This window comes from Nycticebus coucang, chromosome 15 (assembly GCF_027406575.1).
Source record: "Nycticebus coucang isolate mNycCou1 chromosome 15, mNycCou1.pri, whole genome shotgun sequence".
Lineage (NCBI taxonomy): Eukaryota > Metazoa > Chordata > Mammalia > Primates > Lorisidae > Nycticebus > Nycticebus coucang.
Window position 1 is genome coordinate 67872652 of NC_069794.1, and position 288358 is coordinate 68161009.

At 42.1% G+C, this 288358-nt stretch overlaps 1 protein-coding gene and 1 pseudogene across 1 annotated transcript; both read left to right on the top strand.

Annotated features, from left to right (window-relative positions):
* The first annotated feature begins 2250 nt into the window (after nucleotides 1–2250).
* Nucleotides 2251–126877, top strand: CRYL1 (crystallin lambda 1). Its single transcript, XM_053563630.1, has 8 exons — nucleotides 2251–2393; nucleotides 14974–15081; nucleotides 45803–45929; nucleotides 101211–101372; nucleotides 106358–106552; nucleotides 120580–120685; nucleotides 125907–126013; nucleotides 126352–126877. Exons 1-8 carry the CDS (start codon nucleotides 2353–2355, stop codon nucleotides 126463–126465), a joined length of 960 nt encoding a protein of 319 aa, XP_053419605.1. The 5' UTR covers nucleotides 2251–2352; the 3' UTR covers nucleotides 126466–126877.
* Nucleotides 126878–165560: 38683 nt separating this feature from the next.
* On the top strand, nucleotides 165561–166689 carry LOC128566907 (KRR1 small subunit processome component homolog; annotated as a pseudogene).
* The last annotated feature ends 121669 nt before the right edge of the window (nucleotides 166690–288358 follow it).

The window sequence follows — 288358 nt, forward strand, 5'->3', positions numbered from 1 at the left end:
CTTATTTCCTTCCAGTGCTGAGGCAATGCAGTTCTAAGGCTTCTACCTGATGTCCTATGTATAGCCCTGTGTATAATGAGGTCTTTCTAGTCTGGTGGGGTTAGGGGTAGGAAATCTTCCCTGTCCTGTATAAGCACTGGGAATGTTTGACTTACTCCACCCTCAGATATGTTCCTCTCTCCTATGCACATTTCAGTGCTCAGCCAAACACCCGTGGAGCTCTTCTACAGAGCCCGAGAGCATGCACGCTCTCTCTTGCACATCCTCCTTCTCTTTGGTACCCTGCAAATTCTCATTTGGATTTTCTGAACTTCAACCTTTTCCCTCAACTCAGTGAGGAAGCAGGCTCCATTTGAGCTCTCTCATTTGGGATTCCAGTCTGTGACTAATTTGCTTCCCTTTTCTCAGGGACCAAAGTCCTAGGCTGCCTCTTGTCCAATGTCTGAGACCATTGTGTCCTCTAAATCGGTGGGTGGGGGGTCTCTAACTATGTAGAAAAGAGTTTAAATTTCATCATGATTCCAACATGGTCAGAAGCAGTTCACTAAAACTTCCATCATTTTAAAAACCATTTCTCATTAAGATGTATTCATCACATGTTCAGTATCTTTCTATTGTGGAAATACATAACTTCATCTATCTTCATGTCCACTTTTATTTCTGTACAACAGATCTCTAGAATTGGAATTGCTAAGCCAAAGAGTATACTTTCAAAATTTTGGTGTGTGGCAAGAACTGTGAAGGGGTCTAACATTTTCACCTAAGTTAGCTTGCCATAGTTTCATAGGTGAATGACAGAAGACATGAAACTCCTGAATTAGAGGAGTTTCATGTAATAAAATAAAGACCTTATTACTCACTGTAGAAGTAACAGCCAGAGTCTGAGCATATTTATACCAGTTCGTGGAGCCCTAATTCCCATAGGGTTCCATACAAGGTCAGATGGTCCCTGCATTTGCAGTGGATTAGTACCAGAACTTTTTTTTTTTTTTTTAAACCAAAGAACAGACTTCATAGTGAGCTGAAAACAGGCCAGTTACTGAGTGCCCACAGCCCAGTAATGAGTGGTCACAGGGTACTCACCCTAGGGGTGCTGGGCTAGTTAGATGCCTGTGTGTGTAGCAAAGGAAACTGTTGAGCATCAGGAGTGGGAAGACTTGGGATCTGGTGCACTCAGCCAGAATTCACAGGGATGCTCAGGTTCCATGGCTGAGTTTTCTCCCCCCAAAATAATGTAACATTTACTCCAAAAAGGATAGGCCAACTTGAGCTTGCCTTCAGACTGTGTGAAAGAGTTGCATGTCTGAAAGACTGTGTTGCAGGTATGAGAATACTATCAATCTACATAATTTAGCCAATTTATAAGTGAAAGATGAAATCTTTATTGTGTGTTTTCATTCCAAGTGAGGTTGGATACTATTTCAAATGTTTATTGATAGGTTTAAAAGAACATTTTCACAAACTAACTCCTCCCTCAGAGACTTTTCTTTCCATGTTCCTGACTTGGGGAAAACAAAGGAAGACAGAGCTCTGCCTACCATCCGAGTTGGTCAGTGTTGGCGGGGTTTCCCGTGTGAGCGCTCTCTAATCGGCTACAACTGGACGGCTGTGCTATTTCCACCTCATCATGTGCTGTGTGGTCACAAACTCTTGTCATGCAACGTGTGACGCCCTTTCCTCTCCGCCTGTTTGTTCCCAGCTCCAAAAATAGCCAGGAGTCAGGACAGTAGGGCCTTTCCTTTTTCTTATACATGCACCAGGTCCACCTGTCTAAGGAGGAAGTGCAGTTAGCACAGGAATCCACGGATTCGTGCATCTGGAGGTTTCTTTTTCTGCTGTCACCGAGTGCAGGGCCTTGGGTCTCAGCTGTGCAGCAAAGCGGCAGGTTTCTCTCTAGAAACCCACTGCCGGGCAGACGGAACCAGAACCATACTTGAAGGCCCGAGCGATCTGTGCTGAAGAGAAGCTTATGCCAGTAAAGGGAGCTCTCCTGAAGGTCTCTCTGCGAGGCTTCCGCGGTCGAGCCTTGTGCTAGCCTGGCGTTGTCCCTTTCTGTGTACACTGATCTTACCGAGCACGATTAGAAGCTGTAAAATGTGACAGTGACTTAGTGGCGTCCTAAGAGTTTTATCCCCCTGAGCCGCCGGTGCCCATCGAGTTAGCGCCGGGCGTCGGGGGCTGGAGCTCTGCCCGCGGCACCGCCCACCGGGGCCGAACAGCAGCCTCGCCCCGCCCCCCGGCCGGCGCTGGGCCAACCCGCTCGGAGCCCGCCCCCCAGCGGGGAGCCCCAGAGCCTGCAGCGCCGGGTATCCGCGCTGGCGCTGCGCGCCTCGGGCCCACTCGGATCCCGCCATGGCGTCCGCGGATCCCGGCGGGGTGGCGATCGTTGGCAGGTACAGGACTCCGAGCCCCACATTGTTGCCACTGGAGTCCAGGGAGACGCGGTACCCCGCGCGTGAGGCCCTCGGGATGGGTGCCCGGGTCGCCGGCCCTGCGAGCGGGTGGGAGCGGCGCAGCCCGTGCCAGCCTTCCGCTTCCCCAATGCCCGGTGGCCCTTGCCGCGCTCCGCACGGAGCTGGCTGGGCTGGGAGGAGCGCTCGGGGCAGCGGCGGTGGCTTGGCAAGTCCCATCACACTGTCGAGTGCTGTTTTGTTTCCCGTGGTGCTGGCTCTCCGGGAGGCTGGAAAAGCTTACAGCGCAACCCGGGTTGCAAAGCTGTTGTTGCGTCTGTTGAGTAGTGCCGGGTGAGCCAGCAAGTCCACGGAGGCGCTCTGGGCACTGTGTACTAACGAAAGGAATCCAGGCGCAATCCTGCGAGAACTGTCTTCTTATTTCCATTTTACGAATAAGAAAACTGAGACTGAGGCCGAGCGCGGTGGCTCACGCCTGTAATCCCAGCACTTTTGAGAGGCCGAGGCGGGCGGATCGTCTGAGCGTAAGAGTTCGAGCCCAGACTGAGCAAGAGTGAGACCCCCACCCCCCGCCTCTAAAAATAACCAGGTGTTGTGGCGGGCGCCTGTAGTCCCAGCTGGTTGGGAGGCTGAGGCAAGAGAATCACTTGAGCCCAAGAGTCTGAGGTTGCTGTGAGCAATGATGGCCTGGGTAGGGGGGTGGGGGGAGGGAGGGCGACAAAGTGAAACTGTCTAAAAAAAAAAAAAACCCAAAACAAAACAAAAGGAAAAAACTGAGATTAAGCAGTTTACCCTAGATCTTAGTCGTTTAGAATCGTCTAACACAGCGGGTGGGGGCCAGATGCGCGCTCGGTTAAGTCTCCCTGCAGGGCGCGTTGCTGCCCGGAGGCTGGTACCCTCGCCAGAGATAGAACAGGTGCTGGAGAACAAACAGGGCTTTCCTAAATGGCGTTTGCCGGGGTTGGGGTGGGAGCTTGGGGAGGCGATGGAGCCAGTTTTCCCGGTGTATCACTTTTAATATAAAGCCTAAATTCCATCCAAATTGACTTCTGCTTTGTGCTCCCAACTCCCCACCTTAACTTGCTATTTTCATTTAAAAAAGGACACTCAGGTGTACCTTTACAGTGTTAGCAATCTGTCAGTGTCTTAATACTTGCTATACTTGCTATTGACAGTTAAAAGCACCTTTTTGGTCGCTGTTTGTGTCCCTTTATGCCATGGAAGTGTGGGCCTGCCGGCTCCCTCTCTTTGGAGCCCCACTACTTTACGGCCCTGTCTGGAGATTAGTCCCAGTGTTAAGCGTTTTTCCTCTAGAGCCCTTGAAGGAAGGTCTCAGGATGCTTGTTGTCAGTTTTCTTTTGCTCACAGAGCAGTGGAATTAACTGTGCCTTTGTACTTTCTGGGACCATGGGTGCCCTGTGGCTGAATAGGGAGGGAATATAAAAAGTACACTTTGCACCCATTGCAGTAATTATGTTTATCTTACATAGTTATCGAAGGTCAAGGGCTGGAGTTTTGTAAATCTTGAGTGAGCCCAGGAGTGGTGTTCCAAGTGCAGCCAATAAATGTAAGCCCTTTGATTGTGTAGTTATCCAGCTGTGGGTGGGTTAGTCTCCTCGGAGGGAGCTGCTGTTGGCAATCAGTTTACTTCTGATTCTTTGAGGGAGGTTGACCCAGAACCACAGGAATAATCTGAGCCTTCAGCTTGTCTCTGTATTTTCTGGTTATGAAAGTCCTGTCGTTCCCCTTCCCCAGCCACGGACAGACGCCCAGCTCTGCTTCCAGGCAGGGGAAGGCAGTTAAATAGGGCTTGGGGAATGTAAATCAATTTGCTAAAACCTGGTTGACTTTCCTTCTTGGGTTTTAGCACACCAAAAGTTACATATTTCAATTTCAGGAACCTACTTTTCCTCTTTCCTTGTCAGTTTCCAGATTTCCTAATTTTAGAAGCACTTGCTAGAAATCGTCTCATTTTTTTTTTCCTCTTTCTGTTGACCTGTCCCCTAAGGCCACTCCTCCTCAGGGCCACTTAGCTTTCTGTGAGCAGCCACGGAGTGTCCCTTCAGAAAGGTGGGTTTGAAAGAGGAAGAGTGGGTTTTGGAGAGTTAAGGGAGGAGGGAAAACCCTCTTGGGTTCAGGGCTACAGGAACACAGAGGGAAAATCTGGTAATGACAACTTTTAAAACTAGGAATAGAGATAAGTGTCTTGAAGTTAGTAAGTTTGCTCAGGCTTTCCTTGTTCAGGCTTACCTTTTGTGTAACACTGTTTCTGAACATCCACCACAGTTTAAAATAGGGACCTGTTTGGAGGAGACCATCCTGTGCTGGTGCCTTGTACACCCTTCTCCTACCCACTTTCCTTTTCAAAAAGCACATTCCATCAGAACTGAGGTCAGGAACAATCTCCTCCAGGAAAATCTCTGCTTCTGGGGCCTTCCCTTTAGGGCAGAAACTGTCTTGTCACCAGTTGTGTGACCACCATGCCTAGTCCTAGCAGACAGATGTTTGGGTGCGTGTAACAGTGATTATGTATTTTTTCCAAATGTTTGGTGTGAAGGGCTTGATAGGATATTGCTTTGCATCAAACAGGCACCCCCTAAACTAGGGGAGGGTAGGAAATGGACACCTGGCCTGAGTCTCCATTTTTTTTTTTTTAAATACCAAAAATTTTCTTTGGGATGATATGTGTATTTTTTGTAAGAAAGTCTGAAGTATAAAATTTCTTTGAAGTGCCGAGGGATTTTCCTGCTAATTTATGGACATAATACAGACACAGCACCTAGCAAGCCTTAGGATGCTCCTGTTGCCTATTGAGTTGGCTTAAACATTAAATGTGCCCTTCCTAAGAACTATTTAGTAGTTTGTTCTTCTTTTTTTTTTTTTAATTGTTGGGGATTCATTGAGGGCACAAGAAACCAGGTTACACTGATTGCATTTGTTAGGTAAAGTCCCTCTTAAAATCGTGTCTTGCCCCCCAAAGGTGTGGCACACACCAAGGCCCCACCCCCTTCCTCCTTCCCTCTCTCTGCTCTTCCTTTCCCCACCCCTCCCTCCTTCTTTCTCTCTCTGCTCTCTCCTTCCCCCACCCCCACCATGTCATTAATTGTCCTCATATCAAAATTGAGTACATAGGATTCATGCTTCTTTATTCTTGTGATGCTTTACTAAGAATAATATCTTCTACTTCCATCCAGGTTAATACAAAGGATGTAAAGTCTCTATTTTTTTTTAATGTGAATAGTATTCCATGGTATACATATACCACAAAGGTTTACCTATTTTATTTATTATTTCAAAACATCAACTCCTTGTTTCATTAATTTTCTGAATGATTGTTTTGTTTTTAATTTCATTGATCTCTGATTTAATTTTGGAGATTTCTTTTCTGGGTTTAGGCTTAGATTGTTCTTCTTTTTCTAATTCCATAAGATGGCTTGTGAGTTTGTTGATGCGCTCTCTTTCTGTTTTTTGAATGTAGGCATCTAAAGCGATAAATTTTCCTCTCAAAACTGCCTTTGGAATATCCCACAGGTTTTGGTAGCTCATGTCATCATTGTTGTTATGCTCTAGGAAGTTAATGATTACCTGTTTTATTTCTTCCTGCACCCATCTGACATTCAACAGAAGGTTGTTTAATTTCCCTGCCTTTGTGTGGGGTCAAGCGTTTTTGTTAGAGTTGAGTTCCACCTTTAGTGTCTTGTGATCTGAGAAGATACAAGGTAAAATTTCAATTCTTTTGATTCTGTTGAGGTTTGTTTTATGTCCTAGGATGTGATCAATTTCTGAGAATGTTTCATGGGGTGATGAGAAGAATGTATATTCTTTATCTTTGGGATGGAGTGTCCTATACACAACTATCCAGCACAGTTGTTCTATGGTCTCATTTAAATCTCTTATATCTTTGTTTAATTTCTGTTTAGAGGATCTGTCCAGCTGTGTAAGAGGAGTGTTAAAGTCCCCCGTTATAATGGTATTATAGGCTATCATATTGCTCAGACTGAGTAACGTCTGTTTCAGATATCTGGGAGCATTTAAATTGGGTGCATAAATATTTAGAATTGAAACACCTTCTTGTTGTATTTTTCCCTTGACCTATATAAAGTGACCATGTTTGTCTTTTTTGACTTTAGTTGCTTTAAATCCACATGTATCTGAAAATAAGATTGCAACTCCTCTTTTCTTCTGAATTCCATTTACCTGAAAAATTGTCTTTCAACCCTTAACTTGTAGTTTTAATTTGTCTTTTGAAGCCAGGTGTGTTTCCTGCAGACAGCAAATGGATGGCTTGTGTTTTTTAATCTAGTCAGCAAATTGATGTCTCTTCAATGGGGAATTCAAGCCATTAACATTTATTGAGATAATTGATAAGTGTGGTAGTGTTCTATTCATCTTATTTTGTGAGAGTCCATTGCTTAGTTTTATCTTTTGCATCAGTGTCGAAGCTAGGTTTTGTCCTTTAATTGCTGAGTTCTTACTTTGCTGTAGATCCATTGTCATGGTCAGTGTATAGAACAGGTTGAAGTATTTCCTTTAGAGCTGGTCTTCTTGTGGCGAATTTCCTCAGTGTTTGTATATCAGTAAATGATTTGAATTCTCTGTCAATTTTAAAGCTTAGCTTAGCAGGATATAGAATTCTGGGCTGTAAATTGTTCTGTTTAAGTAGATTAAAGGTAGATGATCATTGTCTTCTTGCTTGGAAAGTTTCATTAGAGAAGTCTGCAGTCATCCTAATGGATTTGCCCCTGTAGGTCAACTCGCTACAAGCTTCAAGCTACTCCTGGCAGCTTGAAGAATCTTTTCTTTTGTTTTGACTTTGGACAGGTTCATTGCAATGTGTCTTGGAGAAGCTCGGTTGGTGTTGAGGCGATCTGGGGTCCAATATCCCTGTGAAAGAAATGTGTCAGAACCTTTGGTGATATTTGGGAAATTTTCATTTATAATATTTTCTAGTATGGCTTCCATTCCCCTGGGGCCTTCTTCTTCCCCTTCTGGTATACCTATCACTTGTGTATTTGAACACTTCATAAAGTCCCATAATTCTGTCAGTGAATGTTCTGCTTTCTCTCTCTTCTTTTCTTCCTCTTTAACTATCTGAGTTATCTCCAGAACTTTGTCCTCTACCTCTGAGATTCTTTCTTTTGCATGGTCTAATCTGTTGTTGATACTTTCTATTACATCTTTTTTTGTGTGTGTGTAGAGACAGAGTCTCACTGTACCGCCCTCAGGTAGAGTGCCGTGGCGTCACACGGCTCACAGCAACCTCTTAACTCTTGGGCTTACGCTATTCTCTTGCCTCAGCCTCCCGAGCAGCTGGGACTACAGGCGCCCGCCACAACGCCCGGCTATTTCTATTGCATCTTTAAGTTCCCTAATTGCTTCAATTCCTTCAGGTCTGCTATATACTTTCTATATTCTTCATATCATTCATCTCTTATTTGATTCTGTTTTTTCAATTTCCTTGTGGTTATTTTCCACTTAATCAGCAGTTTCCTTCATTGTTTCCATCATTTCCTTCATTGTTTTCATCATGTGTATTCTAAATTCCCTTTCTGTCATTTCTAACATTTCTTTCTTTTTTTTTTTTAGGTCAGATTTTTTTTTTTTTTTTTTGTAGAGACAGAGTCTCACTTTATGGCCCTCGGTAGAGTGCTGTGGCCTCACACAGCTCACAGCAACCTCCAACTCCTGGGCTTAAGCGATTCTCTTGCCTCAGCCTCCCGAGTAGCTGGGACTACAGGCACCCTCTAACATTTCTTTATAGGTGGAATCCTGTGCAGTAGCTACCTCATAGTCCCTTGGGTGGCGGGGGGGTTGCTCTGGACTGTTTTTTCAAGTTGCCAGGATTTTTCTGCTGATTCTTTCTCATGAGTGATTTCTTTTATCTGTTTCTTTGCCCAAATTTTCCTTTCACTTCCTCTTGGTCTTTAAGTTGCCATGCCTCTGGACCAGGGTTTTGATGAGTCCTTAAAAACCCCTCAACCTCTGGGGGTGCCGAGTTGGGTGGTTCCCTTGAGGTTAGCAGCTCTTTGCTAGCCTGTTCAGACACAGTACCCCACCTCCACCAAGTAGAGAGGAAAGACAAAAATGCTATAAATCAAACCAAAACAAGCAAATAGAAAACTTTATGGGATAAAATTTGGGGAAAAACCATATAATAGGGGTAGAAACACTAGCAAAAATTAAGTTCTAATCATTGAAAAAGGCAACAATGGGAAAATATGTTTAAACTAGAAAAATGAAGAAAAGAAAAAAAGGAAAAATCTATAGGGAAAACGTTGAAATTAAAAAACAAAACAACAAGAACAACAATAACAACCAAAAAAAAAAAAAAAAAAACCAAACAGAGCAGTATATATCTCTTGCTGAATGTTGTCTGGGTAACAGGTAACAGGTGATCTTCTGGGGTATGAGATGTTAATCACAATGCTGATACGCCTGTATGAGATGGAGACTGGAGGCCTCTGCTGATTTCTCAAACCCCACAGGGTGGAGAGCCTAAAGTGGAGACCCTAAATCTCTCCTCAGCCATTGTAAAAGGCACTTTAAACTGCTAACTTGGCTAAGCGGAAGCTTTCCCAGGAAAGTGCTTGTTGCTGGGATCACTCCTGAAGCGGCTATCCACTTAACCAGTGTGCCAAAACCGATCTCACTTATGCCTCTGAGGGCTAAGGCTGCAAGGTGTCTCAGTCCCCACCTTTAGGGTGCTCAGTCACTAGATTCCCATTCCTTGCTCTGCAATCCTGAAGGTGGAATTTGCCGGGGCACTTCTCCCACAGTGGCTCTGCGTGACCCACAGCTGAACACTATTATCTCTGTCTGCCTCAGCAGCTCAGTCTGGGGCCCTAGACAACACTTAAATTCCTCCGCACCCTTGCCCAAGTTCTCCCAAGGTAGTTCAACTGAGTGCCAAGTCCAAAAAAACCAAAGCAGCTCACAGTTAAGGCCTTTACAGTTTGCAATCTCACTGGTGCTGTACTTAAGCTGCTGACTGGGTTAGACTAAACTAACACACGCAATCACTTGCCAGTTTTCCACTGCTTTTGTCCTTCTCCTGGAGTCCCGAAGTCTCTCGCTGACTCTCTGTGTTCTCAAAGGGATGTTTAAGGGCAGATCCCACCAGCCAGAGTCTTATCTCCCCAGACTCACCGTGCCCAGTTGCAAGGAAGCTGTTACTTGGCTGCCATCTTGCTCCTCTCTCTATTTTGTAGTTCTTATTGGCAAAATATCATAATAGACTTGGATCACAAGTGTAGGAAGTTTTGCTCAACGTTTATGCAATAAATAACCTTATATATTACTTACTTAGATATATCTAGAGATTTATTCAAAGTGGCATTCATGACAGTATTGATTCAGTTTATTTTCTCCCCTGCTACTTTGCATACTGTGTTTGTACGCATTAGCCTTCTGCGGTACCAGTTGAGATTTAGGAGTCTAGAAACCTTAAAGCATATAAGAATGGGAAAGAGTGGGACTGCACTAGAGCAGTTTTCAAACTTTCCAAAGACATTTTTTTCAACATCCAAGTCACCATGGTCCTTACGTTTGCATATTGCTTGCCAAATAAATTGACCCTAGTAACTGTTTATAGTGAAAAATTGCTATTAATACGAATGTTCACACTTAAAGGAATGTTCCATTATAAATGAAATGTTCCATATCTTTAAATGTTTCATTAGAAAGGAAATAATAAGTCTCGGTGCAGTCTCAGTTTGTGCCACACCTTTTGGGTGGGAAAAAAAGTACCTCTATTATGGGCTCCCCTTATGCGGTCCCCTGATATCCTGCCATTCAGAAGTTAATAAGAGGTCACAGGTGCTCAGGACAGGAAGCCAATTGTTTTGGGGCCTGTTGGGGCAAGAAAGCCCACTCTGATCTCTGTGCCTCTCCTAGATGGGGCTCCTCTGTAGATGCCCACTTCTTGTCTTGCTGGCTTTCTTCCCTCCCCTGTGAGTTTTTCCTGCACACTGTTCCAGCCTTAACTTTGTGCACTTTCAGGCACAGTGCTGGTTACTGATTCATAGTTTCTATAGTTTAGGTCTAGTTTTCAGGAGAGGAAATTTGATTGGCTCAGCTCTGCGTGAGTACAGAGAGCACAGGTGCTAGTGAGCCAGCTGATTGGCTGCCTCTGGCCAGGCGTGCATGTCCTGCCCGCTCATCAGTGACTGCATAGACATGAGCTGTGAGGTCACGGAGGGATACCAGCTGTGTCCCAGGACTCAGCTTTCTGCTGCAGGTCCTCAAGGAAGATGGGCAATATAGGTGCTGTAACCTGCTATGATAGGGATAAACCTGCTTTGCCTTTAACACATGTTATATGAAATATAAGTGATTTCCTCAACTTTGTATGATAAACATTGAAAGTATAGAAAAAATTTGTCGCATACCCACTTCTATATTTAGTTGTTAAAAATTTGCTATATTTGGGGGGGCGGTGCCTGTGGCTCAAAGGAGTAGGGCGCCGGCCCTATATGCCACAGGTAGCAGGTTCAGACCCAGCCCCGGCCATAAACTGCAAAAAAAAAAAAAAAGCTGTATTTGCTTTGTAAGTAATTTAATTTACCAGTTCTGAATATTTGATGGTTAGTTTTTAACATTTTAGCTAATATAAATTCTGTGAATGGTATCTTTCTGCATTACCCTTGTAACCTAAGATTCTAAAAGTAAAATTCCTAGGTCTAATGTTATAAACAAAATTTTGATATAGGCTGTTAGGTTGCCTTCCAGATAGTTTATGCCAAATCACATTCCTCCACCACAGGATAAGTGTGCCTGTTTCTCTGTAATTTCAACTAATGCTGAGAGTGGTCAGTCTTCAATCTCTGCAATTCTGAGATATATTTTATTTGCCATTGTTAGGTTGATACATATATTTATTTGCTATTTATTAGACTAAGGTAGTTGAATATGTTTTCAGGTTTTTTGTTGCTTCTTCAGACTTTATCCAAGCCCCTAACCCACTTGGTGTGTTCATCTTTTTCTTCTGGACTTGTAGGAATTTTTGTATATTTAGATATTATTTCCTTTTGAACTTTTGTATTATAGTGATTTTTCACTATAAACAGTTATTAGGGTCAATTTATTTGGCAAGCAGCATGCAAACATGAGGACCATGGTGACTTGCATGTTGAAAAAATGTCTTCGGAAAGTTTGAAAACTGCTCTAGTGCAAATCTCTCCTTCCTACCTCCCATCCCACTGCCTTTGTGGATGAACAACTGCTGCCCACTTGGGCATATGACTGACTTCTGATTTCTGTGAGAGCATAATGGTAGCATGGGTAAGGATGGAACTCAGCATCCTGACACCAAACAGACCCCTGAGATAAATGATTTACAACACTATATATAAGTCATGTTACCCATTAGAAAAGTAAAGTGAGGGCAGCGCCTGTGGCTCAGTGAGTAGGGCGCTGGCCCCGTATGCTGAGGGTGGCGGGTTGGGACCCAGCCCCGGCCAAACTGCAACAGAAAAATAGCTGGGCGTTGTGGCGGGCACCTGTAGTCCCAGCTGCTCGGGAGGCTGAGGCAAGAGAATCGGGTAAGCCCGAGAGTTAGAGGTTGCTGTGAGCCGTGTGACGCCACGGCACTCTACCCGAGGGCGGTACAGTGAGACCCTATCTCTACAAAAAAAAAAAAAAAAAGAAAAGTAAAGTGAGCCACAAATGCAAGCTATGTATGTAATTACCTTTTCTAGTAGTTAAATTAAAAAAGTTAAAAGCCAGTTGCAGTGGCTCTCACCTATAATCTCAGTGTTTTGGGGAGGCCAAGGCAAGAGGATCACTTGCGGACAGGAGTTCAAGACCAACCTGGGCAACATAGACCCCATCTCTACAGGAAATAAAAAACAAAAAAAGAAAAAGGTAAAAGAAAACAGGTGAAATCAATTTTGATATTTTAACAATATTTATGTGTTATTTCAATAAGTAATGCAAAAAGACTTAATATTTTATATTGTCTTCAAAACCCAGTGTGTATCTTATATTTGTTTACCTATTTATATTTGTACACAATATATATTATCATAGTGTTATTACACTTACTACCCTGTTTCCCCGAAAATAAGACATCCTCCAAAAATAAGACCTACTTACAGGAAAGATAAGACGTCCCCTGAAAATAGACCTAGCATATCTTTGGGAGCACACCTTAAAATAAGATACTGTCTTATTTTCAGGGAAACAGGGTAGCACACCTCAGCTCAGGCAGCTACTTTGCAGTGTTAGCAATCCCTGTGGCTAGTGGCTCCCTCCCTGGGCAGTGAAGGTTTAAGCAGTGATGTGACCTTTGCTAATCAAGAATGATCTTTAGAAAGCTTCCTTCTTCCTGAATGTGCACAATGTTAGGGCATACAACACACTCCCTGGGTGAAGGGCTCAACTACAACTTGAACTATACCTAGAAACTCAGTGTAACCTAATCATTTCTACCCTCATATTAATCTGAAATTTGGAAAAACAAAAAAAGAGTTTCCTCCCCCTCTTTGGTGGCTCTCCGTGCAGTGCACACTGGTCACTGTGATGCAAATCAAGGTGGGGTGGGGGGGAGTTCTGTTTGATGAGATGAACCTGTTTTACCCTGTGGAACATCTTTGACCTCTAGACCAATGGAGCACCCCCATTTCTATACAGCCTCCTTTCTCCCAGGTGCTGGCCTCTCCCCCACTGTGTGGCAGACATGAATGTAAGGGCACCTAGTAGGTAGAGGGATCTGAGATTACTCTCAAGGCCTGAGGGCTAGTCAGTCAACTTGATCTGGTCCCCAGTCACATCAGTATGTGGTGAAGCTTTTCCATGCATTGAAGGGATGGGTTATTTTGAAGAGTTGCATATTAAACTACAAAATAGGTAAGGAATTCTCTCTCTCTCTTTTTTTTTTTTTTAGAGACAGTCTCACTATGTTGCCCTTGGTTAGAGTACTGTGGCATCACAGCTCACATCAACCTCTAGCTCTTGGGACTTAGGTGATTCTCTTGCCTCAGTCTCCAGAGTAGTTGGGACGACAGGCACCCGCCACAATGCCCAGCTATTTTTTTGTCACAGTTTGGCCGGGGCTGGGTTTGAACCCAACACCCTCCGTATATGGGGCTGGCGCCCTACTCATTGAGCCACAGGCGCCACCCCAAAGGAATTCTTTTCTTAAAAACATTTTAATGAATTATGTCACACAGCAAAGTGCAGAAGTAAGTGCAGTTGTCTTCTGGTCTCCATGGAGGATGGGATCCAGGACTGCCTGTGGATACTAAAATCCGTGGGTGCTCAAGTCCTGGACCTAAAATGATGTAGTGCTGGCATGGAACCCAGGCACATCCTCACATTTGGTTACATCATCTCCAGGTTACTTACAGTACCTGAGAAAATGTCAGTGCTATGTACATGTACTACAATGTAGTCATTATACTACATTGTTCAGGGAACGTGGCAAGGAAAAAGCCTACATATTTAGTATGGGCAAAATATGTCCCAGATTCCATCCAGGACACCACATTACATCACCTTATCACTTCTGTTTCGACTGCTCTAGACTGTGACAATTTCTCAGACTTTCTTTGTTTTTGAGGACCTTGTGGGGCACTGGCCTCAACAGGGGTCTGTCTGATGTTTTCTTCTTGAGTACACCGGAGCTGTGGGTTTGGGGAAAGATGGCCACCAAGGCAAAGTGCCCTTCTTGTCACGTGTCAAGGGCACACACTCAGACATCACTGTTGATGCTGACCTTGAACACCTGGCTGAGGATGAGGCATTTGTCAGGTTTCTCTACTCCTGAGTTGCCCCAGTACCCACCTGCCTGCACTGTGCTCCCTAGAAGGTAGTGTCCTGTGTAGCCCACACTACTGGATGGGGAGTGACTCGCCTCTTAGGGTGGAGAAGCTATATAAATTGCCAGCATTCTTCTGCAAGAGATTGGCTTCTTATGCATTTACTTATTTAGACATTTATATCTGTATGGATTCATAGATATTTACTGTGTGCCTTGTTTCATAATCCAATGTTACTTTATTTTGTTGCTCAAGGTGTTCTAGCTTTAGCCATTGGGAGCTCTTATAGTGGGAGCTTTTGTCCTTGTGACGTGCTGGTCAACATAGGGTCTTTAATTTTTTGAAGCCCTTTATTTCTGGCACTGCAAAATGCTCCAGGCTCATCCTGTGTACTTCCTGGTTCAGCCCTAAAATTACCCATTTCTCCAAGAATTTCTGCCCCTTTTTATTGGAGAATGAGATTAAAAATCAAAGTTTGGACTCTAGATATGTTCCATACTTTGGTTTTTAAGCCTTTGAATGGGCCTGTGTGAACTCTGCATGGCTTTTTCATTCTCCAGTAGGTCTGAGACAGCAAGTGCAGTGTAGTTATTGAGAGTAAGGACCCGAGTCAGGCTGCTTGGTTTCATCTCATGGCTCTAGCAGCTATAACCTGTGTGGACTTAATCCCTCGGTGCCTCAGTTTCCCCTGTGTAAATATTTTAAGTATAGTATACTATATAACTAAAAAAACTCATCTGGCTTAGAAATGAAAAGGTATTCAATTACGTTAACTTGCATCCTTTCTTAATTTTATTTCCCTTTAGTGGAATCATTGGGCGAAACTGGGCTATGTTGTTTGCCAGTGGAGGCTTCAAGGTGAAACTCTATGATGTTGAGCAACAGCAGATAACAGATGCCCTGGACAACATCAGGTGGGTCAGCTGATGCCTTCCGGGAGGAACTGAAATGAATTTCTCTCAGTCGGTCTTGCTTATCATATCCTTGATCCTGTAAATATCTGTGACTTCACTTTCTTGTTTGGTGGTGATCATGGTACCTCTGAGTTGATAAAGGCTGGAACATGAATTACAACCAGAGACAGGGCTCTTGTAGGATAGGATTCTTTGGGTTGAGAAGATACCGGTTGGGTGTTGGGAGGCTGCACGTGAATCTCAGGCTTTGTACCGAAGTGGGCTTGGAGATTTGTCTCTCTGTGTCTACAAGGCTGGAGAGCAGGGTACCTGGGCTCCATCTGGGCAGAATGACCCGCTTCTGCCTATGACAGCCAGAGGTGCAGAGGCATTACGTCTTAGGACAGAAGTCCCTCAGGGTTTTTTGATCTGTATTAATCCAGTGATGGCAGGACCCAAATTAAAACGCTCCTGGATCTCAGAGGTTTATCGGTACTCTTATGAGGAGAAAGAGTTGGAATTACTGTGCGGTTGTTAATGACTGACAACTGCACTAGTTTAATGTGTGAGAGTGAGTGAACTTCTCAAATGCTAAGAATGGCCAGGGCTGAGTTTTAGAAATGGTAGTCACAAGGCATAGAAGAATAGGAACCAAAGAAAAAGGCAGAAAGTGACAGAGGTCAAAGATAGAGGAACCAAACCAAGGCAGCGTGCCAGAAGGCAAACAGCCTGACTGATGGCCGCCTGAGCTGGCCATCACTGAACATGACTCTGACAATCTCAGACCTGGGATTTATGACTAGAGGGGTCCTCAAACTGCAGCCCGCGGGCCACATGAGGCAGTGTGATTGTATTTGTTCCTGTTTTGTTTTTTTACTTCAAAATAAGATATGTGCAGTGTGCATAGGAATTTGTTCATAGTTTTTTTTTTTTTTTTTTTTTTTTTACCAGTTCTCCAACAGTCTGAGGGACAGGAACTGGCCTCTGTTTAAAAAGTTTGAGGACGCCTGGTAGAATTTGCATTTTTGTAGAAAAGTATAGTTAATTCATCATTTCATGTGATCTTGGACTAGAAGCATTAAATTCTGACTGGGTACAAGTGGCTCATGACTGTAATTTCAGTGCTTTGGGAGGCCAAGTTAGGAAGATCACTTAAGGCCAGGAGTTTGAAACTAGCTTGGACAAACATAGACCCCAACTCTACAAAAAATTTAGAAATTAGCTGGATGTGGTGGCGTATACCTATAGTTCCAGCTGCTTGGAAGGCTGAAATGGGAAAATTGTTTGAGCCCCGGTGTTTGGGGCCACAGTGAGCTATGATGATACCACTGCACTCCAGCCTATATGACAGAGCAAGACCCTGTCTCTTAAAAAACAAAAACCAATTGATTAAGCCCAGGAGTTTGAGATTGCTGTGAGCTATGATGCCACAGCACTCTACTAAGGGTGATAAAATAAGATTGTGTTTCAAAAACAAAAAACAGTTGTGTACCCCAGTACAACATTTTTTTTTATCCTAGTATAATATAGTTTTACAGATTAAGAACTTTAACCCAGAGAAGTTAGTTCTTCCATATAGTTACATACAGCCAATACCAAGATAAAATGTCAACCTTTAAGACAAAAACCAAAAATTTAAACAACCACCACAAAACTCATGTAGACTTTACTATTTTGGAAGGAGGAGGACTTGGCCCCACCATGCATGTTCTGTTCACTAGTGTTGTGTAGGTGGATAATAAGTTCATCCTGCCATGGAGCTTATGCCTAGAAATCTTACTTAAATCCCAAACCCTTTGAGGTAGATATTATTGCCAGTGGTTTTTTTGGTTTTGTTTTCCATTGCACCTGGCTTATTGACATTATTTTGTGAGAAAATTTAGGTCTATCCAAGAGAAGAAACCTACTCAAAGACACAGTAAGACATAAGATTCCAGCCCTGGTCTGTCTGACTTCAAAGAACCCTTAAGCATCTTCATATTCATTTATACAATTTGCTGTAGAGACTCTACAAACATCACTTTAAATATAACATTTGATATGTACAAAAGAATAGATCATTTATGTAAGCTCAAGAATAACACTAAAATGAACATCTGTGACTCTACCCCCCAGCCTAAGATGTAGAACGTTATCAGTGTGCACCTTTTGGATTTCATCCCCTCTGCCTTCCCACCAGAGGTTATTAATCTTGTGTATTTTGTATTTACCATTTCCTTGCCTTAAAAATACTTCTATTTAATATTTATCTTAAATAACATATTGTTTGGTTTTGCTTATTTTTTTTGTGTTCTATAAGACTGTTTCTTTAAGGTATTCAGGTTATTGCCCAGAGTCATAGAACATCTATTTTTATTGCTATGTCATATTCTATTATGTGAGTTTGCTATGAATTATTGTCCTCTTGATGAAAATTATAGCTCTTTCCAATATGGAGCTGTTGTAGATAATGCTATTTTTAATATTCTCACATATGTTTCCAAGTGTACAAGTGCAAGAGTCTCTGCAGGGTACATACCTATGAGTGAGACTGCTGAGTCTCTTCCCTACAAGGATTTTGAGTGCATGAATATTTGAAGTATCTCATTTTGTCATCTTGTCTTTTAATTTCTTATTTTCTGTGTCCCTGTGTTTTTTTTTAAGAGACAGAGTCTCACTTTATTGCCCTCATTAGAGTACTGTGGTGTCACAGTTCACAGCAAACTCTAGCTCTTGGGCTTAGGTGATTCTCTTGCCTCAGCTTCCAGAGTAGTTGGGACTACAGGCACCTGCCCAGAATGCCCAGCTATTTTTTTGTTGCAGTTTGGCTGGAGCCGGGTTCAAACCTGCCACCCTTGGTATATGGGCCAGCGCTGAACTCACTGAGCCACAGGCACCGCCCTGTCCCTGTGTTTTTAAGAATACATTTCTTCCAGTTCACTAATTCTTTTTTTTAGCAGTGTCTAATCTGTTTAAACTGTGTACTGAGTTTATTTTAGTAACTTAGTTTTTTATAAGTTCAATTTGCCTTTTTCCCTAGATACATTGTTCATTTTCATAGTCTCTCATTGTCTGTTCATTCTTTGTGGTTCCATATTTCATATCTTTGAGTAGTCATAATTCTTTTGGATTAATGCCTGATAATTCCAATGTTGAATCTGTCTTAGATTTATTCTTCAGAATCAGATTCTGAGATGAGGATTCCTGGGCAGGAGATTTGTTAAGGAAGTGCTCCCAGGAGAGAGCAATAATGGAATAGGGGAAGGATAGGATAAATAAGAAGAAACCAACTAAGGGTATGATTTCTGGAGAAATCTAAGGCTCAAAGATTCCATGGGAGTTCCGAAGCTTAGGGTACACCACAAAGTTTGTCACTCATTAAGGCTAGGAAGCTGAGCTTTCATATCTCTTTCTGGATATAAACTCTCAGACATGTCCAGTTCTGGGTCTGGGTCCAGGATAGTACTCTAAGGAAGGCTACAGGTGGGAGCCTTTAGCAACAGAGAGTTCAAGGGCTGGGGAATGGACACCCAGTGCTGGTGTAGGGGATTCTGAGATCTGGGTGGAATACCAACAACATTCATTATAGTGGCTCACCACAATACTGAGGATCTTAAATAAAATATTATGAGTCATATTCAGGAGTACTGGTTGAGAACCTACTGTGTGCCAGGCACATGTTACTACTGGGAATTAAGTAGTAACCACAATAGATTAAGATCTCTGAGTTCGAGGAACTCCTACTCTGGAGGGGACAGGAGAGCTACAGACGTATATAATACAAAATTAGTTACTAAAATACGTGGTATGTTAGAGCAGGCATTGGCAAACCATGTTCTGTGGTCTGTTGTGTATAGATTTTTTTTTGCAGTTTTTGGCCAGGGCTGGGTTTGAACCTGCCACCTCCGGCATATGGGGCTGGTGCTCTACCCCTTTGAGCCACAGGCCCCACCCTGTTGTGTATAGATTTTTTAATTGCTAGGTTTTTCCTTTTTTATATTATTATTATTTATTGTTGGAGATTCATTGAGGGTACAATAAACCAGGTTACACTGATTGCATTTGTTAGGTAAAGTCCCTCTTGCAATCGTGTCTTATCCCCAGAAGGTGTGGCACACACCAAGGGTCCACCCTCTCCCTCCTTCTGTCTCCCTGCTCTTCCTTTCCCCACCCCTTCCTCTTTCTCTCTCTCTCTCTGCTCTCCCCTTCCTTCACCCCCATTGTGACCTTAATTGTCATTAATTGTCCTCATATCAAAATTGAGTACATAGGATTCATGCTTCTCCATTCTTGTGATGCTTTACTAAAAATAATATCTTCCACTTCCATCCAGGTTAATACAAAGGATGTAAAGTCTCTATTTTTTTTTTTTTAATGTGAATAGTATTCCATGGTATACATATACCACAGCTTGTTAATCCATTCCTGAGTTGGTGGGCATTTAGGCGGTTTCCACATTTTGGCGATTGTAAATTGAGCTGCAATAAACAGTCTAGTACAAGTGTCCTTATGATAAAAGGATTATTTTCCTTCTGGGTAGATGCCTAGTAATGGGATTGCAGGATCAAATGGGAGGTCTAGCTTGAGTGCTTTGAGGTTTCTCCATACTTCCTTCCAGAAAGGTTGCACTAGTTTGCAGTCCCACCAGCAGTGTAAAAGTGTTCCCTTCTCTCCACATCCACGCCAGCATCTGCAGTTTTGAGATTTTGTGATGTGGGCCATTCTCACTGGGGTTCGATGGTATCTCAGGGTGGTATTAATTTGCATTTCTCTAATAGATAGAGATGATGAACATTTTTTCATGTGTTTGTTAGCCATTCCTCTGTCTTCTTTAGAGAAGGTTCTATTCATGTCTCTTGCCCATTGATATATGGGATTGTTGGCTTTGTTCATGTGGATTAATTTGAGTTCTCTATAGATCCTAGTTATCAAGCTTTTGTCTGATTCAAAATATGCAAATATCCTTTCCCATTGTGTAGGTTGTGTATTTGCTTATGTGGGTGTCTCCTTAGCTGTACAGAAGCTTTTCAGTTTGATGAAGTCCCATTTGTTTATTTTGTTGTTGTTGCAATTGCCATGGCAGTCTTCTTCATGAAGTCTTTCCCCAGACCAATATCTTCCAGTGTTTTTTGTATACTTTCTTTGAGGATTTTTATTGTTTCATGCCTTAAATTTAAGTGCTTTATCCATCTTGAATCAATTTTTGTGAGTGGAGAAAGATGTGGGTCCAGTTTCAGTCTTTTACATGTAGACATCCAGTTCTCTCAACACCATTTATTGAATAGGGAGTCTCCTCCAAGATATTTTCTTGTTTGGTTTATCAAAGATTAGGTGGTTACAAGATTTTAGTTTAATTTCCTGGTTTTCTGTTCAATTCCAAGTGTCTATGTCTCTATTTTTGTGCCAGTAGCATGCTGTCTTGACCACTATGGCTTTGTAGTACAGCCTAAAATCTGGTATGGTGATGCCCTCAGCTTTATTTTTATTACTGAGAACTGCCTTAGCTATACGTTTTTTTTTCTGGTTCCATACAAAACACTGAATCATTTTTTCCAAATCTTGAAAGTACGATGTTGGTATTTGAATAGGAATGGCATTGAATAGGTAGATTGCTTTGGGAAGTATAGACATTTTAACAATGTTGATTCTTCCCAGCCATGAGCATGGTATGTTCTCCATTTGTTATTATGCTGTGCTATTTCCTTTCTGAGGATTTCATAATTTTCTGTATAGAGGTCCTTCACCACCTTTGTTAGGTATATTCCTAGATATTTCATTTTCATTGAAACTATGGTGAAGGGAGTTGTGTCCTTAATTAGCTTCTCATCTTGACTGTTATTGGCATATACAAAGGCTACTGACTTGTGTACATTGATTTTACATCCAGAGACATTACTGTATTTTTTGATGACTTCCAGGAGTCTTGTGGTTGAGTCTTTGGGATTCTCTAAGTAGAAGATCATGTCATCAGCAAAGAGGGAGAGTTTGACCTCCTCTGCTCCCATTTGGATTCCCTTTATTTTCTTGTCTTGCCTAATTGTATTGGCTAGAACTTCAAGTACTCTTTTGAATAGTAAAGGTGATAGAGGACAACCTTGTCTGGTTCCAGTTCTAAGAGGAAAAGCTTTCAGTTTTACTCTGTTCAGTAAAATATTAGCTCTGGGTTTGTCATAGATAGCTTCAGGCAGTCTCAGAAATGTGCCACCTATGCCTATACTCTTCAGTGTTCTAATTAGAAAACGATGCTGGATTTTATCGAATGCTTTTTCTTCATCTATTGAGAGGATCATATGGTCTTTATTTTTGCCTCTGTTAATATGGTGGGTAACGTTTATGGACTTGGGTATGTTAAACCAGCCTTGCATCTCTGGGATGAAACCTACTTGATCATGATGTATAACTTTTTTGATGATAAGCTGTAATTTATTGGCTAGGATTTTGTTGAGAATTTTTGCATCATAGATTCATGAGTGACATTGGTCTGAAATTCTCCTTTTTAGTTGGGTCTTTTCCTGGTTTTGGTATCAGGGTGATGTTTGCTTTGTAGAACATGTTGGGGAAGATTCCTTCCTCCTAAATTTTTTGGAATAATTTCTGTAGTACATGAATAAGCTCTTCCTTGAAGGTTTGATAGAATTCTGGTATGAAGCCATCTAGACCAGGGCATTTTTTGGTTGGAAGCTTTTTTATTGTTTCTTTAATCTCAGTAATGAAATTGATCTGTTCAGAAGCTCTGTTTCTTCCTGGCTAAGTCTAGGGAGAGGGTGTGATTCCAAATATTGATCATTTCCTTCACATTGTCAAATTCTGGGCATAGAGTTTCTGGTAGTATTCAGAGATGATCTTTTGTATCTCTGTGGGATCAGTTGTTATTTCCCCTTTATCATTTCTGATTGAGGTTACTAGAGATTTTACTTTTCTATTTCTAGTTATTCTGGCTAAAGGCTTACATATTTTATTTATTTATTTATTTATTATTATTTTTTTTTTTTGGCCGGGGCTGGGTTTGAACCCACCATCTCCGGCATATGGGACTGGCACCCTACTCCTTGAGCCACAGGCGCCGCCCTTATTTATTTTTTTAAAACACCAACTCCTTGTTTCATTAATTTTCTGAATGATTGTTTTGTTTTTAATTTCATTGATCTCTGATTTAATTTTGGAGATTTTTTTTTTCTTCTACTGGGTTTAGGCTTATATTGTTCTTCTTTTTCCAGTTCCATAAGATGGATTGTGAGTTTGTTGATGCGCTCTCTTTCTGTTTTTGAATGTAGGCATCTAAAGCGATAAATTTTCCTCTCAAAACTGCCTTTGGAATATCCCACAGGTTTTGGTAGCTCATGTCATCATTGTTGTTATGCTCTAGGAAGTTAATGATTACCTGTTTTATTTCTTCCTGCACCCATCTGACATTCAACAGAAGGTTGTTTAATTTCCCTGCCTTTGTGTGGGGTCGAGTGTTTTTGTTAGAGTTGAGTTCCACCTTTAGTGTCTTGTGGTCTGAGAAGATACAAGGTAAAATTTCAATTCTTTTGATTCTGTTGAGGTTTGTTTTATGTCCTAGGATGTGATCAATTTCTGAGAGTGTTCCATGGGACGATGAGAAGAATGTATATTCTTTATCTTTGAGATGGAGTGTCCTATACACAATTATCCAGCACAGTTGTTCTATGGTCTCATTTAAATCTCTTATATCTTTGTTAATTTCTGTTTAGAGGATCTGTCCAGCTCTGTAAGAGGAGTGTTAAAGTCCCCTGTTATAATGGTATTATAGGCTATCATATTGCTCAGACTGAGTAACGTCTGTTTCAAGAATCTGGGAGCATTTAAATTGGGTGCATAAATATTTAGAATTGAAACATCTTCTTGTTGTATTTTCCCTTGACCAATATAAAGTGACCATGTTTGTCTTTTTTGACTTTAATTGCTTTAAATCCACATGTATCTGAAAATAAGAGCGCAACTTCTCTTTTCTTCTGAATTCCATTTGCCTGAAAAATTATCTTCCAACCCTTGACTCGTAGTTTTAATTTGTCTTTTGAAGCCAGGTGTGTTTCCTGCAGACAGCAAATGGATGGCTTGTGTTTTTTAATCGATGTCTCTTCAGTGGGGAATTCAAGCCATTAACATTTATTGAGATAATTGATAAGTGTGGTAGTATTCTAATCATCTTATTTTCTGAGAGTCCTTTGCTTAGTTTTATCTTTTGCATCAGTGTGGAAGCTAGGTTCTGTCCTTTAATTGCTGAGTTCTTACTTTGCTGTTGATCCATTGTGATGGTCAGTGTGTAGAACAGGTTGAAGTATTTCCTTTAGAGCTGGTCTTCTTGTGGCAAATTTCCTCAGTGTTTGTATATCAGTAAGTGATTTGAATTCTCTGTCAATTTTAAAGCTTAGCTTAGCAGGATATAGAATTCTGGGCTGTAAATTGTTCTGTTTAAGTAGATTAAAGGTAGATGACCATTGTCTTCTTGCTTGGAAAGTTTCATTAGAGAAGTCTGTAGTCACCCTGATAGATTTGCCCCTGTAGGTAACTGGCACTTATTCCTGGCAGCTTGATGAATCTGTTCTTTTGTCTTGACTTTGGACAGGTTCATCACAATATGTCTCGGAGAGGCTTGGTTAGAGTTGAGCCGACCTGGAGTCTGATATCCCTCTGAAAGGAGTGTGTCAGAGTCTTTGGTGATATTTGGGAGATTTCATTTATAATATTTTCTAGTATGGCTTCCATTCCTCTGGGGCATTCTTCTTCCCCTTCTGGGATTCCTATAACTTGTATGTTTGAACACTTCATAAAGTCCCATAATTCTGTCAGTGAACGTTCTGCTTTCTCTCTCTTCTTTTCTGCCTCTTTAACTATCTGAATTATCTCAAGAACTTTGTCCTCTACCTCTGAAATTCTTTCTTCTGCATGGTCTAACCTGTTGTTGATACTTTCTATTGCATCTTTAAGTTCCCTAATTGACTGCTTCAGTTCCTTCAGCTCTGCTATACCTTTCTATATTCTTCATATTGTTCATCTCTTACTTGATTCTGTTTTTGGATTTCCTTTTGGTTATTTTCTACTTTATTAGCAGTTTCCTTCATTATTTCCATCATGTGTATTCTAAATTCCCTTTCTGTCATTCCTAACATTTCTTTATAGGTGGAATCCTCTGCAATAGCTATCTCATGGTCTCTTGAAAAGGTTCCTCTGGACTGGTTTTTCAAGTTGCCTGGAGTTTTCTGCTGATTCTTCCTCATGTGTGATTTCTTTTATCTGTTTCCTTCCCTAATTTTTTTTCATTTCCTCTTGCTCTTTAAGTTTCCACGCAGCTGCCGGCGGGATTAGATCCAACACACGCAACTACTTGCCAGTTTTCCACGGCTTTTGTCCTCCTCTTGGGGTCCAGAAGTCTCTTCCTGACGCCTTCAGGTCAAATATCTGATAGTGGTAAGAGAACTATTAGAACCAGGCTCCAGAACACACGATCTTAACTATTACTCTAGTTTCCATGTGTGGTGTGAGGAGAAATTTCCTCTTTGGCTTGGAAGTTTTGCTGAAAGATCAGCTCACAATAAGGCAGATTAGTAAAAATCGGTTTTTGCTTTTTATAAGTTTTATTTTTTAGAGCAGTATAGGCTCACAGCAAAGAAGTACAGAGATTTCTTTTCCACATGCCTCTTCCCTCTACATGTTCACAGCCCCTACTCAACTTCCCCCACTCAGATTGGTACATTTGTTACAATTCATGAACCTAAATTGACATCATCACCCAAAGTGCATGGTTGACATTAGGATTCACTGTTGGTGTTGTATGTTTTATGGGTGTGACAAATGCATGTGACATGTATCCACCATTGTATTATCATTCAGAGGGTTTCACTACTCTCAACCTCCTGTATTCCACCTGTCCATCCTTCCCTCCCCCTAACTTGTGGCAACTACAGACCCTTTAGGGGATGGTAGGAAGCAACTTATTGATAATCAAAGCCATTAAGGGGAATAAAATTGTCAAGAACTTTAAGGAATTTATGGTATTCCTAAATCAGTAAAATTGAATCTACTTTGTTAAATTCTTTCTTTATTCCCACATTCAGTAGTTCTGTGAAAGTGAGAGCATAGCAAACCCCACTTGGAAAATGGTGGTTGTTAAGTGTGCTGTTTTCTATCCTTGAGTGTCAATCCCAACTTATCAGCAGGCCTGGACTTCTAATTAGCTTTCCAGTGATAGTGTCCTGACGGGTGGGTCTGCAGCTGAGAGATAATAGCTTAGACACCGGCCCAGTATCTGAGGAGAGCTCTGCCTAGGGGAGAAGAGACCCCACAGGCTCCAGATGTGGGGTTGGTGAACCTTTTCTGTGCAGGCCAGATTGTGAACACTTTAGCTTTTCGAATCTTGTGTCTGTCCCAGCTTAATTGTGGGCTGGGAACAGCTATGAACACAGGGGCATGGCTGTGTCCCAATATAGCTTTATTTTATAGGTTAACTCTGAATTATGTTCATGGGATTTTCTTGTGCCATTAAATACGGCTAAACACATTTTTCTAATGTTTTAAAAATGTGAAAACTGCCCTCACAGGGGGACTAGAGTTAGCCTGAGGGCTGTGTTGGCCACCCTACTCTAGATTTCACTTCTATTTTGTGAAGTTGATTCCAACTTAGTGGTATCTAAGAGAGAACCCCAGAGTTCCTAATTGAGAAGTTCCTTGTTCTGTTCCTTGGGGCACTTGTATTTTAGGCCTTACATTTTAGGTATGTCATTGAAGGTTTTGGTCACTTTTAAAGTCCTTTCAGGCAGCAGGGAGTAAATGGGAGGTTTGGGTAAGGTTTTTGGCTATTTTTTTTATTTTTATTTTTTAAATTGGATTAAAGTGTTTGCTATTATCCTACAATACTTAAGAGCTATGTATTTTTTTAAGATCAGACCTTACTCTATTGTTCTAGGCTAGAATGTAGTGGCATCATCATAGCTCCCAGCAACCTCAAACTCTTGAGCTCAAGTGATTCTCCTGCCTTAGCCTTCCAGGCAGCCAGAACTATAGGCGTACACCACCATGCCTGGCTAATTTCATTTTTACTTTTTTTTACAAACAGATCTTGATATGTTACCGAGGCGGCTTTGAATTCCTGGGCTTAAGTGATCTTCCTGCCTCAGCTTCCTGAGTAGCTGGGATCACAGACATGCACCTCATGCGTGGCTCCTTGTTTTTACAACTCAGATATATTTAAGCTGAGTTAACATCAATATGCAGAACTGGTTGTACAGCTTTGGCAGGAAACAGGAATCTTAGGGTATCTTGTGACTGACTGCCTTTTCCTTCTCAAATTACTGTTAGCAAATAGCTTCAGGTTGAATCCTGTCATATTGCCCCCTCCACTCCATACTGAATTCTTGGTCTTGAGTGATTTTTGAGTAAAGCTGTCTGTTTCCCTTTATTCAGTCACAAGATTTTAAAATGTACCATTTCTGTACAGAGCCTCCAAGGTAAGAGGATTGAGACCAAACCTTGTTTTTGTAAATATTTTGGTCAGTGTGATTTCTGAGACCTGTAGAATGATAATGACTGTGAGCTTTTGTCAACATCATTGTGCATCGCCTGTCATCCTTAGATGCTCAGGAACTCAAGGTTAAAATGTCTCTACCCCACTGTTCACATCAATAATTAGGAATTATCTAACCAAAAAAATTGGAGCTCATTTAGAGGCACTAATCAGAACGTTTGAATCCCTGAAAATAAAATACAGACACACAAATAGGTATAGTATTTAATCGAAATATATTTGTCTAATATCTACAAAGTGTGAACAATTGGTCTTAAGAAAGCAGACAAAAGGCACAAAATTAGTATTACTACAGAGAAGCATTCGTGCTATTGAATTTTATAAATGTCGTTGGAGTGGCGCTGTAAAAAATAAAGCATTTAGCAAAAATCAAAAAAAAAAAAAAAAAGTTTCTACCCCATATTAGACAAAAGGAATGTGAGGAGAACTGACTTTATCCTCTTATCAGGAAATATAAATGACCTATCTTCTTGGCTGGGTTGGATTAACTGTAGTGTCAGAATGGGCATCAGAACCGTGCCTCACAGGCATCTTTCATGACACTGTTTTGTGGTCTTCATAGGTCATGGACTACATGAGGACCGAGACTGTGTATTATGCTCCCACTGTCCCTCACTATTCAGGGTCCCCTGGTCCCTGTACTAGTCCTCGTGGATGCAGAGAGATTCAACATGCATGTTTTGTGTCTCCAGAGACAGCGTGCTTGGTATTAACTCAATAAATGTTTCAGTTGAACCTCAGGACCCTTTCTAGAGTGTCAAACGTCTGGCCGTATTTCTCGTGGATGTTTTCCCCACCATCTGCTTTACCTTGGGGTTTGGTTCACTTCCCATAATCTGATTCTTCTTAACATTTTATAATTGAAAATATGTGGTTGAAACTTTACTGCTTATTGTGTGGAAATTTTGTGTCTGTTAGACCTGTTTGATGTCAATCTTGTTAAACAGAAATGGTCCATCTGGATTCTGAATTAGTAAAAATGAACTTTAATTGAGTGAAATTGATTTTTTTTTTAATAGCAAGACATTAGAAGATTTAAAGAAATTACCACAACTTATGCCAAGGGATCTTAGTGAATTATAAACAAAGAATGTTGTCACCAAGACTAATCTTTTTATAATGGGGTGGCACAAAGAAAAACTAAATGCTTTGCATGTTGACACATCATCATAGAAAAGTAGCTTGACCCTGGGAATCCTTATTAGCAGATATTTCACTGCTTTGTCTCTGTTCTTCATAATGTGCCCAGTGCTTGGCACATATTTGGTCTCAAGGAAGAATTCAGAGGGTGAATGCTGTGTTTTGAGAAAAATCAAGTAACAAAGTTGTAATATGAACCCATAGCTCTTATAAATTTGGAACTAGTGTTATTTCCATGTAGCAGGTGACTGTGAGCTTTTGTCAACATCATTGTGCATCACCTGTCATCCTTAGATGCTCAGGAACTCAAGGTTAAAATGTCTCTACCCCATATCAGGCAGAAGGAATGTGAGGAGAACTGACTTTATCCTCTTGTCAGGAAATGTAAATGACATATCTTCCTGACTGGGTTGGAAAGGGACAAGGACACTCTGAAGGGACCAGGACACACTGTAACAGGCCATGTTGACATCTTGGTGATCACCCTGACTCTGGGGCATAATAGGCTGCCTTGTGTGGCCTAAGTCCCAGTCAGAAATCAGCATCTGTGGTTCCCATAGCTTTCCATCTCAGTTTCTCTGCTGCTGTCTCTGTGGTGGTCTGTAGTTGGTCACTCTGGTACTCAGATCCCTCTGCAGATGAACCAGTTTTCTGAACAGATGAGGAATTAGTGAACCACCAGAAGTGATCTCTGAAACTAGGTAGCTGTCTGTACTCTTGCCTCCCTGGGCCCAGGCATTTCCAGGAAGTCACTGGGTCTCCGCTGTTGCCTGGACATTGTGAACTCTGTTTTGATCTGGGTTTCTCTGGATTGGTCTGTTTTCCTGATTTGAAACTTTTAGTTTTTTCATATACCTTTGACTAGAAGCACTAAGTATGGTGGTCAAAAATTGCTCGCATCTGTCTGCACTCCCCTGTGCAGTGTGACTTTGCTGCTGTCACCCCCTGAGTCTGGGCTTGGCCACAGGCTTGCACTAGCCAGCAGGCCATTAGCAAACAGAGGCCTGAACGCGCACGTGTGTATACTGGGATGCCTTCATATGCTTTCTCCTTCCATCTAGTTGATTAACGAGAGACATGTAATGGGCCAGTACCAGCCAATACAGTGCCAGCTGCCTGACAGGTGAAGGAAGCTTCTATACCAGCAGTCCCCAGGCAACCCGCCACTTAGGGCAGCCACATGTGAGCCCAGCCCAAATCACTACCCCCAGGACTGGCAGTGGATAGTTGATAACTGAAAAACACACAGAGCGTTGGTCTGGTTATGGGGTTGGGAATGCTGTTGATACTACAGTCTGGGGTTTCTGGTTTTGTCTTTTCGCAGCTCTTCTGCCCCCAGGGGAATTCCGCTTCTGTATGAAGCCATGCAGAACTGTCAGTTCCTTTCTCTGTCTTAGGGAATGTATTATAAAGCTTTATTTTATGAATAAAATGCCCATTTGTTCATGGGCCAGCTATGACTGCTTTCAGTTTATAAGTAGTGACAGACTGTGACCCACAAACCTAAACAGTTTGCTACTCCCACCCCCAGTTAGGAAAATAGATGAGGGACATATGAGTAATTATGACCATACCATGAGATTTCAGAAGCTGGGAAGTTTAATTCAAAACGATAGTGAGTGTGTCATGGAAAAGAGAATATTCCAAGGATGGAGAAAACACATGACATGCTAAAGAAAAAAAATCAATTGTGTATCTTTACATTGGTAACACATGGTTAGACAACACATAACAAAATTGCAACTATTACCAACATAACAATCGGGGTATAAATATTTTTAAAAATACATTAATGGAGAAAATTTTTAGTTTTATCGTAGGATAGCAAAGAAGATCTAAATGGAGACATGAGTACCCTATTTCTGGGCAAGAAACTGTAGTGAGTAGGGGAGTTACCTGGAAGCAGGTGTGGGGAGGCAGATTGTCAAAAGTTCAGGAAAGGTCTGGGTCATGTTGCTGAAAGGTCACAGCAGTGGGTGTACAGGGTCAGCAGGGGTCATTCAACCTGATTTATCTGTGTATTCACAGATCCTGATGTACTTGGCCGTCATTAGGACAGAGCAAACAATTGCTTCATTTTCCCATTATTTATTCTTCCCAAACAGAAATAGCTTTGCTTTATCTGATTTGTAAAAGCCACATATGCTACCTGTATATATGAAATGGGAGAGAAGTCAGAATACTTTGACTCTCTGGATGGTAGGAGTAGAGTGACTCTTCCTGTCCTGAGTGTGCACATGTCTGTCCTGACCTGTTAAAGTCAGTTGAAGGAAACTCGGTTTATCTGCTGTGGTTTGAATTATGGTGTGCCCTTCAAAGTTCATGCTGGAATTTAATCCCCAATGAAGTGGAGTGAGGAGATGGGCCCTTGGAAGGTGATTAAGTCATGAGGGCAGATAATCCTTATAAAAGGGCTTGAGACTAAAGGGAGTATTCTCCTGCCCTTTTGTCCCTCCTCCCATGTCTGTACAGGACACATGGTTTGTCCCCTCTGAGGCCCTTTCCTGGTCCTGCAATGAGTGTGGCTTTCTAGATCCCAGCAATATGTCAAAGCCTTTGAAAGCCCACTGTAGACCTCTCATTTCCCACTTTTTCGTTAAGTATTTTGGTTTCCCTCCCCTGAGCCCCAGCTGGTATTGACACCTCGGGCAGCTGCAGTGCTAAATAATGGCTGCTGATTTGGGAGCGATGCAGGGAGTGGGGCCTCCCCACAGAGTGAGCCCTGAGTCAGGTCAAGTAAAGCAAGTCCTGAGAGCATCAGCTTTTCCAGGGGTTTGCCAGACAGGTCAATTCATGACAGTTTTCTGGGCATGAGGGTTTTTGGGGATTTCTAATCCTGTTCTACACCCTATGGTGGCTGCTGGGCTACTGGCTTTCAAGGCTGCTAGGGAGCACGAGGGAGAGAATGAGAACAGTTGGCAAGTGTGGCGAGTTGAAACACCACACCACTGTTCTGAGCTCCAGGCATTTTTCTTGGATAAACATTCATTGAGTTACTTTAGGCTTTGGTTAATTTATAGACTTCTGAAAGTTGATCTTGACCATTTTTGCTCATGTCATTATTCCTTTTAAGGAGGAATGGATTTTTAGAGGTCCTTATTTGGCCGTCTGGGAGTGCTTTTTCTCCCAGATTATTTTGAAGCAAATCCTAGATGATCACTGTTTAGTTACCTGATACCTCGCAACAGATTTAGACAGGCTTCCCCAGATGGCCTTCCCTAGGGGAGATGGAGAAGGACAGAGCTTCCTCTGCCAAACTCACCAATCAGATAAATTTCTCCTCCTGAGGCATGAGGGGATGGAGTTAGGAGGCAGATGTGGTCTACTAGCAGAAGTCTTTGGGAAAAGAAACAGTAACCAAAGGGATAGGGGTTTCCATGCAGAAGTCAGCAACACCATGTGAGGGAATAAAGAGCAAAGGAGAGACTTCTAGGTGGAAAGAAGTAGAAATGAAGCTTGGTTTCCCATGTTGAGGAATTAAAAAAAAAAAAAGGCAAATTGGTTAATTTAGACAGTGGGCAATGAAGAAGGAAAACCATGATGCTGAAAAGGTTTGAAGATTCGATTGTGTGCTTTTTGGAAGAGAAAATAAGGATCATTCAAGGAAAAGCAATGAAAAATGTTCAGTGAAGAAATAGCTCTGAGAACAGGAATTTTAAGCAGGGAATAGGAGTCAGAGCCAAACCAAAGGGCCAGCTTTAAAACAGAAGGAAGCTGCTTTAATCTTTCTAACATCCCTATTGTGAGTCACATTTTCAGATTGGTTGATGGTATCTTAAGACAGGTTTCTGAGTTTTGGTTTGTGTTCAATTTAAATTCTCAATCCTCTAGCTGGGATTCTTAAGGAGCTATGTTAATTTAAGGTGATAGGCTGGAGCTGGTTCATGGTAACTACATCAGTTGTTACCGTTGTCTCCTGGAGATAGGGAAGAAAAGAGGCCACGTGACATCATAGATAGTATTAGTGCTACTCTGAAATAACTAGGTTTTGTATTTATAAGCCCTAAATTGTCATATTTAATTTTTAAAGAAATATACTCATAAAGATGATTATTGTAAAATTTATAGCTTACCTGCAGTCCTCTCCCCTGTGTCTCCTTATACACAGGCACGAATCCAATCTGGAAACACATGCTTTGTTTCTCGATTTTTTTTTTTTCTTTGAGTAAGTTCCTCCCTTTTCCTTTCTTTCTAGAACTGCTGTTAGATGTTGGACAACTTGGTAAAGTTCTTTACTTTTATTATTTAAAAAATAAACTTTTATTGTTAATTATACATGTTTGTGGGGTACATGTGATATTTTGGTACTTGGATTCTATGCATAATGATCAAATGTGGCTATTTAGATATATCACTGTGAACATTTATCATTTCTTTGTGCTGGGAACATTTCCTATCTTCTAGCTGTTTTGAAACATACAATATATGCAATATTAACTATGGTCACCCCACTGTGCTATTGAAAACTAAAGCTTATGCCTTCTAACCGTATGTTTGTTCCCATTGACTAACCCCTCTTCATTCTCATCACCCCTCTTCTCATCTACTATTAACTATCATTCTACCCTCTACCTCCACGAGATCGAATTTTTTAGCTTTTGTGTATGGGCGAGAGTGTGTGATAGTTACCTTTCTATGCCTGGCTAATTTCACTTAACACCATTACCTCTAGTTCCATCCATGTTGCTGCAAATGGTAGCATTTCCTTTTTATGGCTGAGTAGCATTCTAGTGAGTATATATCATGATTTCTTTATCCATTCATGCATTGATAGATACGTAGGTTGATTTCGTATCTTGGCTATCATAAATGTTAGGTCCATTTTGTCCAAAGTATAGTTTAAATCCAGTGTTCCTGTGTTTTTTTGTCTACATGATCTGTCTAATGATAACAGTGATGTGTTGAAGTCCCAAGTTACTGTATTGGAATCTATTGCTCCCTTTGGATCTAATATTTGTTTCATATATCTGAGTGCTCTGGTATTGGGTGAATTATATATTTAGAATTGTTAAACCCTCTTGCTGAATTGCTCCCTTTGTTCATTATATAATGACTTCATCTCTTTTCTATTTTTGACTTAGTCTGTTTTATGTGCCATGAATACAGCTACTCCTGCTTGCTTTAGATTTCCTTTTGTTTGGAGTATCTTTTTCCATCTCTTTCAGTCTATGTGTTTTTTCAAGTGAAGTGAGTTTCTGGTAGGCAGCATATAATTGGGTATTTTTAAAAAATCCGTTTAGCCAGTTTGTATTTTTAAGTACTTAATCCATTTACATTCAAAGTTATTAATAGATGAGAACATATTCCTATAATTTCTTAAGTTTTTTTGCTTGTGGTTATCTTTTATTCCTTTATTTCTCTTTCATTGTTGTGGTTTGGTGGTTTTCTGTAGTGATAACATTTGGGTCCTTTCTCTTGCTCCTTTGTGTGTTTGCCCTGTTAGTTTTATGTTTTCATGTGTTTCCATGACAGATGCTGTCCTTTGACTTCCAAAGGGTAGGACTCCATCAGCTACTTATTTTATAGCCAGTCTAGGGTGATGAATTCTCTGATTTTTGCTTGTCTTAGAAAGACTTTATGATTCTTATTTTTGAGGGATAGCTTTTCTGGTTATGGTATTCTTGACTGTTAGTTTTTTAGAGTTTTTTTTTGCTTTTTCTTTCAGCAGTCTGACCACTCTGTCTCCTGGTTTGTAAGGTTTCTGCTGAGAAATCCACCATTAGCCTGATGGCAGTCCTCATATATGTCTTGACACTTTTCACTTGGTGTTTTTAGAACTCTTTAACTTTAATTTGACCAGAATGTGTTTTGGAAAAGATCTTTTTAGGTTGAATCTATTTGAGATATTTGAGATTCCTCTGTCTGGATGTCTGTAACTCCTTGGAAAAGTGGGAATATTTTAGCTGCATTTTGTTAAATAGGCTTTCTATGCCTTTTCCCTCTTCTGAAACACCCCAAATTCTAATATTATTTGCATTATGGTTTCCCATAAGTCACACAGGCTTTCTTCATTAAAAATTTTTTTTTTCTCTCTTTTGTCTTACTCAGTAATTTTTTTTATAAGATCTGTCTTGGGGTTTGGAGAGTCTTTCTTTTGCTTGATCTACTCTATAATTGTAGCTATCAATTTTATTATTTCATTCATTAAATTCCTCAGTTCCAGGATTTGTTTGGTTCTTTTTTATTATTTCTCTTTGTTGAATTTCCCATTCAAATCATGACTTTGTTTTCTGATTTCTTTCTGTTCTTTTTATCTGTGTTCTCTTGTATCTGAGCTTCTGTAACATTTTGAATTCTTTTTCAGACATTTCTTTTTCATTGCAATCTGTTGCTGGAGAATTGTATTCCTTTGGAGGTATTATGTTTCCTTTTTCATGTTTCTGTGTCATTATATTGATATTTGCACATCTTTGGTTTAACTGTTTCAATTTCTTTTAATTGATTTTCAGAGGGAAAGACTTTTTCCTATTGATATATCTATAATATTGATAGACTGGGAGCTTCAGCTTTAATTCTGGGTGTGTTCGGTAGTGTAGACATGTATGATTTTATTTGGCTGTAATCAGTGTTGGTGTTTGAATTCCTCAGTGGCTTAGGCTGTGGTGGTTATTGGAGGTTTTTCTGAAGCTCTGCTGGGTATGGGAATGCCAGGTGGGGTAGGTCCTTAGTTCCCATTAGTGGTGTGGGCTGAGCATGTCCATCCTTGTGTCCCTAGGTGGCATATGCATGCATTAGTGTTAGTGGGTCCAGGTAGGCCAGTTCTTGGGTTTCTAGGTGGCTGGCTCCGGGAAACCCAAAAACTGGCCCACCTGGACCAGAGCAGCATGGATTAGGTGGGTAGGTAGGTCTTTATACCCTTGGGCAGTGTAAGTGATGTTGGTGATGACAATAATGGTGACAGGCCAGCTCTTGGGTTCCTGAGTAGCATGTGCTATCACCAGTGATGTCATGGGACAACATGAGCTAGAGAGCTGCTGGTCTGATTGGTATCTCATTGCTGCAGCCCTTGGGGTGGATGCAAGGGGATGTCAGCAGGGTTCCAGGGATGTAAAGATGGAAGAGCTGTTGGGTCCCAGGGCTGGATGCAATGTGGTAGAGGTTTGGTGCTCAGAATGGCACCCTGCTATATCTGCTTGGGTCTCAGTGGTGTTTGAGACCCAGCACAAACTCCCTCTCTGGAGCAAAGCTGTCATGTGGTTTATAGACAACTGCCTGTGGTAGTCTCAGGGTCCCTGTGGGTCAATAAGTTCCTCACTGTGGCTAGGATTACAGAAGATTGTGGTGTGAATGTGGAAAGAGTGTTCTCACTTACCTTTTCCCTACACTGGGGAGCCTCTCCTGGCTTCCAGAAAATCTCTGCTGGGCTGTCTACCCCACTACTTCTCCTGTGCCTTGATGTTCTCTCTTCTTGGGGGAATTTTCCTGTTCCCTCTGAGTTGCTCAATCTGACGTGTGATTATCTTCTTGCTATTTTAGTCCTTCTTTGTGGAGGAAACAAGTGCTGGGTGCTTCTAGTCAGCCATCGTACAATCCCCTTTTAAAATAAGTTTGATTTCATTTTTAATTGACAAATTATAATCCTATATGTTTATGGGGCACAATGTGAAATCAAATCAGGATAATTTGCATATGCATAGTATTTATAATATTTATAATCTTTTTGTGGTGAGAACATTTAAAATCCTTTTATTTAGCTATTTTGAAATATAAAGTATTAATTCATTTTTAACCACAATCTTCTTGCTGTGTAATAGATAACCAGAATTTCTTCTTCCTATGGTAACTTGTACTCATTGACCAAGGTTTCCCTTTCCCCCATCTACCCCACCTCTCAGCCTGTTGTAACCACCATTCTATGCTTCTTCCATGAGATCAACTTTTTTCAATTGTACATATAAGTGAAATCATACAGTAGTTGTCTGTCTGTATCTAGCTTATTTTACTTAAAACGATGTTCCCTAGGTTCATTTATGTTACTGCATATGACAGAATTTCCTATTTTTTGTAAGGCTGAATAGTAAATCAATGTGTATATATGCCACATTTTAAAAATCCATTCATCCATTGATGGGGACGTAAGTTATTTCCATGTGTTGGCTATTACAAATAGTGTGCTGCAGTGAACATGGGCTTACAGAAATCTCTTCAGTATACGGATTTTGATTCCTTTGAATACATACTCAGTAGTGGCATTACTATGGATCACATGGTAATTCTCCAGTTTTTTGAGGAACATCCATACTGTTTTCTGTAATGCTGTACTAATTTACTTTCCACCCACACCATATTATGGGTTCCCTTTTCTCCACATCTTCACCAACACTTGTTATCTTTCATCTTTTTGACGAGGGTCAATCTAGTGGGCATGAGGTGATATATCATTGTGGTTTTAGTTGGCATTTCTCTGATTAGAGATGTTGAGCATTTTTTCATGTATATTTTGGCTATTTCTATGTCTACTTTGGAGAAATGTCTATTCAAGTGCTTTGCCCATTTAATATAGTTGTTTTCTTGTGAGTTGTCTTCTTGCTGAGCAGAAGCTTTGTAATTTGATGCTATCCCATTTGTTTTCTCATTTGTTGCCTGTGCTTTTGGGGTTATACCCAAGAAATCTTTGCCCAGGCCAATGTCATGTTTTCTGCCCTATTTTCTTCCAGTAATTTTATAGTTTCAGGTCTTATGTTTAAGCCTTCAATTGATTTTTTAAAATTAATTTATTTTTTGAGACAGAGTTTCACTTTGTCACCCTTGGTACAGTGCCGTGGCATCATAACTCACAGCAACCTAAAACTCTTGGGCTCAAGAGATTCTCTTGCCTCAGCCTCCCAAGAAACTGGGAGGTGCCTGCCACAATGCCTGGCTATTTTTAGAGACAAGGTCTTGCTCTGGCTCAGGCTGGTCTTGAACCTGTGAGCTTAGGCAATCCACCCGCATTGGCCTCCCAGAGTGCTAGGATTACAGGTGTGAGCTACTGCACCTGGCCTGATTTCTTATTTAAAGGGTGAAAGAAAGATCCATTTTCATTTTTCTGAATGTGGATATGCATGGTTTTACCACTACCACTTACTGAAGAGCCTGCCCTTTCCCCAATGTGTATTCACAGCACCTTTTGTCAAATCAATTAACTATAGTTATGTGGGTTTGCTTCTGGGCTCACTGTCCATACTTCTGTTGGTTAAGTGTCTCTTTTTTTGCCAGTACTATGCTATTTTGATTACTATAGCTTGGTAGTATACTTTTAAATTCAGTAGGGTGATGCCTCTAGCTATGTTCTTTTGGTCAAGATTGCTTTAGTTATTTGCTGTCTTTTGTCCATTGAGTCTATACAAATTTTAGGATTTTTTTTCTATTTCTGTGAAGAATGACATTGCAATTTTGATAGGGATTGCATTGAATCTGTAGATTGCTTTGGGGAGTATGGACACTTTAACAATATTCTTCCAACCCATTAACATGGGTTATCTTTTCATTTATTTGTGCCATCTTCAATTTCTTTCATCAATGTTTCATAGTTTTCATATACAGATCTTTCACCTTGATCAAATTTACTCAAAGGTATTTTTTGATGCTATCATAATTGGGGTTTTCTTAAATTTTGTTCAGTTCGTCAGTGTTTATAGTCATTAATAAAACATTACTGAGACATTACCAAGCTTTGTAAGTTGATTTTTATATACTGTAACTTTATAGAATTTATCAGTTCTAACAGTTTTGAATCTTTAGGATTTTCTATACATACAATCGTGTCACTAGCTCATAAAGAAATTTCACTTCATTCTTTCCACATTGGATGCCTTTTATTTCCTTTGTCTAATTACTTTGGCTAGGACTTCCAGTATTATGTTGAACAGAAGTGGTAAAAGTGGGCATTTTTTTCTTGTTCCTGATCTTATAAGAACATTTCAAACTCTTTACCATTGAGTAATAATGTTAGCTGTGGGTTTGATGTATATGTCCTTTAATGTGTCGAGGGACATTTTCCCTGTACCTAATTTGATAAGAGTTTTGTTGTGAATGTTGAATTTTAGCAAATGCTTTTTCTGCATATATCGAGATGATTATATGGCTTTGGTTTGCTATTAATACACTGAATCACATATGTTGATCTGCATATGTTGAACCATCCTTGGCATCTTTGGGGTAAATCCCACTGGATATTGGTGAATGATCCTTTTAATGTGCCATTAAAAGGTACACTTAGTACATATGTAGTTAGTATTTTTTTGCTAGTATAGTCAGATGTTGGACCAGTTGGGAAAGTCCTTTAATTTTCTTTCTTTCTTTCCTTCTTTTTTTTTTTTAAAGAAACAGCTATTTACTTTTTTAATAGGTAACAAATAAGAAAGTTTTAAAATGCTTATATTTTGTTAATATACACAGAAAAAAATGAAAACCACAGTAAAAGAATTTGATCAGTCTATATCTTTGATCTGTTATCCTTCCATCCATCCGTATAATCTAATTCTCTAATTTAAAATCAATAGTGATTGTTTGGGATTTGAGGACTATCATTTTTTCTTTTTGGACACTGCCTAAATTGTATTTTTATTTTATAGTATACTTTTATAGTATATATTTAAAAAAGCACACAGTGACATAAGAAACAATATATTTTGTCTAAGAAACTCTTTTTGGGAATAAACATGTGAGAAGAATGGACTTGAGTTTTAAGTTGAATTGGCAATAGTTTCTTTAACTGTCAGCAGCTGATAAGGAGATACTAGATTAAGGGAGGGAAGGAGAAAAAAGAGAGGGGAGAAGAGAAGAAGGTCAACTTTTCTTTCTAGAAAAAAGAGTAATAAGGTAATAGGCAGTATAGAAGTCAATGAGTTGACAGACAAGTGGCTCTGAACATGTGTCCTGATCCATTACAGCTTTAAATTAAGTCCTCTCCTGGGTAAAGACAAAAAGCAGGCCTGCCCACCCTTCCCACTCATGGCAGCCAATGACTTTAATTTTCTTATGTCTTCTCTTGTTTGCTATCTCCTTGCCATTGTTTTTCCTCAGATTCCCATAAATCTATCACCCAGCCCTTTCGTTAAAATTAAACACACATACATAATTTTCTATTTCTGTCTAAAGGTGATTTTTCCTTATGATATCTTATTAATTAAGTCATGGATGAATTTTTTCCCTAATCTTTCTGAAATTATTACAGTTTTTATGTTTTCTTTCCTTCCTTGAATTGCTGTCTTACCATAGTTACGTACAAAAATTTTTTTGTTTTGAACTGTCTTTAACTTTAGAGGCTGCCAACAATATATTGTATATTCATATTTAAGAAAGAGGCCCCCTATGAAAACTACATGGAATTTGTTTGCCGATCACTCTATGCCCAGGAGATAGCAGAGGGATCTACCTTTTTTTTTTTTCTTTTTTAAAACTAGATCTTCAAATATAAGTATCTATGTGTCTCTTTTCCATGACTTCTGTTTTTCCATTTGAATTTGCCAATCCCTATCCAGGAGTTTTGGTTTGCAATCAAAGGAAAGGGCCTAGAGAAGTGTGTGTGGTGTGCCTGGCAGTGTGGCATGGGTGTGGTATATGTGTATCTGGTGTGTTTGTGGTATATATATGGTTGTACATTTGTGAAGTGCTGTGGTGCTTCCCTTTCAGTGTGTACTTTGCCTGAAGTCCTGGTTTCTATAGTGCCCCATCCCTGTCTTCTGCTGTGACTGGCCAGTTCTAGGTGGATGTCTTTCAGAGTGGGAGGGCTAAGGGACTGATAAGCTTTTGGGCTGCACCACTTTCTGTGAGCACTCTTCAGTTCCTCCTCCTCCTCACTCCTGCTGTGTCTATCATGTTTGGTACCTGCAAATTTTAGTCCTTTCCAGGTCTCTCAGGAGGCACTGTGACTTGCTTCTCATTGGCATTTTCTTTTCCCCATGTTTAAATTTCAGCTTTCATTCAGTGGTTTACCACTTTTGCATTATTTTCCATCTTCCAAAAACCTAGTATCTTTTGTCCATTTTTGTCTCCTGTTAATGCTTTTTTTTTTTTTTTTAAGTTTCACTCTGTTGTCCATGCTAGGCTGCAGTGGTGTCATCATAGCTCACTGCAACCTCAAACTCCTGAGCTCAAACAATCCTCCTGCCTTGGTGTGTTTGTGGTATATATATGGTTGTACATTTGTGAAGTGCTGTGGTGCTTCCCTTTCAGTGTGTACTTTGCCTGAAGTCCTGGTTTCTATAGTGCCCCATCCCTGTCTTCTGGCCTCCCAAAGTGCTAGGATTACAAGTATCAACTACTGTACCTGATCTCCTGATATACTTTTTTTTTTTTTTTCTCCTCCTGATATACTTTTAAAAAATAACTTGCAGGCCAATACTTTGTTCAAAAAATTCTTTTAGTCTGCTTTCATTGAAGTTTCTGGAGGGACCAGAGATAAATATATGTGCTTTATTTCACCGTATTTAATTCAAAGTCTAAAGGCCTAGATCGTTACCTGACTCAATTGGAGTGTACTAGCCAAAATTATTTTCTAGCTAATTCTATACAATCCACAAGCTGGATATTCTCTGAATCAGTTTCTGAATTCAAGTTCATGTTGAGTTTGAGCATCTTTACCATTTGTAAGCATGCAGTTTGGTATTAATAGATTAACATAATTGTGCAACCAAACTCCGTAACTTTTCATCTTGTAAGTCTGAGATTGTGGGCCAATTAAACAATGACTCCCCACCCTCCCCATCCTCAGCCCATGGAAACCACCACTCTCTTTTCTGTCTCTATGATTTTGACCACTCTGGATACCTCATGTAATGGAATCATACTGTATTTGTCCTTTTGTATCTGGCTTATCACACTTAGCATAACAAGTGAAAGTTGCATCCATGTTGTGGCATGACAGGATTTCCTTTCCCTGTACGGCTGAATTTCATTTAATTTTATTGCTTGTGTGGGCCACATTTTGTTTATCCATTGGTCTGTCAGCGGACATTCGTGATGCTTCCATCTTTGCTCTGTCGTGAATGCTGCTGTGAACATGGGTGTACAGCCATCTGTTTGGGATCCCGCTTTCAGTTCCTTTGGATATATACCCAGAAGTGGGGTCACTGGATCATATAGTAGTTCTATTTTTAGTATTTTAAGTCGTCACTGTACTGTTCTCCACAGCAGCTGCACCATTTCACATCCCTGCTGCTGGTGCACAAGGGCCCCAATATCTCCACTAATTTTTATCTTTTTAAATAAATAAATGGGCCTTTTCAATAAAACCGCAAGAGTAAAAATAAAAAAAGATGAAAATCGTCCACATCCTACCCTCCAGCTGGAATTGTCACCACTTTCCACCAGTTTTACACAGAAACTCGGGTTGGCGGCACATGGCCAACGAGCCCCAGTCCTGGAGCCCGCCTGCCCCCTGGCGGCAGGGCCGGGCCGCGCAGCTGTCCTCGCTGGGGCAGGCGGGTGACTGTGGAGCTGCCGCGATGTCCCGCTGCGGGCGCAGCTTCAGGGCCTCTGGGATGGGCGCGTCTGCTCTGGGGTTGGGTACGTCTTCTACAAAGCCCAGGCAGAGTTTCTTCCAAAACATTAAAAAAAAAAAAAATGGGCCGAATCTATCGGGCGTTACCAAGGTGTGACTCTGACCTGTGGCACGTGTGTCTCTTGACCTTGAAGAGAGCGAGGGTTCGTCTGCGACGTCAGAGGCTTCACGGGACTCCCGCTGGGTTTCCCGCAGGACAGCGCGGCGGGGCCTGGACTCCTCAGTCACCCAGGGTGTCACGGTGGCCGCATCTCTCCCCAGAGCCCAGTTTGTCTCTCTGTCCCACCTTGAGGGTCCTGCCAGGAGGAGGGGCCTGGGGCTGAGTCACTCCTGGGGAGGTTGTGGCTGTCGTGCTGCTGCTGTCCCCGTGGGCCCTTCTGTGGCTGAGAGGCGGCCCGGATTGCTGAGTAACAGGAGACCTGTCCTGCCGCCTGTCTGCCCAGTGGAGGCAGCGCTCTGGGGAAGGGCTGGATGTTTGCTGTGGACTGACAGCAGCTGTGAGGACAGTGGCCTGTGGCACCTGGAGCAGGTGCTCTGGGCACAGCAGGCGGGGATGCGGCTCCCAAGGGCAGAGCGGTGGCTCCGCACCAGGCAGGATGCTTGGACCCCGCGTGAGTCAGGGGAAGGCCAGGGATCAGGCCAAGAGTCTTTATCTTTAGGGTTTTGTTTGCTTAAAAAAAAAAAAAAAGTTCCAGGTGGTAGGAATAAGGGGATGTTCATTATTCTATTATTTTTGAAATGTCTTAAATTAAAAGAAATAGCTGTAGGAAAGCAGTGGGCACCGTATCGACTCCCCCTACTCCTCTGTGATGCCAAGTCTTTTAGCAAAGCTGAAGTGGTCTGTGTGTGGCAGCTGCAGGAGCGCTGAGGAGAGGAGCGCTTCCTTCGTGTATTCCGGGGCGGCGTGGAATTCTCAGAGTTTAGTGAACAAATCCCCAAATGTATGAGAAACATGTTCTGAGCTTAGTGAACTGGAGTCAGAGCAGACGATGTTTCTTAGAATGTAATTCACAGAGATGAAGAGATGGAAAATGTTTAAAAGTGGTTATGGAATATGGAGGATAGAATGTCTAACCCCTGTCATTAGATTTCTGAAAAATTGAAAATGAGGTAAGCAACTTATGAAGAGTTAATAATTGAGAGTTCATGTCAGTTAAAGACACAAAGCCTCAGATTCTAGAAGAGCAAAGTGTCCCCAGAAGGATACACAGAAAGTATATCTATACCCAGGTATGACACAGTGAAACTATCAAACACCAGGCAACAAGGAAAAGTCTTTTAAAACAGCTAGAGAGAAAAGACAGATCCCCTGTGAAGGAATGACACGTTGACAATAAGTTTCTCAACAGCTGGTGGAAGTCAGGATGTAGTGGGATATCAGTGGCTTTACTCATAATTTGGAACCAGGCTCAGGGCCTCATGCCTATAATCCTAGCACTCTGGAAGGCTGAGGCAGGTAGATTGCTTGAGCTTAGGAGTTCTAGACTAGCCTGAGCAACAGTGAGTGAGAGAGACTCTGTCTCTAAAAATAGACAGGTGTTGTGGCGGGCACCTGTAGTCTCAGCTACTCAGGAGGCTTGAGGCAAGAGGATCTCTTGAGCCCAGGAGTTTGAGGTTGCTGTGAGCTATGATGCCACAGCACTCTACCTAAAGGGACAAAGTGAGACACTGTCTCCCCCCGCCAAAGCACAATTTGGATGCTAATTTTATAGGATATTCTTGTACACTTTATATATTCTGTTTTTTAAAATGGGTGTGGCAGGCAGAATAATGACTGCCCTGAAGATGTCCATGTCCTAATTCCTGGAACCAGTGACTATTTCCTTACATGGCAAAAGGGATTTTCTGGACACAATTCAATTACAGATGGCAAGGAGATTATCTGGATTGCCTGATACACTCACGAGGGTTGTTATAAGGGAAAAAGTGAGATAGGAGAGTCGAAAAAGGAGCCATGATGACAGAAACACAGATTGGAGTGGCCATTGCTGGCTATGAAGAGTGCAAAGGGCTGTGGGGCAGGGGCACAGGTGCCTCGAGAAGCTGGAAGAGATGAGGGCCGGACTCTGTCCTAGAGCTTGAAGAAGGACCGCAGCCCTGCTGCCACTTTTGGTGTTAGCATCAATGAGGCTTCTGACCAGAGCTGTATAAATTTGTGTTCTCTAAGCCACTGAATTTGTGGTACTTTGCTATGGCAGTAATAGGAAATTTATTCATTGGCTTTATTGAGTGATATCTTACATATCATATAATGGGCTCACGTAAAGTGAACAATTCCAGGATTTTAGCATATTTAGAGTTATATAACTAAACATTTTTGAAAGATGGATCTGGCATATACCATAAAATGGGAAATAAATGACCTTTGTATCACATGGTCTCTTCCCTGGTGATGGAGGTAACGGCAGAGGGTTTGCCTGCAGGGAGGTTTGCTGGGCGTCGCTGATACTGACCATGGGACTCTCAGACCTGTGAACTTTGGCATTTCCCTTCTGTCTTTGTAGGGGAACCTTTTCCTGTGACCCTTTTTACTGCATTTCCCTCACTGGTGTTTTGGGTATCTAATTACTGGCACTTACCTTGAGCCAGCTCTTCCTTGATTTTAGCGATCCAACTGTTGAATCTTAAGTGTCTAATTGGCTAGGACGCAATGCTCTATGCAGTTAATATACACTTTCTGGTGAACTGGCTCAGATGCATACTTTATTTTGTGTATCTCTCACTACTTTATAAGCTATTACTTTAAGGCAGTGAGGGTTGGGGGTCACCACAACATGAGAAACTGTATTAAAGGGTCACGGCAGTAGGAAGATTGAGAACCACTGCTTTAAGAAATTAGTTTTATATAAAACTTACAAAACACCTGCTCATTGGGATGGTGGTTGGGGACATTGAGTACTCAACACTGAGCTGTCCTATGGGTGGCTGAGTAGAGGCATCTTTGTGGTCGATGTGCTTGTCTTCCAAAAGAAGAGCTTTTTCTGGCCCTATTTTAAGCTAGATTTTTTTTTTTAGTTGATATATTGTATATCTTCTAAATTACTTATTTGAGAAAAATCCCATATACTCTCCCTCCTCCTTTAAAATAAAATGTAAGGCCAGGTCTTGTGTACAATGATGCCTCTAGTTGCTTTTTTAGCCTTTCTGCCTGAGGGAGGGCGCATTATCTATTCCTTAAAACTACTTTTTATTAAAGATACTTTAAAAATCATTTTGTATTTCAGTATGTTTGTATTTTTTTGCCTTCACCTGTTGGACACAAGCAGCCTCAGGGAGGATCACTCTAAGAACAGGACAGAATTAGGCAAAGCAAGGCTGGTTCAGAAATTTGCAACCCGCTGCTCTCTTGGCTGAAATGAGTGACTGCTGCTTCATTGCCCACAACAGCTTTGTTTGGTCTGGTGCCCCCCACCCCTGGTATGGATAAGATGTATTGACTTCTCCAACCTTTGATTCCTCATATAATGTGATAAAGTGGACTCCATTTCCCCAGTGCTCCTCTAAATCTCCTGGCACCTGCTCCAGAGATGCACCACGGCACCCCCGGTGTTCCGTGTGGGTCTCCCTTGCTTCTGCTGACCTGATTGGTTCTGCTGCAGGTGGTAGCTTTTGGCTAAAGGGCATCAGTAACTCACAGATAAAAACTGTGATATGAAATGATGTTAAAAGCCCGTCCTGATGATCAGAAACCTCCTTTCAGCCCTTCCACCCCTAGGGACTGACCCAAGGATGAGAGTGAAGAACCATTGCTTTCCATTCCCCACACTCAGGGTTATTTCATTCTTTTAAGTATTTTTAATGGAAATTAAAAATAATTGTGGTAAAATGTATATAACAAAACTCACTGTCTTGACCATTTTTAAATACAGTTAGGTGCATTTACACTGTCAAATGATGGTGGTGGCAGTGCATCTCCAGGGCTGCTCCATTTTCCCAAACTGAAGCTCTGTACCCATTAAAAACACGAATTCCCCATTGGCTCAATGCCCCCAGCCCCTGGTAACTACAACCTTGTTTGTTTCTGTGTCTGATTTTGACCACTGTATGTATCTCTTACAGGTAGAATCGTATAGTATTTGATCTTTTGTGTCTCGTTTATTCCACATAGCATACATGAAAGATTCATCTGTGTTGTATGTGTCAGAATTTCCTTCCTCTTTAAGGCTGAGTAATATTCCGTTGTGAATATATTTATGATATTTTGTTTTTCTATTCATCTGACATTAGATGCTTAGGTTGCTTCTCCCTGTTGGCTATTGTGAATAAATAACACTACTATGAACTTGAACATGCAAAAATCTCTTTGAGACTCTGCTTTAAGTTATTTTAGGTAAATACTCAGAAGTGGGATTGCCAGATCATATTATAATTCTGTTTTTAGTTTTTTGAGGAGCTTCCACACTGTTTTATATAGTGGTTACACCATTTTAGTCTCACCAGTTCTCCTTCCTACCAACTGCTTGATGAGTGTGAGGTGTGACTTCTCATTGTGGCTTTGATTTGCATTTTGCTGGTGATTAGTGTTGTTGAGATTTGTTTGCTTTTAAATTTGTTTTTGAATACTCACAGTGATCATTCCCACTTCTTTCTAGAAAGGAATTGACCTTGCTGGGACAGACAGGCTCTCTGAAAGGCTCCTTGAGTGTGGAAGAGCAGCTGGCGCTGATCAGTGGATGTTCCAATATCCAGGAAGCAGTAGAGGGCGCCCTGCACATTCAGGTGAGTTATGAACATGCCAGGGTAGGTGTGGGTAGTTTGTGCCGTCAAGGTCAGAATTTTGTTTTCTGTGGTAGGAAATGTCCTCTTACCTCCAACCCCCTTTACAGGTTCTCTTCAAACTGCGGCGACAATGATACATTTTAGTGGTGTTAAGCTCTTGAGCAAAAATAGATTACCTGACTGCTCACACTATCTTATCTTATTAAATGAAAGATTTTATTTTTGTTCTCTTGTATAATTGATTAAAAGCTTAAATCACCTAAAATAAAGCCTTTCATTTGCATTTAGACTTTCTAACATCTTCATTTTTGAAAAGAAGACCCTGTGGACGTTGTTTCCACAGTGGAAGGAGCCTAGAAAGAGGATATGGCATGTCCAGGCGAGACTGGGAGGCAGCCCCGGGCTGTGACCTTAGCGTGGTGCCCTCTGGGATCTCCTGTACCCAAACACAGGCCCTGCCCCTGCCCCTGCCCCGTTTAAAAGTCCTGAAGTATAATCTCGTCTTTTGAATGGTTACATTTACTGCCATTAGGATTAAGTAAATTTACCGAAAACTAAGAGCCATTATTTCCCAGATATTCCTCCTCATTATATTGTGTTCTGAGATTTGTACAACTCATATTACTGTGAAGATATGAGGTCAGGTGAGTAAGTTCGTGAACTCATCCTGGAAAAGTGCTATATACCTCATTGCTGAGTATCACTTTGGTCACCTTCAAAGTACTCTGCTTGGCCATCTGGTGACCATAGTGAGCACTTTTTCTAGGATAAGTTTGTGAACTTAATTGTCAAATCTCATATGATGACAGTTTTGACAACTGTTTCAGAAAAAAAGTTTTAAAATTGTTTTGAAAGGTAGACTGGGCACTGGCATCAGTACATATTTTCCCAGGAGGAGTACCTCAAAGGTGACCACAGCGATACTCAGGGATGAGGTGTGCAGCACTTTTTCTAGGCTGAGTTCTCAAACTTAATTGTCTGACCCTGTGCTCCACCTGAGAATTTGGGAGCTGAGAACACAGGAGATCCAGGTTCTAGGTCTTTGCGGCTCTAACATTTCTCTAGGTTGTTTAACAAATGGGTGGAACCTGTGGCTCAGTGAGTAGGGCGCCGGCCCTATATACCAAGGTGGCGGGTTCAAACCCAGCCCCGGCTGAACTGCAACCAAAAAATAGCCAGGTATTGTGGCGGGTGCCTGTAGGTCCCAGCTGCTCTAGAGGCTGAGGCAAGAGAATCGTGGAAGCCCAATAGCTGGAGGTTGCTGTGAGTCCTATGACATCATGGCACTCTACTAAAGGCAGTAAAGTGAGACTCTGTCTCTACAAAAAAAAAAAAAAAACACGCAGGGAACAGAAGGAGAAGATGATTTTCAGTTCCTCATCTCTTTCTAGTAAATTCACCTCTAGCCCTTGATATGGTGAAGTTTGTATGAAATCGAAGGGTATCTTAAAGGAACCAGAAGGGTTCTTTTAACAACGTCTGACTGATGCTCGCTCCAACCCTTGCTGAAGCTGTAGGAGCTCTGAGAGGACCCGCCTCTGATAAGCACTGGAGATTTCCAGCCTGGTCTCAGTGGAGAAGCCTCTTCGTGTGGGTTAGTTGGTCAGGTTATACAATATGATCTGAAGTGTGAATATGTGATGTCACAAATGCTTGTATGGAAGCTCTGGGCTGGTCTCTCCAGCTCCCATCTGTGTCTTCATTAGAGTCACTTTTTGTCTCTAAGTGGGGTTCCCCAGAGCACATGATCTGTGCTTCCTTGGGGATATTTGCTGTGTAGAGCTCTATGAATCCAACTGTGATATTGCAATGCACAGGAAATTTTGTCCTATCCCCAATTACTAATTCTTAAACATTTAGGTGTTTTCCTCCCTGTAATAATATACTATGGTTCTATCACGTTGACAATTTGCTTTATTGCTTTTTTTTTTTTTAAGTGAGCTTACTAAAGCTTATTTACAAATTTTCTAGCAATAGAAATTATAAAGTTATGCCCTAGGAACAATGAATGTATCTATGTTAGATTTCTTTTATCTCCTTGTCTTATATTTAAACAGTTTATCAGATGATTTTCATAAACATCTAACACTAGCATGAGAGAATTAGTTCAGACTAATGTGTCTTCCTCAAACAGAATATTGTTTTTCAAAAACTGGAGAACTCTCCATACTGCGACCATTGTTATGAGTGTAAGGTGAGTCCTTTTTTAAGGGACAATTTTTGTAGGGTATATGCTAACTTACAAGGCATTTTAAAGTGCTTAGCACAATACTTTGCACACAGAAAATGCTCAGTAAATGGTAATTAAAAGATGGCCACTTATAATAATTTTGGTAATAAATAATATGGAGCAGTATATGTTCTCTGCATAGTAGGTGCCACTGAAAACTGCTTTTTAAGGTCCGCCTTCATCTTGCAGATTAAATGACAGTATTTACATGGCGTGACATGGTGAGCAGCTTCTATTATGCAAAACGGCAATGAACCAGGCAGTGTGGGAAAAGGATAGAGAAGGATGATGTAAGGACTCAGTTTAATTCCTCTGAGATTATGTTCTTCAGAAATTGTTTGTACCTCCAGTAGCACAGAGAAATGGGTGAAGGGAACAGTTCTGACCAGGAGGGCTGGGGAAGGTTTAACAAAGGCAGGATTTGGCCAGGATTGGCCTTTGACAAGTGGATTTGGGTGAAGTGGATGGTGGTAGAAGTAGGGATGGTATCTCAGAAAGAGATGAGCAGAGGATGAGAGGTCCCTGTGAGAAGGGTGGAGACAGCCGGATAGGTGGGTGAGGCCCGTCCGAGAGGTGGGAAAAGGCTGGTGCATGATGCTAGGAATGCCAGCCTGAAGAGTTGCTTAGATGAAAGGAAATGTATAAGGTGCTTAGAGGGGTCCAGGATGCATGAAACACTAAGTGTTTCTTTAAAGAAATGGAGTTTGGATTTCAATCTGTTTCCTGATTAGAATCCTCTAAGGGAGGTGTTTAGTAGGAGAGTGAAACGAATCAGAAGGAAAGCTGGGTAAGGAAAAAAATATCAAGATTTCATTTTTGTCAGTTGTCTGATTTTCTTGGGCATGTTTTTACACATTTATATGATGAGCAAATTTTATTCTCCAAATTTTATAGCTAATGCATTCTAGTGTCTCATCGTACAGCAAACTAGTAAATAAAGCCACCAAACATGGTACCTCATGCTGTACTGTGACTGTTAATGATATTAGTGAATGTAAAAAATATATCTTAAAGAATTAAACATTTCTATATTGTAAAAAAGTTTAGGAGAATCCTGCCTTGAGCTAGTCTAAAACCTTAATATTTCTGTATATTTGTATTTCTTTCCATGTATCTTTTTTTCCTCTTTCTAATACGCTTCAGATTATATTGTAAATAGAATTTTGCAACATGGTTTTTATTTCAAAGTCATAATATTTCTTGCTGTATGATTTGTTCAGGACTATATCACAACAAATTTAATTTTGTGACTTAAACAGTAGTGATAGTCATCATTTGATGTTGTGACACCTGAAAGAACCTTCTAAGAGTGCCCTTAAAGCTGAAGTCCCCAGAGCGTCTGTCAGGCAACTGATGCTGACCTGGCCCAACCCACACCTTCCAGAGCCTGTGGCTTCTTACTGGCTGCGACATTGCTGCTCTTCTCAGCTTATATGGCTCCTTTTTCTCATGTACACAGGGAAAATTCTTTTTTTTTTTTTTTTTTTTTATTCTTGGGGATTCATTGAGGGTACAATAAGCCAGGTCACACTGATTGCATTTGTTAGGTAAAGTCCCTCTTGCAATCATGTCTTGCCCCCAGAAGGTGTGGCACACACCAAGGCCCCACCCCTCTCCCTCCTTCCCTCTCTCTGCTTTTCCTCCCCCCCCCCGACCTTAATTGTCATTAATTGTCCTCATATCAAAATTGAGTACATAGGATTCATGCTTCTCCATTCTTGTGATGCTTTACTAAGAATAATGTCTTCCACTTCCATCCAGGTTAATATGAAGGATGTAAAGTCTCCATTTTTTTTTAGTAGCTGAATAGTAAGTCATACATCATGATCAAGTAGGCTTCATCCCAGGGATGCAAGGCTGGTTTAACATACGCAAGTCCATAAACGTTATCCACCATATTAACAGAGACAGAAATAAAGATCTTATGATCCTCTCAGTAGATGCAGAAAAAGCATTTGATAAAATCCAGCATCCTTTTCTAATTAGAACACTGAAGAGTATAGGCATAGGTGGCACATTTCTAAAACTGATTGAAGCTATCTATGACAAACCCACAGCCAATATTTTACTGAATGGAGTAAAACTGAAATCTTTTCCTCTTAAAACTGGAACCAGACAAGGTTGTCCTCTGTCACCTTTACTATTCAACATAGTGCTGAAAGTTCTAGCCAATACAATTAGGCAAGACAAGGAAATAAAGGGAATCCAAATGGGAGCAGAGGAGGTCAAACTGTCCCTCTTTGCTGATGACATGATCTTATACTTAGAGAATCCCAAAGACTCAACCACAAGACTCCTAGAAGTCATCAAAAAAAATGTTTTTGATGTTTCAGGATATAAAATCAATGTCCACAAGTCAGTAGCCTTTGTATACGCCAATAACAGTGAAGATGAGAAGCTAATTAAAGACACAACTCCCTTCACCATAGTTTCAATGAAAATGAAATACCTAGGAATATACCTAACGAAGGAGGTGAAGGACCTCTATAAAGAAAATTATGAAATCCTCAGAAAGGAAATAGCAGAGGATTTTAACAAATGGAAGAACATACCATGCTCATGGATGGGAAGAATCAACCTTGTTAAAATGTCTATACTTCCCAAAGCAATCTACCTATTCAATGCCATTCCTATCAAAATACCAACATCGTACTTTTAAGATTTGGAAAAAATGATTCTGCGTTTTGTATGGAACCAGAAAACCCATATAGCTAAGGCAGTTCTTAGTAATAAAAATAAAGCTGGGGGCATCAGCATACCAGATTTTAGTCTGTACTACAAAGCCATAGTGGTCAAGACAGCATGGTGCTGGCACACAGGGAAAATTCTTATTATCTAAAAACTAATCTAGGCTACTTGGAGGCGATTTTCTTTTTATTGACCAGGCACAGTGACTCACACCTGTAATCCTAGCACTCTGGGAGGCTGATGTGGGTAGATTGAGCTCAGGAGTATGAGAGCAGCCTAAGCAACAGTGACACCCTGTCTTTACTACAAGTGGAAAAATTAGCTGAGTATTTTGGTGAGCGCCTGTGGTCCCAGCTACTTGGGAGGTCGATAAGCCTAAGAGTTTGAGGTTGCTGTGAGCTATGTCACCACAGGACTCTACCCAGGGAGACAGAGTGAGACTGTCTGAAAAAAAAAAAAAAATTGATATATCATAATTGTGTATATTTTGGGGATCTGTGTGTGTGTGTGTGTGTTTTTGAGACAAAGTTTTACTCTGTCACCCTTGGTAGAGTACTGTGGTGTCACAGCTCACAGCAACCTCAAACTCTTGGGCCTAAGTGATTCTCCTGCCTCAGCCTCCTGAGTAACTGGGACTACAGGCGCCTGCCAAAACGCCCAGCTATTTTTAGAGATGAGGTCTCTATCCAGCTTAGGCGGGTCTCAAACCTGTGAGGTATAAAAAGAAAATTATTGTTACTTTAGGGAATTGTTCAAAAGCAGGATGCTAAGCTTATGGGTACGTCCCCCTCCCATACCCCACAGGCTGCTGCCACAGTTCAACTACAACAATCCCATAGGATCTTCTGAGCCCCAGATGGCCAGAGCACTAGCAGTGTGAGTATGATTATCTCCCAGGCTTGTCTTCTACCCAAACCCCACAGGGTGGGAACATGGGTCAGAAAGTTTCCTAACACTCTAATGAAATGTGGGAGTGTGCAAGAAGGAAACCTGAATTTCTGGAACTTTGTACAATTTTGAAATCAAATCTTGCTTGGCAAGAAAATCTGCTTTGATGGAAAAATAAGTTTATTCTGAAAAACCTGTCTCAAGCTGTGACTCTGAAAGAGCATTAAGGCCCATTAGCCGCCACATGGAGGCGTCATGCCATCTAATCTCTGGAATTCAAGACTGGAGAGTGCGGGGGCTGGTAGGAAGGAGCCAGGGGACTGGATTATAGAATTATGAAGTTTAATTGGGGTTTCCTTACACAAAATCAGGACAGCAGCTGAAATCTAGAAGTAAAGTTGATATTGTCCATGTAGACCCCCAACCAGTAGCACAAAAATAATTTTATGGTTGGGGGTCACCACAACATGAGGAACTGTATTAAAGGGTTGTGGCACTAGGAAGCTTGAGAACCACTGATGTAGATGATCAGAGTTTGCATCTACGCTTTACCTTTAAAATTTAGCAAGTGCTAGTTACTGTGCTGAGGAGTTTCAGATGCATCAGTGGTTATAGGGAGGAGCAGCACAGGTTTTTGAAACTTACATATATTTCCTTCAAGGGTAGGTGCTTTTGTTGGACTTTAGTCTTGGTTCACTGAGACCCAGAATAATCATTCTTTTGGTAGGAGTGAGGTGGGGGCTGTTAGTTAGCAAGGGCACCTGGGGCGGCCAGCCCTGAGGACTTGCAGGAGTGTGCACAGAAACTGGAATTTTCACTTTTTATGTTACATGTACTTTTTAAAAAACAACATGAAGTCAGGTTTACGGTGGAATAGTTCATGTACAGTAACATTCCTGTTACATGAGAAACCAGCGTCAGGCAGGCTGTAGAGTGTGCCCGTCACCCCCAGAACCCCCTTTGTAGTTAATCTCCTCTCCCTCCCCAGGCCTGATGTGTTTGTCCTGAGGGTTTTGCCTTTTCCAGAACGTTATGTAAAATGGAATCATAAGTTGTGCAGCCTTTAGAATTTGGCATCTTTCACAGGGTAAAGTGAATTTGATGTTTATACATGTTGTGTTTATCAGCAATTTGCTTGTTGTGTTCTGTTCCTAGGTGCATTGGATTCCCCGTCTAGGTGCACGCCCACCTGTGTGCTCACAGGGACATTTGCAAGCTTGTGGCTTTGGTATTTTCACTTGTAAAGTGTGAAAAGCTTTGTCCTTCTGTTCTTGCTTCTTACTATTCAAATAGTGAGTGTGCTTACAGAACTGGGCATGGGGTCTTATTTCTACGTACCTGTAATTTTATATATTTATTTATTTATTTTGTGGTGTGTATAACTTCAAAGATATAATACAAGCAAGGAATGAAAACTGTCATGAGATACACTTAAGAGATAGGCAAGTTTTTCTCATAATCTGTAATTATGTATTTAGCTTCTTCCTATGACCCTGAGATTCATCCAAACATCTGAAGATCCCAGTAAAGCCCCAGAAGGGGACAGCATCTTTACTGCAGTCAGTCAGGCTGCAGGCAAGGGCCGAAAGTGGCTGGCCTTGTGGGGCCCCAGTGTCTGTGAGGGAGTGGCAGGCATTGACGTGGGTTGTACCCACAGGCCCTGTGGTGATGGAGATGAAGACTGGCCTGCCTCCCAAATGTCCTGGGACTTGCAAGAGCATTAGGAGAATAATCAACAGTGATAGGTGCTCTTTGGCTGTACCTTGTGGGGTTGTGTATGAAGTGAAAAGTGCTGGAGCAGAATGTCAGAAAGCAAAAGGACCCAAAGTCAGCATCAGTCTGAATTTCTACTTTAGTTTTCTTTTTTTGCTATTTTTTTAGACTAAAAAATAAAAATAAAAAACCTCTTGCTCTGTTGCCCAGGCTACAGGCTGGAGCATCATCATAGCTCACTGCAAACTCAAACTCCTGGGCTCCAGCAATTCTCCAGCTTCAGCCTCATGGATAGGCAGGACTCCAGGCACATACCACCACACTTCCAATTCTTATAAAGAATGGGGTCTGCCCATGTTGCCCAGGCTGGTTTAAACTTCTGGCCTCCAGCTGTCTTTCTGCCTCAGTCTCCCAAAGTGCTAGGATTATAAGCAGGAGCCATCCTTTCCAGCTTACTTTACCTTTCAATTTGGGTACTGACCTACAGGTCCTGGGTAATTTTTTTAAAGAGTTAGATGTATCTTGTTGGCCAGTGTCACTAAGATTGGGATTTGGCTGTGTTGCAGTTTGAGGGCATCAGGGTGTGGTTGCAGGTGCTTTGTGTGGTGAGAAGCAGATGGTGAGGTCACACACAGCATAGGAAGACATGGTTCTCCATGACAGATGTGGTGACTAGTGATGGGCACTACCAGGACTGGATCCTGGGGCCGTCTCAAATTAACATTCTCAACACTTTGTCCCCAAGATGGGGCCAGCCCAGTGTTCCTTCCATAGTGCTTTAGGACAAAATCATCCCTCAAATATTAATAATATATATTAAGAGTTTGGGTGCTGGGAAGGGGAAGCCATACCTAATTCAGTTACTCCATACTATATATATACAAAGTCTCACTTTCTTGCCCCCGGTAGAGTGCCGTAGCGTTATAGCTCACAGCAACCTCAAACTCTTAGGCTTAAGCAATTCTCTTGCCTCTGCCTCCCAAGTAGCTGGGACTACATGCACCCACCACAGCACCCGGCTACTTTTCGGTGCAGTTACCATTGTTGTTTAGCTGGCCCTGGCTGGGTTCAAATTCGCCAGCTTGGGTGTATGTGGCTGGTGCCCTACCTGCTGAACTACTGGTGCTGCCCTATTTGTTACATTTTTATATATTTGCTTCCAATCTTTCTTCACATATTTTTATAGTTATAGTTGTAGTGTGTCTTTATAGATACAGTATCATTCTGCTTCTTTTAGTCATCTAACATCTTTCTGTTAGTCTACAGTTCTTCAGTGGCTGCACAAGGGTATGCTGGTGGGGGGCGGGGTCTCCGCTAGGTCCAGTAATCATATAGTGATCTTCATGCCACTTCTAGTCTCTCCCCTTACAAGTTAAACTGGTTGATCATCCCTGTATATCATTCTTTCATTTTTTCAAGGGCAAGTTTATTAAAAATGGAGTGACTCAATGTAAGCTCCTTTCCAGTTCTTGAAAAGAGCCCTGTGAATTGTCCTTAGCCTTCAGGAGCAACCCGTTAGTGCGGTTTGATCTTAAGCCTGCCAGTGTTGGGTCTGTTGCTCTTTAGTTAACTGTTGACCCAATACTTTAATAATCAACACTGTTCGAAACATTGTCCCAATTCATAACAACCAACCTGTCATTGACATTCTTATTTTGGTTTCTAAAATAGCTGTAAGACTGAGTGAGTAACCCTAAATTTCCTCTGAACTTAAAAAGTGAAAGCTGGGCGGCGCCTGTGGCTCAGTGAGTAGGGCGCCGGCCCCATATGCTGAGGGTGGCGGGTTCAAACCCAGCCCCGGCCAAACAGCAAGAACAAAAAAAAAAAAAAAAAAAAATAGCCAGGTGTTGTGGCAGGCGCCTGTAGTCCCAGCTGCTTGGGAGGTTGAGGCAAGAGAATCGCGTAAGCTCAAGAGTTAGAGGTTGCTGTGAGTCATGTGAAGCCACGGCACTCTACCAAGGGCGGTACAGTGAGACTCTGTCTCTACAAAAAAAAAAAAATAATAATAATAAATAAATAAAATTAAAAAAAAAAGTGAAAGCTAAAACTCGGTTTAAAAGGACCCTACAGAGCCCTGTTGGAAAGATGAGTGAAATTATATAACACATGTTGACTTTATGTTGATGGTACAGTCAGTCTAAGTAGAAACCGAATTGTGCCTTTTGCTTTGGAAGTTGTTTTGATGTTGGGCATTAACAATTTACGATCTAAAATAAGCATTCTTTACTTTAGAAAATCTGTTAAATGGAATAGATAAAAACAAGCTAAGGAAATAACTTTTTGACCTTACCAAACATGATCAGCCCATTTGAAAGTGGCCACGGCATACATATTTAACACTTGGACAGGAGTAATACTTTAGCAACTATAATATTTACTTCTAGTTATTTTCTGCAAGGTGTTTTTACTTTGTGCTGTTGGAGGCGGGTGGTCATTGTTTACTGGGAACATTAAATGCCGTGGGCTACACGGAACACAACATGGAGTCTGACTTTCAAGAAGGTGCAGCGCAAGGCATGAGAGAAAGTCTGTCTGGAAACGTGAAACTAAAAGAAGTATGGACACCGGGACAGAACTCAGCGTTGGTCCGGGTCCCAGGGACCCAGCACCCGGGAGAGTTGCAGAAGGTGCTGCCTGGGAGGGTTTATTTTCCTCGCCTCTGGCTCTCCCCTGTTGGCCCAGTGGCGGCAGCTCCCTGGGATTCATATCTGCTGACTCTGAACCTCATCCCTCAGTTGTGTTTATTTTCAACTGAAAGTCACTGTTCAAGACTTGCTGCCAAGGGCATCTGTCTGAACAGCTGGAAGCTGGGTGTCCTGCCGGTCCCTGTCACCAGGCAGAGGCCTTTCTGTCATTCATAGCCTGGCTGCTAGCAAGCCCTGGGCTGCGTTGGTGTGAGGGAGCACATCTGTGAGTGGCTCTGGCAGCTGTTTCGGCTGAGGGGGCAGCCTCTATGCTCCTGAGGGCTGTGTGTGTGAGGTGGGGAGGAGGCCAGGATGTGCCCTGTGTGGCACAGGGGACTCTGACCGGGACGAGGCTCGCAGCCTTCTTGGAGAAAGGCAGTTTCCACTGCCTGGGCATATTCACACAAGCCTCTCAGTGATGGGATCTATGCTCTGTTAATGTCACAGGGACTTGTCCTGGGATCTTTTACATCATCTTGCTCTGCTCATCTTCAGTTGGTGGGTGGGAATCTTCTCCCTTCAAGGGTCCTGAGTTTCTCCCATAACTCTCAGCATAGCCAGAGCCAGACACATACCACTGAGTGACTCCTCTGTCCCCAGGGCCCCTGAGGCAGCCCTTCTTGCATTTTGGCAAACAACCTGCTGACGGCCACTACTGTGTGTGTGTCATTCCTTACCATCTGCCATGAACTTTACACAGAACAACCCGCTTCAGTCCTTGGGAGGACACTGTTGGCTACTCTGTACCCCACCTGCTCCCTCCCCAGTCATTGGCACTTCCACACCCCAAAAGTATTTTTGATTTATTTAGTGCTGTGACTCCAGCACCCAACATAGTGCCTGGTGTGTGGCGAGAATGTAGTAAGCATTTGTTGCTGACTGAATGGATGATCACTTACAAATTAGGGGATGAGGACCTCACCATGGGGTGCACAATGTACCAGGCAGAGTCTGTGTTTGGATCAGGTCTTGGAGTCCAGTTGGAGCCTTTGCACAGCCGCCCCTTCCAGGGAAAGGAGAGACAAGGGTGCAGAGGTTCTGGGAATGCAGAGAGGCCCTTTCCCAGAACTCCTGAGGCTGTGATGAACATCACTGCCTCTTCCTCTTCCTTGGCCTAGTCTCTGCTCCTTTCCCACCCCTGGCTGGCTGCCCTGGCCCCGTCTACAAAGCAGAACTTGCCACTCTGGGCAGCTGGTAGAGAGAGAGCTCATGGCTGCATCCTTCATCCATGCATTGGAGAGTTGGAGGCAGTTTGGGAGTCTGGGCACTTGGCTGTCAGAAGCTGGAGGAGGCAGACCGGGGCTCTGAACTGGCTGGTTTGCTGCCTCCTCTTCTCCCCCAGCAGCCTCATTCCTGACCCTTTGGGAGCTGAATATCAGGATCCCAGAGTGGAGGGTGTCAAGGTTGTTGAAGCCAAACTGCCTCCTTCCCTTTACCACAGGTGCAGGAGGGTGAGGGAGACCTAGGCAGGAGAGGGTTTCTCTGGCAAACCTCTCTTGGATGAAAGAGATAAAAGCAGCTCTAGATTTGTTAACAGTTTATTTCCTTCTCTGAGTGTTTGTTTTTGTTTTTGTTTTGAGACAGAGTCTCACATTATCGCCCTCAGTAGAGTGCTGTGGTGTCATAGCTCACAGCAACCTCCAACTCCTGGGCTTAGGCGATTCTCTTGCCTCAGCCTCCCGAGTAGCTGGGATTACAGGCACCCGCCACAACACCTGGCTATTTTTTGCTGCAGTTTGGCTGAGGCTGGATTCGAAGCCACCACCTCGGTGTATGGTGTTGGCTGTGAGTGACTTGGAGGGGGAAGAAAGTTGTATGTCCCCCTGGCACAGCTGAGCAGCCTGGGGCTCCCTACTGCCTCTGGGGGTCCTGGAGTATCTTATTTCTTTCTGGGTTTTACTCTCATGCTTTCCTCAAGCTGATCTTTGAAATTTGATTTGGTTGTGGAACAATATTTATTAATTGCAATCATTTATAGGAATGGGAATTCCATGTGACAGTTAAGCATCTTCTCAGTATAGGCTGAGGTAGCTCTTGGTGAGTGTTTCGATAGTGACACTGAACTTTTCATATGGTATTTGCTTTACCCATTCATTGCTTGTGGGATGTGGCCTTCTCCTTGCTCAGATAGTAGAGGTGGGTCTACAGCCCACCTCCTGTTGCAGCCCAGACAGGGCATGAGAGCCACTGGCTGCCTGGGCCAGTGCTGGGCGTGTGGTGTGCTCCAGGACACCCGTGAGCATGTTAAAGGACACTGTTGTGCCTGACAGTGGAGGAAACTATGAAAAGTATATTGTCACTACTTTAATACCCTGACTCATGTATGCCCTTAAGAATGGAGTGATTTTCAGCAGCTGTGGTTGAGCTCCAGCCGCTGTTCTCTGTGGAATTCAGGATGGTGTGGCCTGCTTTTCTCTCAGCGCCCTGATAATTGTATTCAATGTCTGCTTTCTCCCCAGCTCACAAGTAGGGAACCCTTTCTTTAGAGGTAAAGAAGTGGAAACCAATGCCTTTCCTTAGCATTGTGGGTGACCCACAGCTAAATGGCCCTGTTATTTATACCAAATTTACTTGATGTGTTTTTGGTACTTTCCTGAGGTGTTAGAATAGGGAAGAGTCATTGTTCATTATAAATGATAAAATGAGAAATGAAAAATGAGTTACCTTGAGTCCTGCTACCTTCACAAATGATCTGTTTTTGTTGTTCCTGTTTTTTTTAGTCTTTTTTTTTTAAGAGACAGAGTCTCATCTTGTCGCCCTCAGTAGAGTGCTGTGACGTCACAGCTCACAGCAACCTCCAGCTCTTGGGCTTAGACGATTCTCTTGCCTCAGCCTCCCAAGTGTCTGGGAATACCGGCGCTCGCCGCAATGCCCGAATATTTTTTTGTTAAAATTTGGCTGGGGCCAGGTTTGAACCTGCCACCCTTGGTATATGGGGCCAGCGCCCTACTCACTGAGCCACAGGAGCTGCCCTCTTTTTTTTTTTTTTCTTTTTTGAGACACAGCCCCAAGCTGTCACCCTGGGTAGAGTGCCGTAGCATTACAGCTCACAGCAACCTCCAACTTCTGGGCTCAAGCGATTCTCCTGCCTCAGCCTCCCAAGTAGCTGGGACTACAGGCGCCCGCCACAACACCCAGCTATTTTTTGGTTGCAGTCATCATTGTTGTATGGCAGGCCTGGGCTGGATTCGAACCACGCGAGCTCAGGTGTATGTGGCTGGTGCCTTAGCTGTTTGAGCCACAGGCGCCAAGCCAGGAGCTGCTGTCTTTTAATCTTGATAGAACTTACTGTGAAAATTACTCCTGAATCATCTTCCTCAGCCCAACCTTAACCAAGAATGTCACTCTCCGTCGTGTTTGCACTTCTGTAACAGAGATCTTGTTGTTTCTGGTGGCTGCGCAGGTAGGCTCTGCAGCCCTGGGACAGAGACTTGGCATCACATATGCTTTCCTTGGGATGGGCCTTGACCCTGTCCTGTGTGGCTGCCCCCACCCACTCAGCCTGGGTACCCTGAGATAACAAGGGCTCCTCTGGCTCTTCCAGCTGAAAGCCAATTCTGAACCTCAGGCTGGTACCCGAAACTGAATCTGGCCATGTGCAGTTTTAAAAATAATACTCGTTTGTGTGTTTGAACGACTCACTGATGTTTACAAGTATTGAAGTTTCCCCACGTGTCTCTGTCTAGGGGCTCTTTAAAGATGGAAGCTCTGGCAGCAGAGAGCCGGCCTGTCTGCTTTGCCGGTGTCCCCACCACTCCTGCCATCTCCTCGCTGCCAAGGCCAAGCGTCTCTTGCCACACATCACTGCGTTCACACCGTTTTTCTTCATGTGGAAAAGAAAGTGAAATATTTCTCATATAAAAGTAGGAGAAAACAAGAATTAGATTGAGGACTAATTTTTACACTTAACTTCCCTCAACTCACATGCTGCCTCTCTGAGCAGGTGGGCACTGGGGTTTGCTGCCTCCTCTTCTCCCTCAGCAGGACTGGATCTTGGCTCCCAAGCCCTAAATCTAACATCCCGATGGTGAGAAGAGGCCCAGATGTGAGTTGAAAGAGAGATTCCACCTCCCCAGTGCTGAGAGCACGGCCAGCTGCCACTCCCTGCCCACTTTCCTCTGCCCTCCTGCCAGAGTCCAGAGATTTCCTGGAGTGCCAACTCCCCGTCCCCAGCAACCAAGATTGATGTGTCATCTGTCAGTGTGGGAATCAGGCACAGGGAGCCTTCTGCCTGCTCTGTGAGGGTTTGCCCCAGTGAGCATTACATGCCCTGCTCTGTTCTGAGTGTCAGGATTCCTTCCTAGAGGCAGAGGCAGTGGGCAGGGAGGAAGCTTCGCCTCTAGCACCCCTATCTCCACCTCTAGTCGGGAGGGTGTGACCACTAATTGTATGGGAAGTTTAAATAACAGAAGTTTTTTCATTTATCAAATGAAGATGATAGAAACTATCTCAGGAGGCTGTAGTGAGGAGGAAATGGCTCCTCATGTCAAGTGCTTGGAAGAACGCCACGTATGTATTAAGTGTCACCACAGCTGGTTTTCCGTATCTGTGGGTTCTGTACCCATGGATTCAATCAACCAGAGATTGAAAATATTTGGGAAAAAATTGCAACCGTTCTGAACAAGTATAGACCTATTTTCCTTGTCACCGTTCCCTGCACAATACAGCACAGTAACTATTTACATAGCATTTCCAGTGTGTTAGATATGATAAGTAATCTAAAGATGATTAGCATATAGGGATGTGCATAGGTTATATGCAAATATAATGCCATTTTATATCACAGACTTGAGCATTCGTGGATTTTACCGTGTAAGGGGGCCTAGAATCCTACAACTGGGAGGATAACTATATTAATGGGAGGGAAGAGCGCCTAGAAAGTGGGTTTTCTAATATAACCGTTGCCATCAGTTTTGAATTTCTTGTCTTTTTCATGTACATGTTTTTTTGCTTTGCTACACAGTGAGTCACCATAGTGAACACATTATTTAATGTAAATGTTCCATGTTGCTTTATAATTCTCATGGCCATTTTTGTAATAGCCACATAATATTCTTTCACGGGTATTTATGCTAACTTCTGCAACCATTCCTGTACTGTGGTTCATTTGCTTTTGTGTTATTTCACCCTTATGACACCTTTTCCATGACTGAGACAACTTCTGTATATTGTTAATTTTATTTGGAATATTTTCCCAAAGTAAAACTCTTAGAACAGAGACTATATGTTCTTCTTCTTCTTCTTTCTTCTTTCTTCTTCTTCTTCTTCTTTTTTTTTTTTTTCTTTTTCAGTTTTTGGCCAGGGTTGGGTTTGAACCCGCCACCTCTGGCATATGGGGCCGGCACCCTACTCCTCTGAGCCACAGGCGCCACCTTTTTTTTTAAAGATTCTTTATAGACGTTTACTTTCTTTAAAGTGTGTAATGCTTTTACTATATTTATTTGTCTTGAGATTCTGGGAGTAATGAAGTTTTGGGTTTAAATGTAGCCATCCAAAAAGCTCTTCTCCTTTCTGTTCTTATCTGTTGTTAGTGAGAACAATAAATTGGCCCTTCACCTCAGTCCCTGGGAAAATAGCAAATCTGCAGAAGGCTGGAGGACTTGGCTGCCCTGGTCAGCTGAGTACCTTTGAGGGTTGGCGTGTTCCACTGTGGCTCCCCAACTGTCACCATTTAGGGACCTGGGCTGGGGCTTCCTTCCTCCCATGGGGGCACCTGTGCCCTGTGGAAGGCACATTTCTACCCAGTAGGAACAGGACATTGCTGGGTCCTGGGCTTGAGCTTACTTCCAGGGCCACGCCTGGGTGATGGCAGTGAGGCAGAAGTTTTCTAAGTGCCAGAAGGGAGGTACTGTTGCCTCTCCTGGAGATTTTTCTCCTACCTTTTGGTGCTACTTTGATTTTGGTGACAATGAGCTGCTAAATGCATGTCTGTTCTTGGGATATTTGAGGGAGGAAGAAACCTTGCTCCATAGGGAAGATAGATTTAACTTTATACCCAAACTCCAAGTGATCTCGTGTGTGTTAATAGCCTTCTCAAGGACCATGAGGTGTGAGAGATCCAACTCCTGAACATCTGTGATGTGGATTAAATATTGTGGTTGTCCATTTAGCCACCCCTCCTGGCTTTTGTGACATTCTACTTGGTGTAAAGGAGCAGCCTCAGTCCTAGGAGTGGCCTTGCCTGGTTGATGCCCATCAGAAGCCATGACCTTGACAGATGCTCTCCTGTGAGGCCCAGTGCTGGTACAGGATGAGCAAGTGGTTCAGCCAAGAGCTTGACAGGTTTCCTGGGACTTGCGGCTCCTCCTCTTCCTAAGCAAGCCACAGTGGAAACTAAACATTGCCGGGCTCGTCTGTGAGGATGCGGAATTGGGCAGCAACCTTGCTACCAGCCTGAGAATAAAGAATGACACAGCTGGCTTGGCACCTGTAGCTCAGTGGCTAGGGTGCTAGCCACATACACTGGAGCTGGCGGGTTTGAACCCAGCCTGGGCCTGCCAAACAACAATGACAACTACAACAACAACAACAAAAATAGCTGGGCGTTGTGGCGGGCGCCTGTAGTCCCAGCTACTTCGGAGGCTGAGGCAAGAGAATTGTTTAAACCCCAGAGTTTGAGATTGCTGTGAGCTGTGACGCCACGGCACTCTACCCAGGGTGACATAGAATTCTAGAGGAAAGGCAAGCCCCACCAGCTGTGTAATTGAGGCTACAGTCCCTCCCTGCCTCAGAGCTTCCCCAATGGGAGCTCTTCCATTGCTTTATTGCTTAACCTTTTGACGGTGAACAACACCGTAGGAGTTCAAACAAGATGTTCATTTGGGTGTGAACAAAGGTGTCCAGTACAATATGTTCATTTGGTGCAAAGGATGCCTATAGGTGTTCATTTTGCAAGCAAAAATTTGATGCATTACTGTTTTGTTATCAGACCTGAGTCTGTAAGCATCATGTGCTTCATTCTCAATATTTTTCATTTGTGACTGAAATAATTTGTATAAGTAGTGGAAACTGAAATCAACTTGGGAGAATTATTTTGATTAGTAAGAAATCGAAGAGCATTAAGTAGTGCCATGTATCATAGCACACCTAGATTGGCACGTTTTGTTTCTGAGCATTTCAAAGTAAAAGGGTTATGGCAGATTGAATTAGGTTTCTGATTACTCGTACCTGCAAGCATCTTGACTAGTGAATATGATAAATTACACATTGACCCAGACTTGAACTTCTGAAAGGCTTCTTGGTAGCTTTTAAACTCTTATTGTAGAGGTGGAGGTGGGTAGATTGCTTGAGGTCAGGAGGTCAGACCAGCCTGAGCAACAATAAGACCCGTCTCTACTAAAAATAGAAAAATAGAAAAAAATATAGCTGGGCATTGTGGCAGGAGCCTATAGTCCCACCTACTTGGGAATCTGAGGCAAGAGGATCCCTTGAGCCCAGGAGTTTGGAGTTGCTGTGAGCTGTGGTACCATGGCACTCTACCCCGGTGACAGAGTGAGACTCTGTTTTATTGATTTGTTTATAAACAGTCTATTAAAAAAATCTTATTGTAGGTTCAGAAGTGTAAAACATTGCTTGTTTTGTTTATGGCTTCATAGAAGAAAGTTTAAAGCAAGTTTGTATTTGTGAAGGGCTATCAGGCCTGGATTTGAATTACATGAATAAAGAAATGGAAAAGAAACGTCCTGAATTTGAACTTGCTTTTTCTCCCTGACATCCTCATACGTGGTTCATCTACTTAAGGAAATGGCATATAAGTTTTAAGACTTCCACAACCAACTTTAAGCACAAAGCCTCCCCCTCCTACCCCCCCAAAAAGCTTCAGAAAGTAAGTTGTCCTATTTCTGGGAGACACTTAACACTTCTTGAGAAAGCCGACTGAGGGTGGAATTATAGAGAGGAGCTTCACATCAGCCATCAGCACTCTGCATTTTCCTACCTCACATTAACATTTCTGGAAGCCTAGGTGGGATGCAACTGTGAGAGTCACAGCGCTGGAAACTGAAAAACACGACAAAGGAGACGGTGGTACTTGTGTCTCTGGAAAGAAGCCTTAGAAGCTGGTGTCTTGCTGGCTTGGTTGATGGCCAGTGAGTGGATCCTGCCAGTGGTCCCTGATTTGTGCCAGAAATTGTGATAGCCAAGGCACAACTTTAACGGGAGCTGGTTAGTCAGAAGAGAGCTCCTGGGTTACAAACCTGGAAAATGATAGGTATCTTTAACTCCTAAGAAATTCAAGGAGTTACTTAATTGTATAAAGGTTCTGGATAAAAGAAAAGAATCCTGTTAAGGTATTGGTGTTTATCTTTCCAGGTGTTTTTAATGTGGGCATTTTTAATGAAAAATCTTAGACTTAGAAAAAGATACAGAATAGTACATTGAAGACTAGTTTATATCCACCTAATTTCAGGAGAAAGCAACTTCACAGTACAGCTCCCTGTCATAGTTCTCCCTAGCCCACAAGGGATCACTGTAAGAAATTTGTTGTATATACTTTCTGTGTGTGTTTTAACTTTTACTGTATATTTATGTCACTATAAACAATATAAATTATAGTACTGTTATACTGTGTGACTTCTGCAGTTTGTTTTCTTTCACACAATGTGAAACCTTGTACACAGGTGCATACCTAGTGTTACACAATTTAGGTATCTGTCTCTGTTAATGGATGTAAACATCATCAACAATGTTGAATGGTAAAGAATGCTGAAGTGAATGTTCTCACGCATTTCTTCTTATATTCACATGCATAATTACGGTACATAATTAAGCACAAACCCTCTGTTATAGAGCAGGTGCAGCAACGTCAATCTCACACACACCAGATCTATCTGATGTTGAAGTTTTTTCCAGTCTATAGGTGCTATGATGACTCATTTTAATTCGCATTTCCTTGATTACTTGAAAGGAAGAATATTTGAGCTGCTGCTCTTTTTTTTTTTCCTCTTGAGAAGTACTTATTGTATGCTTTGCTTACTTAAACAAAATCTTTTTAACTTTCCTTTAACTGACTGATAGAAGTTTTTTGAAGATTTTAGGTCCTAAACCTATGTTTCCACTTTTGATCACACTTTGAAGGCTGTTTTATCTTATGTGTCTTTTTGTATATACACAGGGTTTTTAAAATTCCAATGCAGTCAAATTTCCCAGTCTTTTTCTTCCTCTCTTTCTTCCTCTTCCTCAAGGAGCTTTTGAATGCTCATTTAAGTATTCCTCACCCCCTCTGTTAGGGGACAGGGACACGTGCAGGGCTGTGAGACTGTGCCTGTGGGAGGCAAGCTGTATCATTGCTGCCAGTGTTATAGTAAGCACTCTCTGGGTCAACGCTATGTCTTTGCTGAGAAGATGATCTACAAAATAATACAGCAAAGTAGGGAATGGTGTGAACCCACCCTCTTGGAAACTGCCAAGCTGCAGTGTGATGAGTGCCGGCTGCTGTTTTCTCCTGGTCTTGCTCAAGGGATCGCTTGTTGCTGTCCACTCTAAGGTCCAGCAGTGATGCTTTTAAATTGTTTGCTTATGGCTCTTTCCTTTCATAAGGGAGAGATGAAACTTAACCTCTAAATCACTCCTGAGGCCTTCTTAGGAACTTGTTACCCAAGCCCAACCCTGGCAAACCTTTGACATCTTCATGTTTTGGTTCCTTGCTTGAATAACTCCATGTTTGTTTCTCTGGGCCGCAGAGGTCCGGCGACTCGCCCAAGATCACACAGCAGGTCTGCAGGGAGTGGGGAGCAGGGGCAGGTTTCTGGGACTCCCCCGGTTTAGTTTTCTGCTTAGTCCCAAACTATTTCCTGCTGTGAAAGTTTGTTTATCTGTCCTTCAGGTCACTTCTGGGTATGCTTGGTGAATAGCTGGGATATTTAAAAGTCTGATGTCCCTTAGGCTGTGGAAACTACCCAGCTTTAAAATGTTTGTATAGAACAGCTAAAGAAATCACTCTGCTACTCTGTGTAAACTACTTTGGAGTTGTTGGTATATCTTTTCTACAAGTAAGAGCAAATTCGATATGACAAACATTTAAACTCTTCTTGATTGACTGAACGATTCCAGTGGAGGGACTTACGGAAGCATCATCAGAGTTCCTTTGAAAAAGGCAAAAAAGGTTTTCTTTTCTTTCAGGGCTGTGGTGATGGTAGGATGTTTTTGTCCTGAAGGGATGTTTTTATGTTCCTGGCCATTTTAAAGGCTTTCCTGACGTGAAATGGAACCTCAAATGAAAGTGACCAATCTCCCTCAGATCAAAGCACTTCTGTGAGGCAGACACAGTGAACAAGATCAGACAGCAAATGGCAGATTGGAGGAACATTGATCGCAGTGAAAAAATAGCTCCAAAGAGCTAATATGTAAAGAACTGCTACAAGTCAAGAACAATGCAAAGAGACTCAGTGTTAAAATGGCCAAAAGTTAAGATTCACACACGAACATAGATACCAATTCCTCAAAAGATGAAAATCTGTAAATTGTCGCACCTCCCATGAAATTGGAAAAATCAAAGACTGACAAAGCCTTGGTGAGACACTCTGGGGATATGTGTGCTTACTTTGGGGACTTAGGGTTCATTTTCCCTGTGTCAGTTTTTTGCCATGACAAATTATGAAACTGGGTTACTTGCAATAATAGGAATGTATTCTCCTGTAGTTCTGGAGGCTGCAGGTTGTGACTCAGGTGCCAACTGGGACGTGCTCCCGCTGGAGGCTCGGAGGAAGGTCCCCTCCTTGCCCCTCCCTGGCTGCCGGCAGTGGCTGTGGTCCTTGCTGTTTCTTGGCTGGTGGCGGCTTCATTCCAGTGGCTGCCTTTGTCATCTCATGGCCTGCTTCCCTGGGTGCTTGCCTGAGTCTCTGTGCCCAATTCCTCTTCCTCCTTTTACAGAGAGATCAGCCATTGGATTCAGGCTCCACTCTACCCCACAGCCCCATCTTAACTCCAGGACACACGCAAAGGCCCTCTTTCTAGATGAGGTCACATTAGCAGGCACCAGGGTAAGGACTTCTGCATATTTTGGGAGGCAGTACAGTTCCACCCAAAACACCCTGATTTGTTTTCATTGGACACTCACTGTAATCTCATCCCTAGATTCTGTCCTATAGAAATAGGCCCCATTTGCACAAAAGTATTCATTCAAGGATGTCTATTATAGCCTTGTTTTTAATGATAAAAAGAAACCCCAACACAGGCAGCACCTGTATCTCAGTAGGTAGAGCGCCGGTCACATACACCAAAGGTGGCAGGTTTGAACCCAGCCTCGGCCAACTAAAACAACAATGATAATTGCAACAATAACAAATAGCCAGGTGTTGTGGTGGGCACCTGTAGTCCCAGCTACTTGGGAGGCTGAGGCAAGAGAATTGCTTAAGCCCAGGAGTTGGAGGTTGCTGTGAGCTGTGACGCCACAGCACTCTACCCAGGGTGACAGCTTGAGACTCTGTCTCAAAAACAAAACAAAAAAAACCCCCAAACAACCTAAATGTCTCTCAAAAGGAGAGTGAGACACTATGTGATGATCACATAGTAGCATATTTAAAGCTTTTAAGACACTTTTAAGTCATCTATACTCAGAAAACTGTCATCATAAGTGCAGAGAGCAAGTTGGGTCTCTGTATCTGTCCGCTAGTCTTTAAGGCCAGACCTATGGCATGTGTGACGCATTTGTGTTCAAGCACAGAAAAATTATGGAGATCCCTCCACTACCACCACCACTGGCGGTAGTCACCTGCGGATGCAGGAGGGGAGCAAGGGGCAGCACTTCTCCCAGCGCAAATGGCATCTTAGGACCTCCTTAACTGGCTGTGGGTCATTCAGTTTGCTTTGTAGAAGGTGCTGAGAGGTTTTTCTCTCTTTCTGCTCTGAAGTATTGATAGGATGTAGAAGTTCCATGTTCTTTGAAGGCATGTTAGTGCTCACTGATAAACACTTCACGTGCTGAAGAGAATGGAGGATGGGGCAACTTCCACTCACGCACCACCTTGGACTTACAAATGCTAGCATTTGTCCTTTGCTCATGGCCATTCCCTTGTTCCTTTAAAACAAAATGCTGTCAACATGCTGACATTCCAGGTATAGCTCTCCCTAATGTCATTTCTCCTACCCTTCCTCTTCTCTTTAAAGGCAATTGTTACCAAAAATTCTATCGGTATTTTTTTGTCCACACTTTTATACTTTTAGTACATATTTCTGACAACCAGCAAATAACAGTAGTGCTGTTTTGTGTGCTTTGTTTTACTTAAGTGTTACATGTGATTTGACTGCTGCATATATTCATATAAACAGAAATGTATATATTTTTGCTACTTTTTTACTCATATGCCTTTTGAGATCTGCTCTAATTGACCCAATAAGTCCTTTCTATTCATTTTAGTTTTATTCCTTTTAATATCAGTTAATATATGAATGTCCTGGGTGGTGCCTGTGGCTCAGTGAGTAGGACGCTGGCCCCATATACCGAGGGTGGCGGGTTCAAACCCAGCCCCGGCCGAACTGCAACAACAAAATAGCCGGGCGTTGTGGCGGGCGCCTATAGTCCCAGCTGCTCGGGAGGCTGAGGCAGGAGAATCACAGAAGCCCAAGAGCTGGAGGTTGCTGTGAGTCCTGTGACGTCATGGCACTCTACCGAGGGTGGTAAATTGAGACTCTGTCCCTACAAAAAAAAAAAAATAATAAATAAATAAATAAATAAATAAATATATCTATTAATGTCCCACAGTTTGTAGTCTCCCTTGATGGACATGTGAGCCTCTTCTGCGTCCTGCTGTAGCTTACTGTGGCTCCCTACAGCACCCGTAGCCTCCTGTGGGCATGAGAGTGGTTCTCTGCATACATACTCAGAGCTGGTATCTATATAGCTAGTAGGATTTGTGCATTTTCAAAAATACTAGATGTTATGTCATATTATCATAATGTCCAAAATGTGTCATTTTACACATTTTCCAACTTTGTGAAAAAATGTATCCAGCTCTCATCTCTCCACATCCTCTTCAACTGTTGGTATTACCAGATTTAGTTTCTAGCAATCTGTGTGGTGTGAAATGACAGGTCATGGTTTTAATTTGTGTGGGACAGGGACCTTCCTGTCCTTGTTTAAGGAAGGGTAGGAATTGCCTTACAATTTAGCAAGCACATGGGTCACATTTGCCTTTGTGAAGCCTCCACCTCCTTTGGGAGTAAATGGGGTTTCAGGGGGGTTTAACACCGGGCTCAGGAAGGAGCTGGTCAGTGTCTCCAGCCGGTGGGAGGTTGAGGGAGATAGCTCATGATGTGTACATGGCTGAGATTGTCATTCTGGGTGGCTTCTTTCAGTCTTTCAGACCAGAGGAGAAGGCTCATACTTCTACTCTCAGGAAAAGCGAGCACCGTGTGCCTTAACTCAGCTTTGCTTGGAGTAGCTTCATGCTACAGTAACGGGAAAGTAGCAGACTGAGAGAGAACCTGTTAAGGATGGTACTCTGGGTTTGGGAGGGAAAACACTGGGGAAAAACTCAAATGTCACTACCGATTATCTCGTGGAGGTAAGTGTGAGTAAGATTTACCTAATTTTTCAGCAATGAACACTTCCATAACACTACTGTGGAGAAAAAAGCACTTGTTCTTTAAAGGCCTCCCCTGTGGGTTGCCCTGGCAGGAGCCAGTGACAGACAGGTCCTGGCTGAGCTGGCTTAGCAGGTTGCCAGGCCTGGTGAGGGGGGAGATGTGACTTCAGGTCCTGCTCCTGTTCCTTCCTAGTTACGTGAGTGCATTAAACAGATTTATCATTTACAAACAGATGATGTAAGTGCATGGTTACTCTAAGAATTAAATATAAAAGGTATATAAAGTGCTTACCCTGTATCAGGTATGCTTGAAATCCTGGGACGTTAGTAATGATGACCGAATTTTTTTTTTTTTTTTTTTTTTTTTTGAGACAGTCTCACTTTGTCTCCCTGAGTAGAGTGCCAAGGCTTCATAGCTCACAGCAACATCAAACTCTTGGGCTTGCACTGGTCTTGAAATTCTGAAGCTCCAGCAATCTACCTGCCTTGGCCTCCCAGTGTGCTAGGATTACAGGCATGAGCCACTGCCCCTGACCATGATAACTGACCTTTAAACTTTCTTGTGCCAGCAGTTTTACTTACGCTTTGTCTCATTTAAGTGCAATTTAAGCACCTATAGCTGTATTTATGATCATGAAGGCTCTGGGAAGGGACATTTCCTGTAGGAATTAGAAAAACGACGTCATGTGCCTGTTAGGAGGAAATAGACTCAAGCAGCCTCCTCACTGGTTCTTGGCCAGAATGACATGAGCAGCCAGACTTGAGGCTCCACCTGAGCCTTGGATTTGGGCAGTAGCCACAGGTCTCAACAAAGCCAAGTAGATGAAACTTGTGATCTGTTTTTGGAAATACAGCCAACAGTGAGATGACTGCATAGGTATAATTTTAAATGTAAGCTGCTAAATGGCTTATGTTGGTTCCTAATAGCATCCCAGGAAAGGAAGGCTGCCAAGAAAACATTCACATGGGCAAGTCAATTAAAATAGCATTCTTTTCCTAAGGGGCCTCACTGTGTCCAAGAACTTACTTTAGGGCAATGCTCAAACCTGTCATAAGTTTATTTTATTGTTTTGTTTTCAGGCAACAGATTTGGTCATTGTTTTTATTGTGAGTGTTGAAAGGGTGTCCTAAGTATCCACCTACTCAAAAGATAACCATCTGTGTCATGATTCTCTAGAGCTTTCCACAGGCACCACTGTCTGCCAGTTTTCCTGAGCCAGGGGCCACCCTCAACTCCCAGATCCCCACGTCCAACAAGCCATTATGGGAGGATCATGATTCCTGAAATAGGTATATACCTCTTTTTGCCATTTGCTTTATCAATGGTTCTCAACCTTCCTAATGCTGCTACCCTTTAATACAGCTCCTCATGTTGTGGAACCTTCCTGATGTCAGGGCATTAGGAAGGTTAAGAACCACTGCTTTAGATTCTTCCTCAACGGCCACTCTGACCCATCCTCCCCCGCCCCCTTTCATTGCCTCCTGCTGACAGGGTGCAGGGCGGGCTCCTTGGTGTGATGCTCAAGCCTGCTGTGGACTGTCCCCTGACTACCTCTCACCTCATCTCCTCTGCTCTCTCAACCTGCCAAAGCAACCTCCCCAGAGCTCCATGAACAGACTCATGCTGGGGAAAATGGCCACACATTCCATGCGTTCTGGGCGCTGCTTTCCTTTTAGGACAAGTCTTGTTCATCTCATTTAGATAATCGGTTCAGGAGAGCTTTCTCTGCGGCCTTCCTCAGCAGCCTCCTTCTTCACCTCCTTCCTCCTCCCACCAGAATCAATTGGGTTTTATCCCCCAACCATTCTTGTGCTCTTGTGATGGGATGAACGCACTTGGGTGTGGTAGTTTATCTGGATGTTTCTCTACTTGGTTCTGAGTTGCTTGAGGACAAGCACCTGTGTGTTTGGTGTTTGTACCTCCAGCCTTTGCCCTATGCTCAAGACAGTTGTCTAAGGAAAGATCAGTACCTGAAGCTGTCAGGTCTTTTAAAAAAAAGATTACTAAATTTTACCATAAATAAGTAAACGTAAAAAAAACACAGCCTGGATTAAATAAACATTTAAAAATCCCCAAATGTTCTAGAAGAGAGCATAGGTCCTATTACATTGAATAGGAAGACCTTGTGAAGTGAGGTGTAAAATCCACAGACCTAGAAGACCAAATACTAGATTTCTAAGAACAGAATTTCTGTAGAAAAGGAAATACTGCAAAGTCAAATGGTAAGCAGCAGACCAGGAAAAAATATTGGCAGTGTCTGAGTAATTATTTAAAAAAAACCTTGATAAGAAAAAGACAACCAAATAGAAAGATGGGCTAAAGGCAGGACCAGGCAATTCGCAAAGAAGAAAGCCAGATAGTCCATATGCCTAAAAAGATGATAAACCTTATTGGTATTCAGGGAAATGAAAAATAACACAACAGCTGATGTGGAGGTGAAAACGGTGGCCACCTGGGATGTGTGGAGCTGCACCCTGTGTCCACTCTGTGCATGTCACTCTATATTGAGTTAGTGAATGACTGAACCCTTAGGACAGAACAGCTGCCTGTTACTTTTGCCTCTGAGATTGGCAAGGGAAGAGCTGACAACTGGTGTTGATGAGGCCTGGTGAAGTGGGTGTTCTTTCCTCTGTGTTGTCTTAAAAATTTATGCCACTTTTGGGGGGTATAATTTGTCAATTAGCAATTAAAAAATAATTATATGCTCTAGTAATGTCTGCTTGCACAAAACGTGCCCCCCATGTGCCACAATGTGGTGCAAAGATTTAATCACAGCATCATTGGTAATAACAAGAAATAGGAAACAACCTCAGTGTCTATAGCTAGAGAATTGGTCAAATATTGGCACAGCCATCCGTGGGAACCCACGCTCCTATTAAGGGTGTTTTTGAAATGTCTTGTGAAATGGAAATTATAACTGAAGCCGTAACCATGCAACTCTCAAGGGTGCATAGTGGAGGATGTTACGTGGCTCACGTGTGCCAATGCTTGGAGCAAGGCCTGGCACAGCATGGCCAGCAGGGTGGGCCCCGCTTTCCTTTGAGGTGAGTATGTTGTTCCTATTTCACAGGCTAGGGACCTGAATTGACCAAAGCTACATGTTTAATCAGTGGTAAATCAGGATTTATCTTAGGATCTCGACCCCTGTACTATTAACATATTGTTTTTTGAGATAAAAGTAAACTTAAGACTTGTAGTTAAGTAAGCATAGCAGGAATAGTGATGTATTCTGTATCATTTTCCCTGGAATTGAATGGATGTTGTGTTTCATATGAACTCCTTTTTGCCTCAGTTATTCTCCGAGATTCAGACAGAACCTTGCGGATGATCTTGAAGTCTGTTCGGTTTTATGAGTGATGACGATACAGCCAGGATTATTATCCAGTGGGCTTCTAGTCCCTCTATTGGGCAGTGTCCCGTTAGGAAATGGAAACCACAGCAGTAATTCTAGCAGCAGATTTACTGTGAATAATTACTAACTAGGGACTAGGGGATTAACCTCTAAGAATCAAAGAGAGCACAGAGGGAGAGCACCATGGAAGGACCAGACTTGGAAGGGATCCCAGGACTATAGCCCAGTCGAGGAGGCCATGTTCCTGTTCTCTCAGCTGCCCTAGGGCAGAGCTGGTCTCTGGCTGTTGGGCTCAGGTGGGAGAGGATCTCACACTGTGATCTGAGCTGGGCTGCTAGCTGGAAGCCAGCAGCCCTGGGTGTTACCTGCATACCCCAGAGGTCCTGTGTGGGAGGGAGGGAGGGAGAGAAGCCCCTTCTCCTTGCAGTGTCCTCTGTTGCAGAGTGGGTGCACCTGCAGCTGAGGGGCAGTGCGCTGATGTCAGAGCCAGCCTTTTGCATCTGACTTCCTTCTGCGGCTGTGGTTTCTTCCCCTTATCCATTCTGAGTCCTTCACCACAGTCCTCTGTGAGGGTGATGTCCCCATGCTGGGGCACATGGGTGTAGAAAGGCCATGGAGAGCACGTGGGTGGGGCGAATGTGACAGGAGGGTGACTGGCTGGGGAGGAAGGGCATCCTGGATAATAGCCTTGTGTCCCAGGGGTGGATTGCAGGGAAAGAGTGAGCCACATGGAGCCAGGGAGGATGGTGAGGGGTAGGGGGAAGGGATCTACAGAACTTCTGGAACGAGGTGGTTAGAGGTGAGTTTTAGGATTGTGAATGGCAGGTACAGAGACAGGGGGAAGAAAGGAGGGGAATGGGTGAAGGGGCACAGAGCCTTTCCTATTGTTAAAGGAGTACAAGTGTGATGAAAATCTTGAGTTCTCATGAGACCTCTGAAGGATATTTCTAATCTTATATGCGATTGACCTGTCTCCTTTCTGGAGTTGGCAGCAAGCAGATTCCATACACATTGGCTCCGTTTCCCTCGGGCAAGATTGAAAACTCAAATCCTTCAGGTGACAGAGCGACTTGGTTAGGTTGGGCCGTGTGACCTGGTGTCCCCTGCAGAAGAGACCAGTGCCACTCGGCCCCAGGAAGGGCCACGGGTGTTGGCTTGACCTTCTGACTTTTCCACCTTAGCTATGTAGGTGAGAAATCTGACTTTTAAATATTGGTTCATGTTTTCCTAATCACAGTTGTGGTTATGTTAGTGACCTCTGGTCACACTGGTCTAGGTACTCAATTCTGATTTGGAACTTACAGTTACTTTTGAGGATTCTTAGGAGTATTGTCTCTTTGCCTACAGTTTTTGTTTTTCTCAAAGCCTATTCCCCTAGGGCTGATAAATATAGATTGTTATTTTGTGTTGAGAGTTTTATAGCCAATCTTCATTACAAAAACAAATTTTAGGTAATGGGAAGTTATAAGAAATGATGATCAGCACTACCCAGAGAAAATTGTAATCCAGGGCCTTGTGTAGTCTTTGAATCATTTTTCCAAGTCTCTATTGAGAGAGGATACCCAAGAAGGGTGAGGTCTAGAAGAACAGGTCTTCTCAAGGAGACCACAAGGATATACCTGTGGGGTCCTCTCCATGGTGACTCAGCTCTTGGGAATTTGTAAACTTAACTTCCTGGAACTTGGAAATTTCCAAGTTCCATGAAATCCTGGAGTTCTGTAGGGGCTGGAATAGCATCTCTCGCTTGATTCTAACTGGCCAATGAGAAGGGTACCTGTGGGGTGGAACTTTTTGACTATCAATAAAAAGGGAAAGATGAAGCCAGTTGGGGAGCATGGCCATTTGGAATTCTTCTATGCTGTAAGCTCCCGGCTAGGCTGGTGAATAAAGCCCCTTATAAACATGGTGTTTGGGCCTCGTCTTCCTGCAACACTGTAATAATTACCAAAACTGAACAACATTTTATATACACACACACAGTAAACCTTAGAAAATCTTTTGTTTTCAATGAGAATATGCATTGAAAAAGACCCACACGGTGAAAGTTATCTTTGTGTAGTGGGATTATGGGTGTTTCATTTCCTTATTAGCATATCCTTATTTAAGTCTTCTAACAATGGGCATTTAATATTCTTTTGCAAAAATAATATAAAGAATCTAGTTTACCACTTAAGTTGTGGTTTAAGAAGCAAAAACTTATTTTTCTGAAAAAGAAGAATGGTTTTGTCACTGTTTGTGAAGACCAGCCAGTCTCCTGGAGCCCAAGGGAGCAACCACAACTGGAGAGCAGGACTTGCTCATCCAGGAGGGGTCAGAAGGCTACCACTCTGCAGTGGGGGTGACGTCTGCGTGCTGGCTGTGTCTCCGCTCACTGCTGGGGGAGGACAGAGCCGAGAAGCACAGCATGCTGGCCCAGGTGTACTCACATTCCAGTGTTTGTTTCTGTAATTGTCTACATGTATCTATTACAAACAAAAATGCAAATGAGCTTGGAGCTTTACTCTGGCTTCCATCTAGTCCTGCCTCCTCTTTATTTGTGCCTTGACAGCAAAATATCTGGCTTTCATTTATCTGTAGTGTTATTTATTTGTTCAACTCCAGCATACGTACAAAGTAGTTTCAAAATTGCTAACCCACATTCCTGCAAAAAACAAATGTACCCACTGAAGCCCAGTGTTTGCATATAATTGCTGTCTTTAGCCTCACAGTGTCCAGGAAAATGCTGTTTTCCAGACTTACTTAGACCAGCTCCTTTTGTACCCTCTCATCTCAGGGCCGTTGTGTAACCCATTTGTAATACAATTAGATTCATTTGTCACAGTCTGACATTTATCTTGGGCTTTCCCCATATCCTGGTATATTCTAATTTGCATACAAGAAAATCCACTTCAAAAAAAAAAAAATCCACTTCTTGTGGGACACAGTGCTGTGGGGTTTGGCAGACGCATCCCATCATGTACCTGCCACCTCAGTCCCTCGAAGAACAGCCCCGCAACTCCAAATGATGTCACTGTTTAGTCAAGGCTACCCACCAGACCCTGGCAACAACTGATCTGTTTTCTCTTTTTTTCCAGAAAGTCATGGGAACAAAAGTATGTTCTGTAGCCTTCTGGATCTGGCTTCTCTCCCTTAGCAAAATGCATGTTCTTCCATGTGGTGTGAATCGTCAGCTTGGTCCTTTTACTGCAGAGGGATGACTCATTGCACAGACGTACCACAGGTTTATCCATTTAGCAGCTGGAGGGATTATTGGGTTGTTTCTAGATCTTGGCAATTTTTAATAAACTTCTATGAACACTCACAGATTTTTGTGTAAATGCAACATTTTGTTTCTGTTGGGTGCATACATAGGAAAGAGTGTGTATGTTCAGCCTTATAAAAGACTACAACGTATTTTTCCAAAGTGACTGTACGGTTTTGCTCTCCCAGTAGTAGGAGAGCTGCTGGTTTTCTGCGTCCTTGTTTGCACTTGATATTGTCTTTTAGGTTCTTTGTTCTAAGTGAATGTAGTGGCATGTCATTGTGGTTTTCACTTGCGTTTCCCTAATCACTAATTATGATCTTTTCTCACATTTGTTTGCCACCCATGTATCTTCTTTGGTGAAGTGCCTATTTAGATCTTTTGCCTACTTAAAAAAAGCTGTTGTTGATCTTTTGGAGGTCTTCTTATATATTTGGTCCTCTATGTCTGTGGGTTTTCTGTGGATGCAGCCAACTGCAGATAGAAAAATAGGGGACGGTAAATACAACAATAAAAAATAATACAAATAAAAAATATAGGACAATTGTTTACATTGCATTTACATTGTACTAGGTATTATACTTAATCTGGAGATGATTTAAGTACGGGAGGGTATATGACGGTTACATGAAAACACTATACCATTTTATATAAGGGACTTGAGCATCTGAGCAGTTCATTATCCTCATGGGGTCCTGGAACCAATCCCCTGTGGTTATCAAGGGACAATTGTCAGAAAATTTGGAAAATTTTCTACTGATTTTCTGTGACTTGTCTCTTCATTTTTAATTCTTTAACTGGCAAATGTCTAACATTTTCACATTCACAAAGCAAAAATGTTTAGTTTCAGTAAAGTCAATTTTATCAATTTTTTCTTTTATACTCATTGATACTGGAATCATATTCCAAAAATTCTGTCTAACCAAAGGCCACACAGATTTTCTTCTGTGTTTTATTTTAGAACACTTACAGTTTTTTTGTTTTTGTTTTGAGACAGAGTCTCACTATGTCACCCTTGGCAGAGTGCTGTGGCATCACAGCTCACAGCAACTTCAGACTCTTGGGCTTAAGTGATCCTCTTGGCTCAGCCTCCCAAGTAGCTGGGGCTACAAGCACCTGCCACAACCCCCAGCTAATTTTTGATTGTAGTTGTCATACTTGTTTGGCAGGCCCTGGCTGGGTTTGAACCCGCCAGCCTCAGTGCATGTGTCCAGTGCTGTAACCATTGTGCTATGGGCGCTGAGCCTAGAATATTTACAGTTTTAAATTTTATGACTATGATCCATTTGAACTGATTTCATGTAAGATATAGAGGAAGTTTTAATTTTTTGTATATGAAAATCCAATTGTACCAGTACCATTTGTTGAATGCTATCTCTTCTCCATTGACTTGCCTTTGAATCTTTGTGGGAAAAAAACCCCAAAAAAACATGTGAATGTATCTGTGTGGGTCTGTTTCTGGCCTGTATCATATGTGTCGATGTAACAGTGCTACTACTACTTTCTCTTAATTACTATACCTTCATAGTAATTCTAGAAATTAGATTGTGTGTCATCCATCCAACTCTGTTCTTTTTCAACATGGTTTTGGCTATTCTGATTCCTTTGCCTTCTCATATAACTTTTAGAATTAAGTTAATTCTATAATTAACTTAATATCTATAAAAAAACCTTTTTGTAATTTTGGGGGGGATTTCAGTGAATCAATAGGTCAAATGGAGGGGAATTGACACCTTAACAATGCTGAGTCTTCCGATTTGTGATCGTGGTACAGCTCTCCACTTTTTCTACATCATCTTTGGCTTATTTCATTAGTATTTTGTCATCTTCAGCATATAGATTCTTAAGGCATTTTGTTAGAGTTACGCCTGAGAAAGTTTTTGGCGTGCTATTGTATGTGGTATCTAAAAAAATTTTTTTTATTTCAATCATTTATTGCTGACCTGACTGACCTGTATCCTGTAATCTTGCAGAACTCGCTATTCCTTCAAGTTTTTTGTAGATTCTCTACAAAAGATTTGCTCTGTAGACATTCATGTCTTATGTGAGTAAAGACAGTTTCATTTATTTCTTTTCAATCTAAATGCCTTTTATGTTCTTGCCTTATTGCACCTACTCCAGTATGATGTGGAATAAAATTGGCAAGATAGGAGTCTTGTCTTTCTCCCAACATTAAGGGGAAAGCTTCAGTGTTTCACCACTAAGTGTGATGTGATGATAGGATTTATACTTTATCATGTTAAAGGAATGGATGTAGCATTTTGTGAAATGATTTCTTTTTATGTCTCTTAGAATGATGACATGATCTTTCTTTTTAAATCTGTTTATATTTTAAAAGCCTCGCATTCCTGGGCTGAACTGTAGTTGGCTAGCCTGTACTATCCATTTTTGTTGAGAAATTTTGCATTTGTGTTTATAATGGATATTACTTTCTTGTAATGTCTTTGGTATTTTTGTTTTAGCGTAATTTTGGCTTCATTAAATGTGTTAGGAAATGTTTCTTCTGTGTCTTTTTTCTGAAAGATTGGCAGTATTTTTTGGCAGAATGTTTAGCAGATTTTGGCAATGAAATCATCTGGGCCTGGAGTTTTTTGTTTTTTGTTTTTGTTTTGTTTTTTGCTTTTTTGGCCAGGGCTGGTTTGAACCCACCACCTCTGGTATATGGGGCTGGTGCCCTTACTCCTTGAGCCACAGGTGCCATCCTGGGCCTGGAGTTTTTTATTTTGAACTTGTAGTTTAAAACCTGTTAATTTCTTTACTAGGCATAGACTAATGAGATTTTCTATTTCTTCTTGAGTGAGTTTTGGTAATTTGTGTCTTTCTAATAATTAATCTATTCTAAATTGTAGGATTTCTTGGCATAAAGAATTATACATACTATTTTTTACCCTTTTAATGATTATAGGATTAACAGTGACATCCCCTTTTTTATTCTTGATATTGGCAATTTGTCTTTTCTCTTTTTATTGGTCATCTGCTTTGAGATTTGTTAATGTTGGTTTTTCTCCCTGGAAAACAGCTTTGATTTCACTGATATTCTTTGTTGTTTTTCTGTTTCTAATTTTGATTTCTGGTCTTATTTCCTTCCTTCTGCTTTCTTTGTATTTAATTTGCTCTTTTTCTTCTGGTTTCTTAATATAGAAGCTTGGGTTAAAGACTTGAGACCTTTCTTCTTTATTAATGTAAATATGCGGGCTTTAAATTTCCCTCTCAACATTGCATTTTGTTAAATCCAACAATTTGATATGTTATTTCTCATTTTTATCAAATTCAAAATATTCTAATTTCCCATAAGAATTCTACTTTGGATTATATAGAATTGTCTTATTTAATTTCTAAATATTTGGTGATTTTTTTTCAGATACCCTTTTCTTACAGATTTCTACTTTAGTTCATTTATAGTCAGGGAACATACTTTGTATGATTTCTGTTCTTTTAATGTTGAGGTTTGTTTCAGGGTCAGAATATGATCTATCTTGGTGAATATTCCATGTGTACTTGGAAAAAAATCTGCATTTTGCTGCTGTTGGGTCTAGTGGTCTGCAAACACCAAGTAGATGAAGTTGGTTGAAATGTTATTCAGATCTGCTATGTGTTTGTTTTTCACCTACTTGTTCTGAGAGTTACTGATGTGCCCAGTAATAATTTTGGATTTGTCTATTTCTCCTTTCAATTTTCAGCTTTTATTTCATGTGTTTTAAAAAATATTTAGAAATTAGTGTTTAATATCCAAAATATATTAATTTCAAAATATTAATTTTTAGGAGAGTTTTAATTTCACAGCAAAATTAAGAGGAAGGTACAGAGAAGTCCCCACAAACCCCCTGCTGTCCTCCATTATCAACATCGCCCATCAGAGTGGTGTGTTCTTTACAACTGATGAACCCACATAGACATATCACAATCACCCCAAATCCATAGTTTATATTATGGTTCACTCTTAGTGTTACATATTCTGTGGTTTTAGACGAATATGTATTGACGTGTATCCACTATTATAGTATCTCATAGAGTATTTTCATGGCCCTAAAAATCCTCTTTACTTTGCCTATTTGTCCTCCCATCCCAGCTTCAGCTCTCTTAGGTACATACAAATTCAGGGTTATATTTTCTTGGAAAATTGACTGTGTTGTCATTATGTAATACCCTGCTTTATCTCTGATAGTATTTCTTAAGTCTGCTTTTTTTCAGATATTAATATAGCAACCTCAGCTTCCTTTAGTGTTTGTAGGAGATATGTTTTCCCATTCTTAACATATTTTTTTTGCAGTTTTTGGCCAGGGCTGGGTTTGAATCCTCCACCTCTGGTATATGGGGCCGGTGCCCTACTCCTTTGAGCCATAGGCACCACCCTGTTTTACCATTCTTTTACTTTTAAGCTATCTGAGTATATTTAAACTAGGTATTTTTTCCTAGATAGTTTCTAATGGGTCTTGCTTTCTTTTTAATTGGATCTGACAGTTGCTATCTCATAATAGATGTGTTTCTTTAGATTATCCACATGGAATGTGATTATTAATACAGATGGCTTTAAATACAGGTGTGTCCAAACTTTTTTCTTTTGTGCTACACATACAAAGATCCATGCATACTTTTTTTTTTTTTTTTTTTGCAGTTTTTGTCCAGGGCTGGACTTGAACCCTCCACCTCCAGCATATGGGGCTGGCGTCCTACTCCTTTGAGCCACAGGTGCAGCCCGATGCATACTTTTTGTGATATCTGACACCACGGATAAGCAAAAAAGTCTTACAGAATCAGCATGCAGCCTGCAACTAGTATCTTGTTAGTTGTTTTCTATTTGTTCCATCTGTTCTTTGTTTCTCCTGCTTTTCTATTAATTGAACATTTTTATTCTATTTTATCTCCACTATTGATTTATTTATACTTCTTTTAAAAAGAAGTAGTAGCTGTCATAGGATTATAAAGTATACATCTATAATCCAGGGCTACTTTTTAGTATTATGCTGCTTCACATTCTTCGTGCCATTTTGTCCTACATTTATTTGCTTTTACATGGGCATTTACAATGCCTTGCTGTTATTTTTGCTTTGGATAGCCAGTTATATTTTAGAGCAACTGGGAAAAAAAAATTACATTACCTTCAATTATTCCATTTCCAGTGTTCCTCATTTCTGTTTGATACAATTTTCTGTCTTGTCGCTTTTTCCTCTGCCTGCAGACTATCCTTTAAAATTTCTTATAGATTGATTAAATCTGTAAGTGAACTCCCTAAGTTGCTGTTCTCAGAAAAGTTTTTATTTCTTAATTTTAGAAAAATATTTTTGCTGGGTATAGAATTCTAGGTTGACAGGTTTTTCTTTTTCTTTCAGCACTTAAAGCTGTCATTCCATTGTCTTTTACCTTGAATTATTTCTAACATAAAGGCTATTATAATTCTTTCCTTTGTTCTTGTACATTGTGACTTTTTACTCTGACTGCCTTTGGTATTTCTTATCTTTTGATTTCAGGAATTTGAATATAATAGGTTTAGGGATGTGGGAATCTTTTGGGGAAGGAGGGTATACAACCTGCTTTATTTTCTTTGAGTTTCCTGGATATGCAATTGGAAATTTTCATTCTAAGCTTTGGAGTACTTTTAGCTGTTACTTCTTTTATTTTTTCTTCTACCCCATCCTGTCTCTTCTGTTTCTAAAATTCCACTTCTTGGCCATTTGATGTTTTTAGTAGAGGTCCCAGATGCTCTGTTTGTTCTTCTCAGTCTTTTTGTTTTTCGGTTTTTATTTTAGATTTCCGTTGACTAATCTTCTGGTTTACAGAGTTTTTCCTCAGCTGTGTTGAGTCCACTTATAAGCCAGTCAAAGACATTCTTCATCTGTTACTTTTTAAGTTGTAGTATTCTATTTGATACTTTCTTATAGTTTCCATGTCTCTGCTGAAATTACCCATATGAATTTGTGTGTCATCCACATCATTCATTACAGTAGTTAATGTATTATTATAGTTATTTTAAATTTACTATCAGATTGTTCCACTATCTGCGTCATATCTGAGCCTGGTTTTGATGGTGACTTTCTCTTGGATGGTGGTTGTTGTCTTCTGTCTTTTTTTGTTTGTCTTTTGCATGCCTCAAATTTTTTTTTTTTTTTTGAAAGCCAGATATCTTTAGCAGGAGAGTAGAAACTCAAGTAAACTATTTTTATGTCTGAGAATTGGCCAGCCTTTCCTTCTGCTGTGCTTTAATTGTGGGGATTTGAATTGATGTAGTTAGAAGTTAGGCAAGGTTTAAGGTTTGTGGTTGCTATGGTTACCTTTGGTGCACTAAAGGTTTCAAATTCCTCTAGCAATACCTTGTAGTTAAGATGAAGACTGGTTGGCCCAAATGTTTTGTGGGCTTTTTTCTCCTTCAATATCTGTTCCACCCTCAGCTTTCAGTTTTCCTTTCATACTTTCTTCATAGAGAATCTCTTTCCATGCTCTCATTGTGGTGTCCCTCTCCCAGAAGTATTCTCTTATTTCTTGCTACTTAATACTTGTCAACCTGGGGAGGAGGAGGAGCAGTGGGAGGGCTCTGGTTTAGCCTTAGACTTAAGCAGGCCCTGTGTCCCTGGACCTGGGGGTGGGGCTCCTCAGTGCTCCTGGCTCTCCCTGGGAGGAGGGGTGGCCAGCATCTATTCCTGCCCCTCCCCTCAGGAAAGAGGATTTATTTCAGTTCCCTTTCCCCCAATACTATGGGTTTTCAGCAATGAGAGTTTTGTGTTATTGCCACTTCAGTAAATTAACATGTATTTGTATTGCACGTTAAATGAGACATGTTGGGTTGGCATTTGATGTCACAAAGGACCCCAATTGTTCCTGATTATCTCCCTTAGATTTATTCTGTGGACATTCGAACTTTGAGAAATGTAAGTCTACTGAGAGCTGTCTTAAGTGGATTGGGAAATCAGTGGGCCTCCTCACATACAGGTGGGATCATCTGTCTGCTATCCTGTGCCAGGAGTAATTCTTTCAGTCTGTTCTCCATACCAACAGCTGTTACAGCATGAAACGGAACATTTCAGCTGCTGGTTAAATCTTCCTGGCATAAATACAGATTTAAAAGAAATAATTGCTCAAAAATTTCAAACTAGATTATAAAATGGTTTTGCCACAAACTAAGGGCTCCTTTCATTTTAGTACTTAGTGGTCAGGCTGGTTTATCATGGGAATAGTGAGGAATTTTTTCAATGCTGCTGTTTGAATCAACAACGGGCAGACCTGTGGACATTGTTACCCAGCCGCAGTTGGTCCTGTCTCTGACCTGGCTTCTTAGATATCTGTAGCCAAGAATATTGCTCAAGGTAATGCACAAGAATATTGCTCAAGGTGAGACACACATAACCACGTGCTAACTATAATACACAGAAGCTACATACGGTATACAAGATTAGAATGGCTGCTGCTTATTTTTAAACCAAAACTAGTTTTTAGTAGTATTTTTTTGTAAATTCTCAAGTTGACTAATTTTTTTTTTAATTGACTAATTTCAATGCTATACCCAGATTTCACGTGGGGAAAAAGCCCCTCAACCCCATTTGGTACTTTGTCCTTGCATGTTTTTGAATGAAGAGGGATTATTCTTTGAGGAATTGGGCCTTTCCCACTGGACAGAATGGGGAAAACTAGCCAGACCAGCGCATCAACTGATGACCAATAGAGAAACTAGAAAACACTTCTCTATCTGGCTGCTGGGAGATAGTTTTCTGTTAGATAGATTTCTTTCAGGCATCCTCAAACTTTTTAAACCAGGGGCCAGTTCACTGTCCCTTAGACAGTTGGAGGGCCAGACTATAGTTTAAAAAAAAAAAAAACCTATGAACAAATTCCCATGCACACTGCACATATCTTATTTTGAAGTAAAAAAACAAAACGGGAACAAATACAATCACAGGGCCTCATGTGGCCTGCAGGCCGCAGTTTGAGGACCCCTGTATCTACACACTGCAAGCAGAGGTACTGCCTGTCTTTTTGCTATAAATGATTTTTTTTTTCTTCTCATGTTGCCCTCAGTAGAGTGCTGTGACATCACAGCTCACAGCAACCTCAAACTCTTGGGCTTAAGCAATTTTCTTGCCTCAGCCTCCCAAATAGCTGGGACTATAGGCGCCCGCCACAATGCCCGGCTATTTTTTGTGGCATTGTCATTGTTGTTTAGCTGGCTGGGGCTGGGTTTGAACCTGCCAGCTTCAGTGTACGTGGCTGACGCTGTAACCACTGTGCAACAGGCACTGAGCCTGCTCTAAATGATTTTTTCAAGGATGTTTGTGTAACTAACACCCCTGAAAGAGAGAGATGGTATCTCCCTCTGGGGCAAAGGGTGTCTAGATTTGCTTATAGTCAGCTACGAAAGATTTGTGCTGCCTAAATTCAGCGGTTGCACAAGCCCAGAATCCACCTGAGTCCCTTCACATTACCCCCTTGAAACTTGAGGGTAAGGGAGACTACCATGAATGTAAAACTCAACTCACACTGCTTAATATCCTGTGCAAGGGACTGTCCTTTGTCTCTGAGCCAAGCATCTACACAAGTGCGGTAGACTAATAGGGTAGCTTGCAGCTAGGGTAAAATCTCAGACAATTCATAATTTTTAACACTGTTCTTGAACTTTGCCTTGCCTTAACACATTAACTGCCTTGTGAGTTGTACTTATACTGGTTTTGAGCCCAGTGCCTTGTGAAGCATATATAACTCACATATCTCTTGCGCATTGACTGCCACACTAGAAAAAAATTTTTTTCCCTGGGGCCCCAGTGTTTTAGTAGGTCTAGAGATGTAAGTTATATATGCTTCACGAGGCCCTATGCACAAAACTAGGATGAGTTAAATACAACTCACATGACAGTTAATGTCCTTGACCTAATAAATCACTGTGGCCCCAAGGAAAAAAAATTTTTTAGTATGGCAGTCAATGTGTTAAAGTTAATAAAAATTGAAAAATGGAGGAAAAACCTGTTTGAATCCCATCACTCTAAGATCATTATCATTTATGCATCTTAGCACACTCTGAGATAATGGCATTTTTGTATACTTCTTTCCATTCTTTTGAAATACGTATTTTAGCATAATTCTAATCTGAATGTATTATGAAATCATATCCTGTATTCAAAAATCAGCATTCTTCTGTTTGTGTAAGTAATTCATAGTAATTGTAGAAAATTGGAAAATTCAGAAAAGTATAAAAAAAAATTGGCCCACATAGTGGCTCATGCTTATAACCCTAGCACTTTAGGAAGCTGAGGTGGGAGCAGCATTTGAATTAAGGAGTTCGAGACCAGCCTGGGACAAATAGCATAAACCTTATCTTTATAAAACATAAAATTAGCCAGGCAGGATGGCATGAGCCTGTAGTCCCAGCTACCTGGAAGCCTGAGGTGGAAGGACCACTTTAGCCTAGGAGTTTGAGGCTGCAGTGAGCTATGATTGCACCACTGTACTCCGGCCTGGGTGACAGAGCAAGACTCTGTCTGAAGATTAAAAAAAAAAAAAAGTTATTAGGGCTTATTGCCTGTAGTACAGTGGTTATAATGCCGGCCACATACACCCAGGCTGGCGGGTTCAAACCCAGCCTGGGCCAGCTAAAGAACAATGACAAATGCAATAACAATAACAACAACAACAAAATAGCCAGGTGTTGGGTGGTGCCTGTGGCTCACTGGGTAGGCCGCTGGCCCCATATACCAAGGTTGGCGGGTTCGAACCTGGCCCCTGCCAAACTGCAACAAAAAATAGCCAGACATTGTGCCGGGCACCTGTAGTCAAGCTATTTGGGAGACTGAGGCAAGAGAATCGCCTAAGCCTAGGAGTTGGAGGTGCTGTGAGCTGTGACACTGTGGCACTCTACCCAGGGCAATATAGTGAGACTCTGTCTCAAAAAAAAAAAAAAAAGAAAAAGAAAGAAAAACCATTATTAATTTGCCTATTGCCCAGAGATGGAGCCCCTGTTACTATTTTGTGTATTTCTTTCCAATATTTTATGTCCATTTTGTGAAGTTATAAGGAAGACTATTTTATTCTTTATTTACTTTAATCTTGTTTACTTTCTCATTCCATTAGCTGTTGAGTGTGCTCGCTTGCTGTAATGATAACAGTATCTCATTCTCTGGATGCCCATAATGTCATAAGCATGTTACATTCCTTTAGTCAATTTTGGAATTTTCTTCATTGCTTCTCCATTCTTACGTTCGTTCATTCATTCATTTCCTCTTTCTTTCTCCTCTCCACCCTTATCTGAGATGTCACTTACTTGTATGTTAGAATTTTTCAACATTTCTGTGTTTAAGCTTGTTTCTCTATTTTAATTCATTTATTTCTTCATTTAGTCTGGATCTCTTACCTTGATCCTATTTCTCCAGCTAAGTTTAATCTTTTAAATTCATCCTTTAAATTTTAGTTTTTGTTGAATTTCTATCAGATTATATTTATAATTAATATGCTGAACTGCTCAATACTTTGTAGTTCCTTAAACATATTAATTATGGTTATTTCGAAGTTCATGGTCTGCTAACACCATTATCTGAATGTCCTATGTCTTCTCTGATATTTTGTTTCCTCTTTAAGTGCAAGACATTGTTTAGAAAAAACTGAGGCTCTGGTGATGTTATCTTTCTCCTTTACTGGATAGGCCAGGAGCATATCTCCTTAATTGTGGATTGAGATAAACTGAGGCTAGGTCTAAGTCCTTATGAAGACTGGTCTGTTTCTTGTTACCATTATTCCTATGATATTGCCTTTAAGGATTCCAATTAGAAGCCTGGTGCAATTACTAGGCTTTGAATGCCAAAATTTCCCCTGGCACTCTGAGTATGTTAAAAATCCTGTCTGACATTTTAACTCTTTTGAAACAAGAAGTTGCCTCAGAGGCAAAGTGAAGCCAAATATAAGGTCTCTCTGGATCTCAGCTCTGCAATTCTTTGCTTATTTGGGTGGTTTCTGGTATCTTCAAATGGATTATTTTTAGTTTTTTTTTTTTTTTTTTTTTTTTTAGTTATTTTCAGCAAAAGTGTTTGTCCAAAACAACCTAGTCTGTCAAAAGTAGAACTCTGTCTACAAGTAATTTGTTGTATGTTTACTGGTGTGCATAGTGCTAGGTCCTGAGGTACAAGGATAAACGAGACTTTTTGGAGATGTTTTTGTTTCTGTTGTTAGAAGTACATGCATGTTTTCTTCTCCTAGTAATAACATGTAAGTGTAATTTGTGATACGATGTTGGTCTTGTGACCAGAGCACATCACGTCTGTGTGAGTGTCTGTAGTGTGGCGGTCTGGCTTGGCACCTGTGTTAGCATGTATTGCCTGCTCTATAATGGCTACATGCATCAGTTTCTATCTTCCCCACCAGAACATGTGTGTGTGTGTTTAGAGTTAGGATCTCACTCTGTTGCTCACACTGAAAGTACAGTGACATAATCATAGTTCATTGCAGCCTCGAACTCCCAGGCTCAAGAGATTCTCCTACCTCGGCCTTCTGACTAACCGGGACTACAGGCATACACCAACCAATATGACAGGAAGATATTGAAAATTTTTTTGTAGAGACAGGATCTCACTATGTTGCTGAGGCTGGTCTCAAACTCCTGACCGCAAGTGATCCTCCCACTTTGGCATTTCCAAGTACTGGGAATACCAGTGTGAGCCACAACACCTGGCCAACATGTGTTTCTTTTTTTTTTTTTTTTTGAGACAGAGTCTTACTACATTGCCCTCAGCAGAGTGCCATGGTGTTACAGCTCACAGCAACCTTGGGCTTAAGCGATTCTCTTGCCTCGGCCTCCCAAGTAGCTGGGACTACAGGTGCCCGCCACAACACCTGGCTATTTTTTCTTTTCTTTTTCTTTTTGGTTGCAGTTGTCATTGTTTAGCAGGCCAGGCTGGGCTTGAACCCGTGAGCTTCAGTGTATGTGGCTGGCGCCCTACCCACTGAGCTACAGGTGCCGAGCCAACATGTGTTCCTTGAAAAGCAGAGTGCTTCATCTCATTCTGTTTACCTGGTTAAAGTTTCTTACATAGATTAGTTCCTTAATAGAGGTATATTGGAATTTACGTGTGAATGCCAACCTTGGTGCCCTAGTTCAGACTTCTGTCTTTTCAGGGTCCCCCCAATGGATCTACTTCATGCACTGCCCTTCTTTAAGATTCCGAAACTACTCTTCTAGGGGAGGGGGCAAATGCCTGGACTCCCAACAGAGAGTCAACTTAAGTCTGAAGAAATGCAATGTTTGAAACAGACTTTTAGCTTGTGTCAAAGAATCTTTTTTAAAAGTGTGGGTCCAGGATTGGCTGGGATTGTCCCAAGGGCTGCTTGAAGAAAGGGTATGCCTTATCTTTCTTCCTCCATCCCTACTTAGACACTTCCTCTAAAATAAGGACAAAAAAGAGTAAATGAGTAAATTCATAGAGCCTGGGGCATTGCAGGAAATCAACTACTATAATCAACAGAATTTTTCATTGATCCATTAAGTGATTCAACAAGTGTCAGGCACTGTTCTTGAAGCCAGGAATACAGCAATAAACTATAAATTTATGCCCTCATGGAGCTTGCTTACATCTTTGAATTCTACTTCATAGTGCCAATGTTTGTTTAGAACAAACATTTTGTAAATGTCAGTTCAAAAGATGGGTAGCATTCTGCTAACATTTTTATTTTTTCTTATATGTGACCTGTAACCATTTAAAATATGGAAATAAAAAAATAAATAATAAAATAAAATAAAATATGGAAATATAACACTTCTTGTCCTCTCCTGATCTTGGAGTTTCCACCCACATATATTTGAACCTAGTTTGTCCAGGATGTGGTTATATACTTATTGGGGGGATATCCTTATCATATCCTTAAACATACGGTAATCAATAAAAATGTGTTGCTTATGGCAGTTAATACTGAAATTTTACAAAATTTGCTGAGCCTTAGATTACTAAAAATTAACATTGCTGATTATAAATTTTATCAGATTTAATATAGAAATATTTTATACAACGATACTTCCTAGAGTAGGCCTAGTAATTCTGTAGTCAAGGGACTGGGATTATGGTATTAATATCACTTTCCATTAAGAGTATTGAAAGGTCTGCTTTCTAAAGGTCTGCTAGCTATAGTACATACCAGTAGGCACTAGAAGTGGGGACCCCATTAGGTAAACTTGAGGTCCTTTGAGGCATTCATATAAAGATCATATGAGAAAGAGAAATAAATGTGAGATTCGTGAGTATATAGGTAGCTTAGTAACTTAAGCTGCGGGCTGGATGAGATTTTCTAGGGAGAAAGTATAGGGTGGATGAGGAGAGGACATGGGACTGAGCTTTGAGGATATTCCTTTCTTTTTTTTTCTTTTTTCTGTTGTTGTAGTTTTTGGCCAGGGCAGGCTTTGAACTCACCACCTCCCGTATGTGGGGCTGGCACCGTACTCCATGAGCCACAGGCACCACCCTGAGGATCTTCCTTTCTTGATGGCTGAAAAGAAGATGCTTTCAAGAAGTTCCCCAAACTCATTAGTCTTCTAAAAGAATGAGTCTCCTGGGTGGCCCCTGTGGCTCAAAGGAGTAGGGCACCGGCCCCATATAATGGAGGTGGCATGTTCAAACCCGGCCATGGCCAAAACTGCAGAAAAAAAAAAAAGAGTCTCCTGTAATTGCCTATAGTCTATATTACTTATTTCTGTTCTTATCTCTATCATTCTTTGTATTTTCCCTGGATTTATTCTGTTATATTTCTGACTACTTAAGTTGGTTACTTGGCTTATTAATATTTTAGGCTTTCTTAAAACATTTGAAGCATAAATTTCTATTTAAGAAATGTTTTACTTGAGCTTCCCAAAATTTGATATGCAGTGTTTTCATTATTCAGTTATATTTTAATTTTCCTTAGAGTTTCATTTGACCCATGAGCTTCTTAGAAGTTTGTTTTTAAGTTTCCAACTCAGGGCGGAGGGTAATTTTTTGTTTATTGATTTCTGGTGTAAGCTGCACATGGTTTGTATGGTAAGAATCCCTTGAAATTATTGTAGCTTGCATTGTGATCTAGTATAGGCACTGTTTATAAATATTTCATGTGTGCTTGAAAAGAATATGTTTTTCAGTAGATGGGTGCAAGGCTCTTTAGATGTTGAGTAAATCAAAGTTATTAGTCGGTTTTAGTGTCTATGTATTTATTGGATTTTGGTATGCTGGTAATTGAGAAAGAGGTGTTACAATGTTACACTATACTGATGGGGGTTTTTGGAGACAGGGTCTCACACTGTCACACGGGGTAGAGTACAGTGGCATCATTGTAGCTCTCTGCAACCCCCAGGCTTAAGCAGTTCTCCTGCCTCAGCTTCCTGAGTAGCTGGAACTATAGATGCATGCCTCCGTGCCCAGCTAATTTCTCTACCTTTTTTTTTTGTAGAGATAGGGTCTTGCTCTTGCTCTTGCTTGGGTTAATCTCAAACTCTTGGGCTCAAAGGATCCTTACCCCTCAGCCTTCTAAAACTCTAGGATTATAGGTGTAAGCCACTGTACCCATGGCCATTTTTGCTTGATAGATTTTTGTCTTTCTGTATGGCAGTTGTTCTCAACCTTCCTAATGCCGAGATGTATTTTCCTTGTTAAAAAGGGGTCGCGACCCACAGGTTGACAACTGCTGCTGTGACATTCTGGGGAACTTTTTTACCTCTGTTTTCTAGTTTACTAATTCACTCAAAGCTGTGTTTACTTTATTGCTTCACCTATTAAGTTGTTTGTTTTCTTTGATATCAGTAACTTTAAGTTCTAATTGTAATTAGTGCTTTTTCAAATCTGTGTAGTCTTTCTGGGTTTGAGTCCTTATGCTTTTTTTTGTTCTTTGCTTTTTTAACTCTGTTAGACTCTTTTTTATTGTTGTTGTTGTTGTTGTTGTTGTCAGTTGTGTGCATTTCTTTGTTATTTGATCCTGGTCTTTATTTTGTCTAGAGGGTTTCCTGGATATTGTGATTTTGGGTTGTGAGCTTTCTTCAGTAGGGCTATTACTTTGCGAATCTGGAGAAAGATGCGGCCTAATCCAGCAAGTGTCCTTCCACAGTTTTTTGAATTTGCTTCTACTAGGCTCATGGGTAGCATGGGAGCAATTTCATGTTACTTCATCTGCTTGCGTCCAGACCACAGGTGTGGGATAGTCTTGAATTCCAGATCCTGGATAAAATTCACTTGTTAATTTACCCCTCCTTCCACCCACCGACCTTCCCAATTAGAGGCCAGATCTGGACCAGCTTCTCCTTCTTTGCCCTCAGCAGGTGGCAGGGCTTATTTTGTCTTAACTAATTGACCAGTTCACTGAAAATATAGCCTTTTCAGGATCTCAGTTTTACCCTAGTGGTCTTGATTCCCTCTCCCTGAATCATGAGCCCCAGGGGCTCAGCTCTTGCTGAGGGCATTTGAGCACCTCTTCTGACTGCTGAAATCTACTCTTCACCCAGATGGCCTCAGCATCAGCTCTAGTGCTGGCTCTTTTGGTTTTCAGTTTCCTTGTTTATTCCACCTGGTGATTTTCCTTACTTCCCTGAAAGCACAGCTGTTTTTTTAGAAAGATCATTTTTTATTAGAATTATGTGGTATTTGCAGAAGAAGGACTCTTGGGTTTTCTAATCCGTGATATTGCCAGAACCAGAAGAAATATAGAATACCAACTAGAGAGGATAAACTCCACCCTTCAGGGCAGACACAGACTGGAGGTAGCTTGGGAGCTTAGGAATAGCTTTGATTTTTGGTAAATGTGAGTCCACAGGGTTCTGATCAACCTAGCACTGCTCTGCAAGTTCATATTCTCTTTTTTCCTGTGCCAAAGACGGCATATCCTGGTGTTGGGCTTCTATAGCTGCTGCTGCTTGAAGTGTAAGGATGGTAAGAAGGTTTGGGATTTTCACGTTACCATTATCAGTTCTTGTGGAAGCGATGACACATTTCTGGTGTGCTTTTTGCAGAGGAACTTAAGGACCAAAGCTCCAGTCACAAGTAACAAGCCATGACTCAGATGCTTTGGGAAAACCACTCTCTGCCTCTGCGACCCCCAGTGAGGAAGGTCAGAATGGTGCAGGCATGGCGTTCGCCCAGTTCCCTCATGTGCTTAACTGAAGGGTTTTTGCTGTAATCCAACAGCCTTGGAGGCACATCTTCAGCCCGATGACATCCAAGCATTTTGCAAAGATACACACACACACACACACACACACACACACACACATCCCCGCCGCCCCATACCACCAGCTGACTTTATAACAGTGGCAAGAACCTTCAATCCTGTATTTAGCAGCTGAGGACTTCTTCTGTGCCTTGCCTTTCCAGAATTCATAGTAGATGGGGAATATCTGCCAATTCCCTTGACGAGACTGTGACTGCAGTGGGACTTCCCCTCCTTGGGCGTTTTAGCCTCCAGGCTCCCCTTTTTAACCTTGATGGGCTTCAGGGTTCTTCTCCCTAGTACCCGGCTTCTCAGTTTCTTTACCCCCCCCCTCTTGCAAGATGGGAAAGAGCTTGTCATCCGTGTTATGGGAGAAGTTTTTATTAGTGCACACTCTTTTTTTAATTTTTGAAAAGTTTGGCATGAAGTTTTCAGGGTTGTATGTGTTTTCTTCTTTTAATAGCTGCTCTGGTACCTATGGGGAAAATCCGGCAAGGGGATGGTTTTAGTTGAATTCTGTCGTAGGCCAAAGGTCAGTTTTTAAAAACAAATACAGACAAACCAATAAATATTATGTACATTTATATTAAGTCATCTCTTTATAAATTCATCAATTGTCTTTGCTGATGGGAGGGAAAACTATCAGAGCCATGCCATAGAATCGCGGATGCTTTGCTTTTGTATGGCTTTGCCAGGCAGATCATTGAGGTAGTGACCCTGCCATACCTCCTCTCAATTTTCGTTCTTCCAGGAAACTTCATGGTTTGCGGGGTAGGGAGGACTCACATTTAAGGGCTGTGGGGGCAACAGTATGTGCCTCTTCACACATTATCTGCCTCTTCATAGTATCTGGCATGGAACACATAGCTTAGTGGCTTTCTGAATGATTTATAGAACAGGAAGGACAACCACTGTAGCCCCAATAACTCACGTACAATCCATGAGTGTACACTCAGACTGCCACAGGCCAGAATTATGTTAGAAATTGAGGGTTGGGGTCACTACAAGTATTTGTATCAGCAACTCTTGACCCACAGAAAAAATTCAAGGGAGGACTATTAAAGAAAAAGCAACTTGATTCTGTTAAAAAAAAAATTAAAATGAAACATGTTTATTATAGCTAGAACTGTTACTTTCAGAAAAGTGTGATTTTGCTTCCCTTCAGTGACATGAGGAAGAGATTAAATGGCTAACAAAGGAATCAGGAAAACAGATGAACATAACATCTGACTATCAAAGCTAAAGAAAAAGTATTTAAAAGATAAATTGTTAATATTTTTAAAGTAATGAAAATAGCCAGGATTTCTTCTATAAAAGCTGTAAAATTCCTACCGATAGTTTTGTAAGCTTAGCTAATCTTGAAAATCTCTATTCCTAGTTAAAATATCTTTCTTGGATGGTGCCCTTAGCTCAGTGGGTAGGGTGCCAGCCACATACACCAAAGCTGGTGAGTTCCAACCCACCCCGAGCCGGCTAAAACAACAACGACAACTGTAACAACAACAGCAAAAAATAGCCAGGCATTGTGGTGGGCACCTGTAGTCCCAGCTGCTTGGGAGGCTGAGGCAAGAGAATTGCTTAAGCCCAAGAGTTTGAGGTTGCTGTGAGCTGTGATGCCACGGCACTCTACCCAGGGTGACAGCTTGAGACTCTGTCTCAAAAGTAAATATCTTTCTTTACTGCAAACTTCCTGTCCTAGCAAGTAGACAGTGTTAACCTTAAGATGAGGAAAATTGCCTTTTAGAATATCTAACACAGATAACAAGTATTGGAGAGGACATAGAGAAAAGGGAACCCTTAATAGTAAATTAGTACAGATTTTACAGAGTTTCCCCCCCAAAATTAAAAACAGAACTACCATATGATCCAGCAAGTCTTCTGAATATATACAAATCAAATCAGTGTTTTAAAAAGATCTGCACTCCCACATTCATTACAGCACTATTCACAATAGCCGAGAAATGGAGCCAACCTAAGTGTATCCATCAGTAGATGAATCGATAAGAAAATGTGGCAAATATACACAGTGGACTACTATTCAGCCTTTAAAAAGAAGGAAACCCTGTTTGTGACAAAATAAATGAACCTAGAGGACATTGTGTTAAGTGAAATAAACCAAGCACAGAAAAAATACTGCATGATCTCACTTATATGTAGATCTTAAAAAGCTCAGTGGATAGAAATAGAGTGGAGTGGGGTTACCAGAGGCTTGGGGAGGGTGGTAGGAAGTTACCAAAGGCTAAAATAAAAGATTTTAGTCAGACAGGATTAATAAGCTCGGGAGATTTATTATGCATGATAACTGGAGTTAATAACAATGCATTGTATACCTGATAATTCTTAAGAGTAGATTTTTAAATGTTATCCCCCAAAATTATAAGCATAAGGTAGTGGATTTCTTAATTAGCTTGATTTAGCAATTCCACACTACATGTATCAAAACATGCTGTACACCATAAACATATGCCAGGTTTGTCAATTAAAAATTAATTAGAAAAAAGATCTAAACTTTTCCAAGCTATGTTGCACTTTTGCAACTACAGGCAAAGATGGCCTCTTTCCCTGGTTTCTCCTACGGACAGATGAACTCAAGGTAAAGGTAGCTACTGAACATTTCAGCTGTTCCTGCTAAAAGTACTAATTAAATGACGAGACAGTATGTTTTCAAAGGAAACTAGTTTTATGGTACTATATATATAAAGCTTGAGTTTTCAAAAATGAGAATGTTTTCAGAAAATAGTGGTTGTCATCCTAATGAAATATATCAAATGCAGATTATTTTATTCAAAGCAGTAATAAGGCCTTTTGGCTAAAAACATCTTGTTAAATTACCTCAAGAGGAGTGGATTTTAATTTCCATGTTCCTGCCCCTAATCCTGGCAAGCGGACTCTCCTTGCACTCTTGCTTTGAGACTTGCCACATTGTAAACACAGATCACTAGTGGAAATGCTACATGTGTGTGCAATCTAGAGACAGAATAAAGCTGTGTAAACCATCTGGGTAGTGCTCTCAAAGTCTCAGTTGTCAACTGAAATCTAAAGATACTCCTCACTGATAATAAATGGTCTCCGGGACTGCTGGCTATTGTGAGTTACCCATGTCCCTCACAGCAATTTATTTTCAGGTTTTCTTAAAAATGTATTCTTTACACCTTAAATATTCTTTCTGCAATTTTATATTTCATGTTATTTCTAGCTGTGGCTCAACCGAGTAAGTCGCCAGCCCCATATGCTGGAGGTGGTGGGTTCAAGCCCAGCCCTGGCCAAAAACTACAAAAAAAAAAAAAAAAGTATATTTAAAAGTCTCACTTATTCCTTATGACAAATATTAGAAATGCGGTAAAATTATATATGGTAATTTCAGGCTTAAACATTTCTACTGTATTTTTCATGTCAGACATTTTAAGCCAATTCTAAATAAATGATTGCATAAAAGGCACAAAAAAAATTGTTGCAATGAGGATGGGAATGAACAGACCTTTATCAGCATAGCAACTGTTGCCTGTGCCATGTCAGTCTCTTCTGGGTCTCTGGTCACTCTGAGAAAGGACTGCTCTGTAAAGCAAACAATAAGCCTGTAACCAGAACACCTAAGCCACAGGAAGTCACATTCCTAAATGCAGTCTCTACACTGATTTTCACTTTGGAAAGTATAATCTTTATTGGGCATAATTTGTTCCAAATTACTATAGAGCTCTGTTTAAGATTTGTAATATACTTTTTAAAAAAAAAACCTTTATTTTGACTTTAAGGAAAAAAATGAGCCCCTGTTGGAGGCATAGTAGAGTATATTGCTTGTGCTTTTGACAGCTAAAATGCTTTTTTCTTTTTTCCTTAACACATTAGACCAGTGTTTTTCAACCTTTTTTTATCTCCCAAAGCACTTGAACCTATAGTTATATTCTGTGGCACATTCAAATTATGTTGTTCCAAAAAAAAGAAAAAAAATTAACATGTTTTGAACTTCTTTCAAAAATAATTTAATTAATGATCTCTAAAAATTTTCACAGCACCACCTAAGATCCTCTCATGGCACAGCAGTTGAAAATCACTGCATCAAACTATTTTTTTATATATCAAACTATATATTTGCTAAAGAATAGCAAAGAAATTGCTATTCTTCTAAAGCAAAAAGATGTGAATTTTTTTTATAAGTGTGGTATACACCTCTTGAGAAGCACAGTCATAGCAGCCTATTAATCTGATAGATATTAAAGATTGTGCTCTTGTGAGAAACAGTGAAGAGAAACTGGTTTTTTGTTTTTGTTTTTTGAGCAAGAGAGAATCTCACCCCATCGCCCTGATCACAACTCACAGCAACCACCTGAAACTCTTGGGCTAGAGCAATCCTCTTGCCTCAACCACAGGTACCCACCACAATGCCTGACTGATTTTTTTCTATTTTTAGTAGAGAGGGGGTCTTGCTGTTGCTCAGGCTGGTCTTGAACTCCTGAGTTCAAGCAATCCACTCGCCCCAGCCTCCCAGGAGTGTTAAGATTACAGGGGTAGGCACAGGGCTATTAATGAAATAGATTGAAGCAGGAGATTACCTAGTGCCAACCATATGGTCTCTGCAATAGTGGAGACCACTTCCATCTTCTGCCTTTCTACCCAAGCAAGAGAGAATGTCCGTCTGCTACAATTGCAGTAGGATTCTCACTCCTCTGTCTCTTGTAATACCTTAAATACTGAAGTCTTCTAATTTGGTTTTTCTTTCGGGAAACACATTGAAGATTGCTTCCAGCTCTTTTGCACTAGCAAACACAGATTTTCTAGCAACAGGATGCTTATTTAAATGCCTGTATTGATTTTAGAAAAACCTGAAGAGTGTTCTGTTTTCGCCATGAAAAATAAATGCTCATTTGCACCACGTTTCGTGTTGCAAGAGGATGAGCTCGCAGTGAGCCCTTGTCTAGTACTCTCTGTCCCTGCGATCATCTGACCCACCGGCTTGCCTGGGCTATACTGGTTGTTTTTCGAAGTGGCATCATACATGGGTAACTTGTGCTACTAATAAGACACCGATGTTTATTAGTGATTTACTTAAGTTATATCTCTTTCTCCCTTTAAGAAGGGAAGAGAAAAGAGACAGTGTTTAAACTTAGCCTCTCCTCTCAGCTACTGACTGATACTGCCTGAGCCAGCAAGAGGAAACTCCTTGTGGTATAACAGTCATGATAATTGGGAAGTCTTGCTGTGCTTTAATTTTCCCCAGATTTCTGTCTTGTTTATCAAAATACCCTGGTGGTGGCTGTGCACAAGAATATTATTTATTTTGTATTTCATCTCTCTCCCCCTCAAAACAAACAAAGCCCAAACACAAGTGCTTTGAAAGATGCTGTCAAAGTCTTAACTAAGCAAAGTCAAGCTGATTACCTTCAGTAGTGACAGCACTTTGCAAATGCTTCCCAGTTGGTGGCTGTCTCTAGCAGGAGCCTCAAAAGACAGTTGGGCTGAGCATGCACGGAGTGGGCCCTGCCGGTGGCATCACTGTAAATTGGAGAGTGAGTGCAGCTAAGGCTCAGTTGTCTCACTGTGTGACATTCTCCCTGCCTTTCCTGCCATCCCCACCAGGGCAAAGAGAATGACTGCAGCCTCCTGAGCTTTGTAATCAATCATAAGGGAGGAGGGACCCCCTTTCTCAGACTGAATGAATAGCAAGGAAATGAACTCAGAAGTGACAGGAACAGAGGCCTCATAACCCCTGTGGAGCCCATCCAACACAATTGGGTTACTCATAAAAACAGCAACAAAACTTCAAGCAAACGTGCCATTAAAAACCCTTACATAATTGTAACAGGTTTGGGTTTCCTCTGGTTCAAGTTTTCTTGCCTCTTTGATAATCAAAGGATCTGGAGAAAAGCATAGAATTTCAGGGGAGAAGCTGCATGGCAGGCTTACAAAAAGGCTATTCATGACACTTTTTTTTTGGTTTAAATAGGATCTGCATCATTCTTAGTCTCTGGCTTTGCTACAAGGTTCCATTTAAACTTAACCCAACGCGCAGGCTTAACTGATCGGGAATGACTCAGTACAGCTCACCAGCTACTGCAGCTCTCGTCCCCCTTTTGATAAGGGAACTTAGCACAATGGGCTTTACAGTTCTTAAATGACTCCATTTTTTCCCCCTATCTTTGAGATATGGTGCTTATATGACCTTTTAGTTTTTAATACGTTTTCACAAGATTTGGTTATATTTTTTTAAAGTGTTAAAAAATACAAAATGGTCTCCTTATCCTTAGAATAAAACTCTTAAAATCTTGCATATGATGTAGAAACGAATTTGTGTGTCTTATTTATATAGCTGATTTCAATATATTAGATATTAACTGTTAGATATTACTAAATTAAACTTGAACATTATTTACTTTTGAGGGGTGACTCTGGTGTACTTTCTGGTAGCACTTCACTGAATTTCCATTTGTGCACGTATCTGCTTATCTGTTGGCTTTTATAGTATTTTTAGTAATTTATATGTAAATTTAACATTTCAGTGAAATTGGCCAGTTGGTTAGAGGCCATGGGATGGCTGCAAAGCTAATTTGTTGCTCATTTTCCCCATCAGGGCACACTTGGTTTGTCCCTGAGTGTCCGAGGGAGGAGGGCGCTTGACAGAGTGCAGAGGGGACGCTTGGGGATGGGGACACATTTGGTAGCACAGTCCTCTGAGAGCCCTGAGCGTGGCACTGTGGGTGCATACCTCAGAATAGTGGTTCTCAAACTTTAGTCAGAAGAGGAATCATCTGAAAACTTGTTAAAATTACAGATACCTGGACTTAACCCAAGAGGCTGATTCAGTAAGTCTGGGATGGGGCCTGAGCATGTGCATTTTTAACAAGCACTCAGTTGATTCTGATTGTAACAGGACCACACCAAGAATCATTATCCTAAGGCCACCTGTGCAGCATCTGTGGCCCCAGCTGAGCAGGGACCCACCTTGAGTAGGAGTGACCCCTGTTGTGATCCCCAGAGGTACACGTAGCAGGAGAAGGACAACTCCAGCATTTTCAAAGGAGCATCGTCCTCCTGTCCCACTCTGTCCACAGCAGGGTAGTCCACTTCATCCTCATGTTCCCAGGAAGACACCTCACCCAAGGGCCAGTGTGGGGTGTGTGAAGATGTCATCTCACTCCCTCCACAGCTTCCTAATTAGGATTTCAAAGCAGATGTTATCTGCAGTGTCTAATCCAAAGTTACTTCTCTATACCCCTCCCTTCCTGTGTTAAAAGTACTTTTATTTTTTTTATTCTTTTTTTTTTATTGTTAAATCATAGCTGTGTACATTAGTGCAATCGCCTGTACCCATTCTAAGATGCACCATAGATGTGGCCCCACCCATTCCCCTCCCTCCACCCAAACCTCCCCCCTCCCTTCCCCTTCCTTGGCCCTTTCCCCATAGTCTTGTGCTATAGTTGGGTTATAGTCTTCATGTGAAAGCTAAAATTTAGCTTCATAGTAGGGCTGAGTACATTGGATACTTTTTCTTCCATTCCTGAGATACTTTGCTAAGAAGAAAATGTTCCAGCTCCATCCATGTAAACATGAAAGAGGTAAAGTCTCCATCTTTCTTTAAGGCTGCATAGTATTGCATGGAAAAGTACTTTTAAAGTTTTAGAAACAATGGTCTTTTTCAAAAAGACCTCCAATTAGAAATGGATTCTCAAAGAGCCTTTGGTAACAAAAATAAAAATAAACAAATGAGACTTAATTAAAATAAAAAGTTTCTGCATAGCAAAAGAAATAATGAGCAGAGTAAATAGACAACCTACAGAAAGGGAGAAAGGAATAGACTTGGGAGATTCCAAAGGGGGGGGGAGGGAATTACAGGTGAAACATGTTTGTTCATTTCATCAGGATGAGATTTTTGCTTGGGGATCAGTTGAGCTGATCTGTTGAAGTTGCTATGATGATGTCATAGTCAGAACAGACAGGAAAATAAGATGCTACAGCGGTTTGCCGGGTGCTGTGTGTGTTCTGTTTGTAGAATCCACCCCCATATAGTTGGCAGACTTTGTTATGAGAATTTTCAGACCTATTTAAAGGTAGGAAGTAAAACAAACTCCCATGTATTCATCACCTACTTCCCAGAGTTATCAAGACTTTTCCTATTTCTCAGTAGCTTTTTCTTGTTCTTAAATGTTGCTCTTTTTTTTAGGAGAGAAAGTAGGATCTGTTCCTCATTTTTTTTTTTTTTTTTTTCAGTTTTTGGCCAAGGCAGGTTTGAATCTACCACCTCTAGTATATGGGGCCGGTGCCCTATTCCTTTGAGCCACAGGCGCCTCCCATGTTCCTCATCTTTTAAAATGTTCTTGACTGAGGTTCCTGTAACAAAAGACAGGTTAACAAGAGAAAAACATACATATCTATTTAATGCAAGCTTTAATTCACACAGGAACCTTCAGAAACGAAGACCCAGAGACAGGGAAACATGTATTTTTATGCTTAGGTCTGAAGAGTGGGCAGTTGTTTAGAGGAGTGATTGGACAAAGGGCTGTGGTGAATGGCAATGACCTGGGGGGAACTTGCAAGGCCTGTAAGTAGGAATTCTTCCCTCCGTCTTCAGAGATAAGGATGTTCCTTTCCTCTGGGTGTAGGAAGGGCACCTCGGGATGGGAGTCTGCTGACCTATTCCAGGGGAAGGAATAAAAGGGGAGATTTAAGGACTACTTGCTTCATCTGTTTTCTCAAATGCCGTGGTGCCATATTTGAGGGTAACACACCCCAAACCTCATCATTTTCAAATCGGTTCATTGGGGAATGAATGAAGCAAGAACTGCTTTGCTTGGAACCTGAGTACAATGATCACAAGTAACACTGTGAACGTGTTCTTTTTCAGGAATGTGTTCCAGAAAACCTAGATCTGAAGAAGATGATTTTTGCTCAGTTGGATGCCATCCTCAATGATAGAGTCGTCTTAAGCAGTTCCAGCTCTTGCCTCCTGCCTTCCAAGTTGTTTACTGGCTTAGTGCATGTGAAGCAGTGCGTTGTGGCTCATCCTGTGAGTATTGTAAACCTGGTGAATTCACTGTATCTCACTCTGTGTGTCGGGGCAATAAACTGTGACTAACCCACTAGTACTACATATCATTTTGAACTGCTTACTAACATATAATTCACATACTGCACAATTCATCAGTTGAAGTTGTACAATTCAGTGATTCTTGGTGGCATCACATAACTCTGTTAAATATATTATTTAAAAAAAATTTTGGCTCTGTGCCTGTGGCTCAAGCAGCTAAGGCGCCAGCCACATACACCTGAGCTGGCGGGTTCAAATCCAACCTGGGCCCGTCAAACAACAATGACAGCTGCAACCAAAAAATAGCCGGGTGTTGTGGCCGGCGCCTGTACGCCCAGCTACTTGGGAGGCTGAGGCAGGAGAATCGCTTGAGCCCAGGAGTTGTAGGTTGCTGTGAGCTGTCTGTGATGCTATGGCATTCTACCCAGGGCCACAGCTTGAGGCTCTGTCTCAAAAAAAAAAATAATTATCTAAAAGTTCCTTGGATTTTTTGTGTGATAGAATGAGTAATGCCGTGAGGCTTTTGCCCTCAAGTTAACTGACTGTGTACCTGAGGCTGATGACTAACCAAGTAATTCCACTACCAAGGTCAGAGTGCTGCATTAAAAATGTATTTTAGACCAGGCACGGTGGCTCATGCCTGTAATCCTAGCACTCTAGGGTCCAAGGTGGGTAGATTGCTTGAGCTCAGGAGTTTGAGACCAGCCTGAGCAAGAGAAAGACCCCATCTCTACTACAAATAAAAAAACTAGCTGGGCGTAGTGGCATAAACCTATAGTCTCAGCTGCTTGGGAGGCTGAAGCAATGGGATCACTGTAGCCCAGGAATTTGAGTTGTTGTGAGCTATGATGATGCCATAGCACTCTACCCAGGGTAACAGAGTGAGACACTATCTTAAAAAAAAAAAAGTATTTTATAGGTATCATTTGTACTATGTTGTCTTTTGTACTGTGAAATTCACTGAACACAATTCAGAGTAGCATTAGTTGTGTTAAAATGCAGATTCTGGGTCCTCTTCCTGAGATTCTGATTCAATGGGTCTGACTTCTAGCCCCTTTTCCCCTCGTTGTTCCCTTTCACCCATCCATTGAGGTTAACCGTGCAAGCATGCTCACTGAAGAGCATTGTGAGGTGTGCTGGATGGTGAGGTCTGAGCCAGTATGCAAGCACTCAGCAGGTCTTTCTGAGGTTAAGGCATTGATGGGAGAGAGAAGCGGGATGAAGGGGGAGATTTAAGGACTACTTAGGGAAGACATCAGAGGCCCAACCGTGAGCTCAGCATAATCTTATAGAATCAGGAGGCCTGTTGGGGTAGTTAAAGCTGACTTAGTTCAAGCCAGGATAAAGGTGACAGTTGATGATGGTGGATGCACCCTGGCACCACTGGGGCTGTCAGTGGTTCAGGTTGGGGAGAAGCGACACAGTGAAGCTTGGGCCAATTAGATAGGGTCTGGCTGAACTGATGAGGGGAAGAGAGGGTTTGAGGCTGAGGAAGAACATACGCAAAGACCCCAGGCCAAGGGTAAGCTCAGAGTCATGAAAAGCCCTGTGGCTGGACCAGCACATGCACCTGGGAGCAGATGGGACAGAGTTGAGACTTGTGCAAGTCCCTCTGAAGGGTTGGCCAGCTTAGGCCCAGAGCAGCAGCATGATGTGCTGGTAGAGCTGTTTTAGGAGGTATGTGGACAAGGGTCAGAGGGAGCGGCGGGACATAGACAAGATTCCAAGTATGAGTTATCTGCCCTCTCAGTTGGGGAAGTTTCTCTTTTTTAGCAAGAGCAGTTGAGAGTGGAGAGCTAACATTAGCTCAGGGAGGTGAAGAGAGTAAATTGTGGGTGCCTACCAGATTTTATGTGGTAAGAAAAGGGGCAGCTTGGAGCATTGTGAACAGAGCTGTGTGGTTCTGGATGTTCTGTCATGTACTAAAATACAGTGGAAAGACAGAAGAGGGGTTATAAGGAAGCTGAGGCCCACAGAACATAGAAGAGAAGCAGTCACTTTTAATTATCGCTCAAGTACTCTCTCAAGGAGATTAGCACCAGGAGGGACCCTAATTGAAAGCACTCATAGGTCAAGTCCCCTGAAGCTGCCGAGTCTTTGCTTCTCTGACACATACATGTCCATGAAAAGGCCTGTCAGACACCAGAGGCCCTTAACAGGTCATTAGTCACCTGGCTACTTAATTGCTTCAGTAGAAGGTGTTCAGGGTCAGCCTCATGCTCGAACCCTCCCAGTTTCTAACCTGTGTTGTAACTTCTAAGTCAGTTTAAAACAAAACCAAATCCCTCAGGATATACCTCCTAAGTTCTTTGGCAAGACCTTTGCCATGTCTCTTCAATTTTAAACTACCCAGTGGGCGAGAGGACTCCTGAGTCACTCTCTTCTCTGCCACACCTAGCCCAGTCATCTGCCCAATAGGACAGTTGGTAACTGTTGAACAATGACATTCCCACCCCATCCTTCCCACCCCATCCCGTACTGCCTGCTTTTACTTATTCAAAGGCAAGCAGCATAAAGTCCAGACCTTATGTTTAAAATGAATCTCTCTTTACTTTGTAAATTATTTTTAACCAAATCTACCTTTAAATGAAGCAAACCAGATAATCCAACTTAACTATTCTTTCTTCCCTCCGTGTTGGAGGAGCCTCCAGAAGAGTGAATAGGTGGACCCCAAATAGTTAAGAACCACTTATCACCTTCAAGGAGCTTTAGTCATCGGTGATCTTTGCCTGCGCAGGAAATATGGTGAAGGAAAGAGAGGCCTGTTCATGCCCTGGCAAAGGTGGATGTCTGTAATTGTGAAAGGTTGCTGCTGCCTCTGCTTGGCAAGGAGCAGCTGCCAGGTGTCCAGGGTCACCTGCCTCAGGTGGGTGGGCTGGCTTCCTAGACCAGAGCAGGGAAGCAGTCGTGGGCACCCTGCACAGAAGGCCCAGGAAAGGGCTGTAACCCAGACCTTCTCTTCACCTCCCTGGTCTGGGATAACAGCCAGGCAGCAGGCGTGCTGGGCAAGGACTTGTGAAGGTGGGCTTGACCCACCTCCTGTTACTTAGGGTCTGTGTTAGCCCTGTCAGCGCAGCAGACCTCTACCCAGAGTTAAGCCACACTATACAGAGGCTCCTGCACTTTTTTCTTCCTCTTCTCAGTGTGGGAAGGTGAGAGTCCCTGGGCTCTTGTCTATCTGCAGTTGGAGTTCCTGGCAGGAGCAGCTGTCAAAAGCTGAGACCAGGCCCGGCTTCCTGCCCGGCTCTGGCAGGCTGTGCCCCAGTGCTGCTCCCCTGTGCCCCTGTCTTTTCTGACTCAGTCCCCATCTGACACTGGTGAGTGCTTCATTTGGGGCTTGCTGTTGTGCCACCTGCAGAGGAGGAGCACACAAAGAGTCCTTCAGAAAGTGTGTGTGTGGGATGTTAAATGCTCCCCGCAGCCCAGTCACCTATTCACAGGAGGAAGGAGGAGAGATGAGAATTGCCTGCTGTCTCCAGGAAGGTGGAAGGAGCTGGGCAGAGGCTGTGACTTAGCTTCAGCGCAGGGCAGGTAGAGGAAGGAGGAAGAACTCAGCCCTGCCCTGCCCTGACCGCCCTGCAGGCCCGTCCCAGGGCCTTCTCCCTGAGCCTTTGCATGTGTTTCCCATCTCCCAAGGGAATTTGCAATCCTCTCTAAGAAATTGCCCCATTAATGTGTGTTTCCCATTTCTGGATAGTGAGTTTCTTAGTCTTTCTCATACACACCCACAGCAAAGAAAGACCAGCATTTGGGGCGGTGGTGTAGGCGGCTGACCTTGGCCTGCCTTCCCACAGTGCTCTCACATTCCCTCCTCTCTGGTCCCTTCCCCTCCCCTCTCCTCCCCTCCACTCCACCAAGGGAAGTTTAAAGGGCACCCATCCTCATCCTCAGGTTCTTTTCTGAGCCTGAGACTAGGATGGACCTGGAGTGGGTGTCTGAGGGGCTGTAGTCAGAGCAGCTCCCCCTGCAGAGATGGCCCCACTCCTCTCCTAGTGCCTTCCAGCTCAGCACAGGACACGATTTGGGAAGTGGCCAGGGAAGACTCTGGGTCGGCCCCTTGCATCTCTGTGGTACACCCTTTATAATGGGTGATGGGGGCGTCACTTCAGAGTTTTGAGCTGGAGGGGAAATGAATGATCAAGGCCCTGTTTTTTATGTTCTTAATTTTTAATTTTGATGAAATTCATATTGCATAAACTCATCCGGTTTGGGGGCATCAAGTCCAATCACATTGCTATGTGGCCACCACCGCCATCCACCTCCAGAGCTCTTTCCATCTTACAGACCCTCTGTGCCCACTAAATACTAGCTCCCACTCCTCCCACCCAAGCCCCTGGCAGCCTCTATTCTGCCTCCTGTCCCTGTGGGCCTGAAAGGCACTTGTCTCAGCAGGGCAGCAGGAGCAGGATGCCTGGAGAGGTCAAGAGCCCCAGGAGGCCCACGAAGAGGGCGTGGAATCCATGCAGGGCCCTGGGCTAAGGGAAGGCATTGGGGATGGGGTTTGTGGGAGCTGTTCAGAGAATTAGTAGGGCTTGTCACTGAAGGGGCACCAGGGCAGCAAGGGAGAGGCAGAGGCTAAGGACCCCTCCTGGTGTTGACTTGGGGGTGGGGGTGTGAGCCGGGAGCCAGGGTGAGGCAGCCCTGAGGGTAATGTGGCTGGGCAGGTCCGTGCCGTGGTGTGTTCTGGTGACGGTGTCCAGTGCACAGTTACTAACGTGGCCTGAGACCCAGGTGGCATGTCAGTGTGTTCAGCATCCTCAGGTCTTGGCAGGTGTGACATCCAAGGAGTGGGGGCTTCACTTAGCACAGGTGACATTCTACCAGTGACCCCCCATGTGGAGGAAAAGCCGTGTAAACAGCATCGTTTGAGACCACTGGAGATAGATGAGCACAGTCAGCCAGAGCAACACCTCTAACCCCAGAGCGTCCCTTTGATGCCCCCGCTTCTCTTTCCTTCTTCTGAGGTGAATCCGCCATACTATGTCCCTCTGGTTGAGCTCGTCCCACACCCAGAGACGGCCCCTGCCACAATGGACAAAACCTATGCTCTGATGAAGAAGATTGGACAGTGCCCAGTGCGACTCCTGAAGGAGGTGGATGGCTTTGCCCTGAACCGCCTGCAGTACGCGGTCATCAGTGAAGCCTGGCGGCTGGTGGAGGTATGTACGGGTCTCCTTCTCCCCTCCTTCCCTCCTCTTTCCCTCCATCCCTTCCTTCCTAACTAAGCAGGACAGCGGAAGTCACTTACTGGTGCCCTAGAAGCTGAAGAAGTCAGCGGGTGGCTGGTCCTTCTTACTGTATTTTGGAGGCCAAGGGGAAGTTTTGGAAACAAAATATAATGTAGCAATTCATTGTCTATTTGAGAGATTCCTCTGATAGTGAGTTATTGGATATCAGGACACGGTGACAGACTTCTCTTCTTCCTGCCCTCTCTTGTTACCAGGTCATTACCTGTGTATGGCATGCTGCATTTTCTCACAGACCCAGGTTTAACTCCCTTGTTACAATTCTTCAGGGAGAAAGAAATTATATTTTCATAAACCTGTATACCCTGAAGGATTCTAATTATTTCAAGAGCTTGAAGAAAAAAACAAATGTTAAACTTGTTAATAATATGCTTTTTCTTAAATATAAGTAGGAAATATACATAGCATATATGTATATTAAACCTCATCATTTATTTATTTAGAGACAGTCTTACACTGTGGTCCTGGGTAGAGTGCTATGACATCGTGGGCTCACAGCAACCTCAAACTCTTGGGCTCAAATGATCCTCCTGCCTCAGTCTTTCTATTTTTAGTAGAGATGGGGTCTCGCTCTTGCTTAGGCTGGTCTTGAACTCATGACCTCAAGCAATCCACCTGCCTTGGCTTTACAGAGTGCTGGGATTACAGGTGTAAGCCACAGTGCCTGACCTGAACCTCATCCTTTAAATAGAGGCTTTTTCATGTAGGGTAAGAAATTGCCCACTTCACGCACTCCTGTGTACATCTGTGCCTAGCAGAGCCAGGGTTGGAGTGGCCCCAGGGCCTGGGAGTCACTGTCTGGTTCTGTTCTGGCATCTGTCCAGCTTCTGCCTATGCCCTGTGCTCATACCTTATGCTATACAAACATGGCAGAGAGCTTGAGGGTCTACCCAGCAACACCAGCTGAGGACAGTCCTGGGGCTGGAGTCATCAGCACTTGGCCTGGGTCCACACAGTTCTGTGTTCCAACTCGCATGGACACACACCAAGCCTCGCCTGAGACAGGAACCAGGAAGCCTCAGCTTCCCTGGGCGTTGTATCTTGGTTTCCCAGCAGTTCCTCGCCAGGCAGCTGCGTGACGGACGTGGGCCTCCCAAAACTTCCTTCTAGTGTTTGGCCAGATCTCTACTAGGTTCGTCACCTGACCTGATGGCTGCATGATGACCTCAATACTGTGTCTCACTGTTCAGATTCACCTAATGTTCCCATATCACTGGGGAACAAGCCAGCAGTTTGAATTTCTTAGTAACTGAGAAATGTTTTTGAATATCAGTGTTAAGGTATTTTTAAAAACACTGAGCTACCAGCACCTCCTTGGAGGTCTATTTAAAATATTTCTGGACTGGGCATGGTGGCTCACACTTGTAATCCTAGCACTCCGGGAGGCCAAGGTGGGTGGATCCCTTGAGCTTAGGAGTTCGAGACCAGCCTAAGCAAGAGTGAGACCTCATCTCTACTAAAAATAGAAAAATTAGCCAGGCATTGTGGCGAGTGCCTGTATTCGCATCTACTTAGGGGACTAAGGCAGGGAGATCACTTGAGCCCAGGAGTTTGAGGTTGCTATGAGCTATGACACCACAGCACTCTAGCCTGAGCCACACAGTAAAACTCTGTTTAAAAAAAAAAGTATAATATCTAGAATAGAAGAACAATTTAGGCCACAAGGAAAATTAACTTATTGCATTAATACATTGTGGGAGTTTTAAAGGCAATTTTTACTTTTTATTTATAAGGTATTTCAGTGCTTAGTTTAGCTGAGTTAAATCTTGCTTTTTTTGATCTGAAAAATGTGAGCCAACTCAGGGAAAAATTTGGAGATTCTGGTGTAAGGCACGTGGGTGGGAGGGCGTGCACTAAGGATTCTGTCTTAGCCACCTCATGGGACTTGCTGCGGTTTGGAAGCACCAGGGAGGATTCTGGTGTTCCTTTGCTACTGGAGGAGAGCAGGCAGAAGGCTGACAAGTTGGGTGGTCAGGAAGTTCTGCTGGCTTATGTTTCCACCTTGCTTTGGGTTGTCTTGCTTCTGTGGTTCCTGGCTGACTGAGTGTAGCCACATAACTGGCTGGCAGGAACACGCTGGCTCTTGTTTTCAGGGACGACATGCTTCCTGAGAAAGTGAACCCCGCAGGTGTCTGTGTCGGCCAATATGGGACTTACATGCCTGGACTCCCCATAAAGAGCACTCAAATCTATTAGGATATGGTTTATGATAAAATGAGAAGAGGCCCACAGACATGAGAAGGTTAAGAAAGTGTGAATAGACCCAAAGAGTTGCCTTTGGAGAAAGTTAGAAGATAATATATTTTAGAAAATGAAGATGAGGCAAGATAGAGGACCAAGGCAGTCTCAAGACTGCAGGGATATCTCTCCTACTGGGGGAAGCAGCCCGCCTAGCCAGGCTGGCAGGGGGGCGTCCTTCATCGCACTGGGTTTGACTGTCACTACTCGGCGCAGTACCTCTGTGTTGGCCTAGGAGCTCGAGCAGACACAGGAGGGCCAATCACACACTGCATGTGTACCCGCTCCTGATACAGAGGCTGTCTTGGGCTTCTGAGCACCCACCCCGAGGCCCTGCTTTCTGGTGTCTGTCGGCCAGTATGGGGACTCATGTGCCTGGAGTTCCCATAAAGAACTGGGCACTAAAATCTATGTATCTAACCTTGGAAGGTTCTAGGCTGTGCGTTAGAGCTGTAGCCCTTGGGGAATCTTGCCCACAATTACTGAACCAGCCGCAGAGCCCTGAGCAGGCAGCGGTGTACCCAGCATGGTTCCCAGTAACTGGGTTGATTTTAGGATGCTTGACCTCCTCATACAAATTTTTTGAAAGGAAACTTTAGACAGTGCAGGTCAGCAAATGTTAGCAAAGCTCCCCAGAGCCCCGGCTCCACCTCTCCCAAATCAGGCAGTGTTCTGGGCCACACCCTTTTACTCACAACTTCAAAGCCAGTTGAACTTGAAATACTCTTAGAAATTCAACAGTTGAACTGTTTGGGGGGTATTCCAAGTTACCTCAAAACTTTTTTTTTTTTTTAGACAGAGTCTCACTGTGTCACTCTTGGTAGAGTGCTGTGGCGTCACAGCTCACAGCAATCTCAAACTCTTGAGCTTTAGCAATTCTTTTGCCTCAGCCTCCCAAGTAGCTGGAACTACAGGTGCCCGCCACAACACCCGGCTGTTTTTTTGTAAAAATTGTCATTGTTGCTTAACTGGCCGGGGCCGGGTTTGACCTGCCAGCCTGGGTGTATGTGGCTGGCACCGTAACCACTGTGCTACACGTGCCAAGCCTACCTCAAAACTTTTAAGAGCTGCTTTAATGTAAAAAGGGATGGAATTGGGTGAAGTTTTACAGTAGAGTAGACTTATACATGTCTTAAGTTCAGAAGATCCAAAGGCCCCACAGAGGTTCTCCTTCCAAGTAAGGCCTGGGTTTGGCCCCAGTGCCCAGAGCACTGGCTGTGGTGACAGAATGAGCAGTGAGATGGGGGTGGGAGGGTTGCCTCCTTAGGGACTCGTTGTGGGGACTTTTGTTTCATTACTCTCTGCATTCACAAAGCAAGTTGGAGTTAGTAGCAGCCTATTCTGTTAATTGACCAGAGCTGGGTGTTCTCAAGGTTGGAAAGGTACCAGGTGACTTGGCTCAGGTGCCGAGGGAGCCTGTTAGAAGGCACCCCCTCTTTGTCTAGGCGTTGGGGGTGCTGGGTCAACAGGTGCTGGAAAGAATGCCATTCCCTGCTATCTCTGTGGAGACAGCTCTGCAAATCAAATCTAAGCATGATTTAGGGTCTGAGCCCCCAAGTTGGGATATAAGCCAGAGCAGCAGTGGGCCTGCCTCACATCTCCACCCACCATGGTGCTGTCTTGCTGCTGACATCCAAGGGGCAGAGGAAGCTGCAGAGCCAATCGCTAACCGTTGATAGTGCAGGTCACAGAGACTGACCTTGGTGTTCAACCAGCCCTGCATACTGGGGATAAATTCTGCTTGGTTATGGTGTGTCATTCTTTTTAGACATTGCTAGATTCGATCTGCTTATGTTTTGGTGTTTTGTTTTTTTTTTTTAATTGAGACAGGATCTCACTCTGTTGCCCAGACTAGAGTGCAGTGGCCTCATCATAGCTCACTGTACCTTCAACATTCTGGGTTCAAGAGATCCTCCTGCCTCAGCCTCCTGAGTAACTGGCGGGTGTGGAGTACCACACCCAGCTAATTTTTCTCTTTTTTATAGAGACAGGGAATCTCACTCTTGCTGAGGCTAGTCTTGAATTGCTGGCCTGGCACAATCCTCCCACCTCAGCCTTCCAAAGTGCTAGGATTACAAGTATGAGCCACTGTGCCCAGCCAATCTGCTTATGTTGTGTTGAGTTTTTTTTTTTTTTTAACATTTAAATTCATTAAGAGAGATTTTCGGCAGTTTTCTTTGTATTTTCTTTCTTTGATCTTGGTGTCAAGGTAGTACAGATTGATTATCCCCCATTTGAAATGCTTAGGTCCAGAAATGTTTTGGATTTCTGGTATTTTTAAATTTTTGCATATTTGTACTTAGTAGCTGACAGTGGTTCTCGTGGCTGGGCATGTAACTTCAAGTTGATGTTCTTAGGCATTAGTACAGGAAGGGATGCTGTGTTTAATGATAAACTCCTGGCCAGAGAACAGCTGAGCTTGTTGCCTGTAAGTTCTTCCCACAGGGCAGGGCAGGTGGAGGTGCCGGGTGGATCAGGAAGCCCTCAGCAGGGTCCCGTATTGGTGGTGGCCTTGGAAATAGCTGACCTCAGGTTCTGTCCATTCTGGACAGTGTTGTCCCTGCACTGGATTTCAGTCCCCAGGGCCCTGAGCTGTACCAGTTCTGTTCTTGATCTCTTGATTGTCAGGGAGGGTGTGGTCTGTGGCATCTGGATGGGACTCTGGGATCCCAGAGCTTTGTCACTGAGCTTTCTTGTAGAAGTGAATGCCAGCTGTTAGGAAGAGCCGTTTCAGTTAGTGAAGTGTGTCTCAGAGCACATGGTGAAATCAGCAGTGAAGCTCTTTGTGGTAGACGCAATTGTGGTTCTGGTGACTGTCATCTGTGTGAGGCTGCGGAGGCATTAGGAGTCTCGGCATCATGGATGACTGAGGATGACACCTGCTCTCACTGTGACTTCAGTTTGTGTGGCACTTCAGAGTTTACAAAGTGTTCTCCCTGCTGTCCCTTTGATTTTTCAGGTGTTCTCAAATCATTTAGTCCTTAAAGCCATGAGTGGCAAATTGGTAGTTTTCCTTTACAAAGCAAGAAATGGTCCAAGGAGTTCACATTCCACAGGCCTGGCAGGGAATTCAAACTCACACCCATCCTCTCTGCTCCACTGCCCACATTCATAAAGTGGGGAAACATAGTGGGTCTATTTCTTACTGGGATGGCATTAGATGGGGTGTATGCACAAAGGGCTTAGACTAATGCCTGGCACACAGTGGCACTTTAGTAAATGGTATGCATTATGGCATTGCTGCTGAAGTGTCTTCTAGATCCCTGAATTCAGGGCTTTATGTCTTCAATAGCTGTTACCAGTGGCGTTAGCTCTGAGCTGAGGTGCTCACATCCTGTCCACACCTCTGAGGGCCCTGGAGGGCAGCAGGGGCCTCACCTGGATCTTATTAGATAATCTAATTATTATCTGCCCCAGATTCTGAAGTCGGAATCTGTTAGGACAAATACCTAGCAGGTCTTACACACATCAGAGTTGGAGAAGCTCTGCTTATGTGACTCTCCTTGTGGTCTTGGCCTCAGTCTTGGTATGTTTCATTGTTCTAAGATAAACTTTTGTTTTATTTTTACTTTTTTAAAATTTCAGAGTGTTAGGGGATACATATGTTTTGTTTACATACTTTGTTTTGTGCAGATTGAGTCAAAGTTATACACATAAGTGTGCCCCTCACCCAGATAGTGTGCACTGTAGCCAATAGGTATGAATTTACCACCCGTCAACCCACTCTCCCCAGCCTGGTTTTCATTGAGATTTACTTCCATATGTGCATTTAATTACTTCCACTTTAGTTTTGAGAATGTGCGTTTCTCCATTGTCATGATGTTTCACTTAGAAGAATGGTTTCCAGTTCCCTCCAGGTTGTCCAAAAAAAGACTAGATCTCCATTTTTTATGGCCAAGTAGTACTCCACAGTATACATATGCCACATTTTATTAATCCATTCAGGTGTTGGAGGGCACTTGTGTTGTTCCCATGTCTTTGTGATTGTGAATTGTGCTACTGTAAGCATTCAAGTGCAGGTGTCCTTTTTGTAAAATGACCTTTTTCCCTTTGGATATATACCCACCAGTGAGATTGCTGGATCAAAGGGTAGGTCTACTTTAAGTTCTTTGAGGTATCTGCACACAATTTTCCATAGAGGTTGCACTAGTTTGCAGTCCCACCAACAGTGTACAAGAGTTCCTTTTTCTCTGCATCCACGCCAGCATCTGTTGTTTGAGACTTTATAATATAAGCCATTCTCATTGGAGTTAGGTGATATCTCATTGTGATTTTGATTTACATTTCTCTAATGATTATAGAGACATTGAACATTTTTTCATGAGTTCGTTGGCCATTAGTATATCTTCATTTCAAAAGTTTCTGTTCTTATTCTTCTTTACCCACTTTTTAATGGGGTCATTTGGTTGTTTCTTGCTGATATGCTTGAGTTCTTTGTAGTTTCTGGTTATCAGTCCTTTATCAGATGTATGGCTCGTGAATATTTTCTACCATTTTGTGGGATGTCTATTTGCTCTTTTGATTCTGTCCTTGGCTATGCAGAAGCTTTTTAATTTGGGGTCCCATGTATTTATTTTAGTTGCTGCTATGATTGCTTAGACCAGTGGTTCTCAACCCTCCTAATGCCGCGACCCTTTCATACAGTTCCTATGGGTCACGACCCACAGGTTGAGAACCAATGGCTTAGAGATGTTGCTTAGGCAAAAAATTTGTCTTTATATTTAAACATCTTCCAAATCAGCATATATAATGTATTACAGTCAATGATGTAGCTTAGTTTTATTGACAGCATTTTTTTCTTTAATGGAACATCAAATACTAGAACGCTTGCTAGTAATGATTTTCTATGAGAAGTAGATCATTGAATGATAGAAAATGTCCACCCATAAAGTAAATACTGAATAGTCACAATAGTTAGCAACAAAGCCTTATTGGAAAGAGAAATAACTGATGATTTATTATTTTAGAGATACCTGCATCCCCATTAACAAATGTAAATAACACCAACAACATACTAAGAAAAAGCCCAAAAGCCCTGTGAAGCTCTGTACTAGTGTTCTAACTACTCTAAATACCCCATGATGACAATGCTGCTACTGTAGCACCTTGCTGCCACCACCACTTGCCCAGGCACTGAACACATGATAGATTTCAGCCCCTCAGTTTGAAGCTGGGAATTCACATGCACAGGAGAAGTTCCTGAAATGAAGGATGGGAGTGCAGAAGAAGTCTCCCAGAGAAAAGGCAAAGGAATCTGGAGGTGACATGTGACAGTGTGTGGCCCGTTGTTCTGCAGGAGCCACGGCCGTCCCTGCCTTCTACTGCTGCAGGGGGAGCCAGGAGTGAGGATCCTGGGGGCCTGGGGACATAAGCCCCTGTGGAAGTGTCAGGGTGGGGGAGGCACAGGGCTTGTGCTGTGCTGCTCTTGTTTTGGAGTGGGGACTTACACTCTTTGATCTTAGCCAAAAGGCTGAGAAGCAATAGGGGACTTACACTCTTTGGTTCAGATCTCTTTGTAACAAACTATATTCCCAGAGGACCCATCAATTAAGGTGTCACTGCCCTTGATGAATGGTAGTGAACTTAGTCACTTTCATACAAAAGGATGGGTTCCTTTTGTTGTGTTTAAGGTCAAGACTTTCCCTTTCTTTCAAACTCTGCTACTCTGTGGTTTTTCCTCCTGAGGGCATTGTCCCACACATAGCTGTATTATTACTGGGCTGAAAGAGCTCTTTCCTCCATTTTTTGGTTTGTTTTTACTTTAAAATGCTACTATATAGAAAATTCAAAGGAAAAAAATATTAGCTTTGTTTAGCTTACCCTTAAGTGCTTTAATTTTCCTGTGTTCCTATCTCTTATAAACTGGTTGCTCAAATTTTTATTCATCTTAATGACCTTGTGATTATTTTTTTTAATCTAAAAATTTTTTATCTAATCTATTAGGGGTTGTTTCAAAGTAGTTTCAGGTTTTCTGCCCTGATGATGGCTCAGTGAGACTCTTTGCACACAATTTCTTCTGGAATCCTTCCATGGAGTGAGTCCCAGCAGTGGGCTCAGCGTAACATTTTACGACTTGATAGACAGAGCCAAGATGCCTCCCAGAGCTGAGACTGCGTCTCCACCACCCACGGCGTGGGTGGGTTTGTTTCCCAGCAGCCAGACTGGTGTGGTCCACCTGGTGTTCCTCACCTTCTTCCCCTGAGCTGACCTATGTTGTCTTCTCAGAAGACTCCTGACAGGTTGGGTGTTTTATGGGCTTGATTCAGTGTCCTGTTGCATCACTTCAGTGTGGTGTTCAATCAACTCTGCTAGAGTTAGTAAAATCCTCTTGAGTCATTCTGTAGGAATGTCTGTGTCAAGCTTCCAAGAAAGCCAGTAATGATGGCAGCATGCCGAGCAACCCAACCACAAACCTGCGAGGAATAGTGTGGGCAGCACTTAGCAGTCTTTCATTTCTCCTCATTAAGATCTAACATCGGCCTCACCTCCTCCCTGGAAGGTGGTGTGCATGGGGACCGTAGGATCAGATCTTTCTCACCTTGCTTTGAAGCCAGTCTCATGTTGCAGATGGGAGAAGCAGGGCACAGTGCCGAGAAAACAAAACGTGTGCACAGTAGCTACAAATGGAGGGAACCAACTCCTGGTACCAGTGAGTGCCTCAGGAGAAACTCACTGAGTTTATTATTTTGCTGGTTCTCAAGTTAAACTTGTATGTCCTGCCAGCTCTGCCTCTCTGGTATGACCCTGACCCCTGTGTACCATTGGCAAGGACTCCAGGTTTGAATGTTTCTCAAATGGACGGTCCAGTACCTCCTGCTCCTGCTTAAGGCATTTCATCACCAGTGGGTCTTGTCTAGTCCACCCTTGACTATGTCTGGAGATGAAGAAATCACTCAAGTTTAACTTTGTTCCACCCTTGCTCTGACTGAACATTGAGGTGGACTTGCTGTCTGCCATCCCTTCTCCCTGGCCTCTGACCTGGGTGATACAAGACAAGCCCAGTGCTTTCTTCAGGTTGCGCTGGGAGGATGGAAGAGGGCCCTCTGCTTCTCACTGCTGCATTTGGTTATCCAACTCTTACAAGTTGGAACCTCTTCTGCTTCATGACTCATCATATTTCTTTTTCTCAGTGAAGATGATGGATGGCTCTGCTTGAGGAGAAAAGTATTTGCGTAGACCTGTCTGGATTCCTGGGTGGCAGGTCTGTGTTCCTGGTGGTGACGGTGTATTTACTCAAGCAAAAAGTGACAATTCAGCACTAATGTGCTGTGAAAAGTAGAACAAAATAAAATAGAGTAAGATTAAAACCTGGAAATTTTAAAAAGAAAAGAAAAATGAGGAATGCAAATGAAAACAGAAACATACACTTCATTTTTTTATTCATGTTTTTTGTAAGAATGGGACGATTAGAAGGAAAGGTTATTCTGTGTGGCTGGTTGTCAGTAGAAGGAACAGTCACAGGGGACCACACATCAAAAATCATGTGCCTTGACCAGGCAGGACCCCACCTGCCTTCCCCACCTTCCAAGTCTGACCAAAGGACAGGAGCAATGATCAGAGCAGCCTGTGACCTGCTGCTGCTATTAATCACTGGACACGTCCTGCCTCGCTTCTCCCTACCCCACAAGCAAACAAAAGATCCAGATTCAAGATACCTGGGGTATCTAGCCTGGGGAGGGTCAGCTTGCTGGGCAGGGCACCCATTCAGCCACTCACAGAATCAGTGTGGCTGGGAAGATGTCTTGTAAGGCCTTAAATGAAGAACTGAGGTTTCCCTGAGGAAGAAGAAATTCCACCTGTGACTACAGGGTTGGCTCCTGCCAAAGCTGCCTGCTCTTTTGCAGGCCTATCCTGTGGACTTGCCAGACAAGCACACAGGACAGTTCCTTGAAATGAGTGTGTGTGTCCTGTCGGCTCTGTCTCTCTGGTACAATCCTGACCCCTACACCCTTACACCTTTGATGACACCTAAGTTGTATTATGGTAGTCAAATACTTCATGCATGAGCCTTGAGGTTGCTCCCAGCCTGGCACTGACCCCCAGCACACCGACTATTCCTTCTCTGCCCAGGCCGCATGCATATGCTAGTTGTCTGTGGTCAGTCTCAGGTTTTAACTAAGAAAGTAGAGGCAAGAAATTTCCCAGCAAAGGAGTCCTCAACACTCCTGGAGGCTCTCCTCACCCGGTGATTCTTTGGGACAGGAACTTCCAGTGTTCTTAGTGTTCATTGCTCTGTATGAGTTTTTTAAAACTTTTAACCACTTGGGGCTTTTCTTTGTTTGTGTGACTTGAGAATTTTACCACAAAATGGAGGGGGTAACGAGAGCTACAGTGACAAATGTTACCTAACCCACGGAAGTATGTCTAGGGTAGGGTTCCAATCTCCAGACAGGTGTGGGGCACCCCACCTTTTCCGAGGACGCGTTCGTCAGTTCAGCATTTCCGAGCACTGTGTCCACCTGTCCTGCCTGCTGATTATTTATTGTCATTGTTATGATAATATCAGGTCACAGATGTCACTGGGCTTTGAGTGGAATTGAGCTCAATGGCAAAATTAGGCAACTTGAGCTCCAAAATATCCTGAATGGGAAACCACTAGCTCCCTGCTGTGTGCAGCCAGGAGAAATGTTGCCTTAGCAACCGCCATGAAATCCTAGTCTGTCCGCCTCACTGCTGAGTGATCTGGGGTCCTTTCTTTCTCTATATTGAACTTTTTGGTAAAAACTCAAGCCTTGGGAAATGTCCTTTAGAAATTGAAAACCTATCAGAAAGGAGGAATGAGGAAAGGAAGACAAAAACTTTCTTCCTTTCTCTAATTCATTCTACTGGTGAATGGTAACTAATAAAAGTCAAGAGCCATTGCCTAGATGAACTGGGACAGAGAGGACAGTGCATGGGTTTGGGGGCAGTGAGGAGACCCCCCACTGAGGCGTCAGCTGAGTGCTGTAAACTCTGTGCTTGCAAATCAAAAATTAGCCACTTTGGGGAATTTTGAAAATCTAAAAAGGTTCTTTAAAAATCAGCTCTTAAAATATTAAACACAATTCTAGGAGAAAAGGGCTAAGCCAAGTTGCATTGACTTCCACATTTGTACCCTTCACAGTTTGCTAAAATGGAAACTTTGGGTTGTTGGAACGTTGACCTGTAAACCAAGGATGGGGGGGTGTCTGTGGGGCTGCCCCAGCTACCAGGCTTTCTCAGCATTCTGGACCCTGTGAAGTGCAGGAACACGGCAGCCATGGCCTTCAGGCAGCCTAGAGGGATGACCAGGGCCCCCTTCCTGCCCCAGGAGCTCACTGCACAGGGAGAGGAAGGCAGGATGCTTGTGGGTGAATGTCAGCTTCTGAGGGGTTCTAGCCATCACTGAGGCTTCTGTAGATGATTTCCTCCACACCCGTATAGTTTACTATCAGAAATGAAAGGAGACAAACTTGTCAGCACGTGAGTGGACTAAACAAGTTAATTTGCTCTCCTGAGCAGTCCAGATGAACACATGGTGGGATGATGTTATATCATCTTATCTTATTATACCATTGTTCCCAACCAGATTAGCAGAATTTTGCAAGCCTGAAGATGCTAAGTGTTGGAGAGTAGTTGGGATGACAGGAACTCTTCCACATAGTGCTGGAGGCAGGGGACCCAGTCCCACCTTGGAGCACAGCTCAGCATTGTCTGATGGGGTAACATAGGTCCACTGGCCACCTGTGAGTGTGTCCACACTGTCCTGTCTACAGGAACCTGCAGCTGGAAACTGCCTGAATGTTCGTGAACAGTAGGATGTGGATAAACTACAGCTACACACAGTGTATCTGAAAAACAGGATGTCCAGAGACGGAGGCAGGTCACACGAGAAGGAGCACAGGGCGACTCCATCTACCAGGAGGTTAGAGCTAGGCAAAAGGGAACTGTTGCTGAGGAATGTAAATATGGACGCCCAGCCTTCCATGTGAAGAAGCAGCCTCTGCAGAAGGCAGGATGTCTGTCAGAAAGGAGGGCAGAGGCTGGGTGGGGAAGGCCAGTGTGCAGTGGGGGGTTGCTTTAGGATCATTCCCTAAACTGCTGTGGCTGTGAACAGCTTCATCTGATTGTCTCTCACGTGCAGCCAAAACTAAGTGGAAGTGGTTCTTTCAGAGGGAGTTGCTTGGGCATGGTACGTTGTACCTGCCTATGTGGCCAAATGGCTCCTTCTCCATGGTTATTGGGCTCTGTCCTCTGCACTCACCACGAAGCTTTCTGTAGGTGAACTCAGGTGACCAAACCCCACATACACTAGAGACCACAGAGGGGTGTAGCAAACCACCTTTCTGCTCAGCTTTTTGGGTGACCCTTTTGGCAGTGGCCTTTGGGGGCCTATAAGTGGGATGCCCCACAGGTGACAGCATAGCAAGGGCTGACCACAAGCCAGGGGCTCCTCCCTGCACGGCACATGGCCTTCCCTAGGCTGGCAGGCAGCCTTTCCAGGGAAAGGTAGAGGCTTCACCTGCAGCCCAAGTGAAGGAGATGTGTGTGGTAGGCTACCTGCCCGGGCTTGTGGCTGGCAGCAGGAGCAGGGGAACTGAGCCATCAGGACTGCCAAGGATGGTTACTGGCCCCTTATGGATGGTAGGCCTGGCTGGGTGGGGTCTCTGTCCCCACAGTGAGACAGTCTGTGAGACAGCCTGCTAAGGAGATGGACCTGTAGTGGCAGATCCCTGGGGAACACTTCCTGTCTGACCTGTACTCAAGTCTGCCCTCCTGATGGTGAAAATACCCTCTGAAGAGATTAAACTGGTGCTGAATTCCTGCTTCATCCTCAAACTGATGAAAGGCCAAGTAACATGGGTGCCGACTGCACATCTAATCTCTTGCTTCACATTTGCAGAAGATTTTAGGGCCCCACCCTAGCAAACCAACCCATGAGTCTAAGCTGCATTTCATCAAAAATGTCACTTTCTATAAATTCACTAAAAGCTGAGCGAAGGTGCGACTCACAGCAGAGGAAGCCTGGAGAGTGCCCTCCTGCTTCTGCGATGGCACTAATCTCATCCCTGCATCCTGCACAGGTGTCCAGAAAGCCCCTACCTTGTCACTCCTGTGCTGCCTCCTCTCTGCATCCCTGCAGCTGCTGGTGGGCCTCAGGCTGCAGGAGGACGTAGGAGGAGCTGATGTCACACCCGGTGGTTGCAGGGAGGGAAAAAGTGAATTGTTTGGCCATTTCACCAAATAGTCTCTCAGGTCCCCTTTATATATTATAGTTTTGTCATGTGAAACTTAATCAAAATACTCTTATAGGTTGTGTATCCCAAATTCAAAATCCAGAATGCTCCAATATGAAACTTTTTGAGTGCCAATGTGAGATAGTGACACATTTGATTTCTGATGGCTCAGCATATAGAAACTTTGTTTCATGTGCAAAATTGAAAATATTGTATAAAATGTGTTCAGGCTCTGTGTGCAAGGTGTATACAAATGAATTTCATGTTTAGACCTGGACCTCATCCCCACGATATCTCATTATGTATGTGCAGATAGTCTCAAATCTGAGAAATGTCTGAACTCCAAGACAGTTCTAATTTCAAGCATTGCAGATAAGGGATATTTAACCTGTTCAGTGCTTTGGAGAGTGTTTTGGGATCCTGCTCTGAAGGAGTTAATGGAAGTTATAGTAACAAAATTGTCTTTGCAGAGAAACTCACGTCTGTGCCCCCATCTTCTCCGTGTAGGAAGGAGTAGTGTCTTCTGTGGACCTTGACCTGGTCATGTCAGAAGGGCTGGGCATGCGGTATGCGTTCATCGGCCCCCTGGAGACAATGCATCTCAATGCAGAAGGTATGCTGAGGGGCCGAGATGGGAGTTCTGTGCTAGTGTTCCTGTGGGTCTTGTAAGTAGTCAAATTTGCCTTTGCTTATGACTGAACAGAGACAGCAGCATCTATCTGTAGGAGATGATGGTTAGTCCTGGTAACTCACAGATGCGGCTGGGACACACAGCTCTGTATGGAGGTGTAAATCCACACTTAATTCATGCACCTTATGGCTCCGTGTACTGAGAGGGCTCAGGTGACAGCTCAAAGGAAGAGAGAGGCAGCGCTATTTTAGAGACTTCACGGCATGTCATCCAGCCTTGCAAAAGGGAAAGTTGTATTTTCCTGAGGAAGATGAGAAATTATTTACAGAGGCAGGAAGAAAAGACAGGAGTGGGGGCTGACTTAACCCACAGGAGCCTCTGCCGGATATATCTTCTCCCTAAATGTGAGCAGCTTCTAAGTGCAATTGGTTGAGCCCCAGGTTTCCCTTTCCTTTCCAGAAGCCCAGGGAACCTTGAAGAAGGTGATTCCATAGGCAGGGAACTGGGGTGGGGCAGGCCAGACATCTGCCCAGAAGCTGACTCCAGCAGGCCTGGGGGTTGGGGGATGGAGTAGGTCTGAGGCAGAATATGGACAACTTGAAGGATGAGAGGCTTCCAAGAATGAAATTCCATCAACTGGATTTTAAGCAATCAAAAAAGAAGTGCATTTGAAAAACAACCCATGAAACCTATATCATAAGATAAATTTTAAAAGCTATGTATAAAAATCTAGAAATATGTCCCCTATATGTTATTACCAAATATCTCTTGGCCTTGAATAAGTAACTTCTGTTATCTTTTGGCTTTTCTTTGTTATCATAAACTTCTACAATTATGTAAATTAGTGATCCTAACCTGGAAAACATGTAGAAGGAGAAAGAATATGGTATGCTGCTCCATGGTCTGCATTTAACAAAGAATATTGAGAAACTTGGACTTACCCAGGAAAAGGTGACCAGAGGGGCGCATATGCACCTACCTGTCTGTCCGCGTCTTTTGTGAGAGTGGAACTGGAGCAAGAGACCTGGCTGGCAGGCAGACGGACTTGGGCTCAGTACCGGGCAGGGGGAACTTTCTAGTAACTGGACTGATGTCCAGAGAGAGGGCTGCCCTGTGCAGCCTGGTTACCTGCCTGTGGGACAGTTAGATGTTGAGAGGAAACTCCTGCAGTGAGAGAGGTGTTGGTCAACCTCTTGTTGGTTGACTTACAGTTCTATAATTCTTTCACAGTAAATGAAATATACTTCCCGGTGAATAATTCAGGGCATTTTGCTAGGCATGTTCCTGCACACAGGAAATGCACATGTGACTTCCTGAGTGGACTGGCCACGTGTGCCCTACAGATGCCGCCCACCTACCATTGTGAGTCACCTGATCATTGAGCTCTGCCAAGAGCACCTAAAGGAGGGAGGGATGGGGAGCTCTCCCCCAGCGCCAGCAAGGATGACCCCCAAATGGAGGAAGACCATGTAGGCAAAGGGGCCCTCGCAAAGTGAAATGAGTTTTGAAGTATCATTACATAAAGCCTTGGACAATTCCAATTTTTTTTTTTAACCAGAACCTTACAAGTGGTGAGGATATTTAGGCATTTAAAATGTATACAGATTCTGCCTGTTAACCACCAAGTTTTTCTTTTTTTTTCCCCTTGAGAAAAATAAGATAATTGAAGTATTGTGAGAAATCGATAGGGAGAGAACTAAGAACAGCTTTGACTTTCAAACAAATAGGAACAGAAGCCAATGAAACCAGAAACTCAAGAATCAAGTGAGGTAGTGGGCAGCATACAGGCCTGTAATAGTTTCAAACACAGCAGGTATGATAAGAAAATCTAATTGGCTTAATATGATCGTGCTGGACGGATGTAGTTTTCCACTTCAGAGCATTCCAAAGACCAGAGCTAGACAGTTATGAGATCTGGCTGAGAACCATGGAAACGTTCATTATTCCTCACAGTGTCACCCGGAATAGATCAAGATTGGAGTTAAGAGAATTTTTCTTTTTTTCTGATACTGTTTACCTAAAGCCAGCATCTCAGGTGAAAGGTGGTTATTAGTCTTAAAAACTATTGTTTATCTAGAACCAGTTCAAATATTTTAGGATTTTTTTTCAACCTATTAAAATAGTTCCTAGGAAACAGGAGGCCAGTGTGCTTGCTTTGCTTTTTGGCTACTTTTTAAAAGCACCACCCACTAAGGACAAGCACTCAGAATACTGGTTCTGGCCGGTGGAGCCAGTCAACTGAGCCCCTTCCCTGGCTCTCCCACCAGGGGCTTGGGTAAGATACTTAAGTTCAGTGCACCTCAGTTTCCCCCTCTGTGAAATGGAGACACAGTAGCGACTACCTCAGAGGGGTGGTGTGAAATTTGAACCACATGAAAGCACTTAGCTGGATGGCTGGTACTTATTTAGTCCTTAATAAATGTTGCCTTCATATAGAGTTTTGTTGGTTTAACTTACTACTTTTCTAGACTTTTTTTTTTTTTATTATCCCCAAAAGATTCACAAGTGCATGAGAGAGGAATACAGGATGAATACAGATGAGGGTATTTTTTCTGTGGAGAGGAACCCCCAGAGCCGGGTACCTGGAGCTTCACTGCCTGGTTTGTGTCTTGGCTAAGCTAAGTCTGGCAGGTGGGCAGTGAGAACCACTTCATCTCATCCCTGTGGGCTGTTTGGGCCCCTCCTGTGTTTTGTTCCTTGTAATGAGGATATCTCAGAATCTGGTAGCACCTGGAAATCACCTCCAGGGGAAGAGGATGTTTATTTACCATTTTACCTCACAAACTTCCTCTTATGTATAGATACTTGTCTTTTTTAAATAGAAGTTCCTATACCTGGTGGTTTGGTTCCTTTGTGGACAGCTGCTGTTTGCAGCTGGGCTGATAGGGCTGAGATGTGGCAGATTAGGGACCCCAGATGAGTCCCCCCTCAGTTAGGAATTTGGTCCTGAGAGCTTAGATGATGCTCCCCTGTGCTTTGAGGTCCTTTCATCTTCCTTAATGAGGTCTGGGAAACCCTGTCTCCTGAATGTGGGCAAATTAGGAGGTGTGGGCTCATAAGCTGTGTGCAAACCAGATTCCTCCAGTGTGGGTAGCAATTAGGATTCTCCAAGAAACTGAACATCTAGAGCGTCTCCCAGCAGTTGTGTCTCCCTGTCAAGTCAAGGCTATCCCAGGTCCCTACTCCACAAATGGGAACTTGAGGGTATCCAGCCTTCAAGTAGGACCTCAGGTAGGCTGAGGCTAAGGAAACACAGTGCCTGGTCCTTGGGGCTCACAGCTTAAGAATCCCAAGTTAGGAAGCAGCAAGATAAACCAAATCTAATCTCATGGCAATCAATTCTTTTATCCAGTTTTTCTTTTTCTATATAAGAATCCCTTAAGAAATTATATTCTTTATCTTATGAAAAGCTAAATTCTATGGGGTGCTTGGAGGAACAGAGCTTGAGGGGGCATAGAAGCCTAGAGAGAAAATATGGGAAGGCCAGGTTGGAATAGATAGGGGAAGTGGATGTGCTGTGTTTTCCCATTTCTGTCTAAATTAGTATGTAGGGGTAATTCCCACTCAGTTCACCTCTCCTTTTTGGTATAGAAAAGCCAAAATTATTGTTGAAAATGACACCTCTCTAAATGGAAAGGGAGGTGTTGCAAATAAGTTACAGTCATAAATTTACTGGGACTTGGTTGTAAATAAGGCAGATTCAGGTCCTGAGTCCACACCACTGTGCATTCCCTATGTTTAGAGCACCTAGAGGCCACACACGTATCACCATGAACAGGTGGTGTGGCCTCTCATCCTCATCTCACGACAGACAGATGAGCTTTTCTGCCCAAGAGCCCAAAGTATATGTTAACATAAGAAATTTTTGTTTTGTTTATTGAGATGGGTCTTGCTGTTCGCCCATGCTAGCCTCGAACTCCTGGGTTCAAACAATCCTCCTGCCTCAGCCTCCCAAGTAGCTGGGGTTACAGGTGCATGCCACCATGCCCACTGTTAAGATAGAAATTTTAATGGGTTTCCTGAACAATTTAGGAGAGATTATGAATGTACTATAAAGAGTTCTGCCACAGTGTTCTGTTTTGTTAAATGTTCCTTATACAACTTTACAAATTTGATAAAAGGCAATAGGGAAAGAAAATTCCAGAAAGCCCCTCAGAGATTTGAATGACTTCACATAAGAGTGAAAGATGAACACTTGTTTGAGAATACAAAGTAATCCAAAGGGAAGTGTGGTGCGTGGGTTGAATTTGTGGCCTGTAGCTGCTGCTCAGGAGGTGTGGGGAGGGGATAAAGGAGAATCCTCAGGGGGTCTCAGGAGAGCTGTCACTTTTCCACAGGTCGGGGGACAAGCAGCTGGGGAACCTGCCCACTTTCTATTCAACTTAATTTTTGTGTCTCTGTCCCTTACCCTAAAAGGAATAGACTGTATTTGTGTCTAGATTTGTCACTCTTAGTTTGAATAAACAAATAGAAAATGTGAAGTAAACAATTTCTGAAGGGAAACCAATGTATGACCTTCTCCAGAATTGCTCAGCTATCTGCGATCAGGAGCCAGTGCCGGGATATTTAGGGAGACTTAGCAATTCTGCATGGCTAAGTTAACGTTTTCTAAATGAAACCTCTTCTTTTAAAAAGAGAGCATCCACCAGTTAATTGCAGGTGCTATTGTTGCACAACTTGGTATGTTTGAATTTTTTTTAACCCCTTCAAAATAATTTCTCAGGGAATTTTTGCACACAGTGAAAAGGAGGAGAACTGTTTGAAACAAAATTGAAACCCAGTTAATTTAGGCTTTAATGTCTGTGTAGGTCAATCAAAACCAAACCCAAAAGCTATTTGTCTTTTTCCTTTCCTTTCTTTTGTTTTTTGAGAACATGCATCACAGACTGCTTTTATTTTAGGTTAATCATACACAGTTTTGTGGGGTGGGGAGAGCCAATCTCCAGTTCTCGACAAAGTCTGCAGTTTCATTTGTTCCCTGATTACTGTTTGAGGCCGACCCACCTACTGCTGAGTCTTTCTGATTGTGAAAGATGTTGGAAATGGACCAAAGGCAGGTGGTGGGCCTGTCTGGGCTTTATCCATAGGAGAAGAAGGATGTAGTTAACCTGAGACCAGCACAAAAGCCTCTGAACAAATTTTAATTTGGAGTTATGGGATATTCTTGCTGACATCGTGGATTCTTGTTTTCTTACAATTTCAGGTATGTTAAGCTACTGTGACAGATACAGCGAAGGCATGAAACGTGTCCTAAAGACTTTTGGACCCATACCAGAGTTCTCCAGGGCCACGGCTGAGCTGGTTAACCAGGTATGAGACCCCCTGCAGAGAAGCATGCAGGCACAGGCCTGCTGTCAGTGGGCCTTCACCTGTAGCCAGAATCTTGGCCCTTGAAATTGATGGTTCTTCACTCCTAAACTTGTCTGTGCATGGTTCCATCATGTCACCAGAACATCTTAAGAGCACAATGACAAGTGAACCAGTAATTCATCCTGACTTACCTCCCGGGGACTGAAGTCTCTAAAGGTTTGGAAGAAAGCTTATGATAATTGAGGACTTAGTCCCTTTGGTCTTTGAAAGCAATTTATGGGCTGTGTGCAGAAATAGGAACATCTTCATGCTGCCCTGTTCCCTCTTGCTCCTCCCAGGCCCTGTGCGGGAAGGTTCCTGATGACCCAGAGCACTTAGCTGCCAGAAGGCAGTGGAGGGATGAGTGCCTCATGCGACTCTCCAAGCTGAAAAGTCAGATGCAGCCCCAGTGAATGTCTTGTAATGTGACTGCCACTCCTCTTGTTAGAAGTCCTATGTGGGGAAATTAGGAGCACTTAATCAGATCTCCTGACATATTCAAAGATGCTGGGCTGGGCCAGGTGGTCTCAGTTACTTTGGATCTTAGCTTGCGGCTTGGATGTTGCAGCAGCACTTGGGTTCTGAGAGTTGTGGATTTCCTGACACCTAGCAAATAGTTCGACAATTGTCATCTTTTGTGTTCAGAATGATTACATGTGGCTATATTTTATAGCCAGTGATTGTAGTTTCATTTGAACCTATGGCAGAATATCTCCATAATTATTTTCTGATCCCTTTCTGAGTACTCTCTGAGTACTGCATTTATGAGGCAACTACTTTGATTTTGCTAGTGATTATTCTGAATAAAGCTTATAATCCCATAAAGACGTTCTCGTTCTTCTGCTTCTTCCTGAGAAAGTCTGTGGATCCTGCTGGCTGGTGTATTTCAGAGTCACTTTGCTCTGGGTCCTTTGTCATTCAGCTAAAATCCAGCAGTTTGGGCCAGTGTTTCCCAGAGTAGGAGCCGCAGTGCCCCATGGCTCTGTGGTCAGGTGGTGTGTGGGAAACGGCATCAACTCCCAGCCTTTCGACACTGCCACATCTGTAGCAAAGCAAAAGAGCCAAAGTTCTACAGGAAAGGTGCTATTGAGTCTGACATTCCATCATCTGCTTTCTTTGATGTGAGGCCTTTTCCTAGCTCTAGTTCCCTAAACACTACTCTGGAAGTAACAGCTCATGTACCCTCATCTGTGTCCCACACGAATCACAGTGACTTTGATCACCCAATGCCAGAGGAGGCTCCCCTGACAGCTCCACTCAGTAGGGAGATGCCATAGGGCCACGGCTGTTGCGTTGGAAGCAGAATCCCTGGTGAGCCAAGTGGAGGTGGTGGTCTTGTCCGACCCGTGCACACAGACTCATCACATTCATTGTCACAGCACGATGAGTGGCTGTCATGTGCCAGGCATTGCACTTGCAGCTTCTGCCTTTTAGCAAGTCATGGGAAGATAACACAAGCATCACACAGGACTGGTGCTCCAGAGGAGCCCTGCACACAGGAAAGCATGGCCAGCTCCTCCCGAGTGTACCCCAGAAGACCTCCAGGAAGTGGCCAGTGAGGAGCTTGGGAACAGGTAGAGGCAGCCAGCCCCTCCTGGCAGAGGCTGAACAGGGGAAGGGGCTGGGTGTGCTGGAAGGGGGGCTGCCCACCAAGGTGGAGAGGGGCACTGGTGAGGAGGCCAAGGGGAACACAGTGATGGTTAGACCTTCAGAGCCAGAGCAGTCTGCAGGTGGGGAGTGGCCCAATCTGATCAGGACCTCAGCTCATTCCAACAGCAGAAGGGGCCACCTGGAGGCAGAGTGCTGCACCCAGGTGAGGATGAGTGTCAGTGAACCCAGCCCATCCTGGGGCAGAACGGACAGTCCTCCTGAGGACCAGAGAGAAAGGCCATGCCCCATCAGGGCCAGACGGTGATACAGCAACACTGACGTCATTTTTAAGGCAAGGACATTGGAGAAGGGGCAAGAATGTTAGTCCCCAGATAGGCAAACCTCACCAAGAAGATGATGTGGCTGACACAGAGGTTTTCTGCCCGGAAAAGGATCCTTCTCTGCAGCCGATTCCACTTCAGACTCCTAAGACGCTGACTGAAACCCCATCCCTCCCTGCCATGTGACCGGAGTGTCTTCTCTCAGCAGCAGTGGGGACCGTGTTCATCCCCAAAGTTGGTTCCCTTGCCACACGTGGAGGTGTTGTGCCAGCTGGGCTCCCCTGGTGAGCCGCAGGACACCCACAGTGGCACCCCGTGCCTGCACAGAGGACGATGTGGCATGGCTTAGAGCACCTCCTTTCCTGTGTCTGAGTTCTGTCTTCCCCCGGGGACTGTCAAGTATAATATTTAGTGTGGACACAGGCTGCAGAGGAAGTCCATGGTGTCTTTGCTGGCAGCAGGCCCTACACACGGTGGGGAAGGGCCAGCAGAAGCAAGGCTACGAGGCAGCCCCACCTCAAGGCCAGGACAGGGAGGCTGCTCACGCTGGAGAGCAGCAGAGAGCAATTTGGGGCCTGGACCCTGCTTCAGGAGGACAGTTCTGGAAACCTGGAGGTGGAGCTAGAGGGGCAGCCCGGTCCATGAGCCTAACCCCATTCAAACCAGGTGATCAGGGCCTTTGGAGAGAAGTGGGGAAACTCAAACAGGAGAAGCTTCGCCTGTGGGGAGCTCCCCACCTCTCAGTGCTTCCTGGAACAGAACTGGTGGCCTTGGGGCCTGGGTGCTGTGATGACAGCAGCCGTGAGGAACGATATGAGAGAAGGGACATAGCCACCTTGTTGATGCATAAGGAAATTTGAAGTTCTTAGAATTTGCATATATCATGAAACTTTAAAAAAAAATTCTCTCCTCCCCCGCAACCATTTAAATGCAAACCCACTCTTAGCTGAAGGGTGGCGACCCTTATGGACCAGACAGCAGGTTGGGTACAGGGACTGGGGATGCTGCAGTTGTCCAGGCCAGGTGCTGGAGGGCACAAAGGGAATATAGAGGTGACGGGACTTGCTGATGGCTCCAGTAAGGGGTGTGAGGGAGGGAGAGTGAAGTGCCTCATGACACTTTCACCATCCATGTCACAGGTCAGACCAGACCTGTGTGTTGCCAGTGACTCAGCATTTGAAGTGGGTGAAGGTTTAAACTGGTGCTCCAAGCTTTGTGACAAAAATGAAACTTGCAGCCTGTGGGAGGGAGACCACCAAGGGTGGGCCCAGGGACATGCTGGGGCTGGTTGTGGCTGGAGAGACTGATGCTTTCAGGCAGTCCTGTGACCTCAGGTCTAAATTGCCTGGCCCAGGCCTCGTCAGATGCCCATGAACTCTGAGGAAAGGATGCTTCCGAGCATAGGAGCAGGTGCCTCTCCTTCCAAAGAATGTGGGGCTGCCACATGAGTATGCAATCTTGTGCGCACAATGGCTCGGATTGAAAATGACTGTCATGCAACTCCCCAGGGCAGTGGTTCTCAACCTTCCTAATGCTGCGGCCCTTTAATAGAGTTCCTGTGGGTCAAGACCCACAGGTTGAGAACCACTGCCCCAGGGGCTTGGCTGGCTCTTTGAGAAGCAACAGAACAGAGGTCAGGAGCTTTGCCCCAGCAATACTCAGTGTTCATGGCTTGGGGGCACACTGCCCGATGTCTCTAGACCTCACGTCCGTGGTCCGAGCACCATGTGGACTGTTTAAGGGAGGTGATCTCATTGTCACTGCAGTGTCTGTGGCTCTGCTGTGACCACAGCATGCAGGCCCAGGCTCCCACAGTCCTGCCTGCACGGAGAGTGCCCCCCTTCTCACCCACATGCCTCCCTGCAGACCCCTTCGTATCACTCGAAGCTCAGTCCCAGTGCTGGGGAGAGATTCCACTGGCTACAGTGCCACACAGTCTCTGCACAGTACCGCCATCATAGAGACCCCAACTCAGAATAAAAGCAATCAAAAGGAAGAGAAACTCTGATAGTGACTTGTCCACTAACACCAGAGCCCCACAGATTGGGTAGCTTCACCAGCCACATGTACTCCTTGCAGTCCTGGGGGTGGCAGAGCTGGAGGTCAGATGGCCTCTCCATAGTATTTGCTTCTTATAAGGCCACTTGTCCTTTCAGAGGAGGACCCCACCCTTAAGGCCTCACTTGACCTCGTTACCCCTAAAACCTCAGCCTCCAAATGCAGTCACACAGGTTTAGGGCTTTAACATTCAAGTTTGGAATGCGCAGCTCCGTCCATCGATAGAGCCCAGTGAAGGACAGGAGAGAGAGTCCTACTCATGACCAGCATGACACCCCTCACACCCCCATCCTGCCCAGCTGTGCTCCCCGACCCCCTCACATGCCAGCCCTCACTGACCCTTCCCAAAGCCTTTCCCTGTTCCACCTTACTTAAACCAAGGTGGCTCCTGACCGTGCCTTCTGAAGCCTCTGACAGGCAGAGATGACACCCTCCCTGGGAGTCAGGCCAGCAAGGAGGGGGCAGGCGGAGCACACTCCCACACTGTAACCCTGTCCCTGCCGCATCTTCCTCATGGAGTCCTGACATTTGGGGACCCTGTACCCTGTCTTCCCCATTTTCTACCTCAGTCCTCATATGGCTGTGACATAGGGACAGGAGCACCCCAAGCCAGGATGCGGTGGGGCCAGAACTGAGCTCAGGCAGCCTACATCCAGAGGCCACACACGTTCCCCATGTGCAGAGCAGATTCCAGGCCAGGAGACCTCTGGGTCCCAGAAGTTTCTTCCTGGGGGTTGTGTGGGGATTCATTGGGGATGTGACTAGAAGGCTGCACTGACTGTGTTTTGGGCTGGAGTCAGAAGTTTTGAACTAGCTGGAAAGCTTTGGGTTGAAAATGCATCAAGAGAGAGGCAGACTAATGCAGGAAGTGGAGCCGGGTGAAAAGACCCAGAAGGAGGGATTCTGTGCACGGACATTCTGTGGGCAGAATCTAGCTGGGTCAGGGCTTAAGTGTCCAAATTCTACGGGCGTTAATGGGCGCTCACCACATTCCAGGCTGGGAACACACACCAGCCACCAACTAGAATCACCCCATGAGCACGGTGAGAAACAGGAGATGCTATTCAGGGTCCTTAGGTATGTGTGTAGTGTATGTGTGTGTGCGATGTGTGTGTGTGGGGGGGGGGTGTATGGAGGAGGTGTGATACGTGGTGTGTGGCATGGGGTACAAGGACAGCTGTGATGGCCATTCCATAAAAAGAGTTCCAAAATTGCTTCAATGGAGTAGGTGCTGGCATCCTAGCACAGCTAGGTGCACAAGCTTCCCGGGAGAGTACTTTGAAAGTGACCGTAGTGATATTTAGCAATAAGATATGTAGCACTTTTTCTAGGTTAGGTTCATGAACTTAAATTGTCTCACTTCATATGTGTGTAATACGTGGGTGTGTGTGGTGTGTGTGTGTGGTGTTGGAGGAGTGTCGTAGGGGACGTGTGCAGTGTATGTGATGTGTATATGTGTTGTGTGTGATGTGTATGGTACACGTGCGATGTGTGTGGCATGTGTGGGGTGTGCGTGCTAGATGTGTGTGTGTGTGTGTGTTGTGTGGTGTGTGTGATACACATGGAAACTGACCCAGAAATGCTCAAAGGCCAGGGTGAAGAGCATGCGTCCGTGCGTCCCTGGAGCCGAGGTGGGGAAGGCCCTCTCTGAGAGCCACAGCAGCAGTGCGGGGCAGGGGACTCCGCTGAGCCCCTCGGTCTCCCGGGACCCCACGGACTGTGGGGGTGGCAAGGAGGCAGCAGCCAGGCGGGGAGGTCCCTAGAGGTCTGGCACAGACCCTGGCGACGGCTCTGCTCGGGACTGTGAGGGGACCAGCCCTGGGGGGCTGCCAGAGGCTCTGTGCCCGGCCTAGCCTGGGGCGTCCGCAAGACCTCAGGTGAGACCCTGGACTGACCGGACGAGGAGCGCAGCCTCAGAAAGCCGCCGGAAGCTCGGCAAGGCCCGCACTGGCGACAGGGACTGGAATGTGCGCCCAAGCCCAGCAGAGGCAGCGGGAGGGGGACGCAGGGAACCCCAGGGTGTGGGGAGATGCGGCCCGAGAGGGGACCGATGGGGACCCCCACGTGAGCCTGTCGCCAGGGCCGTCCCAGAGCCGCGTTCAACCTCTGGGCCACTGTGTGGGTCGCGTCGCCTGAGCCGGACCCACAGAGGAGGGGCGGCTACTGCTGGAAGGGGACGTGGGAGCTCAGCCCGGGCCCTGGCCTCACCTCCCCGCAGCTGCCCGGGACTTCGCCGCCCCTTTCCCTGCAGCTGGGGGCTTCTCCCAGCGGACCACAGCTGGGCTCTAGAGCCCCCGCCTGACGCGGCAGGCGCGTGGTCAGCGCGGGGGACCCGAATTCTTGCAGCCCCTAGAGTCCCCGCGGGCACAGCCAGGCTGCCCGCTACTTCCCTGGGCCGGGACGCCCTCAGGCTCCCGGAAGGGCCAGGACGGGTCTTCGCCCAGCTCCACATGAACATTCCCCACAGATTACCTGTCCCAAAGCCACGGTCCCCCAGCGGCCGCCCACACCCGCCCTCTAGCCCTCCGGTCTCCTCTCTTCTCCACACGTCAGCCACCTTCAATCCTGCGTGTTAGATGCCACCTCTGCTCACAGCTTCCCGGTGGCTTCCCCTCGCACTTACCACACAGCCCAGACGCTGCCCTAGCCTTGGATACCCTGCAGGTCGGCCCCCTGCGTCCCCTGTCCCAGTCACTGGCCTGGAACTTGCTCTCATCCTGCAGGTCTGGGCTGAAATGTGCTCTCTGGAGGATCCTTCCGGGCATTGTCTGCCGATCCTTCCGGGCATTGTCTGTCTGGGTGTTTGATCCACAGGGGAAGTTTCTTTTCTGACTCTCCGACCCGAATGGAAGCTTCTTGAGGGCCAGCGCCGCCTCCGTGTGCTCTGGGGCATCTCCAGCTTGTGGTAAGATTCGGTAGGGCGTGTTAACAGTGGGAACAGACGCGCAGCCCAGACAGAGAGCGTTTGTTTGCAGGGGGTTTGTCAGGCAGGGCTGATGGGCCTCACATTCTTTCTTTTTTTTTTTCTTTTTGTGACAGAGTCTCGCTCTGTAGCCTTGGGTAGAGTGTTGTGATGTCACAGCTCACAGCAACCTCAAATTCTTGGGCTCAAGGAATCCTCCTGCCTCAGCCTCCCCAGTAGCTGGAACTATAGTTGATCCCCACAATGCCTGGATATTTTTAGTAAAGATAGGGTCTTACTCTTTCTCATGCTTCCCAAGTAGCTGGGACCATGGGCTGGGACCATGGGCACCACCACAACACCTGGCTATTTTTAGAGATGGAGGTCTCTCTAGCTCAGGCGGTTCTCCAACTGGTAAGCTCAGCCTCCCAGACTGTTAGGATTACAGGTGTAAGCCACCGCACCTGGCATTTTTTTTTCTTTGAGACAAAGTCTCACTCCATCATGCTGGGTAGAGTGTGTGGTATCATCATAGCTCATAGCAACCTCAAACTCCTGGGCTCAAGTGATCCTCCTGCCTCAACTACAGGTAATCCCCACAATGCCTAGCTATTTTTAGTAGAGATGGGGTCTCACTCTTTCTCATGCTGGTCTTGAACTCCTGAGTTCCAGAGATACTCCCTCCTTGGCCTCCCAGAGTGCTAGGATTATAGGTGTGAGCCACCACACTTGGCCAGGCCTCCTATTCTTGAATGAAGCAATGACTCAACAAGAAAACTGCTGTGATACATCCTGGCTCCAGTCACTCATGGTCACCTGCCGAATTTATAATAGGCCCTGGGCCATGGATTCCAGGAGGTTTTCTAGGGCTAAATTTAACCACCAAGTTTGCAAATGACACACTGTGCTTTAAAGCAAATGGAGAACTTATATATCCCCTTACCTTTAAATGTCTACCATCCAGGTGGCTCTGGACAGATAGGATACCCAGTATCACAGAGACATCCAGCACTCTACCTAAAACTCCTTCATGTCCTTTAAAAGACATTAGTCCAGGCCTCAGGAAAGGAAGCAGCGGGTGGGAGGGAGGGAAGGAAGGTAAGAGAAGAGAACAGAGGGAAGGGAAAAAAATGAAGCAAAGGGGAGATGGGGCTGAGGGGCCCAGGCATCCTTCAAATTCCAGTGGTGACCCTTTGTTTTCTTCCTGAGAAAGTCGGCCTCCTAAGGGGGAGGTCATTTGTATTTGGCTGGAGTAGGGCTCTTTCTGTTCCCTTTCCTTTGGCCTGGGAAGTTCTGTATTTTTTTTTTTTTTTTACACCTCTGGGCGCCCAGCACACTGACTCAGAATTCACTTTCCCCACTAGAGCTCTGGCTCCTTCTGACTCTTCAGTGCCTCTGGCCCTACACCTCCTTGACTGAGCCCAGAAAGGCTCTGGTACCTCAGTCATGGCCTTTCCCTGGGCTGAGCGTGGGAGCTCCCATCCAGCCTGGTGTGTTCATGGGGTACTGGGGTTTCTGCCCAGTCCCATGCTCTGGGCTGACGGTCTCCTGCTTTTGTTTTCCTGAGGATCCGAAATGAGCCTTTTACCTTTTTGGGAAAAATTGCCTTTTAATTTTGTGTCCTCAGACAAACTGTGCTACTTTTTCTTGTTTTGGTTTTGTTTTTATCTGAACAATTTCTAAAATAATCTCATTTTCACTTTCTTTTCATCCAGGAGCGAGTTGGCTGTAGAAGAATATATATTACATCAAAGTTTACCTCTTACCTCCACAGCCTTTTGTGAGGATCAATATGAGAAGTGTCACAGAAGGGGAATCGTGAACAGAAAATTTTCCTCTCCTGTGCTTTGTATTTTTGTGTAGAGGTTGATTACTTGTATTAATTGTGAAATATTGGAAAAGCAAGCAACCAGACGAATTCTGGTATCCTTTCTTGTTAAGGACAGTGTGGTTTAGGAGGCTGCTGGTGTGTGACCTCTGAACATTCCCAGTCCATGTACCAGATACAACTAAAGGTGAAGAACGTAGTTCCCTACCATTTCAGCATGCCCCAGTCCTGCCCAAGCTTCCAGGAGTCCCTTCCTCCTTGAAGCCCACCCTGTCTCTCTTCCCATTCCCTGGAAACCCTACTTGAACTTGGATGCAACACATCTTCGTTCTGCTGTAGTCATGGTGCTCCTACTTTTCTTTCTTTTTAATCTTAGAATGTGACAGGGGTAACATGTTTTAGTTACATAGTTTGCAATGGATATTTTAAGTCAGTTATAGTGTGCCCTTCAACCAGAAAGTGTGTGATGTACCCATCTCCTCCCCCTCCTACCTACCTACTCGAATTCCATTCAGTTTTGCTTCCATGCGAGCACATTAGTGTTGATGAACTAGATCCAATTTAATATTGAGTACACGTGGTGTTTATTTCTCCATTCTTGTGACCTTCACTTAGGTGAATGGTTTTCAATTCCATTCAGGTTGTTACAAAGGATACTAAATGACCTTTTTTGTTTTTTGTTTTTTTTTTAATGGCAGAGCTTCTACTTTTGACTCCAATGACTGACTGCCAGTTCTTTGAGGATGGGGATTGTGCCCGATTCATCTTCTTAGTCCCTATAGCATCTGGCACTAAGTAGGTTCTCAACAAATACTTGTTAAATAAACCCATGACTGGGTATCTCAACTTTTGGCCACTTCTGCTAATGACTGTTTAGGTAACTAAGAACAAACTTCTACTGAGACCAAACAAAAAAATAAATATCTAAAAATCTTAAAGGCATAGAAGAAGTAAAGTAAGATTGTGAGGGAGTATTGGGCTGGAATCTAAAAAAAAAAAAAAACCAGGAAGAACGCACCATTAAGCAAGGACCTCCCTAAACCTCAAGGATGAGTCAGAACAATTCAAGAACCAATAGGAGGGTATCTTCTGGCCAAAGATGGAATGATTTCAGCACCAGTAAGAAACATACTACAGCTTGTTACCCATGACCAATATGTCAAAATCCATGGGTTTATAATGATACTAATAAATTTTCACAAAGCTCATTGGTAACCTTTGAAGCTGTCACAGACTAGCTCATTACTCTGAAAAATGATAAAGTAAAGGATCCGGGGCAGTGCCTGTGGCTCAAAGGAGTAGAGCGCCAGCCCCATATGCTGGAGGTGGCGGGTTCAAACCCAGCCCCGAGCAAAAACTGCAAAAAAAAAAAAAGAAAGAAAAGAAAAGGATCCAAGCAATTAACCTGCTTCTGTTATGTGAAATATACCTCAAGGTAACCAAATAGTTGAGGAGAGCTATGAAAATGAAAGGAAAAAAGAAAAAACATTTTCACAAAGGAAAAAAGTTTACCTTTCATAAGAAAAGCTCACATTTGATATCAGTTAACTTTTGAAAACTAAACTAATAATTTTTGTATAATACTAGAAATTGAGAAAATAGTCTCTGACAAGCCACATCAACTAGGCCTTCTTCCAAGTATCAGGGCCACTGTTATTACTGTGCTTAAGATAATAATAAAAACAATCCTTTAGAAAAATGCTTATTCCACTCAAATGTTCTCTGCAGCTGAGTAAACTACTCCTTGCCAAGCACTTTGGGAAAGTAGTTAACTCCTTAAGGCAGATATAGTGACATCTAATCCAGTTTTACCCGTAATTGAAGATCCCCCCCCCCAACTATACACACACACACACAGAGGGTGAAAAAAATTATACACATTTTAAGAAAGGAAAAAAATTGTATAAAAATTGTAATACTGAAGTCACATTTGACTTCTGCAATTACAAGAGATATAGATACAATATACAAGATAACAAACATTATTATTATATATTGAGTATTATAATTTTAATACAGTTTTTCCTTTCTTAAAATGTGTATACAGTTTTTGACACTGTGTGTGTGTATGAGAGGCACAGATAGATGCTATAGATAGATGGTATTTGGATAGATATAGACAGATTAATCACATCCTCTCTGTCTTCAACAGGTCAGTAGTTGGATCAATAGAACATGTTTTCTTCTTCCCAATCCATAATGGGAAAAACTACTTGTTTGTAATGAAAAAGTGTTTGTCAGTTAAAAAAGCACAATAATATTTTGATTGTGTTTGAAATTTTCTACAAGAAAATTTAGGGTTTTCAAAATACACATGTAGAGTGCCTTTAAATCATAGTACCAAAAGCTGTAAATGCTATAAATTTTTCTCGATTTACAGAGCACTGATTCCACTATAGCTCTGATCCTAAAATACAACCTGCATTACCTGTGTATCTACAGTTGAAAGCCCACTGGGATGTTACAGAACACTGGAGCTCTTACTTTGAAAATAATATCTGAATTTCTATGGCAGTTGAGCTCTATTCATTAATAAAACTTCTCATCTTATTCCATACCATAGTACAACCAAAATCACCCATTTGTCAGATCATAAAATATAGACTACTGGAGTCAGAGAAAACTGCAAAGATCACAACACCCTACAGGGCTTTACTGTTTATCATGGAGGATCTATTTGTCACTACCCCCACTTCACAGATGGAACTGACGCAGGGGCTGCAGAGCAAACATGTGGTGGAGCTGGATCTAGTCTCTGGTCTCCTTGCCCCCAGGAACAATAGCTACCATCTCACTGGGCGTCTTCTGTGCTCCTGAAGGGGGCACCGATGTGCATACATTATCTTTGATCCATAAAACAACCCTGGAAGGAGGTAATTTTGTTATTAGTTTTGCATTGGAGACCAGAATCCAGATGTTTGGCTTCAAAGCCTGTTATTTTCCCTCTGTTATATTCTGAATTTTCCTTCACTTTTAGGGAAAGTATAAGTGTGTTTTCCATTATAACCAGACAGCTTTGGGGAGGGAAAATAGTAAACCGTTGAAGAACCCCCGAAATGGTGTCCAGTATCCCCAAGTTATCTTCCATTGACAAATGAATCAATTCTATAGGAACAGATACCACTGCAGTCTACTTCCCAGGAATTGCTCTCAAGAATTCAGCATCCCTTTTACTATGGATGCAATATTCTTGCCCAGATTCCTGAAAATCAAGCCCTTGAAAGTAGAAGACAGTGAGGAGGGCAAAGACTGAATCAGGTAGCACAGGAATTTATTCCACCATAGCCAGTTCGAAGATTACTTCTTGTTGGCTTGAGTATTTGCTGCAGAATATTTTAAAATTACCTCAAAGATAAAAATTGGGGGGATTCCTGTTCTTACTCTGGGAATTGCTGGTTCCCTTGCTTTTTGGGACCCTATACACTTCAGTTCCCTTCATTTAACTTAAAAGGAGACGCTCTCAACATCAGGAAGATGATGCTGGAGTGATGAATTAGATTGTAGATGAAACCGGAATGCACTGACATCATAAGGTTACAGGATCAGAGGTTTCTGAGGGACTGGGGCATCGTCATAACTACAGGACGAACAGAGTGACTCTGTGGGCAAAGAAAATTATCCCCATGCATAGTACTATTTGCCTTTTATTGCAGAGAAAGTGCTCCTCAGAGATTCTGTGGGTTACGCTGTCCTGGGTATAACTACATGTAATTGGCTCTCAACCAACCCAATCAAATGAAAGTTTGGCCAGAAATGAGCTTGGTAGGGAAGTCACTCTCCAAATTAGGCCTTGAGGCAGAAACGTACACCACTGTGGAAGATAAGAAAATGAACGTTCTGGTTCCCAAATAACCTTGCATTCCAAGGTAGGGGTGATTCACCCCAATCCCCATCCTGCCCAAAAGGATCTCCAGGGTGGGCAGAGAGTGCCCCTCAGCTTCAGAGCAACCTACTCCAGGGTATCCACAATGGCACAGATCTGGTACTCCCCTGAATGGAGGGATCCAATTTGGGTGAGGAGATCTTTTCAGTAAGGATAAATGGAGCCCAAGGACTTCACCAGTCTTGGACTGGCCCAGGTCAAGATGGGCCTGTGGACCTGAAGAGAGGACTCTGCGGGGACCTCACACATCATGCTATTCAGATACAAGCTAAAGGCTTACAGGTAAATTAGAAGTTGTTGGTTCTGGCTCGGTGCCTGTGGCTCAAGGGGCTAAGGCGCCAGCCACATACACCTGAACTGGTGGGTTCGAATCCAGCCCGAGGCCTGCCAAACAACAATGATGGCTGCAACCAAAGAATAGCCGCGTTGTGGCCAGGGCCTGTAGTCCCAGCTACTTGGGAGGCTGAGGCAAGAGAATCGCTTAAGCCCAGGAGTTGGAGGTTGCTGTGAGCTATGATGCCACCGCACGCTACCAGGGTGACAGCTTGGGGCTCTGTCTCAAAAAAAAAAAAAAAGTTGTTGGTTCCATAAAATTAAATGTGAATATTCTGATTCTATCTTACATGTTCATTATAAAAAAACTTGGAATTTTTTAATATAAGAAAGTATGAAAAGTATAAAGGAAAGTATAAAAGGGAAAAAGTATCACTTATAATCTCACTATCCCCAAATAATCAGTGTTTATTTAGTATCTTTCCTTCTGGTGCATGTGTGCAGGTGTGTTTCTGTAATACACATGAATACATATATATTTTTCCTTCAGAAACTGAAATAAGCATTATGTAAAATGTTTATTTAATGTTGTTTTGTAACAATATTTGTGGTGATTTTCAGTCTTTCTTTCAGATTCAGGTTTACAGTTTTGACTATTCTTGCGTATGAAGATCAGAACTTGGCTGTCTCCCAGCCCCTTGTGAGGTCTGAGAATTGTTTAGATGACAACTCCCCGTTACTTCTTTGTCAGGTAAGTTTTCTGCCTTTTCTCGGTGAGTTTACCACACCCATGTTCAGGTTGGTATTCCACACAGTACTGCAGCCCCTCTGTGTAGACGTCTAGACCCTCTCTGAGTGCCCCTCACGCCCTGCCCTGTGCAGTTCCTGGCTCTCCCTGAATCCCCACCTGTCTTCTCAGTTCAGCGAGACCACCACGCTCCACTCAGATCCCCTTCCGTGCCACTCGGGGATACGAGCTTCCAGACAGAAGGCTGCAGCCACTTGCTTGTTTCTTTTCTCTTGGGGGTCATAGTCTTGTGCTGCCTGTTATCCACTGTGTAAAAATCGCTGTTAAATGATTTGGCCAGTTTCCTCATCATACCAGGATGGCAAGTTGGCAAAGTTATTCCATCATAGCTGGCAGCAGCAGTTCAGTTCGTGGACACCTAATATGATTAGTGACAGGGCTGACTGTTAAGTGTGCTCCCTCCCCTGTGTTCTCTATTTGTCCTGGGTTTTCTTTCTTTTCTGCCATTTTTTGGTTTACTCAAGTAAATTTTAGTATTCTGTCTCCTTAATTGATTTTCAGTTTCTTTAACATATCTTATTGCTTGCTCCAGGGACTACACTAAACATTTGCAATTTATCACAAACTTAAAATTTATATTCTTTCACTTCACATACAATGTGAGAACCTCATAACATTATAATTCCATCCACCCCCCCAACCATTTAAGATATGATTGTCAGACATTTCTACTTATGTATAAATGACACAATAAACACATTTTAATTATATTTGCATTTTATAGGCAATATGCTTTTAAAGAACTTAAGGAAAATAACTTTTTATGTACTATACCCGTATATTTACTATTTGTGGTGATCTTCGGTCTTTCTTGCAAATCCAAGTTTACTTCCCATACGCCTCAAGAATTTTCTTTAACATTATACATAGTAATGATTTGCTAGCAATGAATTCTCTCAGTTTTTGTTTGTCTGAAAATGTCTTTATTTTGCCTACATTTTTTTCAATGGATGATTTTGCTCTACACAGAATTTGAGACTGGCATTTTTCCATGCACTTTTAAGATGTTTTTTAATTGTCTCCTAACTTTTATTCCTTCTGTTTAGATATCACTATCATTAATTTTGTCATTCCCCCAATGTAATGTGTCCCTTTTTCTGGACAGCTTTTTCTTTCCAGAGATTTTTTTTCTTTTTCTCATTTTTCAAAAGTTTGACTGTAATGTGTACTTCGTGTTTATCATGCTTGGGAATTGATAAGCTTCTTGGATCTGTGGGTTCTTGTCTCAATTTTAGAAAAAAAAACAATAGCCACTATCTCATTGTATATCTCTTTGCTCCACTCTCTCTGTTTTCTCCTTCTGGGCCTCCAAGAACATCTATGTTAGATAACCATTTGCTATTGTCCCATGGGACTCCAATGTTCCGTTCATTTTTTAAAATTCCTTTTTTCTCCTTGTGCTCAGAAATTGATCATTTCTATTGACCTGTTTGCTTTTCTTTTCTTCTAGACAGAGTCTCACTCTACTGCCTTGGATAGAGTGCTATGGCATCACAGCTCATAGCAACCTCCAACTCTTGGACTCAAGCAATCCTCCTGCCTCTCAGCTTCCCAAGTACATAAGACTACAAACACCTGCCACAACACCCAGCTAGATTTTTCTATTTTTAGTAGAGATGGGGGTCTTGCTCTAGCTCAGGCTAGTCTCAAACTCCTAAGCTCAAGGGATCCTCCCACCTCCCACAGTGCTGAGACTACAGGTGTGAGCCACCACACCTAGCCTCTGTTGACCTGTTTTCAAGTTCATGATCTTTTCTTCTACCATATAGTCTTTAATTAAACACATACAATGAATTTTTATTTATTTCTTTTTAATTTTTTTTATTTTTTGCAGTTTTTGTCCAGAGCTGGGTTTGAACCCGCCACCTCTGGGGTATGGGGATGGCACCCTATTCCGTTGAGCCACAGGTGCCGCCGTACAATGAATTTTTTTTTTTTTTTTTTTTTTGTAGAGACAGAGTCTCACTGTACCGCCCTCGGGTAGAGTGCCGTGGCGACACACAGCTCACAGCAACCTCTAACTCCTGGGCTCACGCAATTCTCTTGCCTCAGCCTCCCGAGCAACTGGGACTACAGGCGCCCGCCACAACGCCCGGCTATTCGTACAATGAATTTTTAATTTCAGCACTGTATTTTGCAATTCTAGAATTTCTTTTTTTTTTTTTTATTGTTGGGGATTCATTGAGGGTACAATAAGCCAGGTTACATTGATTGCAATTGTTAGGCAAAGTCCCTCTTGCAATCATGTCTTGCCCCCATAAAGTGTGACACACACCAAGGCCCCATCCCCCTCCCTCCGTCCCTTTTCTGCTTTTCCTCCCACCCCATAACCTTAATTGTCATTAATTGTCCTCATATCAAAATTGAGTACATAGGATTCATGCTTCTCCATTCTTGTGATGCTTTACTCAGAATAATGTCTTCCACTTCCATCCAGGTTAATACAAAGGATGTAAAGTCTCCATTTTTTTTAATAGCTGAATAGTATTCCATGGTGTACATATACCACAGCTTGTTAATCCATTCCTGGGTTGGTGGGCATTTAGGTTGTTTCCACATTTTGGTGATTGTAAATTGAGCTGCAATAAACAGTCTAGTACAAGTGTCCTTATGATAAAAGGATTTTTTTCCTTCTGGGTAGATGCCCAGTAATGGGATTGCAGGATCAAATGGGAGGTCTAGCTTGAGTGCTTGAAGGTTTCTCCATACCTCCTTCCAGAAAGGTTGTACTAGTTTGCAGTCCCACCAGCAGTGTAAAAGTGTTCCCTTCTCTCCACATCCACGCCAGCATCTGCAGTTTTGATTTTGTGATGTGGGCCATTCTCGCTGGGGTTAGATGATATCTCAGGGTTGTTTTGATTCGCATTTCTCTAATATATAGAGATGATGAACATTTTTTCATGTGTTTGTTAGCCATTTGTCTGTCATCTTTAGAGAAGGTTCTATTCATGTCTCTTGCCCATTAATATATGGGATTGTTGGCTTTTCTCATGTGGATTAATTTGAGTTCTCTATAGATCCTAGTTATCAAGCTTTTGTCTGATTGAAAATATGCAAATATCCTTTCCCATTGTGTAGGTTGTCTCTTTGCTTTGGTTATTGTCTCCTTAGCTGTACAGAAACTTTTCAGTTTAATGAAGTCCCATTTGTTTATTTTTGTTGTTGTTGCAATTGCCATGGCAGTCTTCTTCATGAAGTCTTTCCCCAGGCCAATATCTCCCAGTGTTTTTCCTATGCTTTCTTTGAGGATTTTTATTGTTTCATGCCTTAAATTTAAGTCCTTTATCCATTTTGAATCAATTTTTGTGAGTGGGGAAAGGCGTGGGTCTAGTTTCAGTCTTTTACATGTAGACAACCAGTTCTCCCAACACCATTTATTGAATAGGGAGTCTTTCACCCAAGGTATGTTCTTGTTTGGTTTATCGAAGATTAGGTGGTTGTAAGATGTTAGTTTCATTTCTTGATTTTCAATTCAATTCCAAGTGTCTATGTCTCTGTTTTTGTGCCAGTACCATGCTGTCTTGACCACTATGGCTTTGTAGTACAGACTAAAATCTGGTATACTGATGCCACCAGCTTTATTTTTATTACTAAGAACTGCCTTAGCTATACAGGTTTTTTTCCGGTTCCATACAAAACACAGAATCATTTTTTCCAAATCTTGAAAGTAGGATGTTGGTATTTTGATAGGAATGGCATTGAATAGGTAGATTGCTTTGGGAAGTATAGACATTTTAACAATGTTGATTCTTGCCAGCCATGAGCATGGTATGTTCTTCTATTTGTTAATATCCTCTATTATTTCCTTTCTGAGGAATTCATAATTTTCTTTATAGAGGTCCTTCACCGCCTTTGTTAGGTATATTCCTAGGTATTTCATTTTCTTTGAAACTATGGTGAAGGGAGTTGTGTCCTTAATTAGCTTCTCATCTTGACTGTTATTGGTGTATACAAAGGCTACTGACTTGTGGACATTGATTTTATATCCTGAAACATTACTGTATTTTTTAATGACTTCTAGGAGTCTTGTGGTTGATTGAGTCTTTGGGGTTCTCTAAGTATAAGATCATGTTGTCAGCAAAGAGGGAGAGTTTGACCTCCTCTGCTCCCATTTGGATTCCCTTTATTTCCTTGTCTTGCCTAATTGTATTGGCTAGAACTTCCAGCACTATGTTGAATAGTAAAGGTGACAGAGGACAACCTTGTCTGGTTCCAGTTCTAAGGGGAATAGCTTTCAGTTTTACTCCATTCAGTAAAATATTAGCTGTGGGTTTGTCATAGATAGCTTCAATCAGTTTTAGAAATGTGCCCCCTATGCCTATACTCTTCAGTGTTCTAATTAGAAAAGGATGCTGGATTTTATCAAATGCTTTTTCTGCATCTATTGAGAGGATCATGTGATCTTTATTTTTGCCTCTGTTAATATGGTGGATAACGTTTATGGACTTGCGTATGTTAAACCAGCCTTGCATCCCTGGGATGAAGCCTACTTGATCATGATGAATGACTTTTTTGATGATAAGCTGTAATCTATTGGCTAGGATTTTGTTGAGAATTTTTGCATCTATGTTCATGAGTGAGATTGGTCTGAAATTCTCCTTTTTGTTTGGGTCTTTTCCTGGTTTTGGTATCAGGGTGATGTTTGCTTCATAGAATGTGTTGGGGAAGATTCCTTCTTCCTCAATTTTTTGGAATAATTTCTGCAGTACAGGAATAAGTTCTTCCTTGAAGGTTTGATAGAATTCTGGAGTGAAGCCATCTGGACCAGGGCATTTTTTGGTTGGAAGATTTTTTATTGTTTCTTTGATCTCAGTGCTTGAAATTGGTCTGTTCGGGAGGTCTATTTCTTCCTTGCTAAGTTTAGGGAGAGGGTGTGATTCCAAATATTAATCCACTTCCTTCACATTGTCAAATTTCTGGTAGTATTCAGAGATGATCTCTTGTATCTCTGTGGGATCAGTTGTTATTTCCCCGTTATCATTTCTGATTGAGGTTACTAGAGATTTTACTTTTCTATTTCTTGTTACTCTGGCCAATGGTTTATCTATTTTATTTATTTTTTCAAAAAACCAACTCCTTGTTTCATTAATTTTCTGAATGATTCTTTTGTTTTCAATTTCATTGATCTCTGATTTGATTTTGGATATTTCTTTTCTTCTACCAAGTTTAGGCTTAGATTGTTCTTTTTCCAATTCCATAAGATGGCTTGTGAGATTGTTGATGTGCTCTCTTTCTGTTTTTCGAATGTAGGCATCTAAAGTGATGAATTTTCCTCTCAAAACTCTTTTGCAGTATCCAACAGGTTTTGGTAGCTTGTGTCTTCATTGTTGTTATGCTCAAGGAAGTTAATGATTTCCTGTTTTGTTTCTTCCTGCCCCCATCTGTTATTCAAGAGAAGATTGTTTAATTTCCATGCCTTTGGGTGGGGTGGAGTGTTTTTGTTAGAGTTGAGTTCCACCTTTAGTGCCTTATGGTCTGAGAAGATACAAGGTAAAATTTCAATTCTTTTGATTCTGTTGATATTTGTTTTGTGTCCCAGGATATGATCAAGTTTGGAGAATGTTCCAGGGGGTGATGAGAAGAATGTATATTCTTTATCTTTGGGATGGAGTGTTCTATATGCGTCTATCAAGCACAGTTGTTCTAGGGTCTCATTTAAATCTCTTATATCTTTGTTTAATTTCTGTTTAGAAGATCTGTCCAGCTTTGTAAGAGGAGTGTTAAAGTCCCCTTTTATTATGGTATTATCAGATATCATATTGCTCAGACTGAGTAAGGTCTGTTTCAAGAATCTGGGAGCATTTAAATTGGGTGCATAAATATTTAGAATTGAAACGTCTTCTTGTTGTATTTTTCCCTTGACCAATATAAAGTGACCATCTTTGTCTTTTTTGACCTTAGTTGCTTTAAATCCGCATGTATCTAAAAATAAGATCGCAACTCCTCTTTTCTTCTGAATTCCATTTGCCTGAAAAATTGTCTTCCAACCCTTGACTCGGAGCTTGAATTTGTCTTTTGAAGCCAGGTATGTTTCTTGCAGACAGCAAATGGATGGCTTGTGTTTTTTAATCCAGTCAGCCAATCTATGTCTCTTCAGTGGGGAATTCAAGCCACTAACATTTATTGAGATAATTGATAAGTGTGGTAGTATTCTATCCATCTTATTTTGTGAGAGTCCATTGCTTAGTTTTATCTTTTGCATCAGTGTGGATGTTTAATTTCCTTTAATTTCTTCCTTTCATTCCTTTGTTCTTTAATTTCTGAGTTCTTACTTTGCTGCTGATCCATTGTGCTGGTCAGTGTGCAGAACAGGTTGAAGTATTTCCTGTAGAGCTGGTCTTGTTGTGGTGAATTTCCTCAATGTTTGTATATCCATAAATGATTTGATTTCTCCATCAATTTTTAAGCTTAGCTTAGTGGGGTACCGAATTCTGGGCTGGAAATTGTTCTGTTTAAGTAGATTAAAGGTAGATGACCATTGTCTTCTTGCTTAGAAAGTTTCATTAGAGAAGTCTGCGGTCACTCTGATGGATTTGCCCCTATAGGTCAACTCGCGCTTACTCCTGGCAGCTTGCAGAATCTTTTCTTTTGTCTTGACTTTGGACAGGTTCATTACAATGTGTCTTGGAGAAGCTCAGTTAGAGTTGAGGCGACCTGGGGTCCGATATCACTCTGAAAGCAATGTGTCAGAATCTTTGGTGATATTTGAGAAATTTTCTCTTATAATATTCTCTAGTATGGCTTCCATTCCTCTGGGGCATTCTTCTTCCCCTTCTGGGATTCCTATAACTTGTATGTTGGAACATTCATAAAGTCCTATAATTCTGACAGTGAAGGTTCTGCTGTCTCTCTCTTCTTTTCTGCCTCTTTTACTATCTGAGTTATCTCAAGAACTTTGTCTTCTACCTCTAAAATTCTTTCTTCTGTATGGTCTAACCTGTTGCTGATACTTTCCATTGCATCTTTAAGTTCCCTAATTGACTGTTTCAGTTCCTTCAGCTCTGCTATATCCTTTTTATATTCTTCATATCGTTCATCTCTTATTTGATTCTGTTTTTGGATTTCCTTTTGGTTATTTTCCACTTTATTAGCAGTTTCCTTCATTGTTTCCATCATTTCTTTCATTGTTTTCATCATGTGTATTCTAAATTCCCTTTCTGTCATTCCTAACATTTCTTTATAGGTGGAATCCTCTGCAGTAGCTACCTCCTGGTCCCTTGGCAGGGTTGTTCTGGACTGGTTCTTCATGTTGCCTGGAGTTTTCTGCTGATTCTTCCTCATGAGCGATTTCTTTTATCTGTTTCCTTGCCCTAATTTTCCTTTCACTTCCTCTTGCTCTTTAAGTTCTCGTGCCTGTGGAAGTTGTGGGCGGGTTTAGACCGATTGAATACACACTACCACTTGCCAGTTTTCCACTGTTTTAGTCCTCCTCTTAGGGTCCAGAAGTCTCTTGCTGACTCCCTGTATTCTCATAGGGGTGATGATAGGCATATCCCACCAGCCAGAGATGCCTGGAGTCCTATCTCCCCAGACTCACGATGCGCAGATGCAAGGAAGCTGTTACTCGGCTGACATCTTGCTCTCCTCCTGCCATTCTAGAATTTCTATTTGTTTCATTTTTAACGTTTCAATTTCTCTGCTGCAAGTTTTTATCTCCTTGCCCCTTTTCCATCCTTCCTTATAAATCTCCTCACATATTTATAATAGCTGTTTGAAATTGCTTGTCTGCTAAATTCAACATCTAGTTTATCTATAGTTTGTTTCCACAATCCTGATGATATATCACATTTTCTGTTTTTGTGCCTGTCCAGTGTCTTTTTTAAAGAGTTATTTTTGTTGTGGGAATTGTGGATTTGTTGTGGAGACTCAGAATCACATTATCTTCCTCTAGAGTGTGTTGTTTTGTTCTGGAAGGCACTTACATTGCTGGCTGATCACCTGGTCCTGTGAAAGCTTGGTTTTAGGCTTTGTTATGTCAGTTTTGTTGTTATCCCAGGTCATAACCTTTATTCTTGGGATGTGGTTCTTGCTCCTAAGGTGTGGTCCTATTGATTTTTCAGGGAGAGCCCTTAGTCCTTGCCAAAGCCTGTCTGCATGGGACTTGAACTCAGAGCTATAAGCACTAGGTGTCTGCTCTGCAGCTTTCTGGCTTTCAAGTTGCTGCTTTATCTGGGCTCCTGGGTGTCTCCTTTGCTCATGCACGATTCATAATTACTCAAAGATCAAAAGGGAATTTTACAATAATTTTGTGGTTTCCCTTTTTATTCATTCTGCTTTCTGTGATTTTGTTCTTCAATTTCCAGCTGTGATGGCAACTCTGAACTTAAATTCCTGTCTGTTTAACCCAGTAATGCTGCCACTTTCTGCTTGACTGCAGTTGTACTTTGTATTTAGGGAACCAGATGATGTCATCAAGGGAAAAGATGATTAAACGTGGAACTCTCTGATGTGCTTCTCTTCTGTCAGGGATGAAGTTTCTTCTGGCTTTTGGTTGGCCTCTTGTGTTTTTGAACTACTGATGTTATATTCTGACCAGTTTGTAATTGTGATTAGCAAGATGGTGAGTCCAATGCAAGTTATTTTCCCATGAATGGAATCAGAACCCACTTGAGGAGCTTTGAATCATCTGTATGTTGAGTCTACATCTCAGATCAATTGCATCAGATTTCTGTGTGCAGAAGCCAACAGCAATATTTTTCAAAGTACCCTACGTGATGTCTGTGCTTGCCAAAGCCTGTCTGCATGGGACTTGCTGAAATTACTACCAGCAATATTTATTGAGCCCTTACCCTGTGCCACAATTTTTCATTAATTATTTTACTTAATTAAAAGTAAAATTTAAAAAGCCTTATTATTTTCCTAAAGAAAACAGCGGCTTAGATAAGTGAATAACTAATGTCACACAGTATATTTCAAAGCCAGCATATGAATATAGCCCGTCTGACTTCAGACCTGAAACTTAAGCAGTATTCTTTATGATGATGTATTGGGAAGGACAGTTTTTGAGGGGAAGACTGTAAATTTAGTTTTGCATGAATAGTATCTTATCATATTACCTTAATTTATTTTAAAATTTCCCATACTTGTGGATAGTTAAGATGTTGTCAAATTTTTACTATTATAAATCATGCTGCATGAAATATTTTGTACATGAAGCTAAGTAAATCTATAATTATTTACTTAGGATAAATTAGAAGAGGAAGTAGTTTGTCAGTAGATAGAAACTTTAAAAAACCTTAGTACATATCACCAAAGACCTTGCACAATTTACATGGATATTGTGTATAGCATGGCTTGGGGACATTTTTCATTGGGAGATAAACAATAGGATTGTCTTCCTTTTAACCGACCAATCTGGACTTGGACATTTGATTTCTAATCTGCCTCTCTGGTTACTGACATTGAATTTAGTGAGCCTCATCTCTGTCCACAGAATGTGTATGGTCCATTGTCTCATGGGCTTCCCAGTAAGGGGCAGTAGTAGACAAGAATAGGAAGGGGATGTCACTGTCCTCAAAGCACAAATACATCTGTCACGGAGTAAAACAGGCCCTCCTGCACCTGACACTGAATCACTGTCACAGCCCACTTGTCTCTTAAGCCACCTAAGAATTTCCTTGCATATTCACCTTTTCACAGTTACCTTGCCACATTTACCTTAGGGGTGATTTGTATCCCCAGTATGGATAAGATGTATTAACTTCTTCAATCTTTGTTTCCTTATATCATCTAAATAAGTGGACCCCATTTCCCCAGCGTTCCTCCAAATCTCCTGAGCAAAGCCCAGACCTTGTACCAGGCTTTCTCTGGCACCTGCTCCAGAGATGCACCACGGCACCCCTGGTATTCCGTGTGGGTCTCCCTTGCTTCTGCTGACCTGATTGGTTCTGCTGCAGGTGGTAGCTTTGGCTGAAGGGCATCACCAGCTTACAGATAAAAACTGTGATATGAAATGATGTTAAAAGCCCTTCCTAATAATCAGAAACCTCCTTTCAATCCTTCCATCCTCAGGGACTGACCTAAGGATGAGGGTGAAGAACCATTGCTTTCCATTCCCCACACTCAGGGTTATTTCATTCTTTAAGCATTTTTTTTTTTTTTTGAGACAGTCACTATGTTGCCCTTGGTAGAGTGCAGTGGCATCACAGCTCACAGCAACCTCAAAGCCTTGGGCTTAAGCGATTCTCTTGTCTCAGCCTCTTGAGTAGCTGGGACTACAGGCGCTTGCCATAACGAACACCCGGCTATTTTTTAGAGATGGGGTCTTGCTCTTGCTCAGGTTGGTCTTGAACTCTTGAGCTCAGGAAATCCACCCTCCTCGGCCTCCCAAGTGCTGGGATTACAGGTGTGAGCCACCATGCCTAGCCTATAAAATATTAAAGAACATGTTACACCCTTTCTGGATGAACTACCTTCTTGTTTAATGATCAAAGAATAGGAATAGAAAAGTAAACACAATGAACATATGGGAGGACACACCCAAGTTTCACTGGGCTGGAGCAGGGTGAAAGGATTGATGTTCTTAGCTCTTTCTTTTTAATAAAAACAGGTTGATGAGAGACTGATAACATTGCATTTATAGATAATTTTAAAGCATTTTTTCAGATGGAAAAATATTATGTAAATTGAGGCAAAAGTTTGAAAGTACCGAATGCAATTATCTAAATTTTTCTTCTTCCTTTCTTTTTCTGTTTAAAATTCTCTTTTCTGGAGAGCTGTAATACCGAATTAACAGTCTTCCAAGTCATAATGGTTCTGTGTGGAAAATGTAAAGTCATGCTTGAAAGTATTTTTGATATTAAATTCAGAATCTGTTGAAAAATCAAAGTAACTTCCTGACTTCCAAGACCAGCATACTAAAACCAAATCAATTTCTGTATTATTTTGATGGTTGCTAAATATCAGAACTGATTTCTGTTACATACACATGAAAACCTGGCAACTAGAAATAAAGCATTCCACAGTTGACTAATTCTGAAGGAATCTTTTTTGTGTGTGTTAAACAACTTTATGGTGGTATAATTATGTATAATTATATAATTACATATAATGAAATGCACACATTTTAAGCATACACTTCCGTGCATTTTTATTAATAGGTACAGTGTTGTAACCACTATCCCAATCAAGATTGGAATACTTCCATGCAAAGTTCCCTTATGCCCTTTACAGCCAATTTTTCCTCCAAACCCCTGCCCCAGGCAATTACTCATCTGATTTCTATCAGATGAGATTAGTTCTGCCTGTTCTAGAACTTCAAGTAAATGCAGTCACACAGCATAAACTCTTTTGTGACTAGCTTTTTTAGCTCTCAGCGAGATGTTTTTGAGAGTCTCCATAGGTTGTGTGTCAAGTTCATGTTTTATTGCTGAATAGTAAATAAAATTCCCATTGTCAGGACATACCACAGTTTGTCCATTCACCTGCTGATGGACACCTGGGGATCTCCCCACCCCCAAGTTTTGCCTGTTATGAATAAAGCTTCCGTGAACATTTGTATACAAGTCTTTTGTGAAAATGTTTTTATTTTTATGTCTAGAACTGAAATTGATTAATCATAGGATTAGTCTATATTTAACTTTACAAGAAATAGTTCATCTCTTTTTTAATGTGTTTGTACCATTTTATATTCCTATCAGCAATTTATAAGAGTTTAAGTTGCTCCATATTTTTGTCAACTCTTTTTTTTTTTTTTGGTTGCAGTTCAGTCGGGCCTGGGTTTGAACCCGCCACCCTTGGTATATGGGGCTGGCACAGGCCATAACTGAGCCACAGGCACCACCCAGTCAACTCTTAATACAGTAGATCTTTTCAATTTTGGCCATACTAGTGGATGTGAAATTATGCTAATTGGTATTTTAAATATTTCTGATGATGATTTTGAGGATCTTTTCATGTGCTTTTTGGCCATACATACATATTCTGTGAAATTCTATTTTCAGAATTTTAATTTTAATTTTTTATTTATTTATCTTTTTTTAATGAAATCATAGCTGTGTACATTGATATGATCATGGGGTATCATTCACTAGCTTCACAGACCATTTACCAAGTTTCACATATACCCTTATAAGATGTACCGCTGGTGTAATCCCACCAACCCCCTTCCCTCTACCCACCTCCCCCCTCCCTCCCCTCCCTTTCCCCCTTCCCCCAGAATTTTAATTTTTAATGGATTACTTGTTATCATGAATTTGTAGACATTCTTTATGTATTTTGGGTAGAAGTCCTGCAACTATTTTCTCCCAGTCTGTGGTTTATCTCATCATTTTCTGAACAGTTCCTGGAAGAGTATATCCCCACCTACCTTTCATATAAATTTATACTTGGATTTCATTTCTCTCCTACTTGTCAACTCTGGCAATGTGAGCACTTTTAAGAAGTATTGCTCCGGGCGGCGCCTGTGGCTCAGCGAGTAGGGCGCCGGCCCCATATGCCAAGAGTGATGGGTTCAAACCCAGCCCTAGCCAAACTGCAACAAAAAATAGCCGGGCGTTGTGGCGGGTGCCTGTAGTCCCAGCTGCTCAGGAGGCTGAGGCAAGAGAATCACATAAGCCCAAGAGCTGGAGGTTGCTGTGAGCTGTGTGACGCCACTGCACTCTACCGAGGGCGGTAAAGTGAGACTGTCTCTAGAAAAAAAAATAAAATAAAATAAAAAAAGAAGTATTGCTCCTTCTACAAAAAACACACTATTCAAGAATTTGGTCTTTTCTCCATCACATCTTGGCCTTTAAAGTAAATCAGGAAAGCCTGGCTATGAATCATCTATTTCATTGCATCTGGGTCAGGGAAACAATTCCTTCATACTTCAGGGAGTGGAAGAGTTATGTCATATCCCCACTTTCAGCCTGTGCCTATGTACAGCTACTCTGCAAGTGTCAACACCTGTGGGGGTAGGGGATTTGGCTGGGGAGGCCAAGGAGTGTGTGACTCACATGAAAAAGGCAAATGCACTTCAGTGCAAAGCCCTCAGCTTTCCCCTCCACTCCAAACTTCTGAGCCAAGTAGAGAAGGCTTAAGTTGCTGTGTGCCTGTTTTATGACCCAGTAAAAATTCTTCTGAGTATATAAATGCTTGCTTTGGGCACTTATATGTCCTGCAGAACTACATTTTGGTATGAATATTTTTGGGGGAGGGCGGGGCCAGAATCTCACTCTGGGCAGAGTGCCCTGGGTAGAGTGCCGTGGTGTCATAGCTCATAGCAACCTCAATCTCTCAGCCTCCCCAGTAGCTGGGACTACAGGCACTAGCCACAATGCCCAGCTAGTTTTTCTATTTTTATTTTTTTAGCAGAGAAGGCATCATGCTCAAGCTGGTAGAACTTTTTTTAAACCATTAATCCCTATGTAGCTTCAAGGATCACTCTCACCCCCAAACCAGAACCAAATGCATCACTGAGTGACGTCATCATTCTGTGAATAATGTCCTCTCCTCATCAGAGTCCTTTCCTTGGGATGACTGTTGAAAATTGTTGATAACTACTTTCTGGTCATTGTAGATCCTTTGTATTTTAATATTTAGAGACAATGATATGGCCTTTCATCACATCTTGCCATGACTAAAATTATACATAGAGTCTGGAAAACAGTGGTGCTATGTACTACAAATAAGAATTTGCAAAGAAAAGGCAGGAATGCATATGTTATAAAAACAGATTTAAGAAAAGTTGGCTGTTTTAGTTCAACTTCACAATGAATCACAATTTTATCCCAGTGAATATAATCAGTGATGGATTGTGTGGCCTGGTGAATTCAAGACTCTGGTTGTATTTAGTTTATAATAGGAACCAAGGCTGAAGTACAAAGCTTCAGACATAAAGCACCTTTCTGTCCTTAAAAAAGTAAAGCCATTTTTACTAGGGCAGCTGCTAACCGAATTCCCTGTGAGAACAGAGCCCTGACTGCTTGGCTAGAGCCACTCCAGGCCCACATAGCCTCTGGGGTGTGCAGGGACTTCTGCAGAGTCTCTCAAGATTGGTCTAGTGGCCACAGTGCGATTCCTGGAAGGTGTGCTCCTGGGAGGGAGGGAAGCTGAATCTCCTTCTAATGATTAGTCATCTTTTTCACATCTAATTTTTTTCTCTATTGGTAATTATTTTTAAAATTTCAGAGTATTATGAGCATACATTTCAGTTACATAGTTTGCTCTCATATATTTTAAGTCAAAGTTATGGGTGTTCCCATCACCCAGAAATTCCCACCTGCCGGGTGGGAAGTCCTCCTCCCCAATACTTGTATTTTATTGAGTTTTGCTTCCATGTGAGCATATAGGTGTCAATCAACCAGTTCCAACTTGGTATTGGCTTGGTATGATGTTTTTCCATTCTTTTGGTACTTCACATAGGAGAATGGTCACGGGTTCCATCCAGGTTGTTACAAAAGATACCAGATCTCCATCTTTTTTATGGCTGGACAGTATTCCATGGTGCACATATACCACATTTCATTAATCCATTTATGTATTGTTAGGTGCTGGGGTTGTGAACTGTGCTGTTACTCCAGTGCAAGTGTCATTATTATAAAATGTCTTCTTTTTTCCTTTGGGTAAATACCTAGTAGTGGAATTGCGGCATCAAACGGTAGGTCTGCTTCAAGTTCTCTGAGGAATCTCATAGTCCTGTCATAGAGTTTGACCTACTTTGCGGTCCCACGGGCAGTGTGTGTGTTCCTTTCGCATCTAATTTAGTCCAGTTGTAAAGCTCTTCCATGCTCTCACGTCAAACCTCTGTGTGTCCGGGACGCTGCAGGGTAAAAAATTTGAACCCCAGGAGACCTGTGGCGTCCTCCTTTGCGTGGCCTTAGGATGAAGGAGAGAAGAGAACCCGGAGGGCAGGAGCCACCCTCAGCCCCTGAGCCTTACAGACCCTCAGCACCTGAGCCCCGCAGTCCCTCAGCCACTGAGCCCCGCAGACCCTCAGCCCGGCAGCCCCGCAGCCCCTCAGCCCCGCATCCCACAGCCCCGCAGCCCCTCAGCCCCGCATCCCATCAGCCCCGCATCCCCTCAGCCCCTCAGCCCCTCAGCCCTGCATCCCATCAGCCCCGCAGCCCCGCAGCCCCTCAGCCCCGCATCCCAGCAGCCCCGCATCCCCGCAGACCCTCAGCCCCTCAGACCCGCATCCCATCAGCCCTGCAGCCCCTCAGCCCCTCAGCCCCGCATCCCATCAGCCCCGCAGCCCTGCAGCCCCGCAGCCACCCACAGGCAGCTCGCTAGGGGGGAGCCCCGCCTGCACATCACTCAGGGAACTGCCCCAACACAGTGAGCCTGAGTGCCGCCTTCAGATATTTGAGGGTCGCCTCTGACATGGCCCATCGTACAGAAACCGGGTTCCTAAGTTTTGCTGAACCAAATGGCCTCTTAAACTCTCCTGGCCACAGTCGCCGCCCTAAGTGGGGCGTCGTTAACGCTCCCTGCCTGGACAGACGCAGGACAACCGCAGCCCGTCGGTCCCAGCCTCCCTGCCCGCAGCGCTTCTGCCCGCCTAGAGCAAACCAGCCCTACCTGGACCCCTTTCCCACCTGCCACCGCCGCGTCCCAGTCCACCGCAGACACCTGTGCTGTCGCCTGCCCCTGGACCCACCTCCCCAGACGTTTGAGACCCCTCCTGTGTCCGTCTGCCCGCCGGTGCCTGTACCCGCCACCTGCCTAAGCCCTCGCCCCGCCCCGGTGTTCCCCTGGGGACTCCCGCCTGAATCCCTCCCCCGTCCCTTCCCCGCGCCTGACCCCCCCTGACACCCGCCACCAAGTTCCCAGAGCTTGTATCTTCAAAACCCAGGATCTCTATAGCACTCTACAGAAGGCGAAGGCGACAAAGTGAGACTCTGTCTCAAAACAAAACAAACAAACAAACAAAAAAACAGTCAAGAGCTCCCAGGCAGAAACAGCTTCCTCCTTCCTCCAGCCCTGAAGCACCTTGTCCCATCCCTGTGGTGCTGTTTCCTACTTAGCAGAGGAGTTCACCCGTCCAAGCAAAAGCCCCTGGGGTCTGGGACCGTCTTCCATCTTCCACCCAGTGTGTCACAGGACAGGCCTGGACAGCAGAACAGTAGCCGGACATACAGGCGCTCTGGGACACTACTGTTAGCACAGCTGATCAAGGAGAGGAAGTTGGGGACAAATTTTATTATATCCTAATTTTTTTTACTAAGTCAAATACACATTGATCATGAATACATTTATGCATATGTGGGGTACAATGTGTTGATTTTTTAAAAATACAATCTGACATTATTACATCCTAATTTTTTTAAAAGCACGTTTTCCTTGTTTTTATTTTTTATTATTGTGGGGGTTTTTTTGCAGTTTTTTGGCTGGGGCCTGGTTCTAACTCACCACCCCTGGTATATGGGGCTGGGCACCCTACTTCTTGAGCCATAGGCACCACCCTTCTTTGTTTTTATTTATTTGCTTTTTACACTTCAGCATTCCATAAACAAGAATCTATTCACCTCCCAAATATTAATTTCTCTTGTGAGGGTGCCAGCAGCACCTCCAGCCCATCTGCCTTCGGTATTGCAGAAGGAGCTCTTTAACTCTACAGGGCCTGGGACCCTCTGTGGCCTACACCCAGAGGGGAGGGAGCGACTACGTGGTGGACAGCCTCAAGAGACTCACTGCTCTGTGAGCTTACACAGCGGTTCCCAATCGTTGCCCTTCGTTTAAAAATCGCTGAGGAGATTGCAAACTAGTACAGCCTCTTTGGAAAAAAGTATAGAAAATCCTCAAAGAGCTAAAAGTAAACCTTCCATTTGATCCTGCAATCCCATTACTAGGTATCTACCTAGAAGAAAAAAAATCATTTTACCATAAGGACATTTGCATTAGAATGTTTACTGCAGCTCAACACACAACCACCAAGATGTGGAATCAATCTAAGTGCCCATCAATGGATTAATGAACTGTGGTATATGTATACTGTGGAATACTATTAAGCCACAAAAAGATGGTGACCTTACATCTTTTATATTAACCTGGATGAAGTTGAAGAACATTCTACTTAGTAAAGTATCACAAGAATGGAAAAGGAAGTATCCGATTTTCTCAATTCTGATTTGAAACCAGTAGACAGACAAATACATACTCACAGAAGAGAAAAACACAATTAAATTCAAGTGGGGACAAGGAGAGGAGAATGGGAGGAGAAGGAGAAGAGGGGAGAAGGGAGGGGGATTGCTGAGCTCTCACCTAACAGGCACAATGTAAGGGTATATGGCACACCTCCTGGGTGAGGCGCACAACTACAATTTGGACTCTACCTAACAACTGCAAACAGTGTAACCTAATTGTCTGTACCCTCATATTAATCTGAAATATTAAAAAATGAATAAATAAAAATCCTTGAGGAACATTAAAACCCCCTAAAACCCAGGTCACACCTGTAATGGCACCTTCAGGTGATCCTATGGTGCAGCAAAGGTCAGGACCAGTGAGGTCTTAGCCTGATGGCAGAGACTTCATGGGACACCATTCTAGTTTCTTTTGTGTGCATTGGGATCTCCTGCTATTACTTAGAAAACACCAAGCTGCCCAGTGTGATGTGGATCTACTTTCTGCCACTCAGGGGTGATTAAAAATAATAATCAGATAGCCGGGCGTTGTGGCGGGCGCCTGTAGTCCCAGCTACTCGGGAGGCTGAGGCAAGAGAATCACTTAAGCCCAGGAGTTGGAGGTTGCTGTGAGCTGTGTGAGGCCACGGCACTCTACCGAGGGCCATAAAGTGAGACTCTGTCTCTACAAAAAAAAAAAAAAAATAATAATAATAATAATAATCAGAAGGAAGCCAAGTGTTTATTTTCAGGTAATATGCCAGGAACTAGGGGTCCCAAAATTAATAATAAATAGTTACTGTGAGAATCTCTGAGATGGATAGGGGAGAATGAACAAGTAAATAAGTATTACAATGTGATAATGCCACTGGAAAATTAGTATATTGCGTGCTGAAGCAGTGCCTAAAATAAGTGCTAGCTTCATAAAGGCTTCCTGAGATGGATCAGGAACTGGGCTGCATGCTTTGCACGTAAATTATTTACTCTGTGTTCAGCACCCTTTGCACATTCTGCAGATGATGAAGTTGCAGGACCAAAGTTTCAAAACTTGCTGAAATCTCACAGTTAATAAGAGACTGAGGTCAATTCCAACCCAGCTCCATCTGTCTCCCAAACACAAGGGCCCATCTGCTGCTCTCTGCATCCTCCTGCTTGGTCCTGAGTAGAGCAGTATGACTTGAGGTCATGGCAGGTTTCAGAAGGGAGGTGAGCCTTGCTAGATTATCAAGATCCCTGGAAGGAGGAGGATTTCAGGAAGAGACAGTGAGGGTGGGGATCGTGTCCGTCTCATGCACTGCTGAATCCCAGGGCCTGGTGCACAGAGGGCTCCCGACAGCAGGAGTGGATATAAAGGATCCCACAGTAGCACAGCTCAGCAAGGAGCTATGCAAGGACCACAGGAAGCTCCATGCCACTAGGGCTCAAGTTCAGAGGATGCTGGGCTCAGATGCAGCTGGAGCAGTAGGTGGGGAACACACCGTTCCTGGCCTGTGTGGGCCCCAGGTGTGCCAGCTCTATTCCATAGGTAACATGACTCCACTTCGGGGGTTAAAGCAGAGAGGACAGGATGTCTGGATGAACATAAGGGAAGCAGAGTAGGGGGAAGGTGACTAGCTGAGGACTTCTGGAACACAGCAGGCCTGAGCAAGGTGGGGCAGTGGGGATGGCATGGGGGACATAGAATGTGAGTTAGTGAGGGTGGGGGCTTTGTCCTGATCCTCAGTATGTACCCGGTACATGGAACAGAACCTGGCACATGGAAGGTCCAGTGACAGAGCACAGAGATCAGGCCATATTTCCACACATACGACAGGAGGTGACGATGAGTGCATAGGCACGCTCCACTCATGGGGAAAAAAGGTCATGCAGTAACTGCACTCCTAGGTGTACCCAAGAACAGAAGACAGACGCCCACACAAGGACATGTACTCAAGTGTTCACTGCAGCATGATTCACAATAGCCACGGAGTGGAAACAACCTAAAGTTCATCTCTGCACAAGTGGATCGACTAAATGCCATCTGTCCATGCAGGGAATAGTATTCAGCCTTAAAAAGGATTGAAGCATGGATATGTTCTCCAGCATGGTGATCCCCAAGCACACATTCTGCTATGTGAAAGAGGTTACTCAGAAAAGGGCACGTAGACGTGATTCCATTTATATGAAATGTCCAAAATTGGTAAATCCATAGTGGCTATCAGAGGAAGGGTGGGAGGGAGATGCTGGGCCCAGAGTTTCTTTTTGGGGAAAATATTCTGAAATCAGATAGTGGTGATGGCCACAGAATATGTGAATATACCAAAAACCCTGGATTATATACTTTAAATGGATTTTATATAAGTAATGTATCTCAATAAAGTTGCAATATATAAAAATAGAAGGCGGCAGTCTTTGTATATGGTCAAAATGAAGTATAGTGATTTTCTTAGATGGCCAGTTGGGGAAATGTGTTCCCAGTGCCCTTTTCTGATGAATTTGGGGGTGTTTTCTGATGGCCTTTATTTAGGAAGTGGGTGCAGGCAGATGATACAAAAGACCAGTCTACCCTGGACCACTGTTACCCTTTGTGGGCAGAGAGCATGTCACACCGTGGCATGGAGCACAGGTTGGGAGTAGAGAAGGTCCCACTGGCAAACTTCACCCCTGCTGTATCCCCCTCCCCAACTGAGAAGCACCTACAAAGCTCCTTGTGATTTCTTGAGTCCATGTCCTTGGGGGTCCTCATTGTAATGTGACATAAAGGCTGTTGGGTGCCTTTAAGCAAACATGGAGCCCGCAGTTCACTGAATTGTCATCTTCTCACCTATGAAGTGAGAGATCCTATAAAATGCTCACTCATGGAGCATTTTATCCTATAAAATGGAGCACCCAAGACTCCAGCTCTAAGAATCCTGGAGCTGAGGATGAGCCAGAAGTGGGTGTTGGCCAGGTATGAGAGATGGGAGCGTGTGCTTACACCAGGTCCCCAGCGTTAGCCAGCAAGGTGATTTGAGTTTGTCATGCCCTCTCACGGCAGCATTCCTTCCCAGAGGGCTCAGCTCTCCTTGCTGTTCTGAGAGACCTGAGCCACCATCAAACTCATGGATATGATGGGAGTGGTGGATTTGCCATTTGCTGTCTCTGCTGGATCAGGGAAACAGCCACCAGGGACCTCTGGCCACATCAGCTGGGCCAGAGTCTGCTGCCCACCTCGGCACTGCCTGTATGATGCCCAGGCAGGAGGTCTTGAAATTGGTCCCGTGAGCGCATTCCCACAGGGAAAATGATGCTGGTGTCCTGGTTTTGGCTAAGCAGTGTGTGAGGTCAAGTTGCATGTCAGCAGGGAGGGGGCAAGGACACAGTGAGGGACTGGAAATCATCTAGAGATGTGTAGGTAGACAAATAGAATGAAACAGACACAAAGCTCTATTGTTAGTGTGAAGACATCCCAGTAAGTTCCCTCCAGTTAATCTGTTATTCTTTATGCTGTCTTTTCTGATGCAAAATAATTAAATGTACACACAGGTTTCAAAATAGCTGTAAAAATGGAAATGTTATAATTGTACCTTTTTCTCCTTGCTGAAGTTTACCTTCCACTGCAACCTCATAACCAAATATGGTCCTTTTCTCTACTCAGAGGCATAGGTAATTTACCTGTCCATTGTAGTTTGGATTACAGATGAGACAGAAGGGTGTTTGAAGAAGCTACAGTTACCCACTAAACTTAGGCCTTAGACTTCAACCAACTTGTGCAAGTCTTTGAAAATATGCTATGAAAACGACTCAGCCCTGCTGGAGGCCAGCATGAGCTGTGATAAAACCCCCGCCCCAGGGAGCTCCCTCCTTTCTGAGTACCAGTGGGGTCCAGCCTTGGCCTGCCAATGAGGGATGTATGAGAACTGGAGGCATTTCAGGGAAGGCTCACAGCATGGAGCCAAAGCATGTCTGGAATATGGCCCAGCTGAAGGCTAAAGGCTCAAAGAAATAAATGACTTCCAGGTGCTGCTTATAATGATAGCAAATGTGATAAGTGAATTATGTCAAGTTCAAAGACAAATTCAAACTCATATTTTGAGACTAACGATATTTATAAAAACAAGAAAGTGAATGAGGAATCTGGTTTTGAAACTTTGAGGGAATATGTTAAAATACCATTTGTGAGGAGGGAAGGAGGCATGACTAGGTGGCTGGACACAGGAGATATTTAGAGCAGAGAAACAATTCTGTGTGGTTTTGTGACATTATGTATTTGTCAAGTCCCACAGACTGTACAGCCCAGGGGTGAACCTCCTGTAAACTATGGTGTTAGTTAATCATTAGGCATCTACACTGGCTTGACAATTAGGTACCATGCTAATTAATGTGAGGTGTTGACAATAGGGGAAACAGGAGGGGAGTTTGCCAAGGTGACCTCTCTGTACTTTCTGCACAAGCTTCTCTTTAAAATAAAAGTCTATTGGGCGGCGCCTGTGGCTCAGTGAGTAGGGCGCCGGCCCCATATGCTGAGGGTGGTGGGTTCAAACCCAGCGCCGGCCAAACTACAACAACAACAAAAAATAGCCGGGCGTTGTGGCGGGCACCTGTAGTCCCAGCTACTCGGGAGGCTGAGGCAAGAGAATCGCGTAAGCCCAAGAGTTAGAGGTTGCTGTGAGCCGTGTGACGCCACGGCACTCTACCCGAGGGCAGTACAGTAAGACTCTGTCTCTACAAAAAATAATAATAATGATAATAAAAGTCTATTAATTTAAAAAACCTTCGGCTATTTGCTACATTTGTATCAATATAATTGTTAAATACTGATTAGCCATGTAGAGTGGAATCGCTTTGTAAGCAGTGGTGCAGGGAAAAGCGAACCGATACACATCATCTGGTCAAACTGGGAGCCCCAGAGTTTGTGAGCATCTTGTCCTGGAGGTGGTGAAGGGCACACCTGTAGGATGCAAGAACAGGGCTGTGCTTCCCAGCACTTATGAATATCAGCCAGTTGCCTTTGGGTGTTTGCCTGTGTGTGGTTGGCAGACCTCCTGAGTTAGATGTGGTATGAAATAAAAAGCACAAATCCTGGGCCCTACCTGAAACTTACCAAAGAGAAGCTAGAGCCCAGACATCTGGTTTCTAGTGAACGCCACAGGTAATTGTTGCACACATGAAGTTCTACAACTAACACAGTATTATTTCTAGCACAGAGCCCAGTGTTTGCATTTGGTAGATGCTCAATACAGAAATGAATTGAAGAAGAATGGAACCCCAGGCCACTGAATAGGCTCCTTAGAAGTAATTGAGCAATGCAATATTTTTTTCATGATCTAAAATTACCCATAGTTTGAGTAAGCATGTAAGTAGCAAAGGAATATGTGCTTTATTAAAGACCCATAAGAAAACACAAAATGATCTAGAATCTTAGTATCTGGCTAAATTCATTAAAGGAATCAGGGAAAAATACTCAGTACTGGGCCAACTTCCCAGCAGTCACTTTACTAAAGAGAATATGGCCCATGTACTTACCTCCCTTCAGAGCAGGGTACGTAGGTTTCATTTGCAAACTGGTTTACTCCAGTGCTCCAAACAAAGCTAGATTTAGGGATTATGGAATAAAATGGTGGCTGTAAGGTTTTCAAAGTTTCTGGGAACAAACACTGTGATGAAATTTTTATAAAGGAAAAACATGAGGTCTAAAACAAACAGCTCAAAGAAAAACCTAATAACTAGGGCATATTAACCACAGTTCACTATTTACAACTTAGTTCACTTGTATTGGTTTTCTTATTTGCCCAACAAATGTTTACCGAGCACAGACTATATTTTAGGTATTAAGAGTACACCTGGGAATAACAGGACAGTCAAGGTCTGTGTTCTCATGGAGCTTATAGGAGGCAGACAGGAAATAAACCACAAAATGAGTTGGAAATCTTTGGGCAGTAATAAGTGCTGTGAAGAAAATGAAACACGAATCATGTGAAAATACTATTTAGTTAAGGAGATCAGAACAGGTGGAAAGTGATATTTGAACTCAGACCAGAATGACAAAAGAACCATACTTCTGAAGATCTAGGGCACCGGCACCTGTGGGAGCAAAGGCCCTGGGGAATATTCTAGGAAGAGAAAGAAGGTGAATACGATTGGAACATCATATTGAAGGGAGAAAAAGACTTGAAGTAAGGAGTCCAGATTGGGTTTAAAGTATAATATAAGGTACTAGAAGTTTTAAGTAGGAGAGTGCTATATTCAGATTTCATTTTTACAAGAACATCTGTTAATTTTTCAGTTGAGGGTTAGGTTCACAAGTGCTTATCGTGCTTCATAAACTACAAAATATGATGTATATAGTATTAATAACATGGAATGTTTTATTTTAAAAATCCTCTGTCTTCTGTATGGGAAATAATTTATAGAGGGGTAACAGAGACATCGGATAGTCTTGCAGAGAGATCAGGTAGAGAAACTATGGAGGGCTTGGACTTGGACAGTAGCAATGAAGATAAAGGGAAACAGATTTACAAGATGTTTTGGAGATAAACTGACTGGACTTCTTGTGAGCTAGATACAGAGGAATGGAGAGAAAATGAGAAGAATCAAAGATGCCTTTGGTTTTTGGTTTGAGCAACTGAGTGGATCGCGAGAGTATTTACTGAGATGAGGAAAAATGAGGAGGAAGGAAATTCAGGAACATATTTGGGGAAAACAATAAGAACTCTATTTTGACCATGTTAAGTTTGAGATGCCAATTATTTTTCCAAATGATGAAGTTGAGTGGGAACTTGAATATGGAAGTCTAGAATACAGTGTTGAGATCAGGGGTAAAGATATACATATGAAAGTAATTGGAATGCAGATGGTTAAGTGCTTGGAGTCCAGGCTTGGAGTCCCTGTCTTAATGTGACTTTAGTCCATTTACATTTATTATCACTACTCACATATTTGGATTTAATTGTACCTTATTATGAGCTCTCTATACTATGCCTTTTCTTTGCCTCCTTCCCCCATTTTTCTTTATTCTGTATGGTTAATTTTATTTCCCTTTCACCTCCATACTGATTTGAAAGTTATATATTTTATTTTTATTCTTTTAATTTTGGGGCCATTTTTCGTTGTGTTAAAAATGCAAACCACTGACTTTGTTGTTTAACCATATATTTAAGTATGTAGTACAGAAGCATTAAGTACATTGACATTATTGTGTAGCCATTACCACTATATCCCAATCAGAAACTCTGTATTCATTAAATTCTTCATCCCCCACCATATTCCCTAGTGATTATTATTTTACTTTCTGTCTTTGTAAATTTTACGATTCTAGGTATCTCATACAGAATTTGTTGTTTTGTTAGTCTGGCATATTTCACTTAACATAATGCTTTCGAGGCTCAGTCACATTGGAGCATGTATCAGAATTTAACTTTTTTATGATTAAATATTATATACTACATTTTGTGTATCCATTCATCTGTTGATGGACACTTGGATTGTTACCACCTTTTGGCTATTGTGAATAATGCTGCAATGAATATTGGCATACAAGTATCTGTGTGAGTCTCTGCTTTTAATTCCTTTGGACATATAACTAGAGTGAAATTGCTGGATCATAGAGTAATTACAGTTTTAATTTTTGAGGAACCAATGAACTGTTTTGTGGCAATGGCTGTACCATACTACATTTCCACAAGCAATGCACAAAGATTCAAATTTCTTCACACCCTCACAGACCCTTATTTTTTGTTTTATTTTTCTTTCTAATTATACTATATTAATAGGTGTGAAGTGGTATCTCATCCTAGTTTTGTTTGACATTTCTCTGATAATTAGTGCTGTTAAGTATCTTTTCATGTGCTAATAATCCACTTGTATATTTTCTTGGGAGAAATGTCTATTCCAGTCGTTTTCCCATATGTTACTCAGGTTATATGCCTCTTTGTGTTCAGTTGTAAGATTTCTTTATATATACTAGATATTAATCCCTTACTAGATATATAATTTACAGATATTTTCTCCCCTCCTATGAGCCATATTTTCACCCTATCGATGGTGTCCTTTGATGCATAAAAACTTAATTTTGATGAAGCCAAATTTATCTTTTTTATCTCTTATTGCCTGTGCTTTTGGCATCATATCCAAGAAATCACTCCTAAAGAAGCTTTCCCTTAATGTTTTCTTCTAAGAATTTTAGGCCTTTGATTCACTTTGAGTTAATTTTTGTTTATGGCATGAGGTAAGTGATTATCTTTAAATTTTGACATGAATTCTGGACTAACCAAAATCTAACCAATATCTCTAAAGAAATTAAATTGATACTTTGAATACTTTTACTCTTGTCTAGTAAATTAGTTCCACCATGGTTTTGTACTCCTAAATTAGAAACTATTATTATTTTTTCTATATAGTCTATTTTTCTACATAGTCATCACTTCACCTGTTTATCAAACCTTATTAGCTTCTTTGCTTACCATTTTTTCCTGAGACATTTTACACTTTCTTTCTGGGTTCAATTTTGTTTATTCTAGAATTATAATTTTAAATAGTTCTCTCAGAGGTTTAATCGTAAGCTTTCCCAGTTTTTATCTAAAAATTTATTTACTTTGTCCTTATTCCTGGATGATATTTAAAATGGAGATGCAGAAAAAGTCTCCCGCTCTCTATTGGCCACACACAGAGAAGCATTTTAGTTTATGGGTAACAGCGTATTTGTGTGCTGAGACTGCGCTGATCGTCTCACCTGCGTTCTGTGGAACTCATTTTGAATGCAGAGGTTTTAGCCGGTGGGATTTAAGAACTGGTTCATTTCTGGTACCACCAGAAGCAATTTGAACATGGCGACTTCTGCCCTGGACGAGCCTGGCAAAGCTGCCGGAAAAAGGGAATTTCCCAACCAGAAGCCAAAGCTGGAGAATGAAGATGAATCAGAACTCCTCACTCTTCCTGACGGTTGGAGGAAACCAGCTTTTTCCAAAGAGGACAATCCCAGAGGAGGGATTGGAGGAGGGATTGTCTCTTGGAAGAGAGCAGTTTTGCAACTTTGTTTCCAAAATATAGAGAGGCCTACTTGAAAGTGTTGCCCATTGGTGCAGAAAGCCTTGAATGAACATATTAATGCAACCCTGGACTTGATTGAGGGCAGCATGACTATACTACAAAGAAGACCTTTGATCCATATATCATCATTACGGCCCAGAGGTAATAAAACTATTAGCAAGGAGTATCTCATTTGAACAGGCAATACAAATTCTTCAGGATGATACTGCATGTGACATTATTAAAATAGGTTCTTTAGTAAGAAATAAAGATTTATCAAAAGAAGACAACAGCTTATTGGTCCCAAAGGATCTACCCTGAAGGCATTGGAACTCTTAACAAACTGTTATGTTATGGTTCAGGGAAATACAGTTTCAACCATTGGACCTTTTAGTGGTTTAAAAGGGGTGCGGAAAGTAGTCCTAGATACTACGAAGAATATTCATCCCATTTATAACATCAAAACCTTAATGATTAAAAGAGAACTGGTAAAAGATTCTGAATTATGATCACAAAGTTGGGAAAGATTTTTGCCACAGTTCAAACACAAAAATGTGAATAAATGCAAGGAACCAAAGAAAAAAACTGTTCAGAAAAAATATATACCATTCCCACCATCCCAGACAGAAAGTCAGATTGATAAAGAATTGACTAGTGGTGAATACTTTTTGAAGGCGCATCAGAAGAAGCAACAGAAAATGGAAGCAATAAAGGCTAAACAAGCACAAGCTTTCAAGAGCAAAGAAACGAAGCTTTTATTCCACCTAAAGAAAAACCAGTTGTGAAACTGAAGGAAGCTTCTACTGAAACTAAAGTTGATGTGACCACCATGAAAGAAAAGTTAAGAAAGCAAAGAACAAGAAACTGGGAGCTCTTACAGCTGAAGAAGTTAAGCTTAAGATGGAAGCAGATGAGAAGAAAAAGTAATGCACAAAACCCTTCACTACAACTTAAGATGCTACCTCCTTCTGTAAAAGATTTTGAGATACTAGGGCATTAGTTGCCTTATCTGGGAGAGAGAATACTCTGACAACTTTTTTTCCCTGAGTTTTAACAGTATTCTTTATAAATGTAAATTATTTCATTCTCCATGTATTTTTGAAACATTTTGTACTAGAAAGTGGTATATATTGTATACATAGTACATGATCAGTTCCAGGCAAGTTTTGCCTAAGCATGATTTTAGGAGTGATTTTTTAGGTTTTTTTATATAGAGATTTTTGGAACATAACCATTGTAATAATGTCTTAGCATTTTATTTTTGGGAAAATAAATACCAATTTTTAAATACCTACTGTCTAACAATAACAAGTAAATATTTAGCTTTATTCCATTTTGCAGTTTTGTTTTTTGTTTTATTCCAAGATTAAACATCTCATAAGCAGATGTTTAATCCTTCAGTTACTAAAACCAGAAAGACAGCAAGTTTTAAGGGAGCAGGGAAAACCAGATTAGAGTTAAAGCAGCATGTAAGAAGTAAGGATAATGCTTGTAACTAATGAGGGCCACTGGCGTTAAGTTAGAATCACCTAAATCTAGCTTGCTCATTTAGCGGATTTAACATGCATAGGCTGATTACTGAAAGTCTAGCTGTGGCAGCCTAAAACAATGTCCACAGAAAAGAGGAAAGTAAAGATGATACAGCTAGGGAGTGGAACAGTTTCTTCTCTTGAGTAAGGGTTTATTGCAGCATTCCCCCCCCCAATACACCCAATTGTTATTGATTAAACAAATGCCATATATGAATGAGGTTCATTTTCCTGGATTTTATTAGTCTGAAAGAACTAAATTAGGGTATTTGTGCTTTACCAAAATGGTAATTATAACAAATAGTATGAGAATTATTGGACTAACAATGAGAAAAACAGAAGTATATCTGTCACATGGATATATGGGCCAGTCTGGATACACAAGAGAATAGTAACCTGTGAAACAAACAGAACATCCTCTTAGATTTTCTTTCTCATAATGCAGTGATATAATTCATATAGCTTTCATTGAAATACCAAGATTTAGGTACATACCTGTGACTTTGTCTCACTGTTGGTTAACTGTGAAATCAAGAAGAAAAATTGAAAGGGTAGGTCCAGATGAGGCTTTTGTTTTTATTTTAAAGAGCTAAGTCTTTAGTTGTTATAATCATTAACTATTGCTTTGGCTTTCTTCAGTGATTTTCATATTATTCAAGATTTTTTTTGCAATGAATGAGCTCATTTGGTATTTTTAAATTGACTTTTTATATAAACTTTATATACAAACCTTTTATGTAAAGGAAACTGTACCACCTATAAATGAAAATCATTTTACGTTCGATAACTAGCAGATAATAAATATAATTAAAATTAAAATTAATTCAATGAGAAAATAAATAAAGAAATAAAATGAAAATGCAATTCTAGCTTTCTATAGTCTCCTGGCTTCTATTGTTGCCTTTAAGAAGTCTACCTAATTATCACTTCTTTGTAGATGATTTAGGGTTCCTCCTACCCCATGGTTCCTTTTATGATCACCTTTTTCTCTTTGGTGTTCTGCAGTTTCACTATGATGTGTCTAAATGTGGATTTATTTATTTACCTCCTATTAGGACTTGGAATCTTGTGATCTGAAAATTCATATATTTCATCACTTTTTAAAAATTCTCATTTAAATATTGCCTCTTTTCTCTTTTTAAATATATATGGGAGCTTTTTATTCCACCCTCCATGTTTCATAACTACACTGTCCTATTTTTCAACTCATCTCTCAGTGCTGATTTCAAAGTAATTTCCTTTCATTTTTGTCTTTCAGTTCAATAACTATCTCTTCAGCTGTACCAAATCCATTGCTTAATTTATTTAAGAGTTTTTCATTGTAATGATTATTTTTTTAATTTCTGGAAGAGTCAATGTATTTTTTCAAATATATCCTTTTATTCAGAAATATCTTATTTGTTTCAATCTCTATTCCTTTGTTTATATTCTTAATTGTTTAAGACACACTTATTTTGAAGTCTATCAAGGCTCACCCACACTACAGCATCAATGCCGCATTCCTTTTTAAGGGTGAATTACAATCCATTGTACAGATATGCCATATTTTACTTGTTTATTCTTCAGGTGAGGGGCATTTGGGTTGTTTCCACTTTGAGGTTATAGATGGTTTTAGAAACACTTTAAAATAGAGTTTCTTGCCTTACTGCCTCAGTGGGAAAGGCAGGGGAGATTGGCTAAAACCTGCACTGGAGACTTGTGCTGACAAGAGCTGAAACCTACCCAGCAGCACCGCCACGAGCCTTGGGCCCCGCTGAACACTACATGTGGAGCTGGGGATGAAGCTGGCTTTTCATAACATATCTGGCATTAAAATCTACCCTGAGAAAATGGCAATCAAACTTGATAACACAATCTAACCATAGTTAGATCCACTTTCAAAAACATTATGATTCAATGTTGCCCTGTTGTGCAACAATTTTGTAATTTGATAAATTGACATTCATTGTATGATCAGATAGTGACATGAAAAATATTGATTTTGGTCAGAGGCTATAGTCGTAGCTTGGAACCATGTTAATACCAGGTGCAGGAGGTAAACCTTGTTTATTTAATGTGGATTTAGGGCAACCTTCCCCTCAAGGCATGGTGAACTATTGTGGAGCCAGATGCCTGAAGTTCTCTACCTCCCCCCCACGCCCCCCACTCCGTCCCCTGTGGGCTCTCAGGGTATTTATTCTCCTGTTTCCCCCATTTCCTTCCTGCCGTTGGGGGCCAGGCAGGGAAGATCAGTGGAAAGCAGGCAATGCCCAAAGATTAGTAGGTCCAAGCCCTGACTTTCCAAGTCCCTGGGCATTTTAAAGATAAGGCACCACCAGTATCAGGCCTCAATCCACTGGGAAAAGGAAAACAGAAGTAATTGTATTCTTTGGAGGGCAGGGCCTCCGAGTACAGAGCATCTAATGTTTTCAAAGTAGGAAAGGGTCCACAGTTAATATTTGGATGGGCCCATGGTGCACGTCTTGCTCACTGAAGCCCATCCCGTCCCATCACAGACAAAGGGCCCTTGCTGTGCACCTGTGGTGAGGGCACTTGGCTGAAGGAAGGCAGGGCCAGCTTCTTTGTGCTCTTCTTGTTTGAAGCGAGTTTTGCAAAGGGAGCGGTTCTGAAAGAAAAGCATAGCTTGCTGTGTCAGAGCCTGGCGTGTTTTGAAACACATCTGCTCTAGAGACCTTCTGCATTGGCCGCCAAGCACAACACCAACCTGTGGAAGCAGGGTGTTTGCCAGCCCACGCGCCTGGACAACATGGAACTTCCACTAGGGGAGGAGGTGGAGGGAAACAGAAAGAAAACACTGAGCATGGTGGCCGCCATCCCAGCACTGCAAGAAAAGGCACTAAGCACCTAGCACATTCAGGTCTGTCTGCTCCGGGAGCCCACGGAGAGCCGCGTGATCAGACTCAGGAGCATGATTGGAATTCAAAGTGTGTGCTCAGTGGGGATAGAGACAGACACAGAGATAGTGCTGAGCAAGGGAGGTGAGGGAAGTCAGTGTGGGGACACCTGGGTTGACTTTTAAAGGGCAAGAATGATAACGGCAACATGGAGTAAGGCAGAGGGCTGGGAATGGGGAGCAGTGTTCCAGGTAGAGGAAGCAGGACAAGCCACGACGGGCTTGCAACGGCATGCTGTGTGAATGTGAGCAGACGAGTGTGCGTGAGTGTTTTTAAGCGTGCGTGTGAGTAAGATCATGAAAGTGAGCGTGTTTGGCTTGGTGTCCGTAGCACAGTGGTTACAGCACCAGCCACAGACACCAAAGTTGGTGGGTTCAAACTTAGTTAGTTGGACCAGCTAACCAACAATGACAACTGCAATAAAAAGTAGCCGGGCATTGTGGCAGGCGCCTGTAGTCCCAGCTACTTGGGAGGCGGAGGCAAGAGAATCACTTGAGCCCAAGAGTTTGAGGTTGCTGTGAGCTACGACTGCACAGCACTCTACCAAGGGTGACATAGTGAGACTCCATCTCAAAAAAAAAAAAGTGGAAAGAGGGTGGAGCAAGATGGCAGCCGAGTAACAGCTTCCTTGCATCTGGGCACCGTGAGTCTGGGGATATAGGACTCCAGGCATCTCTGGCTGGTGGGATCTGCCTATCATCACCCCTGAGAGGATACAGGGAGTCAGCGAGAGACTTCTGGACCCCAAGAGGAGGACTAAAACAGTGGAAAACCGGCAAGTGGTCGCGTGTGTTCAATCCGTCTAAACCCGCCCGCAACTGTAAGTTCAGTAGCAGCGAGACTGCAAACCAGAAAGGCCTTACCTGTGAACTGTTTTGGTGTCTTTGGACTTGGCACTCAGCTGAACTGCCTTGGGGAGAGCCTGAGCGGGAGTGCGGAGAACTTTGGCCTTTGTCTAGGGCCCCAGTCTGAGCCGCTGAGCCAGACAGAGCTAATAGAGTTTGGCTCTGGGTCACAGGCAGACATTGTGAGCGATCTGCCCTGGCAAGCTCCGCCCTCAGGGTCGCAGAGCTGGAATTGGGTGGGAGCTGGTAACCCAGCGACCAAGTAGCCTAAGGGCGGGGTCTGAGCCGCCTTGCAGCCCTAACCCTCGGGGGCAGAGGGAGACCAGTTTTGACACACAGGGTAAGTGGATAGCCACTTCAGCAGTGATTCCAGCAACAAGCACTTCCCTGAGAAAGCTTCTGCCCAGTAAGTGAACAAGTTCAAAGTGCCTTTTAAGTGGGCTGAAGAGAGATTTAGGGTGTCTACCTGCTGGGGTTCGAGAAACTAGCAGCCTCCAGTCGTATCAGAACTGTGATTAACATCTCATACCCCAGAAGACCACGTGTTGCCCAGACAATATTCAATTCCATATACATACTGCTTTGTTTTTGGTTGCGTGTGTGTTTTTTTTTGTTTGTTTGTTTGGGTTTTTTTTTGGTTTGGTTGTTTTTCTTGTTTATTTTGACGTTCTAGATTGTTGTTTTGTTTTTTAAGTTCAACCTTTTCCATACAGATCCTTTTTCTTTCTCAATTTTTCTAGTTTAATTATAATTTCCCATTGCTGCCTATTTCAATAATCAGAACTTCATTTTTGTTAGTGTTTCTACCACTATTATTTGGTTTTTCCAGCCAATTTTATCCCGTAAAGTTTTCTGTTTGCTTGTTTTGGTTTGATTTATAGCATTTTTGTCTTTCCTCTCTACTTGGTGGAGGTGGGGTACTGTGTCTGATCAGGTTAGCAAAGAGCTGCTGACCTCAAGGGAACCACCCCACTTGGCACCCCCAGAAGGTGTTTTTTTTTTTTTTTAAGGTTGTATCAAAGTACCCTACTGTACACCTATATTGCTCTGTCTCCCTCTCTCTGTGCCTCTCTTCTTTTTGTCAATATTCCTTTCACCCAACCACTCTCCTTTCTCTATTTTTCTTTTTTTTCATTCTTTTTTTTTTTTCTTATCACTCGGTCCTCATTTCTTTCATCGCTTTTTTGCTCTTAAACCTTCTCACCCTTCTGGTCCTGTAACCCTTAGTCCACAGGCACAAGAACTTAAAGAGCAAGAGGAATTGAAAGGAAAATTAGGGCAAGTAAACAGATAAAAGAAATCACCCATGAGGAAGAATCAGCAGAAAACTCCAGGCAACATGAAGAACCAGCCCAGAACTACCCCGCCAAGGGACCATGAGGTAGCTACTGCAGAGGATTCCACCTATACAGAAATGTTAGGAATGACAGAAAGGGAATTTAGAATACACACGTTGAAAACAATGAAGGAAATGATGGAAACAAGGAAGGAAACTGTTAATAAAGTGGAAAATAACCAAAAGGAAATTCAAAAACAGAATCAAATCAGAGATGAACGATATGAAGAATATAAAAAGGATATAGCAGAGCTGAAGGAAATGAAACAGTCAAACGGGGAACTTAAAGATGCAATGGAAAGTATCAGCAACAGGTTAGACCATGCAGAAGAAAGAATTTCAGAGGTAGAAGACAAAGTTTTTGAGATAGATAGTAAAAGAGGCAGAAAAGAAGAGAGAGAAAGCAGAACGTTCACTGTCAGAATTATGGGACTTTATGAAGCGTTCCAACATACGAGTTATAGGAATTCCAGAAGGGGAAGAAGAATGCCCCAGAGGAATGGAAGCCATACTAGAGAATATTATAAAAGAAAATTTCCCAAATATCACCAAAGATTCTGACACACTGCTTTCAGAGGGATATCGGACCCCAGGTCGCCTCAACTCTAACCGAGCTTCTCCAAGACACATTGTGATGAACCTGTCCAAAGTCAAGACCAAAGAAAAGATTCTGCAAGCTGCCAGGAGTAAGCGCCAGTTGACCTACAGGGGCAAATCCATCAGATTGACCGCAGACTTCTCTAATGAAACTTTCCAAGCAAGAATACAATGGTCATCTACCTTTAATCTACTTAAACAGAACAATTTTCAGCCCAGAATTCTGTACCCTGCTAAGCTAAGCTTCAAAATTGACGGAGAAATCAAATCATTTACGGATATACAAACATTGAGGAAATTTGCCACAACAAGACCAGCTCTACAGGAAATACTTCAACCTGTTCTGCACACTGACCACCACAATGGATCAGCAGCAAAGTAAGAACTCAGAAATTAAAGGGCAGAACCTAACCTCCACACTGATGCAAAAGATAAAACTAAGCAATGGACTCTCACAAAATAAGACGAATAGAATACTACCACACTTGTCAATTATCTCAATAAATGTTAATGGCTTGAATTCCCCACTGAAGAGACATAGATTGGTTGACTGGATTAAAAAACACAAGCCATCCATTTGCTGTCTGCAAGAAACACACCTGGCTTCAAAAGACAAATTAAAGCTCCGAGTCAAGGGTTGGAAGACAATTTTTCAGGCAAATGGAATTCAGAAGAAAAGAGGAGTTGCAATCTTATTTTCAGACACATGTGGATTTAAAGCAACTAAAGTCAAAAAAGACAAAGATGGTCACTTTATATTGGTCAAGGGAAAAATACAACAAGAAGACATTTCAATTCTAAATATTTATGCACCCAATTTAAATGCTCCCAGATTCTTGAAGCAGACCTTACTCAGTCTGAGCAATATGATATCTGATAATACCATCATAACAGGGGACTTTAACACTCCTCTTACAGAGCTGGACAGATCCTCTAAACAGAAATTAAACAAGGATATAAGAGATTTAAATGAGACTCTAGAACAACTGTGCTTGATAGACGCATATAGAACACTCCACCCCAAAGATAAAGAATATACATTCTTCTCATCACCCCCTGGAACATTCTCCAAACTTGATCATATCCTGGGACACAAAACAAATATCAACAGAATCAAAAGAATTGAAATTTTACCTTGTATCTTCTCAGACCATAAGGCACTAAAGGTGGAACTCAACTCTAACAAAAATGCTCGACCCCACCCAAAGGCATGGAAACTAAACAATCTTCTGTTGAATAACAGATGGGTGCAGGAAGAAATAAAACAGGAAATCATTAACTTCCTTGAGCATAACAACAATGAAGACACAAGCTACCAAAACCTGTGGGATACTGCAAAAGCAGTTTTGAGAGGAAAATTCATCGCTTTAGATGCCTACATTCGAAAAACTGAAAGAGAGCACATCGACAATCTCACAAGAGATCTTATGGAATTGGAAAAAGGAGAACAATCTAAGCCTAAACTCAGTAGAAGAAAAGAAATATCCAAAATCAAATCAGAGATCAATGAAATTGAAAACAAAAGAATCATTCAGAAAATTAATGAAACAAGCAGTTGGTTTTTTGAAAAAATAAATAAAATAGATAAACCATTGGCCAAACTAACGAGGAATAGAAAAGTAAAATCTCTAGTAACCTCAATCAGAAATGATAAAGGGGAAATAACAACTGATCCCACAGAGATACAAGAGATCATCTCTGAATACTACCAGAAACTCTATGCCCAGAAATTTGACAATGTGAAAGAAATGGATCAATATTTGGAATCACACCCTCTCCCTAGACTCAGCCAGGAAGAAATAGAGCTCCTGAACAGACCAATTTCAAGCACTGAGATCAAAGAAACAATAAAAAAGCTTCCAACCAAAAAATGCCCTGGTCCAGATGGCTTCACTCCAGAATTCTATCAAACCTTCAAGGAAGAGCTTATTCCTGTACTGCAGAAATTATTCCAAAAAATTGAGGAAGAAGGAATCTTCCCCAACACATTCTATGAAGCAAACATCACCCTGATACCAAAACCAGGAAAAGACCCAAACAAAAAGGAGAATTTCAGACCAATCTCACTCATGAACATAGACGCAAAAATTCTCAACAAAATCCTAGCCAATAGATTACAGCTTATCATCAAAAAAGGCATTCATCATGATCAAGTAGGCTTCATCCCAGGGATGCAAGGCTGGTTTAACATACGCAAGTCTATAAACGTTATCCACCATATTAACAGAGGCAAAAATAAAGATCACATGATCCTCTCAATAGATGCAGAAAAAGCATTTGATAAAATCCAGCATCCTTTTCTAATTAGAACTCTGAAGAGTATAGGCATAGGTGGCACATTTCTAAAACTGATTGAAGCTATCTATGACAAACCCACAGCCAATATTTTACTGAATGGAGTAAAACTGAAAGCTTTTCCTCTTAGAACTGGAACCAGACAAGGTTGTCCTCTGTCACCTTTACTATTCAACATAGTGCTGGAAGTTCTAGCCAATACAATTAGGCAAGACAAGGAAATAAAGGGAATCCAAATGGGAGCAGAGGAGGTCAAACTCTCCCTCTTTGCTGACGACATGATCTTATACTTAGAGAACCCCAAAGACTCAACCACAAGACTCCTAGAAGTCATCAAAAAATACAGTAATGTTTCAGGATATAAAATCAATGTCCACAAGTCAGTAGCCTTTGTGTACACCAATAACAGTCAAGATGAGAAGCTAATTAAGGACACAACTCCCTTCACCATAGTCTCAAAGAAAATCAAATACCTAGGAATATACCTAATGAAGGAGGTGAAGGACCTGTATAAAGAAAACTATGAAATCCTCAGAAAGGAAATAGCAGAGGATATTAACAAATGGAAGAACATACCATGCTCATGGATGGGAAGAATCAACATTGTTAAAATGTCCATACTTCCCAAAGCACTCTACCTATTCAATGCCATTCCTATCAAAATACCAACATCATACTTTCAAGATTCGGAAAAAATGATTCTGCGTTTTGTATGGAACTGGAAAAAACCCCGTATAGCTAAGGCAGTTCTCTGTAATAAAAATAAAGCTGGGGGCATCAGCATACCAGATTTTAGTCTGTACTACAAAGCCATAGTGCTCAAGACAGCATGGTACTGGCACAAAAACAGAGACATAGACACTTGGAATCGAATGGAAAACCAAGAAATGAAACTAACATCTTACAACCACCTAATCTTTGATAAACCAAACAAGAACATACCTTGGGGGAAAGACTCCCTATTCAATAAATGGTGTTGGGAGAACTGGATGTCCACATGTAAAAGACTGAAACTGGACCCACACCTTTCCCCACTCACAAAAATTGATTCAAGATGGATAAAGGACTTAAACTTAAGGCATGAAACAATAAAAACCCTCCAAGAAAGCATAGGAAAAACACTGGAAGATATTGGCCTGGGGAAAGACTTCATGAAGAAGACTGCCATGGCAATTGCAACAACAACAAAAATAAACAAATGGGACTTCATTAAACTGAAAAGCTTCTGTACAGCTAAGGAGACAATAACCAAAGCAAAGAGACAACCTACACAATGGGAAAGGATATTTGCATATTTTCAATCAGACAAAAGCTTGATAACTAGGATCTATAGAGAACTCAAATTAATCCACATGAAAAAAGCCAACAATCCCTTACATCAATGGGCAAGAGACATGAATAGAACTTTCTCTAAAGATGACAGACGAATGGCTAACAAACACATGAGAAAATGTTCATCATCTCTATATATTAGAGAAATGCAAATCAAAACAACCCTGAGATATCATCTAACCCCAGTGAGAATGGCCCACAGCACAAAATCTCAAAACTGCAGATGCTGGCGTGGATGTGGAGAGAAGGGAACACTTTTACACTGCTGGTGGGACTGCAAACTAGTACAACCTTTCTGGAAGGAAGTATGGAGAATCCTCAAAGCACTCAAGCTAGACCTCCCATTTGATCCTGCAATCCCATTACTGGGCATCTACCCAGAAGGAAAGAAATCCTTTTATCATAAGGACACTTGTACTAGACTGTTTATTGCAGCTCAATTTACAGTCGCCAAAATGTGGAAACAGCCTAAATGCCCACCAACCCAGGAATGGATTAACAAGCTGTGGTATATGTATACCATGGAATACTATTCAGCCATTAAAAAAAATGGAGACTTTACATCCTTCGTATTAACCTGGATGGACGTGGAAGATATTATTCTTAGTAAAGCATCACAAGAATGGAGAAGCATGAATCCTATGTACTCAATTTTGATATGAGGACAATTAATGACAATTATGGTTATGGGGGGGGAAACAGAAAGAGGGAAGGAGGGAGGTGGGTGGGGCCTTGGTGTGTGTCACACTTTATGGGGGCAAGACATGGGGTGGGGCCTTGGTGTGTGTCACACTTTATGGGGGCAAGACATGATTGCAAGAGGGACTTTACCTAACAATTGCAATCAGTGTAACCTGGCTTATTGTACCCTCAATGAATCCCCAACAATAAAAAAAAAAAAAAAAAAAAGAAAAAAGAAAAGATTTTGAGATTTCTTTGAGCTGGGATAAGGCCATGGTTTTCTAGCTTGGCAACAGACCAGATTATCTCAAAATAAAAACAAAAGCAAACAAATAGCTAGGGGCAATGGCACATGCCTATAGTTTCAGCTTCAGCTGCTTGTGATGGTGAGGCAGAAAGATGGTTTGAGCCCAGGAGTTCAAGGCTGCAATACGCTATGATCCTTCCACTGCTTTCTATCCTGGGCAACAGAGCAAGATTCTGTCTTAATTAAAAAAAAAAAAAAAAAGAAAGAAAGAAAAGAAAAGAAAAGGAAAGAAAGAAAGAAAGAATTCCATAAGAGGAGGACCACATACTATCCTAGAAATTTTAAGGATGCTTTATCATCAATGCTTCTTTTGGAAACAGAATGCTCTTTTACCTGTGAGAAAGTTGATGAGATTCCATCTACACGACCATTGTAGATATAAATAGCACCTTGCAAGTTGTCTTCTTGTGGAGCTCCAATTGCAACATCTATTTAAGGATTTAAATAGTGAAAAAATAAAAATTGTTGATACAACAAATTTCATGATCCTCAATTCATATTACCTAATACTGTATACGAAACCCTCTTACTAAAAAAGAAAACTGTTACCAGACAGAAAAAAATACCATCATCATCATGTACAAGAGTGTACATGGAGGAAAGCAGAGTGACTGGGTCTGGGAGGCACTCTGACAGAATGTGACCGTGTGGACTCTTAGCCAGGCTGCTGGGCTCTGCCCCTGCTCTGCTGCTGTGCACAGCTATGAGACTCCCAGCCCATTTCTTAATCTCTGTTTTGGTTCCTTACCTCTACACTGGAATTGTAACTCAATCTACCCTCAGCATTAAAAGACACGACTCATGTAAAGTGCTTAGAGTAGTACCTGGCATGTAATAAATTTATAATTTATGAATATCATAAAAAAAAAAAGTGAGCATGTTAGTGTATATGAATGTGAGTGTGAGCACTGCATAGCATGTGAGTGTGAGATGAGTGTATGAGCCTATGAGTGTACACAGATGAGTGCATGAGTGTGTGTATGTGAGCTTGTGAGTGCATGAGCATGTGTGAGAACACATGTGTATGAGTGTCAGCATGAATGAGTGTGCATGCGTGTGTGTGAGCATAAGTGTAAGAGTATGTGAGTGTACACGTGATGTGGGTGAGCATGAATGAATGTGTGTGAGCAAGAGTGTGTTAGGGATACGTTTATGATCATACAAGTGATCTGGTGGTCTGCAAAGTCCTATGGACATTTAACACTACTTCTAACATATCACACTATTAAAAATATTTTTTAACTGTCAGTCTTCTCACCAGATTGTAAAATTCAATCAAGGTTTATTTTGATAACTTTAAAAAGACTTGAACAGACATACTCTATGTTCTTATTTGAAAACACTTAATTTTGCAAAGATATAAACATTCCAAATTAGCCCATAAATTTTTAATGTGACTTCACTGAAAATCCCAATGGGATGTTTTCCTAATTCAGGCCAAAATTTTGGATGAAAAATAATATTTTAAATTATAGTATAAAGATGTGATGATAAAGCAGATGGCGCTCCTGCAGGGATAGCTAGATCAACAGACCAGAACAGGAAATGCAGGAGCAAATTTAGGTGCCTGTAGTAATTTAGTTCTTAATAATGGCATTTAAAACAGCAAATAAATGGTGGAAATAACTGATTAATAATTTGGAAAACAGTCCACTCAGGTGGATTCTCGGTGGTTGAGAGTCAATTCTCAGAGTGCAGCAAATACATTTTGTGAGTTCATCCCCAAGTGCAATGGGGAGTGGGGCGCACCTCAGAGTCCAAGGCTAGTCTGCCCATATGTGCGGAGAATCTAGCTTCTTGTCCTGGAGGTCGTCTAAGTGGGAGTCATGCTGTCAGAAAGTCCCCAGAGGTCCCGACTCCAGCAACCGAGTTTATGTTTGCCAGAGGCTGGTCCTTCTCCCAGGGGAGGAAGAAGTTAGCCCGGGACCAGATGTAAGGAAAAGCAGCTTAGGATGAATTCCCTTGTGGGTTTTTTGAAAGGGAAGAATTCCTCTTTCTCCAGGTTTCAAAATGATGGATTTTGCCAAATGTATTCAGTAACTGCAGTGATATAGTTTTAAACAAAGTCTATTATAGCCTAAATTCCATTAAGTGCCTAGAAAGGAGAAAGGAAAAGATGGGAAGAGCTTCTGAAAAGAAGCTCAGAAACAGTCCAGCAGGCTGTGACCCACATGTGAAGGCACTTAATGCCACTGAGCCACACGCTTAAAAATGGGTAAGATGGCAAATTCTGTGTTACGTATATTTCACCACATTATTTTAAAAAGAGCTAGGAGAAGAGATGGCAGGGAAGTGGGGACAGGCTGACTCCCCCACACGCAGGCCCACCCAGGGCTTACGGCATCCACTGGCCTGAGTCATTGCACTTCAATCTGTTCAGTGTGCCAGGAACTCAGTAAAAACGGTATGTTTTCTTCTTTCTCTTTTAGGTTACTACCTCCAAGTCACTTGCTTGGGTCTCTGGAAAAGCATTCTTGGACACAGGACTTCATCCCACCGTGGGCACTTTTCTTTGGGCACTGGCATGATGACCCTGCTGTCTCATCCACTCTGCTGTCTCATCCACTCTGCTGTCGGGCACTCTGGTTGGTGCCAGTGGTGCTGCCAGAATCCTACCCAGTGAATGGAGGGGCTCAAATGATGGCATAGGGTGACCAAGGGAGTTTCACCAGATGTGTCCTTTCAGAGCCTTCCTCCCCTCCGTTGGCAGCCTCCCACTAGTCTGTGGCCTCGATGGTCTGCTTGAGGTACCTCTGCTCTGTGTCCACACCACCACAGTGCGTGTCATACGTATGAGAGTTGGTAGAGTTGTGACTAGCTCTCCTGCTGAACTTGAAGCTCTTTGACCACAAAGACCAATCGGTATTCAATTCCCTATCCTCATCCTGCGATCTGCCACCTCCCCCCCAGAATGCACTAAATTCTTGCTTAATGAATAAATTAAATTTGATCCGTTTCATGATATGCTGAGGCCCCTGAGGCACAGAGCTATTAAATGGCATGCCCCCTGGTGGCAGGTAGCAAAACACCCCTGCCCACTGACTGCAGCCTGGGCTCTGTGCCACACACCCTACTCTGCCCATGAGTCTGCCCCACAAGTACAAATCACTTCAGCAGCGAGGCAGAGGCCAGTTGAAGAGAGGAATAGCTGGGACCTGGAGGGGGAAAGTCTTGTTTGAGGTGGTACCTGGGATCTGGGAAGTGTAGTTTCCCTTCTCCTTAGTGTTTCCTTGGCCATCCCTGCAGCCCTGCTCAGAACCGTGCAGAACCCTAACAAAATTTGGTAAAGGCCAGGTCTACCATGTTGGGAGTTAACACTTTCATCCACTCAATAGATACAAATAATAATGTTCATATTTACATCCTCCAGACTAAAATGTTCACATTTTCTTGGAGGTTATGGGTATAGAATTACATAAAATATTAAATGGAAGATGTAGAGAAAATAACTAATAATTTGCAAAATAATCAACATTAGTTTTTTCCTTACAAATCACACCACATTATTATTCATATTACCAGTGAGAAAACTAAGTCTCAATGACAAAATAAAGTGAGATTAAGTGACTTCAATCTCCTGGTTGTAAGTGAGAACACTGTGATCTCAATGTTTGACTCCAGACGTCTGACTCCAAAATACTGTTCAGCTGAATCATTGATGCTAGAATGAATCAATCATTAATGATCCACATGTCAGTCTATTTAGGTTGCTATAACAAAAATACCTTAGACTGTGTAGTTTATAAAGAACATAAATTTATTTCTCACAGTTATGGAGGCTGAGAAATCCAAGATCAAGGTACTGACAGATTGGTGTCTGGTGATGGCTGCTGTCCACTTCCAAGACTATGCCTTCTCATTGTGTCCTCATACCACAGAAGAAACGGACAGATGAGCAAGCTCCCTCACGGCCTTCTATGAGGGCAGAGACTTCATGACCTAACCACCTCCCCAAACGCTCCCCTCTTAATGCCATCACTTTGAGGTTTATGTTACAACATAATAATTTTGGAGTGACCCCAATATTCAGGCTGGGATCTGGGAAGTGCAGGTTCCATAGGAATTCGTATCAACAAAGGAATAACAATGTCTTTGAAATAATGTAATTATTACTTTCAACACTCATTATCCCTAATACTTACTAAAAAATAATGTGTGATTAGAAGTTTAGGTTGGGGCAGAAACCTTTGGCATTTGGTGTTATATAAGCTTTTTGCATGGAAATATTTGAAAAAAAATTAACTGGATTCTTTTCTTATTTTATATGGGTTTAAGAAATCAACACATGGTTGAAAAAGGGAACTAACTTTATTAAAATGATTAAATATTTTAATTGTTATGGTTATACAAGCAATATATAGGTAGGATAGAAAATTTTTTGAAGATAAAGTGATAAAATCCTGCTGTGATAACCACAGCAATGTTCTGACACATGAGGAACAAATATATGTTGAATGAGGAAAGGAATTTTCTTCCAATCTTTCTTCTAAGGGTGTAGAGGTATGTGGTTTACTTAATTGAACCTGTATCATGTTATATCCTGAGACTAATGTTAATGTTTTCCATCTAACATTATATCTCAAATGTAGCACTCAAATGTAGCAATATGAATTGAAGCCCACAACTCAGGAAAGCAAGAAATGTATTGATAACTTTCCTTTTCTTACAACACTTATTTCTATTTTAGCCCCCATCTACAGGGCAGCAGAATACTCATCTCATTGTAAACTCATTCTATGAAACCTTTGTCAGAAGTTCTGTTGTTTTCTATGGTAGATTTAGAAAGTGAATTACCGAGTCGAAGGATAAGAAGATGTAAAAGCTCTTGAGACACAAACCAAATTGCTCTCCAGAGAAAACCAACCTAATTTCCAGGGTCAGTCTGCAAGACCAGCTTCGACAGCACCCTGGCAGGCACCGTCATTCAGGGCGGCCTGTCTTCAACTACTCCGATATACTTGACAAAGCTGTGATTTTGTCTGTCCGCCTACTGAGCTTCATTTCTTTCAGTTAAAAGGTCAACTTTTATTGAGAGCTCATTAAACACCAGGCATATATAATTGGGACAATGCCAAGGCCCAGTTTTTCATCCTCAAATAGCAGACTAGGACTCTCCTGCAGACATGAGCGCAGAGACTGCCAGCAGGCACATGTAGGACCCCCAGTTCTCTCTACAAAAAATATGGTTGCAGGCAGCTCAGGATTTGTGGAAACTCGACAGAAACTTCATGCAGAGGTTCTTAGAGTCTACCTCATGCAAGCCTTCCCTTTACAGAGCAACAAGGTGATGGAGAGTCTGGGGTGCAGCCTGGACTAGACCCCTCTCCAATGAGGCCTGGATTCTTCCCACCCACCCTTGCGGGAATTTGGCTTCAGCTGAGAGCTCTGTGTCCAGACAGGGAACCTGAGTTGCCACAAGTACCTCCTTGCCACAGGGACACACCCACACTTGCTCCTGGGACTGGCCCTTCCCCCTGCCCCAGCATAGGCAGGAGCACATCGAAAAGGCCCCTGGCTCCTCAGAACTTTCCCTGTGCTGGGCTCAGGTGGCCGCCCTAACCAAAGGCTGTGCTGTCTTCTCGTTCAGGTTACACCATTTCCTGCTTTCCATTAATTATTTTAATTCATCTAAGTGGAGGGTTTAAGCAATTAAAAGAATTTCTAGCACCACTCCTGGCTTGCGTTGTTTACCTCTTGCTTAACATACTAATTTATATTTAGGTGGTTTATTTAAAAGGTGTTTTCTCTTTAACAGTGACCCTTGACCCTGTTACCTAGTTTCCAAAGGGCTCTGGAGGACTATGTTCATCTCCCTGCAGCTTGAATGATTGAAAAATCACAATACACTCCATGCACAAAAGCACGAGTGCTTCTAGCATTTCTAACTTAGGGATTTTTGGAAGTGTAACATTGTGCAATTATTTTGTGACATGATTTTATCTTTTTTTCTTTTTGGTTTTTTTTTTTTTTTTTTGAGATAGAGCCTCAAGCTGTTGCCCTGGGTAGAGTGCTGTAGCATCACAGCTCTCAGCAACTTCTAAATCAGGGGTCCTCAAACTATGGCCCGCAGGCCACATGAGGCGGTGTGATTGTATTTGTTCCTGTTTTGTTTTTATACTTCAAAATAAGATATGTGCAGTGTGCATAGGAATTTGTTCACAGTTTTTTTTTAACTATAGTTCAGCCCTCCCCCACAGTCTGAGGGACAGTGAATTGGCCCCCTGTTTAAAAAGTTTGAGGACCCCTGCAATCCTGGACTTAAGCGATTCTCTTGCCTCAGCCTCCCAAGTAGCTGGGACTACACAACGCCCAGCTATTTTTTGGTTGTAGTTGTCATTGTCGTTTGGCAGGCCTGGGCTGGATTTGAACCTGCCAGCTCTGGTGTATGTGGCTGGCGCCTTAGCCAATTGAACTACAGGCACTGAGCCATGATTTTATATTTTTAATGGGAAGAGGAAACAAGCACTTATTAGATCCCCGTGATGGCACAGGCATCGTAAATGAACATTTTATAAATGTTTTGTCCTTCAGTTCCTACAACCATCTTTATTCTGCTTCTTTTACTCACCAGGAAACCAGGTCACACTTCTAATAAGTGGGAAACCCAAGACTGAAGTGCAGCCACTCTTGGGCCTGTGCTGTGCATTCCCAGGGCATTAGCCTAAAACATTGGCACATCTACCAGGTGGTTCTATTCTAGGTGGCAATCCGCTCCCCAGGGACCACAGCACTGGTTTAACATGCAAAGTGGCCGGGGAGATGGGACTCGTCATGTTTCATAGACGTTTCATCAGAGGTTGTTTCCTGTCCCACTGCCACAGCCACGTGAAGGAGCAGTGACAGTGAGGAGGATACGGGGCAGACTGGCTCACACGTCTACATGGAAACACGTTTTAATGGGTTAAGAGCCATGGGGTGGCAACGAGGAATAAATTAAGCCTTTCCTGGGGGCCAGGACATGGAGAATATCTGCCAGCAATGGCAAGTCCATTCCAGCGGCCAGAGTGAAGGTTAGGGAAGAGAAAGGAGGATGTGGTAAGGCCCTGAGCTGGGCTCGTAAACTTGCTGATTAGCCGTGGCTCCTTTTACTGGGAAAGAAAACCCGAGGGAGTTAAGTGACCTAAATTATATGCCTAGACCTACAAATGACTTAAGGCAGATGACTCTACTTGTTATGATTCAAATCCTGTCTCTATAAAATGAGAGAAAAAATATTGCACTAAGTAGCAAACTCCCTTTGCTTCCTAAAGATGCTGGGAGAACTTCCAGAGGGATTTATGTTATATCCAACATACTCTAATTCAGGGGTCCTCAAACTTTTTAAACAGGGGGCCAGTTCACTGTCCCTCAGACCATTGGAGGGCCGGACTATAGTTTAAAATAAAACTATTAACAAATTCCTATGCGCATTGCACATATCTTATTTTGAAGTAAAAAAAAAAAAAAAATACGGGAAAAAATACAATCACACTGCCTATGTGGCCTGCAGGCCGTAGTTTGAGGACCCCTGCTCATGGGTTCTGGGATCCCAGGAAGAGCAGCTGACACAAAACACAGAAACTGCACAGAACTACCCAAGTTCATTCTAGTACCCTATCCCTAACTAAAAGCTTAAGGATGACTCAATCCAGTGATAGCAAATGTCTGGCATGCAACCTTCCACCTCTGGGGCCAGTGCCCAGATGAACAGCATCATTCCATCAAGCTCTCATCCTTGGAGCCTGACCACACCCCCCAAATCCCTCTCTATCAGCCATTGCCCTCTGACTGCACTTGAGTGGAAATCTACTGTCTTCCCTGGTCTGGGCCAAACCTTTCCTTTATAGAAAAACCGGAGCCTACAGAGGCTCAGTAGAGAAACCAGGGGCTCACAGCTAGTAAGCTGCAGAGCCAGGACTAAAATGGAGACCTTCTGACTTCCACGTGCATATCCTTTCTATGCCTTTAAAGCTGTTAGGACCAGCTCTACTAAATAACATAATTATTCAATGAATATTTATGGAGCACCTACTATGTACCAGGCATTATGCCCAGATAAATGACTGATCCTCCCTCTGCCGGCTGGAAAGGAATTTCATAAATCCCAGGCCTTTTCCACTCAGCATGAGCTGATCAAACTTCAAATATATTTGATATGTACCGATAACATTTGTTATCTTGTATATTCTATCTTGTATAATTGTGGAAGTCAAACGTGACTTGGGTGTTACAATTTTAATAGTTTTTTTCCTTTCTTAAAATGTGTATCCTTTATTTGGCACCCTCTTATATACATGTATACATGCACATACACAATTATTGTCCAAGGATTTTGGAAATATTTCTTAAAAAGAAGTTTACAAAGTTAATAATAGTAGCAGCCTGGCTTGTGTATTTCCTTCAGCTTCCTCTCTGGCCTGTGCTAGGCTCTGTGCCCTAAGGACAACACATGGAACACGGCCAGGCAGAGTTCCAAATGCAAAACTGCCATGGAAGGAAAGTGAGCATGTTACTCCAAGTCTTACAGCAATGTTTAGGAGAGAAGAAAGGTCTCACCATCATGGCTGCATTTAAATTATTAACCAGAAATAATAAGAAAGCAATTGAAGCTCACTACCTGCTTCTCTTGGGTTGTGTCACAGGCAAAACTGCTTGATTTGGGTGGTGGAAGACCTGGGCTCTGTTTTATTCTCCCCAGAAAGCCCGGGTTACTGAGTCACCGCAGTACTGAGGTAACTCTTTCCTCATTTATAAAATCCAAATGACTGCGCCCTGCCAGCCTGGCAAGACTGGGATTATTATTGGGATTAATAATAATAGTAACAAAAGCTCTATGGCTATTACACTTTGCAACATTTGCCACACTCTTTCACAACAACCCTGAGAGGCTGGCGAGGCATTATAATTATCTATAATTAAAGATGAGAAGTGGGTGAAGCAGGAGTGAAGTAACCTGAGAAGGTCCCAGGGAGGAGGGTGTGGGGCGGGTGCCCTCCTGCCAGGCCTCCTGCATAGCTCGGGAGGATGTGTGGTGCTCCCGGGGGGCTGTCAGGGTTGCTCTCACTCTCTAGGCAACTCTCAGGAGCTCGAAATATCTGAGCGGCTCTTGGCACGTTTTCAGGGCGCGGAAATTAGGACAGGATGTTTTCAGAGAAGTCTCTGCTGGGCTTGGAGGGGTCCATGTTTGTGGGCTTCAGGCTGCTTTCCTTCTCTGCAATGTTAGTCACTGACTCCCTTGCGTGTCCTCAGCCGTTGTCCTCTAAAAGACTCATGCACAGATAGGACCTGGTGTCTCCCTGAGCCTCAGTGACTGCACCTAGGAAGGGGCCGGTTCTCAGCGGGGATCCTGTCCTGGCGCCCTGGGAGGTGGTCGCCAAACACTCCACTGGGCTGCTCCTCCACTCTGGCCTCCAATAGCCATGGCAGTGACTCTGAAGCAGTGACTTGCAAACTATTAAAAATATGTGCATACATGGGTGAAACAAGCAGTGCTCACCCTTGCCACCTTCACTTTGGACTTCCCTGGCTGATTCTATTTCATACAAATGAGATGCTGATTGCAACCTAATATATTAATTGACACTCTGATGGGTTTGAAGTTGACAGCTTGGGAAACACAAAGTGGCCTCTTTCAAAGGACGGTTTCCTATCTCCTGCACACCAGGACAAATCCCCACTGTCCAGGAAAGGAGAATGGCACAATCTTGCCAATCCCCACAAGCTTGGCTGCCTACTAGCTCCTTGCCCCAGCAGTGACCCTCTCACCCCATCCTCCCCTGGCTGCCAGAATGATTTTCTGAAAATAGAAACCTGTCGTTTTCACACCCTTCTTAAAACCCTCCATGGTCTGCCCAGCTCCATCGCCTAATGGGCTCTCGGTGCCCACCTTTCCCTATGCCTTCCCCTCTGCACCCCACTGCCCCCGTGCTGTAGCTGCCCCACAGTGCCTACCACCTCCCACCCCTGCCCCTGCTTCTGGCCATCCCCATTCTTCCCCTGGCTGGCACTAGGTAGTAGCACACCTGTCCAGAAGGCAGCCTGGTGCCTGGTGTATGACCCTGGTATCTGTGTGAGCACCTGCTGTGGTATTGCCCCTCCTGGACCAGTGTGCTGGTGGGAGCAAGGGTGGAACCCTGGGCAGGTCAGAAGTGGCTGCTGCTTACTCACAGATGCAGAGTGTTGCTGAGGGAAGTGACTCAACATGTAGCACCTTGAGGGAGAAAATGAAATCAAAGCAGGAAAGACTGCCCCACTGAGTCATTAATGGAGCAGGGTGGCTGAGAGGGACAGCCCAGGCAAAGGGCAGGCCACAGACCCCCGGGAACTCCAGTGAACAAAGAAGCTGAACACAGAAAGTGAGTTTAGAGCCCAGATCCTGACTACTCAACATGTGGTCTACGGACCAGCACTAGCCAGAGCTTGTTGCAGATGCCCAGCCCAGACCTGAGAAGCACGGGTCCTGAGGAGCTTCCCTGCACAGAGGAGAGCAAAGGACAATAGCTGCCCCACTTCCTCCAGCCAGGGCTTCTCCCAGCTGTTCACTGGGCTGTGCTCAAAGTTTTCCATCTGCAGGTCTGCAGGCTCCCAGGAGCGGGGACTGTGTCTTTGGGCTTTTGTGCCCTTGGTGCCTGATCTGTCCCATCACATGACATGGATACATGAACCTTCCTTCTGCGTTGAGCCAGAAATCCTTCCCACAAGCCTTCCAAGTTGGCTTCTCATGAAAGAAACTCTCTTGGTTAAATCTGATGCCATTTCTGCTACTTAATATTGTTAGCAATCGATATTTGCTTGTTATACCTGAAGCGAGTGGAATAGAGAAACACCAGAACACTGAGTTCAAATTAAACAAGAGTCTTTTACTGATCAGCCGGGCCGAGAGCAGGCTCATGCCTCAAAGTCTCTTGACCCCTAGAAGCAGGGGTAGAAACATTTTATAAGGGGTTTTTGGTAGGTGAGGAGGAGTCCTTAAGACAAGCCAAACTTCACAAAGGCCAACACCTGGTAAGGGGAGTGCTTACAAGGGGGAGCTGGGGTTTTACAGGATTTTACAGTTATTACCAAACTCAGCTGAGCTTCCTGTTTAAAGGGGGAGAGTTTCCAGAAGGAAAAAAATCCTTTTATCATAAGGACATTTGTACTAGACTGTTTATTGCAGCTCAATTTACAATCGCCAAAATGCGGAAACAGCCTAAATGCCCACCAACCCAGGAATGGATTAACAAGCTGTGGTATATGTATACCATGGAATACTATTCAGCTATTTAAAAAAATGGAGACTTGGGGCGGCACCTGTGGCTCAGTGACTAGGGCGCTGGCCCCATATGCCAAGGGTGGCGGGTTCAAGCCCAGCCCAGGCCAAACTGCAACAAAAAAATAGCCGGGCGTTGTGGTGGGCGCCTGTAGTCCCAGCTGCTCGGGAGGCTGAGGCAGGAGAATTGCGTAAGCCCAAGAGTTAGAGGTTGCTGTGAGCTGTGTGACGCCACGGCACTCTACCCAAGGGCAGTACAGTGAGACTCTGTCTCTAAAAAAAAAAAAAAAAAAAAAAATGGAGACTTTACATCCTTCGTATTAACCTGGATGGAAGTGGAAGACATTATTCTTAGTAAAGCATCACAAGAATGGAGAAGCATGAATCCTATGTACTCAATTTTGATATGAGGACAATTAATGACAATTAAGGTTATGGGGGGAAAGCAGAAAGAGGGACGGAGGGAGGGGGGTGGGGCCTTGGTGTGTGTCACACTTTATGGGGGCAAGACATGATAGCAAGAGGGACGTTACCTAACAATTGCAATCAGTGTAACCTGGCTTATTGTACCCTCAATGAATCCCCAACAATAAAAAATAAATAAATAAATAAAATAAAATGGGAAAAAAAAGGGGGGGGAGAGTTAAAAGCCCTTAGCAACATGGAGTTATGGCATAACATGCTGACTGCAGATGTTTTAGAAAATCCAGAAGACATTACAAAATTCAGCCATCTTCTCACAATCCAGAGAAAATTATTACTCCCATTGTTGCAGCATTCTTTTTTCCTAATCTCTGTGCATGCTTATTATTCCTTCTAGGTAATTCATATCACACTCACATGGAAGGTTTAAGTGTGACAGAGACTGACAGTGGTTTTTCATATTTCCACCGCCCATGGTAAGAATGTCCTTGCAACCCTTGGCGTGTGTATAGCAGAGATAACTGTCACTAAATAATACGCATCCCTAGTAAACACCATGCACCTTGATAATTCCGACTCTATTATATTTCACTCTATTTAGTGAAAACAAAATGCAGATTAAAATTTGTATAATGAAACTGAGCTTGATTTACCCATGTTCCATCATTTCCACTCCACTACAGAGAAATACTCAATTTATTTTGAAATAACTCTGCTATTTCTCCTTTAACATAATCTGTCTCAGGATTGTTTTTATATGTAAAATACTCATAACATAAAATTTACCATTTTAACCATTTTCAAGTGTAAAGCTCAGGAGCATTAAGTACATTTACATTATTGTGCAGCCATCATCACCATCCACTTCCAGAACTCATCTTACCAACTCAAAACTATACCCATCAGAAATTAGTTCCCCATCTCCCCCTTCTTTCAGCCCCTAGAAACCACTGCTCTACCTTCTCTATAACTACCTTCTACTACATTTTATGCACTACTATATTCTTTTTTTTTCTTCAGTTTTTGGCCAGGGTTGGTGGTGGTTTGAACCCGCCACATCTGGCATATGGGGCTGGCACCCTACTCCTTTGAGCCACAGCCGCCGCCCTGCACTATATGTATACATTTCTATTTTCTTTTTTGTTTTTAGAGACAGGGTCTCTCTGTCACCCAGACTGGAGTGCTGTGGCATGATCATAGCTCCCTGTAGCCTGAAACTCCTGAGCTAAAGGAATCCTCCTGCCTCAGCTCCCAAGTAGCTAGGACTACAGGCATGTGGCACCACACCATTTTTCTTCTTTTTTATAGATATAGGGTCTTGCTATGTCGCCCAGGCTGGTGTTGAACTCCTGGTTTCAAGGGATCCTCCCGCCTCAGCCTCCCAAAGTGCTAAGATTATAGGCATAAGACCCCGTGTCCCACCTTCATGTATGTTTCTTTTTTTTTTTTTTTTTAACATTTTCTTTTTTTTTTTATTGTTGGGGATTCATTGAGGGTACAATAAGCCAGTTACACTGATTGTATTTGTTAGGTAAAGTCCCTCTTGCAATCATGTCTTGCCCCCATAAAGTGTGACACACACTAAGGCCCCACCCCCTCCCTCCATCCCTCTTTCTGCTCCCCCCCCATAACCTTAATTGTCATTAATTGTCCTCATATCAAGATTGAGTACATAGGATTCATGCTTCTCCATTTTTGTGATGCTTTACTAAGAATAATGTCTTCCACGTCCATCCAGGTTAATACGAAAGATGTAAAGTCTCCATTTTTTTTAATGGCTGAATAGTATTCCATGGTATACATATACCACAGCTTGTTAATCCATTCCTGGGTTGGTGGGCATTTAGGCTGTTTCCACATTTTGGCAATGGTAAATTGAGCTGCAATAAACAGTCTAGTACAAGTGTCCTTATGATAAAAGGATTTTTTTCCTTCTGGGTAGATGCCCAGTAATGGGATTGCAGGATCGAATGGGAGGTCTAGGTTGAGTGCTTTGAGGTTTCTCCATACTTCCTTCCAGAAAGGTTGTACTAGTTTGCAGTCCCACCAGCAGTGTAAAAGTGTTCCCTTCTCTCCACATCCACGCCAGCATCTGCAGTTTTGAGATTTTGTGATGTGGGCCATTCTCACTGGGGTTAGATGATATCTCAGGGTTGTTTTGATTTGCATTTCTCTAATATATAGAGATGATGAACATTTTTTCATGTGTTTGTTAGCCATTCGTCTGTCGTCTTTAGAGAAAGTTCTATTCATGTCTCTTGCCCATTGATATAAGGGATTGTTGGCTTTTTTCATGTGGATTAATTTGAGTTCTCTAGAGATCCTGGTTATCAAGCTTTTGTCTGACTGAAAATATGCAAATATCCTTTCCCATTGTGTAGGTTGTCTCTTTGCTTTGGTTATTGTGTCCTTAGCTGTACAGAAGCTTTTCAGTTTAATGAAGTCCCATTTGTTTATTTTTGTTGTTGTTGCAATTGCCATGGCAGTCTTCTTCATGAAGTCTTCCCCCAGGCCAATATCTTCCAGCGTTTTTCCTATGCTTTCTTGGAGGATTTTTATTGTTTCATGCCTTAAATTTAAGTCCTTTATCCATCTTGAATCAATTTTTGTGAGTGGGGAAAGGTGTGGGTCCAGTTTCAGTCTTTTACATGTAGACATCCAGTTCTCCCAACACCATTTATTGAATAGGGACTCTTTCCCCCAAGGTAAGTTCTTGTTTGGTTTATCAAAGATTAGGTGGTTGTAAGATGTTAGTTTCATTTCTTGGTGTTCAATTCGATTCCAAGTGTCTATGTCTCTGTTTTTGTGCCAGTACCATGCTGTCTTGACCACTATGGCTTTGTAGTACAGACTAAAATCTGGTATGCTGATGCCCCCAGCTTTATTTTTGTTACTAAGAACTGCCTTAGCTATACGGGGTTTTTTCCGGTTCCATACAAAACGCAGAATCATTTTTTCCAAATCTTGAAAGTACGATGTAGGTACTTTGATAGGAATGGCATTGAATAGGTAGATAGCTTTGGGAAGTATGGACATTTTAACAATGTTGATTCTTCCCATCCATGAGCATGGTATGTTCTTCCATTTGTTAATATCCTCTGCTATTTCCTTTCTGAGGATTTCATAGTTTTCTTTATAGAGGTCCTTCACCTCCTTCGTTAGGTATATTCCTAGGTATTTCATTTTCTTTGAAACTATGGTGAAGGGAGTTGTGTCCTTAATTAGCTTCTCATCTTGTCTGTTATTGGTGTATACAAAGGCTACTGACTTGTGGACATTGATTTTATATCCTGAAACATTACTGTATTTTTTGATGACTTCTAGGAGTCTTGTGGTTGAGTCTCTGGGGTTCTCTAAGTATAAGATCATGTCGTCAGCAAAGAGGGAGAGTTTGACCTCCTCTGCTCCCATTTGGATTCCCTTTATTTCCTTGTCTTGCCTAATTGTATTGGCTAGAACTTCCAGCACTATGTTGAATAGTAAAGGTGACAGAGGACAACCTTGTCTGGTTCCAGTTCTAAGAGGAAAAGCTTTCAGTTTTACTCCATTCAGTAAAATATTGGCTGTGGGTTTGTCATAGATAGCTTCAATCAGTTTTAGAAATGTGCCACCTATGCCTATACTCTTCAGTGTTCTAATTAGAAAAGGATGCTGGATTTTATCAAATGCTTTTTCTGCATCTATTGAGAGGATCATATGATCTTTATTTTTGCCTCTGTTAATATGGTGGATAACGTTTATGGACTTGCGTATGTTAAACCAGCCTTGCATCCCTGGGATGAAGCCTACTTGATCATGATGAATGACTTTTTTGATGATAAGCTGTAATCTATTGGCTAGGATTTTGTTGAGAATTTTTCCATCTATATTCATGAGTGAGATTGGTCTGAAATTCTCCTTTTTGCTTGGGTCTTTTCCTGGTTTTGGTATCAGGGTGATATTTGCTTCATAGAATGTGTTGGGGAAGATTCCTTCTTCCTCAGTTTTTTGGAATAATTTCTGCAGTACAGGAATAAGCTCTTCCTTGAAGGTTTGATAGAATTCTGGAGTGAAGCCATCTGGACCAGGGCATTTTTCAGTTGGAAGCTTTTTTATTGTTTCTTTGATCTCAGTGCTTGAAATTGGTCTGTTCAGGAGGTCTATTTCTTCCTGGCTAAGTCTAGGGAGAGGGTGTGATTCCAAATATTGATCCATTTCCTTCACATTGTCAAATTTCTGGGCATAGAGTTTCTGGTAGTATTCAGAGATGATCTCTTGTATCTTTGTGGGATCAGTTGTTATTTCCCCTTTATCGTTTCTGATTGAGGTTATTAGAGATTTTACTTTTCTATTCCTCATTAGTCTGGCCAATGGTTTATCTATTTTATTTATTTTTTCGAAAAACCAACTCCTTGTTTCATTAATTTTCTTAATGATTCTTTTGTTTTCAATTTCATTGATCTCTGATTTGATTTTGGATATTTCTTTTCTTCTACTGAGTTTAGGCTTAGATTGTTCTTCTTTTTCCAATTCCATAAGATCTCTTGTGAGATTGTTGATGTGCTCTCTTTCTGTTTTTCGAATGTAGGCATCTAAAGCGATGAATTTTCCTCTCAAAACTGCTTTTGCAGTATCCCACAGGTTTTGGTAGCTTGTGTCTTCATTGTTGTTATGCTCAAGGAAGTTAATGATTTCCTGTTTTATTTCTTCCTTCACCCATCTGTTATTCAACAGAAGATTGTTTAATTTCCATGCCTTTGGGTGGGATTAAGCATTTTTGTTAGAGTTGAGTTCCACCTTTAGTGCCTTATGGTCTGAAAAGATACAAGGTAAAATTTCAATTCTTTTGATTCTGTTGATATTTGTTTTGTGTCCCAGGATATGATCAATTTTGGAGAATGTTCCATGGGGTGATGAGAAGAATGTATATTCTTTATCTTTGGGGTGGAGTGTTCTATATACGTCTATCAAGCATAATTGTTCTAGGGTCTCATTTAAATCTCTTACATCTTTGTTTAATTTCTGTTTAGAGGATCTGTCCAGCTCTGTAAGAGGTGTGTTAAAGTCCCCTGTTATGATGGTATTATCAGATATCATATTGCTCAGACTAAGTAAGGTCTGCTTCAAGAATCTGGGAACATTTAAATTGGGTGCATAAATATTTAGAATTGAAATGTCTTCTTGTTGTAGTTTTCCCTTGACCAATATAAAGTGACCATCTTTGTCTTTTTTGACTTTAGTTGCTTTAAATCCACATGTATCTGAAAATAAGATTGCAACTCCTCTTTTCTTCTGAATTCCATTTGCCTGAAAAATTGTCTTCCAACCCTTGACTCGGAGCTTTAATTTGTCTTTTGAAGCCAGGTGCGTTTCTTGCGGACAGCAAATGGATGGCTTGTGTTTTTTAATCCAGTCAGCCAATCTATGTCTCTTCAGTGGGGAATTCAAGCCATTAACATTTATTGAGATAATTGATAAGTGTGGTAGTATTCTATTCGTCTTATTTTGTGAGAGTCCATTGCTTAGTTTTATCTTTTGCATCAGTGTGGAGGTTAGTTTCTGTCCTTTGATTTCTGAGTTCTTACTTTGCTGCTGATCCATTGTGGTGGTCAGTGTGCAGAACAGGTTGAAGTATTTCCTGTAGAGCTGGTCTTGTTGTGGCAAATTTCCTCAATGTTTGTATATCCGTAAATGATTTGATTTCTCCATCAATTTTGAAGCTTAGCTTAGCAGGGTACAGAATTCTGGGCTGAAAATTGTTCTGTTTAAGTAGATTAAAGGTAGATGACCATTGTCTTCTTGCTTGGAAAGTTTCATTAGAGAAGTCTGCGGTAACTCTGATGGATTTGCCCCTGTAGGTCAACTGGCGCTTACTCCTGGCAGCTTGCAGAATCTTTTCTTTTGTCTTGACTTTGGACAGGTTCATCACAATGTGTCTTGGAGAAGCTCGGTTAGAGTTGAGGCGACCCGGGGTCCGATATCCCTCTGAAAGCAGTGTGTCAGAATCTTTGGTGATGTTTGGGAAATTTTCTTTTATAATATTCTCTAGTATGGCTTCCATTCCTCTGGGGCATTCTTCTTCCCCTTCTGGAATTCCTATAACTCGTATGTTGGAACGCTTCATAAAGTCCCATAATTCTGACAGTGAACGTTCTGCTTTCTCTCTCTTCTTTTCTGCCTCTTTTACTGTCTGAGTTATCTCAAGAACTTTGTCTTCTACCTCTGAAATTCTTTCTTCTGCATGATCTAACCTGTTGCTGATACTTTCCATTGCATCTTTAAGTTCCCTAATTGACTGTTTCAGTTCCTTCAGGTCTGCTATATCCTTTTTATATTCTTCATATCGTTCATCTCTTATTTGATTCTGTTTTTGGATTTCCTTTTGGTTATTTTCCACTTTATTAGCAATTTCCTTCATTGTTTCCATCATTTCTTTCATTGTTTTCAACATGTGTATTCTAAATTCCCTTTCTGTCATTCCTAACATTTCTATACTGGTGGAATCATCTGCAGTAGCTACCTCATGGTCCCTTGGTGGGGTTGTTCTAGACTGGTTCTTCATGTTGCCTGGAGTTTTCTGCTGATTCTTCCTCATGAGTGATTTCTTTTATCTGTTTCCTTGCCCTAATTTTCCTTTCACTTCCTCTTGCTCTTTAAGTTCTTGTGCCTGTGGACTAAGGATTACAGGACCAGAAGGGTGAGAAGGTTGAAGAGCAAAAAAAAGGGGATGAAAGAAAGGAGGACCGAGTGATAAGGAAAAAAGAAAGATAGAGAAAGGAGAGGGGGTGGGTATAAGGAATATTGACAAAAAGAAGAGAGGCACAGAAAGAGGGAGACAGGGCAATATAGGTGTACAGTAGGGTACTTTGACACAACCTTAAAAAACCCCACCTTCTGGGGGTGCCCAGTTGCGTGGTTCCCTTGAGGTCAGCAGCTCTTTGCTAACCTGGTCAGACACAGTACCCCACCTCCACCAAGAAGAGAGGAAAGACAAAAATGCTATAAATCAAACCAAAACAAGCAAACAGAAAAGTTTACAGGGATAAAATTGGGTGAAAAACCAAATTATATCAGTAGAAACACTAGCAAAAATGAAGTTGAAGTTATTCAAAAAGGCACCAATGGGAAATTATAATTAAACTAGGAAAATTGAGAAAGAAAAAGGGATCTGTGTGGAAAAGATTGAAATTAAAAAAACAAAAGAACATCAGCAACGTCAAAATAAACAAACAAAAAAAAAAAAAAGAAAAAAATACACAACCAAAAACAAAGCAGTTTGTATATGTTATTGAATATTGTCTGGGCAACACGTGGTCTTCTGGGGTATGAGATGTTAGTCACAGTTCTGATACGACTGGAGGCTGCTGATTTCTCAAACCCCAGCAGGTAGACACCCTAAATCTCTCTTCAGCCTACTTAAAAGGCACTTTGAACTTGTAAACTTGCTGAGCAGAAGCTTTCCCAGCTTTCTCGCTGGAATCACTGCTGAAGTGGCTATCCACTTACCCAGTGTGCCAAAACTGGTCTCACTCTGCCCCTGAGGGTTAGGGCTGCAAGGCGGCTCAGACCCCACCCTTAGGCTACTTGGTTGCTGGGTTACCAGCTCCCACCCGTTTCTAGCTCTGCGACCCTGAGGGCGGAGCTTGCCGGGGCAGATCACTGACAATGGATCCGTGTGACCCACCGCCAAACACTATTAGCTCTGTCTGGCTCAGCGGCTCAGACTGGGGCCCTAGACAACAGCCAAAGTTCTCCACACTCCCGCTTAGGCCTTCCCCAAGGCAGTTCAACTCAGTGCCAAGTCCAAGGACATCAAAACAGTTCACAGGTAAGGCCTTTCTGGTTTGCAGTCTCGCTGCTACTGAACTTACAGTTGTGGGCGGGTTTAGACGGATAGAATACACGCGACCACTTGCCGGTTTTCCACGGTTTTAGTCCTCCTCTTGGGGTCCAGAAGTCTCTCGCTGACTCCCTGTATCCTCATAGGAGTGATGATAGGCAGTTCCCACCAGCCAGAGATGCCTGGAGTCCTATCTCCCCAGACTCACGGTGCCCAGATGCAAGGAACTTCATGTATGTTTCTATGACTGCGTTCTACTTTCACTTGTGATTACTCTAGTAACCTCATTAAGGGGAATCATACAATATTTCTTCTCTTGCATATAGCTTATTTCACTTAAGATAGGTTCTGTTTAACTCCCTGCTTTCATTTCTTTTGTGTTTATACCCTCAAAAGGAACTGCTGGATTATATGGAGCATAATTTTATGTTGTTGGTTTTTTGAAGAACTGCCGTACTGTTTTCCACAGCTGATGCACCACTTCACTTGCCCACCAACCATGCACAAGGGCTCCAGTGTCTCCACATTCTCACCAACACTTATTATTTTCTGACTATTTAGCCATCATAATGGGTGTAAAGTGGTATCTCATTGTGATTTTAATTTGCATTTCCTTAATGACTAGTGATTTTGAGCATCTTGTAATGTGTTTATTGGACATTTGTGTGTCTTTGGAGAAATATCTCTTTAGGTCCTTTGCCTACTTTTTAAATCCAGTTGTTTGTGATTTTTATTGTTGAGTTGCACCTTAGAAATTTAGTCAGACAAATCAAGTCTCAATACTCCTTCCATTAAAAGTTTAAATTCTTTATCAATTCTTTTGATTCCCCTCTTCCCTCTTCTAGGGATGGCATTCAAGTGCAGACTGAGGCTAAAGTGAGCTGCTGTGATAAATACACCCTAATATACATATTAATATAATGGCTCAAACACAGCAAAAGTTCATTTCTCATTCATGTCAAGCCCTAAATATGCATTCTAAGTTTGCAGGTGATATTTTTCCTCAAGATAATTCAGGAAATAGGACTCCTTCTACCTTGGGGGGTTAGGGTCAGGAGGAACATACCTGGCAGAGGCTGGCGACTCCTCAAACGCCTTGATCCGGAAATGCAAACACCTTTTCTGCTTGTCTGCTGTGGTGTGGAACCTTGTCACCTAACTGCAAGGGAACCTGAAACTCTAACCTTCAGGAAGAGGAGAGAATGATTTGTGGGAGCAGCTCAAATTCCCACCAGAAGGAGGAAGCTATGCCACAGAGCCTGGAGGGGTTTTGTCCAGTGCTCTCTTCTCCCTCACCCTTCCCAAGACATGTCCTCCCACTTGTCTCCTCGGGCCTCTGTCCCGCTGCAGCATTTCTGATCCAACTGCCCTGGCCTCTCTCACCTGGCCCTCCCTTCAGCTCCTTCACTGGTATTTTAGTCCTCAGTGCCATGGCAATGTTTGAGCAGCAGGCCTGGAAACACACTCTCAGACCATAACAGGATGGAACTAAGGGGAAAAGGCAGAAAACAGAATTAGCAATTAGATTAATGAAGTTTAAGGAGGGGTGGAAACCAGTTATGGAAAAAAGAAAAAATATATTGGAAATAAAAATCCACAAATAGGGGCTGGGAGGCAGGCACTGTGCGCAGCCCAGGGGTGGAGTGGCCCAGCACAAGGGGCTGAGCAGAGGGCAGAAGGAGGTAGGGAAGGAGAGGCCCCCCAGGACCTGGATGGCAGCTGGAGAGGGGGCTGCCGAGCCTGAGCATGAGAAAAACAGCTGATCTGGTTTTCCTTTAAAGCAAGAGAAAATGGAAGTCTGGTAGCAGCAACTGCAGAGCTGCAAACTGGCAGCACACAGCGCAACAGTTTCCTTGGCAAACTCTTACCTTCACAAAAATGCTCTCAACAAGATGGCTGACTAAAGCCAGATTTCCACAGAGGTTCCCGTCCAGAAGGAGTGTTAAAGGACAGAAATTTAGCAAGTAACCTGGCAGATTTGAGCTGCACCAAGAGAGAAGGTTGAAGAACACACATCAACCCTGGGGCAAGCTGCAACGCCAAGGATACAAAATCCATCCCCAAATGGACGGGAGTCCCCTCCCTCATGAGAACGGCTCACAGTACCCCATAAAGAAACAAGCAGAGTACAAAAATCCTCCCATTATACTCCATGGGAGAGACCCTCTAAAAACTGGACCTACCTCCCCTGCTAGGGTGCCATAGCACTCTCCTGCCAGGCATAAAATTGTGTAAAACCGTATATATTCTCTACCTGCAATTCTGAGCTCCCAGCATTCCCCTCCACTCTCACTCTGAGGTCTGGAGGCCTGTCCCCCAGGAGTCCAGATTCTTGGGTGATTTCTTGAGGGGTGTGGACAGGGCCTGGACTGCAGCTGATCAGTGCTGATTCTGCAGCACAGGAGTGAGGAGAGGACAGTTGGCTGAGAGGGAACCACGCCTGAGCGGCTGTGCCCCAAGGCACAGAGCGCCAGCCATTTTTAGCAACAATAGGGCTCACCCCTAAATATTCTAGAGTCACACCCCCTGTCTCTCTGGGCAACCAGGCCTGGCATCTTCTCATGTGACAACCACTGGTGGGAGATCTGGGATGGAAATGCAGGCCCCATGAGTAAAGGGTTTGCCTGAGGCAGTACTGGCCTGGGTGGAGCGTGGGGACTGGAAAACTCATGCACAATACCACAGACTTCCAGGGCAAAGCTGACCCAGAGGACCACTTTACTGAGCCTAAGATGCACCTGGCTCCCAGGGGATCATGAGCCTAGACAAAGGAGGGCAGGAGGCTAGATCTGACAGCTAACCATGCTGCAAATAAAAACCTGCAACCACAAAGACAGGGCCTGAGGTGCAGGTTCTGTGAACTCAAAACAGCTTTTCTTCTGCAGGGGAACTTAGCTGGGACAGAAACAAATTCTGTAAAGTTGTTCTGTTCAGTCAGTAACATCAATCGGGGCAGGGCTGAAACTGAGTGAACACCCCCCCAGCCTCCATCAAGCCCCTGAGGTTGTCAGGCCTCACCTCCCTCTGTCAGATAGAGGCAGAGAGCAGTGGCCTGGCTGAGGAGACATAGAGTTCCTTGTGATTCAGGCAGGTGCAAACCCCTGGAGTATCTGCTCATTGGAGGCAACTGGGTCACAGCCCTGCAGGGTTATCAGTGACTGGATGTGACAGAAGTGCAAGGTGGGGTGTGACAGAGGTGCATCAAACTTCCCAGACTAATGTATTTGCTGAGTGGGTCCTCCTGACCTTACAGAGCACTGGAGCAAGTCATATTTGAGTTGTCAGCAGACCCCTGAGACCTAGTTGCCAGAGAACTTTTAAACTCTTCCACCTGAGACAGGTTCTGACTGAGACAATTGATTTGGACCTTTTGAACTGAGTCAATCACCCGAGGACTATCCATCCAAGTGGTGCCGTGGGTGTATGATTATAGGAATGTTTGATTTTCCTTTTCCAACTGTTGCCTGTGGGGGGTAGGGTGACTTAACTGCTGATATTTTTCCACAGCTGAGACTTAAACCCAGAGTAACTGTTTCACTAGGGTCAGACAGAGACCAGCTGAAAACAAGACAGAGACACTTCGCCCCACCACACCAAACAGATCCCTAGTTTCTCAGACCCTAGCACTCGGCAAAGTTCCAGAGGAAAGGTCAAATGGTGTAAAAAAAAAAAGTTGCAGGGGAAAAGTCAAACAGCATTTTAAAAAGCTCCAGGGGAAAACTCAAATGGTATAAATAATCATGGGTGGAATCAGCGGAAAAATTCTGGTAACGTGAATAACCAGAGTAGATCAACCCCCCAAGGAAAGATATGGCAGATGTAACTGAAGATCCCAATCAAAAACAGACAGCCAAGATGTCAGAAATCAAATTCAGAATTTGGATTGCAAACAAGATTAATAGAATGGAGGAAAATTTGGAATTGAAATTCGAGAAGCAATTCAAAACTTGGAATTAGAAATTTGACAAGAAATTCAAAAATTGTCTCAAGAATTCAATGAATTTCAAGACAAAACCACCAAAGATTTTGACACATTGAAGCAAAAATTTGCAGTCCTCAAAGATCTGAATAATACAGTAGAATCCCTCAGTAACAGCATGGAACAAGCAGAAGAAAGGATTTCTGACATTGAAGACAAAGTTTTTGAATGCTCCCAAACTCTCAAAGAGGAAGAGAAATGGAGACTAAAAATGGATCATTCTCTCAGAGAGCTCTGGGATAATTCAAAGAAGGCTAATACCCACCTCATTGGAATCCCTGAAAGTGATGAAGTGGCTTTGCAAGGCACAGAGGCCCTTCTACATGAAATTATGAAAGAGAATTTTCCAAACATGCCAAAAGATTCTGAAATTCAGATAGCAGATAGTTTCAGAACCACAGCATGACGCAACCCAAATAAGACATCTCCCAGGCACATCATAATTAGCTTCACTAAAGTTAATATGAAGGAGAAAGTAGCCAGACATAAGAAAACAATTACCTACAAAGGGAAGAATATTAGAATGACTGTAGATCTCTCTGCTGAAACTTTTCAAGCCAGAAGAGGGTGGTCATTGACTTTAATCTCCTAAAACAAAATAACTTTCAACCCCAGATCCTGTATCCAACTAAACTGACTTTCATTTATGATGGAGAAATTAAATACTTTAATGACATTCACACATTGAAGAAATTTGCCATAACCAAACCAGCTCTTCAGGATATTCTCAGACCTATCCTCCATAATGACCAACACAATCCTCTACCACAAAAGTAAACTCACTCAGAATCTTTTGATCAAACTCCAACTTCCACAGTGGGAAAAGGATTACAAATGTCCACTGGACTTTTGAAAAACTCTATACCCAAAATTTTACCTGACTTATCAATATTGTCTATTAATGTGAACAGCTTAAACTGTCCTCTAAAGATGCACAGGTTAGCTGACTGGATACAAAAACTCAGGTCAGATATATGCTGCATACAAGAACCACATCTTACCTTAAAAGATAAATATAGACTCAGGGTGAAAGGATGGTCATCCATATTTCAGGCAAATGGTAATCAGAAAAAAGCAGGTGTTACAATTCAATTTGCAGATACAATCGGCTTTAAACCAACAAAAGTAAGGAAGGATAACAATGGTCACTTATATTCATTAAGGGTAGTACTCAATATGATGAGATTGCAGTTATTAATATTTATGCACCCAACCAGAATGCGCCTCGATTTATAAGAGAAACTCTAACAAACACGAGCAACTTGATTTCCTCCAGCTCCATAATAGTCGGAGATTTCAACACTCCTTTGGCAGTGTTGGATAGATCCTCCAATAAGAAGCTGAGCAAAGAAATTTAGATTTAAACCTAACCATCCAACATTTGGATTTAGCAGACATCTACAAACATTTCATCCCAACAAAACTGAATACACATACTTCTCATCAGCCCACAGAACATACTCCAAAATCAATCACATCTTAGGTCACAAGTCTAAACTCAGTAAATTTAAAGGAATAGAAATTATGCCTTGCATTATCTCGGACCACCATGGAATAAAAGTTGAACTCAGTAACAGCAGGAATCTGCATACTCATACAAAAACATGGAAGTTAAATAACCTTATGCTGAACAATAGCTGGGTCATAGATTAGATTAAGAAGGAAATTGCCAAATGTTTGGAACAAAATGACAATGAAGACATGAATTACCAGAACCTCTTGGATACCGCAAAGACAGTCCTAAGAGGGAAATTTATAGCACTGTAAGCCTTCCTCAAGAGAATGGAAAGATAGGAAGTTAACAACTTAATGGGACATCTCAAGCAACTGGAAAAGGAAGAATATTCCAACCCCAAACCCAGTAGAAGGAAAGAAATAACCAAAATTAGAGCATAATTAAATGAAATTGAAAACAAAAGAATTATACAACAGATCAATAAATCAAAAAGTTGGTTTTTTGAAAAGATCAATAAATAGATAAACCTTTGGCTAACCTAACCAGGAAAAAAAGAGTAAAATCTCTAATTTCATTGATCTTAAATGACAAAGACGAAATAACAACAGACTACTCAGAAATTAAAAAAATAATGAATATTACAAGAAACTTTACTCCCAGAAATATGAAAATCTGAAGGAAATTTACCAATACTTGGAAGCACATCACCTTCCAAGACATAGCCAGAATCAAGTGGAAATGTTGAACAGGCCTATATCAACTTCTGAAATAGCATCAACCATACAAAACCTCCCTAAAAAGAAAAGCCTGGGCCAGATGGCTTCACGTGAGGATTCTACCAAACCTTTAAAGAGGAACTAGTACCTATATTATTCAACCTGTTCCAAAATATAGAAAAAGAAGGAAGACTACCCAACACATTCTATGAAGCAAACATCACCCTGACCCCCAAACCAGGAAAAGACCCAACAGGAAAAGAAAATTATAGACCACTAATTTTATATCACTAATGAATATAGATGCAAAAATATTCAACAAGATCCTAACAAACAGAATCCAGCAACACATCAAACAAATTATACATCATGATCAAGTTGGTTTTATCCCAGGGTCTCAAGGCTGGTTCAATATACGTAAATCTATAAATATAATTCAGTGCATAAACAAATTGAAAAACGAAGACCATATGATTCTCTCAATTGATGCAGAAAAGGCTTTTGATAATATCCAGCATCCCTTCATGATCAGAACACTTAAGAAAATTGGTGTAGAAGGGACATTTCTTCAACTGATAGAGGCCATCTACAACAAACCCATAGCCAATACCGTATTGAATGGAGTTATATTGAAATTATTTCCACTCAGATCAGGAACCAGACAAGGGCGCCCATTGTCTCCACTGCTCTTTAACATTATAATGGAAGTTTTAGCCATCGCAATTAGGGAAGAAAAGGCGATCAAGTGTATCCATATAGGGTCAGAAGAGATCAAACTTTTGCTCTTCACAGATGATATGATTGTATATCTGGAAAACACCAGGGATTCTACTATAAAACTCTTAGAAGTGATCAAGGAATACAGCAGCATCTCAGGTTACAAAAATCAAAATTCATAAATCAGTAGCCTTTATATATACGAACAATAGTCAAGCTAAAAAAATAGTTAAGGACTCTATTCCATTCACAGTAGTGCCAAAGAAGATGAAATATTTTGGAATTTATCTAACAAAGGACATGAAAGATCTCTATGAAGAGAACTATGAAACTCTAAGAAAAGAAATAGCTGAAAATGTTAACAAATGAAAAAACATACCATGCTCATGGCTGGGAAGAATCAACATTGTTAAAATGTCCATACTACCCAAAGCAATGTACAATTTTAATGCAATCCCTATTAAAGCTCCACTGTCATACTTTAAAGATCTTGAAAAAAATAATACTTCATTTTATATGGAATCAGAAAAAAACCTTGAATAGCCAAGACATTACTCAGAAATAAAAATAAAGCAGGAGGAATCATGCTACTGGACCTCAGACTATACTATAAATCGATAGTGATCAAAACAGCATGTTACTGGCACAAAAACAGAGAGGTAGATGTATGGAACAGAATAGAGAACCAAGAGATGAACCCAGCTACTTACCGTTATTTGATCTTTGACAAGCCAATTAAAAACATTGTGTGGAAAAGATTCCCTATTTAACAAATGCTGCTGGGTGAACTGGCTGGCAACCTGTAGAAGACAAAAACTGGACGCACACCTTTCACCATTAACTAAGATAGACTCTCACTGGATTAAAGATTTAAACTTAAGACATGAAACTATAAAAATACTAGAAGAGAGTACAGGGAAAACTCTTGAAGAAATCGGTCTGGGTGAATATTTTATGAGGAGGACCCACCAGACAATGGAAGCAGCTTCAAAAATACACTACTGGGACCTGATCAAACTAAAAAGCTTCTGCACAGAACACAGTAAGTAAAGCAAGCAGACAGTCCTCAGAATGGGGGAAGATATTCGCAGGTTATGTCTCTGACAAAGGTTTAATAACCAGAATTCACAGAGAACTCAAACGTATAAGCAAGACAAGAACAAGTGATCCCATCGCAGGCTGGGCAAGGGACTTGAAGAGAAACTTCTCTGAAGAAGACAGGCACACGGCCTACAGACATATGAAAAAGTGCTCATCATCCTTAATCATCAGAGAAATGCAAATCAAAACTACTTTGAGATATCATCTAACTCCAGTAAGATTAGCCCATATCACAAAATCTCAAGACCAAAGATGTTGGCATGCATGTGGAGATTCCCACTGCTGGTGGGAATGCAAATTAATACATTCCTTTTGGAAAGATGTTTGGAGAACACTTAGAGATCTAAAAATAGATCTGCCATTTAATCCTATAATTCTGCTACTAGATATATACCCAGAAGACCAAAAATCACATTATAACAAAGATATTTGTACCAGAATGTTTATTGCAGCCCTATTCGTAATTGCTAAGTCATGGAAAAAGCCCAAGTGCCCATTGATCCATGAATGGATTAATCAATTGTGGTATATGTACACCATGGAATATTATGCAACCTTAAAGAAAGACGGAGACTTTACCTCTTTCATGTTTACATGGATGGAGCTGGAACATATTCTTCTTAGCAAAGTATCTCAGGAATGGAAGGAAAAGTATCCAATGTACTCAGCCCTACTATGAAACTAATTTATGGCTTTCATATGAAAGTTATAACCCAGTTATAACATACAAATCTGGGGAAGAGGTAGGGGAGGAAGGGGGGAGGATGGGCAGAAGGAGGGTGATTGATGGGATTACATCTATGGTGCATCTTACAAAGGTACATGTGAAACTTAGTAAATGTAGAATATAAATGTCTTAACACAATAACTAAGAAAATGCCAGGCAGGCTATGTTAACCAGTGTGATGAAAATATGTCAAATGGTCTATAAAACCAGTGTATGGTGCCCCATGATCGCATTAATGTGCACAGCTATGATTTAATAAATAAAATTAATTTTTATCACAAAAAAAATCCACAAATATATCAAAAAACAGGGATGATAATGAAAAAAAGAAAAAACAATCAAATACCCTTAAAGTCACATAAATCAAGTGAAAATGAACCGTTAGAATTGATATTTACGGATTTTGTTAAGTTTATTCAAATGCACAGAGAAGTGTGCTATTAAGAGTGCATCTGAAATTATGATACAGGTGTGTGGAAGCCATGGTAATGCAATGATGAGAACAGGCTGCCACGTCAGTCCTGGGGCTCAAGTCCCAACTGCTCTGCAATCTTTCCTAACTCCCAAATAACAATTCCTTCCTCTAGCCTTGTTGAGAATTAAATGAGTTAGACATATAAAGCACTTAAAAGGGTACATAGGGTACTTGGCATAAAGTATTTTACTGATCATTTGTGCAACTATAATAGCATTGTATTTTAGACAAGATTCCTGAAAACAGAGGTCACATCCTGATCATCTTTAGGTCCTCCCCAGCACACTGCCTGTGTTATAAGTGCTCATTCAACACATACTGCTGAGTGAGAGAAAAATGTAATCTTAAGACTGAGACCTGGTAGCCTTGACTTCGATGGTACAGTAAAGACTGCCTTTCTTTTTTTTTTTTTTTTTTTTTATTGTTGGGGATTCATTGAGGGTACAATAAGCCAGGTTACACTGATTGCAATTGTTAGGTAAAGTCCCTCTCACAATCATGTCTTGCCCCCATAAAGTGTGACACACACCAAGGCCCCACCCACCTCCCTCCTTCCCTCTTTCTGTTTCCCCCCCATAACCATAATTGTCATTAATTGTCCTCATATGAAAATTGAGTACATAGGATTCATGCTTCTCCATTCTTGTGATGCTTTACTAAGAATAATGTCTTCCACTTCCATCCAGGTTAATACGAAGGATGTAAAGTCTCCATTTTTTTTAATGGCTGAATAGTATTCCATGGTATACATATACCACAGCTTGTTAATCCATTCCTGGGTTGCTGGGCATTTAGGCTGTTTCCACATTTTGGCGATTGTAAATTGAGCTGTCTAGTACAAGTGTCCTTATGATAAAAGGATTTTTTTCCTTCTGAGTAGATGCCCAGTAATGGGATTGCAGGATCAAATGGGAGGTCTAGCTTGAGTGCTTTGAGGTTTCTCCATACTTCCTTCCAGAAAGATTGTACTAGTTTGCAGTCCCACCAGCAGTGTAAAAGTGTTCCCTTCTCTCCACATCCACACCAGCATCTGCAGTTTTGAGATTTTGTGATGTGGGCCATTCTCACTGGGGTTAGATGATATCTCAGAGTTGTTTTGATTTGCATTTCTGTAATATATAGAGATGATGAACATTTTTTCATGTGTTTGTTAGCCATTCGTCTGTCGTCTTTAGAGAAAGTTCTATTTATGTCTCTTGCCCATTGATATAAGGGACTGTTGGATTTTTACATGTGGATTAATTTGAGTTCTCTATAGATCCTAGTTATCAAGCTTTTCTCTGATTGAAGATATGCAAATATCCTTTCCCATTGTGTAGGTTGTCTCTTTGCTTTGGTTATTGTCTCCTTAGCTGTACAGAAGCTTTTCAGTTTAATGAAGTCCCATTTGTTTATTTTTGTTGTTGTTGCAATTGCCATGGCAGTCTTCTTCATGAAGTCTTTCCCCAGGCCAATATCTTCCAGTGTTTTCCCTATGCTGTCTTGGAGGATTTTCATTGTTTCATGCCTTAAGTTTAAGTCCTTTATCCATCTTGAATCAAATTTTGTGAGTGGGGAAAGGTGTGGGTCCAGTTTCAGTCTTTTACATGTAGACATCCAGTTCTCCCAACACCATTTATTGAATAGGGAGTCTTTCCCCCAACGTATGTTCTTGTTTGGTTTATCAAAGATTAGGTGATTGTAAAATGTTAGTTTCATTTCTTGGTTTTCAATTCGATTCCAAGTGTCTATGTCTCTGTTTCTGTGCCAGTACCACGCTGTCTTGAGCACTATGGCTTTGTAGTACAGACTAAGATCTGGTATGCTGATGCCCACAGCTTTATTTTTGTTACAGAGAACTGCTTTAGCTATACGGGTTTTTTTCCGGTTCCATACAAAATGCAGAATCATTTTTTCCAAATCTTGAAAGTACGATGTTGGTATTTTGATAGGAATGGCATTGAATAGGTAGATTGCTTTGGGAAGTATAGACATTTTAACAATGTTGATTCTTCCCATCCATGAGCATGGTATGTTCTTCCATTTGTTAATATCCTCTGCTATTTCCTTTGTGAGGATGTCATAGTTTTCTTTATAGAGGTCCTTCAGCTCCTTCGTTAGGTATACTCCTAGGTATTTCATTTTCTTTGAAACTATGGTGAAGGGAGTTGTGTCCTTAATTAGCTTCTCATCTTGACTGTTATTGGTGTACACAAAGGCTACTGACTTGTGGACATTGATTTTATATCCTGAAACATTACTGTATTTTTTGATGACTTCTAGGAGTCTTGTGGTTGAGTCTTTGGGGTTCTCTAAGTATAAGATCATGTCGTCCGCAAAGAGGGAGAGTTTGACCTCCTCTGCTCCCATTTGGATTCCCTTTATTTCCTTGTCTTGCCTAATTGTATTGGCTAGAACTTCCACCACTACGTTGAATAGTAAAGGTGACAGAGGACAACCTTGTCTGGTTCCAGTTCTAAGAGGAAAAGCTTTCAGTTTTACTCCATTCAGTAAAATATTGGCTGTGGGTTTCTCATAGATAGCTTCAATCAGTTTTAGAAATATGCCACCTATGCCTATACTCTTCAGTGTTCTAATTAGAAAAGAATGCTGGATTTTATCAAATGCTTTTTCTGCATCTATTGAGAGGATCATATGATCTTTATTTTTGCCTCTGTTAATATGGTGGATAACATTTATGGACTTGCGTATGTTAAACCAGCCTTGCATCCCTGGGATGAAGCCTACTTGATCATGATGAATGACTTTTTTGATGATAAGCTGTAATCTATTGGCTAGGATTTTGTTGAGAATTTTTGTGTCTATATTCATGAGTGAGATTGGTCTGAAATTCTCCTTTTTGTTTGGGTCTTTTCCTGGTTTTGGTATCAGGGTGATGTTTGCTTCATAGAATGTGTTGGGGAATCTTCCTCAATTTTTTGGAATAATTTCTGCAGTACAGGAATAAGCTCTTCCTTGAAGGTTTGATAGAATTCTGGAGTGAAGCCATCTGGACCAGAGCATTTTTTGGTTGGAAGATTTTTTATTGTTTCTTTGATCTCAGTGCTTGAAATTGGTCTGTTGAGGAGCTCTATTTCTTCCTTGGCTGAGTCTAGGGAGAGGGTGTGATTCCAAATATTGATCCATTTCTTTCACATTGTCAAATTTCTGGGCATAGAGTTTCTGGTAGTATTCAGAGATGATCTCTTGTATCTTTGTGGGATCAGTTGTTATTTCCCCTTTATCATTTCTGATTGAGGTTACTAGAGATTTTACTTTTCTATTTCTCATTAGTCTGGCCAATGGTTTATCTATTTTATTTATTTTTTCGAAAAACCAACTCCTTTTCATTAATTTTCTGAATGATTCTTTTGTTTTCAATTTCATTGATCTCTGATTTGATTTTGGATATTTCTTTTCTTCTACTGAGTTTAGGCTTAGATTGTTCTTCTTTTTCCAATTCCATAAGATCTCTTGTGAGATTGTTGATGTGCTCTCTTTCTGTTTTTCGAATGTAGGCATCTAAAGCGATGAATTTTCCTCTCAAAACTGCTTTTGAAGTATCCCACAGGTTTTGGTAGCTTGTGTCTTCATTGTTGTTATGCTCAAGGAAGTTAATGATTTCCTGTTTTATTTCTTCCTGCACCCATCTGTTATTCAACAGAAGATTGTTTAATTTCCATGCCTTTGGGTGGGGTCGAGCATTTTTGTTAGACTTGAGTTCCACCTTTAGTGCCTTATGGTCTGAGAAGATACAAGGTAAAATTTCAATTCTTTTGATTCTGTTGATATTTGTTTTGTGTCCCAGGATATGATCAATTTTGGAGAATGTTCCATGGGGTGATGAGAAGAATGTATATTCTTTATCTTTGGGATGGAGTGTTCTATATGCGTCTATCAAGCACAGTTGTTCTAGGGTCTCATTTAAATCTCTTATATCCTTGTTTAATTTCTGTTTAGAGGATCTGTCCAGCTCTGTAAGAGGAGTGTTAAGGTCCCCTGTTATTATGGTATTATCAGATATCATATTGCTCAGACTGAGTAAGGTCTGCTTCAAGAATCTGGGAGCATTTAAATTGGGTGCATAGATATTTAGAATTGAAATGTCTTCTTGTTGTATTTTTCCCTTGACCAATATAAAGTGACCATCTTTGTCTTTTTTGACTTTAGTTGCTTTAAATCCACATGTATCTGAAAATAAGATTGCAAGTCCTCTTTTCTTCTGAATTCCATTTGCCTGAAAAATTGTCTTCCAACCTTTGACTCACAGCTTTAATTTGTCTTTTGAAGCCAGGTGTGTTTCTTGCAGACAGCAAATGGATGGCTTGTGTTTTTTAATCCAGTCAACCAATCTATGTCTCTTCAGTGGGGAATTCAAGCCATTAACATTTATTGAGATAATTGATAAGTGTGGTAGTATTGTATTCGTCTTATTTTGTGAGAGTCCATTGCTTAGTTTTATCTTTTGCATCAGTGTGGAGGTTAGGTTCTGTCGTTTAATTTCTGAGTTCTTACTTTGCTGCTGATCCATTGTGGTGGTCAGTGTGCAGAACAGGTTGAAGTATTTCCTGTAGAGCTGGTCTTGTTGTGGCGAATTTCCTCAATGTTTGTATATCCGTAAGTGATTTGATTTCTCCGTCAATTTTGAAGCTTAGCTTAGCAGGGTACAGAATTCTGGGCTGGAAATTGTTCTGTTTAAGTAGATTAAAGGTAGATGACCATTGTCTCCTTGCTTGGAAAGTTTCATTAGAGAAGTCTGCGGTCACTCTGATGGATTTGCCACTGTAGGTCAACTGGCACTTACTCCTGGCAGCTTGCAGAATCTTGTCTTTTGTCTTGACTTTGGACAGGTTTATCACAATGTATCTTGGAGAAGCTCGGTTAGAGTTGAGGTGACCTGGGGTCCGATAGCACTCTGAAAGCAGTGTGTCAGAATCTTTGGTGATATTTGGGAAATTTTCTTTTATAATATTCTCTAGTATGACTTCCATTCCTCTGGGGCATTCTTCTTCCCCTTCTGGAATTCCTATAACTTGTATGTTGGAACGCTTCATAAAGTCCCATAATTCTGACAGTGAACGTTCTGCTTTCTCTCTCTTCTTTTCTGCCTCTTTTACTATCTGAGTTATCTCAAAAACTTTGTCTTCTACCTCTGAAATTCTTTCTTCTGCATGGTCTAACCTGTTGCTGATACTTTCCATTGCATCTTTAAGTTCCCTGTTTGACTGTTTCATTTCCTTCAGCTCTGCTATATCCTTTTTATATTCTTCATATCATTCATCTCTTATTTGATTCTGTTTTTGAATTTCCTTTTGGTTATTTTCCACTTTATTAGCAGTTTCCTTCATTGTTTCCATCATTTCTTTCATTGTTTTCAACGTGTGTATTCTAAATTCCCTTTCTGTCATTCCTAACATTTCTGTGTAGGTGGATTCCTCTGCAGTAGCTACCTCATGGTCCCTTGGCAGGGTTGTTCTTTACTGGTTCTTCATGTTGCCTGGAATTTTCTGCTGATTCTTCCTCATGAGTGATTTCTTTTATCTGTTTCCTTGCCCTAATTTTCCTTTCACTTCCTCTTGCTCTTTATGTTCTCATGCCTGTGGACTAAGGGTTACAGGACCAGAAGGGTGAGAAGGTTGAAGAGCAAAAAAGGGATGAAAGAAAGGAGGACCGAGTGATAAGAAAAGAAAAAAGAAAAATAGAGAAAGGAGAGGGGGTGGGTAAAAGGAATATTGACAAAAAGAAGAGAGGCACAGAAAGAGGGAGACAGAGCAATATAGGTGTACAGTAGGGTAGTTTGATACAACCTTAAAAAACAAACCACCTTCTGGGGGTGCCCAGTTGGGTGGTTCCCTTGAGGTCAGCAGCTCTTTGCTAACCTGATCAGACACAGTGCCCCACCTCCACCAAGTAGAGAGGAAAGACAAAAATGCTATAAATCAAACCAAAACAAGCAAACAGAAAACTTTACTGGATAAAATTGGCTGGAAAAGCCAAATAATAGTGGTATAAACACTAACAAAAATGAAGTTCTAATTATTGAAATAGGCAGCAATGGGAAATTACAATTAAACTAGAAATATTGAGAAAGAAAAAGGATCTGCATGGAAAAGGTTGAACTTAAAAAACGAAACAACAATCAACAAGATCAAAATAAACAAAAAAAAAACCAAACCAAAAAAAACAAAAACCAAGCAGTATGTATATGTTATTGAATATTGTCTGGGCAACACATGGTCTTTTGGGGTATGAGATGTTAATCACAGTTCTGATACGACTGGAGGCTGCTAGTTTCTCAAACCCCAGCAGGTAGACCCCCTAAATCTCTCTTCAGCCCACTTAAAAGGCACTTTGAACTTGTTCACTTGCTGAGCAGAAGCTTTCCCAGGGAAGTGCTTGTCACTGGAATCACTGCTGAAGTGGCTATCCACTTACCCTGTGTGCCAAAACTGGTCTCCCTCTGCCCCCGAGGTTTAGGGCTGCAAGGCGGCTCAGACCCCACCCTTAGGCTACTTGGTCGCTGGGTTACCAGCTCCCACCCAATTCCAGCTCTGCAACCCTGAGGGCGGAGCTTGCCGTGGCAGATCGCTCACAATGGCTGCCTGTGACCCAGAGCCAAACACTATTAGCTCCATCTGGCTCAGCAGCTCAGACTGGGGCCCTAGACAAAGGCCAAAGTTCTCCGCACTCCCGCTCAGGCTCTCCCCAAGACAGTTCAGCTGAGTGCGAAGTCCAAAGACACCAAAACAGTTCACCGGTAAGGCCTTTCTGGTTTGCAGTCTCGCTGCTACTGAACTGACAGTTGCGGGTGGGTTTAGACGGATTGAACACATGCGGCCACTTGCCGGTTTTCCACTGTTTTAGTCCTCTTCTTGGGGTCCAGAAGTCTCTCGCTGACTCCCTGTATCCTCTTAGGGGTGATGATAGGCAGATCCCACCAGCCAGAGATGCCTGGAGTCCTATCTCCCCAGACTCACGGTGCCCAGATTCAAGGAAGCTGTTACTCAAGACTGCCTTTCTTAAAGAAATGATAATAGCCTTGGGGAAAATGTCCATGTAATTTTAGAATTCCCATTATTAATTTTACCTAACCAAGATCAAGAAGACTAAGTAACATGACATATATGCCTAGCCTTCAGAAAGGTAGATGTCATCACCTGAGATGCTAAAAGGTGAGAAATTCCAAGATGGTATAAAAATACCAAGACACATAGCTCCTACTGTAATAGCAAAGGAGAGGGCATCTGAAAAAAATAAATAGAATCATACAGGACATTCTCTGACAAGGTGAGATTTTAAAGGATCATATATATGTGAGAGGGATGTGAAGTTGTAAGAATAGCATCAAATAGGTTAAATCTAAAATTATGGCTATAACAACAAGGCATAACCCAGTACAAAAGAAAGAGTTAAGGCTGTAGCAGAATGCCAACTAAAAACAAACATAAAGTGAAACTCATTGTCTTCTAAATTGAGTTTATGTTAAACATAAAACACTTTTAGACTGAAAAGTATAGAAAGAACTTATGTAAGAAAAATTGAAATCCATGTCAGTAAAGTGATTAGAAGATATTTGAAATGAGAGCTCAGAATTTTCCCCAAACTATGTACCACATTGTCTGAGCTCTTTTTTTTTTTTTTTTTTTTTGTGGTTTTTGGCCGGGGCTGGGTTTGAACCCACCACCTCCAGCATATGGGGACTGGCGCCCTACTCCTTGAGCCACAGGTGCTACCCTGTCTGAGCTCTTTGTACCCTCCCCATTCCCTTGCCTGGAACACAAAACACCCAGACTTCTGGTTCAGAGAGGAAAAGCACCAGGAAAAGTTTTAGGGAAGTTCTCACATCAGGATTAGCATGAGTGAAGAAAAGTGAGCAAAAGTGAGCTCTACAAAGTGCTTCAGCAAACAACAGAAGAAGAAAGGGGTGGGGATGAATGGTACAGAAAGAAGGAGAACAAAGATCAGCCTAAGAGAAAACATAACTAAAGGAGTTGAAATAAATTCCTCACCATTGTTTCACTCCACATAAATAACTTAATAAAAAGTTAGCAAAGCAGTCAAAATTGAAAAAAACAAAGACAGTAAGAGATTAAAAGAGACATTGAAGATATAGAAAACAAACAGGATCAAAACTTCTCTGTGAATGAACAATTAGGAAAGCAAGAGAACTAGCCATTGATGGTAATGGAATTACCAACAAATTGAGGAGGTTTGGCATGATCCTAAAGAAAGCCAATTAAAAAGATAAGAAAACTAAACCAGGAAGATGACTAAGTGAGGAAGACAATCCACCCAGGGACTGAGGCAAGGAAGTCATAAATGTGACAGAAGAGGCATTCAAAGATATAATGCAAGAGAATATCCCTGAAAAGGGAAAAGAACAGCATCTTTGCATCAAAAGAGCATATCCTATTTCAAGAAATTTTGAATCAGCACATGCAGGTAATAGTTAAGCTATTGAATTTCAAGGATAAAGATCAAATTCTGAAGTCATGAGAAAACCCACAAAAACTCCTACAAGGGCAAGAAAAATCATTGTGATCCTCCAGCAGCACCCTGTGTGGGAAGACACTGGGGCAGCTCCAGGCAGTTCTGAAAGAGAACTTGACCCAGGGCACAGGCTGGCCAGCAACACAAGCAGAGGCACCAGGCATCTCCACAGTGGGGCAGCAGGGGTGGGGTAGGGGTGTGGGTAGGGGTGTGGAGGTAGGGATATTCTCAGGGGAGGAGGCACTGTGGTAAAAGAGCAAGTACAGAGCACCAGCAAATATGAAGGTTATCAGCCTGCATGAAGGAAAATGAGAGCATGACTCACAAAAGTAGTGAGGTGTGGGGGAGGGGGTGGTAGAATAGCCGAAAGTCAGCAAATGCTGTCAGAAATGGAAATACTCTGAGAAACCAACAATGATCTTGAAAGACTTCTCACAATTCCTTTGTGTAAATCGGGTATGATTTTTAGGAAATCATGACTCTGGCAGTGAAGAAAGTTTTATGTGAGTCTCAAAAATTCCTTCAGTTTAATTTTCCTTTATTTGATTCAAAGAAAGTGAACTTAATACTTTTTATTAACGATGATATTTTGGTGTGATTATATTTTTATAATAGTGTTACTCTCCATGTACCCTTTTGTCTTACCTACACATGGGACGATGTCTGAGATGATGTTCATCTAATGGTAAAGTCAAGTAATTTCTGGATGTGCAATTGGGTGATTAAAAATGGTTACCTTTCTATTTATCACACTTTTTGTACTTGATGCTATATACATATATAATTTTTATAAAAACAACAGAGGTGGGCGGCACCTGTGGCTCAAAGGAGTAGGGAGCCAGCCCCAAATGCCGGAGGTGGTGGGGTCAAACCCAGCCCCAGCCAAAAACTGCAAAAAAAAAAGGGTAGCACCTGTGGCTCAGTTGGTAAGGCTCCGGCCCCATATACCGAGGGTGGTGGGTTCAAACCCGGCTCCAGCTGAACTGCAACCAAAAAATAACTGGGCATTGCGGTGGGCACCTGTAGTCCCAGCTACTCAGGAGGCTGAGGCAATAGAATAACTTAAGCCCAGGAGTTGGAGATTGCTGTGAGCTGTGTGATGCCATGGCACTCTACCGAGGGCCATAAACTGAGACTCTGTCTCTACAAAAAAAAAAGGAGGAGGGATCGGATTAAGATGGCAGCCAAGTAACAGCTTCCTTACAACTGGGCACAGTGAGTCTGGGAAGACAAAACTCCAGGCATCTCTGGCTGGTGGGATCTGCCCATAAACATCCATTGGAGGACACAGGGAGTCAGCAAGAGACTTCCGGACCCCAGAAGGAGGACAAAGCAGTGGAAAACTGGACTCATCAAAACCCTGGTCCAGTGGCATGGCAACTTAAAGACCAAGAGGAAGTGAAAAGAAAATTAGGGCAAGGAAACAGATAAAAGAAATCACTCATGAGAAAGAATCAGCAGAAAAATCCTAGCAACATGAAGAACAAGTCCAGAGCAACCCCCCAAGGGACCATGAGGTAGCTACTGCAGAGGATTCCACCTATAAAGAAATATTAGAAATGACAGAAAGGGAATTTACAATACAGATGATGAAAACAATGAAGGAAATGATGGAAACAATGAAGGAAACTGCTGATAAAGTGGAAAATAACCAAAAGGAAATCCAAAAACAGAATCAAATAAGAGACGAACGATGTGAAGAATATAGAAAGGATACAGCAGAGCTGAAGGAACTGAAGCAGTCAATTAGGGAACTTAAAGATGCAATAGAAAGTATCAACAACAGATTAGACCATACAGAAGAAAGAATCTCAGGGGTAGAGGACAAAGCTCTTGAGATAACTCAGATAGTTAAAGAGGCAGAAAAGAAGAGAAAGAAAGCAGAATGTTCACTGACAGAATTATGGGACTTTATGAAGTGTTCAAACATATGAGTGATAGATATCCCAGAAGGGGAAGAATAATGCCCCAGGGGAATGGAAGCCATACTAGAGAATATTATAAAAGAAAATTTCCCAGATATCACCAAAGATTCTGACACACTCCTTTCGGAAGGATATTGGACCACAGGTTGCCTCAACTCTAACCAAACTTCTCCAACATACATCATGATGAACCCGTCCAAAGTCAAGACAAAAGAAAAGATTCTTCAAGCTGCCATGAGTAAGCGACAGTTGACCTACAGGGGTAAATCCATCAGAGTGACCGCAGACTTCTGTAATGAAACTTTCTAAGCAAGAAGACATGGTCATCTACCTTTAATCTACTTACACAGAACAATTTCCAGCCCAGACTTCTATATCCTGCTAAGTTAAGCTTTAATATTGACAGAGAAATCAAATCATTTACTGATATACAAACATTGAGGAAATTCATCACAATAAGACCAGCTCTAAAGGAAATAATTCAACCTGTTCTACACACTATTTATCACAATGGATCAACAGCAAAGTAAGAATTCAGCAATTAAAGGACAGAACCTAACTTGCACACTGATGCAAAAGATAAAACTAAGCAATGGACTCTCACAAAATGAGATGAATACAACACTACCACACTTATCAATTATCTTAATATATGTTAATGGCTTGAATTCCCCACTCAAGAGGCATAGATTGGCTGATTAGATTAAAAACACAAGCCATCCATTTGCTATCTGCTGGAAACACACCTGGCTTCAAAAGACAAATTAAAACTCCAAGTTAAGGCTTGGAAGACAATTTTTCAGGCAAATGGAATTCAGAAGAAAAGAGGAGTTGCAATCTTATTTTCAGATACATGTGGATTTAAAGCAACTAATCAAAAAAGACAAAGATGGAGACAGATTAAAGATGGCGGCCGAGTAACAGCTTCCCTGCAACTGGGAACAGCGAGTCTGGGGAGACAAGACTCCAGGCATCTCTGGCCGGTGGGATCTGCCTATAATCATCCCTTTGAGGATACAGGGAGCCAGCAAGGGACTTCTGGACCCCAAGAGGAGGACAAAAACAGTGGAAAACTGGCAAGTGGTTGCGGGTGTTTGATCGACCTAATCACACCAGCAACTGTAAAAAGGGACTCTGGTAGCTGCGTGCCCTTTGGAGCCCTCCCTGCCTCTACACAGAGCTCTTCTCCTGGCCAGAGACTGCTGGAGCCTTGGGCTCTCTGTGCCAAAGTCACTGGGCGCCTGGAACTCCCAGAACCATGTGCACCACCCCCAGCCCTGTTGTTGGATCCGGGTGTGTCACAAACCGGAGCTGCTTCCACAACCAGAACTCCCTAGCTAGAGCAGCCCCAGAGGAACTACACAGGGTCACTCCCTACAAAGATCCAGCAACAATAGAGTGATCCCACTGGGATCTAATCTTGGAGAGACACCTCCCCAACTCTGAGGACAGCCAGAGGAAATGGTGAAAAACCATCATGAGGCGAAATCAACAGAAAAACTCTGGCAATATGAATAATGAGAGTAGATCAACTCCCCCAAGGATCAATGGGGCAGAAATAGCACAAGACCCCATGCACAAACAAATAGCTGAGATGTCAGAAATTGAATTCAGGATCTGGATAGCAAATAAGATCGAATTAGAATTCCAAAAGTTATCTCAAGAATTCAACAGATTCAAAGACCAAATGACCAAAGATTTCGACACATTGAGACAAGAAGTTGCAGCCCTCAAAGATCTGAGAAACACAGTAGAATCCCTCAGTAACAGAATGGAGCAAGCAGAAGAAAGGATTTCTGACATTGAAGACAAAGCTTTCGAACACTCCCAAACCCTCAAAGAACAGAAATGTTTTTAATAACATTTTATAGTTTTTCCATATGGGTAATGTCTTCCTTCCTTCCTTCCTTCCTTCCTTCCTTCCTTCCTTCCTTCCTTCCTTCCTTCCTTCCTTCCTTCCTTCCTTCCTTTCTTCCTTTCTTACTTCCTTCCTCCCTTCCTTCTTTCCAAATGTATTTCAAGTTAATGTTAGGGTACAAACAACCAGGTCAAAATATTGGATTTTGTTAGGTAGAGTCCCGCTTATGGTTATGTCCCACACTCAAAATGTATGCCAATCCCCCCACCCCATGCCCAATCAGTGAGAGCACCCCAACCCTCTCCCCTTCCCTCATTTACCCTCCCCCAAAATTGAATTAAAATGAGTTTTTCTAAATGGAGAGCAAAAACAGACCACTCTCTCAGAGAGCTCTCGGATAATTTGAAGAAAACCAATATTCGTCTTATAGGGATCCCCGAAAGTGACAAAATGGCTTCACAAGGCACAGAGTCTCTCCTCCATGAGATTATGAAGGAGAACTTCCAGACATGCCAAGAGATTCCGAAATTCAGATAGCAGACAGTTTCAGAACTCCAGCACGACTCAACCCAAATAAGCTATCCCCCAGGCACATCATAATCAATTTCACTAAAGTTAATATGAAGGAGAAAATTCTGAAAGCTGGCAGACAAAAGAAAACCATTACCTACAAGGGGAAGAATATCAGAATAACTGCAGATCTCTCTGCTGAAACCTTTCAAGCTAGAAGAGGATGGTCATCGACTTTTAATCTCCTAAAACAAAATAACTTTCAACCCAGGATCCTGTACCCAGCTAAAATGAGTTTCATTTATGACAGAGAAATTAAATACTTCAATGACATTCACATGTTGAAGAAATTTGCCACAACTAAACCAGCTCTCCAGGACATTCTTAGACCTATCCTCCATAAAGACCAGTGTAATTCTCCACCACAAAAGTAAACCCACCCCAAAAATTTTTGATCAAATTCCAACTTCCACAGTTGCAAAAGGATTAAAAATGTCCACCGGTCTTGTGAAAGGCTTATCAATACTCTCAATTAATGTGAATGGTTTAAATTGTCCTCTAAAGAGGCATATGTTGGTGGACTAGATACAAAAACTCAGGCCAGATATCTGCTGCATCCAAAATGGCATCTTACATTCAAAGACAGATATAGACTCAATGTGAAGGGATGGTCATCTATATTCCAGGCAAATGGAAAGCAGAAAAAAGCAGGCATTGCAATCCTGTTTGCAGACGCAGTAGGCTTTAAACCAACCAAAATAATTAAGGATAAGGATGGACACTTCATATTTGTTAAAGGTAATACTCAATATGAGGAGCTCTCAATTATTAATATTTATGCACCCAACCACAACGCACCTCAATTTATAAGAGAAACTCTAACAGACATGAGCAACTCGATTTCCTCCACTTCCATAGTAGTTGGAGATTTTAACACCCCTTTAGCAGTCCTGGATAGATCCTCCAGAAAGAAGCTAAGCAAAGAAATTTTAGATTTAAACTCAACCATTCAACATCTGGACTTAACAGACATCTACAGAACATTTCATCCCCCAAAAAACTGAATACACATTCTTCTCATCAGCCCACAGAACATACTTCAAAATCGACCACATCCTAGGCCACAAATCTAACCTTAGCAAATTTTAAAAAAATAGAAATTATTCCTTGCATCTTCTCAGACCATCATGGAATAAAAGTTGAACTCAATAACAACAGGAACCTGCATACCCATACAAAAACATGGAAGCTAAACAACCTTATGCTGAAGGATACATGGGTTATAGACGAGATTAAGAAGGAAATCACCATATTTTTGGAACAAAACAACAATCAAGACACGAATTACCAGAACCTCTGGGATACTGCAAAGGCGGTCCTAAGAGGGAAATTTATAGCACTGCAAGCCTTCCTCAAGAAAACGGAAAGAGAGGAAGTCAATAAGTTAATGGAACATCGCAAGCAACTGGAGAAAGAAGAACACTTCAACCCCAAATGCAGCAGAAGAAAAGAAATAACCAAAATCAGAGCAGAATTAAATGAAATTGAAAACAAAAGAATTCTACAACAGATCAATAAATCCAAAAGCTAGTTTTTTGAAAAGATCAATAAAATAGATAACCCTTTGGCCAACCTAACCAGGAAAAAAAGAGTAAAATCTCTAATTTCATCAATCAGAAATGGTAATGATGAAATAACAACAGACCCCTCAGAAATTCAAAAAATCCTTAACGAATACTACAAGAAACTCTACTCTCACAAATATGAAAATCTGAAAGAAATCGACCAATACCTGGAAGCACGCCACCTACCAAGATTTAGCCAGAATGAAGTTGAAATGTTGAACAGGCCTATATCAAGTTCTGAAATAGCATCAACTATACAAAATCTCCCTAAAAAGAAAAGCCCAGGACCAGCTGGCTTTACGTCATAATTCTACCAAACATTTAAAGAAAAACTAGTACCTATACTACTAAACCTCTTCCAAAATATAGAAAAAGAAGGAATATTACCCAGCACATTCTACGAAGCAAACATCACCTTGATCCCCAAACCAGGGAAAGACCCATCAAGAAAAGAAAATTATAGACCAATATCACTAGTGAATATAGATGCTAAAATACTCAATAAGATCCTAACAAACAGAATCCAACAACACATCAAAAAAATTATACACCATGACCAAGTCGTATTTATCCCAGGGTCTCAAGGCTGGTTCAATATACGCAAATCTATAAATGTAATTCAGCACATAAACAAACTAAAAAATAAAGACCATATGATTCTTTCAATTGATGCAGAAAAAGCTTTTGATAATATCCAGCATCCCTTCATGATCAGAGCACTTAAGAAAATTGGTATAGAAGGGACATTTCTTAAACTAATAGAGGCCATGTACAGAAAACCCACAGCCAATATCGTATTGAATGGAGTTAAATTGAAATCATTTCCACTTAGATCAGGAACCAGGCAAGGTTGCCCATTGTCTCCATTGCTCTTTAACATTGTAATGGAAGTTTTAGCCATTGCAATTAGGAAAGAAAAGGTGATCAAGGGTACCCACATAGGGTCAGAAGAGATCAAACTTTCACTCTTCACAGATAATATGATTGTATAGCTGGAAAACACTAGGGATTCTACTACAAAACTTTTAGAAGTGATCAAGGAATATAGCAATGTCTCAGGCTACAAAATCAACACCCATAAATCTTTTGCCTTTACATATACCAACAATAACCAAGCCTAACAAACAGTCAATGACTCTATTCCTTTCACAGTAGTGCCAAAGAAGATGAAATATTTGGGAGTATACCTAACAAAGGACGTGAAAGATCTCTACAAAGAGAACTATGAAACTCTAAGAAAAGAAATAGCTGAAGATGTTAACAGATGGAAAAACATATCATGCTCATGGCTGGGAAGAATCAACATTGTTAAAATGTCCATACTGCCCAAAGCAATATATAATTTTAATGCAATTCCTATTAAAGCTCCATTGTCATACTTTAAAGATCTTGAAAAAATAATACTTCGTTTTATATGGAATCAGAAAAAAACCTCGAATAGCCAAAACATTACTGAGCAATAAAAACAAAGCAGGAGGAATCACGCTACCAGACCTCAGACTGTACTATAAATCCATGGTTATCAAAACAGCATGGTATTGGCACAAAAGCAGGGAAGTAGATGTCTGGAAACAGAATAGAGAACCAAGAGATGGATCCAGCTACTTACCGTTATTTGATCTTTGACAAGCCAATTAAAAACATTCAGTGGGGAAAAGATTCCCTATTTAATAAATGGTGCTCGGTGAACTGGCTGGCAACCTGTAGAAGATTGAACCTGGACCCACACCTTTCACCATTAACTAAGATAGACTCAAACTGGATAAAAGATTTAAACTTAAGACATGAAACTATAAAAATACTTGAAGAAAGTGCAGGGAAAACTCTTGAAGGAATCGGCCTAGGTGAATATTTTATGAGGAGGACTCCCCAGGCAATTGAAGCAGTATCAGAAATACACTACTGGGACCTGATCAAACTAAAAAGCTTCTGCACAGCCAAGAACATAGTGAGTAAAGCAAGCAGACAGCCCTCAGAATGGGAGAAAATATTTGCAGGTTATACCTCCGATAAAGGTCTAATAACCAGAATCCACAGAGAACTCAAACATACTAACAAGAAAAGAACACAGGACCCCATCTCAGGGTGGACAAGGGACTTGAAGAGAAACTTCTCTAAAGAAGACCGACGCAAAATCTACAAACACATGAAGAAAAGCTCATCATCCTCAATCATCAGAGAAATGCAAATCAAAACTACTCTGAGATATCACCTAACCCCAGTGAGAGTAGCCCACATAACAAAATCCCAAAACCAGAAATGTTGGCGTGGATGTGGAGGAAAGGGCACACTTCTACACTGCTGGTGGGAATGCACACTAATACGTTCCTTCTGGAAGGATGTTTGGAGAATACTTAGAGACCTAAAAATAGACCTGCCATTTGATCCTATAATTCCTTTACTAGGTTTATACCCAGAAGACCAAAAGTCACAATATAATAAAGACATCTGTACCAGAATGTTTATTGCAGCCCAATTCATAATTGCTAAGTCACGGAAGAAGCCCAAGTGCCCATTGACCCACGAATGGACTAGCAAATTGTGGTACATGTATACCATGGAATACTATGTGGCCTTAAAGAAAGATGGAGACTTTACCTCTTTCATGTTTACATGGATGGAGCTGGAACATATTCTTCTTAGCAAAGTATCTCAGGAATGGAAGAAAAAGTATCCAATGTACTCAGCCCTACTATGAAGCTAAATTATAGCTTTCATATGAAGACTATAACCCAACTATAGCACAAGACTATGGGGAAAGGGTCAAGGAAGGGGAAGGGAGGGGGGAGGTTTTGGTGGAGGGAGGGTAATGGGTGGGGCCACATCTATGGTGCATCTTAGAATGGGTACAAGTGATTGCACTAATGTACACAGCTATGATTTAACAATAAAAAAAAAATAAAAAAATAAACTTTTCCAAAGAAGATAAACGAATGGCTAATAAATATATGAAAAATGCTCATTATTCCTATTTATTAGAGAAATGCAAATCAAAACCACCCTGAGATACCATCTAACCCCAGTGAGAATGGCCCACATCACAAAATCTCAAAACTGTAGATGCTGGCGTGGATGTCGAGAGAAGGGAACACTTTTACACTGCTGGTGGGACTGCAAGCTAGTACAACCTTTTTGGAAGGAAGTATGGAGAAACCTCAAAGAACTCAAGCTAGACCTCCCATTTGATTCTGCAATCCCATTACTGGGCATCTACCCAGAAGGAAAAAAATTCTTTTATCATAAGGACACTTGCACTAGACTATTTATTGCAGCTCAATTTACAATCACCAAAATGTGGAAACAGCATAAAAGTCCACCAACCCAGGAATGGATTAACAAGCGGTGGCATATGTACACCACAGAATACTATTCAGCCATTTAAAAAATGGAGACTTACAACCTTTGTATTAACCTGGATGGAAGTGGAACACGTTATTCTTAGTAAAGCATCACAAGAATGGAGAAGCATGAATCCTATGTACTCAATTTTGATATGAGGACAATTAAGGACACAGTGGGAGCGGGGGAAGGGGAGAGCAGAGAAAGAAGGAGGGAGGGGTGCGGAAAGGAAGAGCAGAGAGAGGGAAGGAGCAAGGGGGGTGAGACCTTGGTGTGTGACACACCTTTTGGGGGCAAGACACAATTGTAAGAGGGACTTTACCTAACAAATGCGATCAGTGTAACCTGGTTGCTTGTACCCTTGTTGAATCCCCAACAATAAAAACAAAAACAAACAAACAAACAAAAAAACAGAGGGTCTGGGAGGCCGACGCAGGTAGAGATCCTGAGCACAGGAGTTTGAGACCAGCCTGAGTAGGAGCAAGACTCCTTTTCTACTAAAAACAGAAAAATTAGCTGGGCAATGAGGTGGGCACACATCTATAGTCCCAACTACTAGAGAGGCTGAGGCAAGAGGATCACTTGAACCCAGGAGTTTGAGGTGGCTGTGAACTATGACAGAGTGAGACTGTCTCAAAACAAAACAAAAAAACAACAGAGAGAATTTTCTTTACAAAAAAAAAAAAAAAACAAACATAAAAAACCTGAAAGCAAATCATGCCAAGATAGTAATATTAGTTAAATCTGGTGGGAATATGAAATGTTAAGGATTTAATTTTTTTTTTCCTTTTTCACTAATAAAGTGGTTTTAAAGAGATTCTAATAGAATTCAAAGCTAAGCTAAACCAATTAAATTCTCCTGACTTGGAAAAATGCCAGCTTGGGGAGTCACTGTAGCTGAGATAGCTGAACCAATTTGAATTTTTAGAGGAAAATTGTTGAAAAAAGTAAGAATCTGAAAAGGCCAGAGTTTGGAAAATGAGGATCCAATTTTTAAAAAGGAGAAGTTTTTAAACCATACTCTATGAGTTGTCATTTATTCTGGGAAAATTCTATACTGGGTTTTTAATGAGATGCTTTATGGACACAAGTTTTTTTTTTTAAGTTGCATCAATCCAAACCACTTTTTTTTTTTTTTTTTTTTTTTTGAGACAGAGACTTTGTTGCCCTTGGTAGAGTGCTGTGACATCATAGCTCACAGGAACTTAGGTTTGCAAAAAATAGTCAAAGAAACTTGTACATGTATATCATCAGGATGTCAACCTGATACCCTTGAGAACTAGGCAGGCTAGGGAATGGCGGGGACAGGAGGTCAGTAGCTGCTGAGGTGTGCTTGGCCCAGGACGTGGGTGGGGGTTGGATGTGGTCAGGGAAAGGTGCCTCTGTGACCCTCAGCTCACTCTGGCCTAGACAGGAGCAGGAGTGGAGTTGGCAGGAGGTGGAGAGTGCAGGGCAATAGGGAGGAGAGCCTGGATGCCCCAGACCCCAAGACAGTGGCTTTAGGTACCTACTCACTTTCACAGCTGTTCGTTATTTGTGAAGGAAACAAAAGCCACAATTTCAGAGCTGAGTCTGTAATTATTAAAAACTACACAAAGTTAAAAAGTCCTAACACCCTCAGTCCCTCTGACATAACTAGTCCTTAATTTTTGACTCTAAAAAAGTGTTACATCAAAAATGTTAAAAATGAAGAAATAAACAAAAAAAAAATGAACATGTTGAATCCACATCCCAGTAACACCATGGGAACTCAGTAGAACTATGTGAAATGCAAATTCAGTTACACCCTGTGTCAAATCATGCCCCCAAGAGAAATGTAGGGAAAATGCTGATGACTGTCTTCCTGTCTAACCTCAGGATTTCCTTCACAAATAACCAACAGTGTGAAAGTGAGTGTGTACATGTCATTAACACATCTGACTTAATGAGATCCCTTCTCTTGAGGGCATGAAATATTCCCCAGAGTCAGAATATTACCACTAGGGAATAATCTAAAGCTGTAAAAGGGCTACTTATTTCCTCCAACACCTCACAGCAAGCCCATTACTCTAAAGATGGCCCCGTTAGCCCCATAGGAGGAAAATGACAGCCCCAAGGGGGAAATGGTTCTGCTCTTTGGGAGAACAAACAGCATCCCAGACTCAAATCTTTTTGACTATTGAATATTTTCATTAATCAAAGTGATGTGAATATATGAGGTTCCTTCTAAAGGAACTTTCTCATTTGGCAAATTATTTATTTAGAAAACCTCATGTCTCAGAGAGAAAAGGAAAGAGATGAAGAATGCTGAGCTCAATAAATTCCTGTTTTGGAGAATGGGTCAGGCCTAAGGTCATCTTGATTAAAATCTGACCCCACCTTCAGATGACAGCTTAGACATCTCTCCAGCAGTGCCTTCCTGAGTCCTTGACCCCTCCTCACTCCGAGGACTCAGAGCTCCTTCCAGCGCACCTAGCCTCTGCTACCCATCACAGTGCCATAGTTTCTTAAGGGCAGGGCTGGGTCTGTCTGGTTTGCCATTGAATCCTGAGTACTTAGCTAGGTACCTGTACAGAGACGGCATTATTAAACTTGTCAAACAAATACATTTTCTTTTCTTTTTTTTTTTTTTTTTTTTTTGAGACAGTCTTGCTTTGTCACACTTGGTAGAATGCTGTGGCATGACAGCACTCAAACTCTTGGGCTTAAGCGATTCTCTTGCCTCAGCCTCCCTAGTAGCTGGGACTGCAGGTGCCCACCACAATGCCCAGCTTTTCCTTTTTTTTAGAGATGAGGTCTCACTCTGGCTCAGGCTGGTCTCGAACTCCTGAGCTCACGTAATCCACCTGCCTCTGCTTCCCAGAGTGCTAGGATTACAGGCAAGAGCCACTATGCCAGGCCAACTTTTTATTTTTTTATTTATTTATTTATTTTTTTAATTTTTTTATTAAATCATAACTGTATACAATGATATGATTATGGGGCATCATACACTCACTTCATAAACCATTTGACACATTTTTATCACAGTGGTTAACATAGCCTTTCCGGCGTTATCTCAGTTACTGTGCCAAAACATTTACATTCTACATTTACCAAGTTTCGCAAATACCCCTGTAATATGCACCACAGGCAGGCCAACTTTTTAAAATGACATTCATAAAAACAAAATTGACAAGAGCCAGGAAGGGGGCTATATGATCCATGAATTCACATTGCAGAGTAACTTCTGCTGTGAGCACAGCACCCAGAGAGGAAGACTGGAAGAATTTTATGCAAAATTGCAAGGGCTGAGATTCACCCTGTCTTGAAGCTTCTAGTTGTGACACTTCCTTTCTTTAAAACAGACATTTTTTTCAAACAGGGAGCCAACAGCCTGCCAGCTCTGGCAGCACTGACTTCTAGCAAAGTGGCTCATTCAGCACACATTGGGAATAACCAGTCCTTTTAAAAAATGATGAGTATTGGGTGGCACCTGTGGCTCAAAGGAGTAGGGCGCCGGCCCCATATACTGGAGGCGGCAGGTTCAAACCCAGCCTCGGCCAAAAAAAAAAAAAAACTGCAAAAAAAAATGATGAGTACCATTTCAGGATGATTGCACAATAGGGCCAGTAAAAGGGATGGTGTGCACGGGAATCATTTCCCTGTTTGAAAATGAAGTTCAGAGTGGCAGGGAGTGCTATGGTGGGGACGTGAGGGGTGCCACTCTGCTGGCTGCTCTGCAGTCAGCTTTGGTGTGGTGTCTTGAGGACCCATCCCAAGAGTAGTGGCCTGGACCAAACCCATAGTGGCCCTGCTAAAATAGTGCAAGAGTATCCCAGGGCTGAGTGGTAACGGCTCTTAGTTTGAAATCCTGCTTGGCCCCAGGTCAGTGCTGGAAGATGACATTCTCAGGCATTCTTCCTGGGTGAGTCCTGGCAGGGATAACAGAGGTTCTGAGCTGAAACTGGGGGTTTAGGGCCCACATCAGGTCAAGATCACAGCCTGGCCCCAGCCCAGGGACACCCAGGCAAAGTGGGGCTTCACACCCCTTGAGTTGCTGTGATGAGATCAAATCAGCCATGGGAGAGGCTGAGCTGAGAAGAAGCAGTGCCACAGCAAGGGCTCATTATGGCAAAAGGTTCAATTTAGGGTCTGACTTGCGATATCACCTCTTAAAGTCATTAACTTTAGAGTCAAGCCTGCAACCTCATGACATATGGAAAGCAAAAGCATTCATAGCAGTGGTCTCCAGCTGGGCCTAAAACTTGGCAGGTTAAAAATACAGACTCAAGACCCCAGAATTAGTGGCACCCTGGGGACCCTTGCTGCATGTGGCAGCAAGCTACATTACAGGGCACAGGTAGTTAGGGCCAGGGCTGCACAGGTTCCCAAACCACCGGGGCGTATTTATTCACACAATCGCCCTAGAGGCAACATCTCTCACCTTGGAGAAAAGTGCTTTACTTGGGGGCACCTTAAGCCTTTTCTTGTGGACGTGGAGATGGCATGGAACTGGCTCTGCTTTCCATTGGAAAAAAAAAAATTGGAAACTAATCTTGTTTTGCTTTGGAGTAAAATGAAGACTAGTAATTGGACCTTTTGTTATCTTTGTCTTGATTGTCCATTTTTGTAAGAAAGTAGATACCAAGCAAAATACAAGTGGATGTAAGAAATTCTGCCTAACTCAGCAATGTCTTTAAAAGTAAATATAGCACTAGAAACAGAAAATCTCTAGGATCACACACCAGGCCTGCCTGCGCAGGGGGCTACTGGCGGCCACAGCCAAACCCAGAGTCCCCTCCCTGGGAAGCAGGCCACACACCCAGCTCAGCACTCTCGAAGCCTGTCTTACCTAATCTAGATATGACAATCACACCATATAATTCAACCCGTTTAAAGTGTTTAGTGGTTTTGGAAATCATTAACTTTTAAAAACTGTGGGAAAACATATACAACACAGAATTTGCTATCTCAACCACTTTAGAGTTGTACAATTTGGTGACTGGAATTAAATACACTCTCCGGATTGTATAATCATCCCACAGTCTGTTTTCACACCATTGTCATCACCCTAAACCAAAACTCTGTCCCTATGAGTCTGCCTACTCTATGTAGTTCATATAAGTAGAATGGTAGAGAATTTGTCCTTTTGTGTCTGGCTTATTTTACTGAGCATAAAATTTCGAGGTACGTATAGCACGTGTCCGAATTTCATTCCTCATTATGGCTGAACTCCATTAAAAAGAAGCTGGTCATTTAACACTTTTGACACCAAACGTGGATTTTTCCACACCAAGCAGTTCTCCAGTTCTCTGCAGACACCCACTGGGTATCCTGCCCTTCAGCTTGATTCCAACACCAACTACACTAAGTTGCCCACCCCTCACATGCCAAACGGCTCAGTCTCACTGGGTCGCGCCCACCTCACATGCCACAAACAGCAGACCTCCCGTGCTTCTGACTATAAATTGGAGGTTCCTATGACTTCCACTTGGACATCATTAATTTGCTAGGACAGCTTATCAAACTCAGGGAGACACTTTCTCTACGTTTATTTTTCGTTTATCAGTTTTTATAGAGGACACAGCTCAGGAATGACTGAGCCGCAGACTCAGAGAGAAGGCACAGGAAAGACCATGCAGCTCATGTGCCAGCCGCTCGGGATGCTCTGAGCCCGGAAGCTCTCTAAACCCTGTCCTTGCTAAGGGCTGCGATGCCTCCGTGCACAGACAAGATTGATGAAATCACTGCCCATAGGCTCACCCATCAGTTCCACCCCTCCCTGGAGGTTGAAGTGGGGCTGACAGTCGCCTGGTTGGTCCCAGCCCCACCAGGGGGTTATCCAGCCATCAGCCCACACACAGACTCTCAGCACTTCAGAGATTATAAGGATTTGGGCAGCTGTGTGCTGGGAAATGGGACACAGACCAAATATTTGTTTCTTATTATATCAGAGCCATTGTGCGTGTTACATGGTTTGTTTATTGACTCATCTACAAGTGGACAGTTGTTTCCACTGTAGGGCCAATGGGAACTCTGAAGTCATGCTGAGAATTCAACTCTCAAAAGGCATATATTCATTGCAGAAAAGCAGATGTATTTAATGTGTACATGCAGGAGCCTTCAGAAAGAAGACCCAACTCCCTAGGGGGATACAGAAGCTTATACACCATCTTGAGGTTACAGAAAGAAGGGGAGTTGGATCCTGGAAAAATAGGTTATGGAAGGGGGAGAAAAGGATCCATTGGAGGCAGTAAATGATCACTAGGAAGGAGTCAATGGGCTTGAAGAGCATACAATGGTCTGGGACTAAGTCTGTGGGGTCCACAAAGCAGACAATGGTAGGAGGGGCGGGCCTGGTTTGTCCAGGTTTGTTGACAGACTTTAGTCTTGCCTCCTGTGATCTGGGTTCAGTTAATGTAAACTCAAGGAAGGGACCAGAGGTAATTGTTTTTCTTCCTTGGCAGGTCCAGACTTTAGGCAGATAAGGAACTTCAGAGAACAACTTCATCCTGTGCTTTAGGAGGGATGATGAAGGGGTCAGAGGGACCTTAGGGCTTCTTCATTTCAGCACGTCAAAGAATCACATTTGGGGGTATCAGTTGCTGAGCCTCAACACCACCTTCTGGTTACAGTGACTAATGCTACTATGCATGTACAAGTATCTGTTGGCGTTCTTGTTTTAGAATCTTTGAAGTATATCCTTAGGAGTGGACTCGCTGGATAATATGGTAATTCAATGTTTAACTTTTGAGGAATCTCCAAACTTTTCCACAGTGCCTGCACCATTTTATACCCCACCAGCAATGCACAGGGTCCATTTTTCCCACATCTTCACCATTTTCTAAATGAAAAAATGTATTATAGCCATCCTAATCCTCGCTGTGATTTTGATTTGCATTTCTCTAATGACTAATGAGATGAGCACCTTTTTATGAGCCATTTTTACATCTTCTTTGGAGAAATGTCTGTTCAAATCCTTTGGCCTCTTTTAAATTTGGTTGTCTTTTTATCATCGAGGTGTAGTAGTTGTTTGTTTGTTTTTTATGTATTAAGACCTTACTAGATACATGATTCCCACTATTTTCTCCCATTCTGCAGGTTGTCTTTTTGTTTTCTTGGTGCCTTTTGATGTGACTTAAAAAAATGTCAGTCATCAATTCAGTAAATTTTCTCTTAGTACTAATTAGCCACTGTCGGGCAAGTATGAAAGAAGGTATAAAATCATTTAGATTGGCCTCATGAATTTTGCAAACCCTTCAATGGATATGAAGTCTTGAATGAACTGTTGACATTTCTTATTTGCCAATATGAAAAGATCAAGACTCCAGCTCTGCTCCTGCCCCAGAAGCCTACTTTGATGATTGCATTCCAACATCAGAATGTGAAAGGCTTTTCTGCCTTGTCCCAAACTGTTCCTTTACCTTCACTCTACTGTGCTCCCAAACTAGCCTTGGGGATCCCTGCAATAAAGGGAGAACTTTTTTTCTGTTTCTTTTTTTTTGAGACAGAGTCTCACTATGTCACTCTAGGTAGAGCGCTGCGGTGTCACAGCTCACAGTAACCTCAAACTCTTGGGCTTCAGCAATTCTCTTGCCTCAGCCTCCCAAATAGCTGGGACTACAGGTGCCTGCTATTTTTGTTGTTGTATTTGTCATCGTTGCTTAGCAGGCCCGGGCCAGGTTTGAACCCGCCAGCCCCTGTGTATGTGGGTGGCACCCTAACCACTTAGCTACGGGTGCTGAACCGGGAGAACGTTTTTTGATATTTTTACATTATAATTTTCAGGAAGAAAGAATTTTTCATCCTTTCTCCTGTATTGTTTTCAGTCTATTGGCACCTAGACTCTCCCTCCCACCTTTTCAGTGGCTTTTGTTTTCAGTTTTAATCCTCACATTAACCTAGTAGTTTTCTTCTTTCTTTATTCCCCCTCCCCCTACTGAAGTATGAAGTACCCTCCACTAAACTTATAAAGTTGATCCCGCTTTGAAAAATGTATTCTTGGGGTGGCGCCTGTGGCTCAGTCGGTAAGGCGCCGGCCCCATATACCGAGGGTGGCGGGTTCAAACCCGGCCCCGGCTGAACTGCAACCAAAAAATAGCTGGGTGTTGTGGCGGGCGCCTGTAGTCCCAGCTACTCGGGAGGCTGAGGCAAGAGAATCGCTTAAGCCCAGGAGATGGAGGTTGCTGTGAGCTGTGTGATGCCATGGCACTCTACCAAGGGCCATAAAGTGAGACTCTGTCTCTACAAAAAAAAAAAAAAAGAAAGATGTATTCTTAGCAGGGGAACTCAGAAAAGAAGCCCTTTTCAGGGACTCTGGCATCTGTTAACAAAAGAAATTCGTAAAAATATTAACTATTTTAATAATATTTAATAATTTTTAATATTATATTTATATTTAAATATTATTTTAAATATTTATAGTATTTAATAATATTTAATATTAACTATTTTAATGCACTAGGAACAACTTCAGTGGGCTTTAGACTGGTGCTGTTATAATAACACTGTGTGTTTACTGTATGGAGTGACTTTGGCATTATGTCCTGAAATGTGTCATAAGTATTTTCATATCACACTACAGACAAAAAGCCAATATCCATATTTGTAATGTGAAAATAAATCCCTGGGGAATAATCTGCCTTTACGGGGTCATAGAGATAACTGGCCCAACCAAGAGAAACATGAAACTTGGGGTTTAGAACCTCTGGTCTTGTAACCATGCCTTGCTCCTGGTTATTAAAGTAATTAGACCACAAGTCAGCAACTAGGGGCCACAATGGGGGCAGAGCTGGGCTGTTGCCACTGGGTCAAGACTTCCTCACAGATTTTTGCCCACACAATTCTTGACTTCTGTGATAGCTTTGGATTGTATCTGGGAAAGATAAAAGCAGAGACTGGAAGGAATTTGTGGCTTCATAAAACTGGTATCCTGGGATAGCCCAGTTACCCTGATTAGATCATTGCAAATTATATACATGTATCAAAATGGCACACGTACCTCCAAAATATGTAAACTACAATATATCAATAAAACACCAATAAATAAATAAATACAAACTAAAACATAAAACTGGCATCTTGAAAAGTGGCAAAATCTGAGGCTATAATCTCATCTCATGTTCACATGACCTTCTGTGTTATTTTCTAGCCCTTTGAAGTCATGACCCACAGTAAGAAACATTTTATACTGTGCCCCACTGCACTGGGGAACATAGACACAGGTCTGCACACAGGCACACATTCATGTGAACCCACACTCACAGGTACCTGAAACAAAAACGTTTACAAAACAATCTTTACCTCGTAATAGGTCACGCACTCTCATTTTAACTCTATTTTATTTTAATTATTTAGAAAATTCTGGCTGGGGCCCACACAATTAATTTCAAAGCCCACTCGTAGGCTGCAAAGATCTTGCAAATCATGAGACTGCCCTTGCCCGTCAAGGTAGGAACCTCCAGAGGTCTCCTCCTATTGCTCAGCCCTTGTGTCCATTCTGGGCTGTGCTTTGGAAAGTCACCTGACTTCCCAGACTTCTGCATCATTTCAGAGAGGCTGCAGAGGAGAATGGGGGGTCCTTTCCCACGTGTTCCCAGTCTCTTCAGCTCAGGATTCATAGGCAATGCAGAGTACAGGTGATTCCTCCTGGGAACCTACCCCAACTGCAGAGACACTGTGAGTGGCAGAGTTGTGTCACTGTGGCCTTTTCTGCCTTGGGCTTACATACTTTTTAAGGAGGAATTTCTGTGAACTATTTGGGTGCTTAATGCTTCTGAGCAAGGGGATGTTTATGGGCATTGGGCTTACCAGACCTTGGTGAGGTTCATCCCACCTGAGGGAAGCAGGCTTAGTGCTGGGGGAGTAGGGCACTGCTGTGTCAGACCCTCAGCACTGGCCTCTGCCACTGGCAGATGCGACAGCTGTGGCCAGATAGCATTGCTGAGTGGACAGCCATGGTGCTGAGCCCACACGTGACCTCCTTCTCTGCCACCACAGCCACTGTGTTCATGAGCCCACTGACAGGAGGCTGACTGGTGGCCATGGCAGGGGTCATCCTAAGCACGTGGTGATTAAAGTCCTCCTCTGCTCAGGCCACCGTTAAAAACCATTCACAGGGGGCACACATATCTTCACGTTTTTTGCCCATTCAGAGGTCTGTTCACGTACATCTTCCCCAGATTTCCTTGTTACCAGTTTTCCAGTTGTTCCTTCCAAGTCACTGACCATCCAGCAAAACCACTGGCCACAGCCCAGAAACAGAAGTATAATCCCACATCAGGCCATTTCTCCTTACAGCAGGGGGAACACCAGGAGCACTACTCGGCGCTAGAGACAGGAAATTCAGTCTGTTGGAACTGGAGCTCTTGCCACGGAACTGCTTCATGTCAGCCAGCACATAACACCTTGCTGTGTCAGCGTCTTTGGTGGCCTGGCAGTTTGGTCAGCAATGGTCAAGGCCTGTTTTGTCATGGACCAGGAGCACTGGGTTCCTCCCCAGGGGAGGCAGTATCACTGTCTAGTATAGTGGCGAGACTACAGAGCAGCAGAAGAACCACCTGTCAGCCATGTCTGAAACCGTGTGGACAGAACATGAAAACCCTAAATAGTACAGGCGCAGGGGCAAATGTTTGTGTTGGCCAAACAGACATCATAAAAGTGGTAATCACACTATGACTGAAAATACATATAAAGAAGGAATTTTGTTGAATTTTATTAGATTTGGAAAACCTCAAAATGGAAATAGGGAAAGAGCTGGGAAACAAAGGTATTCATTACATAATGTCACTTGCATCTGCTTTTAAAAAATCATGTTTGTTGCCAGGTGCAGTGACTCATGCCTGTAATCCTAGCACTCTGGGAGGCCAAGGAGGGTAGATTGCTTGAGCTTAGGAGTTCAAGACCAGCCTGAGCTACAGTGACACCTTATCTCTAAAAAATAGCCCATCATTGTGGCAGGCACCTGTAGTCCCAGCTACTCAGGAGGCTGAGACAAGAGGATCACTTGAGCCCAGGAGTTTGATACTGCTGTGAGCTATGACTCCATGGTACTCTACCAAGGGTGAAAGAGTGAGACTCTGTCTCAAAAAAAAAAAAAAAATCATGTTTGTTTAATAATCTAGAACACATAAGCTAAATGGAGGGGAGTAAAAATGTTTACAAATCAAAAATTATTGTAAAAGGAAGTCAGCCCCTGGACTCATAAGATCTAAGAACAAAGGGCTAAAAGCTATCAGAGTCAAGAGACTACCTCTCATAATTTATACCTCATTTATTTGCAAAAAGCATCTGGTGTAACTTAAAACATTTAAAAGGCATCAGGCAAGAGTTAACCATTAAAATGGACATAGCCATAATTGGGGGAAGATGATTCATTGTTCCAGGAACCCTGGATCTATACGGACTTTTACCTACATTTCTAATCCAATGGCCTAAGTTATAAATATTCTCCCTGGTCTCTGATGAACTTCCCCACTCTCATTTTCAAGTTCTTCTTTTTCAGCTCTCCTTCCCTTCTTTGCTCTACAAATTCTCCCTTGGCACTTCTCAACCACCTATGAAATTGTCGGCCAGCTGCACCATTACCTCCCAAAGTGACTTCCCCAGTCCAGGCTGCAGCTACACCCCCACCTGGTGGTTGCAGGGTCCTCAGGTAACACCAGGATCAACCCCCACCTGCCACCTCCCACCTTGCTTTCTGTCTTAACTCTCACTAGGACCTACCCCACCCTGTTTCCCAACAGAGCTGGAATGGCACTTCCTCTTCTTACATCTGAGTGACCATGGGACTTTGTTCTAACAGCACCCAAGTAGCTCTACACAGTCGCCCTCTCTAGCTCAGGAGATAGTGCTCTCCTGGAGTCTGACCACAGCCCCTAGCTGGCCTCTATAGCTCCAGAACTCACCTGCCATCACCCGCCTCCTTAGCACTCCACAGGAAGTTCTGGAAACAGACCCCATGGCTCATACCCCAGCTCGGCTGTGTCCAACACCTCATTGCTAATAGGGTGACAGGACCTCCCTAATGCAGGCCCCAGTGTCCTTCCTGATGGGGCCCTGTCTAAGTAGCTGGCCTCATTAAAAAGCAGTTGTTCAAGCTGCTTATCTCAAAGCATAGAAAAGATAATTGTATTAACCATATATGAATTGTGTCTTTCAAACAGGTACCCCTGGGCACACCCTCCTCTCTGGTGGTGCAGGGTCACCATGACCGTACTAGTTCCTGGGCTTTGTGTTCAGAGTGAGGCCCTGGGGGTGTCCCGCTGCCAGGGTGTTCACCCCTTCCTATATGTCCCAGAATGGAAGGTGACAGATCCTCTGCTTTCAACATTTCTCTTCTCTTTTTTAGACAGTTTCACTCTGTCACCCTAGGTAGAGTGCCATGATGCCATCATAGCTCACAGCAGCCTCGAACTCTTGAACTCAAGCAATCCTCTTGCCTCAGGCTCCGAGTAGCTGGGACTACAGGCACCCACCACAACACCCAGCTATCAACATTTCCCTTTTTACAGTTGCCCTATTCAAGGCCACCAGCATCCCCTCCCCCACCCCCACCCCCGCCACTTCTAACCCTCTGTGTCTGGACTCTGCAGACATAACTGTCCATCTTATCTTTGCAGACAACCCTAAATCAGTAGGCTCCACCTGAGGGCTCCAGAAGGGCCACGGGTTCTTCAGTATCAAGGCGCAAGGCCCAGAAGGTCACCTCTCCCTGCGGCTCCACCCTCTCTCCAGTGTGATGGCACCCAGCTTCAATGGTAGTATCTTCTGTACTTTGAGGTTTAGTGAGCTGACTTGGGAATTTATCTGTGTTCTTAAAAGAGCAAGGAACAAAACTTCAGTTCATGGCCTGTGGTTCCCCTCTTAACCCACCAAAAGCCTCCAAAGACTTTCTCCTACAAAGCTGCAGGCCACTCCCCCCACTGAGGCTCCCCTGGCTGCCAGCACCCACCCTGCAGACTGCAATTGATCTGAATTCCATGAGGAGTGTCCCTGATCCCACTGGATACAGAAGGGTCAGACATTAAGGATCGTATAAAGAAATCAAAATACCTCCCAGAAAATCTAGGTCAGTGTTGGGAGAAGAAATACCTGCATACACCCAGGATTTACTTCATAGGTTTGTCACCGTGGATGCTGATTTCCTCCCCTCTGCCAAGGAGGATGAGTAAGAAGGAGGATCTTTTTAACAGTGTTGTAACTGCTGACTGACAACCTGTTATCACACACTGATGCGTACCTCTGTGCCCTCCACGTTACCTTAGAGCTCCTCTTCCCGTGCTCTGGAGACATGCAAAATACATTTTCTTAACCACTTCCCAAAATATCTAAGTGATTTAAGTTATGTCTGATAAAACAAACCATTTAATGTGAAACGTCATTTTGGTGATGTTGCGTGTGATAATCGGAGGCACCCTGTGGGAGGTACAGTACACATCAGGGGTGCTGGGAAGAGGCTGAGGTCTTTGAGGAAGGCACGTAGTTTTGCATGTCACTTGCATTCTGGGTTCAGGATTGACTCAGAGGCATCAGCCACTTACTGACTCATGCATACACACACACACACACTCCTCTTGCAATATCTGCATTTTCTTAATCATGATCTTTCCCAGCCAGATCCTTCTTCGGGTATTAACGGCTAGTATTAAAAAAAATTTTTTTTAATGGGCAACAGAGGGATACAGAATCTAAGTACCAAGCTCTGTTGGCCAAAAACAGGGTATAGGACAGTCTGGGGCTTGTCGATGAGAGAAGAGACAGAGGAAGATGTGGGATCAGAAGGTCAGCAGTTCTGTGAGTTCCATGGCTGACCCAGGAACTAGACAGGAAGACAGTTTTGTGAGTGAAAGACTCTGTAAGTGTGGTGCGACCTGAGGCAGAGGGCACGTGAAGGGCAAGGGAGCCAGGATCCCTCCCTGACAACGTGGTCCGCACAGGTAGCAAATGTGGCTATGGCCACTGATCCAAGGAAGGACATCATCCTCTCTGCCAGGTCTTCTGCCTTCTGCTGCCTGATGACAGACCAGTGTAGGGAGACAGGGACCAGAAAGGCGTCCACAGGGCTATTTCCAAAAGGTAGACAGTTTCACATTCTTTCTCCAAATCTTCCTATTTTGTCTCTTGAACTGCTGCTTTTTTCCATACTGACAATTTCATCTTAATTTGGGTGATTCCCCAATTATCTCATTCTGGATTTCCCAACATCTTCCAGACACTTCTGCTTATCTGACAGGTCGCAAATACTCATCATTCTCTTTCCCCCGCAAGTGGTTCTCTCTTCCACACCAATTTTCTCATCTCAGTTAACAGAACCATGATTCCTCTAATTCCTTCAGGTGAGAACCTTCGGGGCCAGGTTGGACTCATGTCTCCTCTTCATCCTGCATCTGGGATCCTGCATCCCTCACCCACCCAGGTCTTTCTCTAGAATCTCTGTCCTTTCTCTTCATTCCATCAACCTGAACTAAGTGCTTTGTACCCCACAGACCCAGATCACCGAGTCAGCCTCCTAACCAAAAGCCCAATTCCCCTGACTCTCTGCTTTAATCCACCCTGTGGACCACTTTTTAGGTATGACTCCTGAAGTACTTCTTTTCTAGAAGATTTCCTTGTCCCAAACCCCAGTGGTTTTGTACAGTCCAACCTTGACCCCAGATTGTTAATGCCCTCTGCAGTCTGGCCTAGGTACTTGTTCCCCAAAGCTCCCCAGTGGATACCCTATGACCCTGCATTTGGCTCCTGTCTGTCTGTCATGGACACATGTCCATAACCTGCCTCCAACCTGGCTCTGTGGTTTGGTTGAGTTCTTCCACACCCCACGTGTTCCGCCTGCCAGTCAAGGTGAAGTCTAAGTCTGGCTCTAAAGCCTGGTTTGTTCTACTGGAGTCCTCTGAGAAGCAGACACCAGGATGGGATTCCCCGGGCAAGGATTTTAGTGGGGGAGATGCCTCTGAGGAAAATGAGGAGGGAACCGGAGGGGGCTGGGAGAATATTCAGGTCTGACCCTGAGTGAAGGTGACAGGGAGGGAGGGTGAGTGGAAAGATCCTGCACTTGGCTGTCTTAGTCACTGGCTCAGAGCAGCCCAAGGCAGCCTTGGCCTTGGTACAAACACTGCTCTGCATTTCAGAGTACAGCAGCTGGGTCTCCTGGTCAAGGATGAACCTGTAGTTGAAGATCTGCAAGGTGCAATGTCATGGTCACCACACCTGGTTTAATGCCTTTGGGCCCACACAGATCACCTCATCCTGCGACTTCAAACCTCATCTACAGTTAAAACTGCCTCATTATTTTCACTTTCTTTTGTCCCCCACCCCACCAGCTCCTCGAATCAGATGCCATGCCTTATGCTTCTTTGATGTACCCTCTGCCACCTGGGAATACCGAAGGCATTGCTACAGGGATAGGTTCCCAGTAAGCCCTTTTAAATTCTGCATCAAGCAATCTTTATTCATGATGAAAAGGCACTTATTAATGGAGAGACTGGAACATCTCTCCTTTCTCATTTTGTGAGAGATTTGTTTGCAGATCATTAGCAGCAAGAGAGAGAATAGTTTTCACTATAGCCCTTTGGGAAACAAGAGGAACTCAAAGATGAGGATGTCATTGTGCCAATTATAGATAAACTGGAAAGAAAAGGAGAGGAAGGAGGAGAAAGGAGAAACCCAGCAAAAGAGTGAGTACTACAGACACCAATGGGAAGACGCCAGTCACGATGCCATCACTGGGGAGGGTATCGTAGTGCTGAAAGTGAAGGCTATGTTAGTCACACAGATACCCACAATCACAGTTCTGTGGCAATTATAAAAAGTGGGGGCCAGGCTGACCAGAGAGGGTAGGGAAACAGTCTCCCAAAGAATCACAATTCTAAATTTATTTGTAAAAAAAAAAAAAAAACGCACCATATTTTGAAAGTATGTATTTCTTTAGAACAACTCAAGACATGTAATAATGTAATGTTTTGAATGAGCTGGTTAATGTTGAAAAGCTCTAACAGACATAGAAAGAGTAGGTTCTGTTTTAACCCGGGCCCTCAGATTTCTAATACCCTTCCCTGTTTCCAGCACTTTCTGTATATTTTCTGTATACAGTAGACGTTCCATAGCTGACCACCTCCTTAAGCTGACCTAACTTACACAGACTGGACATGCACCACATGGACTTATCAGTATGGTAGGCCTAGTTCCTTGTGTTGACCACCTCTGTATGTTGACCAGTCTGTTGCAATCCCGTGGGTGGTCAACTCACAGAGGTTCCGCTGTAGCTTGTATGATCCTGTTTCTCCCTCTCTCAGTTCCAAGATGTTAGAGCAAAGGCACAGACTCACAGAGGTTTTCTTAAGATTCAAGAATAAGATTCAGAAGACTTATCTTTCAGGCTTAAGATTTCACTTTGCTCCAATTCTTTAGGTAAAACATCCTGTTTTTTCTCACTTACAGCCAAGAGTTAGTCATTCGATGGTTATGTTTTAATATATAGATTGTTTGGACTTGACAATTATTGAGACTTAAATACTTTATTTAAAACATTAGCATCAAAATTTACCCAATTTATATATTGTTGGGTTCAATTTGCTACTATGTGGTAAGGATTTTTACAACTGTGTTCATGAGGAATCCTGGTCTATAATTTTCTTTTTTATATAATGTTTTTACCTGGATTTAGTATCAGGATAATGCTGACTTCATAAAACAATTTGACTTTTATTCCCTTTTCTTTTATTGTCTTGAAGAGTTTGCATAAGAATGGTAATATTTCTTCCTTAAGTTTGTGATACAATTCATCCTTATAAATTTAATTTCTTTGATAGATATAGGACCATTTGAATTTTCTATTCCTGTTTGTTGCAATTTTTGAAAGTTATGTTATTTATATGTTTTATTTAAATTGTCAACTATATTAACATAAAGTTATTTGTCATATTGCCTTAGCATTATTTTTATTTTATTTTATTTTAAGACAGGGTCTCACTCTGTTGTCTGGGCTACAGTGCAGTGGTGTCATCATACCTCATTGCAACCTCAAACTCCTGAGCTCAGGGAATCCTCTTGCCTCAGCCTCCCTAACAGTATGACTATAGGCATGAGCCACCAGACCCAGGTAATTTTTTTTTTTTTTTTTAGGTTTTTGACCATTTTATTTTATTTTTTATTTTATATTATTATTAAATCATAGCTGTGTACATTAATGCAATCATGGGGCACCATACACTGGTTTTATAGACCATTTGACATATTTTCATCATACTGGTTAACATAGCCTTCCTGTCATTTTCTTAGTTATTGTGTTAAGACATTTATATTCTACATTTAGTAAGTGTCATGTGTACCCTTGTATGATGCACCGCAGGTGTAATCCCACCAATCACCCTCCCTTTGCCCATCCTCCCCCCTCCCTCCCCTCCTTCTCTCCCTTCCCCACGTTCTTAGGTTATAACTGGGTTATAGCTTTCATATGAAAGCCATAAATTAGTTTCATAGTAGGGCTGAATACATTGGATACTTTTTCTTCCATTCCTGAGATACTTTACTAAAAAGAATATGTTCCAGCTCCATCCATGTAAACATTAAAGAGATAAAGTCTCCATCTTTCTTTAAGGCTGCATAATATTCCATGGTGTACATATACCACAATTGATTAATCCATTCGTGGATCTATGGGCACTTGGGCTTTTTCCATGACTTAGCAATTATGAATTGGGCTGCAATAAACATTCTGGTACAAATATCTTTGTTATAATGTGATTTTTGGTCTTCTGGGTATATACCTAGTAGAGGAATTATAGGATTGAATGGCAGATCTATTTTTAGATCTCTAAGTGTTCTCCATACATCTTTCCAAAAGGAATGTATTAATTTGCATTCCCACCATCAGTGTAGAAGTGTTCCCTTTTCTCCACATCCATGCCAACATCTCTGGTCTTGAGATTTTGTGACATGGGCTAATCTTACTGGAGTTAGATGATATCTCAAAGTAGTTTTGATTTGCATTTCTCTGATGATTAAGGATGATGAGCACTTTTTCATATGTCTGTAGATCGTGTGCCTGTCTTCTTCAGAGAAGTTTCTCTTCAAGTCCCTTGCCCAGCCTGCGATGGGATCACTTGTTCTTTTCTTGCTTATACGTTTGAGTTCTCTGTGGATTCTGGTTATTAAAACTTTGTCAGAGACATAACCTGCAAATATCTTCTCCCATTCTGAGGACTGTCTGCTTGCTTTACTTACTATGTTCTTGGCTGTGCAGAAGCTTTTTAGTTTGATCAGTTCCTAGTAGTGTATTTTTGATGCTGCTTCAATTGCCCGGGGGGTCCTCCTCATAAAATATTCACCCAGACCGATTTCTTCAAGAGTTTTCCCTGCACTCTCTTCTAGTATTTTTATAGTTTCATGTCTTAAGTTTAAATCTTTAATCCAGTGAGAGTCTATCTTAGTTAATGGTGAAAGGTGTGGGTCAAGTTTCAGTCTTGTACGGGTCGCCAGCCAGTTCACCCAGCACCATTTGTTAAATAGGGAATCTTTTCCCCACTGAAGTAATTTTTTATATTTATTTTTGTAGAAATGGGGGGTCTCACTATTGAATTCCCAGCCTTAAGCATTTTGCCTCTGCCTCCAAAAGTCCTAGGATTATAATCATGAGCACCTTGCCCACTCTGCCTTATTATTCTTTAAATGTCTATAGGGTTGATAATGATATTTCATTTTTCATTCTTGTTACTGGTCATTTTTGTTTTTTCTTTTTCTATCTTGGTCAGTCTTGCTAAAGGTTTATCAATTTTCTATAGTTTTCTGTTTTATTTTTCATTTATTTTTCTCATATTTTAATAATTTCCTCCCTTTCATATACTTTGGATTTAATTTGCTCTTCTTTTTCCAAATCCCTAAGGAAGAAATTTAGAGCATTTATTTTAATATTCTCTTCCTTTCTACTATAAACATTAAAGATCGAATTTCCCTGTAGGCATCGTTTTAGCTATATCATAAATTTTCATATGTTGTGTTTCATTATCATTTTGGCTTGAGAGGTTATAATAATTTCCCTTGCAATTTTTACTTTAACTCATGGGTTACTTAGAAGTTCATGGCTTCATTTCCAGATAGTTGGAAATGTTTCTAGATATTTTATTGTTATTGATTTCTAATATAATTTCATTGTAGTCAGAGAACACATTCTGTAATGTTTCAATTTTTTAATTTTATGGAGATCTATTTTATCGCAAACATGTTCTCTATCTTGAAGAATGTTCCGTGTACATTTGAAAAAACAGTGAATTCTTCCTTTGATGGTAGTGTATTTTATAAATGTCAATTAGTTCAAATGGTGGATAGTGTAGTGGACACATTCTATGTCCTTATACGTTTTTTTGCCTGGTTGTTCTATCATTTACAGAAAGCCATTTAAAATCTCTAACTATGGACTGGGCACACTAGCTCATGCTAATAATGCCAGCACTTTGGGATACCAAGGCAGGAGGATTGCTTGAGGCCAGGCGTTCAAAACCAGCCTGGGCAACATAGTGAGATGCCCCCCCATCTCTACAAAAAATTTAACAGTTTAAAAATTAGGAGTGGTGGTACACACCTATAGCCCTAGCTACTGGATGATCATTTGAGCCCAAGAGTTAGAGGTTGCTATGATCACATCACTGCACTCCAGCTTAGGCAGCAGAGCAAGATCTCATCTCAAAAAAAAAAAACAAAAAAAGAAAAACCTCCAACTATGAGTGTGGATTTATCTACTAGTCCCTCTAATTCTGTCAGGTTTTGTTTCATGGCTTTTTAAGCTCTATTTTGAGGTATATTTACATCTGGGATTTTTATATTTTCCTGATGCAATGTCACTATCTCTGTTAATACTCCTTTCCTTCAAGTCTACTTTTTTTTTTTAGTCTAATTTTCTTACATTAAAATAGCCACATCAGATGCTTTGTGCTTACTCTTTTCACGATCTATCTTTTTCCTTCCCTTTCCTATTCACCTCGCTGTGTCTTTGTGAATATTTTTTAGATAGGATATATTTGCATATTTTTAATAGCTTGACAATCTCTGCCTTTTAATTAGACTGTTTAGTCCATTTACATTGCTGTAGTTTCATATGTGGTTGAATTTGTCTACCATTTTTTTCTGTGTTTTCCAGTTTTGTCATCTGTTTTTGTTCCACAGTTCTTCCTCTCTTGCCTTCTTTTAGTAAAAAGTATTATTAAAATACTTTTTAATATTCCATTTTAATTCCTTTACTTTATTTTTGATTGGTTACTCTCATTTATTTGGAATTAATATTATGCCATTTTACATAAAACATAAGAACCTTATAACAGTAAAATAAAATCTATTTCCTTCCTTTGTACTATTTTTTTTTTTTAATTTCAGGTTAATGTAAGGGTACAAACAACCAGGTCACGATATTTTAATTTGTTAGGTAAAGTCCCTCTTACAGTTGTGTCCTACACCCAAAAGTTGTGTCACACACCCCTACATTGTGCCCAATAAGTGGAGAACACCAATCCCCTCCTGCTTCTTCCCTCCTTCCTCCTTTCCCCTCAACTCGAATTGACTTGAGTTTTTCTCCTCTGTGGGAGTGAATTAGATCATCTACTGGCTTCATATTAGTATTGAATACATTGGATATTTGCTTTTCCACTCTTGTGATACTTTACTAAGAAGAACTACATCCAGGTTAATACAAAAAAATACAAAGTCACCATCTTTTTTATGGCTGAACTCCATAAACTCAACTCCATTCAGGTTAATACAAAAGATGTGAAGTTACCATATTTTTTATGGCTGAATAGTATTCCATGGTGTACATATACCATAGTTTGTTAATCCATTCCTGAGTTGATGAGCATTTAGGTTGTTTCCACATCTTGGTGATTTATATTGAGCTATGATAAACAATCTAGTGCAAATGAATTTATGATAAAATGATTTTTTTTCTTCTGGTTGGTTGCCTAGTGGTGGGATTATGGGGTCAAATGGGAGGTCTAATTTGAGTTATTTGAGGATTCTCCATACCTCTTTCCAAAGAGGCTGTATTAGTTTTCAGTCCCACCAGCAGTGTAAGTGTCTCCTCACTCTCCATCTGCATTAGCACCTGCAACTTTGGCACTACCACATGTGAAACACTGAAACTAGACCCACACCTTTCACCACTTACAAAAACTGACTCAAGATGGATAAAAAAATTAAATCTAAGACATGAACTGATAAAAATTCTAGAAGAAAGTGTGGGAAAAACTCTTGAGGATATTGGCCTAGGGAAAGATTTTATGAAGAAGACTTCAGTGACAATCACAACAACAAAAATAAACAAATGAGACTTAATTAAACTGAAAAGCTTCCAGACAGCTAAAGACACAAGTAAAGCCAATGAATAACCTTCAGAATGGGAAAAGATATTTGCATATTACAAATCTGACAAAGGCTTGATAACTAGAATTTACAGAGAATTCAAATTAACCAACAAAAAAAGAGCAAACAATCCCAACTCTGACTGGCCAAGAGACGTGAACAGAACTGTCACTGAATAAGACAGACGAATGGCCGAAAAACATATGAAAAAATGCTCATCATCCCTAATCATCAGAGACATGCATATCAAAACCACCCTGAGATATCGCCTAACCCCTTTGTGCTATTCTTATCACATATTTTGTATCTACATAAGGGGAAAATCCTGGAATATAAAGTTATTATTTTCTCTTTGCATATATATTTATTCTTTTGTTCTTTATTCCCTTTTGAGAATGCAAGTTTCCATCCACTGTCAATTCCTTTTAGCCTGAAGAATTTTCTTTAGCATTTCTTGAACCATAGGTCTACTTACAATGAACTCTATCAGCTTCTTTTAAAAAATTATTTTACTGTCTGTTTTGAAGGCTACTTTCTAAGACATGAAATCTTAGAATACAGGATTCTAGATTGGCAGGATTTTCCCCCTTGAGAATTTAAAAAATGACATTCTATGGACAAGGAGCATTCAGTGCAAGGCACAGTGTCCATGCAAATGCAGGGACGGATATCAAAGTGCTGCAGCTGAGACCAACAGTCCAAGCATTACCAGGGGGCTCAGGGGGTGGGGGGGAGGTGTGCAAGGTGCGTTCTCATGGGTGCCACACCCATCAGGAGAATATTTTAGATACTGCATTTTTTCAGTTCTTTTTCCTATATGTAACATATATAACACAGATATGTATTTAAGTTCATGTCTGCTTATTTCAACATTTGAGTCATCTTGAGATTTATGTCTATTACCTGCTGTTTTTCTTAATTATGGGCCACAGTTTCTTACTTTCTGTGTTCAACACTGTGGATGATATTTTGTAGAGAATACAGATTATGTCATCTTTTATTGAAGGGTGTTGAGGATTGTTCTGGCTAATTTTTTGGTTCTGTCAGGTGTGGCTTTATTCTTCATCAGTGTGGGCCTGTTTGGGTTCTGAACTTAATCATAGGGTGTAGTCTTTCTCCCGAGGCACAACCTTTCTGGGGTCTCCACTGCATACACTAGGTGCCCAGTAAGTTGTTTCCGCTCAGGCTGGGACAGAGCTCCAGGCACTTTCCAGCACCACACACCCCTCATACCATCGCCCGTCTCAGTGATCTTTGTTAGGCCTGTGGAGTCTTGTCCTGCCTCAGAGCAGCCATCAGCCAGGAAACAGTGAATCTCCACCTAGATCCTGGTAAGCCGCCCCTTATTTTGGCTCCTTGTTCTCTAATATCTGCCCACACATTCCAGCTGCCTCACCACCCCAAATGCCGATGTCTATTTACTAAGCTCTGGGAGACCACCCTTCACTGAACCCTACTCTTTGATACTAAAGCAGGAAAGTCCTCCACATAGAAAGCCAAGGCTCCTGTGTCCCCTTCCCTCAAAGCCACAGTCCTACATTGCTGTCCTATAGTCTATTTTTTTATAACTGCCTATGGCTGGACGGCCAGGTCCTGCACCTGTTAACTGCCATGGCCAGAAATGGAAGCACAATTTCCCATCCTTAAAATGTTTTATTTGGAAACAAAAATGCTTCTGGAGAACTGGCACAATATTTTACTGACAAATTCAAAACTTTGTAGTACAAGAACCGTTCAGCTGTTTTGAAATATATACTTTCTCACCTTTATTGATCATTAAGTTAAACTTAATTTTTATTGCTACATTACATTCTTTGTGTTGGGGGCCTAATGCAGCCCTCCATGGGCCCCTGACCTGCTTCCTCTCCTCCTAAGACAAAGGAGACAAAGGGCTAGTTGGCCCCACCCCCAAAGTTTGCACCGAAGGACCCTAATTTTCCATACAAGCTGTGGAATTTGCTCACCTCCTACAGCCCCATATAAAAGGGGTCTCTAACTGTCCCTGGGCACAGATGCCACCATTGCACGTTTAATAAACCTGGCCTGAACATTTCTGCTGCAGCCTCATCTCTGGCACTACTGCTTACAACTTTCACTTTGTGGTACATTTTAAAAATAGCACAAAATGTTTAGTACAAATTTTACTTTTTAGTAAAAATAGCACATACATATAGAATTAGAGTATAATGAACCCCCACATTTCCATTAATTTGCTTTAACAACTATCAATTTATGAATAATCTCATATTCTCTGTACCACCAGCACCTTACCCTGAGTCATTTTGCTCCAAATCCCAAATATCATATTACTTTATCTGTACATATATCTAAACACAAAGACTCCCTCTTTTAAATAAAAACACAGTATCATCTCACTTTAATATTTCCTCGTCATCACTAGATACCCAATGAGTGTTTACATTTCCCCAATTATACTATAATTTCTGGGGGGTTTTTTTGTGGTTTTTGGCCGGGGCTGGGTTTGAACCCGCCACCTCTGGCATATGGGACCGGCGCCCTACTCACTGAGCCACAGGCGCCGCCCTATACTATAATTTCTAACATTTTATTTATTTGAATGAGGATCAAATAAGGCCCACATGCTATATATATTGTGATTTGCTAACATGCCTTTTATGTCTCTTTTAATCTGCAGATAGTTTCCAATATATTTTCTTGCTTTTTCCCTTCTAACCTTCTGAGCTTCCCATAGTTTGTATGTGGCTGATTGCTTCCATAGTTAGATATTAATACATATGTTATCACGTATATGGCCTTTGTTATCTGTGTTTCCAAAACTGGCATTAGGACCAAATGCTTAGCCAGATTCAGATTCACACTTCTGGGCAAAATTGTTTCTAGGTGGTGGTGGTTCTTCTGGTGAGCACATATGTCTGGTCTTTCTCTTTGTATAGGAAAGGCAGGATACATGCTTGATGTCAGGTAATCAGCTATGATTTCACAGCATCATGATGAACGTAGGGGTTAAACCTAGTTGGTGTGTCTCTGCTGCAGTCAGTGTCCTTATCTGCTTCTCCTTGTGTGGCCCTTGAGCACTGGGGGTCCCATAGCCAACTCAGGTCTCTGCCATAGCCCGGGCTGCTCTGATGGCCTCCAGCAGGACAAGGTGTGAAAAGCCCCTCTCTGCATGTTGCAACCAGGCCAGGGCTCAGCCACTGCTTTGGGAAGCCTCATTTCATTGTGTTGGAAAATGGTATCTAAAGGCTAGTATTTAGAACCAGGAAACCTTCTTTCTACTGGATTAGTCATTTGTAGGGTTTATCAATGCACAGAGCCAAGATTTTTTTTTTTTTTTTTTTAGGACAAAATGCATCATAAGTTCATCCTGATACTTCCTGTTGGAGTTTTCAGAGAACCTTATGGCTCTTATATCCACATAACCTCTCTCCATGGAAAATCCTGGCTCTCAACAAACAGAGGGCCAAAGTAAGACTCACTCTGTCTCACACACACATAAAATGCCTCAGAGTGGCAACACCAATGTAAATGTAAATATAAATAATGTGATCACTGAAAACACAGTTTTCTCTGTGGTTTTTTTAAAGTTCATATCTTTGACATAAACTCCATAGTCAAATTACTGTGATGTAAGTTGCTTGGAATGGCTCTTCTCTGGTTATGCCATCAACTGAATACTCAGGTTCATTTGTTTCTTTTTCTTTTTCATCTTTAAGACTTGCTTTTTAATATTTAAATTTTATTTTATAATTAAGTAAAATATTTGCGTGGTCCCACAGTCCAGTCTACAAAAGAAGGCATACTCAAAGAAATACAGCTTCTAGCCTTGTTCTCTCCCCTTCCTCTCCCTCCCCCACATAGGTGTCTTTAAGTTTTTATGGTTTCTCTGCTATTGGGTGTGTGCGTGTATATATATCTCATTATACTCTTTTCTATCTTGCTTTTTTCACTTAACAATATATCTTAGAGATCACCCAATGTAATATATAAGTATGCAAATACATATTTTATATATGGCTGTATTTATATATTTTCATTTTATATATTTCCTTCTAAAGAGTATGAATAGAACATCTGGCTCTTGGTTTGAACTGCTTCCTAAGCATTGCATTCAAGTTTTACTGCTATTTAGCAATTAAATAAGTGAATAAATACTTTAGATTCCTTGCAATCAAACACTGTGTGATTTGGTTGAATCTAATATCTCATTTCAGAATTGAGAGATTGGCATAGGAAGTTGCCTGACCTTTGTGTGCTCTGTTTCCAGTTCTGTAAAGGCCGGAAGCTGGACAGATGACCTCTCAGTCTCAATGAGATTTCTCCCTTTGTAGCCTTTCTCACTGTAGCCTTTTTCTTTCAGCCTATCTTTCCTAATTATAATTATGTAGTTACTTTCATCAGATCTGCTTTCCTGCTTACACTGAGCATCACAGGGTGAGGGACACATTTATCGTATTCCACACTGTATATTAGTGCCTAGTGCAGTACTCGGTATGCAAGGGTTAAAAATGATTGTTAAATGAATGAAAGAATGAACATGGCTTAAAATTTTGGATGAGAGTCATTTAAAATAAGAAATTGTACATATAGATACTATTAGTAAATATATCAGTTAAGAGAAATTTTTTTTTTTTTTAATGAGACAACATTGGCCAGGTACAGTGGCTCATGCCTGTAATCCTAGCACTCTGAGAGGCCAAGGTGGGTGGATTGCTTGAGCTCAGGAATTCAAGACCAGCCTAAGCAAGAGCAAGACCCTGTCTCTACTAAAAATAGAAAAAATAGCCCAACATGGTGGTGCATGGCCGTAGTCCCAGCTACGGCTGGGACTTAGGAGGCTGAGGCAAGAGGATCACTTGGCCGTAGTCCCAGCTACGGCTGGGACTTAGGAGGCTGAGGCAAGAGGATCACTTGAGCCCAGGAGTTTGAGGTTGCTGTGAGCTATGATGCCCCAGCACTCTATTAAGAGTGACAGAGTGAGATTCTATGTTAAAATAAAATAATAAAATGAGGCAACATGCCTAAAGGAAGTTTATTCACATACCTTCCATTTTCTATTTCTCGCTAGCTATCTTGCATTCACATGGTGGCAATAAACCACACTACTGCCACCCACCATATGGACCAAATTGTTTTAAGAATTATTTTAAGAGTATTAATATATTTTGAAGCCTTGTAATAGTCAACTACTTATTCTACAATTTATATAAGGATGTTGTCTACCATAAAGCTCATGAAAAGGACTAGAAAACACACCTGATGTTAGAAATTGCATTGTAAGGCAGGCCCCAGCGAGGCTACCCAGACTGTGGTGGCAGTAAAAGCAAGCAACAATGTGAAATATTAATATCCCCCCAAAACAATGAGGATGAATATTCTCAAGTGCAACTATCAATTTTAAATGTGTGTCCTTTAATTTTCTTCTCACTAGCATCCAGTCCCACAGATAATAATAGGATTCTTCTTTAAGGGGCATTTCTATTTTATGCATCAAATATGAAGAAAATCCATAAGAAATAAGGAGTGAGAAGATGAAAGAGTAACCAAACCTGAAAAGCAAGAGAGATTCACATTTTGTGCTTGAAATAATTATAGCGTGGCTAAGGTCTTGCAGAGACTGTTTCTTAACCACACTGGAAACACCCTTCTCTTTTGTGTTTCTTGAGCATTGCTAAAGCAGAAGAGAGGTGACAGCAGTTAAAGACAGAGTACCCTAATTTGGAAATCAACCTAGTGTTCTGACGGGACAGCTTGGTGCAACTGAAAGTACATGGGCTTTGGAGCAAGACGGGCTCCAGCTGGTCACCCAGTGCCCCTGAGCCACAGTTTCTTCATCTATAAAATGGAGGTGACACCGCCAACCGCATGGTTATTGTGAGGTTGTGAATGTGAAATGCTTAGAACAGTGTCTGAGTGTATTTGGCACTCCACAACTGACACTCTTGGGAATTCATGCCACCTCTGGGATCAGGGCCTTTTTACCATGGTGTAGACCAAAAGAGAGGTGACTACTCCCCACCACCTTTTCTCTCATGAGGGGTGGGAAGCCCATTTCATACACCCCAAAGGCTACTTGCAAGATAGTTTCCAATGGCACAGATGGAGTTGGCTCTAAACCTCCCTTCTGCAGAACGGAGGCCAGAAAGGCTCTGGGGTTTGGCTTCATTCCCACTGGGTCTGTGACTTTGGAAACGTCATGGAGTCTCTCCTGAGCTTTATTCTCCCATCTGTAAATAAATAACATCATCATATCTGCCACACCTGTGCCACACCATTGTCATAAGTTGCAAGTTAGCTAATGCAGGCAACCAGGCTCTGCACCCTCCTGGGTAGCACACAAAGGACAGTGAGAATTCCTCTCTGTGCCTCTCCCCTGAGCCCAACCTGTGACAACCCATCCGTAGCAGAGATTAACCAGACATTAGCCTGCTGTGGATGGCAGCCAGGGCCCTACCCCAGGTGTGTGCCTGAGACCCAGCTCAGGTAGAGATATCTCTGAGTCCCAACCACCCTTACTGGCTCTTCTCCCCAGGGAGTCCTGGGCCCTGGAGTGAACTCTAGGCCATCACACTTTCTCTCTGTTCTTATCATGCGCCACTCACTATTCTAAGTATGTCACAGCAAACAAAAAAGACAAAAAAAAAATCTTTGCCCTAACAGAATGTGCATTCTGCTGGGAAATCAGAGCAAAAGCAAGTGAGCCCAATCCCTAGTGCAGCAGCAAGCACTCTGCAGAAGCATAAGGTGGGGACTAGGGACCAGGTGACAGGGCCTACCTAGGGTGGGTAGGGTCAGGGCAGGCCCCTGGGGAGAGACCCCCAGAGAAGGGAAGGGTCAGGGACATCTGGGACGTCTCATAGCGGCAGGTGCAGAGGCCTAGTGCACGCCCTACTTGGGGTGCACTCCCTGAGGACCAAAGGCCCTTTGCAGAGTAGATAAATGACAGGATTTGACACAATCAGGACTTGTGGGAAACAGCATAGGGGCAGGCAGGGAGCCAGCTGAGCTGTGGCGGTGGGAGGGACCACAGGGAGTGGGAGGCTCTAAGGAGTGGGCTGTGGCCCATGGGCTACCCAAGAGCAGCTGACTAAAAAACCAGACCAAGCCATTCAAGGAAATTTGTGCCTCCCCCCTAAGCCCTACTCTAGGTCATAGGCTTCAGTTCCAGATGACAAGAAAAGCAGGGGTGGGTACAGAGAATTGGAGTGGGAGTCCTTGTCCCCAGCCCCATTCAAGCACTCAACATCAGAGGGAGCTGGGGAATGGGGCCATGCATGGTCCACCTGCATGGAGCTGGGCCAGCCACCCTGAAACCTTGGGCTGGGGAAGAGGTACACCCTCCTCCTTCCTTAGGCCTTTCCCTGCTGAGATGAAAAATTGGCTGGAGCGGGGAAGCAGATCATCTTGTCCATTGCCACTGGGGAAGGAGTAGAAACCAGATCCATCTTCTTCAAGGAGAGAAGTCAGCCAGGCTCTTCCAGGACATTGGCAAAGGGCCATTGCTTCTAGGCAATGGTGGAAGCAAAAATCTGATACCATCAGGAGATGGGGAGAAAACATTAGGGTCCAGAATTGTACATTTACATCAAGAAGACATATGCAGGTAATTGGGGAAGGGACCCACCCAAGTCCAAACACAGATACAAATGGTTTGTTTGCCAAGGGAAAGAGGTGCAGAAATGCTTAAACAGCTACCTCACTCAGGCCCAGGTGCATAGAGCCTGCCAAAGAACAGGCTGAGACAAGACAACAGACAACCCCTTTATTCTCCTACCCCAAGCCCATCTCTGAGTGACAAACAACAGCACTCTGCTGCTAGTGGAGGGCCAAGTCATGGAAAGTGCCTTACCACACCCAGTGTGGGCAATAGTATAGGGACAGCTGAAAGTGGAAAAGGAGCAGGAACACTGAGGAATCCTTCTAGCTCCTGAGCCCCTCTCTGAGCATAAGACATACAGCAGCTCTTCACTAGACATATCTGAGGGCCATGGTGCACTGAAGGTTACCATAGCAAGAACAAAGCCCAAACCTAGTAACCATCCCATATAGACTATAAAAATAACTATGATTAATTTGTTTAAAGATCTGGTAGAAAAGGTGTACAGCATGAATAAACAGATGAGGAATTTCAACAGATATGGAAACTGTAAGAAAGAATCAAATGGAAAAGCTAGAAATTTAAAAACATGGTATAAAATCAAAGAATTCCTCCAACAGATGAATCATTAGACTTAACACAAGCTGAGGAATGATTCAGTGAACTTATGAGAAGTAACCAAATGACATTAAACTTCTCAACAGCCATATGAAAATCTGGCAATTGCTGCCTTCAACCACCAATCAAGAGTGAATTAGGGACATATTCATACATGAAAGATCTAAAAAAAATTCATCTTCTACAAATGTTTTCTCAGAACTTCCTTGAGGGCATAAACAAGAGAAAGGAAGACATGGGTTCTTAAATCAGGGCATCCAATAAAGATAAAAGGCAAAGTAAGTTTCCAGGACAATGGTGATGGGAAGATGGCTGTGTCATAGGCTCAGAGGTAAGAGGAGTGCAGGGAGGCAGAAGGCTTTAGGAAGGATGTAGGAATGAAAATGGGATCAGTGGCTTTTCTGAAGTATTTGACCACTGAGAGGAGTCTGTCTGAATGTCTGGAGCTGAATTAGTGAAAAGTATATTTAAAAAACTTAGCTGACTACCAAGCAAAAAGGACCAATTATTATTCCAGGAAAAAACAATTAAAGCATCATACCAGAAGAAGAAGCAGATACGAATGGTGTAGCTGTAAGCAAGGAACGCCAAGGACACACAGCTACCACCAGAAGCTAGGAAGAGGCAAGCAGCATGTGTCCCAGAGTTGCAGAGGGATGGTGGCCCTATCAACACCTCGATCTTGGAGTTTACCCTCCAGACTTGTAAGAGAGTAAGTTTCTGTTGTTCAAAGCCACCCCTCTTTGGCCCTTTGTTACAGCAGCCCAAGTGGCTAATAGACTTTGACCAAGAATGCTGGCCCTGAAGGATGCTTGTGTATCCGCTGGCCACTCAGCCCTTCTCCATGGGGATACTCCATTGCCAAACTGGCCCACGGCAGCCTGGCTCCCCAGCTCCACTGACCTCCACCCTTACTCTTAAGCTTCATCGCTGCAGCAAGAAAGTGCTAAATCATAGTGATTAAACACACTATAAATCACCCATCAGCTGGGCCCTTACTGCTTTAAAAGAGTCTTTTTTCTTCATCCCTGGTGAATTCCTAGCCACACCTCCCACAGTAGCTGCTCTAAACCAGTTTCCTCCATTTTCCTGGAGCCTTCACCCACGACTGTCACACCATGCCCTGGGCCCCATCCAAGGTGAGTCCAACTGCAGGGCAGCCAGCCACCCTAGTGCCCCATCATCCATGACCTGCTTTATCTTCTCTACTCGAGCAGGACTCCTCCTGGAGCCAGGTCAGCAGCAGAAAAGGGACAGTGATCAGAGGTTTCACAGAACACTTTGTACTAAAAAAGGCAATTTTGCTTTTATGCTGCTCCAGTAGCAGTGGGGGGATTTACCTCGAGTGCTGGGGAACTAACAGGCCAAATGTCCACACTGGCAGTCCCTGTAAGCACTGTCTCTACCTCACTCTTCCAGACATCCACCAGCCAGGACATATCTTAGACCTTGTCATTGCTTCCACCTGTCCCACCTCCAGGCTCTCCTTACCAGGAGGGGCCTCCTGGACAGGAACTTCCTTGACATCTGCCATCCCTCCCACATGTGCACTGACTGAACTTGCTCTTCCTCCTCAGCAGAGGGCCTGTTCCTTCACCCTCCTGCCCTCCCATTCCCTGTCACCCTCCTTCCCACTCAGCATTAGACACTGCAGGTTAAAGACACTATGAATTCATCATCACTACATTTACATTGCGAGAGTTACAAGTTACACTTGACTTTGGAGTTCAAGGTGATACTGTTTCTGTTGTTTTAAGTCTCATACTTTGGAGCTACATAATGAACACAATAAGTAAGTGAAAAATGACCAGTATGAATAAGCAAAAAGATTGTGAATAGCTGACACGATTATCCTTGGAGAAGGGCTTTCACGGCAAAGGGCTCTGAATTGCCCACCCAGTGGTTAACTGAGGAGTTTCAGGAGTTGGCTGGAGACATATTCCTATGCCAACCTCCCAGAGAACATCCAAACTAATGGCAATTTCCAGAATGTGTATGAAATTCATGAGAGAGGGTGAAAGTGACTTCTAACAATGGATAGGAGGAAATGCCAAAGAAAATGATGAAATTAATACCCCAGAGGACACAGCTCCAGAGGCAGCTGGCTCATCAAGCGTGGCCATGGACTGCACCTGCTGCGAGGACTAAGGCTGAGTCACTCGGGCTTGTGTTCTTTTAACAGAGGGATTATTTCTTCAAATTCAAGTAATAAAATAAAATAAATATAGATTCAAACAAATAAATTCAAACACAAATAAAAGAAGAATGCCTATTAAAGCTGAGGTCAGTCTCACTGACTTTGGAGGTGCTCCCAAAGCCCTTCTTCTGAACCATAAAAATAAGAGATAGTTGGAAAATCACTGGCCTGGGGAATTTAGCAGCTCCTGTCCTAACCACTGTTGGCTACTTCCATAACTGGCTATTGGGTGTGAATATTGGCTAAAATATTTGTACTGAACTTCCTGAATGTATGTGGAGTTACAATATCTGGTAAACACTTGAATCTGGGCACACATTTCTATTTGTGGTTTTTTTCCCCCCATAGGAAACCTTCTCAAATTCTTGAATTTCGTGAGTTACCATGTACCATTGCTTTTATTCTCTTTTGACTTTGGCACCGAGAAACACAAGGTTGAAAGCATCACTATCACCCTCTTTAGCATCTCTCTTAATTACTCATCTGTCCCATAAATGTTTAATAAATAATGATATATAGGCAATTGGGAAATAAATTTGAATAAGTCATAATCTCTGTCCCCAAGTATCATGGCATCTGATGGCGATTATGGTACACAGGGCACATGTGAAAAGTAGTAGATTAGAAGTTAGACGCATGCATGGGATATCAGCCCAGTGAAAGGGCATCTAAATTAACCTAATGACACAGTGCAGAGGTCCAGAGACACTTCCCAGTGAATATGACATTTGATGTGAATTTTGAAGGATAAATGGGATTAAGCCAAAATCAAATGATTCACCAGATAGATGGGCAAAGTCCAGATTGTGAAAAACGTTGTGCTTTATTCTCTTGCATTTATATGACTTCCTCCAAGAGACAAAATCCTATCAAGGGAGAAAAAATGAGTGACTGCAGGTTAGCCCAAGGGTGATAGTCACTGGGATGACTGAATGTCTCTGCATCCCACCTGTGGTCATGGATACATTAATCTATTCATGGGATAAAATTCACAGAATACAATGACTCCCCAAAAGTCAAACTTACTGTCTGACCATTTAGAAAATTTTTGAAAATTGAAATAGCTCAAAAGTAAGTAACTGCTTCTCACAAATCATAGTTAACTGGTCCAAGGTTATCCATTCAATACGCTAGGGAAAAAATAAAAGTTTTCATTAGTGGATTTTTGTTGTTGTTGTTGTTGTTGTTGTTTTTGGTATGGTTACTTGTCAGTTTTTTAAACTATTATATCATAAGTTACAAAAACATTGCCACATTTAATATTTAGATTCTTGTTTAATTGGTCTCACAATAATGATGTATTAGAAAGTCCCATTTAAAAATAAGACTAATTATCCCAGCACTGTGGGAGGCTGAGGAGGGAGAATTGCTTGAGCTCAGGATTTCGAGACTCGCCTGAGTGACAGTGAGACCCCGACTCACGAAAAAAATGGAAAAACCCAGCCAGGTGTCATGGCAAGCGCCTGTAATCCCAGCGGTTGTGGTGAGCTAACACACCCACTGCACTCTGCTCAGGGGCATAGGGTGGGACCCTGTCTCAACAACATCAAAAAAAAATAATAAAATAAGACTAATTGATAAGTTTTTATCTTTTTAAACCCTATATCATTTATCAAAATAGTATTATAAAATGTATGTTTTTAAAGGAATTATTGCTTGTTTTGAGACAGAGTCTCACTCTCCCACCCTGGGTAGAGTGCTGTAGCATCATCATAGCTCACTGCAATTTCAAACTCTTAGGATCAAGCAATCTTCTTACCTCAGCTACTTGGGAGGCTGGTGTGAGCCATGATGCCACAGCACTCTTGCCCTGGGAAACAGAGTAAGATTCTATTGAAAATAAATAAAATAGGGAGGCGGAGCAAGATGGCAGCCGAGTAACAGCTTCCTTGCATCTGGGCACCGTGAGTCTGGGGAGATAGGACTCCAGGCATCTCTGGCTGGTGGGATCTACCTATCATCACCCCTGAGAGGATACAGGGAGTCAGCGAGAGACTTCTGGACCCCAAGAGGAGGACTAAAACAGTGGAAAACCGGCAAGTGGTCGTGTGTGTTCAATCTGTCTAAACCTGCCTGCAACTGTAAGTTCAGTAGCAGCGAGACTGCAAACCAGAAAGGCCTTACCTGTGAACTGTTTTGGTGTCTTTGGACTTGGCACTCAGCTGAACTGCCTTGGGGAGAGCCTGAGTGGGAGTGCAGAGAACTTTGGCCGTTGTCTAGGGCCCCAGTCTGAGCCGCTGAGCCACACGGAGCTAATAGTGTTTGGCTCTGGGTCACAGGCAGCCATTGTGAGTGATCTGCCCCGGCAAGCTCTGCCCTCAGGGTCGCAGAGCTGGAATTGGGTGGGAGCTGGTAACCCAGCAACCAAGTAGCCTAAGGGCGGGGTCTGAGCTGCCTTGCAGCCCTAACCCTCAGGGGCAGAGGGAGACCAGTTTTGGCACACAGGGTAAGTGGATAGCCACTTCAGCAGTGATTCCAGCGACAAGCACTTCCCTGGGAAAGCTTCTGCTCAGCAAGTGAACAAGCTCAAAGTGTCTTTTAAGTGGGCTGAAGAGAGATTTAGGGGGTCTACATGCTGGGGTTTGAGAAACTAGCAGCCTCCAGTCGTATCAGAACTGTGATTAACATCTCATACCCCAGAAGACCAAGTGTTGCCCAGACAATATTCAACATATACATACTGCTTTGTTTTTGGTTGTGTTTTTTTTTCTTTTTTTTTTTTGGTTTGGTTGTTTTTTTTTGTTTATTTTGATGTTGTTGATTGTTGTTTTGTTTTTTAAGTTCAACCTTTTCCATACAGATCCTTTTTCTTTCTCAATTTTTCTAGTTTAATTATAATTTCCCATTGCTGCCTATTTCAATAATTAGAACTTCATTTTTGTTAGTGTTTCTACCGCTATTATTTGGTTTTTCCAGCCAATTTTATCCCGTAAAGTTTTCTGTTTGCTTGTTTTGGTTTTATTTATAGCATTTTTGTCTTTCCTCTCTACTTGGTGGAGGTGGGGTACTGTGTCTGATCAGGTTAGCAAAGAGCTGCTGACCTCAAGGGAACCACCCAACTGGGCACCCCCAGAAGGTGGTTTTTTTTTTAAGGTTGTATCAAAGTACCCTACTGTGCACCTATATTGCTCTGTCGCCCTCTTTCTGTGCCTCTCTTCTTTTTGTCAATATTCCTTTTACCCACCCCCTCTCCTTTCTCTATTTTTCCTTTTTTTTTTTTTCTTATCACTCGGTCCTCCTTTCTTTCATCCCTTTTTTGCTCTTCAACCTTCTCACCCTTCTGGTCCTGTAACCCTTAGTTCACAGGCACGAGAATTTAAAGAGCCAGAGGAAGTGAAAGGAAAATTAGGGCAAGGAAACAGATAAAAGAAATCACTCATGAGGAAGAATCAGCAGAAAACTCCAGGCAACAAAAACCAGTCCAGAACAACCCCGCTAAGGGACCATGAGGTAGCTACTGCAGAGCATTCCACCTATACAGAAATGTTAGGAATGACAGAAAGGGAATTTAGAATACACATGTTGAAAACAATGAAAGAAATGATGGAAACAATGAAGGAAACTGCTAATGAAGTGGAAAATAACCAAAAGGAAATTCAAAAACAGAATCAAATAAGAGATGAACGATATGAAGAATATAAAAAGGATATAGCAGACCTGAAGGAAATGAAACAGTCAATCAGGGAACTTAGAGATGCAATGGAAAGTATCAGCAACAGGTTAGACCATGCAGAAGAAAGAATTTCAGAGGTAGAAGACAAAGTTTTTGAGATAACTCGGATAATAAAAGAGGCAGAAAAGAAGAGAGAGAAAGCAGAACATTCACTGTCACAATTATGGGACTTTATGAAGCGTTTCAACATACGAGTTACAGGAATCCCAGAAGGGGAAGAAGAATGCCCCAGAGGAATGGAAGCCATACTAGAGAATATTATAAAAGAAAATTTCCCAAATATCACCAAAGATTCTGACACACTGCTTTCAGAGGGATATCGGACCCCAGGTCGCCTCAACTCTAACCGAGCTTCTCCAAGACACATTGTGATGAACCTGTCCAAAGTCAAGACAACAGAAAAGATTCTGCAAGCTGCCAGGAGTAAACGCCAGTTGACCTACAGGGGCAAATCCATCAGAGTGACTGCAGACTTCTCTAATGAAACTTTCCAAGCAAGGAGACAATGGTCATCTACCTTTAATCCACTTAAACAGAACAATTTCCAGCCCAGAATTCTGTACCCTGCTAAGCTAAACTTCAAAATTGACGGAGAAATCAAATCATTTACGGATATACAAACATTGAGGAAATTCGCCACAACAAGACCAGCTCTACAGGAAATACTTCAACCTGTTCTGCACACTGACCACCACAATGGATCAGCAGCAAAGTAAGAACTCAGAAATTAAACGACAGAACCTAACCTCCACACTGATGCAAAAGATAAAACTAACCAATGGACTCTCACAAAATAAGACGAATACAATACTACCACACTTATCAATTATCTCAATAAATGTTAATGGCTTGAATTCCCCACTGAAGAGACATAGATTGGTTGACTGGATTAAAAAACACAAGCCATCCATTTGCTGTCTGCAAGAAACACACCTGGCTTCAAAAGACAAATTCAAGCTCCGAGTCAAGGGTTGGAAGACAATTTTTCAGGCAAATGGAATTCAGAAGAAAAGAGGAGTTGCAATCTTATTTTCAGATACATGTGGATTTAAAGCAACTAAAGTCAAAAAAGACAAAGATGGTCACTTTATATTGGTCAAGGGAAAAATACAACAAGAAGACATTTCAATTCTAAATATCTATGCACCCAATTTAAATGCTAACAGATTCTTGAAACAGACCTTACTCAGTCTGAGCAATATGATATCTGATAATACCATAATAACAGGGGACCTTAACACTCCTATTACAGAGCTGGACTGATCCTCTAAACAGAAATTAAACAAGGATATAAGAGATTTAAATGAGACCCTAGAACAACTGTACTTGATAGACGCATATAGAACACTCCATACCAAAGATAAAGAATATACATTCTTCTCATCACCCCCTGGAACATTCTCCAAAATTGATCATATCCTGGGACACAAGACAAATATCAACAGAATCAAAAGAATTGAAATTTTACCTTGTATCTTCTCAGACCATAAGGCACTAAAGGTGGAACTCAAGTCTAACAAAAATGCTCGACCCCACCCAAAGGCATGGAAATTAAACAATCTTCTGTTGAATAACAGATGGGTGCAGGAAGAAATACAACAGGAAATCATTAACTTCCTTGAGCATAACAACAATGAAGACACAAGCTACCAAAACCTGTGGGATACTGCAAAAGCAGTTTTGAGAGAAAAATTCATCGCTTTAGATGCCTACATTCGAAAAACAGAAAGAGAGCACATCAACAATCTCACAAGAGATCTTATGGAATTGGAAAAAGAAGAACAATCTAAGCCTAAACTCAGTAGAAGAAAAAAAATCTCCAAAATCAAATCAGAGATCAATGAAATTGAAAACAAAAGAATCATTCAGAAAATTCATGAAACAAGGAGTTGGTTTTTTGAAAAAATAAATAAAATAGATAAACCATTGGCCAGACTAACGAGGAATAGAAAAGTAAAATCTCTAGTAACCTCAATCAGAAATGATAAAGGGGAAATAACAACTGATCCCACAGAGATACAAGAGATCATCTCTGAATACTACCAGAAACTCTATGCCCAGAAATTTGACAATGTGAAAGAAATGGATCAATATTTGGAATCACACCCTCTCCCTAGACTCAGCCAGGAAGAAATAGACCTCCTGAACAGACCAATTTCAAGCACTGAGACCAAAGAAGCAATAAAAAATCTTCCAACCAAAAAATGCCCTGGTCCAGATGGCTTCTCTCCAGAATTCTATCAAACCTTCAAGGAAGAGCTTATTCCTGTACTGCAGAAATTATTCCAAAAAATTGAGGAAGAAGGAATCTTCCCCAACACCTTCTATGAAGCAAACATCACCCTGATACCAAAACCAGGAAAAGACCCAAACAAAAAGGAGAATTTCAGACCAATCTCATTCATGAATATAGACGCAAAAATTCTCAACAAAATCCTAGCCAATAGATTCCAGCTTATCATCAAAGAAGTCATTCATCATGATTAAGTAGGCTTCATCCCAGGGATGCAAGGCTGGTTTAACATATGCAAGTCCATAAACGTTATCCACCATATTAACAGAGGCAAAAATAAAGATCACATGATCCTCTCAATAGATGCAGAAAAAGCATTTGATAAAATCCAGCATCCTTTTCTAATTAGAACACTGAAGAGTATAGGCATAGGTGGCACATTTCTAAAACTGATTGAAGCTATCTATGACAAACCCACAGCTAATATTTTACTGAATGGAGTAAAACTGAAAGCTTTTCCTCTTAGAACTGGAACCAGACAAGGTTGTCCTCTGTCACCTTTACTATTCAACGTAGTGCTGGAAGTTCTAGCCAATACAATTAGGCAAGACAAGGAAATAAAGGGAATCCAAATGGGAGCAGAGGAGGTCAAACTCTCCCTCTTTGCTGATGACATGATCTTATACTTAGAGAACCCCAAAGACTCAACCACAAGACTCCTAGAAGTCATCAAAAAATACAGTAATGTTTCAGGATATAAAATCAATGTCCACAAGTCAGTAGCCTTTGTGTACACCAATAACAGTCAAGATGAGAAGCTAATTAAGGACACAACTCCCTTCACCATAGTTTCAAAGAAAATGAAATACCTAGGAGTATACCTAACGAAGGAGGTGAAGGACCTCTATAAAGAAAACTAGGAAATCCTCAGAAAGGAAATAGCAGAGGATATTAACAAATGGAAGAACATACCATGCTCATGGATGGGAAGAATCAACATTGTTAAAATGTCTATACTTCCCAAAGCAATCTACCTATTCAATGCCATTCCTATCAAAATACCAACATCGTACTTTCAAGATTTGGAAAGAATGATTCTGAATTTTGTATGGAAATGGAAAGAAACCCATATAGCTAAGGCAGTTCTCTGTAACAAAAATAAAGCTGGGGGCATCAGCATACCAGATTTTAGTCTGTACTACAAAGCCATAGTGCTCAAGACAGCATGGTACTGGCACAAAAACAGAGACATAGACACTTGGAATCGAATTGAAAACCAAGAAATGAAACTAACATTTTACAACCACCTAATCTTTGATAAACCAAATGAGAACAATAAATGGTGTTGGGAGAACTGGATGTCTACATGTAAAAGACTGAAACTGGACCCACACCTTTCCCCACTCACAAAAATTGACTCGAGATGGATAAAGGACTTAAATTTAAGGCATGAAACAATAAAAATCCTCAAAGAAAGCATAGGAAAAACACTGGAAGATATTGGCCTGGGGGAACACTTCATGAAGAAGACTGCCATGGCAATTGCAACAACAACAAAAATAAACAAATGGGACTTCATTAAACTGAAAAGCTTCTGTACAGCTAAGGAGACAATAACCAAAGCAAAGAGACAACCCACACAATGGGAAAGGATATTTGCATATTTTCAATCAGACAAAAGCTTGATAACTAGGATCTATAGAGAACTCAAATTAATCCACATGAAAAAAGCCAACAATCCCATATATCAATGGGCAAGAGACATGAGTAGAACTTTCTCTAAAGACGACAGACGAATGGCTAACAAACACATGAAAAAATGTTCATCATCTCTATATATTAGAGAAATGCAAATCAAAACAACCCTGAGATATCATCTAACCCCAGCGAGAATGGCCCACATCACAAAATCTCAAAACTGCAGATGCTGGCGTGGATGTGGAGAGAAGGGAACACTTTTACACTGCTGGTGGGACTGCAAACTAGTACAACCTTTCTGGAAGGAAGTATGGAGAAACCTCAAAGCACTGAAGCTAGACCTCCCATTTGATCCTGCAATCCCATTACTGGGCATCTACCCAGAAGGAAAGAAATCCTTTTATCATAAGGACACTTGTACTAGACTGTTTATTTGAGCTCAATTTACAATCGCCAAAATGTGGAAACAGCCTAAATGCCCACCAACCCAGGAATGGATTAACAAGCTGTGCTATATGTATACCATGGAATACTATTCAGCCATTAAAAAAAATGGAGACTTTACATCCTTCATATTAACCTGGATGGATGTGGAAGACATTATTCTTAGTAAAGCATCACAAGAATGGAGAAGCATGAATCCTATGTACTCAATTTTGATATGAGGACAATTAATGACAATTATGGTTATGGGGGGGAACAAAAAGAGGGAAGGAGTGAGGTGGGTGGGGCCTTGGTGTGTGTCACACTTTATGGGGGCAAGACATGATTGCAAGAGGGACTTTACCTAACAATTGCAATCAGTGTAACCTGGCTTATTGTACCCTCAATGAATCCCCAACAATAAAAAAATAAATAAATAAAATAATCCTTAAAAAAAAAAATTAAAAGCCCAAGAGTTGGAGGTTGCTGTGAGCTGTGTGAGGCCACGGCACTCTACCGAGGGTGGTACAGTGAGACTCTGTCTCTACTAAAAAATAAAAAAAGAAAAGAAAATAAATAAAATATAAAAACTAGATAAGAAATTGAAGAAGCACTACAAAAAGGAAGATATCCAAATGACCCATACATATATACTAAAGAACTCAACCTTATTAGTAAACAGGTAAATGCAACTTAAAACCACAATGAAATACCACTTAATGGCCAATAGAATGGCTAAGATAAGAAATAGCAGACAGTGCCAGGAGGGAAGACGAGAGAGACTCTCAATCATGACTAGTGAAAATGCAAATATCATCTGAATCAGGTATGGGGGAGAATGGAGGTACAACCATTTTGGAAAATCACTGGGTGTCATCTGCTAACATTAAATTACAAACGCCTTCTCTATTAGTTTGCTAGGGCTGCTATAACAACACATATTACAAAATATCAAATTGGAGGCTTAAACAATAGAAATTTACTTTCTCACAGTTTTGGAGGCTGGAGTCCAAGGCCAAGGTGTCAGCCGGGCTGGCCTCTCCTTGGCTTGCACACAGATGCCTTCTCCCACATCCTTACATGGGCTCTCCTCTGTGCACGTGCCACTTGTGTTTCTCTGCCTGTCCTAATCTGCTCTTCTTATAAGGACATCAGTCAGATTGGAATAGGGCCCTCTCCAACACATGACCTCACTTTAATTTATATACTGCTTTGGCATTTAAGCTGAAGTCCCTGTCTTCAAATCAGTCACTTTCTGAAGTTCTGAGGATTAGGGCTTCAATTATGAATTTGGGGAGGACACAACTCAGTCCATATTCTACATTCTCTGGATCCCCCAAATTCATGCATTTATCACCTGCAAAATACATTCACCCCCATCCCAACATCCCCCAAAGTCTTCATCCATTCCAGCTTCAATTCCCAGTCCAAAGTCTCACCTAAACACTACCTAAATCAGGCATGGGTGAGATTCAAGGTATGATTCATCTCTAAGTAAAATTCCTCCCCAGCTGTGATCCTGTGAAACCAGACAGTCTATGTGTTTACAATATACAACATGGGCACACATAGGATAGACTTTCCCATTCCAAGAAGGAAACAGGGAAGAAGAAAGGAGGGGTTTCCCACAGGATGCTGCCCCTAAAACTGGGCCTTCTGAAGTGGCAACATCCCCCTCTGCCCAGGGCTGCTTCTGCCCCTGACGTCCAGGAACTGTGATCTCTGGTTTATATACTTGTCTGTACATATCCCATATATTTTACATGTTTAGCAGATTAAAAAATGCCATGACCAATTTTTATTACATAGTGCTAGAACTGGAGTTAACCTTTCTTCTCCTTGTTTCTACTTTCAAGGAAAATAATTCTCTATTAAGAATAAGATCAACTATCCCTTTGGGAAAAAACTAGACTTTCAATTCATACCATATACTAGAACAAATTTCAGTTGTCGTAATGTTCCATACAAAAACAAATAATACAAACCGAAATCACAAAATTATTAGTACAAAATAAGAATATGTTTTTGTAACTTTGGGGTTTTAAGTAACTTTGTTAGCTGGACACCAAGTCTATAAACCCATAAAGGAAAACGTAGATTTGATAGTTTAAAATTTCTGAAAGGAAAAAAACCCACACCCCAGCATATATGAACCCAAATGTCCTTGGGATGAAGTAAAACAGTTTGTCCCATATAAGTCAGTTAATACTTTCACTATATAAAGAATTTCCATAAATAAAAAAGATGAAAATGCAAAAAGTCATAAAAGCCACAAGGAGACGATAAAACTGTAAATAAACACCTGGAAAGGGTTGATTTAATTAAAATTAAAAAAGTACAAATTAAAATTATATTTTTCATTTATTATAGTAGCCTAGATAAAAAAGCAAATAATAACCATTGGGATAAGGGAAGGTCAGGGGAAAAGAGAGCTAATAAGGATCAAAGAGTCTCAGGAGATAGAAAATTGTTCTCCTTAATGTTATCAATGAGGAGAACAATTTAAACTATGTATCCATTTTTGTACTTATAGATATTCATCCCATGAAAATAGAAATTGTTGCAAAGCTACAAAGGAGTGTGGGTTTGGATAGTTATTGATGCACTGTTTGTGGTGGAAAAAAATTGGAAACAACCTAAATGCTTTTTAATATAGAATTGTTTCTAAAAATGCCATCTATGGAAAGACAAATTATGCGGCTATAAAAAGAATAGATTACAGACTAGATTACGCTCACTTTTCATTCTACTCCACATAAAGAGTAATCTAGTCTGTAATCAATAAGTTATAGTAAGAATAGTATGGGCAATGTGATTCCAATATAACAGGAAGGAAGACGTTTGTATATGTATAGAAAATAGTTTTGAAAGGGAACGTGCTAGTTAAGTATGGTTTTCTTTTTGGGGACTGAGATTGCAGAATATTTACTTTTTAGTTTATTTGTATAAAAGATCACTTAATCATTTATATAGGTATGTATTATTTCATAGGAATATTTTCCAAAATTACAATTTTAACCTAAAATGTCCATGCTTAAAGATCATTTTTAAACTTTACATGAGAAAAAAAAAAGTCACATTAGTAGCATCTTTGAGGTATTGAAACCATCCAAAGGCGCATCAGTGAAGATGGGATCGTAGCAGACAGCACAGATGCAGAAAAGTCACATTCAGGCACTTTATCATAGCCACACACCCAAACAGGAAGACAAATGCAAGGGAGGCTGATTCTAGGACAATCACGGATGGGAAACAAGAGGAAATTAAAAAGGGAAAAAATAAAGAAAAGCAAGATGAATCATTCAAAAGATATTTTTCTCAGCTGAAACGTTCGCAGCAGAAAATTTTAAAGGGACCAGAGTTTTCCCTCAGGAGCATCCTCAAAGAACCCACAAATACTCAATTGGTAAAGGTTTGTCTGTAGAGACAAAGTTAGGTTCTTACAATTTGCCGACAGGAAAGGAGCGGCCACAGTCAAAGCGCTGCCTCAAGAAAGCTTCCAGACCTGGCCTTAGGGAAGCAGCAAGCCGCAGTCAGGCTGGCTCTCTGTTCAGTCAGATTCAGACAATGTCAGGCAGAGATCCAGAAGTGATTTCTCTGCAGAATCTGACAACTGCAAAAAGTAAGAGCTCTGACAGTATGTTCACCTTAAAAAGGCAAGTGGATGACGACAATTTCATGAAGAAAATGGGAGATAAGAAAATCACCCCAACCACCAGAAAAAAGGAAGTGTGCTGGTATTTGGGAAACCTAATGATGTCCCTAGCTGAAAATTGTTGGGTTAAAATACATTGATGTTAAAACATTAGAAGAATAATTAGCAACAGTTCTCAGTGGGGCTGTGTTTTAGAATCACCAAAGAACATCTAAAAATATATTGCTGCTTTGCCCTGGCTGATTAATTCAAAATTTGGAACAAAAGCTTCAAGTTCAGGACAGAAACTATTTAAAACAAAGGATAGGCTCAGCGCCTGTAGCTCAGTGGCTAGGGCACCAGCCACATACATTGGAGTGGGTGGGTTCGAACTCAGCCCGGGCCTGCCAAACAATGACAACTACAACTACAAAAAAAAAAAAAATAGCCAGGCGTTGCAGCAGGCACCTGTAGTCCCACCTACTTGAGAGGCTGAGGCAAGAGAATCACTTAAGCCCAAGAGTTGGAGGTTGCTGTGAGCTGTGATGTCACAGCACTCTACCAAGGGCAACATAGTGAGACTACATTCCCCCCCCCCCGAAAAAAAAAAAAAACAAAGGATAAAAGTAATAGTGCTACATGGGTTAATACATGGAAATGTTACTGGAAGAAGAGGGTCTGGCAGCCGGTCACTGTCAGCTAGATGCAGAGATGGGTATTGGGTCTACTAAACTTTATTTTCAGAAGGCCAGCAATTCTGGAGAACAACGAGAGTAGTCTCTAAGACTCTTCTGCCTCAGTTACAGTTTCAATAATTTTTATGATGGGAATGCCAGGAAACAAACTTAGAAAATTTCAACTTTATCTGACAGAAAACAACATCAAAGTAGTCTTCACTCGAATAATGCAAAATGTTTAAACAACATAAAGGCAATTTTCACTTTAGCAAAATATCTAAGAGAGTCATCAAAGAAAACACCATATTATCAAAGTAACCTTTACTCTCAAGATCTCACCACCTATTGTCTATGTGTGACCATCTCCTCAGAGTCTCCTGAGACAGATATCGTCACAATCACGGGGCAGAGGACGCACGCAGACAGGGAGGAGAAGAGCTAAGCAGACTAGGTCAGCTGTTCTGCTTCATCTTAGCTTCTCAGACTTTATCTTATATGCTGCTTTTCTGGCTTCAAAATGATTAGGAGTAATGGTTGGACATATTTATAACATTAGGCAAAATGGGTAAAAAAAAAACCTACTAGGACAAAATAAAAGTAAATGATAGAATGTTTGTGATATGCATTGCAAGGTGTTATTATTAATTAATAAGAATCTTCTACCCCATTTTCTTGATCAAAAAATAGGCAAAGGATATCAACAGCAATTTTCAAAAGAACAAGGTAAGTGATCAGTAAAAATGGGAAGAAAAAAAGGTGTAACTTATTATAGGAAAAGAAAGACTCATTAAAATCAGTTACCATTTTCACCTAAAAAATTGGCAAAGATGTTTTAGAATTATAATCCTTAGGGTTGTCAAGGCATTAATGAAATGGAGATTCTTCAACATATATAACAAAAGTTTTATAGTTGTCATCTTCATTGAAACTAGAGAATCTGCTTTTAGATTTCCACACTAGAGAAACAATCAGAAATGTGCATAAATATGTCTACGCCAGGAAAATCACTGCAGTTATTCACAATAGCAAGATACTGAACACATTGCATATGCCTAAAAATAAAGAAATGGCTAAACATATTTTGTTACAGTTCTAAAACTGAATACTATTCAGCCCCTGGGAATTATATCTTAAAAATATTTCACAATATATAAAAATATGCTCACATTGTAGTGTTGATTTTAAAGACAAGAATAAAGAACTATAATATGGGGCAACACCTGTGGCTCAGTGAGTAGGGAGCCAGCCCCATATACGAAGGGTGGCAGGTTCAAACCCGGTCCCAGCCAAAAAAAAAAAAAAGAAGAACTATAATATGGTGTACAATATTACAATGACTACATTATAATAAATAAACTATGATACAGTATAAGTCTTGATACACAAAGAAAAAAGCCTGGGAGGAAGGAAATACAGCAGATAGCCACTGCAGCCCAGCTGGAGGACAGGACGCAGACACAGGCCTATGAGAGTCCTATTTAAAAAAGGCAAAGGGACGCAACAAAAAAAGGAAATTCAGCACACTCTTGCCACTGGATAGTATTGGGACATCCACTTGCTAGCCGTGTTCTGTGGGTGGGTAAATCACCGGGCTGAACCTTATTTTCCTCCTATGTATGTAGAAAGGGGAGCACACTTTCCTTGGAAGTATTAAATGAGAGAACACGTATAAAGCAACTCATCATGCATCGCACAACAGTAACTCTAAATTATGCATTCCAAATAATAATAATAGTATTGACACTGACGAAAAGTTTAGTCAGGTTCAGACTGTGTTTTGGATGTTTTATTCCATTCCATCTTCAAAACCTGCTCATGGAGGCCAGAACGGTGATCTCCATTTCACAGAAACTGAAGGGCAGAGTAACTAAAGAAACCAGGCCAAGCTCAACAGTGCGCAACAAAAACGCCCAGAGACACAAAAGGTGCTGGAGATGAGCATGTACTGGCAGGCTCCGACACGGCACTTTCAGATCTCTCTATCAAAATGAAGGCTGAAAGAGAACAGCCCGACCCGGGTCGGAGCCTCGAACTTGCTGCAGACTGTAGAACCTTGCTTAATACTTACTTAGACTTCTTATATTGAAAAGGAAGAGTTTCAAGTGCCAAAGGCGGCAGGCTGGAGCCCAAGGCCTCTGCTCCCTCAGTGCACACTGTGCATGTGCTGTGTTAGCCATCTGAGTGTTAACATTTTTTCCCCTAGTTTCTAATATTTTAAAAGCCAGGAGATTCCACCTAAAAACATTGCTTCCTGGGACCCCATGGCCTGGCCACACCAAGGGGCCTGCTGCTGGGAGCGGCTATTGTTGTACCTCCACTTTGCTTTTATGAGCTGTCCTTTGATATCTATCTGGTTAGTGTCAGGCCCTTGCAGACATTTGGTTTCTGAAACAGCTGATGACCCCTTAGGTCCCCTCTAGCCCTGACATTCTGTGGTTCTGAGGTTAAATTAACTACCATGTGAAGAAAACATGCCAGGAAGAAAAGGCAATAGATTTGTTCCCCCAAGGACCTACAGAGAAGGTACCCAAGGACCCAAAGGTACATAATCCCAGTAGTCTCACCAAAGAACATTTCTGAGGTTTTTTTTTTTTGCAGTTTTTGGCCGGGGCTGGGTCTGAACCCGCCACCTCCAGCGTAATGGTGCCAGCGCCCTACCCCTTTGAGCCACAGCTGCCGCTGCTGAGTTATTTTTTTAGTGTGATAAAAAAAAAAAAAACCACATAACATAAAATTTTCCATCTTCACCATTTTAAAAGCACAGTTCAGTGGCATTGAGTACATTTACATGACTGTGCAACCGTCACCACTATCCATCACCAGAACCTTTTCATCTTGCAAAACTGAAACTCTGTCCCTGTTAACAATAGCTCCCTCTGCCTCCCCTGCAACCCCCTCCCCTGTCAACCAGCCTTCTACTTTCTATCTCTAGACTTTGACTGTTTTAGGCCCATCATATAAGTGGAATCATACAGAATCTTCTTTCTGTGACTGGCTTATTTCACTCAGCACAGCATCCTTAAGTTTCATCCATCCTGTAGCATGTGACAGGATTTCCTCTTTAAAGCTTTTTAAAGTCGAATAATATTCCATTGTAAATATAAACCACATCTTTGTTATCCAATCATCTGCTGATGGACACTTGGGTTGCTTCCATCTCTGGTTACTGTGAATGGTGCTGCAGTGAGCTCGGGGGTATCTGCACATGATATGCAAGTATCTCTTTGAGAGCCTCCTCCAATCCTTCCGGATAGATGCCCAGGAGGAGGGCTACCGGGTCATACGGCAGTCCTATATTCAGTGCTTTCAGGAGCCACCACCCTGTTTACCGCTTTACAGTTCCACCAACAGCACACAAACTTTTTTTTTTTTTTAAGACAGAGTCTTACTATGTTGCCCTTGGTAGAGTGCTGTGGCATCAGCAGAAACCTCAGACTCTTGGACTTAAGTTATTCTCTTGCCTCAGCCTCCCAAGTAGCTGGGACTACAGGCACCTGCCACAGTGCCTGGCTATTTTTTGTTGCAGTTGTCATTGTTATTTAGCTGGCCTGGGCTGGGTTCGAACACTTGGGTGTATGTGGCTGATGCAGTAACCACTGTGGTATGGGCGCCGAGCCACGTTTCTGCGTTTTTAAAGAACAGAAATCCTGCTGTATACACTGTTTCAGAGTACATAAACATGAAGTATGGTGTTAAATTTCTTTCACGAGGCAAAGGCAATTTGATCTTCAGGTTTGTAAGTACAAAGGCCAGCGTCTGTGGCTCAGTGAGTAAGGCGCCGGCCCCCTATACTGAGGGTGGCAGGTTCAAACCCAGCCCCTGCTGAACTGCAACCAAAAAATAGCCAGGCGTTGTGGTGGGTGCCTGTAGTCCCAGCTGCTCGGGAGGCTGAGGCAGGAGAATCGTGGAAGCCCAAGAGCTGGAGGTTGCTGTGAATCCTGTGACATCATGGCACTCTACCAAAAGTGGTAAAGTGAGACTCTGTCTTTACAAAAAAAAAAAGACAAAATTTTAAAATCAAACATCAGTAGATAGAATACAAGAACACATTGGGGCCTTAGTGTGTGTCACACTTTATGGGGGCAAGACACGATTGCAAGAGGGACTTTACCTAACAATTGCAATCAGTGTAACTGGCTTATTGTACCCTCAATGAATCCCCAACAATAAAAAAAAAAAAAAGAACACGTTAAAAGATTGGTTTATCACAGAAATGAAAAGCTAACAAAATACTGGGAAAACATATCCACAACTGATTAGCATATCCGTTAACTATTAAACTTCAAAATCTATTCTCAGTCGGCATATTTTAAAGCAAAGAAACAATCTCATGTGTAACAGTTACTCCTCTTAAAAAAATCGGAAGATGACAAGGATAGACTTCATCACCATTTCTGTTTTTCAGATTTCTAGAAATGTTGTGAGATTCTTCTAATTTAATATTATGTAGTTCTGTCTTTTCTTACTGTTTGTCCATTACATGATTGTATAGGAAAAAACCCCAAGAGCATTAACTAAAAAATACACTAGAATAATAAATATTATTCAGCAGGACCGCTGCATATGTGAAACCAGGAACAAGGAGTTCATAAAGGCCCTTAAGAAAATATCACATGTAATATGTATCCATAGTAATTCAACATTAAAACATGTTTTAAAAGTATGAGGGGATAACAAACATAAACAATGTAACCTCATCGTCTATACCCTCATATTAATCTAAAATTAAAAACAAGAAAAAGAAAAAAAGAAAGTGCAGTGAAGTTCTCTTCACTGGATGATTGAAAACAAAACACTACATCTGATTACCTAGGAGAATAAGACATACAAACTTTAGGGCTTAATTAAGTCAGTCCTTTAATAAGAAAATCATGGCCCTTGGAGAATGACCTACATGTCCTAGTTCTAACAATATTAAGAGAAAAGTAGATGTGTCCGCATACAATACACAAGGATGGCAGGGAGAAGGCCCGGCCAGCCCTAAGGGGGTCCCCTTCGAGGAGGTGGGTGACAGGTCACTGGGGAACTTTTATTACCTTTGAGCTTCTCTAAGTGACATTTTTACTAAAATGTACTCATGAGCTATTTGCGTAACTTTTTAAAGAACAAAAGAGAAAACGATGGCCCAGAAGTTGCTAGTGGGAGGTTGGGAGAGGCTGTGGCGTAGGTCTGGCAGGTACCCATGGGTCAGGTGGACTGTGTGGGGCTGTGTGGGGCAGACTGGAGCCCTGTGCTGGCTCCACACCCAGGGGGAGGACTGGACAGTGTGGGAGAGACAGTCAAGGCAGGAGCCTGGAGGGGGAGCCAGAGTGGGGCTTGAGGAGTGGGAGCTGCCACATGTAAGAGGGTCACAGACCACGTGTGCCACAGGAAGAGGCCCTGGGTCTGGCAGGCTGTCATATAGACTGGTGGAAGAATGCCTTCTGCACAGGAAATGACCCACCCAGCCAAAAGCCAGAGGAAGGAGAAAAACAAAGGGCAGCAGGAGTATCCACTAGGTTTAGTGTCCAGGTGGAGCCCGGTCACCTTGACAGTGGCAGTTCCTGAGTTATGGGTGGAAGTCAGATGGCATTGGGTCAAAGAGTAAGTGAGAAGCAGGAAAAACAAGAAAACTGCTTCCTTTGAGGAAGCAACCATGGGAGAACAGACGTGGGGTGGCCACTGAAGATGGCTGCAGGGTTAACAGGGCCCAGTATAAGAGACACAAGCTGGAGGGGACAGGGTGGGGTGGCCTCCCCAGCAGTCTGAGCAAGAGGGAGCATCACCAGCCTGAGGAGGGTGTCGAAGGTCAAGGGAAAAAGGTGGGCGAAGGGGCTGGCCAGGCACATGAAAAGGAGCTGCTGGTGAGCACAAATTTGGAGCCCTGATCTGACCTGCAGGCTGGATGAACAAGCAATGAGCAATGAGAGATGCTGGATCAATCCAGGGCTCATGTTTAGCAGGGGATGGGCAGCAGTGGGGGCAGCAGGATGGAGGGAGGGGCTGGGCTGGGCAGAGGGAGCACCAGAGACTCCCGAGAACTGAGGCATAGGAAGCAAAGGGAGGTAAGTGGGGTAGTGGGGTTGGTGCAGGATAGGGTCAGGAAATGGAATATTAAAATTTAATAGCGATCTGATAAAATATATTGGCCTTAGATCCTAAATTCATTAAAATTAATTTCAGCTACATGTAACAGAAAACCCCAAAATTAAAAAAAAAAAAAAATTCCCACCTAAAGGAAGTCCAGAGGAAGGCACTCTTCCAGGCTCCTTCTTGTGTTTCTTCCCTACCATTCTAGCACATGACTTCTATTTTCCAGGACACCTCATGATCTAGTATGACTGCTGTGCACCAGCCATCACATCATATTTCATACAGAAGAAGAGACAAAAGGATACAGCTCCCAGCCCTCTTTAAAGAGCCTTCCAGAAAGCCTCACCCAACTTTCATCTGTTTGACCAGAATTTAGTCACCATATCCAGAGGCATGGAAGTTTGGGAAACATCATTTTTTATTCCAGGTAGCAATGATCCAAGCCAAACTCCTTCTGCACTAAGGCAGAAGGGCATGATGGATCACAGATAGCCAGACATCTCAGGGACCCCAGTTAATTCTAATGTAAAAGCATGCCATTGCTCCCTGAGGTTTACGGGAAAATAGAATACCTGTCTCTGCCCCCTGGAAGCTCCTGTTCCTGGTGCAAGAGGAGTTTACTGAGCCCAGAAAGTTCCCACTGGGTTGGGTAGGAAGCTCTCATCGCTGAGACTTTCAGTGCAATCATCTGGAATACCTGCTATCTTAGCTGCCTAAAAACAAGGCACTGTTCTATCTTGTCTTCAGGCTCATTTTAGACTGGAGTAAATAGTTTTAACTTAAGAGATCTAAGTCAGGGCAATGAGTCACAGTGAGAACTGAGTGTCTTCTCCCCGCACACCCTCTGTCCTGTGTGCCCACCACTCACCCCCACAGCGGGTATAGCAGCCCAGTCTCTGTTCCCCTGCCTACTTACTCCCTCTGAAGTTCATTCATTGCTATGCCAGCAGGAAGTTCCCTAAGTGCCCATGCCAAGACCCCTTCTCCTGACATAGCTTGGCACCTGTGTGAAACTTCAGAGTCTGGGGCAGCACCTCTCCAGCACCTTTGGGGGATCCCTGTTCCACACACATGGGCTCTGTGTGGGCACTGACTCTGAAAAAATGGGAGAGACCAGGCTTGATGTCTTGAGGCCTCTCAGAACACTTCACAAGCCAAGGTTTTCTCGGGCCAAACCTGGTCATTACCCTGTGCTCCTCTTAAAAGGATTTATTTTCTTTTGCATAAATACCAAGCCCAGAGAAAAGCTACAATCTACATTTGAACCATGAAATGTAATCAGTGATTTATATACTACTCGCAAAATGAAGCAATTAAAAAAACGAACCCTAGGCTGGGCGTGGCAGCTTGGGCCTGTAATCCTAGCACTTTGGGAGGTCAAGGTGGGAGGATCACTTGAGGCCAGCCTGGGAAACATAGTGGGACCTCATTTCTAAAAAATTTCAAAACATTAGCTGGGCATTGTGGTTGGTGCCTATATTCCCAGCTACTTGGGAAGCTGAGACAAGAGGATCATTGAGCTCAAGAGTTTGAGGCTACAGTGAGCTATGATAACACCACTGCACTCTAGCCAGAGCAACAGAGTGAAACTTTGTCTCAAACCTCCCCCCCCACACACAGTAATGAATCCTCTTAAATAAATTAATAAAATTCAAATATAATTTTTAAAGATAAATTTAAAAATTGGGCCCTCATTTTCCAGTTATGACAGTTAGTAAAAATTGCTTTGTGCTACAGTTATTTTATACATTTTATCTTTCTGCTTGAATGTACACTCTGAAAAAAAGACAATTCTCATTTATAGTTATATAAATTAATTTACATGGAGTTATATAGGTAAATACATTTATATAAATATGAATTTATAAATATATTTTTGTATGACTAATTATTAATACCAATTAAATGAACCAGGAAAGCTCCCTTTAGGGCATTTTATTCCAAAGTGCCATGAAGCTTCAAAGGTAAGCTCATAACCTTGAAAGATTTTCAATTAAGTTTAAAGATTTCAGGTGAATTAATGTTTCTCAAACTAGGAGAGAAGCCTGGAGGTTAGTTTTGGTGCTTCAAAAACGCACCTTGAAACCTTTTTGGGCAACTCTCCAGCTTCCATTACACAAGCCACGGGTGCTGGTGGCTGCCTCTTTGAGTAGCTGCCACAGCCGCGTGGGGCAGTTGCCTGCGAGGTACAGGCACCTGCAGTCTCAGAAGCCTCCAACTTTCTGTTGCTGTTATCATGAATGCATCTGGAGAGAGTGTTGTTTAATTAATAAAGGAGGCACGCAGCGCCCTGGTGTTCTTGGCCTGATGAAGACATGCTCGGAGGGGCCGTCCCGGCCTGCCTAGATGCTGCAATTCCACCCCAAGCAGAGCACCTGCCAGCAGCTGGCAGAAGCAGCAAGAGCTACTGTTTACTGTCTGTTTTGCAGAGCTTGTTAGTAACTTGAACACTGTTGACTTTCAGTAATGAGTGCAAATGGAATTGGCTGTGGAAAGGCCCAGTTGATGGTGCCCAAATTCATATGAATTCAAAAGCACAATACTCCTTTGGTTTTTAGATTCTCCAGGCCACCCTTACTTTTAAAGTAGTCATCTTCCCTAACTGCGGCGTTGGTGCTTGCTAATCCAAATGTCTGCACAGTTCTGTCCAGTAGAATTTTTGGCCAGAATAGAAATACTCTATTTTCCAAACTTTTTGGTGGCAAAACCCTGACCTTGGGCAGGTTACCAACATGAGAGCCACTAGCTGCCTGTAAGTACCAGGTACTTGCAATGTGGCTCAAAAGACTGAACAATTGAATTTTAAATTTTATTTCATTTTAGTTAATTAAAATTTAAACTTCCAAAGCCACGGATAGGCTGGAAGGCCGAGGTGGGCAGATCACTTGAGGCCAGAAGTTTGAAACCAGCCTGGGCAACATAGCAAGACCCCATCTCTACTAAAAATTACCCAGGCATGGTGGTGCACACCTGTAATCCCAGCTATGTGGAGGCTGAAGCAGGAGGATTGCTTAAGCCCAGGAGTTGGAGGTCACAGTGAGGTATGATAACACCATTGTACTCCAGCCAGGGGATAGAATGACTCTCTGTTTCCAAAAAAAAGAAACTGCAAGTGGCTGGTGGGTACCACATTCCATAGAGCAGAGTTAGAAAATCAAAAGGAATTTTTGCTCAGCTGAGAAAATATGACCGTTTCCTGCAGTGGCTCATGGAAGTTAGTCTTTATGTCAGTATTATTGCAGAACTGAAGATCAGGGGAAGGGCCAGGGTCTGTGAGTCTTGAATTTCTGTCTTAATGATAGGTATTTTCTTACAGTTCACAGGAAATGTTGCTAATTCAAGCTTTTATGAGTGAAATAGTCACTCAAAATTTCAGAAAAAAATGAAACGGAAAACAGATCCACATTAAATACCAAAACAGGACTATATCAACAACTAAATGGAATCACACTCCCTCCTACAGAAACAGCTTTAGGTTTTCTATGGGAGCAATGAGAACACTGTTTTTCTCATCAACAGTGGTTTATGGCATTTCATTGAAATAATGGCTTCCAAACTTTTTTGTCACATGACCTTGGGCACAGATTATTTAACCTCAGTCTGTTGTTAACTAGTACCTTAGCTTGTTTATCTATAAAACTAGGATAATGATAGTACCTACTTCATAGGATTGTCATGAGTATTAAATAAGATAATGATTAGCAAGGGTTTAGTCCTCACACTATAAACATTCAATCAACAGTAGCTATTTTATTTTGCTGTGAAGGTCTGGAGGTGTCTCCTGTGTATTAATCATTTGCTTATTTTTTTTTTTTTTTTTTGTAGAGCTCAATTTATGGCCCTTCATAGAGTGCCGTGGCATCACACAGATCACAGCAACCTCCAACTCCTAGGCTTAAGCAATTCTCTTGCCTCAGCTTCCGGAGTAGCTGGGACTACAGGCGCCTGCTACAACGGCCGGCTATATTTTTATTGCAGTTCAGCCAGGGCCGGGTTTGAACCTGCCACCCTCGGTATATGGGGCCGTCGCCTTACCGACTGAGCCACAGCTGCTGCCCCTAATCATTTGCTAATATTCTTGGTTTAGACATTTGGAAATGGCTAAAACTGACTTGCTAATACCTGTAACTGTTCATCCAGAATGTCTTGTCTCCAGACTAGCTTGTCTGCCAGGCAGCCGTGGTTCTGCAAATACAATATCTCACTTGGATGCGAAGGGTCAGAAAGCCTAAGAAACTAATTAATAGGTAAAGGAGTCATGCTTTCCTCATGCTTGCCAAGCCCTTGGGGGCTTTACCTGCCTTTCTCTATGAAAATATAGTAAATACCATGAACTCTGTCTTAAGAACAGTACCAGGAGCCTGGAGTTTCATCCACTGGTGCACCAAGTCTCAGCTTTGTTTTTCAGACTAAGTCAGAGCTGCCTCTTATATTTTCTTTTTGGAACTATTGTGCAATGATGATATCTGGGAGAAATAGTCTGATAATATAAATGCATGAAACACATCGTGGGAAACATTGGTGTATATGCATATTTCACAGGGAAAATTCTTGCCCTGACTTGGCAATTTCAGAGCATACAAGAGTGTTCACACAGAGACACACAGGCTTGCCTGTGTCCATACCTTCTCTCCTGTTGTTGAATGTTACAGGCAGGGAAGAAGGGGTAGACAGCAAGTAAGACCCAACTGTGAGGGTTAACGGGAGATTAAGTCTCATTCTTATGAGAGCACTCAGTTTTTAGTACTTTCTTGCTTCCTGTGTGAAGCCATCCTTTGAGAGGCTCTCACAGCATGGTGCATGAGGGAGCCACAGCAGCGCTGGTCCCCTCCCTCCCCTGTTGTCTTTCAGGGAATAATGGAGAACATTGAAATGGATTTTTTAATAGTTGTTTTATCCTGTTTTAGCTTTGCAATATAAAAATTGGGGAAAGGAATAACACACATTTCAACAAAGCAAAATGAAAATATTTTGCCATCTTCCACATTGGAATACCCACTGTGACTCAAACTGGGTTTTAAATGCATGGACCTGACTGTCCCTCTGTGCCTCCTGCTCAAGGGTCATACACTGCAGCCAGGAGAGGGCCAGGCCTGGACAGCAACTGCTAGGGCCAGTGAGAGTTCAGATCCTGCCCCCAGGGCTCAAGGTCCCCCAAACCCCAGAACAAGCCCCTGACACAGAGGAGGGACTTTTTCAAGCACTCAGATCCCTTCTCCCTTTCTGACCTCCTTCTTTCCTCACTCTTCATTCAGTCACCACTTACTGATCACACAGGGCAAGTACAAGATAGAAACATGAGTAAGATGCACACCCTGCCCTTCGGGAGATTGCAGTTCAGGGAGAGAAAGAGAATAAAAATCAGCCAGGATCTCACTGTGCAACAGAGAAGCCCTTGGTGGTGAGCCCACAGCTCTCCCCACCTGTGTCACTGATGCAGGTGGCACCTTAATAGAACCTGCAGGGCATCAATCCTTGCTGGGTGCTGGGGCTGCACAGTTGAGGATAACATGGTCCTGTCCCCAAATAGCCCACCGTTTAGGGGGAAATAGATGATTAAAGACCACTAGCAAGCACTATCATTCCTGCAAGGACAGGTATTCTGAGAGCACAGAGAAGGGAGAAGCTGAACCACAGAGACACAGGGACAGTGCCCAGACCTTGCAGCACCAGACCCCAGAAACAGCAGGCCTGACACCTCCCTAAATATTAAACTCCACAAAAGGGGCGCCAAGCAAGCCTAATTTAATTTTCATTCCTCTTTCAAAAAGGAAACATATCACTGATGGCAAAAAAAAAATAAATAAAAGCAATCACATAAATGCTATATTCACTGTACTGTTGAAACTTTAGATTTTAAATAGAATTTTGTGGTGATTAGAAGCACCTTGCTTCTCAGTAGTAGCCATAGGGAAGTTTGTGTGTTTTGTTTTGTTTGGAGTTTGTCTTGGAGTTGTTTTGAGGGGTAGTTTTTGTTTGATTTTTTTGTTTGTTTTAGAATAATGAATAATAGTTGGCAACAAAAAAATGTCAGCACCGTCCTTACGCAGCAGTCAAGTTCTCAGTCTTCAGCCCTCTAAATTTGAACATAAAAATTATCTTCACTGGGGAAAAGAAAAGCAAAAAAATAAAATAAAATAAATAACAACCACCACCAAGCTTCTGCATTTTTGCAACAGTTCAGCATTCAAAAGAAACTTCCTTGCTCAGCCTATATCTGTTGATTGGTAATGTGTCATTCAGGTTAAAAACAAAACAGAAGTAGGCATTGTTCTGATGCTGGCCCTGATGACATCCCAAGAAAACTCTAGAGCTGGCAAGAGAGGAAAGCAGATAATGGTCAAAGCTATCACATGAGTTTAAAAAGCACTGTGATTTTTCTTTGAAAGGAACATCTTCAGTTTCCAAGGCCATGCACAGCTCCTAACTGAGGCTTAAAATTTTCCACTGAGCTCCCTTCTGAGAACAAATGTTATTCAGAGACAAGTCCCTACCACTGTGCTTCCAAACTCCCTGCCCAAGGACATTCCAGGGCTTCCTAGCTGCCAGTCAGATCACGGGACAGCCATCAAAACTACAATCTGTTTCTCCTTTGCCTGGGAAAATAAGATTTTTGCAGACTGGCTTTCCAGGTCTTTTGCAATCAGAATTGATCTTTCCAGGCTGATAGAAGTAATATCTCACATACATTAAGGGCTTTCAAGTTAACAAAACTTATTTTTTTGCGTCTGTTATTTAATCCTCCAAATAAGGCTCTGAAGAAGCTATTGCCACCCGCTTCACCTCACAAATTAAGCCATGTAAAATTGAAGTCTAAGATTTGAATCCCTACCCAATAACATACAATTATTATCAAAGACCCAACAGACCCTCATTTACAGGCAATTTTCGTTATATAAAAGATAATTCTACAATATATTTCCCAAGGACTGATAAAATCCTGAATCAAATGAATCCTGGCTCCTAACACCAGCTTAAATAAAGTGAGCAGAAGCTGTTCCCATGTCTTTCCTGATGTCAGGAAACTGCAAAATCACAAGATTTCAGGGGATGGCTCCTTGCCACTTTAGAGTTCTAGTGCTGCATCTGTCTTGCTCTCCATCATAATCTTTGACCTTAAGATGGTCACTGGACATAGTAAGAACCTGATAAATCTTGGTTGCATGAGAAAATAAATGACTGTCAGTGTACTTACTAAAATATTTTCCACAGTAAGTAACAAATGACAAACTATCTGATCATGTAATAACTTCTATGCTGTAAAAATGCATATAACAATTTGGGGCCCCAAGTAAGTGTTTCAAAAATAACTGGTCTTCGGCAGCACCTGTGGCTCAAAGGGTGCTGGCCCTCTATGCTGGAGGTGGCGGGTTCAAACCCAGCCCCAGCCAAAAACTGCAAAAAATAAATAAATAAATAAATAAATAGCTGGTCTTAATCTGATTAAAAAATGTGCGAAAGATCTGAATAGATGTTTCTCAAAAGACAACATACAAATGGCCAACAGGTATATGAAACATGTTCAACATCACTAATCATCAGAGAAATGCAAATCAAAATCACAAGAGATATCATCTCACCCCAGTTAAAACGGCCTTTATCAAAAAGACAGACAATAATGATACTGGGGAGGGAGCAGAGAAAGTGGAGCCTGGTACAGTGTTGGTGGAATGTAAATTAGCACAGTCACTAAAGAGAACAGTACGAAGGGTCCTCAGGAAACTAAAAATAGAACTAGCATGTGATTCAGCAATCCCACCAACAGGTATATATCCAAAGACAAGGAAATCAATATGTCAAAGAGAATCTGCACCCCTATGTTTGTTGCAGCTTCATAAACAATAGTCACGATATGGAATCAATCTAAGTTTACATCAACAGATGATCAAAGAAAATATAGTCTATCTGCACACAACAGACTATGATTTGGCCATAAAAATGAATGAAATCCTGACATTTGCAGCCACATGAATGGCCCTGGAGCTCATGTTAAATGAGTCAGGATGAACATCACTGAGCCAAGCACAGAAAGACACATATTGCATTTCTCACTCAATGTAGGAGCTAAAAATGTGGGTCTCCTGAAGACAGACAGCAGATTGGTGATTCCTAGAGGCTGGGAAGGGGAGTGGGGTAAAGAGAGATTGATTAACGAATAGGAATGTACAGTTTGAGAGAAGAAATTAGACTTGGTGTTTGATAGATTAGTAGAGTGAACTATAGTCTACAATAATCTGTTATATATTTGAAAATACCTAGGACAGAATAATTCAAACCTTTCTAGCATAAAGAAAAGGCAAATATTTAAGGTGATGGATACCCCAATATTCTCCTTACAGATTATATGAATGTATTAAATTATCACATGTACCCCCCAAATATGTAAATATATTATACATCAGACACAAAAAAGAATCCATTGCATAAATATACACTCAAGCACACAATCCATTACAGAATGCTATTAGTTATTGAACAGTGGGAGGAATATGGGATTAAAGGAAACACATAATTCCTAAATAAATACAATTTGAGGGACTTTGGTGAGACCATAATGACAGATGATTATAAACTGTGCCATGATATTAACCCGAGAAGTGGATCCAAGTGATCAAAATCAAAATAAAATATAGAAAAAATAATAATTGATTTTATAAAAGTGAGAGGCTAAAAGTGAGAGTGACAAGAATGACTGTAAAAGTATTTTCATTAAATAAAAAGAAGGAAAATAATGAGTCCAATACAATTGTGTTGTAACCCCATGGAAGCAATAGAAATGGAAATTATTAGTAAATGGATCACATGTAAGGAAATAATTATTTTTGTTGTGGAGATGATGGAAGGCAATTTAGAAGAATCAGGCTCAGTAGGCAAAAGGGAAATGAAAGAAAACTAGAAAAACTCATTTAGGAAGAAAAATTTTTAAAGATAAATGTTTTCATTTCAAAGCTTCCTTCTTTCCCCACATTTTCCTGAAGTTTGAAAAGAAAGCAAAATAACTGCAAACCAGCAAAGCAGCAATAGAGTTCACCCCCACGAAGCTGGAAATGCCCTGGGTCTCCACAGAGGACTGCGCAGATCTCCAGGCACACTGTGCTCATGAGGGGCGATGTGTGGCACTGACAAAGGGACACCTGCCCTCTGGGAGACCACACTCATATTCCACATGCCCAGGTGTCATTATGAGCCACGCCAGATAACAAGTAGCATGGTCTCATCACATATTTGACCAGAAGCAGTGTTCGCCCAGCTCTGCCAATCACGTTATTTTTAACCAGACCTGGTGCAGAATGACATTCAGGTGGCTCCAAGTATCAAATTCACTTCCACTGGGGCAAGGTCTGCTCATGAGCAGTTTCTGCAGCATGTGGAGTGGGGGTTTAGGAGATCCCCAGAGGTTTTGGATCCACCTGTCACTATTGACAAGACCTAGGAGAGGTCACTTTCCTGCTCTGAGATGTGGCTTTCCTGGGTGTAAGGGTCATAATTGCTCTGCAGATCACCTTAGGTAGTTGTGTAGACGTGCTTTGCACACTGTAAGCATGCATTACCACACACTGTGTGTGACTGAAGAGAGTGACGAAAGGTAGAGGCAAGTCCCCTCTGCATGAATGTGGGCTGTCCTTGTGACTCCCTTGGTCAGTAGAACGGAGCAGAACTGCTACCATGGGGTCCATCACCTTGGGGTCCAGCTTCCACATAACACACTCCAGCTGAACTACCAAGTGCTGGGAGGTCATGCACAGAGGACCCAGGAGGAAGAGAGCCCAGTCCAGCCCAGCTTACAACTGAACATAGCTGCATGAAAGACCCCAAGTGAGAGCTACAGGAGGCACCCTGCTGAGCTCTACTAACCCACAGGGTCGTGGGAAATCATAAATCATGGCTTTTTGAAACTACTAAGTTTTAGAGTTATTTGTTACACAGCAACAGATAACTTAAACAATGACTCTAAAAGAAAAGTTTTAAAGCAAATGCAAAAAGGCAAAACTCTGCATTCTAGATGGGCAATTCAAAAAAAACCAGTCATCATCCAATTATATAAGAATTACTGGGATGTTCAGTGATGAACAAATTGATCCTGTTGCCTTATGGGTGGGAAGAGAAGAGAACTAACAACCGATAATATCCCACTTGGCACTGGGATTGCTCAGATCCATCAGCCTGAATCACTTTTCCTAACCCTTATCTCAAGCTCCACACCATTTGACTTATAAATGCAAACTCAGATGTGTACCCTTTTCCTTCTCTCTATCTGAACCTACGTCCACACCTTGTCATAGATGGAAGACAGATGGAAGAGAAAAAGGAGTCATAATTAGAAATATCTTTTTTTGTTGTTCTGTTTTGGAGACAGAGTCTTGCTTTCACCCCAAATACAGTGCTGGGGTGTCATCACAGCTCACAGCAACCTCAAACTCCTGGGCTCAAGTGATCCTCCTGCCTTAGCCTCCCTAGCAGCAGGGACTCAGCGGCCTATGTGAGGGTGAAATGAAACAAAATCATCATTAAAAGCTTCACCAATAAGAAAGATGCCAAAGATAACTGGACTTTGTGACAAAATGGAAAAGGGGAACTAATCCCACAGATCCAGGGTATCTCAGGGGATTTTACACAATGGCAGCCAGACACATGGAGAAACCTTGTGTCCTTTCATCCTAGATAAGTACCCTCTCTTACTCCAACTTATTATATTACATTTTTGCTTTCTTTTACATTCCCTCTCCTTCAGGAAGCTGTAACCTGTTTATCCCATATCCTCAGATAGCATACAGCCCTTAACATTCCAACTGATGACTCTTCTGACACATATGTTGATTGTTCTGATGTCCCTGGCATCCCAAATTAAAACACAGTGTTCTTAAGAGTGGGACCTATGTCTAATCTTTAATGCATACCCCCAAGGACTGTGTCCCACGGTGGCGGCAGACTGTCTCCATCCTACTGGTACACATGGATCTTTATCTTTCAGTGTTATAATTTATAGTTATGTAAGGAGCTTTTCGCCTGCAACTGGCTACTCCCACCTTAGAAGGCTTGAAGACCTGAATCACCCTGAAGTCATAAGGGACTCAGCCCAGAAGAAACAAGCTTGGTTGGCCATAAAGAGCAAAGCCACATACAGTCATATATATGTCCCCAGTAAGTCACTAAAGGTGACCGAGGTAATATGAGGAAAGCACCTGGTCAGCTCGTGACTCTGGGGGCCATTCAAACTATTCTCCATATCCACGAAACAGTCCTATGTTTGGACAGCCCCAGAGAAGTTCCCACTCTTGCCTCCTCCTATTTTACTCTGCCACAAAGGCTGCTTGCCATAGTATGCTCTTCATGTACTCTGCTCTCGAAGACCTGCAGTATTTTGTTTGCATCTCCATGCTGACATTTTTCATTCTCTGAGATGTGTTATCACCATGGGCCTGTCACTCTTTTCCTCTACACAGCCCTTTCTCCCCCACCTAACTCCTGCCTCCACAGTGCCAGCTCATAGCATGTCTCCCAGAGGTGTGAGAAAACAGAGCTGTGGTCTGCAGACACCTCCATCTGCTCAGAAGAATGTGTCCTGGGGACCCACTGCCTCTCTATTCAAGGATCAACCTCATGATGTTAGGCCATCCTGTCTGTCCCCTGCACATGTCCATCAGGCCAGCACTGCCTCTTTCTCAGCATCACCGGGACCAGCCATGAGATCTTGACACCCAGACCTTCAGAATCAGTTATCAGTTAATGAAAGAAGGGTGTTACTGTCTAACTCTTGTTAGATGTAACTGTGTCTACTTTTCTCTTTAGTTCTGTACGTTTTTGCTTCATGCATTTTCAGGCTTTATCATTTAGGCAAATACATATGATTGTTATGAATTTGTGGTAGCAATCTACCACCTCTCCATTGTTATGAAACATACCATTTTATCTCTGGTAGCCTCATTATCTCGAAGTCTATTTTGTTTTCTACTGACATAGTCATTTCATAACAGAATGGACAGGGTGGTTACAAGGTCTCATAGGATAGGTAAAGCACAGATAGAAGAAATTGACAGTTTGAACAGGTCTATGAAATCAAGGCTCTATCACATTTATGCCAAGAATATAGATCAACAGACTGCAACCTCAATTCAATCTAGCCTGTTGTTTTTTTTTTTATTGTTGAGGATTCATTGAGGGTACAATAAGCCAGGTTACACTGATTGCAATTGTTAGGTAAAGTCCCTCTTGCAATCATGTCTTGCCCCCATAAAGTGTTTTAAGAGGAAAGAGGCCGGAGATGAAAAGTCTGATCTAGAGTGAGCACTGTCCACATGCCCCGTCTCTACCTCCTTCTTTGCTTGCCAAAACCCCTCCTCCCCACCACTCACTACAATCAAGACCACAAGTGATCTCTTCATTGAACAGATAATAGTAATCGATGCTTACTGTAGTCTTCCTCACACTGGCATACAGACACTTTGTATGACAATAACCTGGGGCACTTGGTTAAAACAAAGATTTCTGGTTGGGTATGGTGGTATACCTGTAATCTCAGCTACTCAGGATGCTGAGGCAGGGTGTTCGCTGGAGTCCAGGAGTTGGAGGCTGCAGTGAGCTATGAAGACATCATCTAGTTGGGACAACACAGCAAGACTCTATCTCTAAAAATAAATAAATAAAATAAATTTGCAAAAACAAAATGAAAATTCATCAACCCAGAATTCTATCTCCAGAAAAAATATCCTTTAAAAATGAAGAGGGAGGGCGGCACCTGTGGCTTAAAGGGGTAGGGCGCCGGCCCCATATGCTGGAGGTGGTGGGTTCAAGCCCAGCCCCAGCCAAAAACTGCAAGAAAATAAAAATAAATAAAAATAAAATAAATAAATAAATAAAAATGAAGAGGGGTAAAAGCATTTTTGAAGCAAACAAAAACTGAGAGAATTTATTATGAATGGACACTCTCTTGAAGAAATACTAAGGGGTTGTTTTAGAGGCTGAAAAGAAACACTACCACATCATAAATGCAATCTCCAGGAAGAATGAACATCACAAGAAATGGTAACTATGTGGGTTAAAAAAAAAACCACTATTTTTTCTTTTCTTTTCTTTTCTTTTCTTAATTTTATCTAAAGGCATATGATATTTTAGTACAAAAAGTAAAATAATATGTTGTAGTTTTTAAAAAATAAGTAGATGTAATATATATGACAGCAACAACATAAATGATCAGATGGTATGTCAGTGAAACTGTCTGCTGGCTTCCATGTAAAATATTACAATATTAACTTTAAGGAAACTGTAGAAATTTCAACATGCAGATTTTCATCCCCACAGCAGTGGTTCTCATAGGGTGTTCTCCTGACCAGCAGAATCTGCATCATCTGGAAACTTATTAGAAATATACGTTTTAGGGCCCCAACCCAAACCTACTGATTAAAAAATTCTAGGGGTGGGGCCCAACAAATTGTGTTTTTCACAGGCCTTCCAGATGATTCTGATGTACGCAAAATATGAGAGCCACTTTCCTAAAGCAACCTGTTAAAGAATAATGTAAAAAGAGCTAAAAAGGCAATAGAATAAATAAATTGGAATACTTGGAATATTCAATTTACTCTAAAGAAATCAAGAAAGGAAGAACAGAGAAAAAAGAGAAAGAAAATAAGTAGAAAATATATAGAAAATGGCAGAATTAAATCCAAGCATATCAATAATTTCACTAAATGTAAATAGACTAAAAGATTTTTTTTAAAGCAAAGATTAGCAGACTGGTAAAAAAAAAAGCAAGACCCAAGTATATTCTGTTTACAAAAAACTTAATTTAAATTTACTTGGTTGAAAGTAAAAGATGGAGAAAGATATTTTATGCAAACACTAATAGTGAGGTGTGGGGACCAGATGTCAGATCCCTATGTTCCCAGTACTGAAGAATGGTTACTGGTACCAAGATAATGGAACAAATGAGCAAAGCAAGCAGGTACAAGCAGGTAAAGTCCCAAAGTTTATTAATAAAAGCATAGTACAGTCAGAGGAGGAGACCCTGAGTTCAACACATTTCTCCTTTTATGCTGATTCTCTAATTTTATGTTAAGAGTGGAATAATGTTAAGAGGGGAGTGGAATATTCATGTTTTTCTTGAAGAGGGGTGGAGAATTCTTGGGATTGGGAACCTTTTCTATCCTTGTAAGGGGGTTGCCATGGTATTTGTAAACTGTCATGACACTGATGGGTGTGAATTTTACTATGTTAATAAGGGTAGGTCATTTAGGGACACTGTTACCTCAACCATGTACATGCCCCAAACACCCCCATCGAGTCCTTGATAATATCTCTATTTTGTGG

Excerpts from the sequence above, each read along its gene's own strand:
- CRYL1 (XM_053563630.1), top strand. The coding sequence starts at position 2,353 with ATGGCGTCCGCGGATCCCGGCGGGGTGGCGATCGTTGGCAG. Across the intron at positions 2,394-14,973 it reads GGGGTGGCGATCGTTGGCAG|TGGAATCATTGGGCGAAACT; the intron begins GTACAGGACTCC and ends ATTTCCCTTTAG. Across the intron at positions 126,014-126,351 it reads CGGCTGAGCTGGTTAACCAG|GCCCTGTGCGGGAAGGTTCC; the intron begins GTATGAGACCCC and ends TGCTCCTCCCAG.